General features: G+C 38.1%; 5 protein-coding genes and 1 non-coding gene across 7 annotated transcripts in view; 2 read left to right on the forward strand and 4 right to left on the reverse strand.

Moving 5' to 3' along the window:
• The first annotated feature begins 15862 nt into the window (after positions 1–15862).
• LOC140231217 (uncharacterized) lies at positions 15863–225199 on the forward strand. Its single transcript, XM_072311362.1, has 46 exons — positions 15863–15917; positions 17850–18098; positions 19146–19183; positions 20268–20418; positions 40672–40802; positions 41891–42074; positions 64047–64230; positions 71094–71233; positions 72486–72608; positions 74120–74224; positions 78785–78864; positions 94249–94324; positions 135615–136059; positions 137281–137381; positions 147899–148075; positions 148704–148740; positions 151566–151667; positions 152822–152977; positions 158067–158197; positions 159317–159399; positions 162841–163021; positions 164707–164789; positions 178263–178317; positions 180587–180660; positions 181725–181786; positions 191692–191748; positions 196552–196693; positions 198413–198464; positions 199358–199410; positions 201811–201984; positions 204123–204248; positions 205021–205138; positions 206397–206461; positions 207259–207381; positions 208104–208268; positions 208750–208948; positions 209594–209668; positions 210453–210559; positions 211213–211291; positions 213600–213749; positions 214988–215292; positions 215869–215944; positions 216852–216922; positions 222015–222049; positions 222625–222802; positions 223688–225199. The coding sequence occupies exons 1-46, from the start codon at positions 15890–15892 to the stop codon at positions 224264–224266; spliced, it is 6105 nt and encodes a 2034-aa protein (XP_072167463.1). The 5' UTR covers positions 15863–15889; the 3' UTR covers positions 224267–225199.
• A 6387-nt stretch (positions 225200–231586) lies between these two features.
• LOC140231218 (uncharacterized) lies at positions 231587–256013 on the reverse strand. Its single transcript, XM_072311364.1, has 22 exons — positions 255773–256013; positions 254986–255079; positions 254115–254190; positions 253776–253862; positions 253090–253197; positions 251944–252005; positions 249827–250028; positions 249025–249158; positions 248413–248557; positions 247627–247773; positions 246755–247229; positions 245830–246167; positions 245229–245324; positions 244601–244671; positions 243090–243160; positions 241817–241970; positions 240939–241049; positions 240022–240174; positions 238940–239023; positions 237855–238029; positions 237219–237333; positions 231587–235864 (listed from the first exon to the last, which is right to left on the reverse strand). The coding sequence occupies exons 2-22, from the start codon at positions 255057–255059 to the stop codon at positions 235776–235778; spliced, it is 2967 nt and encodes a 988-aa protein (XP_072167465.1). The 5' UTR covers positions 255060–255079; positions 255773–256013; the 3' UTR covers positions 231587–235775.
• A 5077-nt stretch (positions 256014–261090) lies between these two features.
• Positions 261091–267875, forward strand: LOC140230803 (RAB6A-GEF complex partner protein 2-like). The gene is made up of 8 exons (XM_072310943.1): positions 261091–261267; positions 262418–262578; positions 263288–263371; positions 264048–264197; positions 265159–265299; positions 265729–265856; positions 266600–266777; positions 267627–267875. The coding sequence occupies exons 1-8, from the start codon at positions 261164–261166 to the stop codon at positions 267848–267850; spliced, it is 1170 nt and encodes a 389-aa protein (XP_072167044.1). The 5' UTR covers positions 261091–261163; the 3' UTR covers positions 267851–267875.
• A 4128-nt stretch (positions 267876–272003) lies between these two features.
• Positions 272004–279071, reverse strand: LOC140231268 (uncharacterized). The gene is made up of 5 exons (XM_072311413.1): positions 278993–279071; positions 276246–276560; positions 275289–275398; positions 273876–274089; positions 272004–272946 (listed from the first exon to the last, which is right to left on the reverse strand). Exons 1-5 carry the CDS (start codon positions 279069–279071, stop codon positions 272219–272221), a joined length of 1446 nt encoding a protein of 481 aa, XP_072167514.1. The 3' UTR covers positions 272004–272218.
• Positions 279072–280823: 1752 nt separating this feature from the next.
• On the reverse strand, positions 280824–280899 carry Trnat-agu (transfer RNA threonine (anticodon AGU)). The gene has a single exon. It is a non-coding gene; the product is annotated as a tRNA-Thr (tRNA).
• A 4959-nt stretch (positions 280900–285858) lies between these two features.
• Positions 285859–288358, reverse strand: part of LOC140230805 (46 kDa FK506-binding nuclear protein-like) — a 20218-nt gene continuing 17718 nt past the window's right edge. The window contains exons 12-13 of one of the 2 annotated variants that reach the window (XM_072310945.1): positions 287449–287497; positions 285859–286764 (exon numbers count right to left, since the gene is read on the reverse strand). In XM_072310945.1, coding sequence (XP_072167046.1) covers positions 286686–286764; positions 287449–287497 — 128 coding nt within the window. In that variant the 3' untranslated portion in view covers positions 285859–286685. Of the gene's footprint in view, positions 286765–286874; positions 286963–287448; positions 287498–288358 lie in introns of those variants that run through there. The other variant, XM_072310946.1, reaches the window with a different exon arrangement.

A 288358-nucleotide genomic window follows, 5' to 3' on the forward strand; every position in this document is an offset into this window, starting at 1 on the left:
GTGCGAGTATACTCGGGACCAGTCTTCATTGGGTTAAATAGCCCATGGCATAATGTTTGGTACAAAAAAATATAACACGTTGGGTGGACAAAAAGAGTAATGCATTTGATACTTCTAGGAAATATACTATTTGAAGCAGTCGGTATGATTTTCTGTCTTTGATGCTCACTGCAGAGTATAATGTGTTTTAATCATAAAATATTACCTATGTAGTACATGTGTATTTCTTTTGTTTTCTTCTTTAAATGCTAAAGACACTTTCCAGTTTTATCTGTCCCAAACTGAGTCTGAAGTAAAGAATCACATTGTGAACTTCATGTGGTGGAATACAATTCTTTGGAAACAGTCCAGCTTGTGCACAGTTCCCCATCCCCTGATGTGCAGGGAGCTCTACCGAGTTTTGCAGGCAGTATCTGATTTCTACTGTCTGAAATCTTCAGTGGAAGTGGACAGGATTGTAGGTTGATGGAATACAAGTGGTGTAATCAACACCATAATATGTGCATGTGCATCTATCCTTTGTTATGTTTCCAGAAATAGAGGTTTAACAAAAAAGAGATAACTTTAGATGGTGTCTATGTTTTTGCAGCATTTGTTTTCACAAAGTCTACTCAAAGGCCTACAGTATTCATCTACAACATATATACCAACTGCTACTCAAGTGTAGTGTGCTACTCAAGTGGCCTTGAAATTCCAGTGACACAGTTATCACTAGAAAGAATTGATTGTTGGATTTCCACAATAGGGCATTTTTTGTATCTTGGCAACATTCACGACCTGGTGATAACGTTAAAGCTGCTCTCATACACTTATGATTATCTCTTCTCTCTTTAAAAAAAAAAAAAGAAATATCTGTTCCACGTAGCTTTCATGAGTTCAAGCTTGACATCATGTACACAAAGTAAAGGCTTGCAGATGAGATAGGTAAAGTGTACCAATACCCAGAGTATTATGTTTGCTATTTGTAGAAAATACATGTAACATGCCCTCTCCAAAATATTAGAATTTGTTGTCTCTGCGGATTTTATTTATTGGGCTTCAAATGTAGATTTTATTGAGTACACAAAAAAAAAAAATGACTCGAAATAGACTAGTTGATCACCCAAGTCTTTCAATGAAATGGTCATGCTATCGATACCTTTTTCCAAATACGTCTTGAACAGTAGTGATGTGCAGTGCGTCCTTCTGATTAGCTACTACACTATAAACCAGTGGACATGGAATCTCGATATTATTCGTAAAAACAAACATGTACACTGTATCATAGCTAGAATGTGCACACATCAGTTCTGGTACTTGTAAAGCAGAATTTAAACGTGCAGAGCACAAGTGCCACTAGCTATGATCTAATTTATTGAAGTATACTTTCAGGGGCTATGAGTATCACAAGTGAATTATGGCTGTTGTTTTTTTTTTTTTGTGTGTGTGTATTCTAGCTGTATACAAATTTGATTTTCAGGGTATTGGTACACTTTAAAGGACAAGTCCACCTTCGTATACATGTGGATTGAGTGAATGCAGCAATATTAGTAGAACACATCAGTGAGAGTTTGAGGAAAATCGGACAATCCATTCAAAAGTTGTGAATTTTTGAAGTTTCTGCTCAGTCACGGCTGGATGAGAAGACTACTATAGCTTGTGATGTCACATGCGTACAACGATATAAGGAAAATAAAAAGAGAATTTCACAAAATTATTTTTAAAAATTAAATTGCATGTTTCTTCGACCTGTTCCTGACGTATGCAGGGCTGCCAACTCTCACGTATTGAGCGTGAGACTCGCGCAATTCAACCAATTTTGACTGTCTCACTCTGATAAACGAAATCTCACGCTAAACCCCCAAATTGGAATGTACATGACTACAAAAATAAATATATCTCTAAATTCTCTGATATTCCGAATATTGATATGCCCAAGCCCAAAATTTCTGAGATTTTCCCGTGGGGGTGTAAAAGCTTAACCAATAATAATCGTTTCCGGTTCGCTCGCAAAGACGAGCTATTGGATTACGATTGGTTTCTACCTATACCACGTGAGCGTAGCTTGTACTCTTGGCAAATTACAGTACATGTATGGCTATGACGTGTGCTTTACATCGCTTTACATACACTGACTGTGTACGTAGTACGTATGTACGTACGGCCGCACAGCAGGCCGCCAGGCGCTAGCCAGGAGGTCGCTCCGCTCCCTCGCAGTGTCTCACTCTAAACTCTCACTCAAGGTTGGCAGCCCTGCGTATGTTAAGGGTAATAATATTCCCCTTGCCTTCTGAAAGAGAGAAGTCAATAGTTCTTTTGTTATGTGAGAAAAGTGAAAATATGTTGAATTTTCTTTATTCTTTCTTTATAACGTTGTACACATGCGACATCACAAGCTATAGTAGTTTTCTCATCCAGCCGTGACTGAGCAGAAACTTCAAAAATTCATAACTTTTGAACGGATTGTTCGATTTTCCTCAAACTTTCACTGATGTGTTCTACTAATATTACTGCACTCACTCAACCCACATATCTATGAAGGTGAACTTGTCCTTTAACATGAATGCACAGGAAGGATAGTACACTGCTAGCACCATTCCAGCCATGGTGTATATAAATCTTAAAGTTAGTAGTGGAGAAACTCTGTATGTGCTTTAAAGACACATACTCTGCTTTCATGTTTGTTCACACAGTATTGAGTGCAAGTGATCTGAATAGATGCTTGATACACAGACCATTGCATTGCGATGTTCAAGTGCATGGCTTTGATGAGTTGGCTACAATACAGCTGTATGCCTCCCTCGTGTGGTTTGCTTGAGTGATGGTGCCCCAGCACCTCACAATTCTACGCATGTATCTGAAGGTCTTGGTTTCACTTTATTCAGACTTGAGGAATTTATGATGATGCATGCAAAAGAAACAAGCCAAATTGCTCTGTCACAAAAAAAACAAAACCCTCAAATTGCTGATGGTTTTGCAAGCTCTTTACAACTGTATGTCTTCGGTCTTAAGAGGGCAGCATACCTCTACAGAGTTCATAATAACATGCATGATTCATTGAAATGTGCATGTCTTTCAAGTATTGTTCAATGGTGTGATCTTTCTCCATTGGCTGGTTCAATCAAGTAGCACACTGTACACATGATTGTATGCCACTTACACGACTATACGGATCAATCCACGTCAAATCAACCAATGCTATTCAACGGGACCCCCTTCAATTTTCTTTAAATTCATGCCAAATGTTCCCCAAAGTGTCTGACATAAGATTCTGAAATATTTTGCCCCAAGGTCAAACGGTTGCTAAGATACGGACTCCCTTAGCAACCAATGCGTCGTCAAACAATTCAGTTTTAATAAAATTTATTATTTTTTGATATACTGCTGCAGGCAAGTTAGATGAGTTACATTGCTCATTTTCTGTAAATTGGAAGAACTTTATGATCTTAACATGCACTATGTGTTATGGCGCAGATCTGACAATCCGTTATTGCGCAAGAGGTCACCAGAAATGGTGTTGAGCGTCAAAGTTAATGTTTTTGGGTGCATGTTTGGAAGCTGATAACTTCAGAATTCAATTAGCGTAGAACCCATTATTATGCATATTTAAAGACTCTCACTTGCTCTAGAGACCAACCAGAGATCGACCAAAAATTATGCATTGTTTTCTTGTAGGGCGTCCTCAAAGTTGGATTTTTTTAAAAAGTTGCCAAGTTCAAGGTCACAAATCGAGGAGCAACACCAATTTTTTGTTGTTGTAATGATAAACATTTACCTGTAGATGTCTTCATTTCATTACTGTAGATATTTTCATTTCATTACTGAAATTTACACTATAATAGCTGATTTACGCTTATGGTGACTTTAAGTTGAAAACTGCAAATCATGTTCTGTGTCTAATCTATTTTAAGCTGCCAATAATATTTCAAGTCATCTCCAGATCTTATGACAGGATTTACACCATTATACAAATAATGTATGTTTATGAGTGCAATGGACAGAAATATGAAATATAAAAATTTTAAATAACGCTTAAAATAGATCCATGTCATTTGATGTTTTATTAATTTAGAAACAAGAGAGACAATGAGATCGCGAAAGTGCAGTGTTCACTGAGCGTTTTACGCTGGCGCGCTGTCACATACACACACTGCAAACTCTCAGCGAGCGTGCTATGGAGCAAATCGTATGGATCTAAAATTGCACGGTAAATGGAGCTACAATTGCACGGATGATGACGTCATAGTGAAATGGGCCAAATGATCAATGTTAAACAACCAATCAAATGACAGGATCTCCTCAGGCGTTATATAAAACATATTATAACTCATATATCATAACATATAACATACAAGTGTAACATATAGCATATATACATATGAAACATATCATATAACATACATACACACCATAACATGTAGCATCTCATTATATGCTCTGTATAGAGGACCTGGTATTGATAGTTTGTCTATAATGACAAGGTACAGGTGCAGCAAGTTTGGTTACACATAGACAATGTACAGTAGGGCTTAGGGCCAAAGGCTGGGCCTAAGGCCGGACCCAAGGCCAGGGGCATAGGCCCGGGTCAGTGGCCCAGGGGCATAGGGACCCAAGGATGGGCGGAGGCCCAGGTGCCCAACCAAGTTCGGGCCCCCAAGGGCCCAAGGGCCCAAGTCCGGGCCCGAGGCCAGAGGCCCAGGAGGCCAGGGGCCCACGGACATTGCCACCAGACTGAGACCACAAAGAGTAACAGTCATGACTTGCTGTATATATATAACATACTTTATTTCCTTTGCAAATTAAAGCATGTGATGAATATTCCTAGGATACTACCTGCCCACAAGGAAAGAAATACAGTGGACCCGGTCCATCACACCACAATTGACAGTTACACAAATATATACTTGTATAAGTACATTTACACACAAACATGATACATGAACAGCTGTTTCAGGACGAAAAGAAAAAAAAAACACTAAAATGAACTTATATCAGCATACATTTAACCTAGGAAACACACACACACACACACACACACACTTAAATAACTCTAATCATTCATTCAATTATACGAATCTACCGAAATTCACTACCAATAAATTGCATTAAATCCACCCAACATAATCATAATTATTGCACATCCAATATTATAGAAAAACAGGAAAATATACATAATGATAAATACATATGCAAAAATATAAATCCTATAAATGTACATAATTAACAATACAAAGGGGAAAAATAAAAGTGGACATAACCGGTCCGTAAATAATTACTGTATATAAACATAATGATGTGACAAGGCTGTGCATACATATGTGTGGCGCTCCGTCGGAATGAGTCAAAAGTCGCAAAAAATGAAATCGTAGTTATGCCTATAAGTGAATTCTACAGACTCTAAGCTTTACACTGATATGTAATACAACTCATTTCGACATCCCTATAGATCATAAAAACGAATATTAACCACGTTTGTTATGTCAGTTGATTTTCTAAATAACGGAGAAAATCGCTCTCAAAGTTCAGGCTATGTTCATGCTCACAACCTGTTTCTTTCACGGGACGAAACAATACAACTGTCCTGCTTAGCGACGGCGTTTACGCTCCATCGCACGCACTACCGTATAAGGCGATAGCTTGGGTATGTAAGATAATCAACCAATCGCAGGACAGGTCTATCATTAACGATTCTGACCAATACGGCAGCCCGAATGTAAACTTCGGCGCGTTTGTGTCCGTGCCGCTGCCGCCGCATGAATGAGTCGGTACGCGTTGTGTGTCGGCTGCGTTGTGGTTTGCCGCAATTTTTAACTCACAAACAATAGGAAACAGTAGAAAGAAAAGAAGGCACGCAATGCGTCTTACGAGAAGCGTCTTTTAGCGAGGGCGTTGATCGCTTCCATTCTCCTCCCATACATGTTGTTGTCAATGGAAACTACAGAGGATGCGTTTAGCAAGTACCAATACCTAAATAGAACCTGAGAACCTATTGTAGGCGGGCACGCAATGCGTCTTACGAGAAGCGTCTTTTAGCGAGGGCGTTCATCGCTTCCATTCTCCTCCCATGTTGTTGTCAATGGAAACTAAAGAGGATGCGTTTAGCAAGTACCAATACCTATTAAATAGAACCTGAGAACCTATTCTAAGCGGGGGTTCAAAAGACAGCATCGGTAGAAAAAGTCAATGAAGTTGATTAACGATAGTCGTCTTTTGAGATTGTGTTCCTTGCGTGTACTTAAAACCCTCAAATTACGCACATGGTCGTAATGTTGCAGAGCATCAAAAACTGCTTTCGCGTCTTTTCTGCTGCAGCTGTATACAGCCGTAACATTATGAATTCCCGCCATATTAAAGGCACATTTCCTTTATAGGCGTTGCGTGCACAGTAATTATCGCTTAACAGAAGTATCAGAAGTATCAGAAGCAAAGGTTGATGTAGGCTTGACAGCTTCACGTTGGGTTTACAATGATTCTCAGTCACTTTTCTAATAGCATAGCATATAAAAAAACAATTAACTTGTAGCTTAAGCGGATTTTTTTTTTTTACATCACATGTGCAGTTACAATCTTTCTGCGTTTGAGAAGTGGATTATAAATAATAATACTGAAAAATATTCGGAATTAATACTTAGGCCTTCTTCACTTCGTTTTGTATTCACAAACCTTATCAGAAAAAAAAAAATGATTGCTTGATTACTTTCGGGTAAAGGAACTACCGGAAAGGAACCGCATTTAATTTTCTTGTTAACGAACCTAAGCTAATAGCAAACCATATTTCATTGTGTGATTAACGAACCTTCAGAATAATCAATTGTATTACCCCCCTCCCCCAAGGAAAAAAAAAAAAGCATTTCAATGTCATGCGTTGTCATTAGCGATAAAAGGCCCGTTTTTATTTCGTAGTGTGTCTCAGTACTCCTGTGCTTATTTCTAAGGATGTGCCTCTCTTAATGATTGCGATTGATGTTCAACTATTTCTTTCACGCGAGCTTGAACAGGAAGAAGCTAAAATTCAGGCAAGGAGACGAGTTTTCTTCCATGAGATGCAATCATTAAGACACATCTATTCACGAAAGTTGTGTGATTGCTTATGTGCTAAAGAATTGTGTCCATTACATGAATCAGGCACTATACAAAACGGTTGAAATCTACTGAAAGTCGAACTTCGTTTTGTTTTTTGTTTTTTGTTCAATTTCATTTCAATTTTAAGCGGGGATAGACTAGAAATTAGTTTGTCTATACTGGCAGGAGACATTACAGTTTTCCAGTACATGCTCCGCATTTAAACAGTCGCCATATTTTTGTGGCCAGAATCAGATAATGGACACGTGATATATTATAAAAATGAAAATAGAAAACAACGAACACGCCATAATATGTACAAACATTATGAACTTCAATGAATTAAACTTACCTGTGATATTCTGCATAAAAAACAAGCACGCCGATTAAATGATTTAATATAATTAATAGAGCACACAGCGATATCATGCATGGCAGATCAAATCAAGTTCAATTGGTGAGAAAGCTAAATGAAGTTAAAAAGTTGACTTCTTTTCGTTTCTCTTTCAATTCATGAAAACAGAATTACATTGTATATCTATTGAAGAGGATTGTCTCTGTTGCGAACGATCGCCATATATAGCACTGTTAGTCTCCTGCGCAAATCCGAATCCCTAAATACTTTAATTTTTGCTTGATAATGTAATAACCCTGCTCATAATTTCATAAAGGACTCGCAAATTCAAAGTTTCAAACCGTATACTAAAACATTATATTGTATACGGTGTATTTCAAAAAACATTTTGAATGCGTTGCGTGTTAGCATGTTGATAGCACCAATCTGCCTTTTATTTTCCGTATACGTAAAGCGCACAGAAACGTAACCAAATTTTACAAAATACAGTGAAATGCATTGTACGGCGTGGTACTATCATTAGAAGTATATCCCATTCCTTTTTACTTTTATTTGCTTGAACCAAACCATGTGTCATTTTCGTAGCGACATCACTAGGAATTAGAATGTATGAAGATAATCGTTACTCATTTTTTTTTCGCTACTATTATAGCATTTACATTTTCCAACTTTTATTGACATGCAGTACTATGTTACTGTATTGTTACGATTACGAATGTTGGTTATGAATTCAAAAGACTGGTTTATTAATCGAACTACAAAGGTAATAGCTGTTTTGAAAGTAGTTCGATACAAGTTCAAAACGCGATCGAAGTCATTGTCATAGGGGGAACTGATAGCTCTAGAAAACTTGTTTAGGCTAGTAAAGATTGCCGTATAGGCAATCTTTGTAGAAAGTTTTGACTTAGGCCGTCTATTGAGTATTTTGAGAAATTTAATAAAGAATTATTTGTTTTGATTATGTCAAGAATTAGTTTGAACTATGAGAATAAAAAGGCGCGGTTACCCAAACAATGTCGTAGTTCGATTAGACAGTCATGATGGGTAAAGTGAATTCATGACTTGACTAATCCTTACTGAATTGATGATCACTTCTGTAAACCATCAGTTATGTCTTGTAATCGTAGTCAAAATTCTTTTGAGCGATGAGACGAAAACCAACAAACAAAATGCCGTGTATCATCGCTCGAGATTCCAACATTTGGCGTCACCCGACCAACAACAAGTGACAAATCAAATGGAATATTATGTTGTGGGATAGCAGACTGTGTTACGATTTTTAAATGTTTCGAGCAATTGTTTAAAAAAAAAGAGAGAAAATGAGGCAAAGTTCAAGAAATTAGAAAAAGCACGTAAATGCAGGCGATCATGTTTGATAATCATAGTAAGAGATTACACTCGGCCGTGCGGATGTATATGATTGCCTTATTTACATGTCTGATTTCTGTAAAATATGTGATATTTAAATTCAAGTTCCCTTCCCTCCTTTATAGGAGTTTTGTTGGGTTTTCGCTATAGGCATTTATTAGGAAACGCTGTAAAAACGACAACAAATGCCTACTATACATCAAGAGATGACCTATACATACATGAAACACAAAAAAAAATATCTACGTTCTGATATAAATCAACTGCTTGTTTGTTTGTTTGTTTGTTTATTTGTTTGTTTGTTTTGAATTACCATGGTCTTTGTCGGGGGAAAGATGAAGAAAAGTAGTAGAGTGTATCACTCTCAAATCCGGATGATTGCGATAAGTGTGTATCCCCGCCCTTTCTATACAGGTAAACGATTTTAGCTTGGTATGCTACTAGTATTATAAAAGCCTGCATGTGTCACGCGGAAGAACTGATTCCGTGATCACTTTTAGCCTTTCATAAAATTCACGTTTTAAGATGGTAACGATAGCTTGTAGGAGATAGAGTAAGTTAGTGTCACTGACTGTGGTTCTGAACACAAAAGGAGACTGAAAAATTCCTTTACAAATTAGCAGACATAATGCCGATCCTCCAACACTGTTGCTCCATTCCGTCATTGATTCTGCTATCAATGGCGAAGAAAGAATACTGGTTGCGTGATTATCCACCCCTTGATAGCAGGAAGTTTACCTTTCATTGTTTAAGGCTTCGTTGATGCGGGGTTTACTCGGATACAAGGCGTGAACATTGCCGTCCGAGTTCTTTCATTCGAAATTCCTCAGAATACGCAATTCAATGGGCAATTAGCGCTGCTACTTGGCAAAGCTGTTAGCCAACCCAATTGTCCCAATTCTTTGCAGACTTGACCTCTCACATGTCAGCTACACGCAATACACGGCAAACAGCTTTCATTACAAACATTCTGATTAAAAAACAAAACAAAATGAAGAAGCACACTTTTGAGTAGCGACACAGCTTTCTGTCCCTTTCTCAAATAGGTCCTACTTCTAAAAAAATACACAGATGACTAGAGTCAGAATATCCTCCAAAGGGAACACGAGCTATCTGGGCATTAATAATGTTTGTCTTCCTATTTCTCTCCATGCCGTCACGGCCCAAACCATCATAAGTAATAAGGCAATAAGTTTCATTAACCAGGGAAATAATAGTACGCATTACATACATTTGGCGAATTATCACACAAATTGTCGACTTTATAAAAACGAGAATAATTGACAACTTAGGCCCTACTATATCTCCAGAGATGAACTTTAAACAGCAAGTCACATACCAGAGAACGAAAGTTATGATTACTTGAACAAATTCATTAATGAGGCCAATCAATAACCGTTGTAAAAGTACACACACGCATAAAAAAAGGTTTCGAGTTCGATATGTGATCATTGTATTAGCTCATAGATAAAGTATCATAAATTTTGCGTGATCGTTCGTTGGAATTATTTTTTTCAGTGCTATTTGTGCGTCATGTTAATCACCACTCATTGAAATGGAGTGCATGTATCAAACGAAACTCGCTGGTCATGCAATCAATAGCCTTGGTCAGCTCACTATTATTGCGTAATTCTATAGCCCTCGCCGCTTGGCCGCCGACGCCGCCGCGCGCACCATGCTTTGTTTTGTCTTCAAAGGGGTCAAGAGCAATGCCTCATTAGCATACACCCTAGCAACGGAGGCGGAGTCTCGATCTGGCAAGAACAATAGGTGCGAAACGCAACGCAAAGGCGAGCGTTCGAAAAAAATGTAACCGAAAAAAATTGTCTCAGAAAAACGGTGATTTGGGACACTTGTACTCATTTTCACACGCTGAAATTTTCTGTACAAACAGATAAAACATAAAGGAATCAAAATCCGTCATAAAAAAATTTCGACCCGAGTAGTGCTTCCCCTTCATTTTCGGCTCATTACGGGAAAACTCCCCGTGCGACTTATGACTCATTTTGTCGGAGCGCCACACATATGTGATACACTGTACAGCGAACTATACTCAGCTGTACCTGAGCAGCCCACAACACAGAGCAAACACAAGGCGAATTTTATGATCGCATTGAGTTTTGATGCTTGACATCATTTTGTGTCACCTCAAACTCAGTAAAGACTATCTCCTTTAATGATCCTTCATAGATATTTCCTGGGGTTATTTGCGCGAATTCTGCGATCTGGGTACTATTCGCAAATTTAACAACATGTGAAAAATATCAACTTTGATCCCAACATGAATGTAACTTGCATGTGTACATTTCTGTGTTCATTGTTGTACTCCATGAACATGAATTCAACAACTACCATGTGATAATGATCTTGCCAGTGGAAATATCCTGTAATATGAGCTACCAGGACAAAACTCACATACGCTCTGGTTCTGTTTAGCAATCACTTTCAAAACAATGTATTGATACATTTCTGCCAGCTAAAAAAATTCACCCATGTGAACGGGTACAGAAACTGAAGCCTCTGCTAGATGATGGGTTAAGCAGAATTGCTGCTGTCCTTACAGTCCCACTCATGTGTTTTCATGTTAGTCTAATGCAAGTTTGTGGCAATAAGAGAGTGTGCCAAGCAGTGCAGAGGGATTCAGCTGGAAGTCAAAAGTGATTAGCCATTCTGATATTTAGAATTTAACAATACCATTTAATAATTCCATACCACCTAAAACTCCAACCCTATCGAATTCTTTAGAATTTCTGCTATCAAAACAAGAATAGGATAATCTGCAGACATAGTAGATTGTGTAATTATTCTGTCACAAATCTGCTGTTACTGTGTTATTTTGAATGTCTTCCTGTGTGAAAAATGCAAAATTGATGAAAGGAAAAAATATGGTAAATATAGCTCCATTATTCACACATACATGTACATACAATGTATGACAGTAGCACATATATTCACTCACACAAACACACTGATACATGTAAGGGAGTTAAAGAATCGGCAGACATAGTTTTGCAAGCTATGTATTGCAGAGTTCAATTAATATTAGTTTTAGTAATAGTGGTAGAAGTAGCGATGATAATGATAATAATAATGATGATAATAGTGGCTACTTGTATAGCGCACAGGTCCACCTTTTAGTGCTCATGGCGCTTCAAAAAATGAAAAAATTGATATACCACATGGCAAACAACAAACAAACACATACCAGATAAAGAATATGATTGTTGCGAACATTATAGACTGTAATTATAGTCCTCAGTGTGAGAGGAACAGATACGTTTTTAAGTTTGGATTTGAATGTTTCTGTAAGTGACAATTATAACTGTACACACAGAGAAAATGTTCCAGTTAAAGTGGAATGTAATTGTACAAAGTATATGTATTTCACATTTTTCAGTATTTTCAATCTTTCATATCCGTATGCAATGGGCATGATGGACTCACTTGCATAGTATGCTATCATGGGGTGTGATGAGTCTAAACATACAGGTCATCCACTCATTACTGTGTGATGTGGAATACACTCCTCAAATATTCACGCGTTGTTCCATGTGGTAAGTGTCAAGTCTATTGATTATTAGGGAGTTGACTGTTGCACAGATGGGGGAGCTGCTCATGCAAAAATGCTTCAGTTTATACATGTATGTACAATCTGTAGAATATAATACAATCAGTCTTTAGCAGTGCTTTGGTTTTTCCCGGTTTAAGCTTTTGTGGTTGTTTGTTTTGGTGGCAACAAATATCTGGACATTCGCACGTTATTCGCAACAGTACCAAAACTGTCTAATGACTTGGTACATGCTGGGTGAAGGGTAAATCCATTGAGTGATAATATGCAAATGTTTGGTACTAGAAGTTTTGTAAAGTGATCTATGGCGCAGCAATGCTGCTGCCACCGCAATGTGCCAGTGCTTCGCTGAACTTGCGCGGGTCTTCCAGAACAAAGAGGGCGACGCATCTTGGAAGGAGCGCGATTCCTTGGAGGAGGAGGACGAGGAGGAGAAGGCGGGTCTCCTCCGGTCTCTCCGCGGCGTTGCAGATAGACGGCAGAGCAGGAGGAGTCGACTGGAGGAAGACATTTATCACCAACATCATCACCACCCGCACTCCTTTGATGAGGCAGTTATCCTCTCGTTTGAGTTTCGCACCCAATTAACTCTCTCCCCTGGATGTAGCAATTTCTTCCTTGCCGCGGGGGCCAATGCATTTGTGTACAATGCAGGTAATAAGGAGCACCCACCAGCTTTTAAGCGCAAATTTGAAATATATGTGAATCATAGCCCCGGGCAACACTCAGTGAGCGTGACAGCTGATTATGAAGAGGAATGCACAGCGTATCATCGCAATCCTTTTTTTGTGTCGGCCTTTGTGTCTGACTGTATCGGCTGCATGGCGCATTCTATTTGCCATGAATGGGAGATGGCATAAAAAAGCAGAAGTACATCTGTACTAACAGACCAGACTAACAGACAGAATGAATGTATTTCTTCAGAGCATGGAGAAGTAATTGTAATATCATTGTTGACCTTCTCTATGCCAAGACAATATTCTGTATAATACAGACAATAGTCAAGGTCAGGATCTTTCTACTCGGCGTTAATGAAGTTTATCTTTTTTTTTTAATTTGTTTTTTAGTGTGAAGGGAAAAGAGGCATGCATTTTAGATTATTAAAGGGATTAGAATCACTTGGTCATGTAAGGCAGTACATACAAATTGTATTTCACAGTATTTGTATTTTTTTTTTTGCAGATCACCAATTAGCTGATATTCACAAAGTGAACAACTTGGAAAGCATCATATAATTGCAATGTATGTACCTCCTGTAGAACATTGGTGTGTAACCTGTGTTTCATCTACAAACTTCTCCCCTGAAAAGGAAGACTATAAGACTATTTCTCATTATTGTCACTATGGTTCTCGATTCCAAATTCAACAACTTGTTGAATTGTCTATACAAGTCTCAATTGGCAAAATACCATACTCACAACAAATGTGGTGTTAGTGAAAGGAGAGAAAAAGAAAAAAAGAAGAAGAAATGTCTGCCGGTTGTGATTCTGTTCAACTTGGCAGTAATCAAGTGTTCCGGGACAGAGTTACAGTGCGCGAAAATGTGGGCATTGGATTTCAGTGCCTGACTGGTCTTCAAAGTTGTGTAAGCAATGTACACTTTTTCCACAACAGCTGTTGTTAAAGCAGAATATTATAGGCCAAATGCCAATTTATCTAGCTTAAAAAGCTCATATAAAGCATATAAAGGAAGAGGAGTGGGGGCTTTTGATTTACAGACAAATAACAATCCATGTTCGTGTCACGTATCAACGAAATTAATGAATTGAAAAGCCAACAAACAGGTAAAAGATTCATTAAACTGGACATGAGAATAAAAAAGTTGTGGAATATCAAAGTTCAGATGTTTTTATGCCTCTGCCGTGATGGGTGCTGGAGACATCATGTTTGTGGGTTCTCTGTCCGTCCGTTCATCCATCCTACATTTTATTAGGAAAATTTGATTAGTTCTGAATAGCAAGCAGTAGGTCGTTGGTAGATTTTGATAGCTACAGTCTGTAATTACACTAATGATTAGGTATTACAATATATTTGATAGATTATGATGTGATATAGAATCATAGAAATGATTGTAGTGATCGTTATAATGAGTAGGGATTCAGCAGTGCAGTGGATTGCATGCTGTGCTTTCAAAAGGTCCAGGGTTTCAAGCCTATATCCTTTTTTGTGATAAGCGGGTACCTATCAGCAAATTGAAACACTTCGGGCACTGTGTAGTAGTAGGAAAGATATATATTTAAAAGCACCGATGATGATGATGATTATGATAAGGGTGATAACAATAGAGTCAGAATTGCATTTAGATTGTCATGGTAGCATTACTTACATCTATTCCGTGACATGTCTGAAAGTTGAGCACTGCGTATAAATACTTCATGTTTAATAGGAATTCCTTACAGTTTACCCATGAGGTGAAGAGATGAATAAATATCTTTTAGATCAGTCTGACTTGGGAGAATGGTATCCTTTCTGGGAATTTGTGAGCATTTCAAATTGTAAGTGACCTTGCAATCAAATTTCATATTTTAAGAGTACACTGTAACACCTGTAGCTGCAAAGAAATGCAAGTGGCCAGTAATATTGGACTTAACCAAATCATACATTAATATTTATGGTACCTCAGATCAATTATTTTAACCCATTGAGGACGAGTCCCAAGTATACTCGGGTTGGTGTATACGGGAAATACGTGTTGTAGCAAAATCAGTCCGTCCTCAACGGGTTAACCAATAGTGTTAAATAATTTTCAAAAAAGAGGCAGTTATCAGTGTTGAAAAAAAATGGACATGTGTATCAGTGGAAAATCTGAAATATGTCTTTAAATAATCAAGCTTTGCTCTTTCAACATCCCTAAAGATGTTTGATGTCCCTACTGTGCTGAATTATGGAGAACTATAAATTACATTAACAGGGTACCTAATTCAATTACCGTCCAGCGAAGGGAAAAATCTGAGAAAACTGTCCCAATCTCAAGTTTGCATACCATGTTCCCCATTGGTATGGAAATTTGTGTGCTGTTGACATTTGTGGTGCATTGTCACTAGTGGGAAATATATATCTGCCCTCACCAGCAGGTCATGAACCCCGACTTTTTCAGCATGTTGCCATGGCAACCTATAAACAGGTAGTGCAGGAGAAGTGCCTGAAGTCATACAATGTAAACTGTAATGTCTTATCCAGCAAGGGTGGAAGCTGCAAAACAACTAGGTCTCTGACTTGCAGGTTTGGCAATGGTGGAAGCTTGGTGAAAGTGGTGCATCAACATTTTGCTGTGGAAGAGTGTGGAAATAATTTTTTTGTTCTCTCACGCACCCTTCAGTATTTTAGGATCCTGCTCTCACTGTGTTTAGAAGAAGATGCAGTTAATGATTGCTGGATGTTCTTAATGGAAATTTCAATGTGCCTGGAATCATTCGTGATGGTAGAAGAGTCGGAGCTTGTACAATCCATGGGATATACAATGGTTGCTCTATGTGTTTGCTGCAAGCCAATACCATACGCATCCACTGCTGGAAGTGGCGCAGTAATATTGATAAGGTAGTTAAAACTTGGAGAATATGGGAGTTCATTGGACCAAAAGCAATGGTAAGAGTGAAGAGTGGTAATTCATTGTCTGTGTGCACTTTGCAATACACAGTTGTAAATCAATAAGCTGTTTCGTAAAATTGCACTGTACACAGGGCATGAGACTGCATCATCGGCTCAGAATGATGTGGCTGTATTGAATGTTATTATAGATGCCAATTGTTACTTTTTTTGCAGTACTTTGAACTTTTTTTTTTTGGCTAAAATACTGCAAGTTTTATGGAAAATACAGTTCTTCCCAATAGACTTACTGCTCATGTCCCAGGATACTGCAGTGCTGTTTACAAGGGTGGCATCCCTGATGTTATGCTAAACATTTTGTATGTAAAGTGTTCATTGTCATTGGTAGTTGATATTAATTTGTGTATACTTGTTTACATCCAGCTCTATTCTTGTGTTAGGGACTGCAGTTTGTTTACATCATGATTAAAAAGTAACCAGGTTATCATTACACATTAATTGTACAATCGTATGTGCATGAAGTGAATGTGTGTTTGCTGCTGAAAGTAATCTGTATGTTCCTTGTAGATTTGTGCTGATATGAAGTTTATTATTCCAATTGATAAGCAATGAATAGATTTCAAAAGAAGTGAATAAAAGACATCATAAGACATACAATTTTGATCTACATATACAGTGAAAAGCACTGATTATCTGTCCCCATTTAAAGCACTCACACACACACAAAAAAAAATCTATATGGTGCATTGCCTGTGATGCTGTTGAAGAATTTGATGTGTTTTATAGGAAATGCCATTAGCGTTTCAGCTGATTTTCATCCTCTCTTTTTACACTGCATATTACGTTTCCCCATAAATGTTAAAGATAAAACTGTATGAGCCACATTACAGCTTAGGCTTTATACATTCACTGGTTGTGATTGCAAGTCAATAAAACATGGTTGAGACCAATTGGAAGAGAAAACGTCATCTACAGCTCAGCTTGGCCCTTGATCACATCCACGACGTTATGGTGATCACGCTTTTTCTGTTGGTACCCCCCTTCTCTGGAACAAACTCCCTACTCATATTCAGTCCTCTGTCTCCATTGACATTAAAAAAAAAAAAAAAAAAAAAAAAACCAATCAAATGATTTGAAGAACAGAAATAATTATTATGAAATTGTGGATTATTTGTACACCTAGTCGTTTTACATGTATCTTCTCTTTTGTTGAGTGTAGAGCGCTTAGAAACTTTTTTGTCTTAAGCACAATATAAATTTTCCATATTATAATTGATGGAATGTCTGATACAGAGGGTGGTTTTATGGCTACATGACATACAACATATGACGGATTGCTCAGAGAAAGGTGATATTACTGCTTCACTTGTGTAGTGGGTGGTTTTGAAGAAAAGCAAGGACATAAAACCAGCAAGTTTGAAGGAGCTTGAGAGATATTTGATGACTGATAGGGAAACAATAATTGTGCAAGCGCTAGTGAACATAAAAATCTTCCAGGGTAGTGGAAAAAGAACCCCAGAAATATGTCTCACAGTCCTGAAGCAGCCACAGTGACCGTGATGAAGTGTATTCAACTTTGCTTTTATTGTTTATATCCGTTAAACCTGAACAATACTTGTATTGCATGAAATGCTGAAATATCAACAAATAAGCAAAAAAAGTATATGTATACACCAAGACATTATACAGCTAGAGGATAATACAGCCCCACCCTAAATTCACTACAAAAATGCATGCTCACATTTGACAACTTCTATTTCTCCCCAACAAGCAATACATTGTATGGGAGTATCCTCGTATACTGACCTACAAGATCCAGCAACCCTTTGACATTTGACAGACTCTTAAGTTGCACATTATGGGGAAAAAAAACAACAGCTGTAAACTTTTGTTGATGCTTTGACTAATAAAGAACAGTCCTGTGTTTGATGGTAATAAATCAAATCGTTACATGTGTTGTCTTGGATGCAGATTTTCACACCGACAGCGCTGGCAAAGGGGAGAAGACGCGGAGCGCGGTCCTGAGCGAGGAGGGCGCGGAGAAGGACACCAGCGATTCGTACCGGTCCTCCAAGGAATGCCTGCCACCCCGTGTCCAGCGTAAGAAGAGCCCCAGCCCCTTCCCTTCCAGCTCTGCCTACCCCAGTCTGAGGCGGCTGGCCCTGAAGAACAGGGTCAATGCAGCTTCTCTTCCAGAAATGACAACTCCTCCGCTCAGAGGTAAGGCCACACCCAGTTAGGCTCAAATTGGGAGGGGGACCTCTTGAGATTAGAACAGGACTCTTTAGTTTATTCAGGGGATGGTTCATCGGATTAGAAATGCCAACCCTCATGTAGAGAGCATGAGACAGGTGTCAGACAAAATACAGAGCTTGGTGAAACTTTGAGTGACCCCTTATGCAGTCAGTTAATTGCCCTTATTTAAAGTCATGGGCTCTGTTTTTTTCATCTGTCCTTGTGAAAGCATTGAACAGACCATTTTGCCATACTCTACATGTGTGTACCTTACCCTTTCATTGTTTATTCAGCATAGTGTTGCAAGAATTACAGCTCAGTTATTCCCTTTTTCTTCATTTATTGTGTTTTGCTTAAAAGAGAGATTTTAACTTTTTTTTTTATACTAAAAACAAACTTTAAACGAAATTTTGGATGAAATTGGTGGGATTAAATTGAAAGTGCATTTGTTTGCAATTTTGTGCAAATTGTTAGAGTAGTACAAGATTATGCATGTCTTGTATTTCATGTGATTGCATATATTTTTTTTTCTCTAATGTGTTTAATTATTTGACATTTATCTTGAAATGTAAAATCTGACAATCTCATCAGCCATTCTTTCAAATGCCTTTTGCAAAGTTATGAAATCATATGAAACTCATAATTGGTATGTGTTTTCTTTGTCATTGTAAATGCTTTAATGCTTATCAAATTATGGGCTTATTTCGAGCCCAAAGCTATTTCATCATGAACTACTTGAGCAGCAACATCAAAAGGATGTATATTTTGTAACCTCACAACTGGAGGATTTACCAATGGATTTTCTGAACTAACACCGTTAATGGCATCTTGAGATCAAATTCCATCACAGCACTGACTGCGGTTCCTGCAGATAGAATTTCATCGGAATCACAAGGGATGTGAGACATTTCATCAGAATCACAAGGGCTGTGAAACGTTTACGAGTGCTTGGAGGGAATTACTCATGAATTTTTGCAATTGGCTTTATGTGGGACATTTATCTCTTTGCTGTCATATGTTTCTGTTTTGCAGGAGAAATGACTTTTGCACCAGTGGAATCTCCTCTCTATGTGAGTTATTGCCTTTTGCCACAAATTATGTTTCATTTATGAGCACATTGTGCCACCGGTGACAAGACTTTGGACAACAAAATCACAAATTTTCAAAAGAGCTTAAAAATATTTTTCATATTAATTAGTGCAACATTTTGTCAATGCAATAGCAATGTTCATGTCAAGTACAAGTAATTTGGAAACATTGTTTCGGACTACATTAATTATTGGATATGAGACATTGTGAAACTCAAATCAATATTTTTGATATTCAGAATTGAGTTTAGTAGGATGATTTTTTTTTTTTTTTATGTTTATATTCCAGTTGAGATATGAGAACTTGTCACCCCAAGGACAATATGCATCTTTGTCTTGATAATGATAATGATGATATGATAGTAGTGAGAATGCATGAATACTAGTAGGCCCAGACCACCTACAATCTTTTGTACAGAGTAGGATGCTTTAAGTGCTTTACAGTTAAAACTTATACACAGCTTAGGAAGAATTAAACAAGACAGAGAGAGAGAGAGAGAATGAATATACACAAAAGACTGAGCAAGCTTGTGTACATTCAGATTCTGAAAGATTCAACAGATGGAATAGTTCAAATTTATAGAGAAAGTAAATTTCAAATCAATAGTCTTGCATATTGTGTAATTACGTTTTCAATGGTCCATTCCTTGTGAGGGCTTGCTCAGTAGTGCTTCAAGCAAACCAGCATTCAGTGTCAAGGACATCTTCCCAGATGATGTATCATTGCAGCATAGAGATGTTACATTGTAGTGCAGAATCAAGATGTATGTAGGCAACAGTATTTAAGTGAAATGTGAAATACAATTTGTTTCCAGTGAAGAGGCGTTGGCACTAGCAGAGATGTGATTATGTAACCTGTTACATTGTGAGCAACTTCAGAAAATCTGTTTCTGTTATAATTCATGACTGGTGAATTATTTCCTACTTGTTAACAGGAGCATTACCAATATCTGAATCAGAAGAAATAAGTGCATACACCATTGTTTTTATTTTTTTTAATCCTTATCAGTAATGAAATAAATTGATTATTGTCACATAACGAGACATGATCCTTTCTCACGTATAGGGAGGGGGCCAAATTAAGATCAATTTTGGTCCTCTCAGCCAACCTCCGGAGGAGGAATCCGAGGTGTTCCTCGTCTTTGAAGGCAGCAGAAAGCGTCATGTGACATCAGCCAAACGGACAGATTATCAGACGTACAGCGCCATCATACCAGGTCAGTTGCGCAAGTGCGGTCCATGCCGTGTGCATTTAGTAGAAAGCAGCATGATATGCACTTGCACAGATTTCTACAGCTAGTGCCGAGTAATGTCTTAATTATGTGCTTGAGAGAAATGCTCAGTCGATGGCAATATGTTAGCATTTAAATACAGAAAACTGATTCAGACAAAAATAACACATTTTCTTCACATCTGATGAGGAGGATTTTGTTCCTAATTACAATATAGCCATTTGTTTCATGTCTTTGTAACTTATCAGAAGTACAGCTGTAAATGAATGAGCATCATAGTAATATTCTCAAAATACGCTGGCCATACCAATGCTGCAAATAGATTATTGATTGTAGAAAAGAAATTCCAGCTCGTGTGCATTTTATATGGCGCTTAAAAATAGACAGTTTGTGTTTGTCCTGTCACACCACAGAGCGAAGCAACAGCATTGTTTCCAGGAGAAGCTCAAGGGACAAAGTTTGCTGGTATTAGTGCCCTTGGAATATAGGCAATGTTTGATTGTAAATTGCAGGTAGTAGTGGCATTTTACTGTGCAGCTACACATGAGCATGTAATATAATGTGCAATGCACGTGCTGATGTCAGACTTTCTATTGTAACTGCATTACCAGACAGTATTTTATGGACCCTTCGTTAACCACAAGCTTTAAACCAAAGTTTACAATTTTATAGGTCTTTCTTCTTTTTGTTTGGGACAGCATGCCTGCTTGATATTGTTTTGTCATCAGTTGCCTGCGGAGACTCTTAAATGGGACCGACAGTATTTGCGTATTTACTGGTATTTATGTGTGTGTGGGGGGGGGGGGGAGGATGTAGGCCACACATGACAGGCACAGATTAAAACCATCTTAAATACGTACATCCTCCCTTTGTCTTGAATTTCAATGGTAGTATTTGTCCAAAATAGGTTGTGTTTCTTTTCTATGCAGATTGACATTAGGGTGTGCAATCAAGAAGTTGGGATGTTTGTGAGATCTCCTGTACTTTGTTTGAAATGCCTAAATCATTTTCCAGCTGTTCAGTAATAAGAATTTAAGGCGTTTCTTGAAATGTTTGATAATGATTAATAGTCGTTTATGTACATTTTTGAAGTTTTGTCGATATTTTCTGGTAGTACTAGTTTTCATTATGTACCACAATGAAATAGTTCCGTTTCAAACTTCCTGTGTGTCCTTGATGCTCAGACTCAGAGAAGCAACGCTAAGAGTTTTGTCCTGACTTGGGGATATGAGGATGCAAAGTCTTGTATAATAGACTTCCAAGAAAGAGTACTTCACCAGAATCATGTCAGTTTTGTTTGTTTTTGTTTTCATCACTCCTGTGGCTATATGAAATTGTCCTTTTCATTAAAAAAAAAGAAAGGAAGAAGAAAAACACCCTTCTTGCCGTGTTTGTACCATTATGGATCTACTTTCACCTCCCTGTTTTGTACGTAAAACTACCGTCAGATAGTCAGAATGAAGTGGAGTGAGTCTTGATAGCGTAGTTATTAGACTGGCCTGATTCCAAGGAGGATGTAATGAGGTCATTAGCAGATTTTGACACATGTGTCCAGTGCCTGAAGCGTATACACGTTATATACCAGCTTCTTAGAGACTGTCAAGGACAACCACCCCCTACTCTTAATGATATGGCAGCGTAAGGTCAGTTTTTTACACACAGCTGTGGTTGAAGTCAACAGGCTTCCTAGCTTGTGTCTCTTCTCACAAAACTGACAATCTGAAAGTTACTGGTAAAAAAAAAGAAAAAAAAAAAAAATTGGAGAAGTGATCTGATAGCTATATTCTTGTTGTGTGTATTACCTTTGCATATATGCATTTTCAATTAATCAGTTGGGATCAGTTTGGTCATAGGTGTTACTTGACCTTAAATTTTGGCAACCATTTTGTACAACCTTGTAATTCAGTACATGTGTGAGGAAAGGAAATGGAACGAGCATTAACCATATACTGTTGTTTGGTGTTTTTTTGTTTTGTATTTTTTTGTCCTTCCACTATCGGACAAAAAAAAGGGGGACAGAAGAAGGACATGAGATATGTTTGTAGGGTGCTTGCTCATGAGATCGCTGAAAACAAACCCAGTGAGCCTGAGGGTAATGAGGCAAAATGTTGGACCATAAATATTCTAACACTCTGACCTTTACGGACCCGGCAATGTTTGCGCGAAATTTTCATACGCTTGCGTGCACGATGAACATTGAACACAATCTGCGTCTCACTCTTCTGAATGGGAAAAAGAAATTCGAGGAGCATTACATACTTCTTCCCATCTGAATTTTTTTTTTAAATCTTTTCATTTTCTGCAAGTGTTGTTTTCTTACCTCAGTCCCAGGCAGTCAAAGACAAGTCTGCTTGCCCTACTGACATAAGTTGGTCCACAGAGTGCTTAGGCACACTTTACATGATGAGCTTTTTTTTTCTCATCAATCATATTGCCCTGTGCTGTTCTACCTATAGTTAGCCTAGAGTTAATCTCTTTTTCCCCAATTCTCACCTGCATTTGTGTAGTCCTGTACTATCTTATCTGTTAATATTAAAGCTCAGGCTAAGAAATCACCTCTGATCTTTTCAAGTCCCTAAACCGTGAACAGTGATGTGGACTGTAGTAAAACATGTTTGTAGCAAGGCTGTTAATAGCGCACCTTATTCTATATCTGGCCCATATGCTCAATTCTGCTTTTCCCTGTGTTGCAGGGGCGAGGGGTTGCTGACACACTTTGAAGCACTAGATACTGTTTGTACACTCAGGCTCTTCTTGGTAGGGCTCGCCGATATTTACGGAACAATTCCATTCATGGAGTACATATATAAAGGAAAGGGGGCAAGCTAATCCTTTGGGACATTTGTAAGTCCAGTGGGAGAGGAGCTGAATGGGCCTTACAGCATGTTCCTTACCATAACACACAAACTAAACTGACTGAAGTCGTTTCATACCTATCGAGAATCATAATTGTAATAAATGCTGAATTACAAACACAATTTTTTTTTTTTTGCAATTTGAATTTGAATCATCGTTCATTCACATGACCGAGAGAGGCTTCCCGGATTCTGCGGTTTTGAATTTCAGAACACGCTTTAACTGCAGTGTGAGCATTCGAGGAGCGCGATCTTTCTGCGGAAGTGGCGGAAAGGTCATCGTCTGCTTCACCCAAAGAAACATTTTTGGAGGTCAATCTGTTCACACAACTTTTTTGTTTTGTAATTCTGGTGAAACATAATTCGAAAACATCTTTGAAACACGATTCTAGTGATGTGTCATAACTCATTATAAGTGTGTTTCAATTTAAGCACTCTCAGTATGTGTGAAAGCAAGGTGAAACACCCCACATGTTTGCTGTTTCCAACTTATCTTTCCAATAACACTAACAGTGAGGAGTTTTTTTGTTTTTGTTGTTGTAATGCAGTGCAGATTGAACCCTTGCGGGTAGAATGCAGACATTGATATATTACATACAACTGTGGAAATTTGTTGCTTGAGGAGACTGCTGTTCAATCATCTTTGAGATAAATTGAATTCTACAAATATATTGGTTATGGAGTCTATGAAAATATTGAAGGAAAATATTCCTAGATTTTCCTTAGATAATATTTGGGAATGGTCAGGAGGTTGGCTTGCTCCTCTCAACATATCTGTTTCATAGAAAGGTTGTGTGTCTCTGAAAACAATGAATCTCAATGACCATTTTTTTAAATTTTTTTTTACTTACTTGAGACTCTTTTGTCTCATTAATCTGAAGCCAAATATCAGTGACAGTTAATCCCTGATGATCAGAGGGAATGCTGTTCAATAATCAAAGATATCAAAGCATTTTAAACACGTACTCACTACCGATGATGGCAATACGAAGGAGATACACCTCCTTGGCTATTCTGAAAATGTTGTCGTCACCAGGCAATTTGATTGATAGTCTGTGTTCAGTCTTTTTTCGCTTTTTAATTATCATTATCATCGTAGTTTATTTGGCATTTGGAAGAGACATACATGTAGATGAATAATCAAACAATGAACAAACAAAACAAGCACCAATACAAGAGTACATGTGATATCTGCACTCACATGGTAATATCAGTGTGGAAAGCTAATCATAGCTAATACTTGTACTAGCAAATAATCAAAGTTCAGATGAAATTGTCATCATTGGGACTTGCAACTTGCAGTTAAGGTATATGGTATGATTTTGATGAGATTGTGTGTATTAAAGGATAGCCATGATTATATGAAAGCTTTGATTAGGTACTAAATACAATAGTGTAAAATTATTGAATGTGACATCTCAACTTCAGAGGCCTACTTCCCTATGGACTGCGAAGATGTTTTTTTTTTTAATGTTACTGTCCAGCTATTTTTTTATATGAATGCTACATTCAGTATGGAACTAAAACTGGATTATACTCTAGAGTATAAGGATAGTGTAACTGACAAATGTATTTGGCAGTCTTTAAAGTTGGAGTATATATTTCAGCCAATAGTAGATCAATAGGAAGATACATTATAAAACTTTGTTTTTCTACTTTCCCTGTTGAGCTGTCTAAAGTCTACCAGAGCTACCACCTCCTCATAAAAAAACGAACAAGAAAAATGTTGAGACATTTCACACCTCAGGCAAGCAGAGGAGAGATATTCTTGTATGCACACAGAGGGTCAGTTCTTGGAATACCCGTACTTTAGTGAGCGCTGTGTACAACAATGGCTTAGGTTTGGAGTAATGAGTCATAGTATTTGATTGTTTATTGGAGTGTGTCCTGCATGTACATTTTGTTTTCTCTCTTCCTCGGCCGTGCTCTTTGTGCTTGCTTGAATTAGTCGAAAATCCGCCGAAAACAGCCGGGGATTGCTTTTTCCCATTCATCCCACGTTCCAGTTAGTCAGAATCAGTATGTGGCAAAGCTCTGGAGCTTTGCATCCCATGTAAGGTTTGTCTGGTGTGAGGAAGTGTTCAACAAGTCGGTTGTGCACCATGCAAAGAGGGTCTTATAATTCCAGTCTCCTTGCTGTAAATGCTGATGCCTGAAGGGTGAGTAAATGCTCTTTCCATATTCATGTCAGGATAGACTTACAATTTGTGGTGTCTGAAATGCAACACACACAAAGATAGATACCCTTGACATGGACCACAGTCTAAGAGTTTACATAGTTGGGCAAAGCAAGCATTTTTTTGTGTCTTCATGTATCTGTCCTGTAAAAGAACAAAGGGAAATAATTTGTTCAGCTGATAGTTTCTATGTCTGTGGCAGATTTTTCTCAAAGATATTATAGTTAACTTGGGCAAATGGTCACTACCATGTACATCATTAGTTTGCTGTGATGTGTAAAATGAAGATTGCCTTGAGAATGAAGCACATGTATCCACATGATAAAAGAGAACGAGGGAATTACAGCTGTGGCTGTCACTATATAAAGCAGCAACAGAAACCTGCCATGTGATGCCATGAGAGCATTGAAGAAACAACAAAATTGTACACAATGAGAGCAGATTTACATCAGCATTTTTCTGGGTTTTTTAATACCAATCTGAGAACCACATTCCTATACAATATTTGATACTATATTTCCTCACGATATCATTTTGAATGAGATGTAATTGTCAGTTTGCTGCACCCATTACAAGAAAGAGGAAGAAATCATTGACAGGGTTGGGATGTTGGCTGTGGAGCATCCTGTCTAGCCAAACACATTACCTCTTAAAGGTAATACTTGTATAAAGCTGTGCGTGAGTTTTACAAATTTTTAGCCATATTGATACAATTGCATTTAATATCAGTATTTAAAGAAAACAAAATATACATAGATCAGTTTCTGGAATGTGTAAGTGATACTAGTAGTTGAAGGTGGCCATACTATGTATTTTGTTGTTGTTGTTTTTCAGAGGAATTTATGTTTTGATAATATGTAGGAATTGTGAATTTTTAATCAGAATTGGTGCTTATCTAAAAGAAGATATGTCTTGTGAACAGTTCAGAGATTCTGTTCAACTATTCACAGCACTGATATTGTGGTATTAGTGGTAAGATTTATTCCTTGAAAGGCTTTTAAACTGGAGTGGCTACAAATATCAGTGAAACATAAGGGAGATTGTAAGAACACCCCCTTTCAAATTTCTAAGCTTTGCAGTTGTGCATTATGAAACCAATACCCCCTGCATTTAAAAAGGATTTTTTTAAAAATGAATCATTTGCTAATTCTAATGTTTATAGGGCTTGTAGCATACGGCTTGTGTAATAAGATTGAGAGGAAGAAGAAGATTGAGACAGACAGACAGACAGACAGACAGACGGAAAGAGAGATGAATCTAAGATAGATATGCTACAGACTACTGATATAAATAGATGTCTAGACTGATAGATTCAGCTAAATAAGGAGATAGATTCAGAGGTGGATAGGGAGAATACTCAGTGAGAGCATTGTCAAGGTCATAGGAACATGAACATATGGGTTCAGAGATCACATTTCAAAGTCTGCATTTCTTTGCATGTAATATGATAACGTTTGTGACACTGATATGCAAGTACTATACAGCAATTGGCAGAAAAGGCATTTGGCATTAAAAAAAGAAGAAAAACCAGGGTCTTGCAGCATTCTGCAAAATGTGTGGGTTAGAAATGTTATTGTGAACAGAGCCGATGGGAGTTCATGTGACGATGTAGAATTCCCTTGGATTTTCCTGAGCCTACTGGAATAGTTGCTGTACAACATGACCAGGGGGTGTTGCTTTTCTCCTTTAGCCCCCATTAGGGGCTGCTAATAGCCTGATAACCTACCACAGGGCTTAGTCACGGTGGAAATGTCAGGGCTGGCATCCAATCTACAGGCAGGCGTGGTAAAATACATTGTAATTGTAAACATTGATAGTGTTTGTTTGTTACAAAGAGTGGAAGAGTTTGTTGCAATGTACCTGACTTCCTTAGTATGCTTTCTTGTCTATGACTTTAATGGAGCGACAAGTGAATCTGGACGCTGTGTACATGTAAGTCATTTTTCTTCGTGCAGAGAGGCTGAAAGAGTTGGGAAAGGGTAATTAAGGGGTAATTACTTTTGAGAGATTTTATAAGGCATACTGTCTGAAGCAATATATGATTAATTATCTTCAACATGTATAGATTAATCGTCAGTGGCGACAACTACTTATTTTTTTCTGGGCACCAACTCGTAAAGCTTCCGAGTAGCTCCAGCTTGATATCTTGAGTTATTGATCTCTAGTGGGGGGAATATGCAAGTGAAAACACTGTTGCAAGGAAGAGGAGAGAATGAAAAGGATGGAGAGGGGAGAGAGAGAGAGGGAGAGAGAGTGGGAGGTAGGTAGCAGCAATCTGTATCAACGGCACATAGCTTGTTTTCTGATAAGTGCGTAATAAGATTTATTAGGGCATGTTTCTATCTCTCTACTGGCTGGGCTTGCCTACGTATGTCTATACCAAGCTACCAACCCTTTTTGCAGGGAATGCAGTGTGTGGCAGCTACATATTATGTATCGACGGCGCACCGCCTCGAGATAGGGAGATGTACTAAAAAAGTTTATTGCCGAGGTGCAGTTCACATTCTGTTCTCAAAAGAACGCGATCTCCTTGCATTTCTGCTCCTTTGTTGATTGGTGTGGATGAGCATATGTGACCAAGTGGACAGCAATCTCATTTTGTTTGATGGACTTTAATACTCGGATTAATCTGGCTGCTTCTCTGCTTTATGGAGATGTTCTATCGGTGAGGTATTGCAGAGGGGGTGGAGGGTTGTGGATATAGGGAGCAACACCAGTGGAGAACAGTTTTGTTTCTCTGATGTTGCCTAACTATTTAAGCAGTAGCAATGACAAGAAGTTCAAGCAGTAGCTATCCATCATGTATAATTGGTCACTTCCAATCAGTGTAAGGATTTCCTTTACCACATACAATGTACATGTCTGTACAGACACTGGTCAGTGGCAACTAACTTGTCTTCCACTCTTTGTATAATGTATGGTGGACACCTTGATTTTTATTTTCTTCTGGTGTCATCAGTATATATTATACACTGTATTAACTGCTGACTGCCAGGGAGAAAGTGGAATGCTTTAGTTCCTGCAGGGTTTTTAAAGTGCTCCAGAATTAGATAGGTTCGTAGTCACATTATATTATCTTCAACAATTGTTCCTACAGGATAACCATCTCTGAATAAGAGTTTAAACCCTGTGACGTTTTTTGCTATAAAAACAGGAGTGTGCCATATGTATCTAAATGTAGCAACTTTATATATAATGATGGTTTCAAAATGGAGCAGAAGGTATGGAGCCTATTGTATTGTTGACTTGCAGGTAGAGCAACAGCAGTCTGATTGCAAGACTGTTCTCCTGTTGTGCTATGGAACGATTGTTAGTCTCCTCAATATTCTTTCTCTCTTCCTGTCATGCATTACTTTATTTCAATATCTGCTTGAATCAGGCAACAGTCTGAATCAGAGGTTATAAGAGTAATTTGTAGTGCCTTGCCACATGCAGAATTGTCCAATTTATTGTGGCATTGGTGTGTGTTTGCTTGCCTGGGCCCTGACAGGGAGAATTCATTCCTGTCAAGTTCAAATCACTTGACTGTATTGAGCTACTCTGACATGACATTGATCAGAAAAGTCATGATGTTTAACAAGAATAATGATTCTTGTGGTATGTAGAGTAGGATTTACTGTATTTGAATTGTTCAAAAGAAAAAAAAATGTCAGTGTCCTATTAATGGAAAAAGTTCAAGGAAAGGTTTGTTTGGAGGGTGAAGTGAAATTGGCCAATTACTAAGGAGGCTTTGTAAAGACAGTTTCAATGTGAATACCTTGAGCTACAACTGTAGTTTGCAGAAAAGGTTTTGTTGAGATAGGACTGTCAAATTGTTGGTGTTTGTTTAACATTATTTGTTTAACATTATTTTTTTAATTTGTTTGTTATTATTGTTATTATTATTATTATTATTATTATTATTATTATTATTATTATTATTATTATTATTATTGTTATTGTTATTATTATTATTATTATTATTATTATTATCATTATTATTATTATTATTGTTATTATTATCATTACTCTCGCAGTCTGATCTTGTCAAACTACCTTCAAACCACCGAGGGCATACTCATCAAAAGCAATGTCTGTGCCTAGAATTGTGCTTAAGTGTGTTTTGAAAGCCGATCATATTTCAACCGTATATCTATGTGAAAGCAGCTGAAGTGCGGTAGAAAGGAAATGAACAAAAATTGGCCAATCACAAAGTGCAAAATGGCATGTACCTGCCTGCCACAGGAAAACTCCATTTTTTCTTCACAGTTTGATTGTTTCAGGAGACAGCCTGTATTATAAGCAAATAATACGAAATGCGCTCCCACTGAGCAGTGCTTTGCATCAAATTGCAGGTCAATGCTAGGGGCCAATTCCAAGAAACTGAAGCGGCATACAGGGTCATTATTCAGGGAGAAGCCAGTTTTTGCTCTTATTATTTCCCATTAGATTTATATCATCAGATATTTGAGTCCTTGCAAATATGCACTTTGCATCAATTAAATACATTTTTAAAAATGCTGAAAATATTAAAAAAGTTTCTCAAATAGTGATGTTCCCCATCAGGCTAACTTGTCTTGTTTTTGGATAAATTCTATAGGTGTAATTCTACTTTTAATTGCTTAACCGCATCTTCATAGTGAAAAAAAAACAAAAACCCAGAATCAATCAACTTAAATGGAACTGTATCCGAATCGTGCAAAGTAATATATCAAAATTTGAATAAAAGTGAACAACAGCAATATTTCAAGAAAGAAAATGAACATAAATCCAATTGGAAAAAAACCTGAAAGCAATGTTTTGTTGGTTTTTTTTGGCTGTAGAGACATGAAGATTTCTTAACTTTGTGTAACGATTTTTTTCTGTGGACACTTGGCATAACTACCATTTATAATAATAATAATTGCATTTATAAAGCACCTTATACCACTGGTGTTTCTAAGGTACTTTTAATTGCTTTAACCATTAGAATGCATACTCTATGAAAATTCATGTTTATTTTAGGAATTGTTTAAGGCTTCATCTAAGGTTGTTTCTTCGTGTCGTACAGAGCTCCCAAGAAGACCTAGGAAACATTTTTTAGTATGCATGATGTGTGTCTCTGTGACATGCAATGCATTCATGATATAAATTGTACTCTGGGCACCGTTGTACCACAGTACATGTGAACTATTGATGCATCCACTCCACGCAAATGCAGGTGACTTGGTAGCACTCTGAATATGATTAGTGTTTTATGAATGAAAATGTACAGGCCTCATACATGTCTAGAATTTGATAAAATCTTATGTCTCTTGCGTTTTCAGGAGTTCATTGTGTACAGTATGTGTGTAGTCAACATGAACGCGGAGTGGAGTTTTAGAGGTTATCAAATTGGAGTAATAAAATGCCAACCAGTGTACGGAAATAGTAACATCTGTGCATGCAATGCCATGAAAATCCATAAAATCCTCTTCTTTTTTTTAAAGAGACCTGCTGATGCCCTTGTGCAATTTAATGCATATTTGCTATGCCAAAAAGTGAGGTGTTTTTCATACATGACTTTATAAACTTACTGTTGTCCCTCCCTGGAAAGAAACACTCACATGCACTGATACTATCTGTGGACACAGAGGAGCTCCATATAAATGTGTCTGGTTTGCCTGGGTAAGTCACTTTTATGATAAGTTACATACAACCATGTAACATTTTGATATTGGTGAGGCCTTATGTGTCATCTCTTTTTTTTTGGGGGGGGGGTGGGGGAGTTGGGAATGACGGAAGTAGGATTTGTAAAATACATTTATATTGAATTTAAACCATTACATTTAAAGGACAAGTCCACCTTCATATACATATGGATTGAGTGAATGCAACAATATTAGTAGAACACATCAGTGAAAGTTTGGGGAAAATCCGACAATCCTTTCAGAAGTTATGAATTTTTAAAGCATCTGCGCAATCACTGCTGAATGAGGAGACTACTACAGTGTATGATGTCACATGCGTACAACGGTATAAGGAAAATAAAAAGAGAGAATTTCACAAAACTTAGTTTTTTGGATAAAGTGCACATTTCTTCGACTCGTTACTGAGGTATGTTAAGGGAAATATTGTTCCCCTTGCCTTCTGAAAGAGAGAAGTTGAGTGTTCTTTTGTTATGCGAGAAAAGTGAAAATATGTTGAATTTTCTTTATACTTTCTTTATATCGTTGTATTCATGTGACATCACAAGCTATAGTAGTCTCCTCATCCAGCTGTGACTGAGCAGAAACTTCAAAAATTCATAACTTTTGAACGGATTGTCCGATTTTCCTCAAACTCTGTGATGTGCTCTACTAATATTGCTGCATTCACTCAACCCACATGTCTGAAGGTGAAGTTGTCCTTTAAGATTTAGTTGCATTTTTTTATTCTAGATCCAACACAAACATTCTAAAACGTAATGTCTTCATGGCATCATAGTAACACAGAATTAATGCTTAAAACATTAAAAAGCTGTACGTAAAAAACATGGATTTGTTTTCATATCCTGTCAAACAGTTGCATGAAAGAAGGTCATGTGATGAACATTTGATCATAATGCTGCAACTCTTGTAATGGATACTGCACCGTCATGATGTACTGGATCTATTTTTTTGTGTGTGTTAGAAAATTTTACTTGACAGTTTCAATCATGGAAGATGTTGTAATGCTTTGAGCTGCCATTTTTCACATTTATTTTTCAGTTCATCATTCATCATCAAGATACAATACTTCTACTGGAATGCTCTTCAGTTACTTAGATTGTAGTTCTTAAAATAGCAACAAAAGAAACTTGCAAGTAGGCAGTTGCCGTGGTTACAGCAAATGATCCATCTTGACTTTACATTGATGTGGTCTGCAGAGGAGCCCTCAGAGTCTTAAAGGAACAGGATAAAGGAAATGTTTCTAGTTTGAAACATATGAGCTGCATGGTTCTACATCAGGGCTGATTTTTTTTTTTTTCCCTTTGGTCTCCCATTTGGGCCGCTAAAATCCTTGAATTTGACATTTTTGTAGCCTAAAAAAAGAAATGTAGTGAAATAAAAGGAAATACAAACATTAATTTTGAATTTTAGCTGCCCTATTGGGCCACCAAAAGATATTCATTTAGGAAATTTGGTGGCCCGACATCAATTTTTAGTGGCCCTGTGCCACCACTAATGTCGAACCCTGTATATGCTACAAATAATCCATGTGTTAACTTCTCAATATCACTACACCCGATAACACTACTCAATAAATGAATTGTAGTATTAACTTCCCTAGAACTATCTCATTTCATGAGAAATTGTATTTCTCATTTATCACATTTTTGCCGTCTAGAAATATACTTTATTTAATAATAGGAAATACAAACTATATTTATGGGAGTCATGAAATCTTTAATTTTCATAATAAAAGACTTCTGTTCAAGGATATTGAATATATCAAGAGCTTTAGATGTGAAATTATATGATCTTTTCCTTGTTTTTTTTTTGGGGGGGGGGGGAGATATAAAAGTACATTATCAAACTTGATTTTTCCTAATACTGCCGTTAATATTCAATTGACATTTAGTAAACAAATTAGATTTAGTGTATGGCACTTTGAAAAGTGATCTTAGATTGATCTTTGATCTTAATGGACCCCTAGTGCTTAAAGTGAAAATCAGTTGGTATTTTTCTTGGGAAGAATAAATCAGCGTCCTTTGCATGCATAGAGTGATACCCTGAATGTTTACTTTGGTCTACAGTAGATCCTCCTGAAAAGAGAATCACGCTATTCTTTAGATTAGCTTTTGAAATATAACACACACACAAAGAAATATCAATTTAGATATTAAGTAATCATCATACTAAAAAGAAACGAAATAATATGAATTACACACACTTTGAATTGTAAAAGTTAAAGTTTTGATAGTCTACTAAGTTGTTTTGAGGATGAAAGTATATACAAATAAAAGTAACAATATATAGGGGCCTATAAAATGATGTTTTCCTATAAAACCTTTAAAAATACTAAAAATCCTTAATCATGATAGGCAAGGAATGAATAAGGCATTTAAAGGTTTTCGTTAACTCTGTGAACAAGGCGAATCAGAAAGTGTTCAAGGTCATTTTGCCTTCTTGCAAATTCAGTTGATGCAAATGGAAAAATCGGTATTATCATCAAGAAAAACGCATATGTCTCACACATACAGCATCTCTTTCAGTTGCAATGGAGAAAGGGGAGGATCTGTAATATTTGCCTTTTAAGAAGAACCCTCATCTGGACTAATGCGAATGGCTGTTGTAGAACAACCTGTCATCAGGATGTGAGACCAAGTTGGGAATGTTCCTGAGCACAGTGCCTGCTAGTGGGTATCCTTGCCACTTGAAAGCTTTGGTGGACCACAGAGATACATAGGCTCAGGTCTTACTACTTCTGCCTCTCTGCCTCACCTTGCAGTTGCAGTGGATGCCTTATAAAACTGTTCCTCCTGATGAGAATATTGGAAGTAGATTATATGTGGATATCTTTAACGGTACTTCCATGAATTTTTGTCCAATCCACTGTTTGTCCATTTTCAGACCTTTGCACCCTGAGGATTCCAAGTTTCTGACTGAACCATTTCCAATTTTCGATATCTCATCTAACTGAAGTTCATGCACCTGGAAAGGCCTCTGGTGTGTTTGTGCGCACCTACAAATAGCAAGTTGCACTGGTAGCATCACTTCTTCTACCCTTCGCAGCTTCGGCTCGATGAAACTAAGCATAGCATCTCCTTTACTTTGTCCATGGTTCGTTTCAAAAAATTGTATCATGACCGTGTCTGTATCTGAGCTGCTCCAAGAATTAGAGAATCATTGCAAGCAGAATTGAATTCTTGTTTTGCCTACAGGGCAGCGATCACAAAAGAGCTCTATCCTATATGTGCTAGCTCTTTTTCCCTCACAATCCTGTTTATGAAAGGAAATAAAAGAGATGAGGTGCAATTTCTTGGGACCCACATTTCATTTGTCCCTCGTGCGAGAGGTAAAGTGCTGTTATAAGTGTCAAGTTCATAAACTACGAAGTCATAGTTTGCTCACCTCCATTTATAGGACATTTCTGAATGGTTACTTTGGGGATGTGCGTAGCCTGCAGAAGGTCATATATGTAGCTCTGCGCAAAATTCATCATCTTGAATTGCTTGCTTCTTTGCAGTATCATTGATTTCCTCATCTTCACTATTTGATGCATCTCCCATAGGTCTCCTGATCTCCTCACTTGTGTTGTTCAGATCCCTGCATATATGACATACAAAGGCCACATGTGTCCTTTTTGGGATGATACGATTTCGTAGTCATCTCATCTTGCAGTTCATGTTAGAGTGAAAGGGAAGCAAGCTCACCATTTTGTGATTTATACAATATGTCATACAGGAGATTCAGACTCGGGTTAGGTGATACAGGTGTTCACAGTTACTGTCTTTCCTACAATAATGCGACTCCCTTCAAAAGAAGGAGCTGAAGAATTGCCTTCCTGGCTCTCTCATGTCTGGTTTGAATCAAATTCTGCCTGCCTCCCCTCTTGTCCTGCTCAGTAATGCCGTCAGGTCAACTACCTCTACGGTTTTGCCTCTGCAAGTTCCCAAGAGTTATCATTAACTTCTGACACGGCACACATTCCAGGTAGCAAACCTTTTACTTGTATGGGGAAAGGAGTGCTCTACTTTCTTCTGTCTGTTAACTGTGGTACTGATATGGCTATGATGTTCTGTCCGTTCCCTTTTGTCGCTGGAGTGATCCAAGTTCATGGTATGCCTTCCTGATTGATTCATGTTCATCTTGACATACCCAATGCAGTCATGCTTTCGTATCTTTCAGGTTTTACAGTCAACACGATAAGGTGCCAATCTTCTTGCTGGTTTTACTGTGTTGAATTTCTCAGATGCATAAATGTTCCTTTTCTGTTTGACAAGAAAGTTCTTGCCTTTGAAATGCTGTCTTGCTGTGGTTGTACATGGCTGGGGCATCATCGACTTGAAGACTCTTTGGAGACGAATTGGAGTTCTGTTGAGATGAAGATTCTTCAGCATCCATAGGATTTTGCATTGAAATTGTTTCAGTGTACTCATCCTTGGCAAGTCCCTGTGATAAAGTGTCACTGGCTGTGTCTATCATTTCAGTGTCACTTGTATCTTCATGGCTTCAAAGTGAAGAAAATGTGTGTGAGGGCAACATATGCTCATTGGAGTGAACAAGGGAATGAGACACTGAATGGGCACCACGCTGTGCACCATGAGGTGTTGAGTACATGAAGAACTGATTGTACGTTTACCCTGTAGGGGGTTTACCCTGTAGGGGAGCTTGTCCCTGGTGATGGGCAGAGAATGAAACACTTTCTTGTGGAGGATGTTGCCCTGGTGTTGAGGCTCAGAACAGAGCTTCATTCTGTAGAGGAGAGCTCTTGCTCTGGTGTTGAGACAGTAGTGGGATTGTCACCATGTTGCAGATCTTTGTCTTAGTGTTGAAGAAGTTAATTGACCTTATGCTGAAGAGGAGATTTGCCATAGAGGAGGTTGCTCTTGGGCTTCTCCTGGTGTTGGGGCAAAAGGTTGACCCTTGCCCATTGGAGGAGCTTGTTTTGCACCTTTGCAGGGGAGCTTGCTATGGTGCTGTGAGGCAGTTAAAGGACTGTCACCATGTAAGGGGTTTTATGTGTTGAGGCAATAGATGGACCATTGCCCTTAGAGGAGCTTGCCTTTGTGTTGAGGCACCCCATTTTAAACTGTACATCTTGTGTGATCTGTATGTGTAAGCTCATTGTTCTGTCCTGCTTTTTTTATGCCTCCCCAAAGATGCAAAGTTGCAATCGTCATCTGTAAATACACTGATCACTTTGTCTCTGTCCACAATTGAGACCTTTTTGAGGAACCATTGTCTTTCAAGTGGTAATGTTTAAAACATAGGAATGTGTAGCACTTGGCACAGGAATCCATTTCACAAATCAGATTGCTGCAGGTCAGCTGTTGCTGTTGACCCTCTCTGCTCTAGTCTAATATCTTTTAAGAATGGATATTAATATTTTTATCAATCATTAGGAAAAGTAAGTGGTTAGTGAGAGACTAAAAAAAGAATAGATTATGTTCTCCTCTTGATTGTAAAGGTTAGCATTTTTACTTATAGAAAAATTTATGGAAAATTGAACTAAACAGCTCATTCATTATTATTATTATTTTTTTTTTTTTTGCGGAGGGAGAGGGAGTATAATATTTTGAAAGATATGTCATTGCAAAAAAAAAAATAAAAATCTCACATTACCCAAAAGAAGAACTTTAAAATAGGATCATAAAAATTATAAACTGATTTGTTTTGAGTAACACGTTCGTTTTGATTGAATAAATTGGTGATTTCAGAAGAAAATAATCAAAGTCAGTGTTGTTTTGTTGATTTAAAGGTGGCAAGAGAAAAGTCATCTTCCATGCTGTAGCCATCAGACTCTGACTGTGATCTTTCTTCTTGTTTTAAAGGCATAATTTACCATTTGCAGATGAAACAAAAACCCAGCATTAGTGCTTCAAAATAGTTTTAAAATGTGAGTTAGGGATAAAAACAACCAGTGTAAAAATTTGAGCCAGCATAATTGATGTTAAGTATTGCTAAATATACAAAATGTGAACAGTTGTTATAATAAAAATGCTTCCAGACTAAACCTTCTACAGTTATGGTTTAATGATAAAAATAGTGATAAAAATAGTGATGACTTCTTATATTTTAGGCTTTATTGCAAAAGTGTTATATGGTAGGATGTTCTGTGATACAACTAACCTACACATATGCATCAAAAGTGATATCTTGATCATTTTAAATCACTGCTCCTAAAGTTAAACAGGGCCTTTAAACTATTCCCCTTTCTCAGAATAGCTCAATTAATATGATAAAACTGTTTCACTTCCTCGGTGCTGAATGGCATCACAATAGTACTAAAAAAACTAAACTAAATATCTGCAACGCAACTTGACCTAAACAGTTCTAGAACTAAAGAAGAACAACTCTGATAATGGAGATTGATCATTGATAAAATTAATAGCAGCCTTCACTCTTATACCCCTATCAATGATTCCTGCTAGATTTGGTTACTTTTAAGCTATGAAAATGTAAAACTCATGTAGGACCACTGACGAACAATGGACAAAATGCAGTAGCAGTAGCTCACTCAATCATTCACCTCAGTTGCGGTAAAATCCTTGGAAGAGGAGTGTTATGTTGGAGATTTGGCTAATATTTTCCAGAATTGTCTGATGCTTTGGTTCATGAATGAAGTAGCCAATAATATGACTAATTCAGGTTGGGATAGATTAACTGAATGGCAGTGAAACAGCTTGGCAAGTTAATGGTTAAATCCCAAGGTACATGAAGCCTTAAAGAAGAAAATAACTTTAAAAAAAATAATCATATGTTAACATTCTGATCGACAGATTTTAGATTTATTTATTTTTTTGTTAAATTTAAATAAGCCCTTCTGGTGGATTTCAGTACAGTTCAATTGCATGAAAATGGTATTGATAATAGCTGAAAGGTCAAAGGTCATTATACTTTTGTTCAACTGTCATTTTGGCAGCCAGAACTTCAACAGGATTACTGGCCATGGAGGATGAAAGACTTCCACATGTAGTTAATGTACATTATTGCAGCATAATGATACTGACCTTAGAACAATGTAGCAGCCAATATATCAGATTCAAGGATGTCTGATTATGGTTGTGTTGGTTTTGCTGCAGTTGTTTGATCGATTTTCTCTGTGGTTGTATGTCTGCAGTGTACAGGTGGGCCGTAGTATATGACTTTGGGAGAAGCAGTATTGAAACATGACATATTACTTGCAAATGCTATAATTTGCTCAAAATGTTATGTGTGGTTGAATTGAAAATTTGATAAAAGGAACTATAACGAAAGGTGATGAGTGATAGCCCGTGCAGAAGATTTGCTCTTTTAGGGAATAATCAAAAGTGTTTAGATTGTGTGTGAAGATAATTCTAGGTGGCCTTTTAAGGGACTGCTTGGCAAGACCCTTGATTTTGCCACACTATACAGCAGATGCACCACTTTTAAACATGTTATATCACAACTGTTTTCATTTTAAAAATTCCTACATACTCCCCCAAACGATCTTTTGCTGGGTTGATGCTCTGTAACGATACATTTAATTACTTTATCCAGCGGGTGTAACTTGGAGCAGTATATTGCTTCAATCAATTATCATATACAGTAGATCTCAGTGATTTTTTTTTTATCCCTCTCTTTACACAAATAGTAGCCATGCTGTAGAGATGTCATTGGCATGCTTTTTATCAAGCAAAAGATGAAGTCTTGCTTAGCCTGGAGGTAGCCTTCAATGAAACCTCCAAGAAGCTGTTACTAGGGAGTATTATCTTCTGTTGCTAGGGAAGGCGTTATCAATACCAATCTTTGCAGTGGGTTGAACAGCAGAGTGGATGGGCCATAAAGATGGCACAAGAACAATTGAGTGATGCCAATCATCAAACAAGGGTACATGTCTTCAAGTTGGCATCTGTTTGCACGCCTCTTCACTAACGAGTACTGACAGAGATGGGAAGAGTTATCTCCTCGTAACGAGTGCTCCTCCTCCAGGGATGGTGATGAATTGGGGCCAAAGCTCACCGCTCTTCGTTTTTGTTTTTGCTTTGTTTTTCCACATTAGTTGTGAGATGACTGGGACGACATGTTAAAAGAACCTCTTGTGGTATCATGGCATATCAAGAGCATTAGTGATCTTTTTCAAGATACTGTATCATTTCGGTAAAATGAAAGGGTCACTTATTCTCCTCCAAAGATTTAGCCTCTTACTATTTCTGTGCTTTATGAATCATGATGTGAAATGTTATAAATCCGATAGCATTAAAGAAAAAAAAAACAGGACTCAGAGGGAAAGCTAACTTTTTATGCTTTGTTTAATGTGGTTCTTCAACTGCTGAGGGAATCAGATTCACATCCATAATGTATTGTATCACCTGCCTTGTTTGTGTCTACGTAGTGATGGAGAAGCCACTCATAATCAGAGAAATATTGCTTGGATTGGACATTTTCCTAATACGGCTGGCAGAAGGGTATTTCATTAAATAGTTTAAATACCTGAAAGCATACTTGTATTATCACATCAGACAACAGAACATTCTAATTATCTGTTCAACATCGACAGGTGAAATCATTCTGTAAGATCACTTACACTGTACAAGAGGCAAAACCTGTAAGAGTTAGCATTACATCATGTACAGGTACTTAGGAGTATTCATGTGTTCTCATATTTTTGTTGTGGTTTACAGCAACGTTTCTCAACCCTTTTTTAACCCATGGCCTACTTTCGCACCAATAAGTTTTTTAGAGGCCCAGTGACAGATATGTACTTTCTGTTATCTTTTTATTTGTTCGACCGATGTTGCGGCCCTCCTGAGAGAGCTTCGCGGCCCACAGGTTGAGAAGTAGGGGTTTACAGGTTGCATGGTTTCAGCAAATGTACCATCAAATGAATATATTCCTGTGTGATTGAGAGATGCAAATTATACACGGAAAGTAGAATAAATTGTATGCCATATGTATGTTATAGTCATAAATATTGTGTAAATCAGGACTTGTAAGACAATTTGTGGAATGCACGATTGGGAACAACAATGATAGAATGAGAAAGGAAGGTAATCCCTTTTCGAGAGAAGAGTTACGTAGCTGCTTCCAACAATCAGAGAATATGCAATGCAATTTTGTGTTACAGGAGGCAAAATTTTGAAAAACAACGGTCGATATGCTGTATTTGCAAAAATAGACGAACCTTGCGATATGCCACCTACACAGTAGATATCCCCTTGCACAGAGACCAGTTATCAAGAGGAATATGTCAACTTCTGAGAATTCCATTTCATATTTTTAGCTGTGCAGATAAGGCCATAGAAACCGATGAAGAAATAAATAGCATGTGACATCACTTTTTGTCCAAAATGTGACTGTTAAACAGAGTTCTAGTCACTTGCAAAGTGTCCTCTGATTCCCCTACACCTGACATTTTGTGGGATTTTATTGAAAGTATTTGGTTTTTCAGTGAGTATATATGGTATTTTTTTTTTCATCAAATCATTGAGTAGAAATTCTCATGATGTAAACTACATATGTAGCTGCATTTTATGTTTGTGGTAATTCTGTATTGTATGCCTAACATTTCATACTGTTCTACTTCTGATCAATCTTATCACTGGTTTTATTTCATTACAGGTCATGATGAGTTTGAGGAGGTCTCACTAACTGTCTGCACACTGCCTGTTGATTGCACCGTAACTCAGCTCAGAGCATTATTTGATGGGACCTTTTTATTCACAGCCGACAGTACATTTTATCTTGCTAAGGTAATGAATGGTTATGTATTTTTGATACTATGTTTAAACTCTGTTCCCAGTGGCCATGGCAATTGCTTTTTAGGCCACGTTTCAGGCTGGGGAGTATGGTAGCCGTTTCGTCGCATTCAATCACACCGTGTCTCTGCATGGGACGGTTTACAGGCCTAGCACTCTATGGTGCAGTGCATTTTATTCCTGTCTGGCGTGGCTATTGTGGTCTGGAAAGGAATGATGCTATGTCAGGCAGGGAGCGTAATCCGAGTCTTAGCATTAGATTTATCACTCTGCTGCATCTGCAATACAAAATAGAGAAGACCGCTCTGAAGAAAGAAGGCCAGACTTCACCACTGAAAAAGCTGAGACATACGAATATGAAAACAGAAAAAAAAAAGATATTGCTGAAATCCCAAGGCACACTACGTTTCGTTCAAACGTGATTGCCATAGCTGAAGGGAACATATTATAAACATTGCGTGACAAAAGTATGAATGAAATATAATTTGTATTCTTTGAAGTGATCTTGTTTTTTTTTTTTTGCCTCTTTTAGAAATTTGGTGCTATGTGCTAATAAGGACATTACTAAGGTACAGTGTATGATCAAAGTGCTTTCCTGGTTCAATGTAATAAATTTTTCATGAACTTGAAGCACAGTGAGCAAAAGCTCAATGACCAATGGTCTCACACAATTGATCGAAACTGTTATCATTTAACTAGCTTTCTGAAGTCTTATAATTGATGTCAATTTAAGTCTAATGATGGAACAAGGGAGAATTGGTGCAACCACAAAGAATGAATTCAAATTAGTTTTGCTCTCTCTGAAATACACATACTCAAGCGGCAGGATTGGTACATCCTTATGATGAATTGAACTTGCAGTCGATTGTTCTCTGTGGTATAACAAATCAATTGGAGAACATTGAACATGCTTCAAATTTGTAAACCTTTTGTGAACCTCACCTCAATCCATGTAAGCTCCCTGCGGATTTGCACGTCACCTTTAACATTTTTCTTCTTTTCTATCCCAACCCACCCTGCACAAAGTGATCCAATATCCAGTGTAATCATGCAAATTTATTGATTACTCCCTCTGGTTTCAGTATCTAATCAGTAGCGTGTGGGACCCCGACTCACTCGACAGCCCGGCCAGGATCAAGGGGGAGAATTTCAACTTGTGTGAGGAAGATCTCTCCAGCTTGGACCCCCGCCTCACGTGTGCATTCAAGCATATAGAGCGCCCCCCTTCCTGGAAGATCGTGACCGAGTCGCCGCGGATTGACCAGAGTAAGTGGTGGATGGCGTGGGCGTGTGTGTGTGGCAGTGACTAATTGATTGATGGCTAACTTGATTTGCCCACTTAGTGAATGAGGAGTGGAATTTTGAGCACCATTTTTTAAAGGCCGATCCGATTGGGTGAGAAACGAGTGGTGAACCTATGACTTTGATTCGAGTGTCTGATTTCATCTTAATCATCACGGCTGTGTAAAAAGTCAGGTGGGCCTGTTCAAACTAGATGGTGTTGGAAATATGATTTCTTTCCATTATTCAGCATTCAAACGTAGTCAGCTGTTGCCAATATGATTGGACATTAAGTCATGTAATGTGTGGATATTTTGGTTTATGATTATCTGTAGACACTTCTTTTCTTTTCAGTTTTCTTGAAACAGCTCTTACCAAAATGAAATTAGATTATCTTATTTGACACTTGTGTGGTAAGAGAGTCAGGTAATCTTGTGGTCACAAGCAATTTTACTGATTCTGTATTGACACATTTTCTTTATGTTTGTGTGCATTAGCGTACAAATGACATGGCTATAGCTTATTTGCAGGACATGCCCATCTCTTTCCCTATTGTGCCATATATTTAGCTCGTGGGTTGCCCCCATCCCGGAGAAAAAATGATGTTTTTGATATCCCATAACCTCAACACAATATGTGTTGGGAGGTCCCAATTCACCTCTCCTGTCTGCATTCCTCGACATGTCGTGCTCCCTAAGTGAGCATTGATGGTGATACGTGCAGCCTACCGTGACGCGCCGGCAATTACCCGCCATCTGCCATGCAGCTCTCGCACGAGCGTCCTCCATTAGGGGCACGGGACATCTTCATTTTGTCTACCAGCGGCGAGAGTAGATGTGTTGTGTCTAAGATTACCCCATGCGTGTATTGGAAATCAATCACCGCGCATCTCGAGTGTGAATAGTGACAGCCTTAATTGAGAGATCTGTGGGGACTACGCCTGGTTACCAAAAGCAAATATTGCTGGATCATCTTGCAAATTGGCATTCATCATACATTTGAATTTCAGGTGGTTGATTTGTCTGGTTGATATGTCTGTTTCCATAGCCAGAAAAGAAGGCGGCAAAATTCCTATTCCTTACTACCTTAGGCTGTGTAGAAAAAAGTTTGAAAGACCAAAACCACTCAGGATAACTCCATCCTTACATCAGGCCTTTCTGTGTCTTAGTATTGAGTGATTTAAATTGTCTCTTCTGTGCTTGTAAGCCATATTTCAAAGCTGAAAATGCATATTTTCAAGGGATAGAATGGGATACCCTTGGCTTATAACTGAGAGGTTTTCCAGTTTGTCTATTTTTACCCTTCATTCATAACTTGGCTCTTCTAGCAGTAAATGATAGCATGGTGGAAAAAAAAAATCGTGATTTCTAGAAATCACGAAATATTGTCACAGTATTAAAGTGTGGGATGTACTTGTAATGAATCTTTGTGACTGCATGGTTGTGCCATGAGTAGGACATATGAGATAAGGTTTTTTTTTTCTTTCTTTCTTTAAACTAGGTATATTTATATTCAATGTGTGTGTGGTTGGCATACCATTTACGTATAAATTTGATATATTTACATAATACGAACAGAAAACGCCCATGGACACACCAGCTCATGCTGTCATTATGTGTCTGAAAAATATAAATAATGCAACATTGATTATTTGTATGTATCAATTCTCAATATGGTGAATGTTGAGTTACATTGTAGTTTTCTTTGATTGTTAGATTCTTTGTTCTGAGATTCATTATTTTGAGATTCATTGGAAGGATGTGATTGGTGCAATCTTTCAGTGACAGTTTTTTGATAATGCACACTCATACATACACATATCCACATTTATGCTCTCTGTGCTCATTATGTGTCCTTACTCAGTAAATAACTCTTGGGCTGTGCATAATTTTTGATTTGAAAAATATTAATGTTTGTGTTATAAAAACTTTTTTTCCCCCGGTGTAGAAAAGGGCATAGTTAAGAGTAGATTTCACTGATTAATATATGATCCTAAAACTGGAGTATTCATTTCCCCAGATAATTGTGGAGCTTAAGTGAAAAGTAAAATATTTAATGCTGGTAGTAAAGCCATTATTTGAAGGGGCATGAAATTTGTATTTTTCCATATTGATACTTGAAATTAGTTATATGTGCACACATGTCGATATTGAAAGCTATGTTTGTGAGATTGTAGTGTTCAGTGTAATGCCACACAGTGAACTGTTGCATTAGACCAGCCTGTTTAGAAAATTGTGAGGAAATCAACCCATTTTGGGAAAAGTGAGGGGGGGGGGGGGGGCTCCCTTTTTAAGTTATCATCCTCCGGTCCCTAATCTCAAAATAATCTTCATCGCTCCCTAGTTGGGGGATGATGAGATGCATTAGGTCTGTACTTTCCAGTGGCAAAATGCATTAGAGTAGTGCTTGGTAGTGGAGGCAGATTTCTGAGGGCATAATTATGCCACTGGTGGATACCGAGGCTGGTGAAAGCAGCCGTCTGCATTGCAGCGAAAAATTTTGAGAAAGATGAATTCTGCCAGGTCGCAAAGATGAAACGGAGTGCAGCGTTCGCTGATGGACCTCTGAGCCAGATGGAGGGGAGATGAATTGCCGCGGACAGTTTTTGAAAATTACCACAAAATAGAAACCGTAAAAGGTTGTGCAAATACAATTACAGTTTTTTGCGTGTGTGTGTTTTTGCTCCAAAAAAATTGCCATGCATTACATAGATTAGGTATGCTCGTGATCTTATTCATTCATATCTTATTTGTTATTTAGTTTCTTCTGTAAATCTAAATCTGAAAGGATCCCAGATATATTTAATTACCATTTTTTTTTTTTTTTTTTTGGGGGGGGGATATTTGCATGGTGTTGTTTTTTTTGCCTTGTTTTTCATAATTACCCCCCCCCCCCACACACACACACAACACCACCCACCAACAATGGTCCTTGAAATGGTAGTAGTCTTTATTTATGAGCACTATATGAGCACTCATGAGCACTTGGATCCTGTCAGTTTGCAAGTGAAATGGATATAAATATCGTGTCATTTGCAGAGCTGCCAAATCTCCCTCATTCTTTAGGAGGCTTCCCAAAAATATATATCTTTATATAATGCCTGAGGAGATCCTTGTCATTTGATTGGTTGTTTAACATTGATCATTCGGCCCATTTCACTATGACGTCATCATCCGTGCAATTGTGGCTCCATTTACCGTGCAATTTTGGATCCATACGATTTGCTCCATTGCACGCTCGCTGAGAGCCCGGCACATTACGCGTGTGTTAAACGCGCTTGCGTTTGCAGTGTGTGTATGCTGCAGCGTGCCAGCGTAAAGCGCTCATGAGCACTGCACTCTCGCGATCTCAGTGTCTCTCTTGTTTCTAAATTAATAAAACATCAAATGACATGGATCTATTTTAGGCGTTATATAAAACAAATAATAAATGTTTTTCATTCGTGTAATGGACAGAATATTTCATTCGGTGAAAGATGAAATGTTTGATCCATTCAATTCGGCTGCGCCTCGTTGAATGGATCATTTCATCTTTCACCTCATGAAATATTCTGTCCATTGCACTCATAAACATTCATTATTTGTATATTATGTCTGGAGAAGAGAATATGAAAAACTGTCTGATTTAGGAATTGATTTGCTCTTTCAAAGGGATGGTATAGTTTTAGTTGAGACGGAGATTCAGATTTTAACTTTTTGCGAGATAATTAGAAATTTACTGCTCATATGGAGTACTAAAGAGCATATAATTCTTAGAGAAATTGATAGTTTATTTGATGAGGATCAGTTTTGAAATAGCTGAGATATCAACAAACAAAGTAAAACAAAGTGGTCCTAATAAAAGGTTCGGCCCATCTTTTTATTAGGACCACTTCGTTTTTGGATATGTCAGTGATTTCAAAACTGATCTTAATCAAATAAACTTTTAATTTCTCTTAGGATTATGCTCTTTAATACTTCATGAATATAAAAGTAATTTTGAATCATCTTGCAAAAGGTTAAAATCTGAATCGGCATATCAACCAAAACTGTATCCTCCCTTGAAAGGGACTGTACAGTACTGGTTGAGGTGAAGATTCAGCTTGTAACATTTTGCGAGATATTCAGAAACCACTCTATAAAATGTTAAAGAGCATACAATATTAAGGGGAATCAAAAGTTTATTTGATGAAAATTGCTTTTGAAATGACTGAGATATCTAAAAACAAAGTAAAACAAAGAGATCCTAATAAAAGCCGTGGCCTGTCAATTTCATCAGGATCGCTTTTTTTTTTTTAATATCTCAGCCATTTCAAGGTCAATTTTCATCAAATAAACGTTGAATCCTTCTTGAAATTACATGCTCTTTCATATTTCATAAGAGGTTTCTCATTATCTCACCAAAAAAAGTTATAAACCTGAATCCTCACCCCAACCAGTACTGTACAGTCCCTTTAAAGGAGCATGGAATTGATTGTCTTACACAAGTACCTCCCCAATTGCTCTTTAGAATCCCCTTGATTTCCATGTGTGAATGTTGGCAGCCCTGCATGTGTGCTTTGCTCGTAAAAGAGTTTGTGCTTTTGCTCGTAAAGAGCACAACAACCAGATGTCCCTGGCTTCCTTCTCGGACCAAAGTGGGGCAGTAGGAGGATGGTCTGCTCATCTCTTCCCCCCCTTCTTCCCTCTTCTGACAAGGATGATAGCATCACTTGTCCTTGGAGATGTCGGCAGGATGCACGTCCACTTATCATTTTTTTTTCTCGCTCTCTTACTTGTGTCCTTCCAACCTGCTGAGTTTGTTTCTCTGGGAATAGCCAAGATGATTAGCATTGATTGATGTTACTGCATACTGCATAGTGTGCTGATGATGCGACAAACTGGATGTGGGTTTAGGCAGGATCCGGGCAGGAGGAGTGTTGCTAGGCAACGCATTGGTGTCATACAGTATCATCTTTATAAGGAAGTGAGTGATTTGATGTAAATTCCCTTCTAAATGTGTGGTGAAAAAAAAAAAAAACCTATAAATACCTAACAATAAGAATATTACGTGTGAGATATCATGTACTCCAGTGCAAGCAAACTGAAATTTAAGCAGTTTTTTTTTTTTTTTTTTTTTTTAAGTAATGGATTTTAGATGCAAATCTTGCCATCTTTTCATATTCACTGTAATAGGCATTTATATCTACCTTTGAGTCCACATCTCTATTCACTTAAGCATAGTCCATTAAGATATGTTGTCATGCAGGAAATTGTAATGTTCAAAGCATTAAAGTGTATTGCAAGAGTGCTGTGTATTGGAATACAAACAAATGGTCAGATGGGACAAATGAGTTAATACGAATGCTAATATTTCTCACATTGCAGTTTCTCTTCTTAGAAACATGTATCAAAGTCCGCACATTGTTTATGTCACATCATACGGTAACACACGATATGTTCGCAGCACGAAAATTTTGCGAATTGGAGCCGACAGCCTTTCTCGCGGCATGAGATTTTCGCGAATTGCCCCTGGCATCCAGTGCATAATGTGTAGGCAAGAACTTTTGCATGCATTTGAATTTCACAAATTTTGTCGCTTGCAAAATTTGCGAAATTAAATTGCACACGAACATTCCTCGTTTTACAGTACATGAGACATGCAGTAAGCTTAATTTACCAAAGCAGTGTAGTGGTTGTCAGAGGCATTATGTTTGTAGGTTTTCATCTTTTTCTTTTTCTTTTTTTTTTTTTTGTCAGTTGAGATGTTATAATTCTTATGTGATAGCCTAGAAAGCCTTAAGCAGATTATAATCAGATGTGGTGTGACTGGACATATAATTGATTATCTATAAATATTAAGAAAAGGTCAGGATGAGGAGTCAAGGGGATCTAGAATCAAGGATTCCTGTAAGGGTCATAGTGCATTTTTCCCTGCAAAAAGGTAATTTTCAGTGATTTAGTAGTCATTATTTGTGTTATATGCTTTTAAAAATATTCATTAAGTCATTTTTCTGATTATACATTGTAGGCCTACCACAGGGCTGCACACTAACCATTTTTTCCCCTACCAGTCTGACCTGTCTGTTGGACCAGTAAGTACCCAGTTTCCCCATTATTTACTGGTCCGACAGTGATTTTTTTACTGGTCCTAGACTGTCAGACCAGTGCCAGTGTGCAGCAAATGTTGCCTACCACTACAACGTTATACCGACACTGATTGTAGATTAATTTGTAGCATGCACAAAGTGAGATTTGCAGATCACTCAAACACATTTTGACTCTCGTCTGCATTGTAGACTGGTGTCCTCATGCTGTGGCCCATGTCGATCAAAAGACGTCAGCAGTGTGCTAGTATTGCAGGATGAGTAGCACACTCTTGATGAGGTGTTAGATTGATGAGGTCTTTAGTTCTATCCATTTTCATGGTCTGCTAATGATCTGAAATCGAGTATTGTAATTGATTTCAGTCATTTAGCTAAGTAGAAGCCAACATACTGAACTTGAGGTTTATTACAGTTTGTAAAATTTAACTGGATGTAATTATTTGGAAATGTTCACCATTGCTGCGTCATGATTTTGTTAAAATGATTATTACAGGAAAATGAACTTTAATGGAGAGGCAATCTGCAATACTGGAAAAACTTATGATCTGAAATTAGCTTTTACAGTTGACATCATTATATGAAATATATTCCGGTATATATATTTTTAAGAGCTGAGTAGATTACTCTGATGTAAGTCAGAACTAAGGTTCAACCTTGCCCATCGATGGGATGAGATCAATAACAATAAATATGTTTGATGTTATAACATTTTCTTAGACATGGAATATCGAAATCTTATCTCAAAACAGCTGACTGTTCATATTTCATGCATCATGTGAGTACTATATATTAGTAGACACTCAAATTTGATGGGGTCAAATGCAGTATAGAATGTTAGTCCATGGACCGTCAACATATTGTCAAATATGTTATGTCAGCATTAAGATAGACATGATCATGTATTTTTGCATACCATTTGTGTAATCATTCTACCATGGGGCACATGGGGTAGACATGTTTTTTTATAAACAAATGGCAAGAGGACAAAAAATAATGGAATGTACCACAGTCATAGTAATTTTTATTTTCTGCAATGCTGAAAACAGGGCAATTGATAATTGTATTGACACATAAGAAATATGATGTACAGGTGTAAGAAGTAGCACACAGTGAAATTTGAAACTGCATGCATGAGGTGTATGCTTGCCAAATCTGTGCTGTACTGATGGTGATACAACAAGAAATGGCTTCCGCAGAAAATCATATTGGTTATGTGTATTCCCAAAGGACTGTGACTTTTACAACCTACACGATGATAAGAGATGAGGACTTTTGCTGTTAGGTACATACTGTATGAGCTAAAATTTTCGCGTACAGATATTTTCGCGAATTGCTACTTGGCAGACATTTTCGCGTGTTGTTAATTTCGCAGTTGCGAGGGTCTAACTGAACTTAGTTATTCGTGCGTTGTTATTTTCACGTGTTGTTATTTTCGCGGTTCAAAGGCGATTCGCGAAATGCGCGGATATAAAACCACTGCAAAAATTTCAGCTCGTACTGTAAACAATGTTCTGACCTCGGAGATCTAAAATGCTATCTCTGAGAAGTACAGTAATAAGTCCCTCATAAGTATTTCAAACTCATCAGGTGGGGCATTCTGTGTAGTTCCTCCCCCTCCAGTCATATGTTGCAATGCCTGTGGATCAATTTGGTCTTGAGCTATTGTGTCTCCTTTCGTGAATAGTGCCAGCTATGCTGTCCTAATACAGGGTACTGCGCGTGGGAGTTTATGAGGGAACTTCTCAATAGGTAAATCAGACACCTGCACTTAAAGGGGTCCATGTACTTTGTGCCTGTAATGGAAGAGCCATGCTAATGATGTCATAATCTCCACAAAAAATATAAAATGAAATGAAATAAACAGGAAGTATAACAGGCTATATTCAGAGTGATGCTCCTGAGCTATTTGTTTTCATTTTTTAATGTATTCATTGGTAAGTATTTATCTATTGGTTAATCATTCATATATTCGTCTGTCTTCAAGAATTTATTTATCTGTTGGTACAAGGTACATAAATCCCAGGACGAGTAGTTTCGCTCTGACACACAATGTTCCTCTTGACCAAGGTTTTAGATAAAAGGGTACTGGCGAGCTGGGGCACTACAATGGCAGGGTCTGCTTTCTAGGGAGTAGTGCAAGCACTGAAGAGGGTACTCCAGGTAAATGAAGCATCATTGAAATGATAAGAGGTCCGACATGTCTCCCTGATTTAACAAGAGGCTGTCAAAAAAGTGTACTACTTCATGTTCTGACAAAAGAATATAAAAGCCTTCTAGATTTTGATATGTGAATTTAAGTATCCTTGTCATTATTATTATTATTATTATTATTATTATTATTATTATTATTATTATTATTATTATTATTATTATTACTATTACTATTATTATTATTATTATTATTATTATTATTATTATTATCATTATTATCATTATCATCATCATCATCATCATCATTGCCATCATCTACATCATTAGGATCACCCTTGTCAACAAACCTTAATGTTCATTGTAGTGTTTTTGTATTACTAATGATATCTTGATTATTGTTATCTGTAATGTGTGGATGTAAGACCACTTTATTTCAAGTTTGCATATATCTAACTCCTAACTGAATTTATGAAGAGCTGTGTGCACCAATTTCTTTGGTTTGATATTCTTATATAAATTGCTAGGATGTGGTGAGAATTGTAAAAGGATTTGTCTACATCTTACAAAGTCGGGACATAAAGGAACCCGAGACCAGGAAGAGGAGACATTCCGAACCCATTTTCCTGGTAGTCCTCTGCACTCCTTGTCGCCCACGTCACAACTTCTTATCATCTAGCCTTCTTGAGAAGTTGCGTCTTCTGGGTCACAGCTCAGCACATCAACAAGGAAATGCATAGCAGCATGCCCAAATGTTGTATTCGCTGGATTACTGTCTTGAAACAGGGTTTTATCTTGTACTGTAGTTTTCTGTCATGTCCTATAGGCCCTATGCAGTCGTATATTATGTAATTCTTTAGTATGTTTTATCAAGTACTAATCAGATGTTACTGCAGATTTACGGAGAAATGAGATTAGATAAAGCTGCAGTTAGGGGGATAAAAGGAGAGGAAAAAAAGAAATCAAAGCCCCAAATCAGAACCTACTGCATAACCCCTAGATTTCATATGTTGCATAATTGATAAATTCTTTCATCTTTTATTTTTATTTTTTAGAGATTTCCAATTCACATTTCAGAGTAATAGTCTCACCATCACAATATCACACAGAGCAACAGTCGTGTATGTGGGTGTGTGCGTCTGTGTGTGTGTGTGTGTGTGTGCAGTCGAGTCACCTGGTACATACCTACACCACAGTTAGAGAGATTGATTACAAGTACGTGGAGAGTGCAAATCAGTGGGGTCTCAAGCGGATAATGATCTGGCTGTAGCTCAGCTCCCAAGAGGTTATCGTGTTATCACATTGTTCATGTGTACAGGTGAATGCCTAGGGTTCTACTTGGTTACATTCTGCAGCATTTGTTTGTCTGACCACTGACCGATAGCCATACCCCCCCCCCCCCCCATCTATCCAAAGCAGATTACAGCCATTTGGTCTGAGGGGTGAGGCTTCTTCATTTGTTTGGGGTTCGGTCATTCCCTTTTATTGGGTGTTATTGCTGAAAAGAATGTAGCACCATGGCATTGGACACTGGCTTTGTGTGAGGGAAAAGGAGGAATTTGGGGACCGGTCTTTAAAAGTGCTGCGAGGTGCGGCTACCACCCAACTGTGAACTGTTGGAGGAACCATTCGTGCCGGCACATACAGCCTGGAGATATCTCCGCTATGTGTAGTCTTGTGCCTGCATGCTGCTGAAATGCAGCTGGGCTTCGATTAGATGACTGGCCAGTGTTTGTTCTTTGTACATGTGTGCAAGTTTGATGGACGAGGCTGGAACATTGATGGCCCTCATATGTGCCGATTGTTACTCTGAGGGGTGTTTGTTTGATCTGGCCAGGGGACGAGGAAGTCATTTCACGGACAGTAAAGAGAACATTGTATTGCGCAACCGTTGATTGAATCATCCATTCACTTTTTGTTCTCCTATTGTGCGAAAAAGATCTACAGAGACAGACTTGCTTGACATACTCTCTATAGTTTCCACTCAAGGGATATCACATGGATACTAACTCTTTTGGATATATATGCTCTGTGCTTGTGTGCTACTGATCTGACAGGAGTGGAATAATCCATATTTACAGCAGCTGTGAGGTATGGTGCCAAATTCAAAGGGAATTGCCCAATATGTTACAGATACTGTTTACCATTGGGAGCAGTGATTTAATAAATGTTTGAGATATCACATTTGATGCATACATACTGTATGTAGGTCAGTTGTATCACAAAACATCCTACCATGTAAAAATTTTGCAGTAAAGCCTGAAATATAAGGATGTACCACTATTTTTCTCAATAAACCATGACTGTGGTCTATGGTTTAGTCTACAAACATTTTATTATAACTGTTGGTCACATTTTGTATGATATTTAACAATACTTAGCAATGATATATTGATTCAAATTTTTTTTTTCTTATTGGTTGTTTATATTCCTAACTTACAGTTTAGAACTATTTTGAAGCACTGAAGCTGGGTTTTTGTTTTCATCTACAAATGGTAAACAATGCCTTTAATAGAGGAAGGGGATTCAATATGTTCATCACCTATTGCTTAGGTCTCATGTTTTCTTCAAATTTGTTTGTTGATGGCAACTAGTGTGGAATCACAAGCTCATTCTGTCAAAATCAGCACTTGCAGGAAACATGCAATGTGTGAATTAGAGTGTTAGACCTTTACAATTGAGAAGATTTGTGCAAAGGGAATTTTGAAGAGACAGGGTGTCCTGTTATTAATGCAAAAGTGACTGCTTTGGTAGATATCTCACAGTGTGTATGTTGATCGAGTTAACCTTGTCAGTGTGATGTGATTTAACTATGCTGAGACTATCTAATACAGCTTGAAGATGATTTGACTTAACCTATATCGTGCTTTGAACGAGTGGCAAGTAGTGTTCTGAGCCCCCCCCCCCCAAAAAAAAAACAACAACAACAAACAAACAAACAAACAAACAAACAAACAAACAAACAAACAAACCAATAATAAGCAATAGGATGATTTGATGTAACTTATTCATATCTTGCCTTGAATGAATAACAAGAAGATGAATAATGTAAACAAAGCTTGAGAGAGTTTGTGCAAAAGGGTACCACTGTTGTCAGGTATCAGAGTCGAAAAGTTTCATTTCCACTAATCCAGTGATAAATGTTACTATACTGCAATGTCATTTTGGCTGTTTGAAGAGCAGCTTGTTTGTATCTGATGGTTTTATACAAGTTTGTGTCTCTCCTAGCCCTGACATCCACTAACATACAAAGAAGGGCTACTGATATTACATCAAGATGAATAGTTTCTAGTAAAATCCCCTGATTCGAACATCCTGGTTCTCCATGAGTTTGATATCTTTCATTAAGTACATTTCTTGTCATGCGTGATTCTATGATTATCTCTTCTTTTGTTAAAGGTGATGATACGGAGGAAAATCATTGAAAATCCTTGTAAAATTGGGCTAATGGTTAAAAAAAATGAAGATTATAATGTAAAAATGTCTAGCTCCATATCAAATACTGTGCCTAATGATCTTTGACTTAGTGATTGAGATTTAGTTGAGTGACTGTGCTTTCATTCTTCTTTTTTTTTTTCAGAGTGGTCATTTGCGTTGCATACCAGATCACCCAAAATATGATTTTCCTCAATAATGCAGTGAGACACATGTTATCTCTGCACAGTGATGTTGACTTCTGTCGAGTATGATGTGCTAGAAATGTATGGAATAAAACAGGGAAGGAAATGATTCTTTGAAGAAGGGAAAGCATATTCAATACTGTGTCACAGAGAAGAATTGATTACACTTAATCTAACAGCAAAAACATTAGCGCAATCATTGCTTTTCAATGGGTCAATTCTAGGAACTTGTAATTTTGCTGTTGAGAGTAAGAGTATGCTTGACAAAATTTGATATTTACGGTACCAAAAAAAAAAAAAAAAAAAGATATTAACCTGACATCACCTCCTAGTTCTTATAAAGAAGGCAAACTGTATGATATGTTTGCATACTAATTATTTTTAATGCTGTTCACTGCCATACATTCACAAAATACTTTTTACTGTTTTCTCAAAATAAAAAAAGTTGATATTATTTTTCTGATAGGCCTCTTCCACCATTACATAAAGTCAGTCCATTTTTATAACATGTCTATGACATAAGTCATAATTCTAAGCCAATAAGAGCTTTCCTGTAGTCGACAACCCGATAGGTGAAGTTGATTAACAATAGTGAATAGGGGCTACTACAATACAGGTATGTAAAGTTAGTTGCCTCCAATACTGCAGTACAAAGCCCATTTTTTAGGGATTAAAATTGTCATGCCTTGTTAAGGCTATATGATGAGATTATACAAGTGCAGAATACTCCAGATTAAAAAAAAAAAAGAAATTGAAGCAAAGCAAAACAGTAAAAGAGTGAGAGAGAGAAAAAAAAAAGGAATTCAATGTTTTTATTCAATGTGGTATGTATATGTCATAGAATTTGAGTGCCAAGTAATTCAGTGATACCCTCCAGCAACAGTTAATTGTGTTGTATCATCAAAATACTTGGTGACATGCACATGCTTGCTTCAGTTGCTATGGAGTTCTGAAATCTCTGTGTTGTCTTTTGCGTCTTTGTAGCGACAGGTTCTTTGTAAGTAGCATGCCAGTTTATCGATATTTTGCCAGATTGTGGGGAGCTTGTTGTTGGTCGTATTTCCCTCTCATTTCTTTGCTGGTAAAGCAGCTGACAAATGTGTGTTGATTTCACGTGGTGATCAATCAGAGAAGGGGAAATGCTAGGCCAGTACTGCAGAAGAAGAATCACACCCAGATAGTAACTGTAATGAAAAAACAGGCCTGTGTGGAGTGGCGGTTCTATCCTTATTCTCTGTCGTCCCTGTAATGATATGTGAACATGCTGGGTGGCAAGCGCAGGCTTTGTCAGACGTGACATTATGACATATGATGGAATTCCATATGTAATCCAGCGAGAGACAAATTCATGGCCAATATTGAATTTGGATTTGGATCGTAATTCAATTTCAAATCATTTGTACCGTGGCGAGGCTGACGTATGTAACATTATAGTCTATGCACTCAGCAGCCCAATGGTCATATTGTATGCTCACTATTACTGGGTTGCTAGAGCTATTTCAACTAAATGACTATGGCTGTATATCATATTTCTTGTGTAAAATTTCAGAGTTATTTTCTTCTGTACTCAAAATTTGTGACTGTCAACTGGCTGGATAACTAGCAGGCTAGCAGAAACAGCTAGAAGTAGAGTTGTATTATCACAGCAAAGCAAACGTTGTTTAAATCATAGCATGCTTAGCCTTGAATGAAGAGTTTTGTTGCAAAATTTTTCTTTCATTACAGGCTAAAGTGACCAACTGTATCAGTGCAGCAATCAAGTTAGTCAAGGAAGTTTCTAAAGACTCAAACCAAGTCTAACCTAAGCTACTCGTCGTCGCTGGGGTGACAAGACCCTGTATCTGCAATTTTGTTGAAAATGACTTTTTTGCATTTATGGTCAAATAATCGATTAAGTGATGTCCTGTCCGTATCCTAGCTGTCTTACCCCAAAAATGAAGCCACCATGGCACGTTAAAGGAACGGATGTCCCATTCGGTATAGTGCTTTGGCCACCATGTCTTTTTGCTCTCCTGAACATTTGACATTTTGTAGATACGAGGTTTTATCGCCCCAGTGACGATATGTATTTGGACTTGTCAATCTGCAATTTAATAAAACCAAAACTTTGCTGTCCTGATCCTAATAGAAGGCATACCAAACACTCCTACTAAAGAATACAGTTTAATATGTGGCATTCTCTGCCAGCATTTTGTATGCAAAAGTATGCTGTACTAATGTATCACTTCCCTAAAAGCTTATCTCTGGATATGGCAGTATGATGCCTACCCTGTGTCATGATTGAACAAGGTCAGGAGGCAATGTCAAACTAAAACAACAACTGAAGCGCATAAGCAGAAATGTATTATATTGTTTTCTATTTAAGTTTATATTGATATGTGGGAAGTGAGAGACCAAAATCATTTTGCATACGTGCAGCTACACATTCATTACATTTTATGGTGTGCTATTTACTGGTATATCACATTATATGTACCATACAAAACTGCTTCTTGGCAATTAATAGTTCTAAGAAGTGCTATCCACATTGTAGTGTAGCTGTCATTTTGGGCCAGTTGAGTTATGTTTATGAAATTGATATGTGAAGTTTGGGGTGTGATATGATAACTTAAGTATCTTTTGCCAACATTATACACCAGTCTACCAGTTGGCTGCAGGGATGTGTGCTTTATTCAGCCATTTTAAATTATATATCTATATGATTGTATGCTTTTGTCGTAAGCTTGACAAACCACTTGGTAAACAAAACTGCACAGAAATGCCTGAAAACCTTATATGGTATGCGTACTGTCGAACAAGGCTTTTTCAAGGGTGATTATGTACCTTTAATTCATGAAAAACATATCATCAACATTACAATTTTATTTGCTATTTTGAAGAAAATACAACTTATGCCTCTGGCACAAAGGGTGCTGGAGTTGGCATATTCTGGGTTTGTCCATCTGTCGTTCCATCTGTCCATCTCACCAAGACCTTATTAATACTATGTAACTTAAAAAAAAAAAAAAATGGGCATGCGTATTTTCATGTGAACTGGAAAGGCGTTGAGATAATTTATTTTGAATTTATGCTTCCCTTGCAAACATGATTCGATAGAATCGCGTTTTGAATCGACAGCATTTTGAAATGCTTTTTATACCAAAGTGAGCATGGACGCAATCAAAGTGAGTCATGATGCAACCATGTTTTGTACTTATTACATTTGAAAATGCTGATTATGGTTCCGTAAAGTCGAGCACAAATGCTGTCCAATTGTGATATGATTAGGTAGGAAGGATATAGAGAAACTGTTCCATGAACTGAAAGTGGTTAATGGTCAAAGATCAAGGTCAAAGGTCACCCATCAGCTAGGAATGTTTAGTGATACTGCTGCAAATTTAGCTGGTTGACAGGGTAGATATAAATCAACAATTATTGTGAAGAATATGTTGGCCAAATTTTGGTGAATACTGTATGTAGGTCAAAGTTCAAGTGCAAAGGTCACTGTACTTCGTTCAAAATGTCATTTTCCACTGTAATTTCAGCTAGGAATATCAAGTTGTATCAAAAGTTACTGGTGGAGAAGGATAGAATTAATAAACAATCAGTAGTTTGAAATGATAGATGAAAGGTCAGAGGTCAAGGTCAAAGGTCTGCAAATGGTGATGTATGGTGCAGTAATGAAAACTCAACTAATTTGAAGAGATGGTCAGAGGTTAATCCTTAATCTGTGATCAAGATTAATAAGCTTCATCAAAATGTTTAAAAGTAAAGGGCCATTTATATTATTACTTATCAGTATCTAACAGACTGCTTGCATAAAACGGGCATCTCAGGCAACTGTGTGCAGCGATCAAATTGCTCTAGTTTCAACTTTTTGTATGTCTTATCTGCGACTAGTGTGCTGAAAAGGCCAGTGGGAACAGAGACTACACCAACACACATGTACAGTTGTACGCACACACACACACACACACACACACACACATTCTCATATTACAAAGTATTTTGAAGCGAGGACCTATTACCTTTAGAAAGTTCTCTCACCACCACCAAGCTAAATTCATATTAGCATTGTATTTAGCATTTGCCTACAGGGCTAAAAGGTTTGATGTTGCATTTTTGCAATATTATGCTTCTCTAGCATTCAGTTTACCTGTTGAATCCCCTCCTCCAGAGCCACCTGAGAAAATGTCAGTACAAAAAAACAAACAAAAACAAAAAACAATTACTATAGCATTTGCCTTTAGTGAGAGGTGCACTTGTACAATAACTATTGACATGATTGTGCATGTGACATTTTTTTAATTATCTGAAGCCCATAGCTGCATTTTCACTGGCTGATTGTGCGATTGTGTGGTATCCTTTATCAGCATAGCACAGCAGTAGACAATGGTGTCAACTAGAATGCAAGCTACTACTCCTTCGTCGTCTCGTACTCTGCGCTAGCTGAGGGTGGTGTAGATGCTGTATAATCAATAGGTACATGAATGTGCTGAGGGACTGCTGTACACGAGCAGCTGCAAATTTCCTGTGCTTTGATATGTGCGTCAAATTTAATGCAGCATATTCATACAACTGAGAATTGAAGAAACAACCATCAATTTAATCCATTGGAAGATTTGTTTGAAGAAGGCGGTAGAAAGAGGAAAGATTTGAATTTCTAAACTAGTTTGAAGGGAATAATCAAAGGATTACTGTAAAAGATTATACCTCAGGAATTACAGAATAATTTCATTTGAAAAATGTACAGTAAATGGGAAGACAGGTTGCCTGTGAAAGAAGGATAGCACACTGACAGCAGATGATTGTAGGATACTATGGTTGCTTTGATATACTGAGGTTCATGCTCATTATCTTGATATAACACAATTGAGATTTGAAAAAAGAAAAGGGAATAGGAAAGTGAGAATATCTCTGTGATTTGTCTCTTTGAATGTTCTTTAATATGAGGAACAGTAACTGTCCAATCATATTTGATACAACTTTAATCATTCTTGATTCCACCTGTTCCATGATTTCCATTTACCAATATGCTTTTACCTTTACATATATTATTATGAATTTTGTGCATTCATAGCAATACAAATTTATTTTAATATTTAGTGTACTCATCTTCTAAAGAGCTCTCCAAAAATGAATCCTCTGACACTGTATTACCAATTTCATAATAATCAAGGTATGGTGATAAATCAAGTAATTCAACAAGATGATAGATATTTGTTGTGAAATTTCAAATCAGACACCGACATGATCATTGCAGATCTTTTGTTCTGAAGATCAGTGTCTTGTCAAGAATCACGGGTCTGGGTACAGCAAATGCTTCCAAAATACTTCAAAAATGAATGGGACATGCTCTTTAATTGTGGGCCAGACAAAATGCTCTGCACTCATGTGTGGTACAGTATTGTGATGATGATGTTTCAAGTATGTGAGCATCTTTGTTCCGTATACCCCTATTCTCTATTGAAATCGTCTGTAATAGAAGCTTGCATGGCGAGATTTGAGACACATTGCGTGTTACTCAGCCTACAGCACTGTGAGAGATAAGGTTCGATCAAATCAACTACGTCTCCTGCCATTGGTTTTATAACTGTTGTGCCTGGAGTATACTAGCTGTCATGTAAAGCATGTGATGAAAATGTTATGAAGTTAAAATGTTTTGCCCGAAGATGTAGATGTTCTTCATTCATGCTGTCTGCCATGGCTTCAAAGATTATGAAAAGATTGAAGATTAAGAATAAGTTTTACATGCTGGTAAAATGTGGACTTTGCTATTACAATTTGCAATATCAGTCTGGGAAGAAACTCCATGAGTGAAATTCACGGCCATGCATCCCTGCCTGTACCTCTTTGGTTTTTTGATACATTGGAGTGTTTCGGATGCCCACTCATCAGGAAGGATTAGTTTCATCACAGAATATAACTGGATGAGAGCATTGTAGTTACATGAGGAGGATGAAGAGGGAGAGAGTGTGGTTTGGTTTGCCTGCAGGGTTTCAACACCAACCCCCCCCCCCATCCCCCATCAACACATCCCTGAGAAATCCCCTGTAAATCTCCATCGCCTTCCCTTGCCACTCCAGGCAAATCTCGGTCACTCGCTTCCCATGTCGGGATTATGTGTGGAGTGAGGCATAAGATTGCCAGGATGCATTACATCATTGTCACCATTAGTTACGTTCACACAACATTCCTAAACTGAAAGATTAGCTTGAAGTTGCAGTCTTCAGTGATAAGCTCATAGTTTAGTCTTGTGTAGATGTACTGGAAACTTGGCAGTCTTGACGATTAGTTGATGATTAGAACCACAAGACATCTAGGGTTTACGTTTTGTCCATGAGCAGCACTGGCAGTTTAGCATCTTGCATAGACGTTAGTCAGTGAACTTTAAAGTTATCATGACCATTACGTGAACCCTATTCCCCTTCAGCTTTCTGGTCAACCTCCAGAACGTGCTATACACTGCTGTGCAGTCGCACATTATCGAGTTTAGCACTAGTGCTGCATCTCCTGGTTCTGTGGTTCAATCATCAAGTGGGAATCTTGCATGAAAGTTCACTCTCAAAGATAGGGTGTCAATGTTTTCGCATGTCATTGTTTAAAACTACAAGATAGTCATCAAAGTTTTAGATTTGAGATTACAAACGTCATGTGAAAGGAACTATTGCTACAAGATCACATTCTACAAGTACAGTATATTGTTGGCATTTCTCCCACAGCACTTTTTTTTTTGGGGGGGGGGGGTTGTTACTTTTTGAAGGAAGCTGTGATAGATTTTTTTTTCTTTTTTTTTGTGTGTATCAAGATATAGTTTTGCGTTTGCTAGGTGATTTGCATCCTCTGCTATGCATTGGATGCTGAGTTGTTTCTATATCTCCATCAGTAAGGATGCTGGAGGCATGTTTGTGAGATATATCCGTCTTTCCATCCACCCTAAATCATTATCACGTTCATGACAGCTTTCATGTTTGTCTATCCATCAAGGGATGACTTTTCTAGTTGACCCCACTGAACTTGGTGAAGTGATTTAAGGGGGGTCAATGAATATGTACATACAAGTTGTATTATATATGACCACTTTGACCAAATGAAATGAGCTGATCAAGTATGAGTTATGAGGTCTACTGTAGAAGTTAGTGTTTTTATATTGAAATTTCATGCAGCAAGCAATTTTGTACAAGTCCATCCCAGATATTTTTTTTTTTTGATGGATGATATAATTTTTTTCTTTTTAAACAAGTAATGCATCTTTAATATGTAGAATATTTCTCTCTACCAGTTTTCTATTATTTCTGCAGTATGAATCTCAGTGTGATCTTGGAACTTGTACTCTGACAGACCTGACTATAAATGTCTTCAATCTGCTTTTCTGTCTACTTGGCTACATATTGAGTTCAAAGTTTTGTGGAAAAGTCAGAATGTTGTCGAAGTAGGCTTCATGATTCCATTTGTTCTTCTTATGTGGATGCTATCATTGTTGTTGGATTTGCTGCCTGTATATAACTGCAGGTGATGCTTTACATCTGACATTTTTCTCTCCTTTTTTTTCCTGCAAGTTCAGATTCATGAAATTGTAGCTAAAAAGGGCAGCAGTGTGTTAGTTCAGAAAATCATCCCGTCTGACTGAATCCACATATACTTGTTGATCTTTATTGGCTCTTCTGGATGTGGTGAACATTAAAACCGCCCCCATTGTCTGCTCGTGTTGGCTTAGTAACAGTCAATCCTGCCTGACCTTTAAGCGTGAATAGATCCCGGAGGATAGTAGGACCATATCGTTGCGGGGCTGTGCCAACACAATTTTCAGGAGTAAATTGTGAAAAGGACATGAAGTGGGATTTTTTTTTTTTTGTATCTGTGTGTCTGTGTGTATCCATGAAAATGACAACAGCATGAACTTAAAGTCTGTTGAATTGAGGATGTTTACGATGGATGAAGAGAAAATGTATCACTTGTACAGCACTTTCATGTTGGCAGAACCTATCCCCGTCTAATCCTCAAAGTGTAGAATGTTGAGATAGCAGTTGAACAGTATAGTATTGCTGGAGTTGAAGATTGGGCTTCTAACTTTTGCAAGATACCGAAAAAACCACTTAAGAAATAGTGCAGAGCATACCATTCCAAGAGAAATTCAAAGTTTATTTGATGAAAATCGGTTTTGGAATGGCCAGGAGACATCCAAAAACAAAGTAAAACAAAGCAATCGCAATAAAAGGTGGGTCCCACCTACGCTTTGTTTTGGATATCTCAGCCATTTCAAAACCAATTTTAATCAAATAAGCCTTGAATATCTCGTGGAATTACATGCTCTTTCATATTTCACAAGAAGTTTTCCATTATCTCACCAAAAAATGTTACAAAAGAGAAGTTATGTCTCAACCAAAACTATACGATCCCTTTACAGGGAATCAGGAAGTTTTGATCATTTAATCCATAACTATTAATATTGTATTTTGCATATCTTCTGAGTAAAACATTATGTGAATTTGGACTTATTAGGCTATTTTCATGAGTGTTTGTGTCCGTGATTGAGAACTGCCATGATGGAATGAGAATAAGTATTATCCCTTTCAAAAAAATAATGGGAGGAAAGCTCTGGATTTCCTGTCTTGGCAACGATATACAGAGAATTTGTGGTGGATTTGGGGAGGGAGGGTGTGGGCCATATTTTTGTGAGTCCTTTATTTCACGAATATCACTGTGCTCACAAAAATTTGTCAAAATTAACATGGCAAAATGTACTGTGCAATGTAATACAGTAGTCTTGGATTTATGACTGAAGAGACCAGACACATTCAAGTTCATATAATGTTCATTCAGATTTCGAAAGCTTTCCTGCCTTCTTGATATGCTGTGAATGCTGGTGGTTTGATTGACTGCTTTTGATATGAAAGATGATACGAAGACTGCATGTTTAACATGGGGCAGGAGGTATTCAGGCAAACAGCTGACCCGAACATACTGGTAGGAATATTGTCAAGGTTGCATGGATTTTCCACTTTGAATGTTGCTGCGCATTTGCCCCGCGTGGGTCCGAGATTCCCGTCATAATGGCATTCTGTGCATGACGTGAGATGCGGGAGCCAATTGGCTGTGAATCGGAAAAAGTCGGGCCGAACTTAATTCACAAAGTGATCCCATCGCCCCCGGCGGTGTTGTGATGGGATTAAGTGACTCCCCATCTCGATCCTGATGTCAATTTCTTAAAAGCATCACTGCACTGGCACATTGTTACCTGAGACCTGTGGAAGATGCTTACTGTATCTGGGAAGGCATTGTTTTCAAAGGGGGGGGGGGGGGAGATGGGGGCAGGAGAGCAGGGAGTGGCTAGAAATGGAAGAGTTCTTGTGTTGACCCAGATTCTTTGATTTTTAATCCTGTAATAGCCACTGTTTGATTTGTATCCTTTTACTGGATATTTCTCCCACATATACTCATGAGACATGCTATGAATTGACTGTCCCATTTATTTTGTTGACTGGGGGTGGGGGGGGGGGTGGGGATGGTCTCATTGATACAAATATTAGTTTGAATGGAAAATATTCCATGAATTTGCTATGATGGTTCTAGGTCTTTGCTAGATGCCTTATAATACATCACTGTAGATAGAGCTGCAGTGTTCATTTTCTCTTGCAAAAATGACGGTAAGGATCATAGATTCAGCAATTCTACAAGCACAATACACATATTGGTATCGATTGCACAAGAGTGGTTTGCAAGTGATACTTGTTTACAAAGGTTTCATCAAGTAGCATAATAAATGTGAGTGATTTCACATTTAGTTTGTGTGAACTACATTGTAGAGTGTAAAAAAACCCAACATGATTTGAAATGCAATTCCACTCTTGTTTTGTCGTTGTGCGTATTAAAATAGGCCGATTGCCAAAAATGTTAGTTTTAGTGCAACTCTTTATGTTTCATGTAGCAATCTCTATACATTTAATAATAATTTTCACTTCTTTTAAAAGTGCTTTGAGCACTTCTTTGGATGAGGTGCTGTATGAGTATAAACCATGACCATTATTATTGTTATTATTGTTATTATTATTATTATTATTGTTGTTGTTGTTGTTATTGTTGTTGTTGTTGTTATTATTATTATTACTATTATTATCATCTTTTTCAACTTTTCCTCGTATGCAGACCCACCCCCAAGGGAGACATTACTCCACTTTGCAGCGCGGTGCGGTCTTCAGGAGTTTGCCTTCTATTTGCTTGACCATCCCGGCTCTGACGTAGCCCTCAAGCTCCCAAACAAGGACGGGGACCTGGCCGTAGAGTTGGCGCGAGCATCTGGACTGGACAGTCTGGCTGACCGCATGCTAGAGTATGTTTACCTTTCTCCTGTGTTCTCAAACAACTGTTTAATCATTGGAGTTATATACATGTTTGTCCAAGATCCGCTGGCAATCGATCTGTATATAGTTCCTCATATGTCCTCTTAACCATGAATTGTGGACACAATACTTTAACAAATATTGCACATATTTTTTCTTTTTTTTTTTTTAAAACTTGCCCAAAGAGCAGGTATACAACATACAAGGTACAACATCTGCTCTTTAAGAATCAGCAATACCTCTCACAAATCCAGAGATATTTCATGAAATTTGTAAGTAGGGTATGATTTGGAATCTCACACCAGCTGTTCAGTGGCAAATTCTCAGAATGCTAGATACATGTAGAACCATCGTGGGTGAATATTTAGAGGTAGTTTTGACATCCTCTTGAGAGTTTAATTTTCTGTCAAGCAAATTCTAGAATTGAATATGAGTTGTTTTTAGCTGATTAGCATCAGAGTGCTACCATTAAATATTTCAGTAACAGTTGAAGGACAAAAATAATTTGATTGGTAGGTTTCTTGGTATAATCTACTTTCTAACTATTTCTTGTCAAAACGTCAGATGATAACACATCACTTTGCTCTACTGCTATGACGTGGCAAGTGTCAGTGATAGCTTGGTTGACACCCTCCCCCCCCCCCCCCCCCCCCCCGGCCTTCTTTTTCTCTTGTGAAAAGCCCTCCAAAGAAGAATGCGAAAACCTGATATGTATATGTAGTCAGATTGAACATGAGAATAAAAGATGAAACAGCATGAAACAGCATGATGAAATGCTGTTTAAAAGAGGCATTTGTGAGTTCAGGGAAGCAGCCCCCCCTTTTTTTTTTCACATACGCATAGCATGATTGGATGTCTGCCGAAAGAGGTGATTGACAGAAACACATGAGCCTGCCATGCACACGGTGACACATTCATCACACTACTCATGACCAAAATTTCCCCTTTAACTTGCAGCAATATAAAAAAAGAATTATGTCACACACGCACACACACGAATGAATAGAAAACTGTTGTAAGTACACTGTACTTTAGAAATATAAAGGACCACCATACAGCAATTGCAAAAGGGCGTATAAATCATAAAAGCTTAGATTTCTCCTCAAAATGGCTCTTTCATTGCACACAGCAAAAATTGTGCACAAGCAGGTAAACAGCTACCGCGATCGATTCGCTAAATCACACAAATGAAGCAGTCTCTCACTCGCAATAAATCCGAGAAGCTGTGAGCTGTTAATATGAATATTTGTCAGTCCCTCAGAAGGCTTATCATGCTCTTAAGTAGTGAAATAGCCAGAAAGAGGCTTTAAAAAATGTGTTTTCTTTTGAATGATATACATGTGTGGTATGTGTGTGTGTGTTGGGGGGGGGGGGGGTCTCAACAATGAGCTGCGTGACTGGCTAGATTATATCTACAGCTCATACAACAAGTCCATGGTCATTGTAGATACTAGTTTCCATGTAAAAAAAAAAAAGAAGGAAATGCATCTGGTATGGGTTAACATCCACATACGGTATATTTTTGAGAATCTGTTCATTGCAAGTTTTGCAGACCATCGTGCATTGCCTCAAACAATAGATATCACATTTACAATCCTCTCTTAGTGTGTTGACCAAAAAAAAAAAAAAGAAAGAAAGAAAGAAAGAAAGAAAGATCAGAAAAAAAGCATTTGGGGATATACAGACTGCTTTAGGGATGGATAGAATACCCCTGTCCTACTTATCCAAGCCCACCCTCCTTTTTTTTTTTTTTTTGATTGTCATCAACAGGCATCCATTCGTTAATTGGCTTGGTCCAATATTGGCCCTCTCTCAGTTTGGGCAAGACGTTGTGTGCGATATGTAATCCGATGCTTTTAGGGAACGCATAGATGAGAGCAAAAATGGGTCAGCTCTATCAACCTGTTTGTGTCTTTTTTAAAACTTTTTTTTTTTGCGCAGTAGTTTCTCCATAAATGAGGCCGAGATGGTAAAAGATACCCCCTCAGCCTTACGAATAATCACTCCTTTGCAGAATATCGACCCGATGTAAACTGAAATTTGACATATCAATTGTACATCAACAGCTCTTCCTGTCTAGACTAGGAGAACTGCCAATTTTGTGCGTCTGAAAGTTTTGGACATGATAATCAACACTTTCCTTGCTGGCTCGTCATAAAAAAAAAAGAAAGAAAGAAAGAAAAAAAAAAATGATCCCTGGCAGTATGTGACATATATCAACGTGTCTAAATAATATTCAAACATTGACAGTTTACATATTTGCTAAGAATATCAGCATACACCCGAACTATGTCTTACGTAGCCATATGATTTTGCTTTAAAAAAATCAAAATCATAAGAAATATCAGTATGCATGTGTATGAACGTGCAAAGCAGAAATCAGTCAAAACGTGCAGAGTCTCCCATGGCTTAACTGCGAAACGAAGCTTGCCCAGTCTAGAACTGACGTCATACTGAGCTGCGGTACTGAGGAGGAAACCCAACATGCTAGGGGCCATCGTACCTGCCATTGTTTGAGGAATGCCAAGAATGCTAAAGATGTGGAGAATGCCAAATCTACCACTGAGTCTTGACAGCTTGGCAATTTGCCCCCCCCCCCCCCCATTGTGTTGGATGTCAGTGTGTGTGTGTGTATGTGTGTGTGTGTGTGTGTATTTACAGGGCTGCGGATGGTCCTGTTTACACTATATACTTCTGAAGCAAGAAACCTGCGAGAGTTTGGGGACTTTGCAAGGAATGCATGCACATTCTCTTTCAAAACATCCTACATCTATCTAAACCTACATCCAGATCAATAGCAATTATTGATTTTCTCCAAAAGACATCATTTCTTCAGACGTATATTGCAGTCAATGACTTATACTTCTTGTAAAAAAAGATTCAGATAGATTTGTTCAAAAAAAAAAAAGATAATGATCACAAAATTAACTTACCATTTCTGTGCTTGATGTTTATTTCTTCTTAAAGAAAATCAATATCCGTACATGATGGAGATGGAAATTGAAACAAAGGCTGCATTGTATTAAGTAAAGATGATGAAAGTTTAGATTACTGTATGCAAATTACCATCTGAAAAAAAATAACATAATGGCAAAGAGCTTTGTAATACTTACTGCGCAGGAAGTTTGCTATGGACTATGAGTATGATTAAATTTAGACTGCATAGTATTACCTGGGATACCCATAAAGTGTTTCTCTAATGCATACATTTTCCTTGTAATAACTGTCCCTCCCCCCCCCCACACTTAATATAAGTACAAGGTTATTTGATCACAATTTAAATGTAGTTTTGCTGGGCGCGTGGCACTTCTTTCCCGCGGCAGTCAAGTGGTCGATGACACATGGAGCCGATGTTTGATGTGCGCAGGATAAGACGGCACACTAGACACAGAGCCACACTAACAGGGCCCTAGGGCTGTGTGCTGATTAAGTTACCACAATTTGCCTGCGTTGGATGCCGGTACTGTTTTGTCAGGTGGTATAGATCTACTCTTATGTGGTCCTAATTCAAATTTTAATCAATACCGCGTGCCCCCCTCCGTAAACGGGTCTTTCGGCGTTATGGTCGCTGGTAATAGGTGATTCCTATCAGGGTAATGTGCGACAGTTAGTGCCGAAATTGCGCGGGGGAAGCCAGGAAAAGGTTCGGCTGCAATCGTGGTAATTTGCGTCTGCGTTGCTCAAGTGTTCATTGCATCACAACAAACAAATTGAGTAATTACCTCCAATTTAGAGTCAATACGTTCTGCGTTGTGCATTTTTTGAAAATCAGACGCTGTTGTGGAATCTTAACGACTTGCCAACTTTTCACGCATCTGTAATGTGAATATCATGTGACAAGGCTTGCATTGTCTGCTCATTGTTTCTCTGTGCTATTGACTTTGCATTAAGGATTTGGACGCATACATTTGTTTGGCATTTACTGACACAGCTAGGTATTACATAATTTGCCCTCTTTGCTGACATTGCCATGGCAAATCTGTCACTAAAGCATCATAAGGAGCTTCCTGACATACTGTATCTCACCTCAAAACATACACGTACTATCAACCAGACAGAGGAACAAACAAATAAACAATTCGAAAAATGCAAAATGAACCTTTGGAATGATTTTAAAAATGAACAGAAAAGGGAAGGTACATTGTATTTTGTAATTCTTTTGATATCGTAAGTATATATCGTCGCTGGGGCGACAAGACTTTGTATCTACAAAAAGTCAAATGTTCAGGAGAGCCAAAAAACATGGCGGCCAAAGCACTATAGCGAATGGGATAGCCTTTCCTTTGACATGCCGTGGTGGCTTGATTTTTGCAGTAAGACGGGATTTGGCCAGGACATCACTTAACCCATTATTTGACCATTAATCTAAAAAAGTCATTTTCACCAAAATTTCAGATACAAGGTCTTGTCACCCAAGTAACGATATGTAATTGAATTTTAATCTTCCAAGAAATAATGAGGATGAATTTTCATAAGATTGAGATCCCAGAAATGACACATGATTTTAAAATGTGTCCTGCAAATCAATCTGTTTGTGAAAAGGATTTTTCCTTCCCATAATGCACATATTGTAGCTGCTATGGTAGTTTGCTGCTTCGTCAGTGGGGGAATGTCGGGTGCTTTTCTATTTTGCTAAAAAAAATTAAGAATCCAGAAATTATGAGTTTAGCCAAGAAAGCTGGTTTGAAATTGTAATCATTGTGACGTTTTCAGGGGAATAGACAGATTTACTATTGCAACATATTCAAAATTGAAACATACTTCTTGTTACAAAAGATTTTTTCTGACAGCCAAAAAACTTGCTAAAGGCTTGCCTGAGACAGCCAGAGGTAACGCATGCAAACTGGATTCCATGCAGTCGCTCTGTATTGAGTGTATGGAGGCTGATGGAACAGCGTCACACATATCCTATGAAGCATTCTTTTGAGAGGTTGACTTTAGTTCAAAATTAACACCAAAGTTTGTTTTGTTTAAGTGAGTATCATGTTGTGATGCCCCAGTCAAGCACATACATGTGTGTTTGTTTGCATTTTAGGTTATCTTTTTGATTTACCACACTTGATATCCCTTTCATTTTAATGATCAATAAAACAATTACTAGATGCTGTATGTGAGTTTATTATACTGCAAAATCTAGTGAATATATGCAAATCTAGAAAAAAAAAATAATATGATCCAAGAATGCCTTGAGTTGATACAAGTAAACATTGCATGTACAAATTTGGCTCATTTTCCTCATGCTAATGTCTTTGAATTCCCTGTATTGAGTCTGGGCAGAAAAAAACCCCAGAAGAAGTGCAGGCCTGTACTTGTCAGAGCCACAAATGAGTTGATGGTGATTAACGAAGCAGGAGATTATTTTGTGGTCATTATCTGATCAGGTTTCAGCAATATAGTCAATTAAAGTTAGATAAAGTTCACGCTTGTCAGACAACTGTCCCTGGAATGTGATCTTGTGTTCTCTGGCATTGGCAATTTACGGGAGTATCATGCTTACAAACTGGCTACGTAGTGGTACATGGTGATTGTAATTCTCACAATCATTTATACTCTGTTTATGTACTTTATCACCTATCATTTGTCAAACCACAAGATACAACACTGATTAGCTGATAAAAAGCAACTAGGCAACCTGCAGATTGCTTGTTTTATTTCATGTAGTTAATAGAAAAAATAAGAAAGAGAAAAGTTGTCAGTAGTGAAGCAGATGTGATGTAAATCAAGGAATGTAACTAACAGCTGAAAACAGTGACACTACATGAAGATTGCGCTTTTATCAATCGTACATTGTATATGTCATATCTTTGTTTCAAATGCTGAATGTACTCATTGTTGGTTCTGTTACGTCTGCTCTTTGGCAACACTTTTCCAGAGAAAAAGGTCAAAGAAAGAAGAAAAAAAAAAACACATGGAAAAGAGACAGACATGATGGCACTCTTTCATGACTGGTTGCAGAAATAAGATTTACATAAAGCTTCTGATGTTTCAGAATTTTGAGGTCGCAAGATGGAGCAAGTGCAGTTTTCAAACAAAATGACATGAAGACTTTTGAGTTGCTATGACAACCCATCAGTATAGATTTATTTTTTGTGAGGGACAGCTGTGATGCTGTCTGTTGATGGTTACTGTAACTATGAGCATTCTTCTTCTCTTGTTATCACTATTCCTGTGTGAAAGGGAGAAGTGTACATCATTTTCACAAGCCTCCCAAAGTTATGTGCAAAGCTTTGAAGGTGATGCATGAAGGTGTCAACATTAAGTCAAGACTGATTTCATTTCACCTCAATGTGAAGTAGAATCAAATGGATAAACTTTTATCCTTGAATATTGTTTCATATTCTCTGTATAACTTTAAGGCTGCATTTATAATCTTTTCCATGTTGGAAACACATTTCAATACCTATTTTCAAAATGTGTTTGCAAACGCCTTTTGGATCATGTTTCTTGAGTTGTTGTGTTTATCAACTTTGTCGTGAGTCGATTGGGAGGCCTTGTCACCGTATACATGTGGCTCCATTGCACAGTTTGACCAGAGGAGTAAAGTTGTGTAGTTGGCCGTGGTTGGGGCAGGCAGGTCTGAGCTATAAACATGCTTCGAAACGACTAGGCATTTATTAACTCAATTGAACGGTTCTCGGGCGTTTCATCCCTTTAAGCAGTGAGTACAAAAAATAAAAAAAAAAATCTATTTAAATCCTGTAATTTGTATGACATACAATAGCTATAAATTCTATTTGAGGTATCATCCAGCCATTTCTGAGTGACAAGATACACAAATGATATAAGTGCTCTGTTTCTGCACGGCTGCTCACTTCTCCTTTTTCTCTCTCTGTCTTTCTCTTCTGTCTTGCAGGCAGTCCCTGTGCGAGGACGCGGTGCACAAAAACCGGCGGCTGGAACATGTCGAAGGAAAGGCCTGCGTGATTAAGAGACATAATGCCTTGGGCACAGCCACAATCACAACTAATCTTGATGAGAGTAGCAAAACAATAGGTGAGTCGCAGTGTTCCGCCAAAAGTAATGATGTTTATCTCACCATCTCCTCCTCTGCTCTCTCACCGTCTCTCTTTTTATCTCCCATCTCTGTTTCTTACTTTTTTGCTCTATCATTTGGTACCATCTCTTGTTGTTTTTTCCCCTCCTCCGTCCTTCTGTCGCTATCTCTGTAGCGCTGTATTTCTCTCCATCTCCCCGAATAAATTCTTGAGCCGTCACTTCTGAGGAAGATGAGTGGGGTCGGAAGATGTGGTCGTAATGCATTCCTTGGAATGATAGCTCAAGGTGTCTTGTTTCTAGCCACTCCATGAATTCTGAATTTACCAAAAAAGAAAGAAAAAAAAAAACACCTAAAAAAGCATTCCCCTCAGCCAAAAATGACGAGCAGAGTCTCTTCCTTCCTTTCTGTGGCAACAAGTGGAATCTTATGCAAAACTAACTGAGATCTCTTGGGGAAAAAAAAAATTGCATGTTTTACAGGTAGTTGTTCACAGTAAAGAAGTATAGGCTTAATCAGTGGCAAGGGGAGGCTAGGGTAAAAAAAGCTGAGTAGACATTTTTTTTTTCCAACAAGCATGTCATTAGTGAACAAAGAATAGGCTAATGCTGTGAGTGTTTCATTTATATGTTGGTTTTCATATTCCCTACGGCTGAATTATTTTTTCCGAAAAATTATAGAATACCAGAGGTAATGTGGGATATATTAAGTTTGTTTTGATAAACATGGCATGTGTGAAATAGAGAGGAGGCAAGAATCAATGTAAGAGTTTTGTGGTATAGTGACTAAAAGATCTGAATGCGTTATCATGCATCTTTGTACAAGATGTTCGGTAGCCCGTCAGCTATGAAATGAGATCCTGGTTTAGAACTGGGGCGATGGATGTGATGGCGCCCTCTAGGAAAGCACAGTGGAAAAATTGACGAGGCTACCCTGGATACAAACAGCTTCATCATTATTATCATTTCAGATATTGTACTGTAAAACAAGGAATGTTCGCATGCCTTTAATTTCGCGAATTTCACGAGAGCCAAGATTTGCGAAATTAACACGCATGTGAAAGTTCTTGTCTACACTATAAGTATACGCATTGAATGTTAGAGGCAGCTAGTGAAAATTTCATGCCGCGAAAAAGGCTGTCGGCTCCAATTTGCGAAAATATTGTTTTTTTACGGTATTGATACGATGTCTGCCGAGTATCCTTTGTAAGCTAAGTTTTTTTCCCTTGCTCTTTTCATTGTCGCATCTCAGAGGACGACATCCACATGCTGCGAGACGTCGTGAGCTACATGGAGGCGGACGAGGAGGACACATCCGGAGTGGCCTCCCCGGTCAAGATCGGCAAACACGCCCGATTCAGGGATGTGTCTCCAGGTAGGAACAAGAGTGTATTTTCGTTCCTTCCGCATCCCATATGTGAGCAGACCCCTTTAATAATTGGCAGCAGTCCCACCCTTAGGCACAATGCGACACACTCTGATGAATAAATGCATCCTAAATATCAACCAGTGACTGGTAGGGTATTGGACTACTTGGCCATGATGTTTTACACTGGCTGGAATCAACAAATTCACTTTTTAAGAATAAATGTTTCTTCAATGACATTTGTAATGTAAAATAGTCGAGTGGGTTGAAGTCATATTCAGGTCAATGTCTGCATTTTCATCACTAGAGGGAGCTACACAACCTTCAATCAGCAACAGCTATTGAATTGGCAATGACAAATGTAGTTAGTAGACTTCTTAACTCTAATATGAAAAAAAAAAAACCAAAAAAAAAAAACCAACTCACATATAAGTTCATGAAATATTGCAACCTGAAAAATCTTTCAGATGTCCCATAGTTCCCTTCTGTTAGTTTTTGATGAAAGGAATTAACAAATTTATAAGCGAGAACATAGAAAAGGGAAAAGGAGGTACTTTTAAAAGATCAAGAGGTCGGACTTATGGTAGCAGAGGCAGATGGTGACCTTGACATGCCGAGAGGAGCGTAGCAAAGCGGGGTAATTAAGTCGCCCATCACCGGAAGGGGAGAGCCTCCAAATCCCCAGCTCTGTGTAGGGATTTTGGATGTGTGTGATGGGCAAGATTTTCATTCGATGTTCGATGTCGGGGGATGATAGTGGGAATAGACGCCACTAATGGCAGTGTCAATGAGGCACTTTGTGAGGTGCTGTGCTTTATTACGTGTTTTGAGAGTATGTTGTGTCAGGAGATGGCAAGTATTTGACTGGATGACTTGAAATAGTCGAATGAATCTATCCAAGAACATGTGTAATATTTCACTGCCAGACTTGGAGATAATGTCTGCTAAAATGCAAACTTGAGTTTTGATATGTTCAAATTTTGTTTTTGTTGAGCACATTCTTTCTTTTGCCCCCATTTTTGTTATCTTGTTTTGCGGTATGATTTTAAAGTGTAATCTATATCAAAAGCACCTTTGATGGAATATTTGTCAAGCAGATCAATTTCATATTAATTAGCAAGGGAAGTAATTAATTAAAGAAAAAAATGCAAGGAAAGCTGGTTAACCAGTCTATTAATGTTTTAGATTCATTTGTAATTTAATTGAAATGTATGTCCATGAGAAGTTTGATTCTTTCAATAGAATTTCATCAAATGATTTAATGCAGTCTTTCTTGCCATGTGTCCATTCCTATTGCAGATCATGATAATATGCTTTAACAAAATAATTCAGCTTTAAATTCTGTAGGACAAACACAATTTTAATGGGGTTAATGTTATGATTGTGAGATGGCGTGTTCCTTTACATGATGTCTGAACTAAAAGGGGCACTTCCATGTCAGTAGCATTGTGGTCTCGGTAGCTTTTTGCTGATGCCAATGTTTGCTCTGTTGTTTTGTACCCGACCGATGGCCATGACAGATCAGGGTCTGAGTGACAGCTCCAGCTCGGAGGATGAGAACGAGGAGGATGAGGAGGACTTTGTTCGTTGCCGGGAATACAGAGGAACACTGGAGCCCGTCCTAGGTGAGAAGGAGTGATGGAGTGGAAAATATGTGGAGAAGATTATAAGAGAGATGGGATAAAGACAGATAACTAGCTAGCTTGCTAGATACTATATAAGCCATATATTTAGCGAGTCTAAATTTTTGCGACTCGGAACTTTCCGATGATTTCGCAAGTGGTTAAATTCGTGGATTATGGAGTACTGTACTGAACGGTAGAAACATATATGTGTGCATCAAATTCATATCAGGATCAGAGTCATTATTTTCGCGTGTCTTTAATTTCGTGAATAGCACCTGACTCGCAAAATTCGCGAAAATAAAAGCCTCGTGAAATATTTGGTGTGTACGGCAGATAAATACAAAGATAGGTAGATAGATGCATAGATATGAAAGATAGATAGATAGATAGATAGATGGATGGATAGATAGATGGATAGATGGTAAGATAGATAAATGGATGGATAGATAGATGGATAGATGGTTAGATAGTTTGATACCGTAGAAAGGTAGACATCGAAATAGATAGGTAGAGAAAAATGAGAAGAGGTTAGGGAGACAGATTATGATTAGTGATGAGTAGAGCTTGTTTGATACACTCAAATAGAAATAGATTGTTGAAGAAATATTAGAGATACAATAAGCCTTTTCTTTTTTTTTTTTTTCTTTTTTTTTTTGGGGGGGGGGGAGGGGGGGTTACTCCATTACTTTCCTGATACCAAATTGGACCATTCTTTGCCCAGAGGGGTGTTCCAATCAAATCTTGCTCAGTTGGTGTGCTAGGGTTAGTGTTCTGCACAACTTGATCACTTTAAACATAATAAAAACTTAATGATAGTAATAGTATACTCTTATATAGTGGTCATTCTACCGAGAAAAGATACTTGTGATGCTGTGGAAAATGAACAGGATATGAGTATCGGTATCATCAAAGTTCATAAAACATGATGACATAAAATAAACCACAAATTATGTAGATCATTTGTTGGTACTTCAACATTTTTGAGAAGGCAGAGCTTGGCGTGACCTTTGTAAGAGTCCGAAGGACAAGACTTGCACGTGTCGAGTGCACGTGACTGGTTCCGGCATGTACGTGTGCACCCTTTGTAGTGCATACCCATGGGTACTGGTAGCCGTGTGTTTGATCGACCGGCCGAGGATCCTTCAGAACAGCTTTTGTAGGGAAAGTTGTTGCCGGTTTGTCATCTGGTGGAAGATTCAAGCCTTGTGTCTGGATAATCAGGAAGTAGTTTAAACATAATTAGAAATACATTTCAAGTATGTGTGATTCAAAATGACACATGTTTTGCAGGCTCAAAGATGTTAATACACAGAGGTACAGTTATAGAGAGAAGGGAAAGAGATGCAAAAATAAGACATGGAGACACAGACTTGTAAGAGAAAGAAAGATGAGGATAAGATGATTTTTATTTCTAGTTATAAAGCCAGCAAAACATTAGATTTAAGATGATATGTGCCATGTATTGCTTCCAAGCAGTCACTTTTTCAACTTGGGCAAATGTCCAATAAAACAAGTTGGAAACAGCCAGTACTTTGCTTAGACAAGGCTGGTGGGATATTGTCCTTGGGCATTTTGTGCACCAGATCATTTTGTCATGTCAATGTGTGATGGAGCTGTTGCATAGTGCATGTATGGATGAATTGAGTATGGCCATCTAAATGTGTATTTACTCTCTGTAAGTATACAATATGTAGCAAGCAACCAAAGTCTTTGAATATCAGTGTTTCAGTAGAGAATGGCCTAAGAGTTGTTTGGGGGGGGGGGGGATATATATATATTTTTTTTCTTTTCTTTTCTGTGAACCACATACACTGTGTTGCTCCAGTAGCAATACTTGTTTTAGTGATAGCGATGGTTGTGCTTGAAATGTAATAATAGAAGTAACATTAACAATGATAACACAAAAGCATAAGAATTACATTAGTATAAATGATAGTTCTTTGTAATGATATTCAAAAAGAGTATGAAGATCTTTTAGAAAAGGGCTCACTCTTTGATTCTCCTTGATGTAATGATTCTGCACTTGCTATTAAATGTTTGTCACTTTACATTTTCATACATCAAGATTTTTAATACAATCTTGTTAGAATATACACTTATGTATGTTTATATGTCTATCTATCTACCTATATTCGTATTTGTATTTGTGTGTGTGTGTGTGTGTGTGTGTGTGTTTGCCAGTGTCTGTACTTCTAAGAATGCAGGCACTTAAGAAATAAACAATTGATTCACATACAAATGTATGTTACGTGCCAAATATATTTGTAGAATAAGTAGATTGATAGCTGTTCAAGAAAGCAACAACAAAAGAGCAATCTTGTTGCTACAGTAAGAATGACATAGTTTTCCTACATTCGTGAGAATCGTTTGATAATTGAGGGGCGCTTTCCCGTATATCAGTCATATCAGAGATGATAACGGAGCAGTGTGAATTATGGCAGGTTTGATGAGGAAAAGATTTTGAGTAATCAGTTCTGGGCCGTGCGCTGTGGCTGATTGATAAATGCTTTTATGCAGAGATCCTGGGATCACCAGCCAGGGGGTATGAATATGGAAGATGCTGTCCCCCCCCCCCCCCCCCCCTCCTTTTTTGGTGACTGGGATGTGGAGTCGTACCATAATATTTTGTCGTTGACTTGGTAAAGAGCTTCTTTAGTGTAAATTTCAGGAATCTTGTGGAAAGTGAAAGCTGACTATATTTTTTTTTAAGGCAGAAATGTCAGTTTGTATGAAGAAGGCACTTTGTAAGATAGAATAGTTTATATTCTTCTGTGTTTGTGTGTAAGTGTTTTTCCCCCATTCTGTTACTACCGTTGGTGCATTCATGAAGTGTAGAGCAAACAGAAGGTTTTCATTCTGTTACTTGCTCTGTTAAAATTTTACATTTTGTTCAGTTTTGTGTTCGATTATAGATTTTTACAAATTCTTAGGAAGTTCAGTTGTTGAAAAATAGGTTAGGTTGTACACTAGTTACATTTATCACAATATGAATATGTAAAATTTTTAACCATTTGAACACTATCAAGGTGGTACAGGTATTTGTATCTATGACAATATGCATCTGAATTCATCTAATGTATAAAATTTGAACAATATTGAGGCGGTACAGGTACAGTTATGTATTTGTTTAGAAGGAGGTGTGCATTTAACAGAAAAATGGTGTTACAGGAGATTGTATATCACAAGTCAAGCATGCTTTTATGTTTGCACATTTAGAAGGGTATTTTTATTTTGTTCATATCATATACTTCTTCACATTTCTTCCCCCTTTTTTGTATTGTGTTTCGAAGAGTTTTTGTTTTCAGTTAGCCTTTGCTCTGAGTTCAAGGATGTTTGTAGTGCTATCAATATCACTGAAAGTTAATGACAACAGATAAAGTTGCTATAGTATATAAGTGATGAAAGATAACTTGAACAGTATTTGATACCTGCATTAGATCTATTCACATAATGCCAAAAAGGTAATCTTTGTATTAAGGTGACATGGCACCACTTTATACATTCTACCGTAGTATCAACTTCAATGTGAGGTTTTAAAAAAAAATAGTAATTATTCATGGTGGAAAACAAAAATGTATAACAGTGAGTCATTGATTTCAAAATAATAAACCTTTTTCAAACTGTGGTTGTATGGAATTCTAAAATGAGTTGTAAGGGGAAATACTTGTGGTGCAAGTACAGGATATAAGGTTCAAAAAAGTAGATGAATCTGGCTTAGTTTGACAAATGAAGCTAGAGATATTTTATGATGTGATGTCTCCCAATTGCAAGCTATTACAGCAAAGCTCTACATCACAAAAATCATTTCATCCAAGGGGGTAAGCATATGCCATCTCATTTGTGCATCCACGCTCTTTTTTGTGTGTGTTTCGTGAATTCGTTCAGGGACAAAAAACAGATTTGTAAAGGCAATATTATTCAGCGAAGGAGATTGCAGTCTCCTTGGTTTGACCGAGTTATGTCCCGATTGATTTGAAGCGGCGCTGTTCATTCCGACGCTCTCGGATTAAGGCGTCGGACCGACCACATGAGCGGAATGGTGCATCTCCACGCCTGCTATCACATTGCTAGGTGGTAGTATTGTGAAGGTGAAGTGTTCCTTGTACCTCTTTGATGTTGTTAAATGAGAGAGAGCCGAGATTGAATCAATCTGTCGATGGCTGGATGCTGTCGTAGGGATGTAAAGAGAGCTTCTGCAATAGGAAATCCAGCTTGTGCCCACTTTTTTCTTCTTTGACTGAGTTTATCTAAGGTAGATTGTAACTCTATTGCCTAAAGTAGCATGGGAGACATATTAATCACACAGACTTCTCATATCCAGCTAGTAGTACAGAATAATGATTTCTTTCCTTTCTTAGAAGAACAACAATTATGATTTTATTGACTGTTACACTGGGCTGATTAACATTGTGGTTGTGCAATTGTCAATTATTATAGATTATGATGTTTTGCACTTGTCATGCTGACAGTAGGGTTTTTTGTTTGTGGTGAATATCACAATTTCACTTGACATTTTTCTGTCAATGAATTCTTTTGTATTTCTTATTTTGGATTCTGCAGAGGACAGCATACAGCAAATAAAGACGATAAACAATCATGTCCAGGCCTTGAGACGAGAAAACAGGATTCGCATATCGCAGGTATGTCCATCTTTTATTGCTTTGAAGAATTTTAAGAAAGGTTTGAACCAAACAGAATTTGTAACTGCACACCAGTGATTCAATTAAGCCTACAATGTGTATGTGTGTATGATAATGCAATTTGATTGTATGTCTGTGGCTGATGTAAAAAGATAGTAGGGCAAATGGTGCAAACATTATCACAAAGTCTTCAGCAAGGGAGCCTGCTCTGTCTGTATTGCATTTTGAATTGATGCTTTCTGAGTATTCTGTTGATGGCCTTCATTGCAAAAACAAAAACAAAGAAAATATCAGGAATTTTACATTTTTGATTTTATGTAAAGATTACTGGAATATGCTTTACAGCTAAAACATAGTTCTCAGAAGGGCTCAAAGTTCACACTTTCACATTTTTGAATTTGCTTGCAATATGTCAAAATGATCTACCAAGAAAAATTGCCTGGCTGGTACAATTTGCCAGGACAGTGAGTCCTTTTGGAGTATTTTGAGATGAAAAATGTAAAATTATAAAAGTCGGTGCACTCAACTTTTAGTCTTGAAGTGCCCTCTCAGTTTATAAGTAAGTAGCTAGAAAGTTACTAGTATGTGATGGTAAAAACGTACTCAAGCAGTAGTATTGAATCCCATGCAGCTATGAATGCACTTCACTCTCATGCGGATCATGAAATCATTATTAAATGTTAATTTTCATATTTTCCTTGTCTTGAGAGAATTCATCTCAATATTTGTTGTTTCATTGTGAAAATTTTACAGTTGGTCAAGAGTTGAAATATCCATTAATGGAGCATACATGTATTTCATATCATTATGAATTGTAATGGTTTTTTTTTCCATCTTAGAAGAGCATACATAGAATTGGCATATTGTGTAGACTGCATTTTCCTCTCAATGCAACGGCTTGTTGCGTGCCATGTTTGAGGTCAGCTAGCCTCCATCAAACCTTTCAGCCAAGAAAGGTCTGCCCACCCCCGTTACCTACAGGTCTTTTTGTTTTATCTACATTATTCCTGTTATCCCCAGTGATAATCCTTGAAGATACACGCAATAAAGTCAATAAAGATTGCTACTGTGTGCCGATGCCGTCGACAAATGATAAACGCAGTGATCCAACCCTGTGTTCAAGTTGATATTAATTTGGACTTGATCATGATGATTGATAGAGTGGCAAAGACTCTCTGCTGAGACAATCCTGTACCTTTATTGTCTGAAGCCATTGCAAATGGAATAAATGCACATGCATAATTTGCATGACGACCACTTTGCATCCTATGCGACATAATTGTTTCATACTTGGATTCTTAGTAGACCTCACAGATCCCCTTTTGATTTCACATAGACGTCAGAAGTGAAGTTGTTGATGTCCATCATAGTCTATTCTTCCGGAGATACAATAACAATTAAGCACTGATGGCTTTTTTGTCAAGGGTTATTAAAGAGAAGGGGTCATAGTCGCTGAATTTTGGACAAGAAATGTTTTAGAATATGTTTGTGTACAAAACCAATTAGAAAATTTTGAAATTATGAGTTATCTTCTTGTCTGATATGAAAATTTGATTTTTGTTTAGATTACTACTATTTCGCACATTCAAAGCAAACTTTATAAGTCCTGAAACCAAAACTCGTATCAATTTTAGTGAAGTTTTTTTTTTTTTGTGTATTTCACTCTATTGTTCTTATCAAAATCTTCTTGGATTTTAGTGTGGATTGTTCCTTTAAACCACCCTTTTCTGCCACTCTTGTATTTGTAGGCCGATTACAAAGATGGTACCAGTCCCCTAGTTAAAGGGTGAGGTATAGCGACAGTTGAATGAGCATGATGCCAGCTGGACTGGTAGTGGGCAATGCTTATGTTTGTGATGCCTTAAACCATGTGTCTGATTCTTGCCTTGTGAGAGAGATACATTTGTAAATCATGATGAAATCTTGTCTTTGTTATAGCATGCAAACAGAAGTTGCACCGTGTCTAGTAAAATACTCCACACCACAAACTTTGATTTTTACGGGAAGTAATGGCATTGAAGCTGCATGAGATAATTGCTCACAGACTTCTTACAGTCGTAGATTTGGTTGGGCATTTCACTGTTCCAGAGCGATATTGCATAATGCAGTTTTTATTTTCTCATGGAATAAAGGTTCCTGCAAATAAGACCTTTAAGTGTTTGGATGTGACGTTTTTCAAGAATTCAGAGAAATCATGGAGAGCTTTCACAAGTGATATTTGGAAAGAACATTGTGCCCATAGCTAGGATGGAGGTTTGTGTTGCGACAGTATAGATAATTTTAACAATATTTTATCTTTCAAGAGATGAAAGGTGACAATCGTAAGTGAGCATTTAGTTTTAGTGATTTTTCCTTGTTCAAATAGTACATTGTACTTTTTAGAGGGTCACAGAACATCCTTGTACATTATCAGTTGTCAGAAACAAGAATGCAGTTATATGCATGTATGTGATGACAGTTTCTTGCAATGATTGTATCATGCATCGTACTGCTTTTAAATAATTTTCAGGTAATTTTCAGGCGCAATTCACACATTGTGTAGTTTCATGTGTGCATGCTCTCGGCATGCCATGTGTAAATGGTTTTGTAGATTCTTGCAGATTCTTTTTATGTAGACCTTTCAGCAGTGCAAGCAGCTGTAAGGGTTGTTTGTAGTTAGATGTTGTTTGTTTGTTTGTTTGTTTGTTTTTTAGTTTTTCAGGGTGGGGGAGAGATGGAGTGGGTGGGTGATGGATGAAGTGGGTGGGTGGGTGTGGAAAAGCAAGGCAAAGAATGTGCATGGCTCTAAGGAGTATGCATTGCATGACAACATTTTGAGATTGGAATGATAACATCTTGGATTGCTCCAAATGTGGACCATTGCATGTATTAATACATCAGATGAGTTCAGTGTCTCATGCTTTGGGTAATTAATGAAATAATGAGGTCCCAAACGTTATGCTTTTCTTATTTGGGACCCTGCTGTACGTAATTTGATTTTTTTTTTTCTCTGTGTTTTGTCACAGTGGTTTTATATATCCTTTCACGTGCAAAGTCAGCCATGATAAATGATGAGTTAATTGATAAGCATTCTCAATTGATTTATTAATATATACCATGCAGAAACAATAAATGAAATGAAAAAAAAAATAATGAAAGAAAAATGCATTGGTACCAACCTGTATGTATTGGCTGTTTGCCAAATTGTCTTGTCGGTACCATGTGATTGCAGCGAAATTTAACCTTTTCTTCAGCAATACCTCTTCAGAATCGATTTGTTTTAAGACATTATTTCCAAGGTTCAAGTGTGGACCTTGGTATTTCAGCTGAGGGTTTGTTGTTGTTGTTGTTTGTTTGTTTTTTCTGTACAAGGGTATAATGACGTGATTACGCATTTATAGACTATGTGCTCTAGTTGCTATTCTAGTCTTGGTGGACCTGAGCAAACCGTTTTAGAAAATACCATGTGATTACATTGCTTCTCTTCTCTATTTGAAAGTGGGTTGATATTGTAAATTGGAGATTGCTAGTGATTGTCCATATTTTATTGTCCCCCTGTCCCTTCCCTGTTTGCATCGGTGATGATTTAAAAAAACAAAAACAAAAAAAAAACACCATATTTTATATCAGAAATTTTTAGAAAGCAAACTTGTGTTTTATTCATGGGGCAGACATATGTGTTTACTGAAGCCTGAAATTAAGAGTAAGCGATTTGTGCATCAAAAAACTAGAGTCATAAAAGCTTGGTTGATTTGGATTCTAAAGATCTCTCTCTTTTTATTTTTTTTTTTTGTCAGATGATCTTGTGATTCAGTGATGTGTTCCACCAATACCAACATGCTAGTGGGAAGAGGAAAAAAAATTAAAGAGGAACAAGGTCAAAACTGACAGACGTTGCAGGAGGCAAATAGGGGGAGAAAAGCGTTGACGAGGTGCCCCGCCCTGCCTCTCGCATGCTCGCTGTTATCATTGGCACAAATGACGTCATGTCAAAGAGGAAATGGTCCTATTTTCCCTATTGATTGGGTGTGAAGGGAAATCAATGGCGTGCACTTGAGCGTGAACTTCTAGGGAGAGTAGGTTAGAGGGGGCGCCATGCCCAAACTGCCCTAGAAAAATTTCGGGGGGGGGGGGAGGGGGGAGGGGAGGTGGAGGAAAGGGCATTGAAGAATGAGTTTGTCTCTTCCATGTTGTTTCAGGTGAGGCCTCTCATGTCAGTGTTTAAGCCTGTCTATTTCATTGGGTGTTTGTTTTTTCAAAATCTGTATGTGCGTATACAGATTTGAGGGACTTGATGTATTCCTTTATTGAGAGATGTTTGAAGTCTCACATATTTGTATTGTATTTTCTGATTGCATTTATCAGAGTTTCTTTGTACAGGGAAAAACAAAAAACCCTCAAACTCATCCCCACAATCTTCATCATTCTCCGACTGTCATTCCCCTTTCTGTATCTTCTCCCCCCCCCCCCCTTCCGCCAAAAAAAAAAAAAAAAAAAAAAAAAATCTGCGGCACTTCGATTTTAATCTGTTGGGCCACGGCAGAATCATTCTTGATTTGATAGAGCGCATTCATTTACGAAGAGTTTCAAAAATAGAACAACAATCCATTTTGGCATTCAAGGTACAATGTACATGTGTCCTACATGCGAATTTAAGTATGTGAGAGATAGAGAAAGAAGATAAGAAAAAAAGACCCAGAAGAGAGGAAGGCGGCGAACTTACCATAAAAAGAAAATGTAGAAAGAAATGCTCGCAGCAAGTGATTACTCTATTACGTGCTTAGTTTACAGCGCCGGGCCGAGATGAGGGGAAAAATAAGGAAGAGATGAAATGACAACAATGGTGTTTGCTTACAGTCACTGTTAGTGGGAGCGTGTCATACCCACCCTCCGCCCGCCAACGCTGCCAGGCTGGGCAACCTCCGAGAAAAGCGTGGGTGGCGACAAAAATTCAAATGAAGATGGCATTTCCACTTGTTGTCATGCGCCGGTGTTTTGTAGAAGGGCTAACAATATACTGACTGCTGATTCCTTTTTTTTCCCTCTCTTCTTTTCTTTCTTTTTCCCCCACCCCTGCTGTTCAGCAAGTGCCAAAGGAACATGATTTCAAAAGCTTGTTTCGCTGAGATGTAGAGGAAGATTCTTCTTTAACTGTCATTTGCGGGGGAGACTCTGGGGCTGTTATTTATAGCAACATGTGGGAGTATTTGCTTGAAAAAAAGGGTAGGGGTATTCTGTGGGTCTATAAATGAGCTTTTATCATCGTTCATCATGGTGATATATTGTACTTGTCAAGATATCTGCCATTCATACCCTCGGGGGAATTGACAAAGTTACACACCACAATTGATTTTGTGTAACTAATCATCCTTATTGTCATATACATGTATTGTAGTGCAGTGATGTAATAGCCAGTGTGTTGTTAACTAAACAAAACTGCAACAAATAGTACACATTTATACAAGAGATATTACAGAGGAAAAAATATGCAGCTGTTTCAAAAGCTAAAGCAAAGTGTTTATAAAACAATAACATTTGGATAACCCAAAAATACAGATACATGATCAATAAAAGAAAAGAGAGATAACTTAGTATATCTTAAAAGCTTCTTTGTCATGGATATTCTACTTTTACAAAAAAGAAAAATGGTATATGCCTTCCCTTTGTTTTAAACAAGAAACTTTATACAGTCAGGTATTGATTATAATAAAGGACATTTATGTTGCGCAGCTACTGTAATAATATACTCTAATGCCTTGCACATTGTCAATAAGCAATCAAAAAATGTTCAGATTTCTTATCCTATTTCCTTTAAAGGAGCAAGTGCACGCAGCGTTGACTTTTATAAAGTATGAAGTTGAACAAATAGAATAGTAAAAGATTCATCAAATCAGATGTGAAATGCAAAAAGTATGAAATTTCAGTGTTTCGTGTACATTCACTGAACGATACTAGTAACATTCAAAGTAGCTACATAGATAGGATGATAATATCAATATCTTCCAACTCTCTCATAATTTGGCATGCAGAAATGTCATTCAAGTTGTGTAATTGTTTGAGGATATAGGAACTCCAACCTCTAACTCTTATTAACATAGGATTTTACCACAAGTGTCACCATCTTGTGAAAATGTGTTAACCCATTGAAGACAGACTGATTTTCCTATGATAAGCGTTTCCCAATTACCCCAGCCAAGAATACTATTAAGTCTTGTGCAGGTTGATATAAAAATGGCATTATTTATATTTGTATTGGTAAGGTCTGATTGTAATGAAAACCATACTGTTCTGTTTGTCTAATCTTACTCTGTGTGTTTAAAGGTAGGGAATCCCATTTGCATGCCTCAAATGAAGAGTTGTATAAATGCAGTGGTATGTTGAAGAGAGTATCATTTTAGAAACTCCCCTAAAGTATTGATAGTGGAAGGTAACATTTAGTACAATTTTATTGACCGTTAGAGTTTGAATTAAATTTTTTTTCAGGGCTCACCGTAAATTCCAGTACATTATTAGGCTACCTTTGCAGACACATGCACTGCATGTGTGTCCATCATGTATATTTTGTGAAGAAAGTTCATCAAAACTTACAAACATTTCTATATACATTGTTGCCACACACTCTATATGTAATTACATCAGCTCTTATACTTCTAGATTTGTGTTTATAGGTAAAAAAAATACAGAAGACTGCAACAAAAAGGCTTAAGTGTGGCTGACACACAGAACTACTGAGTAGTTGAGTTTTGTGCATTATTCAAATTGTAGATAACTGTTGACTTCCAAATTTCTCAGCAGTGGCCTAAACAAGTCCCCTGAGGTTCATATTTAATGTTTTGCTGCATTTTGGGAGGTCTGTAAAAGGTATCCCCTACCTCCATTAAACATGGTGTAAAATTTATTCATGAATACCTTGATTATACAAATTTCTTGACGACAAATACGTGAAACTGTGCTGAGTTTGCAGTTTTTTTTTTCTTTTGAAAAAGGTCACTTCTTGTTTTCATCGTTGTGACGCTATTATGTCTGTTTGTACCCCCCAATTTGTTTGTTTGTTTTTTCAAATGAGCGGTAGGACCTTCAAGTCAGTCAGGCAAGAAAAAGTCGAGAGAAGATTGGCCGAATGTATTGCCTGTAGGAAGAAGTGCAAAACCGTCGTTCCCCTTGTTTTGCTATGGGCAGAAGGCCGAAGACATGTAAATTAAGTGGCGGAAGTATGATGCAGGTGGGGGAATGGTAGCAGTCGGTGGTTTGACTAGCCAGTCAACCCATTTCAGGCGGACTTAAAGTGTGCGGGGAAAATTTACCTTCTCATTGCGGGAGAAATGTGTCCTTCTTGCAGGCACAATGAGGTACTTAAGCAGAAAACACAGATAGGGAAAAGAGGTCATTTGTATTGCTTTTTTTTTTTTTGCTTTGACGTTTTTGTTTTTTTTTCTTATGTCTGAGCCCAGCCTCAAGTTTAAAAGATCAGAGTGCTTGTAATAACGAAATACTCCGACATCAAAATTGACTCGTGTAGAGCTATAAAAGAGAGATTAATTTTTGTTTTCTATTCTCCAAGGAAATACGGTGGGAGGAAAGCTGAAGAAATACTTAGAGGATTATGGATGGCAGGTAATTACAAATTCCGAAGTAAGATAGTGTAACAAAGCTATGTGCTCGGACATCCTACTGGGCGGCTGACCTTTCTGGAGAGCGGCTGAATTCCGGTTTGCTTGTACCGCAAGTCCTCAGCTTGCGTCGCTGGAATTCATGCTCCCATAGTTTTCCTTAAAGGTGAAATGAAGCCTTGGCGTGACTCTTTGTGTCAGACATGCAGTTAACATTTACAGATTTTTTCTTAGGTCAAATATTATGATATATTGTGATATATATTTGCACATATGTCTATGCATCATGTGTCATCTGTTGACCCAAGACACCTACTTTATTACAAGCACAAGTAAACCAGCTATGTGTGAAATACACACACACACAAAAAAAAAGAAAAACCTTTTCACACCCTTCAGTCATTTGCATCTTGCTATGGACAGAATATCTTGTGTACAGAATATTCATTTTGTAGTCTCTCCTATCTACATTTGCAGACAGACAAACAGATAAATCTATATATATGCAGTTGTGAAACCTGTATGTTTCCTGCAGTAGGGCTGGGTTTTTTTTCACACTCACAGTGAGTTTTGCAATATCAAGACTCCACATGTATCTGTGCACTTGGATTCATTGCAACTTCAAATGAGAAGATATTAAATGCACAGTTGTGCTTATTGTAAAACCAGAAATATTTGCGGCATGAAATTTTCCCGAATTTGAGCTGACAGCCTTTGTTTTTAGGCGGCATAAAATTTGTGCAAATTGCTGCTGGAATCCAGTGCAATAGTGCAGACATGATCTTTTGCTTGCTTTTTAATTTCACAAATTTCATGCATATAAAATTGTTTGGTTTTACAGTACTAGTATTATACCAAGTAACATAACCAGTATGTGGAATACAATGACTGAACGTTTGGACTTCAACTTCTCAACTCGGGTTGTGTAAGGATGAAAACAAATCAAGACAAACTAAAATGAAACAGAAGTAGAATTTAAAAGATTTATTGATTTGAGGCAGTGTGGGAAAAAATACAATAAATAAGTAACAATGCTAAGCCAGTGCTAAATGTGTGAAGTTGAACCATTTAAAAGTGTTGTCAAATAAACTGCTTTCTTTAGAATTCAGCAGTATGGGCAGATGTGATTTGTTTCTCCACAAAACACAACTCTTCTATATGCAGTGAGTAATCCTCATCGCAGTATTTATGAACTAGTACGAATACAGGAATATCTCCTCATTAACATTTTAATTCTTGATCGTGTTGTCTTCAATATCACTGATAGTTATTGTTTTCTCCAAACACGGCAGGTGTACCCTTCCATTTTGGGATTGTTGCAATAATCACTGTATTTGACTTATACTGTGAGCTATTGCCCCTAAAGATTTGTATCATAACCCAATTTTCTAAATTGTGTAGACTCACAGGAATTCAAAGTAAAATTCCATACTGTATTCAAACTAACTTTTTATGAACAGAATAGAATTAGGTAAATAGAATGGTAGGAGTTTCCTGAAAATTTGATTTCAGAAAGTTAGGGAATTAGAAAGTTGCATGCTTTTACCAAAAGACTGATGCTGCTGCTTGCTAATGCTAGACCTATTCACACTTACGGTTGAATACTGCAGTATTTCGTGCAGTATTTCTTAATGTGAATGCAATTATACGGCATCAATGACCTCACAAAATACCTAGCAAAATTCTGTGTTATTCAAGATGGAAATTCAAACCTTGTGTGTAATACAAGGTCACCATCTGAAGTCAGTGGTGATATTGGACCCCTTCACACTTACAATGAAATACCACAGTATTTAGTGCAATACTTTGTAATGTGAATGCAAATACACCTTGAAATACCTCATGAAATATTGTGTTTAGGATGGGACTTCAAACTTCGCACAAAATAATATACACGTGCAAGCTGTGAGGGTGAATCGTGCAATGTCCCTCGTGAAATATCATACTCAGGGTGGTAATTCAAACTTTGCGTGAAACACACATCCAAACTATCAGTGTGAATTGTGTCATGAAATATCACCCACCATACTTCGATATATTTTTCATGTCCTGTCTTTTCCCTGTTGTAGGAGATGCGCATGTACAGTGCTTACCATGGAGAGGTGTACTTTCGGGCCAGAAATACCACAGTATTACCACAGTATTTCGTGAATTGAGAATGGTACCAACTGAATTACCGCTGTATCTATTACCATGGTATTTCACTATTGAGAACGGTGACAAATTACCGTGGTAATTCTGATGAGAATGTATGTTTTGATGCGAATTTGAGAGGGTAAGGATATCATCTCTGCATAAGTCTTGTATTGGTTTTACAGAAACATAAATTTATGAAAATAATGTTTTTGGTCAATAGGTTAATGACTACAAACCTTGGCCTCTGAAAGTTATTATTACTCCCCCCCCCCCCCCATAAGTGAGAAAGCCATCCTAAACATGATTTGAAATTGATTCTTTAAGAGATTGAATAACAATATTCCATTTGTGGTCAAACCTTCAAAGTAAGATGATATATTGAGCATTTTCCTCTTGAAAAGGCAGTCAGGAGACATGGCTGTAATTTTCCAGGGAAAAAAAAAAGGACAAGATTTGTTTTGTTCTGTGGGAGGTTCGAAACTCTTGCTCTGACCTTGAATTTCACAAGCAACCTGCTGTTGTAAGATGCTACCTACAGATTACCTTTCATGTTTTTTTTTTTTTTTTTTTTTGAACAGGAGTGTTTGTAACAGCTTATGTCAACTGTTAGTAGAGTGGTCCGTGGGGAAATATTCAGCTTTCTTCTAGGGTATTGATCGGGCTGCTGCTAGAGATGGGCATTTTAGAGTCCCAACTTACGGCTGAATGCATACTTTGGGCACTATAAGATGACATCAGGCATGTTCTGCAAAGTCACTTTGTCGTGATCATTTGTCGTCAGCATTTTTGTTCCCCTACGTCATTCTTTATCCTCAGAATTCCTAATGTCTCTGACAAAGCATCACATTGCAGTCCCTCAGGATTGTAATAGTTCATTTAGCACACAGATCAAATTTAGACAGATGTCTTGATATGTTGAGTCAAGCTGCACACGACGCTCACAATCTCTTTAGATGCACCTACCACTTTAAAGGAACCCCTGTAAAAGCAGAAAATCACTTTGAAGGGGATGTCAAATAAGTTATGCGAAATGGGAAATTTTTGCGCATTTTGCATGCATGAGATGAAACCAGCACGAAAATAAATGCACACATTTTTTTGTATTGTAATATGTAATATTTCATATTTTGATTCTGTGGAATTAAAAACACGCTAAATTCATCTTACACGCCTGAGTGCGAAAAAATTACTTTCCACTTCTACATCGTGTTTGTTGTTGCTTTGGCTCTTGAATGGGATCTGTTAGAATGGAAGAAGCAGTTTAAAGGTCATTAACAAGTGAGAAGTTAAGTGCTTTCAAGGCTATTAAAATCTGTTTATCAGTGGATTTGAAGAAGGATGAAGGAGTGTAAGGAAAACCTTTAGATGTAAACTTACAAACAGACCGAGAACCCCCCCCCCCCAAAAAAAAAAAAGAATAAATAAATAAATAGATAAAAATAGAATAGCTTCCCTGGAGCCAATTTCCATCTTGATGCAATATATGTGATAAAAAGTTTTCAAGCGGTTAGGAAAGGATGTGACTAGCTGTATACCAAATTGTGATTGGATTTGATTTGTATACAGAATTGCGATTGTCATTGTTAGCAAAGCCAGTATGAAGCAGCAACACATTAATGGGAAAGTAAAACATAAACAAAAACAGACCAACAAACTAAAATACAGCAACACCAATTTTTAGCTTCTTATGGGTTTCTATTTTTCCTTGTATACAGTGTTAGTCAAAATCAACTAAAAAGAGGACTTTCCTTCAGTATTGGCATGGAGAAGGGCCATGCTTGTACTTCCTCTGGTGCCTAAATCAAGCTGACTAAAATAATCAAAATTGCAGTAATGGTTTATTTCAAATAAAGACCAGACATCACCAGTCCAAGGGCTGAAACTATCATGTTTACAATATAAAAATATATCAAGACTGTTCATTGATAAAGAAATAACATAATGTACTGTATGACATTATAAGATTAAATGTAACCAAAATGCTTACAAAACATGAGTACAATTGAGAATGTTAAAATCAGGGTTGAAAATTGGTGTATATTATTTGTATTTATTTACATCTACTGGGGTTTCATTTTTCAGTGTGTAGTTTTATCATCATTTTCCATCTACATTATGGAGCTCAAGTTGCTAAAATATTTTAAAGGAATTACATCTTAGAGTAACTTCCTGTACCCATACATCCTGTAGACAAGTTATATTTACCCCTTTTACCTGTATGTCCATGTAGTGTTTTTTTTTTATATATATTTAGGCATATATACAGTTATATAATAATGAAATATGCTTTTTGATGTCATATTGCAAGTCATTGCTGAAAATAAATGGTTTAGTATTATATTCAATCAGAAATTATGGTTTTATACTTTTGAGAGAAACAGCAAGTTGATGAGAATACGACATGCGTGGAAATCTTTCATGTTCAGCCATCTATTGAAATAATACCATAACCATCTTATGAAGATGTGAAAATGTCAGATCTGCACTGCCGACGGAATATGGATGTATGTACCTCCTGTGCATGGAAAACCTTCACCTGAACAGATTTAATGCTCTATCTTATCTTTTTATGATATATGCACTCTATACTTTAGTCTTACTGCGATATTTTGGTCATGGGAATAGTCATTTTTCTCTCCCTGCAGCTTTTCCCCCACTATTTTTGGATAGCTAGAGAGATGCAGCCCACTCATATTTTATGTGCTGTTTCCCCCTGCTATTCAATCTCCATTCTTTAGCATATGTTGCACTTGATAACATATGCCGTGCCCTTATCAGGTTTCAGATTTACAATTCAGGACTCGCCACTAACCAAGTCCTTATTGAGTTTGGCTCTAATTTGTTTCTGGAAAAAAAAAAAGAAAGGACAAGTTGTTGTTTTCTGTGTGTATGTGTGTATTTTGTGCAGTTCTTTTTTTCTTGTTGTTGCTTCAGCTGTCGTTCTTTGTGCTGTGTACTAGGCTATCTCAGCTTGTGGCAGCATGTCATATAGAGAAAAGAGATTAGTGCAGGCAAGTAGTATAAGGAGTCAGTCACCTTCACATCGTGTATCTTAATACCGTTTTAGTTTTAATGGTCACAGTGAGTTGTCCTGCCCCACCCCCAGGTTATCTCTCTGTGATTTTATCAATCAGTATGGCTATTTCTTGGGATGCTCCCGGTCAATGTGGGAGAGTGTTCACCATGGTAATTTATATATATATATATATATATATATATATATATTTTTTTTTTTTTTTTTTTTTTTTTTTCTGTAGTTCAATTTTTAAGACCCTGGTATAATTTTGTGATAAAATGTAAGACATTAGTTCATAAAAATAATTACTTGTTTGCACAAACATTCCTTTAAGGCTGGTTTTGGGAAAATTTGGGAAACATTATTATTGATATTCATAATGTGTCACTAATAACAGTACAAAAAGAGATCTTGAGAATTACATACTGGTATCACACATACATACGCACATGCATACATACACACATATAAACATACTTTTATATTATATACATAATATACACTGGCTTAAAGTTATGCATTAATTTTGTGGCAGTAACTTTTACTTTCAAGTGAGAAATACCAAATGAAAAAGACATCTTCTGTTTGTCAATATACTAATCTCGTTATGACTTTGATAGATTGAATTGGGGCAAACAGGATGCATTTGAAGAGAACAAAAATGGTATCAAAGAGAGCTGACATCAAAAGATAAAATATATGATGAAAAAATAATTGAGTGTTGTAAAGGGTGGATTAAAAGAAGACTTACTTTTTGACAGAAAAGAAAATGGATTTGTAATCTAATGAGTAAAACATTTTCACCATAACATCAAATGGAAGAATTTTATAAGTTGCCAGTAGATTTAATCATTGCTAATGTATGCATGAAACCTTGCCTAATCATGATGTAGAAAGTACGATTCTATTTCTCTCTCTGTACAATGTCAGTGCCTTTTGTCACCTCGGCTAATGATATGCTGCAGATAACATCCTTTCTGCGATTATATTGGTGAGGACACCTGTAGTGAGTGGTGAGGATGGAGATTTCTGGGAGAGTGGTAGAAATGCGGATGAGGAGCCAGATATGTACCGTACATGTAGGTTACAATGGGTGAAGAAGAAAGAGATGAATATACAATTGTACCTGCCGACATCACACTCAATATTTGAACTCTCTCTTGTGGGAATGTAAACTATCAGTGTGCCTCGAATGACGTCGTCAGAAATTAGAATCTTCCATTACAGATGTGGCATTAACACTTGATCTAGAAGAGGGAGCCCGTTGCGTCCATCCCAAGGCACTGTTTCATTCGATACCATTTTTTTTGGTGCTGCAACACAAAAGGCCGACACCCTAATTTTGGCTGGCTCCCATTCCCGAGGGAGGTTATCTTATCACTTTTCTCGTCCGCACCGCCTCCCTGTTGCCCGCGTGGAAGATGGCGAAAAGAGGATGGTGGAAATAAAAGCACAAAGGAAATTGTCATCTCATGCTAGAACATTGACCTCCACTTCAGTGATCGGAGTCACTTTTGACGCAATCTATTCCCTCGTCCACGCCTTTCCTCCCCTCCCCTCCCCTCCCCTCCCCTCCTCTCCTCTCCCCTCCCCTCCTTTCCGTGAGCATGTCTTAATTTTGGAGTTTTCCCCCCTGCACAGCAGTGTGCATCTCGCAACACTGCCACAGGCATCTGTCCGAATGCTCCCTTTTGATCTGCTTTTACTTGTTGGATGTGTGCGCATGTTGAGAGGAATTATTCTATTTGAATTATTACCTGCGACTTCCTCTTCCCCCGTCGCCATCAGTGGAATCAACTTTCCTCACTGTCGCCGCTCCATTGTGTTCACCGAGTTTCCTCTTCACACATATTTGTACGCCACAGTTTGGCATTTGTGCTTATGACAGCTCCGTGTAGACACAAGATTGATCCATTGCTGTCAGCAGGGGTACGGCACAACTCCAGTTTGGAGGGAGGAATTGCAGTGGCTTAGTTTTCTGCAGAAATCATGCTGTGTAATGACCAATCGGCGAGCAAGCCAGGAAGTTGTAAACTAATTGAATAGGAGCATTTTGAGCAGCAACTTGCTGTCTGTCTGGAGTAGACGGAATTAAAAGAAAGAAGGGGTAAAAGAAAAAAACAAAACAGGGAAGGAAAAAAAATGCAATGAAGCATTCACATTGATGCTGGTATACTTTGAGTCAGCGGAACCTGCTGGGATTGCTCTGTGCATAATGTGATGTCTTGGAGGTCCCCCTTTTTTTCTCCCCCTCCTTAACGGCTGTTTGTCATCAAACATATTGTTTGCTAATCGTGGCACTGCTGACCTGCATGCATGGATGGCTGGACTCGCCGCCGCTCCTCCTCGGCCGCCTCGCGCCGCTCGTCCACCGTGTCGTCGCGGCGCCGGCCCTCCACGCTGCCCCCGCTGCCGCAGCAGACGGAGATGGAGACGTGGCTGGCCCAGATGTCGCCCAGCACCGATGCGGTCGCCGCGGAGCCCTCCCCGCCAACACCCGACGACGACACCAGCTGCTCCTGGCACATCGGCAGCACCACGACCAAGATGGCTCCAGTGGAAGACGGCCTGAAATATATGCTGGTGGAGGTGCTGTACTTTACCCGAGTAATGATTCCCGATAATGCTCGTTTGTCTCCGCAGGGTGCCAGAAGAGAGTCCCTCTCCAGGTTCAGCACTTCCTGCCCCCTCCTCACCGAGGACAAGCCAGAGGTCGAAGGTCAGTCTCACTCACTGTCTCTACCTCACTATAGCTTTGTTTGCATTGTCTTTAAACCCATTTGTCATTTATTCATACATTAACCTCATTTACAAATGTTAATTAGACTACTGCATAATGTATTACATTGCAGATCAATGCCTTGAGGTGATACTTTCTTCTTTTTTTTCTTTTTAGCCAGATGTATTCCAACTATTTTCTTTTTGCCAATTTGATGTCTTTTTAACATTCAAACTTGTGTTATGAATTTGCTTCTGATATCCATGTATTTTTCCAAGACAATCCACTAACTTTAAAACTGATGAATGATGTGGACAGAGACTCAACCTGTAGGTACAAGCTGTATCGACATTTAAGTCTTTAAAATCAATTGCAAGAACTTAATCTATACCATTGCTGCTTATCAAATATGCATCCTGTTAACCTTGATGTGCTTGAAACCAGTCTAAAACTGTATTTTTTGTTCATAGTCATACCTTGTTGACATGGTTTATCTATCCCCCCCCCCCTTAATGTTAGTTAAGTAGCCAATTAGGGGCAATAACATTTTATTTATTATTTGTCTAAAAGTTTACACTAAATCTCATGTTTTAACTGGACATTTATTCCTTCCTTCCATACATACATTTTAAAAATGAGATGCTTTCAATCAGGTTTTGATTGATTTTTTATTCATATCTTAAGTGTTCTTCTTGTGTTTGTATCTATTGAATTAGTGGTATACTCGGTAAACTGGTTCAATGTACTTCTACCAGTCAAAGCTAGGGTGGTGAGGTGATGTTCTCTGCTGATCCTTTTTTTTTTTTTGGTGAAATCTCAACATGAAAGTTCAAACTTTCCACAATCACCCTTGTGAACATGTGAGCTTTTGATGGAGACAGATGTTTTGATGTACATTTGTACAGTGTGTGATCAAAAAGAAGGAAAGCTGTTCATGTCTTTTCTTCTTTTTGTCCTTTGGGGTGTATGAATGTGCAAACATATACATATGTGTATGTGTGTATATTTGTGTGTGTGTGTGTGTGTGTGTGTGTGTGTGTGTGTGTGTGTTCAAGATATAGGCCATCACACTTTCCCATCTTGCTGTCAGCCAATCATAGGAGCACATTTATAATCAATCTGTGTGTTTGATTGTCTCACACGTAACTGATGATGAATTTATATGTCAGAGTCCTGATTTGTTTGTTTGTTTGTTTCATGTTACCTTACACCACGTAAGTCTGAATACGTCATTTGACCATTAATCATTACGATTGTGGTATTTTCATATTTTTGATTGAATCTTGGATACGTCTCACCTACTCCCAAAACCTTTTCCACAGCCTTTGAAAGACAGCCAGCCACCAGACAGTCATAGTTTAGAGAAAATTTGCCTTGAAGTAGTAGATGGCCCTCGGGCATGCAGGAGGCGTGGCATTTATAACAATGGGTCGTTGCTGAGAGTCACACTCCATTAAAACAATTATTCAATTCATTTCCAACATTCTTTGACTTAGAAATTCAGCCAGGATGTAGTTAAGATATCAAACTTCTGGGCATATATCAAACCTCTTACTTTTGTTTCATCCAAATCAAGCTCATTTTGGAGACATCTTGATTTTAAAATCTGCATGCTATTGGGGACGTGCTGTGATGGTTCACATATTATGAGCTTGTGATGTTTTTTCTTTCATACTCTGGCATTGAATGTTGAATGGGACTTTTTCATTTCACAGTACTTTTGTTCGACGTCAAACACCAGAGTCTATGTTATTGAGACTGTCTCTTCATATATCTACACTCATAAATCAGTCCTTGGTCGCTTCGATATATCTCTCTACCCACTTCTGAGAAGAAGCATCATGCGTAGGTGTACAGATATGTATTCCTCCAACACAATCTGTCTCCCCCTCCAACACAATCTGTCTCCCCCTTCCCATATATTTGAGTATTTCCAGAGAAAAACTAGATCTAGATATGATGTCCAACTAGGGTATCATTCTTTGCTACTTTTAGGTTTCTTGAGAGTATACTTAAGAATTTCCTGCCTTTAATCACCCTTCTGAAATGTGTTTCTAATCCTACATGTATGCAGATTCAAAAGCCATTTAGACACTGGTGTTTCCAACCTTATATAGAGTCAAGATTCATTTACAAACCTATGTTTCCGATCATATTTAAAGTCCAGAGTCATTTAGACACAGGTGTATCCAATCATATGTAAAGTCAAGAGGTCTTTTAGACACCAGTGTATCCAACCATATGTAGAGTCAAGAGTCATTTAGACACCGGTGTTTCTGATCGTATTTAGAGTCAAGAGCCATTTAGACACTGATGTTTCCAACCATATATAGACTCAGGAGTCATTTAGATACCGGTGTATCCAATCTTATTTAGAGTCAAAAGCCATTTAGACACTGGTGTTTCCAATCATATTTAATGTCAAGAGTCATTTAGACATTGGTGTTTCCAGTCATATTTAAAGTCAAGAGTCATTTAGACACAGGTGTATCCAATCATATGTAGAGTCGAGATTCATTTAGACACTGGTGTTTTCAATCATATATAAAGTCAAGAGGCCTTTAGACACCAGTGTACCCAGTCATATTTCGAATCAAAAGCCATTTAGACACCGGTGTTTCCAACCATAATATGTAGATTTAAGAGCCATTTAGATAAATTGTATCACTGTTTCCAATCATACAATGTATAGAATCAAGAGCCTTGTACCATTGTACATACCTGTGTATCCAGTCATATAGAATCAAGAAGCCTTTAGACACAGGTGTATCCAATCATATGTAGAGTCGAGAGTCATTTAGACACTGGTGTTTCCAATCATATATAAAGTCAAGAGCTATTTAGACACCAGTGTACCCAGTCATATTTTGAATCAAAAGCCATTTAGACACCGGTGTTTCCAACCATAATATGTAGAGTTAAGAGCCATTAGATAAATTGTATCAGTGTTTCCAATCATACAATGTATAGAATCAAGAGCCTTGTGCCATTGTACATACCTGTGTATCCAGACATATAGAATCAAGAAGCCTTTAGACACCGGTGTATCCGATCATATGTAGAGTCAAAAGCCATTTCGACAATGGTGTTTCCAACCATATATAGAGTCAAGAGCCATTTAGACACCAGTGTATCCAATCATATGTAGAGTCAAGAGCCATTTAGAGACTGTAATGAGTGGCCAAAGCCATCTGTGAACTGCAAACAACATTCTGAATGACAGCTGTGTCACAAACCCCGTGGCCTGTTCAGCAAACATACAGCCCTCAACATACTTGCTTGCAAAAGTGCATACATATCTAGTGCATGCATCACTTGGGATGTCAAGATTTAGATATTTCATTATTACCCCCCCAAAAAAAACAACTACAATAAACAAACAAAACAAAACAAAACAAAGACTTGTTATGGACCATGTATTTGTAGAGATGCTTCATTGTAGTATACATTTATGGACATGGGACAGTACTGTATGTGAGATTTATTTTTTTATTTTTTTTTACGGGTATGTCAGTATCAATATTGCAGTCAAGCAGTTTTAGTGAAGACCTTAAATTTGCACAATTGTGTTTTGATCTAGTCCTAAAGGCCATTGTGTAGTTGTTGTGTTACGGGTGGTTGGCCAGAAGCTTCAACATGAATGAGGAGTGATTGATCTCTGAGTGATGCTTAGTGGACAGAGTAGTTAGGAATGATATGATCAGGATCTGCTCACTGTTGTATGATGAGTTCGTAGGAATGTAATTTCATGGTTTGCTTTTTGATTTGTTGTCAAGCTCTGGATCTGGGAGTCATCTGAAAATGGTTACTGTACGAGCTGAAATTTTCGCGGTGGTTTTATATCACAAATTTCGCGAATCGCCTTTGAACCGCAAAAATAACAACACGCGAAAATAACAACGCGCGAATAACTAAGCTCAGTTAGACCCTCGCAACCGCAAAATTAACAACACGCAAAAATGTCCTCCAAGTAGCAATTCGCGAAAATTTCTGTACGCGAAAATTTCAGCTCGTACAGTATACAAGGATATCTAGGTACATGTATGTAGTGACACTGAATCAGTCATACACATACTTTGGACCATGATAGATTAAACGAGAGTATTTTTGGTGTTTTTTTTGATTTATTTGTTTTTCCCCGATTGAATATTTTCTTATCTGCAGCTGGTCAGACATCAAATATAGTGAAGTATTGTGAAAACTTTAAATGTGATATCAAGAAAGGCCTATGCATGATGCATTACAAGAACATTTCAGCAAGCTAGGGTTGACACCTTTTTATCAATAGTTCAAATATCCAAATCGACAGATCAAGTTCAAAATCTGTTTTGAAAAAAATAGCAACTTTCTTAATTTTTACAACTTTCTTAAGACTTTCAGTCTGATTTCAATCAAATTTCCACTGTTGTGTGTGTCATATTTTACTCTTTCTTTTTAAACTTTAAACTGGTCTGGAATTCCCCTTTTCAGTCTGAGAGAAAAAGAATACCTGCAAACTGCCGGTACCCACCGCCATCCAGTGACCTCGAAGAAAAGTGATCCATGCCTGCAGTGGGGAGGCAACTGTCAAACCTGTTGAGGACCCCCAGAGTTTTTTTTTTCCCCTTTCTTTCTTACTACATTTTTACTCCTCTCCATCTGCAGAATGTAGCCTCCCTAGTCTTGCCATGAGGAGCAGTCAAGCAAGCCTGTAATTGAATCATTGGGTGGCTTCTTGCCTGTGAAAGTTAGAAGTTTGTACACATGGCGTGGCAGATCCTCCCTCACTCCCTCCCATCAGTTCCTGCACTTCCTGATTGAAGCTTGTGATGTATTGATAGAGAGAGAGAGAGAGAGAGAGAGATGGAGATAGAAAAAAAGGAGGATGGAGATCAAACATACGCATGAAACGTTTTATTTCATTTCTACCTCATTTGATGAATCCTCCATTCTGATTGGTCAGAGGTGCACTAAACAGATTTTGCTATACTGCGTGGCAATCATCTAGCGGTTTTTCAAGATGTGCGTAAGCGTATCCTGCAGGCATATCTACGTGTATATATCCGTATTGTTGCTTATTATGAATTGTGCGCGTATCTATTTTTCTGCATTGTGAAATGATCCAATTCTGCTTTCTCTGACCCGTGGCATGACAGCTTCATTCTAATGCCTTAATTTAGCATAAATATCTTAAAATTAAGTGGGATGTGGTATATAAAACAAATATTGAATGCTTTCTTTCAGGCCATGGTTAAAACTATTTGCCAATGTCTGTCGAGGCAGTCAATATCTGTATATTGTATGATACATATATATATATATATATATATATATATATAGAGAGAGAGAGAGAGAGAGAGAGAGAGAGAGAGATTTAGATACAGATGGATGGAAAAAAAAGTACCTTACAAGTACCTTGCAAATACTCAGAACCTGGTAAGCCTTCTTCTTATACCTATGAAGTTGAATTTATTGGGGGGGGGGGATAGTTTCATTAAAAAAAATACCAGTCAAATTGTTGGTTCTACTTAATATTTATTGATTTCACTTGAAATACATGATCTTGTAGAGGCCATGTGAGCTTGTGTTTACAGCAAACACTCACTAAGCAAAATTAAAGTATGACAACAGCACATAGTACCTTGACATACACAAAAGCTTCTTCTGTAATAAACAATAAAAGGTCTTATGAATGCTGTCCAATACTTTTTGCATTGAATCCTGTTAAAGTTCTATATTGCCTTCACTGCACTACAACTCTGCTGTGTGTTCAGATTGACGCAAACAAGAGCAAATAGGAACAATAACATCAAAATTTCTCTAAAATCATGGAAAGTTATGGAATTTTCATGAATGGGCACTGTTTGTCCCAATTACATGTACGGTACATGTAATGCCAAGTAGAAGGGCAATGGTTTTCAGTGTCTAATAACTTACCCATTGAGGAGTAGTTTGTTAATCCCTTCATTGTGGTTACAGGGTTTTACATCCTGCTTTTTGTCCCATTCATTGAACAGAGTGCCCCTGTACAGGATGGAGCACTTGAAAAGACCCTGAACTTCAAAGCCTCTGTTCTCCTCAAAGACTTTACCAGAGGTTGCACTCTCTCTCCATTATGTAGATGGATTAAGAAATACAATCTGTATTGAGTTAAATGTCAAAATTAAACCTGAGAATCTCCTAATTCAGAAACTGCCCTTCCTTACAGTTAAATTTCACGTCTTGCGACTTTTTGGAGGTTTTGTGATGCAGGGTCAGATGTGCTCTGCATGTGGTGCTTACTATTCCGGAGCTCTCTAAACATGGGTAACTGTTTACACAGGAGTTAAAGCACTCCACTCTTGGAGTACTCTAAATGACTTGAATAAATGGGGTATATAAATGATTTTTTGAGAGATCCAGTTGGGTAGCTGTGGAATATAGGCATCAGAGCATTAACTATGAATATGGTTACAGTCTGTCGTACAGATTGTATACATGGAATTGGTTTTCAGCTGATGTGACTAGTTTGGCATTACAAGGGAGTCTGTTGTTATCTGTAGTGTATTGTCCAAAAATATTTCAAAATGTCATTTTCACTCCTATAACATACCGGTACAAGAGACTGAATAACCCTGCTCCTCGACATCACAATGGCGTCAGAAAACATGTGATTAGTGCTTCATTAGTGTACTAAAAAGTACAATTGCTAACCTTTTCTGTTTTCCACTAGAATTTATTGCAGCTTTTGAGAAGACATAATGCATCACTTTGCTTGTACTCTCTGGAGACTCCGCTTTACTTTTATAGTATCAAATTCAACTTTGGCATTCTATTCTAGATGCCCTTTTGCCAAGGCGTGATTAACATGTACAGTATCTCTTCAGTAAAAAAATATTCTGACATCACACTCTACTAGTGAATGTGTGAATGGCACCAAAAAGTGAACAGAGAAAGAGAAGGGAAAAATGAATAAAGCCTCGTTATTTCACAGGAAGAAATAAAAAGTATATGTCAAGTAAGAATTTGTATGCAGGATAGAGTCCACAAGCCTGAATCAATATGGCTGCCATTACTATCACTTGTTCTACCAAGTGTTATAACCACCACTACATCTATTTCTTCCCTTAACTACCACTATTCCTGCCACTGTATATTTCTACTTGTGCTACTGTTTCAAGAACTAGCATATTGTCGTCTTCTATGTTTTCCCTTGTCACTTTTTTATGTTATTTCATTATCATCACCACCCCCATTTAAATTCGAATTTGTGCCCACTGCTTAAAAGCTGGTCGACGAGGAAAGATTGAATAAATCTTTAGCAATGCCTCCGAAACCTATACAGAAGAGTTCATCATTGTAACAGGTTTGTGTAAAAAGTATTCTCCCATGTAAAGTCCCCTTCACAAGAGACAGAGAATTCAGGTGGTGTTGATGATTGAATGGTAGGAACATACTGTAGAAAGAATGATACATCAAGAATATCATCACGTATGCAAAGTTGTTACGGCAATTTCGAAAGAGGGAGGAAGGCCGAAAAATGAGAATTTCCTACGGTCCGCTGGGAGCGGACCGCCTCACATCCAAGTGCGGCAATGAAGTCGGAGGGGGTTTGGCAATTCAAATCGGCAAGATAGGAGGTCGGGATGCAAATCTTGAGAGCCGCACCGTTCTCGGTGGCGGTAATATGACCACCCATCACTCACGGAGCCAGGCCTGCCGTGCCGTGTTCGTTGGAGCGGCAACAGAACGTGACCTTCTCTACCCGCGGTTGCACACATGCCGGCACTCCCTGCGAAGCTGCGTGTGCCGCGTGCCTGGGTGTACCTGCCATCGATCGTTTCACGAAGAAGATCACACGCACTTGCTCTCATCCAAGGTTTTTGCTCTTCTGTTTTTGTTTCTGATGATAGTGTAGAAAGCCAAACCAAAATCTTCATATTATTAGAATGTATGAATGCATGATGCAGTGGTTTTTTTTTTTCACCTTTCTTTTAATGCCTGGTATTCAGAAGTATACTTTTCCATTCCAAAGGTTTTTAATCTCAGTTGTAGCAAATTTTACAAATTATTGTATGTGGAGATGTTTATACTCACCCAGATCTGAAAAAAACAAAACAAAAACAAAAACCAGCAACAACTCTCCCTTTATCTGATCAGTCAAAGTATCACTTTCATTTTTCATGTGAAGATGACATACATTGTAATCTTTATTTGCAAGGTTCCTTTCATCATGTATGCATAAACCGTTATCCAAAACTGAATGTCATCATTAGTGCATTATCTTCCTTCCCCCCCCCCCCCCCCAATGCCTCTGATGTGAAATTGTCCTTTAATGAATATATTTGTGATTTACGATCGTTTGTGTGACTCCTTTCTGTCTAATAAGTGAGTTCGGTACAACGTAATCACTGAAAAATTAAAACCCAAGCAACTCAACCACATAAAGTGCATCTGTACTATGGTATGAAGTAGCTCAGGAGGTAGTTTGGAGCACACTCCATTACACTGCAATAATCAGTGCAGATGTCAAGGGCTTACTGAATGCCATCTAGACTCAGTTAGTACCTTTTATTTTAGATATGAGGTGACCTTCACCTTTTTCACCCACTTTCTCATGAAGAAACAGCCCCAGATAAGTGCTGACGGACCAATGCCCAGCTATTGAGTTGCACTCAAAAGATGATGTGACCCTAAATGATGATTAGGCCAGGATGAGCTTAACCCATCGAGGATGGACTGATTTTGCTTCAACAGGCATTTCCCATACACTCCTGCCCAAGTATACTCGGGACTCGTCCTCAACGGGTTAAATGTAAACTGAGCAAAGCTTGACATGGGGATGTTTTTGCTGTTATTTTTGCCGCTGTCCATGCAGTGACATAATGCTACACTTGTGGAAATAATGAATGATAAATACATTCAGCTCATTCATAACCCGAGAACACTTCTGCCATTGGCTGGCTTCCTCTTGCATTTTGATTTTGTGTGCTAGTTTGATGGTTCAAACATGGTAATAGCATTTTACGTAATGAGATTAGATAGCAATAAAATTAGATAGCAGTAAAATAGTAATAACATTTTATGGCATAGACAGAGAAAAGGCTTTTAATTTCCATGGACTAAAACTACTCTTATTCCATTCAAGCTGTTCGTGATATTTGTTGGGATGGGTGTAGAAATGGAGACAATACTGCCGAGGCATGGAGTAGCAAAATTTACACTTTCATGAAATTTGAAGTGTATGAAATAGTTGTAAGAAATAGTTTCAATGCTTTGGTGAGAATATTTGGCTGGTATGAAAAACAACAGCATTCATGGGAATGCTTAATGCCTTGTGCTGACAAATTTGTGTTTCATTCCATGTGGACAAATTTTTCAGTTTTGGACCAAATGCATTTAAATGGTTCCTGCGTTTGATGTTTGTGCAAGAATACTCGGGGCTCATGAGCAGTGACTGCACTATCTATTTATTGTGCCTTCTAATTCCATGCATCTTATCCCCCCTCTCTCCCTGTCTTTTCCTTGATGCCTGTCCCTGCGGACCACCATCATGTTTTCGGGGCACTTATCGCATCAATAATCAAATTGCCCCTATTTAATTCAACTACGATATTTGCGCAAGACTCGCAAATGTCAATTTTGTACAGAGCTGCAGTATCTCTCCCCTCCCCCCCCCCCTCGTCTGCTGCTTGTCTTGTTCTTCTTCTTCTTCCCCTTTTTCTTTCTACCCCCCGGCCGAGGCATTGGGCTTCCTGATGCAATGTTTTTAGCAAGAGTCCCACAAGGCAATTTTCCCTTTTCAGCTATCTGCCTTTTTTCCCCCTCCTGTCTTTCACTTGTATCACTACCGAGTACTCAAAATAATGGTGAAATGAGAACATTGTTGAGCTCTTTTCCTCAATAAATTTACCCAAGTATTATGAAATATTATTAAGGACAGGTCATCATTTGTTAGGATCATATTTCTTGTGAGGAAATAATGTGAGGGAGGGGGTAAAAATTAAAGCAAACAGTACCCATGCTTCAGTAAACCCAATTCCCATACCCACCCCATTATTGCACAAGCATAATTTCAGCCTAAACGAAAGAGGAAGCTGAGAAGAAGCGCAAGAAGGGCAGAAGAGAATTGATGAGCATAAATTAAACCAGTGATGTCATAACCCATGACAGAGATGCATGTATGCTGCAGGAGAGAGAGAGAGGGTAAGGGGGGGGGGGGAGATGCCTTTGCTACTGCTATGAAGAAAAAGAAGGGGGAAGATCTCAACTGTTCATTTTCATTGAGTGGATTTTTTTTTTTTTTTTTGCGTTCAACTCCTTTCATTGTAGCCTACTTTTATGAAGTCTTGTCAAACATGACAACAATATGAGAATGTTATAATGATGTGATGGAGAGCAATTGGACAAATTATATGTACTTTGTTAAATGATAAACTGATATATTGGCCATTGCCTGGCTTAACCCTTTATGTGCCCAGGTACTTAGTTTTAACCTGTTGAGGACGGGCTAATTTTGCTACAACGCACACTTCCCGTACAAACCTGCCAGAGTATACTTGGGACTGGGTGGGTGAATTGCCAAGCTCTTAAATCAGCATTCAATAATCCATCCAAACTTGACTTGACCTAGTTGTAAAGTTAGCAAGCCTAATCACATGGTAATAATGTTCCTCGGTCCAACAGGAAGGCCATGATGGACAATGGGGATTAGGGGATTAGATAATCGCCATTCATTGACAAATAGGTACCAGACTTTGGTGATTTGCTGAACAAGGAACAATATGGGTTTAAGGGCGATGGCAGAAAATGGGTCTTAAGGAGTCGTTATACAAAGTACATGGAAATGCCAATTATAGAGGAACCATGCAAGATTTGTATCAACAGCACTTGATTTGTAAGCATACCCATACATCTGCCATGCAGTGGTGTCAGCAGCATATGTGTATATGCAGTTGTATTGGTAGATATTTCCAGGTTGTCCTGAGGTCATCCAATAAAATAATTAGTGATGACATATAAACTTGATTCAAGTATAACATGTGGCAGAACAGTGAATTTCAGTGATATGTGGGAAGGTGTTCTAAAGGTCAAAAGTAATATATTTAAAACTTTGAGTGTACCACGTATAAAGTAGTACTTCAAATGAGTGATGAGATTCAAATAGTAGTTGTAAAAGAATGGACTCACATATTACCACTGATTAGATTTTCGGACTGCTGCCACGGCTAGGGGTCAATTGGAGGGTCAAATGCCAGGTGAAATCATTTGCAAGTGGAGAAAAGTGAATCTGTTCACTGATTGAAATGATATGTCAAGAGAAGCTGAAGGTTAAATGAAAACTGGTGGTTTTTTGCGTCGACTTGCAGTGTGTGCGTAATGAATTTACTGCTGATGTTGCGTCCTCGACAACCATCACAGAATGGGAACAGAATATCGGCTCTTTCTGAGTCTGACGCGCATAAAGCAAAGTTTAGCATCCGGTCAGTCTCTTTCACGAGGGAAGGAAGCAAATGTAAGAAGCGACTCGTATTTCCACAGGGGAAAAAAAAAAGAAACATTGCAGAGTGCCCTCGATTGGCTCGTGAGGATGTTGTGAATCCGCAGGCCGATCTGGATGGTCGGTGGTGCAGAGCCAAGATGCAACATGATCTGGAGTCTTCTTCCACACACTTGAGCGTTCCTGTATGGCAGTGTGCTTCTTTCTTCTTTTTCTTTTTCTGGAGCTGTTCACAAAAAGTGTGAGAAACATTGTGAGGTGTCATTTCTGCTGCCCTGGTTCCCATACGGCAGCGGTAATCAGAGTTCCTGCGAGGGCATTTTGACTATTTTTAGCAGCGGAGCGGCAAACGTAAACCAAACTTATTCATTTTAGTTTTTTTTTTTTAAGTTGTTTGGTTGACCACAGAGAATTCTAAGGAACAACATTCTATCCTTTCCTTCCTTCTCTATTTATATGTACATATTTCTATTATCATGTCTGCATACTTAGAAATTTAGAATTGGTTTGTATGATTATCTCTGTCCCTCTGAACTTCAATTTTGTTTCTCTTTGTGCAGTGGTGTGAGGTGAGGGGATTTTTGTTTTGGTGTAGATGAGGATTTACGGCACGCATAATGTATGATATTCATCTTACAGAACAAGAGTTTGATGATTTTTTTTTTGATTTTTTTTTTTTACATATTCATGGGATTTGTGGTATCCATATCCTACAGAGCAATGTTAGGTTGTGGGTGTGAGAGCCTGTGTCACTTTCAAGTGAAATTCACATAATTGAAAATTGAAAAACACATCATGAACAGGAATTCTTTATTAATGCAAGGCCTGCAGATTTCTGAAGGTGCATGTAAGAGGGGGTAGGATGTGGTATGATAAATGAATTTAGTGGCTGCTGCCAGAAGCAGAATCAAGGTAATCTGTTATTGATCATGTGATTTCTTTACATCATATCATATCATATCATATCATATATCATATATCATATATCATATATCATATATCATATATCATATATCATATCATATCATATCATATCATATCATATCATATCATATATCATATCATATCATATCATATCATATCATATCATATCATATCATATATCATGTCATGTCATGTCATGTCATGTCATGTCATGTCATGTCAGGTCATGTCATGTCATGTCATGTCATGTCATGTCATGTCATATCATATATCATATCATATATCATATCATATATCATATCATATCATCAAATATATCATATCATATCAAATCACATCATATATCATATATCACCTCACAGGGCTTGCGGAGCCCTGGAAGTAGCACCAGAAAGAAAAATGCAGTGAAGCTTTTGCCAATTTTTTGTTTTTGTTTTTGTTTTTTGCTTGTCAGCTGATGAAACCCCCCCCCCCCCCCCCCGGAAGTAGAATCAGAAATATAAACTGCCCCCCTCCCCCACTTTAATGACGTGACGAGGGCCGTGTATTGTTACTCTAGTCCTAAAGTGGCCTTCCATTGAAGACCTTCTTTTCCTGCATAGATATACCAGACAAGCACAAATACAAGCAGGAAATGAAAAGTTCTATTTCTGACTAAATTAAGTGCGTTTTAAGATGTAGTTTCTGGGAAAAAAGGCTTGTGTCCTTCTGTTGTCAGCCTTTGCCCACTCAGATGGACTTCAGCTGATGTTTGGAAGAATTATAAATCAGAGAGGCAGCCACCTTTAAAGACTGCCACGAGTCTCCCCCCACTCATTAGGAAGCTTTGTAGCTAACGGAGAGGGACAGTGGTTGTGGTCTAGACCTTGGAAGTTAATGAGCAAGTGTTGAAGAAACTGTTAGCTCATAAACACTATGTTCATGAACACATGTGCACAGGTACATGTAACCCAGGAATGAGCAAGGGGTGTTGGAAAGAGAGAAGGGCAGATTTTCATATAGAGTTGGCAAAGTGATTTTGAACAATGGAAGAGTGTGCTTTTAGCATATTGTGATGATAAAAAAAGTGTTGCAACTGTTCTCTGTGTGTGTGTGTGTCCTTGTGTGTCACCTGTGGGCTTGTGTGTTTAAGTGTTTGTGTGTATTGTGTGTGTATGTGTGTGTCTGTGTCTGTGTAGTGATGTGTGGATCATAAAGTGAAGGTTTCCTTACCTTTATACTCAAGCATGTGATCATGTGTGTGTGTGTGTGTGTGTGTGTGTGTGTGTACCATATTTTTATGTGAAAATGTTTTAAGTTTTAATATGCCCTTTTCTACTGATTGTAGTTTGAAGCTACAATACTGCATTCCCTTGCAAGAAGGCATGGCTAATACTTTCAGCCATGCCATGTATGTCAAGTTGAAGACTTCAAATTGAGTGAATCAAGTAAATTAAGTGTATTGTTGCTATGCTTTCCATATGTCTTCTTAGTCACTGTTTTTTGATGGAATTTAGCTGGAATAAAAGTCAATTTGGGGATATTGTTTTTAGGAGATAGTTCTTTTATACTGCTAGATAACAAAAGCAGCAGAAAAAAAAAAATTCTTCTGCAGGTGTCATGCAAATGGTAACCACATACGTTGCGTATAACATGCAAATACTGACCACATAACAACTGAAAGCAGGGCTCGATGTCCCTCCAGAGAGTGAAGTTTTCTCTCAGGTGGGATAAGGTCATGGAATTGTAATCCCTGCTCACAGAAGTGCTGCGGTCCCTGGGACACTCCCAGGTACCTCTAATCTCGCCCATTTCTCCCTGTTCAGCAGATGTTATGTACTGGGTGGGACCTCCGGGGTGAAAAAAGTAATGGTTTGCCAGGTTACCCCAGGCAACCACGAATGCACGGCTGTAATACTCCTGTTGCCTGATAGGAAACCCAATGCAATGTTCTGTGGTATGCAAAAACAAAAACACCCACCTGCATTTCGACATGCAGTACACATCTGTAATTCGCTGATGTAGCCAGAATGTTGTGTACACTTTGTCTTCCTTACCAATGTAGTATCATACTGGACGATGCATAAGACATTTTATATATCATTTTCTCTTTGTTTTGTTTCTTTGTTCTGTTTTCTCTGTGAGTCTCCACCCCCTTTATGGGGAGGTTAGCAAATATACATTTCGGTTTCTGGTACTCACCATCTAGAATGGGTAGACTCTGGTTACCACAAAAGAAAAAAAAAAGATCAAAATGATTGAGTATTGTCTGCTATGAGTCTAGCCTGGCTTTCAGGCTTTTAATTCTTTTCCTTTCCCTGTGTCACCTACTCTGCTTTGATCATTAAAGGTACTGTTTACCATGGGGAGCAGCGATTTAAAAAATGTCTGAGTTATGACTTTAGATGCATATTTGTCGGTCATTTGTATCACAAAACATTCTACTGTATAAACATTTTGCAATAAAGCCAAAAACATAAGGAGATGTCACTATTTTCTCACTAAGCCATAACTGTTGACGGTTTAGTCCAGAAACAATTTTATTATAACTATTGTTCACATTCTTTATATTTAACAATATTTGACATTTATTATACTGATTATTTTTTATTATTATTATTATTTTTTTTTACATTGGTTGTTTCTAGCCCTCGCTAACATTTTACAACTATTTTGAAGCACTAAAGCTGGGTTTTTGTTCCGTCTGCAAATGGTAAATAATGTCGTTAACTGTATCAGGCTTGGAAGAGACTATCTCCCCCTAATATGCCATTTGTCAAGCGCCAATTTGTATGTTCACTCATGATTATGGAGCCTTGTCTCGCTTCAGGAGTAACATACAAAGTGCAGCTTGAAATGGTGAATGTTTGTTTCTGTATCCGTTGCCAAGAGATACACTGTATAGTCTATACAGCCTTGGAAGCTACATGTATGCTTTTCCAACTTATGGGTATGGGGTGCTGATAGAGAAAATTTGAGGTTATCTTTAGCCATTAAACTGATGTCTGAAATGGTTATCATACTTGTGATATTCATTATTATTATTTTTTTTTTAAATAAAGACTGATCTGTTATGTTTGGATATAATTTCACAAAATCCTTGAAAGCACATACTCTGGCCTCCCTCACTCATGAGATCCACGCCTGAATTTCCTGCAGCATTGCCTATCAATTGATTTCAACTTGTAACTCTGCTGCTGTAATATCTCACAATTCTCTGTACTCATGGAGAGTGAGATTCAATACAAGAGTTGCTTATTGTATTTTTTGTTGCTTTTTTGTGGGGGGGGGGGAAGGGAATGGGAATATAAGATATTGATCAAGCTGTCATAGAAAATCAGTGTCCCAAATGTGAATGTCAGCATGCAGTGAGGTGGTGCCGATGATTGTATCCAGTTGAGATTGTTGTTTGCATCTATAAGCAGTGTATCGACTTGTATTGATTTACAAGGAGCTGTTTATGGTTCAGTGGACAAGACCAAAGACTAGCAATCACAAGGTCCCTGGTTCAAGTCCCCTGGAAATAGCGTTTGTGCCACTAGGCAAGGCGCATTGTCCTCCCTTTGCCTACATTGTTCTTTAAAGGGAACTGAAAGCTGTTGATTGCACCCATTCCCTATTCCCATTGCCATTTCCACCCCTAAACCATTGGTTCCCCTTTCGCTGGCTTTTAAGTTTCAGTTTTAGTTTCAGTTTAATTTATTTGTTCACTTGTTCAAGTTAGAGAAAATGATAATAGATTTAGAACAATTTAACTATGAAAGTGATGAAATCGGAGATATCTAATCCTTTTCATAACATGATATAGACATACAGGTACATTAACCTGTTGAGGGCGGACTGATTTTGCTACAACATGCATTTTCTGTAGACACCTGCCCGAGTACACTCGGGACTTGTCCTCAACAGGTTAAAAAAATAGTATGCATGTGTGAACATTTACATATTTCGAGGTACAAGTGGAGGAGACTGACATCAATAAGCATTCACTGATTCATTGTTAGTGATCGCATAAAACAAATCAACCCAAATCAAAGTCTCCATGATAATGACAAATGTAGTGAATGATCATCACATAATCACTGTAGTGCTATTACTTTTTGTTTTGCAGTGCTCTAATAGTAGTCATTTCTCTTTCAGTGACACCCAAACAGCATACATGTATTTGACTTTCCCTTTCTGTGCCAGGGACTTTGGGCAGTATGTACAGTTTGTCCCCCAAAAATTACAATCAGATTTTCGCATTGATAACACCTAATATGATTAAACTGTCTAAATGCTACTTCAGAGTCTTAAAATACAACATCTTAGCTCTATTTTGCAGAAAATCCCATTCACTTTTGTTCGGCGGTCACAGAGAAATGTGGATTGTTGTTAAGCATGTCATGAGTCTGATTCTCCCAAGTCTGGCACTTCGATGATCTTGTGTGTGAATACAATAGACAGAACTTGGAGGGAAGAGATTCCTGTCATCCTCTACAAAATTCCTCATTTCTCTTTGACCACTGAAGCAAATCGAAAAGGGTTTTCTGTAAGATGTGGGCAATGAGTTATAGTTTCATACCCTGAATTTAAATTCAGATTGATTCACTATTTTTAAAGCTATCATTGCGGAGGGTCCCGTTGTAATTTTTTTTTTGACATACGGTACAATGCCATTGGGTTTTCTGTGCCAATCAGTACTCAAAGCATACAAGGAGTTAAGTGCTGCAGTCTCCATAAGGAGGAAATAAACAAAAAACAAAATGTGTATATGGATGGAATGGGAAACAGATACCCTGAAATCTCCATTTTACATTTTAATCAATTTAGAAATGAATGTGTTTACACCAACAGTGACATTGCATTTCTCCTCAATTATGTGATTTATGGCATTGTCAGTAGAGCTAGGTCTCCCATCCATCATGAGTCTGTGAATATCCTTTTTGAAGACAAAACAGAACAAAGTATTTTTAAGGAAAAAGATGTTTGCCTTTCAGGGCAGCACTACCTGTTTTGTGTGTGGTTGTATCTTTCTTCCCTGATTTTGTGTTTGTCAGACTTAGCACCATGATGCCATTTGTTTTACCATGTGTGTTGGATGTTTGATTATATCAGAAAACTACCATGGAAAATTATTAAGAAGACTCAATAAAAAATTGTTTTAGTATGCTCACAAAGTCATGTTGTGCCAAAATTTGAGGAAGTGATGTAAGATATTGAGCTGAAAACAAAAAACAAAAAAATTCTGATGTGTCCCTAATTTCCTTTGTATTGTAGCAGTCCCCCAAATTTGTGGAAATGAGATTAGATATATAACATACAGTTCAAAACTAAACAAAAACTTCCATGGTCAAGTAGTAGTTTTCACAAACCTCCACCTATGTTATTGGCTAGAAAAATAAAGGTTAGCATGTTGTTTTCCTTCCTTCATTAACTTTTGGCTTCAGGGATTAATAATGCTACCAGTATAATTACATGTATGTCTTAATTCATCGTGTCAGGCACATCTTATGAGAATTAACCCCAACATACCTTCAGTGCCCAACATCAGATGGTGAATACTTATTTAAAGCTAAAACATAGTTCTCAAAAGGGCTCAAAACTCATCTTCCACCATTTGGAAGTTGCTTGCAGTGCATCTAAACGATCTACCAAGAAAGAATCTTACCTGGCTGACAAGATTTGCCTGGATAATGGGTTGTTTAGGAGTATTTTTAAATCAGAAGTAAAGAATAATTTTTGATTGTATGTATGCAACTTTTCTTCCACAATCATAATTTTCCAATAAGCTGCATGTGATTAAGTCTTGCACAGAAGATCAGTGGATGCTATTGTGGCCTGGTTTGTCGATTATTGACAATCAATTACGAAAAATCACGTAGCAACCAAGATCAAGGAAAGCTCCAAGATGGAAGATCTTGCGGCAAACCTTTTTGGCTAATATTTCTCATTTTCACCATTACCCAATTGAAATAATGTTATCACAGCATTATTTCACACATTTCTAATGCATACATGCACATTTTGGAGCAATGATTGACAGTCCTGCAGGCATATGAGAACTATGTTTCCACTTCAAAGTTGAAATATGTTTTTAACGACTCTTTCCTGTGGTCAGTGTTGAACGAACAGAAACTGCTTAGCACCTGGCAGTTTTAATATATGTTTGAATGACTTGCATATTATTTTGTATGACATTCCACCAACAGCAGAAGACTGCAGTCTAAAAAAAAAGGGGGGAGAGTAGGATTGGAAAAAGAGAAATATTACAGGATGCACAGCGATTCAAATGACAGTGAAAGTGTGGTGTAGGGGAGGCGGAGGAGGTTTGCGGAATGGCAGACGGCCGAACGATGTCCAGCACTTGATCACACCAGTTGGCCCGGTCCACAGGGGACGATCGCCTCATAGCTAATGACACCTCAACTACCGGTCGTGTGGCTACCAAGAAAGATGCGGTTTTTACGCGTCGCCAGTGAGGTACTGCATCACCAAGATACCAACACTTCAGTGGCGATTGGTGTCAATGTCACCCATGGGGGCTAGTGTTTGACTTATCTGCGGCCGTCTCGGCACTATCATCTTTCTCCGAGCCCCCATCATTTGCAAACTTGCTCGAAAAGACATCAGAACCACAAGTAGGGAAATCCATTCTGTGTGTGTGGGTTATGTCCCGGATGTGCAATGCTATGACTTTTGCTTTTGTTGACCTTGTCGTTCTGGTAATACAAGTGTCAATGTGCTTTTGATAACAAGTCTTGAAGGCTAATCGATAACTGTACACTTTCATTTGCTTTACATGCCCATTTTTTTCAAATATTACCTAAATAAGAGGGATTAACATCTCAGCAGCTGTGAGATACTTTAAGAAAAAGAGAAAAGAACAGATATTATGGCTTGTAACAATCTTTGAGTTCTTTTCCACAAAAGAATGCCATCTGCATTTTCTGGAGGTGCCTTTTGATTTTTTGGGGGCAATATGTTCACATCTTGAGTAGCAAGTCACTAGTCACTGTACTACAGACCATGGGCTTTTTCTTCACTCCAGTTTCAATGCGCTCAATAGAGGGTTTGGGACGAGCATTTATTCATGTAAGTAATGCTTACTGTGCCTTGTTCACTGATTGGCACACACTCTTCGGCGCTTTCTTCTGCGATTGTCGGAGATGTCTGGGAACTAATTGTTAATCAATAGAGATTAGCTAATCCCTATAAGCCCTTTTGTGTCACCATGGTCTTCCTATTGGACTGAGGCGTATTGATATACCTGAAAAAGCTTGCTTACTTAACAAGAGGTTCAAGTTTGGATGAATTACTGAATGCTGATCAGTGAAAAAGCTGGGCAAGTTATGCCAAGTCCCTGGGTACGCGAAGGACCAAACAATTCTGCACTTTTTTTTTTGGTAATATGTGACCGCGCATCATAAAACCAACAAAACAATCGCACTCACTGATTTTGTGTGGGGACTTGAAATAGATGAAATGGGTCAACCTAATCAATCTTGAGTTTTTCATATTTTCTTAAGGAGAACACTTCTTCTACATTGTAAAGTTTGGGATCATAAAATGAATGGAAAATGTGTTTTTAGCAGTTTTTCTAGAACAGTCTTCTTGTAGAATAGTGTAATTAGGTGTGTCTTAGAGTCCCCTTTCCACTTCTTTAAAAAACTCTTTAGATACTATTCACTTTCAACTCCAATAACTTATGAAAGGGTAATGCTACTGCTTGGAAAGTTTGTATTAGTCATGGATAGAATGTGTTGATAGAGCATGGTCAATGTCAGCTTAATCTGGTAATCCCTTCATTGTTGTTGCTGTGAGGTTTTACGTCCTGTTTTTTTTTTTGTTTGTTTGTTTGTTTTTTTTTTTGGGGGGGGGGGGTCCCATTCATGGCACAGAACATGGCTTTGCACACTTGAATAGACCCTTTTACTTCAGAGCCTCTTTCCTCTGTACACACATTTCCAGAATGTGTGCTTTCTTTCTAATATTTAGATAGGTTAGGAGAGTCCCTTTGAAGTGAGTTTTATATCATTTTAAAGCTTAAAGTCTGCTCTTTCAAAATCTGCTCTTAGCTAAAAATTCATGTCTGGCGACTTTTGTGTTGATTTTGTGATGCAGGGTCATATATATACAGGTTGCATTAGGTAAAATATTTTGTTCATAGCTCTCCAGGCGATGTCCAATCACTGGAGAAAATATTTGGGCATCAGTAGGTCACGTGACTGTCCCTATTCTGCGAATATCCAAGCATGAAGGTTGTAAGAATCATCCCCGTCCTTTTTGCGTCCCGTGCCTGTTTTATGCAACACAAGAGGGTGAAGTGGTCAGTCATGCATGCGCACCTACTGACCGAAAAATCCAATAGTTCCGACGGCATGCAAACGGGGAGGGTCTGTTTTTATGAGTTTTTCTTCCAGTGTGAGCGGAGATGAAAAAACACATTTTGTGTTCCTTTCCTTGCTTCTTTATTGTTGTTGTTGTTGTTGTTGGTTTGTTTTTTTTTTTGGGGGGGGGGTGTAAGTGGAACCACAGTTAAGCATTTCTTGTTTTCATTAAACAGATTTCTTGCATTGATTAGTCACCTTCTGCTTTTTTTTCCTCTGCCTGTCTATCTTAAGCACAGAGATTATCGTGGATGTCCCAATGAATTAATGTAGTTCTTCTTTTTTTCTTAAATTGAGCACAATGACTGAAATCACTGTCATAGCTAATAAATGGTATCCATACCTGTTGTCTCATTAAAAAAAAAAATTCAAACTCATGTAATAATGTTATATGGATGAATCAATCACCCATTCATGGTAGCAGGTATTTTTGGTACGACCTCCCAATTCCTTTTTGCTTTCACAAAAAGTGTTATTTTTTGTCTAAGTAACATCTATGCTATTTCATCGTGGCTAACACAGAACTTTCTTTAATGAAGTTATTTCTTGTATCTTATATGCGGAAGAGCTACTTTCCAAAAGAAACTTTAGTTTCATCTTTAAAAGATGCGTGTGTTTTGTTGTTGTTATTTTGTTTTTCTTAGGGGATTCTTATTTACCACTTATTGACATGGGATTCTGTCTGATTCATATCATTGTGCATTGCTTTCTCACAATTGTGGTCTAATCGTGCTACCGGTGAAGTCACCAAATTTTACACAGCCGCTGCCCTGTTTTTTAAAGGGCGATTTACCTTCTGCTCCGGAGAGCCAGGAGTGTGTTTGGTAATCAAACATGTTGCCACCACCACTACGAGTCTGGGTGCCGGAGGGGACATTTCTTATTGCAAGGAGCGCTTGACATTTGCCAGCAACCTCTCATCTGCATGGGGGAGTGTGCATTTCAGCACATTTTGGTATTCAGCTTCACATTATGTAATTCACCTTTCCATCCTGTCTTTTTTTACTCGAACATACCCTTCCTTGCCCTCTTCGCACATTATTCCCCCCTCTTTCCCCCCCCCCCCACCCGCATTCAATCACCTATTCCATTAAGCGCTTTCCTATACCAGCATACCAAGTAGAGGACATCTCCATATAAACTAAGCCCATCATTTACCCCTTATTGATGCCTGCAAACTGCTGTCTAAAAGAAAAAAAAAAAATTCTCAATGTGCATAATCAAATCAGATTGTCGTTCTGGTTTCTGAGTGAAAAGCACTCCCACCTTGCATTTTGGATTTTGCATAAAATGTGTGCTTGGAGGCAATTTCATTCCTAGAAATGTCAAATATTTGGTCAATAGAAGTTCATTCTTTTTTCAATGTGACATCAGTAGAATTGCTGGATAATTCATGGTTGTGCATGTCTGTACGTAAATTAGTATCAAAATCATCAAATATCTTCATTTATTTTTTTATCATAATGAGTTGATTTGTATATTAGAAAGAAATTCATAATTGTTTGGTTCAATTTGTTAACACTGTATTCAAAGTGATTTTGAAAATTTATGTTTGCATTGTATGGAATCAGATATCAGAGCACACAGTGTTTTGAGAGCCCTCCACAGAGCTATCCTGGTCTCGTGCAAGTGATGTGTAGCTATTTTATGCCAGAATAGCTTGAATAGAAACTTCCTGTAGCAAGAGTCAATCAGGAAGCAGCATTCTGTTCACTACCATGACACTTTTCGTTTGCATCCAGCAAGAGCTGCTGTCATAAGCAACTTTTTTTTTTTTAAGGAAATGGGTTCCCGTTTTCTTTTTATTTTCTTCATTGTGATGGCTCTAAGGTCACTGTTGGACAGACTTTATGAGATTTCAGGCATTTAGACAATTAAAACATTTCGCTGATTTGATTTGGGCAAAAACCGTGAAGATTTGTTACTTTTTTTCAAAATTTAGTCAAAATATGTATTTTACCATGGTAAATTCATCTGTGGTGGACACTGAAGTCACATGCCTTGGACACAGAATATGATGGTGATCATTCAACACAGTTTACGCGTATTACAAATTCAAAATGGTCACCGACCTTTCTATAGCAGTTATTGTTGCTTGTGTGTTTGCCTTTGGACAGATATGACTAATGCACATTCACACAAGTGCGTGTGTGTGTAATATATATATCTATATTTATCTATATCTATATCTTCATCTATATATATGTTTGTGAGAGGGGTAGAAAAAGAGTAGTGTTTGTCTGTGTTTATATGTCAGTTTATAGTTTATTGATTTGGCATTTAGGAATATTTGCCAGAAAATTTGTACTACACTAGGCATTCTAAGCCTGCATATCTATGATATTTTCGTCACCTCCATTTTCTGCCATGCGGGAAGCGTGCCGGCATCTCTCATTGGCTTTATCGCAAGTAAAATCATCGCTAAGGAGGGAGAGAAAAAAAAAAGACAATGCTTCCGAAAATAGGGTTAATGGATGATGGGAGTGTGGGTATAGTTTAGACAGAAGAGAGTGTGGCTGTGGCAGCCACATCTAGAGAGAACTGCGAGAGGAGAGATAGAATGAAGGAAAAAGAAAGAAAAAAAGAAAGATGAAAAAGGGAAAAGGAGGATTCAAGGCATGATGAAGTGAGAAAGGGATGGAGGTATGAAGTTGGAGAAAGAGGTGAATGAGAGATGGATTGTGCGGAAATATAACAAGAACGAGAGAAAAAGAAGAGGTGCGATGGAGGTGGGAGAGAAATGGTGTGGGAAAAGATATGGTGTACACTGTTCGGGTCTGACGTCAGATTCAAGAAAGGGGGGAGGGGCATCTAACAGAAAAGGGGGCCTTGCTTCGGAATTGTCAGACAAAACAAGGAGAACCCTCCCCTTACCCTAAGGCAACTCTTTGCATTAGAGATGTCAATTATATCTGCTACCAGAGGAAATTGTCTGTTGTTAACTTCTTTTCTTCTCTCCTCCTCGGCTATGTTTTCTTTCTTTTTTTTTCTCTCATTTTTCCTCCCTTCTCTTTCTCTCCGATGGCTGGAGTGCTGATGTGATATTCAAATAACGACATTGGTGTGTTTTGCCGTAAACATGGAACCGCTCACTGACGGGGGGAGTGGGAGTGGAAAGAACTATCAGAGCTTGTTGATGGTTCGAACGCTTCTCCTCCCTTTTTTTTTTTTTCGTGCGGAGGAGGGCTCTATGAGTATCAGATATGACTTGCAAGGAAAGCGTGATTTTATGATATTATTTTGATGCTGTCACAGATATTGACTGACTTCAGCTGACAACCACCTTTCATGTAATTGAACAAGGCTGAAGTCTGAAAGGGAGCACCCTTTCATCAAAATTGTTTATTGAAATTAAATGATTTCAATCCATTTGTATTAGAGATCATTTGACTGCCTTCACAGTCTATGACCTTTGAAACCATTTTCATCGTAGTTTACAGAAGATTTGGGAATGGAAAAAGGGCTTATCTACATTTGTTGCTCCTCCGTACCCCAGAGAAAGTGTGTAACCGAATCAACTCTCACTGACTCGCATAAAAAAGGCTGCAACTGATTTTCATTTCATTTTAATTTTCATTTCATTTCATTTAGGGCCTTTTCCCATCAAGCCTGAAAGACTAATTGGTCTCCCACAATGAATTTGTTTGTACTATGACTTGAAACTATGAAGGATTATCATATTCAATGTAGGAATAGAGTGAAATGGAATAAAATGGCAGATTGTGAAAAGTTCAGGGTCATACTCGGCATCACGTAAGGGCAAAAGAGGGTCACAGAGAAGGAATCTTTGTTCTATTCATCGAAATCCAAGTCCCAGACAGGAGGAACAGTATTGGGCTTTGTCTGAAATGTATACTACAAACTACAAAGTGCCCGTCGCTGACTGCTTGTGTATAATTCAGCTCTTGTGAAATCGATCTGTGTGTGTCATTGGTTCGTAAATACAGTCTCAGTTGCAGCCATTATACTACGATTATCTTGAAATGGGCTTTGCACTGGAGAATTGGTCCCATAGCTGCTGGAAGTTAACCACGAGAACTGAAATTTTGTCGAGTTTCGTAGGCTTCAGTAAGAAGTCAGTGACCCAGATTTGTGAACAGGTGATTTTCATGTTGTAAGTAAAAAACAACAACTTATGTATATGTAGCCAGTGTGCTAATGATTGGGTACGACTTTGACCTTTTACAAATCCATTTTTTTTTTTTTAAAGCTTGGGAGTTTATGAGAAAGAATGAACATATGTTGGAGTCATTTTATTTTTGTTTAGCAGTGAAAGATAATCTTGATGTAAGTCGGGTCAAGGATTCTTTCAGTATTTTTCATCTGACAAAGAAAATAGATTTAGAAAGGAGGAGGAAAGGGAACTGTTTTTAAAGAATCAATGCGTGTGCTGTTCCAGTGCACAATGTTTACATGTGTGTGTGCACAACCTTTTGAATTCTGAGCAGACAAGAGGAAAGGAGCAAGCAAGAGTGAGCAGAAATCGGACAAAACAGAAATGGCAATGTTTTCACACTCGTTGCCTCCCCGCCTCGTCCCCTCCCCCACCCCTACCCCCCCCCCCCACCACCACCACCACGCTTACAGTATGATTGGCGGAAGTAAACGAAGTCCCTATGTGCACGCAAATTTTGGGCCGATTCAAAAAGGGAATTGAGTGTTTGAACTCTTAGCCACTTCTGTTCACTTAATAGCTATAGTACATGCACACAGCAAACACACATCACACACATGCACACACACCTGATACACAAGTAAATCGTACACATACTTTACAAATCTACAGTGTATGCTGGTAAAAGACTGATGACAGAATTTCTGTTTTAAAATGTCTTCTTTTTTGTGCTCCACTTTGCCTCCATGGCTGCTACTGCTATCAGGTAACTGATATTGCATATTTGTGCAAATCCAATTTTTAAATTTCCAGCTCCTCTTTTTGGAAGACATATAAAGACTCTTGTGATTTTTGCTTATTGTTATTCTTAATGTTATTTTTATCATAATTGTTATACAAATTATTATTATTGTTATTATTATTATCATTATCATCATCATTGTTGTTGTTGTAGGAAAATGTGGGTACTACACAGTAATACTCGTGGCCCAAAAGTGCTTGATGTGGGTAGAGTTCCATTAATATTGTTATAAGGATTAAGGCAGGAAAGGGAATAACTGTGAGATAAAACCTGTGGCAGTGAGGCCAAAATTTGACATTTAAAGCCATTCTCATGCACTGTGTTGTAGATTCTGGTAGGCAACATTCTTTTTTGTAAAAGAGGACTACAACATCCTAGAAACATTGTTTGAGGCTTTGGATGATGAGAAGAGCAAGCTGTCTTTTTTTTGTTTTGTTTTGTTTATATGAAGAGCAAGCTGTCTTATACAGTTGTCTACCATATTTTGCCTTTGTAGTCACTGAACTTCCGATAAAGTAGCTGGACAGAAAGGGGGGGGGGGTGGAGTGTTGGTGGTTCCAAAAGTGTAACTAAAGCTGTGACCTGAAATGGTGTAGATGCACACCGGGGAAAATGACTTCTGCAGTGGGTCTCTCCCCCTTTTTCCATGGCCTAATCCCACTCTTGTTCCCCTTTCTTCTAAGCTGGAGATGACCTTTCTTGCACTAGTGTGCAGAATGTTGGAAAAGAAGGGGAAAAGCTGGGGAGAAGCGGCAGGCTCCAAATGTCACCCCGCAAGGTGATGGTGTTTTGATAGCGGAAAAATGCAAATAGCTCGTCCGTCGTCGTCGGGAGGAGCGAGTTCGATTTGAACGTATGATATAGGTGGCCTGTGCGGAGACCGTGTGCTATGAATCTATTGACAGCAGTGTTCTGCCCTCACAGATCACGAGGAAAAACAAAAACATGCAAGTAAACCTCACAAAGAAAACAATTATTAGGGGTACAAAAACATAGTTTGTAAACAATCTCTTTTTTTCTTATTGATAAAGTAAGCTTAGTGCAGCACCATGTTAAGATTTATGAAGTATAATATCTGTCATAAGCTGATCCTTTGCTGTTTAAGTAAGTTAGGATTTTATTGTTCAAATTATAACCATTGAACTGCACACTGAAATAAAATATTAAAAAAAACCCCTCTTTGGTGCAGCATTGTAGTCTGAAAGAAATGGTGATCTTGTATTTAATTTTTCCGTCACACTTCTTTTTTTAATGAAACTAAATTTTACTGCATCATCTACTAAGTGCAATAACATTCGTACAAGGTGTGTCAAACTATGCTTCAGTACATACTGTCTTGTTCTCCGTAAAACCAGAAACATTTGTGGCATGAAATATTCCCGAATCGGAGCCAATGGCCTTTTTCGTGGCACAAAACTTTCGTGAACTGCCACTGGCATTCAATGTATTGTGGAGACAAACACTTTCGCATGTATTTTGCTCTTGTGAATCTTGGCTCCTCATGAAATTCAGGAAAGTTTCATGCGTGCAAAAATGTCTGGTTTTACAAGAACATGAGCTAGAAGATTTAAACTACCACACGTATGTGGTCATGTCAGTTTGCATGAACTTTCTCCTTTTTTTTTCTTCTCCCTTCTCATTTGTTTTTGTTTTATGTATATCATCTCCTGCTCTCCATTCTGCAATCTTTTCTCTGTTTAGTTGTTGTTTTTATATGCTTTTTTACTTTTCTTCTTTTTTGTTTGTTTACTTTTCTTCTTTTATATGTTTGTTTACTTTTCTCCTTTTGACTGCCACAGCTCCCTTCTTTCATAGACTTCTTCTTCTCACGATGAAGTTCTGTTCGGAAGAAGAATTGCTTTCTAGCTAAAATGTATGCCACTGTGTTTTCTTTCTCTTCCTCCTCCTCCTCCTCTTCTTCTTCATCTTCTTCTTCTTCCTTTCATCTGCCCTGTCTTCCTCTTAAATATGTCAAGTGAACCTGACTGAGCGCAGCCTTACATTTCTGTCCCGTTATCGTCCAGCACGCCAGGTATGAAATATTTACTCATGCCCGTGTTCCCAGTGATTTATGTCGGAAAGTAAGAGACTCTGAGACTTGACTGCTTGGCTGGAGAAGCCAAGGAGATGAGATAGTCCAGGTTTGATCTCTCTCGCACCTGCCAAATAGTTCCGCAGGGAAGGTGAACGACAGTATTCATGCTGTCTTAATGTCAATTAGAGAATTTATGAACAGCAAACCAAGGGGGGGGGGGGGAGGGGGGAGGGGAACAGCAACATGGTCATCTGAATCAACTCCTAGAATGTTTAGATTCATTTTAGTAGAATCATTGACATTTCACGCATGGATTTTTTTTTCTTTACTCACAACATTACTTCAAAATGTTCCAGTGATTATACGAGCTGAAATTTTTGCTATGGCTTTATTTTGCAAATTTTGCAAATTTTGCAATTTGCCCATGAACAGCGAAAATAACAATGTGTGAATATAAAAACAAAAAAATATGCAAAAGCAACAACACATGGAAATTTCATTTCTATTAAAAAAAAAAAAGAATAGCAATTAAAAAACACGAACAAGCCATACCAGAGCTGGATCCCATGCAATTCTTAATTACAATATAACAATATGCAAGTATTTGTACTTCAAATGCAGAACACACCTGGATCTACTTGTTTATGTATAAGGAATCAGCAAGTAAAAACATTCAATAAAATATTGTCACGTGTTACTCATTCTTATGTATTTAGTAAAAGCTTAAGTTACGATTACTGGACCCTCGTAACCGTGAAGTAAAAAATGTCCAAGAAGTAGCAATTTGTGAAAGTATCTGTGCATGAAAATTTTGGCGCAAATGTTCGCATTCAAACAGACCACAGCGAGTTTGGGATGATAATAGGATGATGGCATTTGTCTTGACACTTGGATGGTGAGACACTTCTGGAGTCTTTAACCTGACAGTGCAATGGTAGAAAACACAATTTATGCCTTTCACTAAGATAGTTATGCATATTGTATCCAGTTTCTGGCATTTCTGGTGTAAATTGTTACAGTTTCGTTTGAGAGGAGCCTCAGGTTTCCATCTTTGTTTTTTTTTTTTTGTGTGTGTGAGATGGGTCATTGAGAAACCTTTAGTGACATGTAAAAGAGCATATGATTCTAAGAGGAATTCAAAGTTTATTTGATAAAAATAGGTTTTGAAATGGCTGAAATATAAAAAAAAAAAAACAACCAGACAAAGAAGTCCTAATAAAAGGTGGGACCCAACTTTTATTAGATTAGGATCACTGTGCTCTACTTCTTTTTTTTTGGATATCTCAGCCATATTTAAACTGAATTTCATCAAATGAATTCTGAATTACTCTAGAATTGTATGCTCTTTAATTTTTCACAAGTGATTTTTAATTATCCTGCAAAAAAAAAATATAATAATATGTCACCCCCATCTCAACCAAAACTATACCATCCCTTTTAACTATTATTAGATTTTGTTGGCGACAAGAATACGATCAGCTGTGGTAATTGACCCTGGATACAAGTATATATTTCATTATCATAAAAAATTTGTGTTTCTATTAAAGGCAAGAACTGGTGATCTTTAAAAAAAAACAACAAGAAAAAAACAAAAACAAAAACAAACTAATTCCTCTGCTTAAGAATGTAAAGCCTAAACAGACCAGTCCTAAAGGAAGTAGTGTTGTATCTCATGTCGAGCAAGTTCTGTTTGACCAGCGCTAACCATACAGCAGTGGCCTTTGGTGGCAGAACGTACATGTACAGCCGTCCGCTGAATTGCTGATTGACTTTTGCCCCCCCCCCCCCCCCCTCTCCAGTTTTCGTCTTTCTTTCCTCCATAAATCACTCAACATCCTTGTCAGAACCAGTTCAGCTCAGAGCTGGTGCCTGCTATTACACACTGACTGAAAGAGCAATTGCTTTAAGAGGATTAATTACTTGTCAGCCCATTCATTTCCTTCCTTCTCTATACACTCTTTGTGAGGCTTGCTACAAAGGAAAGCAACCGTATTGCCTAGGGTCTTCCTTTTTTTCTTTTTGACTTCCATACCCTAATTTCCCTGTGCAATCTCCACCCTTCCCCCCCCCCCCAAAAAAAAAAAAAAAATAGCAACGAAAAATACAAAAATCTGACAAATGGCAAAATAAAACGAACACAGCCCAATTGATATTGCTCCATGGAGAACATTTTGTAAAGCTTAATTTTTTTGCGTGGTTTGGAGGTCCCTTGTAACAATCTTGTGCCTCTTGCAGATCGTTGTGGTTGATGTTGTGGTTAAATGAAGTTGGCAAATAGCGTAAATATGTTGCTGAGTAATTGGCCGATATCAGTGCTCATTTCTGATAACCTTCTGGAGGAGTAGAATAACTGACTGATGCAGCAGTTTATTATACGATGTATCTCAAGGAGATAGCTGGGGTAGCCAACTACTATTTTGCATTGATATCATCATGAATGTTGTTGGAGGATGTTAAGGAGTAATTGATTGATGAATGGGGTATTGATCAGTTGAGAGAGATAAAGAGGGTACTTTAGTCCCACTTGCCTTCTTCCCTAGGGCACCTAAAAACACTCATAGTTGGCCAAGTGAAATGCATGCACATTTGTCTTCAAAAACAGGAAAAGTCAGTTGCCAAACGCCCTTTCAGACAAATGGGAAAAATACAATGCATGATAATGCTTGGTGTGTGTGTGTGTGGGGGGGGGGGCATCGCTTTTGCTTCTTTTCTGCACTAGGCTACTCATGGGTATATATATCACCTTTACACACTATTTTTTTTCCTTTGGAGTGGGTTTGTTTCTTCGAGATGAAGAAAAAAAGGACAGCCTGTCAATCTTGAGTCACACAAGTTCATTTTAATATCAGTTTGGCACCCCAGGGGATAATTTCTACTTCCTGCCTCCGCCCCCCCCCCCCCCAAAAAAAAAAGGGTAAAAGTCACTCTTATTGCCCCTGGATGTCTGAGGAAGGGAGGGGTTGTGGTTGGCCTTAATTGGAACACAAAAGGGACTGGTTGTGGCCCAAATAGTGGGGGATATGCTAATTTAGTGAAGGGAAGCCCTGATGTGCGGCCAAAATGAATGCCCTCAAATTTCCTCACCCTTTAGTGTGTGTTTGTGTATGTGTGTTTGTATGCTCATTTCAAAAGTGTCCTACCTTCAGTTTATGTGTCCTTATGTTCCTGTGAATTATAGTCTTTGTTTACAGTGGCTGCTCTGTGGGGGGATAATCCAGGGATAATCCTCATTCATGCCTCTTTGTCTCCCCCCAGCTGAAGCACAATCTCTCCCTTTCCAAGTACTGTGTGCACTTCACACCAGAACAGGAACTCGAGCTGTGCCCACCATTAGGGCTCAGAAATATCTTTGAGGAATCACATCATTGCCTTTTCTACATTTTTTACCAAGAAGACTGGATTTTACTTCAAGAGGGACCTAGAACCGGATTAATATCTGCTCTTGCAAGTCCTTCTTTACTCTGTTTGTTGTTATTTATTGGTGTTGTTTTTTGCCTGTTGAGTTTGGAACTTCTTGGAAAGAATCAAAAGTGTCTGCTGACATTGACATTTCAAACAATGAAGTCAGCTGACGGCAGGGAATCACACTCATAGAGTCTCTATCTAGGATTCTGTACATGGAAATACACATTTTTAAGCGTCGGCTTTGCCTGCCTGCAAGGACCAGAGCAAAGAGGAGATTAGCCATGCCGCTTTTTGTGGCCACCAAGCAAATTTTGCGTGAGTATGCTATTTCTTCACAGAAAAAGAAAAAGAAAAAAAACATATATATATAATGTATCTGTATCTCTATGGTTTAGTCAGCAAAATGCCCAAGAAGACACATCCATGCTAACTTGTAGTGCATGTTGCAACTGCCATGAGGCAGTAACTACAGCTGTACACTGTAGGTCTAAACACCAGATGATGATGATGTCCTGCAGTCATCACATAGGAAAAATATGTTTACTGAATGTTGTTTTGATTGGACCTTTGGGAAATTAAACTGAACCAATCCCATGATAAATTAGCTATTAGCTAATTGCAGTTGTATAACTACTGTGTAGAAAGCCCTACAAAAGATGGATTAATCTGGAAGCATTTTTTTTTTTTGGGGGGGGGGGTGGGGGTGGGGAAGGGGATATGAAATAAAGACCATTGATGCATCAGTGCTATACCCCTTTCAGTAACTCTTTGACTTGGGCCAGGCCCGAGCTACATATAAGTCATAAAATTTTGAGTTTATGAATTGGTTGGGCCTGAGTGGCCAAAGAAGCCCACGCCAAGCTAGGGCCAAAATTCCTCGCATAGTCAAAGGTCACAATTACCTGGCCGTACCTGTCCTGGAGCACGCGTTCAGTTACCATGGTACTTGTAGTTATTCCTTACGTGGCTGATTTCATGAATGGAACATCGTAAATATAGCATGGCTCTGCTGTAGTTACTGAACGCAATGTTTACTGCTTGGCATGGACCAATTTAGCTAGGACCAGGAGCTGGCCAAAAATGCATGATTTTTGGAAAGGGGTATTAGTCTTCCTTCTTTTTTTTACTGGTATTGAAATGCCCGTCATCATGATAGAGGTGGGAATGCCATTCAGCTGACGTTTCTCAGCCATTGCAGTCTACAAACTGAGCATGCTGTAAACTTTCTATCAAAGTCTTGTTAAAAATCATTCATACAAGTATGGAAGCATATTGGCGGTCATTTAGATGATGCATCCTACTCTTTATGGTGAGGTCTCAATGTGAGAAACTGGACTGGTCCATTAGCATAATGTTTCATGAGCATGACTTTTTGGCATTCAGTGAAAAAAAGCAAGAGTTTGTTGGCAAACCACCCAGTGTACATACTTGTGTCCACTTTCTTCTTCAGAAGGAAGAAAAAAAAAATGTGAAGCGTTTACTTACTTATTGATTAATATTTTGTTTTATTGATTTTTTGTTTAAATAAAAAAGTAGATGACCCAGACATTAAAACAGTTAAAGATTCTTGGCAAATGAGTGAGTGTTTTACTAGGACTTGCTTTCTGGTGAAAAAAATACAGGAACTTCACTTAGATATCATGATGGTAAGAGATTTCAGTGCATTGTTGTTTGACTTCTTGTTAAAAAAAAGGAAAAAAAAGAAGCTACTTGCAGTTGAGGATTTACACTGTACGACACCACTTTTCTGTGATGCAAATAATGTCATGATTTAGATATGGATATTACACAGCTGTAGTTTGACAGTGCAACAAGTTTTAGAGTACATTCAACTCCATTTGTTGTATCGCACATCCTTTATGGACACCAGCATGGAATGCGTAGGACTACACGGTGTAGGTACATTCAATTCAATTTCTATTCATATTCAATGCCTCGAATGTCATCTGCCCGGCGTAATGGGTAGTCCACGACACAGTGGGTCTGATTTGGGCTCATACATTGTATTTGGCTATGAGTTGCTGGATTCACAATCAAGTCTGTGGGAAGCAAGCTCTAAGGGTGTACATGTATGATAAAGCACATCGTGGATTATCAGGGGTCTGTACAGACTGGATTGTAAAAATCCCATATCAATTGATGGCTGGGATATAGGTGGCATAGAGTATGTTGCTGTACAGAAGAGAGCTTCGAGGAAGTTCATGATTAAAGTGCATTTGCCAAATCACCTGACATTGTGGTTTAGCCTGGTGGAATTTTAACGATGCCCAGATTTCTCACTGAGCCCACACCATAGGGTACATGCAGATAATATACAGTGATAGGACTACAGTTGTCATGATCACACACTGTATTATCAAACATGGCTCTGAACATCCTTCAGTGGGAGAACTAATAAGTGATATAAGACTTACAAAACATAGAATTTTATCTGACATGGGAAACATGTCTGAATTGCCAAGGCATCTTGTATAACCTCTGTAATAGTTTTCGTAACATTCTTTGTCTAGTCCAAAGCATGTGTAGCAAAAAAAAACAAACTGATTCTCTCTCAGCTCATGTTTGCTACTATTTACATTCATCGCTCTTCTCTTTCAGTAATGATAATAACTATTTATGATACCAGCAGTTGTGTTGCATCCCTTTATTATACAGTGTGTAATTCACCGCCAGACTCAGAAATTGCCATAGACTTAGCACAGAAACCATTAGCTGTCGACAGCAAGAAGGTTAAGATGATCTTCATATTGATATCATTCATATATAATTTCCTTAAATATGCATTTATCTTCTTTTTTTTCGTCCTTGTCCTCCTGTCTTCCTTTTTATTCCTCGCAAGATCCGTTTCTCAGCTGATATTACTGAAGGTTTTTGAAATTTAGTTTCTAAGTAGGTTTTCCTCTAACTTGTGAGTTTTTTGTTTTATTTTGTTTTGTTAGTTTTTTTTTACCCAGTATCAAGTGATATTCCTTGCAAGATCTTTCTCAGCTGATATTACTGAAGGCTTTTGAAATTTAGCTTAAAAGTGAGTTTTCTTCTGAACTTGTGAGTTTACTGAATGGAGTATGAGATGAATCCAATTATACTGATAAAATTGACAAAGCAGTATAAGAAAGAGTTTTTTCAGTGCTGTTTCATAATGACCATTACCGTAAGAGATAATCCAAATGCTGTAAATGCAGTTGTAGAAATACATGTAGTACTTATCCATGATGATGATGATGATGATGATGATGATGATGATGATGATGATGATGATGATGATGATGATGATGATGATGATGATGATGTTGATGATGATGATGATGATGATGATGATGATGATGATGATGTCACTACTTTTGATGACAATGTAATAAATAACAATGATGGATTAATACTGGCGATAGTGGTAGTGATAATGATGATAGATAATAGTCATTGTCATTATCATTGTCAAAATATGTGTGAAAACAGCATATAACATAAATCGTATCTTATTCCCTCATAATGCTGCATTTGATAGAAGCTGTGGATGTTAAGAAAATGTTGAACACAATCACCCGCATATTTTTTTTTTCTTTTTTTCTTTCTGCATAGACTTTTACCCCTTCATGAGTTGGCCTTAGGTATGTGAGTACACCTTAAATGTCATCCCAGCATGCTATTAATAATGATAACACAGGCCAGCTGAAATTAATGTTGAACACGCAGCTTGGCCAGTCCTGTAGTTTGCTCCAAGCCAGAGTCACTGGCATTGAACAGGTACAGAGGAGGAGGAGAGAGTTGGTCTTCCGACAAAAATAGGAGGTACATTTGTATCATGGACTGAGATAAAGATAAGGGAAGAGGAGAAATTAACAGCAAGATATGGATAAGATGGAAGGGAAAGGGGGATATCTATAAAACCAAGAGTGTACAAAATTAATGGTTGTATGCTGTCTATGTAAAAACTAGCTAGAAAGTTTTCAGTCAGTTAAGCCCATTGAGGACAAGTCAAAGTATACTCGAGCAAGTATCTATGGGAAGTGTGTGTTGTAGCAAAATCAGTCCATCCTCAATGGTTAAGGTGATTTGTACTTTGATCTTGGCTTGTGGCAAAAACAAGTTTCACTTAATTTTTTGTTTCTTCCAAAGACAGAATATTGTCCAATTTTGATTTTTCTCCTTTCATCATTTGATGTTTTTGTATTTCATTGATTTTGTGATCAGTTATGCTCTGCACATGACTGAATATGAGAAATTCATGCATCCATTTTGAATGAGTACAAAGTTCTTATTATAGAGTATATTAGTATTAAATGAAGGAAGCATTGGTGTTAATATTTAATCTTCATACCAGCACAAGAAAGAGAATTGATTGTGATCACTTTCAGTGTTTGACTGTAATGAGGCCTAAAAACTCAAAGTTGATTGATACTTTTTTTTTTTTTTTTTAATAATAGAGCCCATCAGGATTGGTATCCAAACAGTGAGAGAATGGGAATATATGACATGGGCAGGAAGAAGGCTTTTTGAAAACCTGCATTGGAAGTACAAGAGAGAGTGCAGTAATATATGCTGTCGGTTGGTATAACTGCCCTGGTAGGGGCAACAGGAGGTGGGGGGGGGGGGTTTGAGAGAGAGAGAGAGAGAGAGAGAGAGAGAGGAATAAGACGGAGAAGGTTTCTGAGGAGAAATTGAGGGTTATTAGGCCATTCTCTGTACGGTTTGACAGCGGTGCCCGGATACCCGCTGGAGCTACAGTGGACTGGCCGCCCCGGAGAAGTGTTTCAGCCCAGCTTAATTGATCCTGTGAATTGCGAGCATGGTATCTGGGAATCGAGCATGCTTTAATATCATACCACAGTGGAGATGGTCGGTTCACTGACGTCACTATTGCATCGCACTTGTACTAACTACATGTACAAGGAAAATTGGTCACACTGGACCATATACAGTGTATAGTTGCTATCAAAATTTACATCTCAGTCAATTTTGAATGGAAAGTACAGTTGCAGTACCTTTATCGATGTACACAAACTTGTGTACATCGATAAAGGTGGTGAAGATTTACTGTGATGATATACTGAAATGCTGTATTTATTAAGTTTGGAATATTTCTATTCTATTTGTATTCAATATGATTTTTAAAAAAAATCAATTTTCCACATGAGATACAAGATATAGGACTGATGAAGGGGGTGTCATATGATGTAGGTTGTGGGGCAAACTTGGCCTGTATTGTAGCTAATCTCTGTGAGCAGAAATGAAAAAAAAAAGTATGCATTGTTTGCGGGGCTTCCTGTGAGAGATGTTTGGTTTTGCTGTGGACATTGTATTCTGGTGAAACTTATCTCAACCACCCTAGGCCTAAGATGCTTCATCAGGTGAAAATCAATATATTTTTGTCATTTGACATGAACCTAAGGCGTTTTATCAATGTGTTCAGTCTTAGCAAAAGTTAGCAATATGCAGTACAGTCACAGTCTATCACCGCACATGCTTCGTACTTGTGCTATTTAACCAAATGTTGTCACTGTCCCCCCTTCCCCCCCCCAAAAAAAAAATAATAATTCAATAATGAAGGACTTTCCATACAATGGACGTAGCTGTTTTGTTGTAAGTGTGAATTTTAATGATTTTCAGTCCCTACCACTTTGTTGATTTAGGTCTCTATGGCATTGAAGTCAATGTGAACATGGTATTGAATAATGATCTATGACCTAGAAGTACACAGTGTAAAAAAAATATTATAATTACCACTTACAAAACTCGTAGTGACTGAGATTGTTGGGGAAGAAGACATATAACACATGCTATTTAACATACTGCTGTCTGTTTTTGAGGAATAGTAGACATATCTCCGAGATTGCAATCTGTTAAATTTGTCTCTTTTCCACCCACTATCTTGGTGCTTCCTCCCACTATCTTGGTGCTTCCTCCCTGTAGGTAGAAGACAAGGAATGATTGGGGGGGGGGGGGGGGGAAGGGGGAGGGGAGGGAGGAGGGGAGGGGAGGAATCCAAGGAGGAATTAAAAGGAGCCCAGACTTTACTGAAACTGAACTGACCCATTGTGCCTAGTGTGGTGTGCAAATTGACATTTGCTTGATTCCCAAAGTGCGTCACTAAAAGTTAGGAGACGAACGGCGGATTTCTGTTTGGCTCCTGTTGATTTGTGTTTTGTTTTTATTTTTTTTTTCTCCTCCTCTTTTTTTTTTCTATCATTCCTTGGCATGGGAATCTAAAAATTACAAAAAGTTCAGGAGATATCGTTTGAAGGGGAAAACAAGTCCATGAATATGTCCTTACTGGTGTATCTCCCCCCTTTTCCCTCCCCCCCCCCCCAGCCCTCGCTGTATGTGCTGAGGGTTTTAATGTTGGTGAGTCTTTGCTCTAGTAAGATGATATCGTGTGCCACTCAGGTGCTTTCAGGTGTGATGTCTAGTTGTTGAAGGTAGGAAACCGTGGCTGCCGCGATGTTGTTTGATCTGGAGGGAGAGAGGAGCAGAGCGGAGGTGTAGGTGTGTGATTTACTGTACATTCGTACACTGACAGTTTGTAGAGTCTATTATTGTTCCAGCCCACTCAACATAGTAGGAGCAACAGTATATCTGAGCTAATGTCGTTGTATTAAAGTATCCTTAACCTGTTGAGGACGAGTCCGGAGTATACTGGGATAGGTGTCTATGGGAAATGCGTGTTGTAGCAAAATCAGTCCATCCGCAACAGGTTGATATAATACAGCAATATTTCTCTTATGCCGAGTTAGAGAAAAATAAAATGATTCATGTTAGTACAACCTATACAGACTTCATTGTTGGGTTTGTTATCCCAGAATCCTAAAGATGAGAGAATTGTTCTAGGGTTGTGTAATGTAGGTGTGCCCCACTGCTCTCAAAAAGGAGAATTTGGCTCTTTTATGTCATATAATATAATTCCCCTCCTGAGGAAGACTTCAATACGATGCTCCATTCAAGGAAAAACAATCTTATAACAGCTCCCAACATGCTTGTATGGCAAGAGGCACACACGAGGCCGGCATCAGGGGGCGCCTCTTTGAGGCGAATCCGAGTGTTTCCACATCTTAGGTAGACAAGCTGTTCACTGAACCAAAGCTTTTCTCTTCCGTCTGCCCCCATACAACTGTACATCAGTGCATATGATGGCAGAAGCAACAGCTCTCAAGGTAGACAACGCATTGCTCTAAAATCCTGGCGTAATTTCCATCTTTCTCCATCTGCCTGAATGGGTCAGCAATACGACCCTCTACATGCCCAGGCACTGTATATAGCTCCAACTTGCCATGCCTTTATTTTGAGCTGCAAGTATTTAATCCCTTTAAACTTGACCGAATTGTAAGTTAGCCAGCCCACTCAAGTGTAACAATCTGACCGCCTCAGTCCGACAAGAAGACCATAGTGATGAAATGGGGGGGGGGGGGAATCTCCATCCACTGACAGTTTCAAGACATCTGTGATGCTTGGCCGACAAAGCGCTCCAGCAGACAAGCCAACATTGGCAAATGAAGCACATTTAGGATTGGTAAGACGTTGTGATAGAGAATAGAAATATAAGTGAATAAAATCATATGAAGGACAAGAAATTTTCGAATCCTAGTAAATTAGCCTGTTTGGGATCTTACTATATCAAATATTTATAGTCTGTATGAGATCATCATAATAGCTGATACTGCATTAAAACATGTAAGGGAGTGACTGAAGCAAGTCAGTGAAGCTGAATCCAAATTTATTCAAATAGAGGAAAGTTAAGACAGCGTGAGTGTGGCAGTATAACCTTAACCTGGTATTGTCTGGTTATCTGAAAACAGCAGTCTAGTGACATAACAATGTCATATCAAAGAGCACTCCTCATTTCCCTGGGGAGGAAAAAAATCAAGAATTCTGAAAGGTCATGACATTCTTGATGCAGCTGTTCTACACCTTCAGAAAAAAAACACATTTACTCTTAATTGTATTCCTTACAAACATTTGAACAGATTGCCACATAAATTACCTTTCATCAAATCATATTTGTTGAAATGTAGACCAATCTGTGCTGTTTATTTCATAGCTTTCATTTTTGAATAAGTTCTTCAGTGCAGAACAGTCTCCACACAAGGAAGGAGTCATACATGTAATATGTGATTCCTTTACTCACATTTCCTCTTGTATTTCACAGGTCTAATTGTCTGCTTGTCTTCATTTCTTATTTGATTTTGAGCACTGACTGATGTGGTTACCTCTGCATGTAGTAGTCTCCGATCAAGGCTTACTGACTGCTGACACCGATCCCTACTGTATGGTGTGGCAGGGAATGCCGTGTTATTTTTCGGCCGGAGCGGAGGCTGCTCGCCCAGGTCTCTCGCGTGGAGGCGCTGCCCCGCAGCTGTTTCTTCTCCTGGATGGCTGGCTGGCTGGCTGCTCAGCGTCTCTGTTCTACCAGGTTGTTTCGCCATGCATTTATGCATGGATTTTCAGCAGCAGACAACGGTTTCGTCCCCTGGAGGCAGCGTGGAGAAGATGAGGAATTTCTCATGAGCGCAAACAGTCAGAAGTGTGTTATCAAACATCATGCACCATTTGGAGCTCTGACGGACTTTGTTTATCTATTTTTTTTTTTTTTTTGGGGGGGTTGCTTCTTTTCTTTTTTTGTTGTTGGTGGGAGTTCCCTCCCTCCAATTTACATTTCATTGAATATATTTTGTTTCCTTTTCTGTTAGGGCACTATCGTTCAATCTGCAGTTACCAAGGCTATGTTTAATTTGATTTTGTTTCTGGTGATAGCCAGGATACTGTAATGTCACAAGCCATTATCCCTAGTTGTTGCCATGGCAATACATGCTCTACTCAGATACATATAGTTTATAAGATGTAAAGAGACTATAAAAGCACTGTTTGTCATCGGACTGACCTTCGGAGCAGAACCATAAGATTTAAATCCCCTTCCAATCTCTCCACTGAACAACTTTCCTCTCGGTAACAATGATGAGGTGATGATGAAGTAGAAGTGGACATATTGCAGTGAGTCTTTTGGGATTCGAAGTCGCTGCTCATGTCCTAGATGTGTTTGCTATGTCGGTTGCTGCATTATACTACTAGTTTGGATCAGTGCAAACCAGGAACCATGTGGAATGCCTTGTTTTCTCACGGGTTCAGAGTCTTTTGTCTATAGGGAAATGTTAAGTATAGGAAGATTTTGCTCACCTGGTACTGTTGGCATTGTAGCAGGAGAGAGTACAAAAAACAAAAAGTAAACTCTCTCTGGTTATCACTCTAATTTCTTTGTGAAAAGGTTTAAAAGTGAAAGGGCGATGTGGCATTTGATATATGTGATCGATGCAACAGAAATGAAGCTTCTCCTCCCTACCCTCTCCTCCCTAAGTATGATTTAAAGTGAATTCCACAAAAAAAAAAAAAAAAATCATTTTTCATGGAAATTACATATTCCATCAACTTGATACTGACATATGTTAAGGGTAGCAATTATTCCTCCTGCTTTCTGAGAGTGGTTAGTCAAGTGCTCTTTCATAATGCTAGAAAAGTGAATTTTTGTGGAATTTTCTTTATATTTTCTTTATGTCGTTGTCCACACATACGTCATAACCTCTAGTAGTCTCCTCATCCATCGGTTTCAACACCAAAACTCTAAATATTCCTAACTTTTGCATCAATTGTCCGATTTTCCTTAATCTTTCACTGTGTTCTACTAATGTTACCGCTTTCACTCAATCCACATTGCTCTTTGGGTTTGGGTTCCCTTTAAGTGATTAATAGTTATCCTTGCCCGTTACATACGTGTAGCAATACCTGATTCAAAGTGATTACAACAAGGGGAGATCCTCTATCCCTGCATCCTTGGATGTCTTGGTGTGACATCAGAGATCGTGGTTGATGCTTCATCATGGATGGATGCTTGGATGCCATTTAGACCTTTACTCTCAGTGCTGGTTGTTTTCAGTGTGAAGTAGGTGAGAGAAAATGAGAGAAGGAAACAGAAATATAGAAAGGGCAAACTGTGAATATGTACTTTGGTATGAAACAGTTGTGGTAATGAACTACAAATAGTTTCTTGTTCGTCAGTGAGGGTCGAAAGTCATTGTGGGCCATGTGGTTGATTTGACGTAAGTACATTTGATATCATCATCATGATAGATGTTATGTTATCTTTATGCAATTTCCTGCAAATTCATACAATTTGTGTCATATTCAGTATTTTTTTGCATACAATTTGTTCTTCTAACAGGCTGGAAGCAAAAGATGCCATCTCACCCGGGGGCTGTCACCCATAGCGACGATGAGAACGATGACATGGACGACCCGGGGCGTGGCAGCAGCATCACCTCTCCGCTCAGCCCCAAGACCCCGCCCATCCAGATCCAGGTCAACGACATCAGCCTGGACAGCAGCGGGGACAGTGGGGGCGGGGTGCATGTCATTCCCACCATCTCCAGTCACCATGTCATGATCCCCTTGGCCCCCATTGCGACCACGCCCGAGGACAGCTCCCCGGAGGACCTCGACGCCGATGGAGGAGGAGGAGGCATTGGGGATGTCCTTGGGATGGCTGACCGGGAGGATTTGAACTTGGAGAAGACGCGCCGCTACAGCTGGGGACCAGAACCCGATGATTCCGTGCGGGACGGGTCAGACATCAGCGGGGAACTGAAACTCTCGGCAGCGTCGAGGAGGTAATTAATCTCTACGACCTCATTTATGTGTCTTCCAAAGAACTTTGTTTTTTTGACTGCAGAAAGCTGCAATTATATGGCTGTTTGAGCCCACTGTTAGTTACATCCCTGATGTGAATGTTTGTTTAATAGCGTTGTGTCTCATTCAAGAAACGTGATGCAATGCATGAGCTGGGATCAATTATTCAGTGGATTTTGCAACTCAATTTCACACTTAGCAGGCAGCTTCAAAGGACTAAATTGGGCAAAGCATTTGAGGGAAAACTTTGTAAGACAAATCAAGATGAACATCCAACACTTTCGATTATATTAGTTTGATCATCTGATGGTGTGTTCTATTCTTGCACAGCTCATGCAATATCCTCCATTTCCTTCACAGAAAAAAAAACCCAAGAAAACAAGCAAAGTATTATGACAGACAGACTTTGATTGAGTTTCACTGGAATTATCTCTTAATCATCTCCTTCATTTCCTCATGGAAAAATACAACAAAAATACATTAATGTAAGAATCCTCCATGTTTGTTACTACAATCTCGTCTGATCTGAAGTACTCTCAAGATGCATAATGGCCTTCGAAAAATGTCAAGTACCAGGCATGCAACGATTTTGGCTATGTATCGTCAATATAGCTGTCATGCTGTTATCAACCTCCAGCAGAAATTGGCTGTTGTAAGCGTGATTAATTGGCAAACTTTTCTTCAAGAAACAAATTACTGAATTGCCTCAAGCCCTCGTAAATTAGCCATTCCTATAATCCAGTTACCCCGACTAACTTTTTCTCTAGATTTTTTCCCTAACCATACTTAAAATGTTTCTTCAATTATTGAGAGCATAAAATGCCTTACGGAGCCCTCTTTTGTAAAGCTGTTCGTAAAGTTATATACAACTTTATGAACAACTTACATATTGCAAGTTACATATAGTGGGTTTCCTAATCACTGTTAATTTCTATAGCCAAAGTTGAAATTTGCAGATGATAATGATTTATGAAACAGGGCCCAGATATCAAATGAGTTGGTCAAGTAATGTCTACATATATTATGTAGGTATTTATTGTTGTTCTTTTTTCACTCTGTAAAATGTTGTTAGACACAGTAGCACATAATATATTCTATATTTTAGAGACTGTAGAATTTATCATGTGGCATTATTTTTGTTCTGTTGTGCCCACAGTAACAAGATATTTCCTCTTACTTTCTCCCCCCCCCCCCCCCCCCAGTAAAAGTTTGATGAACCTGGACGCTACTGGGAAGGATGCCTTTGCACACAAGAAGGAATCAGGGAAACATTCAGGTAGAAATAGAGAGACACAAGCAATGATCAGCAATTGACGTTAACTTATACCACTGAATACCGCCCACACACCATGTTTCAAATCTGCCATGTTAATGATGTGGAATATTGCCAATTTAACCTGATTTGTCCCATACATTTTACTGGACATTTGTCAGTATTTCCTACAGGATTACATTGCAGTTCTTTGATTCAGCTTGTGGTCAATATCTATTTCAATCATCAGTCGTGTTGATGGGACCGAGGCCCATCCCAACTTCACATCATGTTACTAGTGTCGTAATGTTATGCATTAGTCGAATAGATTTTGCATTCTATGCTTTGGAGTGTAGCTCTATTTGTCTGTCAAATTTTTAACTTGGCAATGAATGTATAGTCTGTGACTCTGGAATTCAAACTAGGAGAAACTTGACCCCCCCCCCCCCCCAAAAAAAAAAAAAAAAAAAAAAGAAAAAAAAAAAAGAAAAGAGAAAAAAAAGTAATTCACCTTATTCTGGGATTCACATGTACCTAGAAGGCTGCTCTTAAAGCTAACATACAGATATCTTCATTTCCTGAGTATTTCCTGAAAGGAAGCCATGTGTTTCATAGTCATCTTTTGGTTGTCATTGAAGGAAGCCACATGTTTCATATACACATGTAGTCCTCTTTTGGTCAAGTAAGACAGATTGAAGGTTGATTTTGTTGATCCTTGTCCGTTCTACCAGAGCATCAGTAAATCCTCCACTCATTGCACAACTACTGGTGCTTCGTGTAAGAACTGACCAATGAGGAGATGGCACTGTCCGATCATACTGCAGAGGAAAGTTCTACAGATAAAACAATAACAAACAAACAAGACTATCAAACTGTAATTGGATTTTTTGAATGCTTAAGTACAATGTAGCTGAGAGACGAGGAGCAGAAAGGCAGTGAGAAATGTACGAAGAGTTGGGTCTGTATTGTTGCTGCTGTAGATGATATTTTTTTTTTTTAGCTCTCTGGCTTTGGATTGGTGTGATTGTTCGAACGCGAGAGCAATTGCATCTTAAGAGTTAATCTTACAGTTTACATTTTTTTTTAAAATTGAGCTGTCTTATCCCTTTTCGCGGTTTTACAGGCACTTCAAGAAGAGATTCGGCTGTCGCTCTTGCCAAGGTAAGATCAATCTTTTAATCTGGTGTGGAATGCTGCATGCGATACTAATGATATACAGTGTATTAGAACAAAGACAAGTGTTACACACCATTGTCAAATAATGGGAAATCCATATTTGTTTTGTTTTTGTTTTTTTACCCGGCAGAGTTAGAATGACCAGCTGTTTCAGATTTTGCGTCACACCAACTTTAAATGAGAAAACTGGTGATGTTCATCAATTTGTTCTTCTCTATAATTCATCTATGTACTCTTCCCTGTAAATATCAATGTTATTGATTAGTCCATTTGATATTAGCTAGCTTTGAGGGGTACATCAGAATTCATCTTTTAGTGATAATGAATTCTGTGATCTGATTGTTCAGTCAACCACAGGATACTTCATATTTTTTTCATTATTTTTTAATGTTTTTTTTTTTTATGTGGTCATTGTCCTATAGTATTTCGCATTATGCATTGTGCCTTCATTCAAGCACTAGGTGTATACATGTAATAGACTGTTTTGGTAATGAGTTTAAATTCTCAGCATGGTTTGTTCACGAGAGTTGCCTAAGCAACTGAAAAGCTTGTTGAAGGTTTGCCCTACCTAGCAACAACTAAAGAAATTGGTTTGGGTATTTAGAGTTGGCTTTGAACAAGCAAAATCTACCGCCAGCCAGCAGCTCTGCAGCAGTTATGAAAGAAAGACAGGAGAACATAAGTTAGTAGACCAAAATTTCTGAAATATGCATCATATTTTCATCTATAATTCTCCAATGAGATTACCAAATAAAATTGAGTCAGATGTACACTGTAAAAGACAAAATCATTACCCCAGCTTGTTCTCACAAAATGTAGGAAATATCTACGGTCTGATGACATAGTCTGTTCTGTTTAATGGATAAGCAGGGGCTAATTAATAGCATTGCCGCAGTGAGAAACAAATTGCCCAAGTCTATTCCACATCGTTGTGCATTTTAGAGACTGAAGACTTTTTTTCAAGAGAGAAAATTTGTTTCTAAGGGGAGAAAGAAATAAATGAAACAAAATCTGTACCCTACATTTTTTTTATTTTTATTTTTGTTAAGCACAGCCATTGCCTCTTGCGTGTCATGTTGGGCAGAAAAGACGTAACACAATACTGCTGTGATATAAGTGGATATGCACATTTTCAGACAACCTTGTCGATGATGTTGCATTGTGATGGTTGCTGTAGTATCATATTTAATTCCCTTTTCAACTTTCCAGTTGGTCAAACTTCTTTCAAGTTAAGACAGGTGAATTTGTCTCCATTTCAAGCCTGCAAAGCCATTAAGGATATGTACTCTACATTCTTGAGAGGCAGTATATTCTTGGGGATGTTATAATAAGCCAGTTTGTAATTAGCTCATGTATGCATTGGTACAAATGACCTTTCTCTTTTCTCACTTGGTAAGGCACTTCACTCGTTTTCAAAGCGGCATAATGCATAAGCTTGCCCGACGTAACAATTTATGGAATATGTTCAAACAAAGAATTATCTCGCGTTTAGAGCAGGTGATCAGAATACTCCATCAGTTGACAATTTAGCAGGCATCCATTTCATTGCTTTGTATTGAATGCAATAACAGCCTATTTCCTTTTATATTGCAAAATACCATTCTTGCTGTCAGGTGGATGTGCTGGCAAGCACCATTTAGATAAGGATCACTTGAATAATTATAGCATCACAGATCCACTCATCTCGGTGAATTTACAAACCGAAATGCCTGTTGGTACAAATGACCTGTTTCTGCTCATGCGCAAAGTGGAATTACCAACTGGTCTATTGTCTTGTTTGTTTGTTTGGTGTTTTTTTTGGGGGGGGTTTTGAGGGGGGAGGGGTGTACAATGGAACTTGGATTGGCAAGCATCAAAGAGCGCTGCTTCTAGGTGAAGTGGTGAAGTGTGGCAAACCTCTGTCGCTGAACGGAGCCATCTGTATGGCAAAGAATTGCCATGCAGCCTATTCTAAGTTAGAACACAAGGGGGAGCCCTTCTCTTTGTCCCTGTGATGGCATTCAAGGGTTCCTATTGTCGATACTCAAAATGACCCTGTTAAGAATAGTAACTCTCCAGTTTGTCAATGTAAATGGTGCAAACACCATGCTTGACCTGTAACATTCGTGTAATGTATAAAGATAATTCAGGAATTATTGTTTTATTTCACAGAGACACCTTTTGAACTTAAGCAGAGCTTGCATTGTTGTATTTCAGAAAATTACCTGTAACAAGGCATTTCATTTTTTCACATATTGTTTCTCTCAAACTATTGTACCATCTTATATTACTGTAACCAAGCAGCAGTTGCCAGTCTCAGAACCAAATCAGCACATTTAGTTTTCATAGTATCATGATTGGTCATGCTATCTCTTGATATTAAAGGGAAATCGTTATCGTTATCAAAGGGAAATCGTTATCGAGATAAGAATTTTTAAACGCATATTGAGAATGGTTCAGGGTGGGGGGCACAAACCACCCCTCCCCCAACGACACACAATCACATACATGCACTCCCATGATGCTGTGAAAACCAGTGTTTCATGGTTTGTTTTTTTTTATGCTTGATTACATGTATGAATCATATGATCTAATAAAGACTATTCCAGTTTTATGCAAATAATGCTCGAAATCAGGGTTAAATTCATATGTATACTTTTACTATGCACACACAGCAAGTTTATCTTATAAAGGGCCCTATGTTCAGCATAACTTAAAAGGAAATTATTTCCTTACTCGTGCTGCACCGATTTGACCCTTGGAAATGTTTTCCAAGAAAAAAAAAGATGTATAGTTGACGGTACTACTAGGAAATATTCATCGGGTTTTCGTATTGTTCATCTATCTGTACAGATTAGGGCATTGCTGCCGCATCTTGTTGAGATCGAGAATGGTTATTCTTCCCCCGACAAAAGGGAATTTCTCGTGAAAAAGAGGGTCTCACTAGGTTGCATGGTTTGGAATGGCAGGTAGCTGTGATGCATCCGATAGGAAAAGACAAATGTAAAAAAAAAAAAAAAAAATGAGTTGGTCAACCCAAATGATATATTTTGGTCTATTACAAAAAATCTTAGTCTGCAACTTTTTGTGTGTTTTGAGTATGGCAGTCACAAACTGTCGTATAGAAAATGTTTTGAGATGCAATGCCATGTGCTGGGTCTGATTTCCAGATCAGCTGAAAGAATCTGAAGTTTAGGAAAAAGAAAGAAGAGGCCTTTAATACAGATCAGCAGTAACTAATATGTCCATGCCATTCAGTAAGTTTGTACATTCTTCTCCAGTCTGCCTTCAGACAGGTTTGTGATTGGTCACAACTGTGGGTCACTTTCAGGGCAGAGATACATTAGGATTAGGGTCTGCATAGCAATGGACTAATTCACTAATTAGAATGTGATCTGACATCAAATCTGGGTCTTAGCGTTTGGAGGATTATGCATGGAGCGTCGACAAGATGTGTATGCTTGTATTTCACTAACGAAGACCGTCCTATCACTGTTGGAAAGTGATAACGAGTCGTAACCATTTCCTCCTTAGTCCCCTCATCCCCTCTTCCAAGTGCCTATCCCACTCCAGTCTGCGAGGGGATAGGGAGCATTCTTTTAAGATTTTTTGTTCTTCTTCTTCTGTTTAACTGAAAAGCATTGATTTCTTCATCCTGTCGCTTTCCCCTCCCCCCGATAATCAGTCGCTGCTGAGCAGGAGGGATTCCTGTGCCGTAAGTAGTCTCCCCTTGTGCCTCCCACACTGTGCTTTATACCTTCATTGTTTCACGGCCACCGTGTCACCATTTGATCTGTTTGGACTCTGGCCCTCGAACAGACCTCGGGAGCAACTGGCTTGACAGCCCCTTTCTATATTCCTATCAGTGTTCCACCCACCCCCCCCCCCCCAAAAAAAAAGTCTCTTTCCATTTCCTCTTACCCATCCCCACCCCTCCATTATGTTCCACCTCATTTTGAACTTTGTTCTCAACTTTCTTTCCCCACTTAACCCCCCCCCCCCCCCGCGTCCTACTCTAGCTAAGTTCATTTCTTCACACTATCCCTTCCCTCTCAGACCTGTCCCCAGTCCCAACTCCCCCTTGAGTTTGCCCCTTCCTCTTGCATGCTAAAATTTGCCTGAGTATATATGAGTGGTGTATGTATGTGGGGGTGGGGGGGGGGGTGGGGAGAGGGGGGCTAATGAAATATCCTTCCTTCCCCCTCTCATCGTTGCCATGTAGTTCAGCAGTAGGGGGGGGAAAAGTCAGCCGTTTGTAGTACTCTGGCCGGCAATTAGTCAGGCAATACTGGGATGTGTCATCTACTTTGTAATTTCTGTGGTAGTTGAGTTGACGTGACTCGCTGACAAACTTTGTGTGCAAAGCTTTGTTTTTTTTATAGTCTCACTTGCTTCTGTGTTGATGGTGGCAGTGCTGGTTGTCTTTATGGCAAACTGAGTTCGCTTTGCTAGAGAAGTTGTATAAACGTTGCGGATGAATGGTGTCACGCTCTTTTTGGATATTATTTGGAAATACGCTCATTGGATCATGTAACAACGTACTCTTTCAAGAACGGTAAGGCGATGTGCAATTTGTCTCAAAAAAAAAGGAAAAGAAAAAGAAATCAAGACTCTTGGTTTGATTAACAAGTTAAAATGGTGTAATTTTGCAGATATTATTGCATGTTCTTGTCTCAGGAAATCTACTTTGTACAACAAGTTTCTCCTATACGGTTAAATAGTCCTCCACAAGGTAGTTCTCTAGACTTAACTGAATCCACTGAATTTGAAGCAAATGGGTCTTGCCCTAGACCTAGTAGGACATCTGACTCTCTGTCAAAAGTTTTCAGAAAGCATCTTGAGCAGTCAGAGAAAATAGGAAAGCTACCCCCTCCCCCTCCAAAAAAAAAAAAAAAAGTTTTACATCTAGAGGTATATGTCCTGAGCTGCAAGGTGGTGTATTATATTCTGCTACAAAAGCTAGCATCCTACAAGATGTAAGAGACTGAACACACAGACATGGTAGAGTCAGTCTGAACTGTTCAGAACCACTGGGTTTCCAAGGCAACCGCTTAATGTCATGTGATACTCCTATGTTCAATGTCTAGTGAGTAGCCTCACTGCTTGGTAAAGCAAAGAATACACAGTGTATGTGTGCTTCAATGCTTTTTTTTGTTGTGATTCCCTTAGCATTTTTTTGCACATCTCCGAAAGTAGGATTCTTGCACGACAAGTGTTGCTGTATCAGCTAGAGTGTAACATGGAGAAACTACATATGTTTTCAATGAATGCAAAACTAAACTTGTCGGTCTTGGTTACCATGTGTAAGTTTGAGAAATTTGTGCCTAAATTAAAGTAACTCAAAAGATGGTTTTAATAGTGAACACCCGTGTAGTTCTTGCAACCACACAGGGAATAATGTGTAGCTGCAATTTTGTAGATAGTTGTCTTGGATGGACAAAAATACTTTGATAGAATTTTGGAGATGTAACCCACATTGAAAAGATGCGCCAAGATAGGTTAGGACTTGGTAGTATGTATGATTTGTGACATTGTGTTATAAGTTGATGACTTTTGTGCTTTTTTTGTTGTTGTTGCTCTTGCATGACTCGCGTCAGATGGTAGAGATATCGGTGTGTGTCAATTTCAAAAGTTTTCAGTAATGAAATAGCACAAAAAGTGAATGACTGATCTGTAGCATTACAAGTCATCAATCACTGCATGAGGCCATTTGAATGTCATATTTTGTGCAAGATTTTTTCTTCTTTTTTTTTCAAGTGAAATTTTGTTACATATTTGTTGAATTTTGTGTCAATGGGAATGCTTAACCATCCCTCCATGGAATATTTTATTGTTTGATTCCACATTATATGATTATAAAGCATGTAAATTAAAAGGAAAAAAAAGGTGTAGGTAGAAGTTAATGAAGTTTGACTTTGGAGCAAGAGGACCGCCACAAATTGCCTCTTGCATGGTTTGAGCGGTGAACGTTCGGTGCTGGCAGTGTACTGGCCGGACATCGTGATGCGTTCGGACGGTGCCTCTGTGTTCCCGCTGCCTCGGGCAGCCGGTGCAAAGTCCAGACAGAAGGCGTAATTTCCATTACCGACATCCATTAAGGAGCAGCGGCCAGAGCTGATTGAATCTGTCCTCTTTGACCATCGTCGTGAGAGAGATCGGCGGTCTCACCAGATTATACTCCCCGTTTTGCAGGAAAGGAAGAGAGAGGAAAAATGGGTTCATCCTTTGCCCATGGGTGATCCCCCGGTTGATTTTCTGTCTATGTGGTGAAATTAGACAAGAACTTTTGTAGGTTTTATGTGAGGCGTTAAACTTGTTGAATGAAATGATATCATCAGAGAACATTTGATAGATATCATCAGAGAATATTTAATTGATATCATCAGAGAATATTTAATTGATTTCTCCTTTTCTGCCCTGCCCCCCCCCCAAAAAAAAAAATCAAACCAATTAACAAAAAGCAAGAAAGACAAATCAATGAGTCCTGATGCGATCTTTCCATATTTCAAATTTCCTTCAAATTGCCAACCAGTAAGAAAGCTTCCATGAAGGTAAACTAAGGTGACTACAGGTGGACTACACGCATAAAGTTACGGGCATGTTTTGTGTAAAGCTACTACATAGGGTTTGCATAGCATGTCCCCCAAAGTGAGGCCGGAGGTACAACGACGTGTACTTCAGGGGCTGAAATATTCATTCATACAGGAATTCAAGGAAGTGCTGCCTAATTTCATCAACCGTTGCTGGCTAGGGTGGCCAGGTTGTGATTTATTCCCAACTTCTGCAATGTGAACCCCCCCCCCCTACCTTCTCCGTTTCCAAGCAGTCTGTGTGGATTACATATCCCAAGCCAGGTGCCTTTTCCCCCGATCTGCTGTGCCTTGATAAAATGCGTAATCCATGGATCATTTCCATACCCCCTCCCCCAACCCACAACCCTACACAGTCAAGTCTGCATATTTGGAGCCCTACAATGTGTGATATGCAACATTCTGTCTTTATATCCCATTTTATTACAGTGCCGAACATTCAGGCTTGGGGTGGGATCGGATCTTTGATTTAGGCGGGGAATGGTGGGGTACCACGGACGAAGGGGTGAATAAATCTTACTGCTGATCAACAGTCAGATCAATATTATTATTAAACATTAAAGTTTCATGAAACTATCAAGCGCTGATCTGAAAATATCATTTCGTACAATGTAGTTTTAAAAAGAACAGAAATTGTATTCCACAAGGGGGGGGGGGGTGGTGGGTAGTAAGGTTGTCTTTTCTACCCTAACATATTCATTCTCATTTGCATCAAGAGCTGTATTTTCTGCTAGTTTATATTTTTTCATTTCTGTTCAAGCTTTGATGATCAAACCCTCATAAGATACAATTGGTTTTGAACACACAAGTGTTTAGAACTATTTTTGCCTGAATTGAGATGTTTTTAACACACTTTTAAGAAGGTAAAGGGAAGGTTGGGAGTTTGGAGCACAAGAGGAGCACTAGTAATTTCAAGCACAAACCCATCGTGACTTTCTCAACTTTTTTGGCAAAACCCTGTTGTAGTGTTTATGTTGTTTGAGTCCTTGACTGATGGCATCCAGTCTTGAGCTCTATGAAGGGTATCATTGTGTGTGAATTGATACCCATGAGACTCCCATGGGAGACCCTCGTCTATCACAACTTGTCAAACCACGAATATGAAACGAGATGAGAGAGACGGGACGAAAGCGTTTGAGATGCCGCAGCTGCCGTGAACAAGGCAAATGACATACTGCAAGTCACAGCCTTATGCCCTTCACGCCCGGAAGGTTGCGATATTTTCCTCGTTAGAATGGATTTTTCTCATCATTTCTTCTTAGAAAATTTGTTGTTTTCATTATTTCATTCAATAAGCTGTCCCTGTAATTTCTACCCTAAGTAACTACTGGTGTTGCTATTGCTATTACTACTGCTGCTACTACTGCTACTACTACTATTACTACTTCTACTACTGCTACTAGTACTACTTGCAATTGACTTTTCTGTACTTTTACTACTACTTGTACTATTGCTGCAACTGCTTCTAATGCTTCTACTAGTGCTATTACTTTTATTGCTACTACAAGTACTACTACTACTTATACTGTATGGTACTATGACTACTACAGTACTACTTCTACTATCACCACTACTAGTTCTTCTAGAACGTCTACTACTTAACTGCTATTACCACTACTGCAGTATACTACTACTACTACTACTACTACTACTACTACTACTACTACTACTACTACTACTACTACTACTACTACTACTACTACTACTACTACTACTACTACTACTACTAGTAGTAGTAGTAGTAGTGGTATTACTGCTGCTGCTGCTGCTACTACTACGACGACGACGACTACTACTACAGCTACTACTACTACTACTACGACTACTACTACAACTACTACTACAATTACTTTTGCTCCTATTTTTATTCCTATCACTTAAATCACTACAACCATGATTCTTTTTCCACTTCAGTTAAAACATACTACTCCCATGTCAAGACCTCTTTTCCTCGTTATACATGTAAGTCTTCCCTCGATACCTCTCATTGAATGTAAATCACTAGCTTCAGCTCTCGACTTGAGCCGGGTGTATGCATGGCAGCTGTTTGATAAAGTTTGCAAGGTTTAATCTCTCTTTAGTATTGGAGGTCCCCCCTGTTGGTCCTAGCCCGGGGTGAGGAAGTTCCTCTTAGCACCCCTGGGCCAGGTTCGATTATGTCGTCTGGGGGGCACTCCAGAGCCAATTTCCTGGAGACGGTGGATTGAATTTGTAGCGCCGCAGTTTGTTGTCCTGTCACTCAGCAGTATATCGCATGCACCAGAACAACTCAGTGCTCTCTAAAAAACTGTGTCTGTGTATAATTATCTTATTCTATTTCAGACACTCCAAACTTTCTTGGGAGAACAATTGCATCCTCGTAGAGTTGTCATCTTACAAACTTGACTTTCCATACATCGTCAGGACTGTTGTCCTTGTTTAGGAATCAAATTTGCTTCAAATAAAGTATGCCTATTCTGAGAGATAAGAGAGAATAAGAACACTTGTAGGCATTTTTAATGTAACTGGCTTCATTTTTGCCCTCACATATAAAGAGCTGAATACATTTTTTTCCACTTTGTTTTGTTTTGTTTGTTGTTATAATTGTTGTTGTTGTTGTTTTTTTGTTTTTTTTTTGTTGTTGTATAGACATAACCGTGAGTTGTTCAATCAAAAAAGGGAAAAAAAGTCATATCATGGTAACATGTTCCAACACCTGTATGTCTTTAGATGGCCACAAGTAGAAAAAGAAAATGTTTATTGCAGTAAAGTATATCACACAGTTTGTGTTCCCAAACTTTGCCCACATTTTTAATTTGCATTGTGTGTGTGTTTCTTTCTTTTGGTTTTCTATTTATCCATTACAGAAACAGAATGATGGATATGGGTTAGATGGCAAAGGGGGTGCCCTACCAGCAAACAATGCTAACTCTTCTTCCTCATCGGCCAAGTCCTCACCCAGTGCCCAAAACATACCGGTGGTTCGTCGGCAGAAGCACAACCTGCAAACAGAACAAACTCGTATGAATCATCTCCTCCAATTTGTTTTTTCTCTCTCTGTGTTCCTCCAAAACCCATCTTTTCATCTCTTCCACCCCTCCCCCCATAGAATAATGATGTAATTTTGCAACTAATAAACATGAATACTAATCTTTGAAAGAAGATGCAGGGATACATTTGGGAATAACTACAAAATCTTCTCTATTTTGAGTTATCTTTTGTAGATGATAATTCTGAATTATTAAGGGGGACAAAAGAATTGAAAGTATATAAATTTTTTTATAATAAGGTATTTGCTTCAACTATGAATGATATAATATGGGTTTGGGAAAGTAAAGATTTTCGCAGATTTTCTTTTTGAGATAATGCAGAGAGTTGCACATGTGTCATATCAAAGTGTGCCACTGTGAGATAATCTATTATTTTCCCATTATAGTTAGACAGTCATAAAATGTTTATGGGGGAACGTAAATTTGATATGATGTATAATGCCAGAGGAACAATGGTATCATGATATGTGGATGGATTCTTGTTTTAAGATGTGAATGGTATTATTAATGAAAAGAGGAAAGTAATGTACATAAGTTTTACAATGAGCTGTGGCACCCATAAATGTGGGTAACTTTGTTCTTTTTGCCTTGTTTTGCAGGAAAACAGCGAAGTGCGTCTATGCATGATACCCGACTGTGAGTATGCCTTCCCAAGGATTATTTTGTTTTTTTGTCACCCACAAATACATATTATGGAAATCTTGAAGCTATGTTTATACAATATATCGTCCCTAGGGGTGACAAGACCTCATGTCTCAAAAATGAAAAGTGATGAATTTTCAGGAGAGCGAAAATGCTTTTCCTTTTTTGAAACATTTTTGCAGAGTAACATCAGTGTTGATATAAGGTAACGCAGAAACATTGTTTGGGATTATATTGATAATTGTGAAAGCTGGAAAACCCAAATCAATATATATGATTTGTTCAAAATTGAGTTACATTGTACACAATGTAGGAGGGTTTTTAGATATATGCCAATTGAGATACGAGGTCTTGTCACCCTAGGAATGATGTACTGCTTGTAGAGACTAGTGGCTCTGTGTATAGTGTGTCCCAGTCCAATTTACAACTTTCCTAGCAAGTGAAAATTGGTAAATTTGGACAGTGCACAGGCATATTGAAATGGAAAAGCACTCCAAATGCACACACGCATCAATCTATGTACAAATATCATGTGTATATATGACCCGTCACCACGAAAGCCCAATGGAGTTGTGCGCGAGCCTTTTTATTCAGAACTTTTGAATTTTTCTGTCTCCAAAAGATTTCTAGGGGATATAATTTGTCCCACTTTATTCCATAAACTTTCTGCAGAAGTGCTGAAATAATTGGCCCCAATATGAAATGTAAACACTGCTTTGAGAAAATTGCCTCTGAAATTACAGTGGAGTGAAACAAGGAAGAGATTCAGCAAGTAAGCATGAAGTGTCCATCCAAAACACAGAGTAATATGCTTCATGAAAACATGAAGTTCTGAGTTGGAATGCGTCCTTTGTCTCCAAGATTCAGACAGGAGGCTATGAAGAAATCAGACTTTTTTTTTTTTGTTACAAATGGAAGAGTTCATAATTCTCTGGCATACATTTCTAATCCCCTTATTTTGCCATTATCTTAGAGATAGTGTTTGCAACTTCATTCGGGCAGTGTGTGACTGGTTATGTATACACTTGATGCACTCAATTTGTTGCAGCTTTTGAGTACAGCTTATAAATGTTGTGTGCACACTGAGCTGAAGTATAAAAGCGTGTGGCTGCAAAATCTGTATGCTTCATACAATATTTGCGTGACAGCATTATGTCCCTGTGCCAAACACCGTGCCCTGACAACATGTGTTTTATCCCACCCAAATGGGACAATCTTCTGTGAATCCCATACCAGCTATGTAACACCTTGGCAAACACAAACGGCATACTATGTGTATAGACCCTTCCTTTGCTCTAATTTCTATATGACCTTAATATTCCCCCATCCCTACCTGCTTTCCCATTGTACGTTAAACTCCCATAATCTGTGTCACGGGATGGCTAATCCATTTTTATTATCTCCTAAGTGTCCATTAAGCAGGGTAAAGAAGGAAAAATGTGTAGTCACCTAAATATCAGTGCATCAAGACACGCAACATTATTCAACCTCCACCCCAACTCCTGTGACGAACACACACGTGCAAGTGTGAGGGTGTCCTTGCCAAATTATGACGTCAAATAATGATTGTGTAGAATTCCCCCCCCCCTCTTAAAATTGGGAATTAAAGAATACAGCTGAGATAAATTGGAAAGATGGTGTGATGTGAAGGTTAAACAAGTTTAACCTTACGTTTACATTTTTTCCCCTACTGCTTTGTGGGATGCATTTTTAGCACATATTAGGGAAATACTCGTCCCATACGCAGATGACTATTGTATGTTGGGTAGATTGGAGAGACACAGAGAATTAGAGGCTGTGTTCAAGTTCAAGTTAAAATCTATATCGTTTTTCTACAATAAAATAGTATACACAACCTCTAAGTGTAAATCTGTTAGATATATATGACAGTAAAAAGCAAAGGGAGTATTCAATACCATAAAATACTTTACCATTATCCTATATGATTTAAAGCTAGTTGTAGATTGTAACTGTGACTTCCATTTTAATAGTGTACAAAGCTTTGCTGGGTGCTCCTTACCATGCAAAGCAAAGCGAAGCAAAACAAAGCAAAGTGAAGCAGAGCTATGCATAACAAAACCAAATGAAAGGGCTGTCAGATACTTGCCATGCTAACGCCTCATGCTCTCTACAGCTTTTTCGCTGCACTCCTCGTGTTTCTTGAACAGATGAAAGGGACCAAAGACTTGTAGTTATTCCAGTTTAGCTACGTAGGTTGTGTATCATCCTAAAAAGGGCTGGGAGGGGAAGGGGGGGGGATGATAGATCCCACAGGCTTTCTCTCACAATGCAAATGAAATGTTAAACAGTGTTTTGTCATTAAAGGAATACAATATGAAGGAATACGATTATATGAATTGTTATGCAGCCATGGAATTCCTTGTTTACTTTTGATCTTTTGTTGAACTAGTTTGTTGAGCTAATCATCAATTTCTTCATGAATGTTTGTGTGAACACACAAAAACCCAGAAATGTTAATTATTTATTCCTCTTCCTTCGCAACCTGTTACATGGGTGTTAATGCAGTAAAGCAGTAAAGTCACTCCAAAGCACGATCAGTGGGAGCCTTCATGTATTATTTGACTTCCCTTTGTATGGAATTTAGCACATTTCTGTGTGTGAGGAAAAGAGGTATATATTCAAAAGAAATCATGGCAGGCATTATCAGCAAAATCACCTTGAGTGAGGGGACTTTGGGATTATTTCATATAAAAAAAAAAAAAAAAATTGAGTCAAAGCGTGAAGCCGGAGTAAAGGGTGGCAAGATTAATTAGAATAACCCCTTGCCCGCACTCCTTTTTCCGCATGCTGTGGTGTAGTTATGAAATCCTCAGAAGTGAGTTGGAGGGGTTACAGGAGGAGGATGAAGGAGATGAAGAGGAGGAGGATGAGGAGGAGGAAGAGATGGAGATGGAAGAGGGGTAAATGCTCTCGCCAGTCCAACGAGTGTCTTTGTGTGTCCACTCCTATACTCCAGCACACAGACTTTGCAATTGCTTTTACTTACATTTAACACATGGCCCATCTTTCATTCTTAGCTGGCACTTCCTCTCTAACTTTCAAGCGTGTGCAGATTGTTTGGAAAGTTCTCCCTTGGGCAACAGGTGGCTTAACATCTTTGTGTGTCCAAATAGAAACATGATTCAACTCTTGTATACAGTGTATACCCTTTGTGTTCAGGCAGCTGAAAACCACATTTTTTCTTATTGAGTGATCAACGTTTGCACCTCCCATGAGTCATAGTAATAAAGTCTGAAAGAGGTTGGTCTAGTATGGATACCTGAACAAAAGAAAAGTTCAAAAAAAGAAGAAAGGAACACATTTACATCTTTGTCTCTCCTGTATTCTTTTTTTTTTTTTTGAGGGGGGGGGGGGGGAACTGCACCGGCATAAAATGTGCAGGATCTTTTAATCTATGATTAATTTGTAGAAGATTAAGAGGAGGAAAAACAATTTGAATCGTGATATTAGAAAAGGGCATTGTAACTGCATTTACGCGCTGATAGCCTGCATATAGAAATGTAAATTTGAGAATAATTTTGCTACCATTTGTTATCCTAAATTTCCGGGACAACTGGTAATTAACTTTGTGATGTGGCTGAAAAAAATCATTAAAATAGGTGTACCATTTATGAACTTTACATATGCTGATAGCATAAAAACTTGAGAGTTGCGTGCCTATTGTGAACAGATCACAAATGTCATATTGTTAAAAATTTGTAATGTAAAGTTTGATTGAAAACTAATCGTAAGTACATTGTATCGACCAACCCATGACAAAGACCTGCATAATTACCTGAACACAGTTCAGGATTTATCATTAATGGTATGAATTTTGAGTAGTTCTCTGCCATTATCACAGTGGGTAATATACCTGGGATACATACAGTGTATCATTGCACACACAATTTTGTTGCATAACTGAGTGCATTGAGAAGGTTTTGACATACGGGTTCATGTACACTTCGTGGGATGTGGTTATTTTCACCTAACAGTGTGGTGTATAGACTGTACACTTGTGTTTTTGTATGTTGCGTAAAATCTGCTTTTGCTTGCACCTAATGCGCATTGTGTGTACTTCACTGTGTGCACCTGAGCTCTTCATTTTCTTTGCACACACACACCCACCCTGCCCACTTGCTGCCCAAAGGCCCCCAGTAGATCCCCTGAAGCAGATCGCTTTCTTCAGAATCGTTGATTCGGAGGAGGAAGACGAGGAGTATGATTACTTGTAAGTCTGTGCACGCCAAATTGTTCAATCTCTCTCTCTGTCTCGCCCCATTATTTCAATACCTCAGAGATGCACGACACACATCCACACAAAGTTCATCAGACTCCCCCACCACGACCCCTTTTCACACTGATCTATTCTTTACAATGTACAATGAACACTATGATCAATTTACTCAAAGCCCTTGCACACAGACTCTGACCAATGATGTTCCATATGAGGCCATACTGGCATCCTGGTTCTGATCATGTCAAGTTTTATTTATCCTATTATCTAGATCCTCAAAGATTGCTGCTGCGTTAATCCTATGAATTTGATATTTTTACCAATTTGATGAAATGAATTTTGCCTGAACATGATATTACTACAGACTTTATCACACTCTGTCCATGTAGGAGGTTTTTCTACTTTGAGATAGGGGCCCATTTATGTAGGTTTCAAGATAACTAGTGGTTTTGGGAACAAGGTTAGACTAAGTATTTTGATAAAGATAAGAATAAATTGTTCTGTGAAATGAAGAATTGGCAGTGGAATTAGTAATGTGAATTTGTAGTTTCTGTGCAGGCTACTTCATTGTGCCCATAAATTCCACTGTAATTTATAATTTCCTTTCAATATTGCACCATCATCCAATCATGATCAAAGACATTGAAGCAGAATGAAGTAAAGCCTGCCTCATCTTAAAAAAAAAAAAAAAAAAATGATAATAATTAATATTAGTGTTGGAATTGTTGTTGGGTTTTCATAGTTTTTTTTTTTCCATGTCTGAAAGGAAAATGCAGCACAGCAAGCCTTGGGTAACCAAACAGCTCTCAGAATTGGTTTGGTCAGAATCAGAGCGCAAAAGGCCTTCAATAGGGCTCATGCCGTGTACATACTACAATCACTACAGGTCCACTCCACTCACCTGCATACTCCTGTTCTGCTGTCACCCCAAGTCACTACACATTGTATAATATATCGTCCAGTTGTAACTACAAATTGTTCACAGTGATATGTTTAAGCTTTGAACTCTGCATTCTTTCTTTGTTTGATGGTGATACCCTGGGTACTCTCTAAGCGCTTTTTCTCTTTTGCCAGCATTTTCAGTAGTCAACAAATTTATCTGTTCTGTCTCTTGGATTGGCTATATTGCATCATTGCATGAAAATCTGTTGTTTATTTTCTATTCTCAATATCTGATGCTTTTTAATAGTTGGAAATTTGTTTTCAGCAATAGCTCATTTGAATGTGACTGGCGTAGAAAGTGCATATGAATTACTGCCAGTTGAAATTTGTAACATTTCTCCTCTGTTATTTGTACAAATGTTCATGTGGAATGCAGTGCAAAGAAAAAGCACAGTGGTACACTGTAAATCATGTCACTGTACATACAATTGTATTTTGAATTGTAACCATCATATTTCATCATACAAGTTCACAAATTACAGCAAAATCACTTGACATTATCACAGTGCTCTTTTGATCTTTGAGTGACAAATGTTATGCCTGAGTGTGCTATTTTAATTACAATATTACTCCATCCGATTTGGGGGATTTATATTTGTACAATTGGGTATGTTTGAGATAAGCTAGAAACTCTCCGCTTACAGAGGCTGAAAGATGCCACAAGTGATCAAGAATACAATAGTCATCTTTTCAGCTGAATCCATTTCTGATATAAACCACAATCTGAGAATGAGATTTGACTGTGAGGTTATGCTCTCCAGTCGACATTGGTGGCATTTTGTAAGTTTTTCAAAGTAAATCTGTAGGGTGGAGGTTTGGATGGGAAGGCCAAGGTCACGGTCACTTACGTGAACTGTTTTGTAGATAATATTTGAGACTTGCATGCCGTAGACGTACATGTATGAAAAGTTATGTTATCTGCAAATACTTGTGTTACTAATGTATCTGCAATGGCTAATTCCAGACATCAAATTGAGAGTCCTGTCATGAAATCTTACAGTTGGTGTGGGGGAGGGGGAACCTTCACAAGTTCTGTTTGAATTAGGCCTACATTGAAGGAGGGTTTATGCTGCTCTCTCTGGGAGGGTCAATGTAAGTTTATTCTCATATGGGCATTTTATTGGGAAGGAAGGAAGGAACAGAGTAAAGAGTGTTAAAGGTGTGATACCACTTTCACACCATGTCGTAAGGTGACGTGAAATCTGAAGTTGTTTATCTGAACAGAAGGATATGACAACTTTTCATCAATAGATGTTTTGAGAAACAGAACATCTCTTTCATTCATTTGGGTTTGTTGTTGTTGTTTTTTTTTAAGTTACAGTGTTAATTTATGAGAAAGGATACAATCAATTTTACCATTCTATTCTGAAAATACATGTAGAATGTATGCTTGAAAATTTATGGACTTTTTGTCGTGATATTGACACTTTGAAACAAATTTCTCTGAAACAAATTTTTTTTTTTTTTTTGGCATTTTCTGGCAAATATAGAAGGGTGCAATAGAATGGCTGTTGGATCAGAACAGTGAAATAGCTGAAACAGGATATAAATTTATTGATTTGATAACTAGTGCAAAGTGGTCATCATAGCCAATGGAACTCTAGCCATGTAAGCAATTCAGGAACTAGTTGAAAATATCTCATTTCCCTTGTGTCAGAGTGTGATTACAGGGACCTGCTGAAAAGATTAGGCGCTAGACAATGGATTTTAAGGGCGGTGCAAGTGTTCCCCTCTGAATTGCATGGGATTAGGATTAAAGGGGGTGCATATGAAAAGGGCTCTTGTTTGATATGGAAACAACTAATTAGTGGTATCCTGTTCTTTTTCATACTCGGCCTTCGGTCACATGTTGTGAGCTACTGGCATTGTAAATTCTGTAACTTTAAACAACAGATTTCATAGAGTTTATATTGTAAGTAGTCCATGGTTTATGAAATTATAAAGATATCTAAAATAATGTCATTGAGTTGTTTGGGAATCTGTGCTGTGACCATGTCAATCCAATTGCTTTCATGCACAGAAATGAAAGAAAACTTGGGTCATTTCAACTTGGATGATACAAGTGTAGATGCGGTTAGTCCCACAGAAAAGTGATAACAAAGAGAAGGGGCCCTTTGTAATCATATTCTTCGGAAGTTGTGAATGATCGTGATGACATTTTGTCCAGTCTGACAAGTTATGTCATTGTTGCCTCAGACACAAATACATTGTACTTTCGTTACCACTACCACAAGTTGCCATGTTAAGGTATTTGTATCCACACACTGAGCATCAAAGTATCATCCACTCTCATGTATCATTGCTTATTCAAGTACTCACAGCTTGCACACTGAACCTAAAAATCATTCAGGTTTTCTATGTTTTTATAGGAACCTGAGTTATTCATGAGTTTACAATCAAACACCAAATAAAGATCAGAGATCATATGATCATACGTAAAGTGCATATGTTAAAAGTTTTGTTAGCAAGCGTGTGAACAGTTTTGTGCAGAGGACAAAAGAATATGCAGATAAGTGTGTATCAAATGACATCTTTTAATGACAAACATCATACTAAATTAAATCCTGTGAATTACTGTGTAACTGAGAGATGTTCGTCTACTTGTCCTGTGTTTGTTGCACATACAAACAATGTTTTGATTGCTGTGCTGACTTTTGATAACAGAAAGACTACTGAAAGACCATATATTTCGCTCAACACTCAAACAAATAAGATTAAAATGAATGAGGGATGTCATCCAGTATCAAAGAGAAGGCAAAAGCCAGGCAAAAATCACACAAAGTGATTACATCAATTATTGTCACACCTTCCCAAATAGTGCTTTCCAGCCTTGTTGAACAAGGGATATACAAATCAACATATCACAGTCCAGTAGCATGTATGAAGTCAATGATACCAAAATAAATATATGGGTTCTCAGGTCAAAAAGTGCATTTGATAATCCTTCTACACCGTACTTCAATTCTGTTTCAGCAAAAAGTACACACACACGCGCAAAAGAAGTGTGTTGTGTAGTTATCAAAAAAGATCAAGTACAGTGTATTTCTTTGCTCTAAATTTCAATTACAGATCATGTATTGTCTGATTTCCTTTTGTGCTGTTGCTTCACACAAAATTCATTGTGATTCAAATGTTCTCATCTTTCTCAAGAACACTGTTCTGTTTTAAGTGTTCTGTACTGTATATCTTCTCAGTGCAACAGTTGTAATTGAGTTTTGCTTGCTTGCTTTTTGTATGTTTTGTGTTTTTGCATCACTTATAGTATAGTACTTCCACTTTTTTTCACTTTGTGCTTCGCAGTTTGCCTTTCAGCTTTCATACCCATCAATGAGAATGCTTTCATTCCCTGCGTCACTTCTGTGGTGGTACTATGAACTATGCAACCTGCAGTTATATAAGATACACATCAATGTATGTATGGTGACAACTGTCGTTGTACTGCACCCACGCATCTGGACTTAGTAGTGTTCGATCTTAGAGTGCACTTTATATCTTGTCCTGCTCTTTGTCGTATCTCTATGTCTGTCAGGTTTGTTTGGTGTTGGGCATCTAATGTTTTCGAGAAGTTTTCATGCTTTTTTTTTCCCTTGTTGCTAGTGTGTTCTCACAGCACAGGTAATTTCCAGGTACAAACTTACATACAAGTGAAATCATGATTCATATTGCAGCAGTCTTTTGCCTTGTCAGATTCGCAGTGAAAACTAAAACTTCTGAGGTGTTGAAGATTGAGCAATTTTGATGTCAGAATCTGCTAATGATATATTGGTGAAAACTATCATTGGTTAAATTTATAACGGCTTTTTGGTTAATTTAGCTTTGATATCAACACTGAACATTCTCTACTCAACAGTGTTGTTCATTACTGATGAAAAAATTTTCATCCGTAGGCTGGAGGCATGAGTCTCATACAAATGAACTGTTTCTGATGTTTGAACTTATACAGGTGGAAACTCTGTTTTGTTTGCAAAATGTCAGTAAGAAACATCCATACAATGGGCAAGATTATCTTCCTGTAAGGTTTCAAATCATCAGGCATTGTAAGGATAGGAAGACTGAAACCTTGGGAAATCCCGTTTCCATGGAAACGGGAGGACATGAACATTGTTCTCATTCCACTCGGTGGCATCTTCCTAATTTTCAGCTCCGAGAACGATGAATCGGGCGGACACAGCTCACTAACGGCGGAACGCAGGAGGCAGGCGCGACTCTCACTCACGGAATTCCTCGCGGATCCGCTGAATTTCACCGATGAGAATTCTCTCCAGCAATCAGGTGAGATTTTAGAGAGTCCGCGAGCGTAGGATGCCGAGTACTTTGAGAGTGCTGCCCAATCGCAGAGAGTGTGCATAAGCGGGAGTGTGAATGAGCAGGATGTGCTTTACACTTTCAAAACTTTTGTACGCATGCACCCATGCTCCAAATGACGTCATGTCATGTTGCCCAGACTGGCAACTGAAGTTTAACATTCCTCCAAATGGTGGTTACCACGGAAACAAAATGTAGCCAGAAGGAAGGTACAATGCTGTTTATAGTGAATGGGGTCAAAAGACATCTTTCTAAACTTGAAGGTGTTGTGCAAAGAAATATAGAAAAAAAAAGAAGTGTCAAATGAAAGTCTATGCGTGCAAGTCATACAATGTACATGATATCCATCGATGATCCTGTTTGAAACTCAAAAAGTGAATTGCTTGACTTCATGGCTTGCCTCTGTCAGTCAAGACAAGTCCTGCAAGTGTCAGCTACTCTTGGAATGTTTGAATGTCGTAAGCCACTGGTGAACTGTTGATGCTCAGAGCCCTGAAAAAAAAATCAAAAAAGAGTAAAAAAGGGCACAGGTTTGAAAAGAGACCTTAAATAATAAAGAAGTTTCTTAGATGTGACAATACATGTATTTCATCTGCAGTGAGAGTATTTGTTGTGGTATTATACAGTCCCGGGTTTTGGTGGTATATGATTGTATTTCCACATAAAAGTCAATATCATGACATTGTGACCAATGCAAGATATTTTTATGAAGTGCAAATTCTGTGGTGAAGATTATACCTACTACTTCTTGAGCAAAGTATTTAGATGGCAAAGGGAATCACATGTTTTGTCACCACTTTTCCCCTTATCATGATGTAATGATGTTTAGCCAGGGAGTGATACTTTAGAGCTGGCAAGTCTCTCTGGTTCTACGGAAGGCTTTCTGAAAACTTCATTATCTCCTCATTTACAGGTGGTAGAAATTTAAGAAATATCCTGGAATTGGGGATCACTTTTGCCCATTGAGATGCATGAAACATTTGCAGGTATCTCCCCGTTTGCTCTTTGGAATCGCCCCGAATTTGGATGCAAAAGTGTTGGCAGCCGTGCAAAGGGTATTTTTCTCTTTTTTTCCCCCCCATCCAGCGAATGTCATGGAGCCAGGAAGGACCTCAGTCTTAAGGAAACTTAGTTTTCTCAAGGTGGGCGGCCAAAGGAGAGAAAAGAAGGTAAGGTAGCATTCGGCCGTGTTTGGAATAAAGACTGTCACATAAAATTCCCACAGTGGGAAAGATGGACTTGAGGTAGTACCTTTGAAAGTGATAGCTGTCATGGTTTTCCAAGTGCGTGGGAATTCCCATGTGGTGCCTGCCAAATTTCTCAAAATTGCAACCTTGTAGCTTGCATGTGCTTCCATAAATTTGATTCCACATAGAGTTAAGTCGTCCCCGTCATGAAAAAAAAAGTGCATTTCCTGTGACGTATGGGCAAACATACAAAGTAGAAAGGATTAAGCAACCTACATGCTCACGCACAGAGTACCAGTTGTGAATGTGTGAAGAACAACATATGAGTCGTAGAATGGCAGCCAAGTAAAGTTAAGCAGAAACGATGGTTAATTCTGTTTTATCATCAATTTGTAAAGAATAGGCAGACTTCCCCACTGATTAAGAGTTTTGTGCATTTGGTGTAGTATGTTAGCTCTCATTTCCATATAAAAGGTCAGTGACGCATAAGTGAAAATTGACATTAACCATTTAATTGTGACCATTCTGGCGGTTTGACATTGTACATGAAGTTTCATATTTATTTATTTATTTTTATTTATTTATTTATTTATTTATTTTTTTTTTTTGCCATTGACACATTTCACAATGATATTAAAAACCTAATAATTTGTATTTGGCTTATTTCTTGAAAACAAAATACTTTTGATAATTATTTGTATGTTCAGGGAGACGGTTTCTGTTCAGACACAATGGTTGAAGTATTTTATTGTAATGGATTGATTATTTCATATGAATCACTCTCTTTGATACCAGTGTAATCATTTGTGAATTTTTTAAGCATTGAATGAGCTAAATCCTGGGCCTCATTGTAAATTTGTTTCCCTGTATTGCATCTGATCTGTGCATAATGTGGGGATGGAAAAAGTTCACTCTAAAACAAGTATGAGAATTCCTTGCACACAACTTTTGAGGACATTGAACATGAATGTCAGCAGAAGTAGAAGTTGCCACATGTGTATCTCCATAGTGAAAACAAAATTCTTCTTTGCCTGCAGAATTGTCAATTATTGCTTCATCACATACACACTCATATGGTATGCATGTGTGAAATAACTGTAATAACTTGATTTTAGTTCAGGTGACAATGAAAATGCAAAATATTTACCAAAAAGGTACGCTGGAAGTACTGCAATCTTAGCTCAAACCTGATAGTGGTTGCTTGGAATTTTTCATTACTGATGATTGACAAATGAGCCACTGAAGTATCCATCGATCTTCCGCTCCAGAGTGAATTATGTGCAGCTTGTTTGAATAAATATGATTGCTAGGGCACAATCAATGATCACGTAATGTTCTACCTACCCACAATGCCGAACAAGGAGGGCTCTTCTGGAATTAAAGTTGTATAATGCATATGATCAAAATCATTCCACACTTTTGATCTCAAAATACTCCAAAACAATTCATCAGCCTGGCAAATCACATCAGCCAGTTAAACATCTTTCTTGGTAGACCCTTGCAATGTATTGCAACCAAATTCCAAACAGTAGAAAATGAATTTTGAGCCACTTTTGAGAACTATGTTTTAGCTTTAATGAGTACTTGCCCTTGAAGCAAGCTTTTCCTAGTTCATAACCTTGTTCGAACAATGGGATGTGAAAGTTTTATCACTAGTTTCTGTGAAGCATGGGAAGGAGTGTGCCATATTCAGCAGTCATGAAAGTTAACATTGAATTAGTATACATGCCAGGTCACCTGTAGTGATCCTTTCAGTCATCTTGAAGATGAATGGCGTAATGTATTGCATGGCTGTTATGTCACTTCAGTACCAGAGTTCAATGTAGGAAATCTGTTACCGCATGAGTTGTCACTGTTGGGGTACAACGAGTGCCTATACCTGCTCCAATCCCCAACCTCGCAGCAGCAATCGGCTGTTAACCCATTTCGTATGGGAACCTGGTGGTCTGCGCATTAAGTCTATGTGCATTTCAGAATTCAGTATGGAACGGGTTAAGGGTGACTCGGCTGCCTGTTGGTGTAAGCCACCAGGGTACGTGCACAGATATATCCCTAGTTGCTTTGGTTGATCCAGTCAGAAGGGGATAGGGAGGAGCCCGGAGGAGCTGTACTCATTGTTTCAAAGAGACGCTGACTCATCCTCCTTGCAAACGATGAGTGGAAATTAATTTGGCCCCAGCGAGAGGGGCTGTGGAAACTTATGAGGAGATATTGACGAAAACAGCTGGCAGTCCTACCATCAAAATTATGGAGCTACAAGATAAAATCTTGCTGTGTCTGAGCCACTTCTACGGTAGCATTGTGCGGCACTGCCAACCTAGACACACCCTTCGTAGTGTGCTGCACCATGAAGGCTGCTGCCCCCCTCTTTGAGAGCAGCAGGTGGTAGATGGGGAGGAGGGGGTATAAAAGGGGGACTCTGATGGGTCTTGGGACTCTCCGCCACCGATGATGACGGCATTGTCAATGAATGTCACATTTGATGACTGTCAAGTTGTCAGATATGTATGACGGGAGGACTCAGTGTTTATTCATACAACCAGAAAACACTTCAAATATTAGTCAGTGCCCCTCCCCCCCCCCCCCCCCCACACACACACACGCTCACAATTTCTTGTTCAGATACAGTTTAGTGAAAAGAGAATCTTCCCTTTCTTTCTGGTTGAACTTAACCCTTATGTGCTTAGACCTGTGACTTATTACTTGTAATGCTTTTTTTCATCAATATTCAATCAATCTGTCCAAACTTCTTGAAGTTATACAATCTATGTGGATTAGCAAGCCAACTCAGATGCAACAATGTGTCTCAGTTGACAGGAAGGCCATGGTGACGTAATAGTGATTAGTGGGATTAGCTAATCTCTATTCATTGGCAATTAGTTTCTAGACCTCTGCGCCAGTACTAGGCAGTGAAAGCACTCCAGCGTACAAATGTATGTGTCAATCAGCAAACAAAGAATGGCAAGCGATAAAGACCCAAAATATGACGTAGACCATGTTATGAATCCAGCAGTTGCTTCTGGATGAAAGTCACTCCTCACAGGAATGGTGTGTAAAAGATAAGTAGCAATTTGAAATCACAGTAAACATGCCACTGCCCTCCAACGTGTTTTCCAGAGTGCAGTAGGATCACTTTGTTTCCAGGGTTTTTCCTACTTGCATACAATATATATTCATGTATTCGTTTCTTTGGTTGTCTGACATTGACTTTTTCCCAAAATTTAGATTCCGAGGTATATTTTGTTGTCATTTTTTTTCTTTTACTGTATACATGTGTGTGTGTGTGTGTGTGTGTGTGGGGGGGGGGGTGTTGTCTGTAATCATGTATAATGCCTGGACATAAACATGAATTTGGTATATATCAAATGAAACACTAGATCCATATTAAACTCTCTTCTCATTTTTCTTTGATTTCCTTTGCAGAAAGAAAAAGAGAAGGATAGGGAGAAGGAGAAGGAAGAGAAGAAGGAGAAAGAGAAGGAGAAGGAGAGAGTGAAGGAACTCTACAGACCGCACCAGTTTGTCAACTCATCATTTTCAAATTCCACCAAGTGCAACTACTGCGAGAAGCCCCTGCAGAATAAGGCAGCACTACAATGTCAGAGTGAGTTAATTAAGCAGGGTAGAGACTTTTAACAAAACAGAGCAAGAAGCTTTTACCAAAAAAGAAAGTTTTTGGTGTTGTATGTTTCTAGGAGGTCTGGTCATTATATGTCATCAGTGAGAGTAAATTATCTTTTGAAACCTTATTTCTGCACAGTTGATGAGACGCAAAATATTATTTTTTCCCCTGCATCTTGTTGGTGGATTTGTTCAGCAGTTCTCTTACAATTGAAATAAGACATTTGAAGGAAACAAGTGTGTGGAAAAACAGGTAGCATCCTAGCTTCCTTGAAAGGATTTGTGATTAAATCCTAGTGTACGTCAGACTTGGCCAGGACAATACCCGAGAAGTTCAAGACTTGTTGGTTTGAGTCAAAGGACATGATATCGTAGATAAGACAAGTTGCCATGAGCGATGCAGCCACTCTGTGTCAGCTGATTTGTCAATGTATGAGCCTCAGAAGTACAGTTCCCTACCTCAGACTAATGTGGAATACCATGGAGTAATATGAGAAGTGTGGTCCATGTGGTAATTTGGTGAAATCAAATATAATTTATACAGAATTATATAAAAATTCGACCTGAACACATGTTACCTAAAAAATTGATGACTTTTAGGGAGAAGGGATTGCAGTACTTGGCCAGATTATAGATAAGAAATATGACTTAATTGTAATATTTACTTGTATTTGCACAAACCAGTGGGAGAGTTGTGAATTGATGCTGTCATGTCAGCGAAGTTGCCTATCGAGCCGAGACCAAGATCACTGCTTGGTGAAACCGTATAAAACTTGATATTGCAGAACTTTTTCCCCTTCATTTTGTTCCATGACTTTGCTAAGATTATTACTATTCTGTTTGTCTGTTTGTACTCCATTTAAAGTTATGTTGATCATTGCCTGGGCTTGTTCTTTTATTTCATGAGAGCTGTTTTTGCATCATGAATTTATCAGGGATATGATCAAGTTATAGCTTACTCCTCGATTGGTGCACCTGCAGTAGGACTTGGTAATATGGAAAGCTGCAAAGAAAGAGATTAAAGGGGAAATACAGTCCAAATATAAGTTAGTCTGATTAAAAAGAGTAAAATCTTACAAGTTCAATGGTAAAAATTTGACTGAAATCGGATGAAAAATAAGGAAGTTAGACATTTAGAAGTTTTGCTAATTTCTGCATAACAGATCTTGTACAGTAGATACAAATATGCAAATGAGTGAGCTAATCATGTCATAACCTCACAATTTTCCAGTGATCCTGTACGAAAAAATGGCAAAAAATTCTGAAACATGATGTTGTTCCTGGTTGAATAATTTAAGAATAGTGATCAGTTGGATATACCAGGAGTTGAGTTTCGGGCATAATTGCGTTTGGATGAAAAACTGGAAATGTCAAAATTGTATGTACAAAGTACATGGCAAGTTGTGAGGGTATGGCATGCCCACTTTGCCATTTGAATATTCATATTGACCGTTCAAGAACTGTTTCCTGAAAAATGAATGAAACTTCAAAATGTCATAACACTATTTTTCACCCGATTTTGATCAAAATTTTACCTTTGAACTTGTATTATTTTATTCTTTCTTATCAGATTTACTTATATTTGGACTGGATTTCCCCTTTAAAAAAAAAAGAAAAAAATATGCATACAATCAATGACGTCCTCTTCATTTGCCAATCTTTATACAGTATGTCAAGCCAGTGTCCACAACAACAGTTCATGCAAGGACAACCTCCCGTCATGTACAAAGCTTACCAAGCACCCAAAGTCGGTGAGTCCTCTTAGCCATTTTTTATTGTATTTCCATTGTCGTTGATTGTTGATTAGTTCTTGTTTGTTTGTTTGTTGTTGTTGAGTTTTTTTTTTTGTGTGTGTGTGTGTGTGTGCTTATTTTCTTCCCGAAGAGAAAGGTTGATTATATCTTTGAATATTGGAGGCAAATGGGTTTTCACTTCATAGAGATATTGGAAGAGTTTTACCCAATTTTATTCTGTCTTTCGAATGGTATATCATGAAGACAGTCGGCCATATACATGGGTGGCCGTATTCTGATTGAACGTCTTTACTGCTGCTTCCAAGCTGGAAAAATTTGATGTGAGCTGTTGTCCTGTGATTACCACAAATTTGGTGTGAGCTGTTGTCGTATGATTACCACAGGGACTCTGGTCATAGCTCTTATTTTTTAAGAGAGGGTATCTCTGTCAATGTTCAAATTTTTTCCAGTGGCAAGATCTTTCCCAGTGTTGAGATCTTTCCCAGTGTTGAGATCTTTCCCAGTGTAGGGATCTTTCCCAGTGTTGAGATCTTTCCCAGTGTTAAGATTTGTCCCAGTGTCGAGATTTGTCCCAGTGTTGAGATCTTTCCCAGTGTTGAGATCTTTCCCAGTGTTGAGATCTTTCCCAGTGATGAGATCTTTCCCAGTGTTGAGATCTTTCCCAGTGTTGAGATCTTTCCCAGTGTTAAGATTTCTCCCAGTGTCGAGATTTGTCCCAGTGTTGAGATCTTTCCCAGTGTTAAGATTTGTCCCAGTGTTGGGATTTGTCCCAGTGTCGAGGTTTGTCCCAGTGTTGAGATCGTCCCAGTGTTAAGATTTGTCTCAGCGTAGAGATCTTTCCCAGTGTTGAGACCCATCCCAGAGTTGAGATCTTTACCAGTGTTGAGGTGCTAATAAAGAGTCAGCCAACAGAATGCAAACAGAAACTGGTTATGTCACCTATCACTCATTCAAGTCTTATGCTGCTCAAATTATTATAAAACTATTTTAAAAAAAACATATACAAGGGGTCCAATTTTCTCTTTTTAGTGATATCATTCTGTCACCACAAATGAGCATGTGGATTCTGCATTATAGCATCAAATTCTTAAATGTCAAGCAAAATCTGCTGATGTAGTTTACTAAACACATCAAATGGCAGGGAGGAATGCTGCCTGCACACTGTTCTCCATCCAAGGTTTGAGATGATAAACTTGCTGTTTTAAGGGAACATGTTCCCATTTGTTAGCTGAGAGGTGTTCAAATGTTTAGTGCAGTATATTGAAACACCATACATACATTGTGTTGGAACTTGGCCTCACAAACTGGATATTATGGCAGTCACTTACGGGATGATCCAGATGTGTACACTGTCACTTCAACCTCACCCATTTAAATGACAAGCATTGTTTCTTTGTCCAATTGTAATTAACAAGGGTTATGTAACTGATATGAGGCTCTGCATTTGATAATTATAGGAAGACAGCTAGATGTTGTACATGTTCCAACTTGTGCAGAAACTTTATCACAGAGAGGTATGTATGTGTCAGCATGTGTGTGTGTGTGTGTGTGTTTAAATGTTTGCATTGTTTTTACACTTTGTTTTTACGTTAAACAAAAGTAACTGTCTATGAAACCCGTATTAGTGGAACACAAATTCTGTATTGGTTTTTCTACAATCTTATCAGAAAATGAAACAACAGTGGATATTTTTAAAGCACTGTTTACAATTTGTCAATTTGCTTTTCAAATTTGCCATAACAGTTCACTTCAGTTCAGTTTTGTGTTCTGCCAATGTGCATGAACAGTGTGGCCCATTTATGTTTTATGTGCAACAATGCAGTGTGTTAGTTGTATTTGCATACCTGTTATGGATAGTTTCTTTTATTACTGTAACTGTTCATAACAACAGTGCAGTCATAGCCATAAAACAAATTTGAACTCTGTCCTTATGTACATTGTACCATAAACTGATCAGAAGTACAATTGTGCATAGTGTAGTGTTAGAGGACTACTTGCATTGAATAAAGATGAAGTCAGTCTTGAGAGAGAGATATGCTTTGTCTTCTTGTATCAAACTGAGAGCAGTTCAGTGTGATTAGCAGAAAGTCAATCAAAAAAGTGAAGTTAGTTGACTCTTACTTAGGCTGTCATGCTCATCTACCATGGTGTACCCAGTTTTACTAAGATTTTAACTGATCGGTCTGTTTCCATGTATTACTCTTACTTTGTGATATCTCATATTTTTGTATGTACTACACACCCTCAATAGTTTATACTATACATGTATGTATCAATCTACTATTTCAATGACTGAATGGCCTCATGCTACATTGAATAGCTATAATCAGAAGTGATAATATTTCTAACATTCCATGTGTGATTGACTTTGGTCCTTTTCTGTTGCTTTTTTTTTTAGAGTGTTGTTTGTGTTTTTTTTTAGATTTTCAATGTGTAGATGACAAATTACATCAGATTGCAAATTACATCATGCCAAATTTTCTGACACTGATTCCTTGGTTAATAGCACAAAGATGTGGGGTTTTGTCTTAAACAATATTAGTAGGCTGTTTGATAACTACATTTTAATATGATTAATTGCAGAAGATTTGAGGTCATTCAAACCACCCTGGCTTGATGGTATTTCAGTTAGTATCATTCATGATACTTAAATGATTAGTGGCAATGGTATGTCTAATATAATTATATTGATGATAATGATTGTGGCACCAAAAGAAGCAGTTTTCCTCTTTTCTGTCCCTCCGCCCTGAAGAAAGACAGAGCCATTTTATTCTCTTGTAAAGGAAAAAGTCATCTCTATGGATCTTCAAATGATATATCATTTGGTCTGAACACTGTATGTGGCCTATGTTTCACATTGATGAGTGCTGCAGCAGCCATAGGTAAAAGGTATCACTTGCATTTGATGTAATGGTCTTAAGTACAGTGTGTAGATTCTTGGTGGTTGTGTACATTCTAGGGTCCTTGACATCATGGAGATCCAATGTCCTTTACAGTAGCTGTGATGAGATGCTCGTATCACTTGGAAATGGACAGAAGCCCGTATGTAATCAAGTAGATGAGATAATTGTCTTGGTAATTTATGAGCAAGTATTTGCCTTGCGTCAACAGGAGCGAATACCAGTAGGTTGTTTAGTCGTTTGGAACGGAGGGTTCCGGAATGTGTGCATTCCGTGTCTTTAGTGATCTAGTATTGGAAGCCCTGTGTGGGCAGCACTTTAAGATTTACCATCAGATTGCAGCACCAATCAGCCTACAACGTGTACTTCTTTTTTTTTTTTCTTTCCTTTTATGTGTGTCTCGCGACATAACTGCTGTGTGTAAACACATAATCACCCACCACAGTAACAACTGCCCCCCCCCTGACAAACGCACACACAAACACACACCCACACCCACACTTGCCCACATACATATTTTCACTCCCGAGTGTACACACTGGCTTTCAAGACGCAGCGTCCCTACCTTCACAATGACGGCAGCGTGAAAAGAAATGGATTAGGGTGGAGAGGGGATCAATAGAAGAGATTAAAAGGTGGCCCAATTGAATGACACAGACTACAAGTGAGAGGAGCGATGTGGCAGTTACTAATCAATGTTTCTAGCCAGGCCTGGACGTCTCTCCCTTTCAACCCGTACCTTTCGGCCAACTCTGTTTGAATGTGCGAGACGGGGAAAAGACTTGCACTCGCATCGAGACAACAAAAGTTTTCAAGTGGAGCATAGCACGAGCATTGGTCGATTGTCCCCTTTTTTATAAAAGATCATGATACGCGACCTCATGGATACATTCAAGACGTACATCGAGGGGGATCATATCTATGGATTTTATATTTGGCGGCATGGGTGATGATGCAGATACATCCAAAGTGCGTAAAGGGAGGACTTGAAAGTTTTGTGCATGCATGACATACCATGGAATTCTAGTCCCCATCGGGGGAGAATGAAATTGATACCATTGATTCTCTTCACTGGACCATCTTTTGTGCTCGTCCGCGGCCTCCTCGTTCCTTGTACGGTGGGGCGCTCCGTAGGTCCACGATCGGATGCCAGCACCTATTAGCGACTGTCTGCAATGGATGGGTAGAGAGCCAGTCAGCTGTGGCTCTATAGACAAACCATGGAAGGAAAGCCCAGCAATGGCTTCCAAAGGCATCACAATTACAGAATGGGTTCCAAATCAGTAAGTGGAGCAACTTCAGCTCGAATTTGCCTGGTTAAACAGTTTTTCTCTCAAAGACATGGGCACATTCATGCCCTTATTCAACTTCTATCTTAATTCATGAATCTCTTTTAAATTTGTTTTTGTTTAGAATATATATTTTGTATCTTTAGGAAGTAATACAAAACAATAGATACATGATAGAAAGCATAGCCTGTCCTGAAATGTAATCATTTCTTTCCTTGATATAAAGGAAAGATATACTGGGTGCATATATAAACATATTCAAAGAAATAATGGCAAAACTAATATTATAAGCAGAGTATATATCTATGATTTCCTCCATACAGAGTGTAAATGTTATCTGATAGTTGGAACAAATGTCATTTGAAATGTTGTGTTTGTATGTTTGTTTGCCTTTTGCTGGGTTTTTTACTTTTTTTACAGTACTTAGTAGGCCACTGGGCAGCCTCTTAGTTCAAGTTAGTGTATGCTGTGAGTTGTAAGTGACAATACCAAGGAATGTGGCACATGTACATTATATGTTGCAACATTGAATGAATTGATATTGATTGGGTTAAGGATTGACCATTTCACTGTCAGCACAGGACATGCCTGAAATCAGTGAATACACTTTAATCTAAATTTGAGGAAAAGTGATTGGTGTGGTATTTAAATTCCTGTACTTTGTAAACAGTGGAGTAATGTTGGGACATCACTAGAGGTGTCCTGACTAAATCATTGGGATTATAAAATGCGTCCCCTATTAAGTAAGTCAAGGACTGTCACAGTGTATTAACACATTTATTCAAATATTAGTAGATTAATTTTTATATTTGCTTGTTACACAGTTTGCACTTTCTTCTCACTTGCGTTGTGTGTTTCAGTGATGTGTACAACATGTTTGTGAATGCATGACATTGATCTGATTCGTATTTTTGATGATCTGTTCAGACAGACTTGCAAAGTGAAGGCGATCAAATCCGACAAAGTCCCCAGAAATCAGCATATTTCAGGTTCATGCTATGTATGGTGCTCATGACGTTGCAGAAATCAGTATGCTTCCTGATTGATTAGGAAGTCATTTAAGGGGCGGAAGCTAGTCAATTATGACCCCCGATTTTTCCCGATTAGTCAAGTTTTGGTAGTATGTGTTAGCCAATGCACCATGCTGTTATGAATTATGGAATATAGGAGGGGGGACTAGCTCATTTAAAAAGGGGTGTAACTGTTAACAATCAGGTGTCCTACATTTGAGCAAAAGCTCATTCAAAGCATGCCAAGTCAAGAAACTCAAGTATGAGGATATCACATGCAGTTGAGACTCCATAGATATGCCTGGCATACAAGTGACCCGTTGCTAACATGACTTTAAACCATTAAAGAAAGAAATCATCGTTATCTTATTTCAATTATGTATTGTCATGTGAGAAGTATTTAAAGGTCATTGGAATGAAAATGAAATAGAATGTGAGAATGCTTGAGCAGTCACTCAGAAATTCAATGATACTTTCCCAGTGAAGTAGAAATTTGAGAAACTTGATCTTTATTCAAGGAAGCCTTGTAGAAAACATGACATGGAAAGTAATTTCCCTAAATGTCTCATACACTGTATGTGCCTCGAAGGTAAAAGCCCCTCTAAATTTGTTAGTAATCTTCCAGGGGCTTTATTAAGAGAAATCGAGGTGCTGAATTATACCAATAGATGACTCATAAGGAAAACATGCTGCATTCTCTACGAGTCAGAATGTAACAGGAAGTCAAGAAATTTGATAGAAGGGTTCTCCGTCCCCCCCCCCACCCCCCACCCCCCGAAGAACTATCATGAAGATGACTAAGAAATATCCCCCAAAATTAAAAAGCTCTAAAGTATTACTTTTCTTTATTTTCTCTATGTATTTCTCACTGCTAACATACAGAAATTTTAGCTACATGTAATTTTTCATGAACATGCTGTTCAGATACCTAATGTATTCTTGTTGAAATGATACATTTTTTTTCATTTAAAGATGGAACTTAGTAGAATAAATATATTTGCAATGTATTGGAGTTGAAAAATGTTTAGATTTGACAGAGGAATAAGGGACATTACTGCCCAATATATTCATTCTTGCTTTATATTTTTTGGAAATGTTCATGAGTGGACCATTAAAAGAGAATTTCCATCATTATTTCTGTACATTATCTCTTCACTTCAACCATGAAAGCCCAATTATGTACAATGTGGAGAAATGCAACATTTTCATGAAAAAAGGACAAATGTCCCAATGTTCATTTGTATGAGTTAGGTGGTGGTTTTCAGGTGGCAGAAATTAGACATGCCTTACCTGGTACTTACACTGTTGTAGAAGAACCCCAACGTTCATGAGACCCAATGCCTCCAGCAAGTTTGATTCTTTCAAAACAGTACCTCTCTGTGCAACAGACCAAAAGAACTGTTGATTTATTTTGCGAAATGCAATTCTGGAATGTCATTCATCTGATAATGATGATGTCCGGGGTGTATGAGATGATGTGTTTTGATGGAGAGACAGACATTCTAAAGCAGGATGCAAAATGCAATTTAAAGGAAAACAAAACTATCAATATTATGGGCCAAAGGCACATGTTGAGGAAATACAATAGAGTGCAATTTGAGGAGGGGGATGAGTAGACTTAGAGAACTCCAAATCTGGTACATAATGGCAAATTTACATGATTTCATATAATGACTTGAAGTCAGTGCTGTAGAGTGCGGAGGGGGGGGGGGAGGATCATTCAAAAGAAAACTTTTAATGTGTTTCCCATATTGGTAGATGACTTGACAGAAAGAATTGTGAAGGATGAATAGGTAGACATTACAAAGAAATAGAGATGAATGAATGAATAGGTAGACAAATATGACATGAGAATACCAACTCTGGACTGGATAAACAAATAAAGTCAAATATCAATTTATATATATATATATATATATATATATATATATATATATATATATATATATATATATATATATATTCTAAATAAATCTTTCAGTCACAATCAACCCTGACTCCCAAAACACAGGCTTTTAGTACAATAATTAAAAGAGGGAAAAACATGTAATAGAAGTGAAATTTTTAAAGCACTAATATTTGGTTGTTGTCACCAACTTCAAAGATGGCTACCTGATGCGGAACAAATTTATGTGCTACATTACTGGGAGGGAGTGCCTGCTTGCAAATACTATGTTGATGTTACATAATCTTACATAATCTCTTTTGGGCTTCCAGTGCCCACATATTGATTTTTTTTTTCACAATCTGTTAGTAGTAACAACTGACATAAGCACATAGGGAAAAGAAGCTTCAACATTACAATGAAAACCCAAATGTTACTTGTTCATACATTCATTTGAGCATACTGCCACCAATAGGCCAGATTCATGTATTCAGATTGATGTGCATATTTCTCGAGAGTAATGTGCTCCTTCCCGATACATTCAAATACCTGAAATTCAATTTGCATACATGTGTAAATTACCACAATTATCAGCAAACGCTTTACCAGCTATTAGATCATAAAGTACAATTTGTTTATGCCTCTGCCACGAAGTGTCGCAGGAGGCATTATTTAACAAACTCGTGGTATCATATGTTGATTCGTTACATTATTCCAATAGCATTGAGCAAATGAAATCCAACTCATACCTCTTTCATATCATTGTTAAAGATTAGTTGTTAATGTCACTGCAAAACAAACACACACACACATACAAACAGCTTTATTGTGTACAGCTGTATGTTATGTGCTTTTGAATTTGAAAAGCAGTTTGCCTTCCTAGCTGTGCATCAGTGGAGAAGGTGCTCATCATGAATTTTTTTGGGGGAAATATCTATGATTTGATTTTTTTTTTCACTTTAACCCCTGATAACATGAACATACACAGACCCGTAACTAGGATTTTTAGGGGGGGGGGGCATTCCGATTCTTAAGTTCACCCTAACAGAGTGCAAATAGTGTTCATAAAGTTTTAAAAGAAAATAAGGATAATTTCTGGTTTTTGTAGTTTTATAGAATAATGTAACCAGAGAGAAAAGAAGAGAGTGAGGGTGAAGAGAGCAACAGATATATGTGCAAGTTGAAAGTTCTATATACAGTATGTATGCATAATGGAGAAGCCTGCATGCGTTGGCTGGCCTTCCAGATTGCATTCCTGACGTCACACCTCTCCATGGTGCCTGTTATCAGATACATTTCTGGACAACTTCAGAAGTGGGAAGGGGGGGGGGGGGGGTTAAGGGAGCTTTTGAGGGGTAGCATGGAATGCTAAATAACGAGCTTACCGACGAGGCAGTGTGCCGAATGAAGAAACCCTGCGGTTTCTCACATTCATTGCGTGCATTTGTCAGGGATTAAGAGAAAAGGTCGGGGGCACCTAGCCATGTGACGCTGGTTGATGTGGTCATTCAAGTTCGTTTTTTTCGTGCTGCCGCTCACTCCTGTCACTCTCAGCCGTTGTGTAGTACTTCTGCTGGGAGGTTGTCCACCATGTCAGTCACCCGATGGGGAGGACACGAGTTACGGAAATGCACCAGGAATTCTTGCGCCGGAAAACTGTAAGCTTGGAATTCTTATATCAAGATAATTGGCACCAGTGATAAGTGGCTAGCCCTAATTTGTTGCTGCTGTCCTGTTCAGTGAATTTATAGATAGTGCTTAAAATAACTGTCGTTTCTGAGAGGAAAAGTTTTTCCGAAATATTTGGCGTGTGAACGTATGTACCACCATGCAAGGGTACTGACTTAAAGTGTTATTATTGATATATTGTACAGTGTGGTATAGTACATATCATGCATGAAGGAGTAATGAAGTGTAATGCAAATGGTATACAATAGACCATTACGGCAATGTATTCAATTCTATACATGCATTATTCACACAAGTTGCCCTCGGCAACCACAAAGCTTGCCGGAGACTTACCCTACCTACTTGTAGCAACAACTTAGTGAATTCCTGCCCAAGGAACTTAATGGGAGGGAACAGGTGAATGAAATGGTTCATTACTTGTAGACTGTAGGAAAAGAAACATCCATAAATTGTAATCCATTACAGAAATGGTTTATTTGTTCTCTTTAGTATTACCACATGATAATACCAGTCACATTGTTTTTGAAAAGGCTGCTATAGTAGATACAGACTTTATTTGCTTCATTTGAAGAAACATACTCTTACTTCTTCTTGTTTTTCCAAGTACACACTTCTCTATCCACTGTGTGTGATCCAAAGGTGGAGATACAAGTGTACATTACATCATATTTTTCATTGGGTTTTTATTTTTGTGAATATATACATCATATATTTTGCTGGGTTTTTATTTTTGTGAATTTCGCTAGCCGCTGTTCATGACTTTGAGAACATGTGAAAATATTAAATCTTATCCCGACATGAATGTGACATGCGCCATTACATAAATTGGTATGCAGTACACAGTATACATGAACAAGCTCTAAGGTGCGTGATAATTCTGTGCTCCGTGATTGCAAATTTGACCATAGTTTGCAAAATTGTCCAAATGTCCCGATTCGCAAAGAAATTAGCCACACTGTAGTACATGTATATGTAGTATAGTTCAGTGATATATCTATCATTATGCCTCAAATATGAGTTAAACCTGGAACCTCTGCATAGCTGGTATTTCATACAGCCTTCAAGACATCAGCTAGGCAGATTTACCAATTGGCTCTGATCATTTTTATGTACAGATTTGCACAGTCTTGGACATGAATTGTATATATTGCAAACATACTGTATGTACAGGTTATATGTGAATATGTAAACATTATATGTATTGCATATAATTATAAAGGTATGGCTTGGCAAAGTTTAAGGAACAAACTGAAGAGTTACATAGAAAGTCAGCTCATAACTATTTTCATATACCTCATAATTGAGATTCTTATCACTGATTGGCCAAAATTACATCACATGACAAGGTGCAGTTCTGTCTATCATTGCTAGGTCAGTAATAGAAGGCCAAAACCCTCATGATAGAAAGTCAAAACCCTCTGAGAGAAAATGTAACCCCTCCGCTGACCCGCGAATTTTGCACGCAATACATGTACTGTACACGTTATTGCGCCGACAGACCCTTCTGTCACCCCTCGGCTAACACCTCGGGATGATAGAAGGGTCGGTATGAAAAACACCTCGGGAGTGATAATTTCCACCACCATCCTCATGAGCAGTCAATATTTGTATAATAGCTTCATCAAATTAGATAACACATACATGTAGTACAGCTTTAACATTTACATCTGAACTTCATCAAGATCAGATAAAACCAAGTAGTTAAAAAAATTGGATGTAATTTTAATGAAACTTTCACAGCTCAATTCATTTGATTTTGCCCTATATACTAAAGACTACTTTAAACAGTTCTTGTTCTGTTTGTGTGACTCAACCCTTAAATCTGTTTAAAACCCGTTGAGGACGTGTCCCAAGTATACTTGGCAGGTGTCTATATGGGAAATGCGTGTTTGAGCAAAATCAGTCCATCCTCAACGGGTTAAAGTGAACTTGAACTGGAGTGCAGTCTTCCCTTAAAACCTTCTGTAAAGGAACACCGACTTTAAGCCCGCTGCAAAGCTCAGTCAGTTGCATTGCACTGTTCCGTGAAATCGTTCAGTTCGCACTTCAAGGACCCTGCCGGTGAAATCGCAGCTGACAGCTCGGTTATTCGAAACATCCTCGTTTCCCGGCAGAGAGGCGAGTGAAATGTAAACGACACTCGCAGCTAATTTTTGCGCAACGCAAGTCCTTCGCCGGCTCTGCAGAGGAAGTTCACCGTAAAGACGTCAGGCGTGAATACACGCTCGCTGCATAATCTGGATTTTAGCTCATAAATGGATGCTATGTCAGTGGAATTTTTTTGCAAGTGCCCATTCTGAATGTGCTAATTCTTCCTTAATTGCAAATGGTTTTTGTCACTGTCTGTGCAGGAAGAGGATATTGGACACAAATTGAACTATTTCTATATGGTAATCAGATTTTTAAGTTGTTGGGGTTTTTTTCGCAGGGGGACTTGAGAAACTGATTGTGGTATATCGTAATCATGCAATTGTACAGGAGTTAGGTATATGTTGTTGCATGAAATGGTCTCTTTCTTTTCCAAGTGCGGAGGAACAGTACAAACTTGTACACTAATAGCATGAAAAATACCTGCCTATATGTCTGTACTTTGTTTATTGGGAAATAATTCATTGTTTGGATTTTGGCTGCTGCACCTTTTTTTGAGTTGCAGAACATTCTTAGAAGAGAAATCTGGGCAATAAACAACCTTTGAATGGTTGTGTTATTATCCAGTTATTTCTTATGTAGCTTCAGGGGATTTGTGCTGTCTTTATGTCACTTTACATTTATTTTTTTCATGTGTTAAAGAAACATTTCACTAATACTTGTTCTTGGATATGAAAACCCAATGACAGCCTGAAGTTGAATAGTTTAGTATTAACAGACTATAAAAAGTGGCAAGATACATTGTACATGTTAAAGGATTAAAAAAAAAAAACACATTTGCTATAAATAGAGAAACAACAGCAACTCAAGAATGATATCATACAACATTCATATGAAAGTAAGGCTTGTACACATTTGAAATTTGCTGATGAACCAAAACTGCTTGAAACGAGTGAAGCGTTTTTCATTGAATACAGAAAATTTAGTATCAATTGACATGTCCGGATTTGAGTCAGCCTTTTTTGATATGTTCCCTTGCTTTTTCTTTTTGAATTAAAACCACAACAATGGGGGACTTGTACTTTATTCACAATGAATCATTCAGGATAATGTTTGTACACCTGCTCCCAGGCTTGGTCTTTTGTCTTGTGTATATAATGAAATCCTCGTGTCACACTCAATCGTATGTTTCATGATACTTCGGAAAACTTCTCATCATGTGTGAGAACTGCTGTGCTCGACCATATCTTTTGACCAGTCATGTTGAAAATATGACAGGTTCTATATTTTGATGAGGCCAAGAGGCTTCAATGATGAGAGGATCCAATCCAAGGCTGTGTTTAGTTTTGTTTTCTGATTGTGGACCATTATTTGCCGGAAAGGGTAAAATGTCCCATCTAATCATTGACAAAGGCACTGATACATGAGTGATTGGATGATGGAGGGATGCGTTCCTATCACAGCTTTAATACATTGTGTCTTTTGGTGTCATGTTAAGTACAGGCTGTAGATGATACCAGAGACAAAAGTGACAGAAGTTGATGGATTTGAATGTGGAAACAAAAGTTAATTTGTCTGTTTCTTTCCTCCTCCTTCTCCTCCTTCTCCTCCTCCTCCTCCTCCTCCTTCTCCTCCTCCTCCTCTTCCGCCTCCTCCTCCTCCTCCCCCCTCCTCCTACTCCTCCCCCACCTTCTCCTCCTCCTCCTCCTTCTTTGTCTTCTTTTTCTTCTTGGAATGTACAGTTGACCATCAGGTGTACATAGTCTTACTATGTGGCAGGTCAGGTGTGGTGTATGTACAGTGACTTTTTAAAACATTGCAACATTGTACTATATAAAAAACGCTATGAAAGCTCTAATTTAAATGGAGCAGGATGGCCTTTACCTCTTGCTTGAGGAGGTTTGCAGAGGTGATGGTGACTAGTGCTGCATTGTGATTAGAAGTGAATGCTGCAAGTACCCCGTTGACTGCTGATATGCCTGATTGTGACATACATGTATCACTGTAAGACTGTCAGTATGTATCTGGTCTCATGATCATGGAACAGAAGTGATAGTTGTCAGTGAGTCATGAGACCAGGTGATGACATTGTATAGTATCTGTTGATCGTTGTTTGTTTTGAACAGTCTTTGCATATGTATGTGGAAGTATGCCAGTAGAATGTGTAAATTGCTATAAGTGGAATTACATTGTTTTTCATTCATTTAACACATTCTTTCTGTTATCAGTGAATTTTAATAATGAATTGTCTTTTCATCCCAAGTTAAACTACATACATGTACATAGGTATTTACTATGTATTCTACCAAGATTCAAGTCGAAAAAAAAAGGAATCCTTTTATTGTATCAACTTCATCATAATTGTGTCTTTACCTGGTGGTCTGTTATTGTAGAATTTGGGATAATGTTCTTTAAGAGCTATGCAGATTGCAGACAGTGTGAGATATATCACACAGTCCATCCCATTACAAAGAGTCTTTGTCATTGTTGGTTGAAGATGAATATTATGACGTCTCAATTTGATAATGTATTTGTGTATGTCAAAATCATATTGATGATTTTTCCTCACTCTCTCTCTCTCTCTCTCTCTCTCTCTCATCCCATTCTAGTTGTCGAGGACAAGCGGGGCTGGCATGCGAGAAAAGGTTAAAGCAAATAGCGGATGTAAGTCTATCTTCACTTCTTGGTTATTATGTTGACTTTGTCACTTGACACGGACACACCCCTACATACACACACACACACACACACACACGCAGACACACACAGACATACAGTACTGCAAGTATTAAAAGCATGTATTGATGGAAGTGAGATTAGAGATGTGAAACTTGGCATTCAAGTACAAGAACAAGGTATGTAGAACAGCGATGACCCATTTTAGATGAGTGACCGCCAACTTCTCACACGAGGACACATCAAAGTCATCGGAATGTGCAACGAGAGAAGTTTCATTGCTCCGTATGCAGGTGACAAGCGGAGCGTACATATATACCATGTTGGATTTCTATTCTGGAATTAACAACACTACACTTTTGGGTAAAGCTGACCTCTGACGAACTGCTCATGCACAAACTGATGGCGCAAAGTGGATTACTTTGAAATTTCATTTGTGCATATAATGGATTCCATCTCCAGTATGGAGCATCCCGTGAATGGAGAACACTCGCTACTCGTGGACCACTTTCAAGCAGAATGTGATTCTTTACAGATGTTTAGACCTTGTGGGCATTGCCAAGAAGGCAGGAGCTCATTTCTTCATTTCTTATCTTCCAGTCGTCCCTGTCCCTTGTACACTTGCCCTTATTCAACTAAAGTTTATTCAGAATTGGCACAAAATATCCATTTATATTTCTAATTTTCAGGCTTATCAGATCCACTGACCCTAAGTGAAACATTCTCAATATCTTTTTACTATAGTTTATTTATGGAAGTTCGTTCCTAAGTGTCTACCAGATCCCATAGACACAGACCTTGATTTCCCTAAATGGCACTTTTTATTTTATCTATCTTAATTGGTGATGATATTTCGTGGATGAAGCTGTTACAAAAACTGTTTATATTTTGTTGTTACTCCTAATAGCCATTTATACTGTATTGAATGCTGTTTCTACATCATCTGTAAAGAAGAAACATGCATTTTGAAACCCATCGCCATGACTACCAGATTAAGACAGCAAACATTGTTTTCATAGTCTGGTATTGTGAAATACAATGTTTATACAAGACCTTGTAGTACAAGTAGAATGGCGCCCCCATTGCAGTGGTTTCTGACAAGAGTCAGTTGCATTTATATATTTATCTGTCGGAAAACCAGAGTTGTACACAGTATGAGCACAATCTTGTATAGTATTTTTGTCATTGTATCAAAATCAGTACTCTTCATTTGTTCTGTATGTTAATTAATCGAAAGTCTAATTCTGCATTTTTTCATTTTTATTGGTGAGTAAATATCTGTAATAGAGAATAATTATGTTTGATACAATATCCATGCTTATGTTAAAATGTTTGACAAACTTTTATTTTCAGTGCAAATGCAGAGTGTGTCCAGAGTAATCTCATTATGTTCACATGTTACAGACAGATTTTTAGTCTGTTCCTTTGATGTGCTGTATTCACGAGGCAAACTACCCTAAAGGTGTTTTACAGCATGCTTTACTGCAGGAGTTGCATCAGGGATGTTCCCCAACATCAGGCCTCATACCCAGCCGAAGCTCCACCCAAACCCATAGCAAATGCTATGACCCCCTATAACCTCAAATCTTCATCCCAGGGATATGACCAGTGCAGCAGTTTTCAACAACATTAATGTGACATCATTTGACACAGTGCACTTTTATGTATACAACACTTGTCCTCGGCGCACATTTTCCTGAATGCATGAAGGAATAGTCGGTGTGCCCATCAAAAGGAGCAATTCATAGTAATGTGGAGGCAACGAAAACAGCATAGTATGGTGTCTTTCGATCTGTCAGACAAACAGATGTAAACTCCCAATTGATTCAAAATAAGCAGATTGCAGTACATGAATATTTGAGCACTCAAGAACAACTGTTATACATCACACTACTCATATGAATCACTGTAGCCTTCTCCTTTAATACATTATACTTCCTGCCCACTTAATCAAATCGGTGTAGTCTCCCATTCTCTATGAAATGTTTGCATACAACATCAGTGAAGTGTGCAACCCTGTACCCGATTGTAATGGTTTGCTTTGTTTTGTTTTGATTCGTTTTACTTTTATTGTTCGCTTCTCTCCCACCTTTGGATGAGTCTGATGTTGTTTAAAGAGTGCATATTAGTTTGAATGACTCTGGTACAGTTTATGCACACATATGTTCAATGTATGAGTGATTATTAACTTCGTGGTGTATATAAATTAATCCATCACCCTCCCTCTTGTTGCAATTTTTTCCCCCTTCCTTCGTAGTGGGGCACTCTCAGTCACTGCGAGAGAAGACGAGACCCAACACCATCGTCGCTACTTCCAGGCCGTTCCAACAGGTGAGACAAGTCCCCTTGATCTGCCCCACCCATGACTGCCCCACCCATTACAGCCATCACCTCCCCAGTTGTTCACTGTGCACACTGACGGGATGTTTGTTGTGCTCGGAACCTTTCGGTATCACTCTCATACAGAGTAGTAGCTTCAGGGATGCTATGGGGAACAAATTGTTTCAAAATGCATAAAGAACAGCAACAACAAAAGAAGTCATCAATTTGGGTGCCGTAGAAACAGAGAGCTTGGTGTTGACTCATGAGTTAACTGTTTCTCTCCAAATTCTTGCGCTCAAGTAGGCAGTACCTTATAAATATGATGTCTTCTTCTTGTGTATTTTTCATGTGCACACTCTCCCAGACACACCGGCCAGAATTCGTAGAGGTGGTTTAAATCTAGCCCATGGTCTGTGCAAAATGTAAATTGTGCAAATGTATGTTTGTACATGTGTGTGATACATTGCGTACGGTCATCCGACAGTGAACACTCCCCGACACACACATGGATGAGGTAAGGCCTATGCATATTTTGTGCTTGTTTGAGGCCATGGATTAAATTTAAATTGTGGTTTTGATTTGAACTGCCTTTGTGAATTTTATTCTGCACCCCCTGCTTCCCTGTCAATAAAAGTGTGCAATTAATACACCAGAAGATATAATGATCCAAACCCTGGTTTTCTGACAATGAATGAGAGAATTTCACAGAATCTATAGACTTAGCCCGGACTAGGGATAGATATTGTTTCACGTACTACAGCGCTTGATGTGTATTTGTTTTTATCCGCCTGTGTTTGGTTTGTCTGTAAACATGAGCATCAGAAGCAATAGCTACATGTATCTCATCATACTCATCAGATGAACAGTTACAGTCCAGATCTTATCAGCCTTTTTTACATTAACGAAACTGGAAATGTCAAAGTTGTAGCAGTACATGTTGTGACGGCACAAGTTGAAAGGGAGCAGTGGGATGATGAATATTCATGTCACCCTTGACCTCAGTGTGTTGCCTCCTTTTGCTGTTCTTTAAATCTGTCTTATTTGTTTTGGTTGTGTATTTTTCATTGCTGCAGATGCAATATGCAGGGCAGGGAAGCACCCCAGATGTGAGGCCACCTCTGATATCCACTGCCAGGTACGACATCATCTGTAGATACCCCTTTAATCACCGCAGTTTATAACATCACTGTAATGAAGGACACAGGTCATGCCTTTGGCCCTGAAAAAGGTTAAATGAACATGTGAAGTGATTTCAGTGTTGAGGTGAAAGAAACGAGTGCAGTGTAGTGCACCATTAGTCTCGCTTGAGTGTTGACTATTACAGTTAAGTGAGGTACAGTTACCCTTTGAAAGGCACAGGCCTTTTTTCTTTCCTTCTTTCTTACGTAGACAAATATAATATGCATTTGTAATTCTTTTCCCATCTTTTTTGATAACTGACTGCAGTCCATCTCTCTGTCTGGTTGGGTGTTACTCTTCTGCTCAAACCATTCTGCCCTCATTCAGTTGAATGAAATATTTTTCAAATCTTTGACTTTCCGAAATACACGTCCAGCATCAACTTCTAACTTTCTTTACCGTCATAATGTGTTTTCTCCAATTTCTTCTTCCAGTGTATAATATTTCTTGTGACTGATGTTTAGTTTAAAGGCATCAGAACTTTTTGTCTAACCGCTAACACACTAGGTAATGCTAACTGGTAATGGCAGTGCTTTTAAATCATATGTTCTGTGTGATCACATGTATACATGCTGTACATACATGTTTATGTAAATATACATGCATACATGCATGTACACATAGATACATCATATGCAATATATTCATATAGACAGTCAACTGACTCAACTAGGCAAAAAACATAGATAGGTAGTTAGATAGATAGATAGGTACATAGATAGATAGATAGATAGATAGATAGATAGATAGATAGATAGATGGAAAGATAACATAGATAGATAGATAGATAGATAGATAGATAGATAGATAGATAGATAGAGAGATAGATAGATGGAAAGATAACATAGATAGATAGATAGATAGATAGATAGATAGATAGATAGATAGATAGATAGAGAGATAGATAGATGGAAAGATAACATAGATACAAATAGATAGAGATATAGATAGAAAGGTAGATGTGGTAAAAAATTTTCGCATGCCATCCTGTAGTATAACCATCAAGAAAGACAAAAATAAGCAAAAAACAAGAAAAAAATGGCAAAAAAGAAATGCAAGATTTCATATCTCTTGGGTCAGTCTAGTCACTTCTTTTATTCATAGATCAGATATGCTGTATCTTTAGATTGAATGTATGACGTACATTGTACACGTACAGTGTATATCTGACTCCAAAAGGCTTGGCTTGCATTTTAAGTTACTGAATATGTCTCAAATGTGCCAACAATTTCCCCTCATGATTTCCAAGTTAATAGTCATTTCCTCATTGACTGACTCTCGTCCGAAGATCAACTTTTGTGCCATGTAACATGATCGACGTGATTACTTGTTGCCAAATTTGTGATGAAGCCTCTTAAAGGTGGAATCCTCACTGCCAGATTCTCTTGTTAGGGTGATTTACTGAAGAAATATCCTCCTCTATTGGAAGATACGGTATTTGATGCTGTTGGGGAAAATAGCTGGAAATTCAGTGATAGATATCACTTCCTTGCTCTAGACCGGGAGATTTTAGCAAAAGTTTGAATCATCTTTTTTAGTCAGTTCCCAATTGCATAGTACATTTTTTTTTCTTCATTACTATTATAAAGGCTTAAGACTTGAGTAGAACTGAACTGAGTGAGATTGAATTTGCTCCCACTTGGCATTATGTAATGATTTCAGTGGTTGTACAGACAGATAAGGTGTGTCAAGGACAGTGATAGAGAGTTCAGAAAAATAAAATGATACCAAAAATTGTACCGAAAGCACATATTTTTTCATTCAAAAAAATCATCCTTCTACAACTTCATATGTTATGTCATTGCGCATGCCATTACTTTGTGATTTTCAAAGATAGATGAACATCTTTCTCTCGAGAAATCTCTCCACCAAATGTCTTTGCTTGATCTTACCATTTGTAGAAAATGCTAGCAAGGAATATTCATCTTTGAAATTAAAGTATTCTGGCTAAGATCATGTGTTCTCACAGAAGCCAGTTTATGCTACGTATGTATAATCTTGGATAGGCAAAATATGAAACACCAAATAAATCAATATGCGAGACATCTTACTACAATGAATAGAAAAAAAAAAAGGATTAGTTTTTTGTGTCATAGGTAACTCTGCCCTATTAATTTTTTTTCCAAGTGCCATCTCGCATACAAATTCTGGTAAAAAGTGTCATTTCACTTGCAAATACTATCATTGCATTTTATGTGACAGCAGGTTGTTTGTTTGTTTGTTTGTTTGTTTGTTTTTTAAATTGGAAATTGTAGGCAATTACTCTGAAAATGTAGCAAGTAGCAACTCATTACCTTCCAGGTCAACTAGGAGGGGTCTATTTATAGATATCGTCGTAATCCTATTTGTAGTCTTTAATGTACAACAAAATTATGATACTGTTCTTTTCATTTTGGTAGAATAAGAGGGGCAGAATGCGGTTCCCGTCGCATTGTGGTTGTCAAAACCACAACTTATCCCTCAAACATATTACTGGCTCAACAAAAGTGATCCACACAAACAAAAAGAAATGCAATCAGTGTTACTAGAGAAATAAATCTATCATGAGTCATTCAGACATGTCTGGTGACATGTCTTTTTTTTTTATTAAGATACAAATTTAACAAATACTAATGCCATTTTTGGCTCTGTGCCAATAAAATGAAGTACCATGTTGATAATGCATATTCCACTTGTATTCTGGTCATGTTTAATAGTGAGAACAGGTTACAAAACAGTGAGAACAGTTTTACTGGTGTATAATGAAAAAGGATAACATTTCACTAAGATTGTTTGTGGGTTTTGATGTTGTTGTTTTTTTCTGACCTAGTATGATAGAAGTAATGTTCATTTTTGAGAATCATACCAAATATGAAAGTTTGAACTTGCTTGACACAGTGATAATGATCCAGTCTTTTTCTACTTTGTCATATTAATAAGATTTATTATCAGTAAGAAGTGTAATCAGTAGACTCATCAGAATCAGTTATTTTATTTCCTTGATTTAAAAAAAAAAGGCTTTTGCTTATAAAGCAAAAAAAAAAAAAAATGCTTTACAGACATTACTACAGGAAAGTGTATCTTGAAACCATTATGTTTATATTCTGATCAGTGAGGATTCACAGAACATATCCAAAATACCAGGTTTGAAAACATGTCCCTTAGGGTTCAGTAACTCTGACGAGTAAAATGTTTCTGCAATTTTTCAGCATTTATTTTGTGATGATGTGAATGTTCTGGCAAGGCCAGCAAATGAAAATTTGGGAAGTGCTTTAATGGTATTCACTCATTCTGAAATATGTGTTGCATTCGAATTGTTAGAGAGCATTGTACTGTAGTCTCATACAGCAGATGCAGCAAGTCTGACCCCAAACGTAGTGGTAACATTGAACTAACAGCACATTGTGACTGATCCTTATGTAAGCTAACCTTTCTTTTGTTTGTCCATACCTGTCCTGCCCCTGCCCCGCCCCCACCCCTCCCACTCTACCTGTCCCTGATCCTGTAACTCTGGCATTACTTTTGCAACTCCCTGACAAACTAATCCCACATCTTACCGATCTCTCACTGTCTTCATGCTCTGTTGATACACTTCTACTATTCTCCCTTTCATCACACACTGCTTTTACTCGCCCCCCCCCCCATCCATTCCTACCCCTTGTTAAGCCCCGCCCCTCACTCCCCCCCCCCCCCCTTCCTATCCCACCAGCTATGAGCTGGGCAAGTGGCACTGGAACAGGGTCGCCATAAAATTAGGGGTCAAGTAAGTTCCTTTGGGCATGTATCGTTTGTACGCACTAATAACTTGTACAATTTATGATTTCTCTAACTGAGCATGTCAATGTCATTTTAACATTATTCTGTTGTGTGTCTTTGTGAGTATTTGTGTATCATGTGTTTGTGTGTGTATATTGATTTTCACCCCTCCCCATTTTGCTGTGATAGGCTCTTGGATAATGAAGCTGAATTATTTGTTCAAATTGAGACCTCTTGAAGCAATGTGTGTGGCATGGCAAACGTTTTCTGTCCTTGGTTTAAAAAAAAAATGGTCATCAAGGTTTTGGTTTTGGCTTTCAGTCATATGAATTGCTTATGTGTTGTGTCTAGGAGTTTTTGCATTGAGTGTTGTATTTTGCCTAATGATTTTACTGGCTATCAGCCAATGTAAATGAGAACTTCTTTCACAGCTTTATAGCATCATGGTTGTAATGTATGTAAAGCTTTAAGTTTACCTTTAAGCTCTTTTTTTTTACAGCTTTTTATGTGGCATTTTTGTGCTCTGTGAGGGTTTGATCCTCTTTCTGGGTGTGAGATAGCGTGCTGTTGATCAAATCATTCAGAGGAGTATGGAGGTTGTAATAGAGAATGCCCGCACTTGTTGCATGTCCTTCAGACTAACACTGAGGCAAAAGCCATCTTCAATTCCCCTTGCATGCTCTGTCGCCCTCTGTAGGTGTAGTTCACCGCACGGCTCAGATGATACACATCACACATGTGACCTGTTGCCATATAAAACTCTGATAAAGTCAGAAACCCTGAAGCTACATTGTATCAAGCAAAATATTAGAAAAGGTGATCTTGATGGGAGAAGATTAATTTGGAGGTTTGTTAAAAAAAGAATATGAGATATCTTATGGACATCCTGTATGAATTTCAAAGTCTGAAATGTTTCAAATTCAAACTGTTCACCATGGTTTGAATTGACCCATGCCTTTTCTTCTGTACACTTGAAACTGTCATGGCCAACTGTCTTTCTTTTCTGTGTAGTAGGTGTTTGTTTTTTGTTTTTTGTTTTTTGTTTTTTCTTGTTTAGATGGAATAAGACAATTAAGATGAACTTATTGTGCATTTCAGAGAATTTCTAAAAATAAGAAAATCAGAAAAACTATAGTTTGTAAACTTTATCAGGCTTTTGTGTTGGCTGGTCACATATGGCGAGTGATGCACACAGCGCACACACCACACCGTACCATACAACCTCACACCACTCCACACACCACCATTCAGACACCACAACACATTTATACAAAAAAGTTGCAATATCCAAAGGCATGTATGTTCCAAAGTTTTATGTGGCAATTTTATCTCACTATACAACATTACCTGTGATTAAGTGTGCTCTTTTTTCAAGATCTTTTCCACAAACAGACATTTTCCATGCACTTTGTTCATTATGTACAGTTTAAATGACCCCTCTTTATATATATATATATATATATACAATAACACAAAGTCTTAATATGATTCATGAGAACTGTTGTTTTTTTTTTAAAGCATGGGATAGTCAGAGTGCTAAGTATCCACAAATAATCTTATTCTTTTCAGAAATGACCTTAAAACACAAGCATACACTGACAGTTAGATTTGCCTTTGGGCTGCTTACAGGCACATACAGATCAATGCAATGCTGTTATCAAAAAGTTGTCTCTGTGTTCTTGTCCTGTGAGGATGGAATGTTTATTTTGGAGTAAAAATAAAAAAGTTTTTGTTGATAGAGAGAATAGCACTCAAAGAAAAAAAAACCCTAAAAGAGCACACCCTTTATTCCTTTCTTTCTCATACCCCGTGCCATAGGGCTCAACTCTTCTACGTTCAAAGTTATATTAGCATTACGAGAAAACTTACAAATTCCAAATACAGTACGTCATCACTTAATTTGTCCCAGTTTGATATCAGTGTAAAAAAAGAACACACACACACACACACACAAAATGTCGCTTATGATTGTCAATTGTGTGGATTTTAAACCACAGAGAGCCATTGGTTCAATTCAGGCCAGTTTCCTGTTGATACTAATTTGGGTTTCCTGCTAGCCCTCATGCAGGAGTGAGCTGCCCCATATAAAAGGGCAATGAGATAATTTGGGAAATGTATATACGCCTGTGGTTACTGGTTGGGAGATTTCCTATGGGTGAATATTTATGTCCAAATAAAACTCAGGCCAGTTTCCTGTTGATACTAATTTGGGTTCCCCCCACCTCCTCATGGAGAGCCATCGTCAGTTTAGTAATTATAGTTGCTTTACATGTATATATAAGCATTCCTTAAATTCCTTTGTCAAATAAATAGAATCATGATTGTACTTTGGAACTATGGTCAAAGCAGCCATATTGTAGACACCAATATCTATATTTATACCCCACCATAGAATCAAAGAGATGGTATTCTTTGTACATGTATGTGCCAGCCCTTGGCACTTGTCATTGTTATACTGCATAACCTCCCCTTTTCCGAATCCTCATTTATGTTTCTACTCAAGTTGATTGTGTACATTAACTCATTCATGAGATTACACATATGACAAATCAACATAATCAATGTACATGTATCAGTCAGAAGCAGTCACCAAATATTACAGAATTTCTCTTGTTACAGAGAGAATCATCCAGCCACGTAGGGGTTAACGTGCAACTCCTTAATTCCAGTACATCCATACTTGTGTGTCCAGGTTGTTTGAGATGTACAGAGTAATATCAGACTGCTAGAATGGTTTCAGTTTCATGGAAATTGAATGGAAAATATGAAAGGTATAAAATTCCAAAATTTTACATATTTTCACTGAACTGTTTTTTCCCCTAAAGGTCATTCTTAAGTTAGTGCAAGACTGTAATGATGTGATTCGAAGGATACATCACATTCTTATTGATTTCATGTCCAGATAAGAAAAGTAGTGTAAATTTGTGCACAAATTGGAAGAAGATGTGCATATTGATGACATCATCAAATCTACTATAAAAATGAATACGTGGGTGTACCTAATGTCAGTGATCTGTGAAAACAAAGGAAAATCTCCATTACTTTTCTATGTAGGTGTGACCCTCCTGAAACAGCTACCATTCCATCTTTCTGATTTTGCTGATTGCTGTAAAGCCAGCTTTTATACATGCTTGACTGACTGTAAATACCCTATGTGATTCAGACTGAAATATGAAAACAGCCTGCACTCGTGAGTCACAATTGTCTTACGATCACAATGAACCGAATCTACCATGAGGGACAGAAAATCATGCACTCGCTTAATCCAAAATAGAACTACTGCTCACTTTTCTGTTCCTTTTCTGCAAGCCCCTTTTGTTTGACCTTTGCATGCTTTTTAGGCCAGTCTGCAACTCTTTCGTTGATTGTTTTACTGCAACGTTACATCTTTACCTCACACGGCTAGCCTTTTGCTGTGCAGCGAAATTCTTGCATGATGATTCCTCGTGGCATGCAGTGACTGTCAAAAAAAGTATACTACAGTAGTGCATACAAGTATTTTCAAACCATATGATAATTGTTTTGATTTTCATTTCATAGGCAGATGTCACCTAAGAAAAAAAGAATGAAATAAAAAAATGAAAAAAGTGCATGCAGTATTTCATAGTTAGCAGTTCTAGTAAACTTGATGGGCTGATATGTTTGTACAAAAATCTTCTATGCTGCCCCCCCCCCCCAAAAAAAAAAAGAGAAAGAAGATCATTCTAAATGACATACATTGTATGTATTATTCAACTTTGTCTTTACTGGAGTTGGATAGTCATGTATCAGAGTGGTTATGTTTGTGATGAGAAACTGGAAAAAAGAGTAATAGTTGAAAGTTCAAAGGCATTTATTGCTATAAGAACACTAGTATGAAAAAACATACAGATATTTCAGTGAACATCTATTGCATCAGATGAAATTTGATGATACAAGTTAGTTACTAGGCCAACTAGTCTAGTAAGGTAAATGTTTTAAAAAGGTCTATCATAAAAGATTCTTGTACCCGTAGATATGCTGCAGTTTGCATGGCAAATACCACTTCTAATGCATGTAATAACTGTGTGAGTATTAGTTTATGTGTAAAGGGAATGATAGCTTGAGAGTAGTGGTTAAAAAAAAAGTTTATGCTTATGATCATTCTGTTCCTATTAGTTTAATGCACCATTTGCAGCGTGTGCATTTTTCCTCCCTCTCTCTCTCTCTCTCTACCAAGGTAATCTGACTGAGTGTTTTGTTTCCATTATGACAGGGATTAAACATACTGTACCCTCAAGCGTTCTCCATAGTATCATATCTCACTGTGTGTGGTTTTTTTTTTATATTTTTCTATACAATGACTTGGGAGTGAAATTCACACAATGTTCGTGTCTGGGCGACACATGAGTAGCATGTTTAGGGAAAAACTTGGTTCTTTGACACCCTGTTTCCACGAGTTTTTCCTTCTCCAGGTAGATTACTAGCCTTGACAGCGGTAATCTAACCCTCTGCAAAGACCCCATCTGTAGATATCATGGTAGGTCAGTAGAGCAGATATGTAGCATGGGGACAAATGGGGAAAAAGAAAACAAATGATAGAACAAAATCTGAAACTGACATCAACCCAGGGAAAATCCGATCTTCTTGTGTGCTTGCCAAACAAAGAGTGCCCTCGCTGCCACAAGAGACCCATTTCGTGTTGAGCTGCTCATACTTGATATTAAAAGCCAGTAAGGTTGAATACTCTCTCAACCCTGCTCTTATTCCAAGAGTGTTTCATGCCTCTTTACCATGGAATATGTGTCCCCACAGTCAGCTGTGTTGGGGCACTAGGTGGACACATCGACAGCGAAGCCTAAACCAGACCCCAGGATCCGAACGCAGTTTATTTATTGCCTCGTAAAAAGGTATATGGACTTGAAGCTCATCTGGGGCGCTCCATATGTTGCCCCGCCGGGATGGATACAATATGAACACTTGATCTCTGGATAACCTGGCCTCTGCCACTGGACCAATTATATACTGGGATATTTCTAGCCACATAACTATCTCCCCCCCCCCCCCCATTCCTCAGTGGCTTATATAAAACTTAGTTTTGTATGCCTCTTTGTACTATATGCCACTGCACTCTGAATCGCCTCCCATGGTTGTGCTGGGGTGAAGTGAGTAAGGGTTAGGAATGAGTCCATGCTAACTTTAGTAGAGTCCCCTTCAAAAGCTTGATGTGCTGGTGTTTGGTGGTGACGCACCTCTAAGGATGTCAGGTGGGGAACAGGTCTGATGGTTCACCGACGACAGAGAATGGATGACGAAGCCAACAGAAGGCCGTCCTCTGCAGCTAAACAAAATCTCCTATTCACCCACGCCACCAAACCCGCTGGTGTTTTCATCTTCTTTCTTGTGTGCTATAGAAAAAAGTTTGGCATATTTGTTGTTGTTGCCTTTTTTTCTTTCCATGCGGTGATCATGTATGTTTGCCTATCGACTGACACACCATTGGATGTCTTGTAAACAGCACATAAGACGGATCCCAATGTGCACTAGCTGGCTCAAATCTTGGCACCATGTTAACTGTCCGGAACTGTTGTGTTGATATCCACTGGACTGTAGACCATGAGATATTTCTGAACTTGCCTCTTGGTCACAGCACTCTTTATGTCAGCCACCCTATTTCAGTTGGATTCTGATCTTGTTTATGCACCCCCTTTTTTTTTTTCTATTGAGTCTTCACTAATAACTTCTTGATCTGTGTGCTGAGAACTTACCCCATTCTCAGGAATGTTTACCTTTACACATACAACCTGTGCTCCACACAATTGGTCTTTGAACTGCACTGCCTCAATGCCAGTTTTCAAAGTCGGCGTGCTCGCTCTGCACAAATTGTTCCTTGGCTCTGCTTTTGTCATCGATACAGCTTAAATGACATTCTATTTTTTTTTCTTTGGAACTGCACCGCAGACATTAGCCAAATCGCCAACATTCATACCGTGTGTATGAAATCTACAAAGATTTTCGCATGCAATGTGTAGAGTGGCATGCACCTTTGCCGTGGTAACAAATGCCTGCCAGAATGGTGAAAAATATTGGAAGTATGTTGCACGTGCCGAGACTGACAAACCATCTCTCCTTCTCCTTTGATAACATTGCTACTCTTGGTATTGGCAGGACCATCGAGGAGAACGAGGAGAATGACGGCGGACTGGGCAGCCCACCCAAGCAAGGGTAAGCAAGAATTCTTTCCCCGTACTTTACTTGTATGCAAGGATGTCCATTGATGGATCATCCTAAATTGCTTTGTCACCTGCAGCATCTGTCTGTCTGTCTGTCTCTCTCTCTCTCTTATTTTCTCTCAACAAATTTCATCTGCTAGTTATTAATCCAGCTGGTTATATATCCATCCATCAATCTATCTTATTCATTTCATTTATTTTACATATGAAATTCCTTGTCATTTCTTATTTCCCTAATCTGAAGAATAGAGTTGCAAAAAGGCAATATTCGAAGGAAATCAGAATGACAAAGAAAGTTACAAAGAATAAGCAAACAAGCATGTACACTGTACTTACATGTCTACAAAATGTATGGTGGTTATTCTTTTTCTCAAGTTGTACAGTGTACCTCTTACTACAGATATCTTTTTTTGTCAATCTTATATATTATTTCCTGTGTATCTGCTTTGAAATTTGGGTTTTTAATCTATTATATACTCATCTATCTCTCACTCTTTTTCTTTCTGTGTTTCCTTCCAAGCCTCCTCCATCTCCCTCTCCCCTCCTTCTTCCCTTCTGTCAATCAATCAATCAATCAATCAATCAATCAATCAATCAATCAATCAATCAATCAATCAATCAATCAATCAATCAATCAATCAATCAATCAATCAATCAATCAATCAATCAATCAATCAATCAATCAATCAATCAATCAATCAATCAATCAATCAATCAATCAATCAATCAATCAATCAATCAATGTTGTCCTTTATTACTAGAAAATGTTTATTTCTAGCAACCATGGCATTTTATGTCGTACAGATGATTTGAGATTTCATTGGTACCGTCCCATTGAATCGATTCCAGACATTCTGCAATTATAGCCAATGATACGGGTATTGTATAAATAAAGTTACTTATGTTACATAACCTGATTATCATTCAGTTTTTTTGACAGTGATATCCAAGTAATTGTATCTCTTTCTCCATAACTGTATCATAATTTAGGTACTAGTGATTTACACTTGTAGTTATTGCGAAGAGCTAAATGCAGTTAATAACCAGAGCTATATGTAGACATTTTACCAGAAAATCAATATTACATTTTCCCAAGTTTATGTAAAACTGTGATTTGTGGTTTAAGCAGAGTGAAATACTCATGTCAAGTTTAAGAATTGTTGTTGAAAGGTTAGAATTCTTTAGTCCTAAAATATGCATGGGCAGGAATGAATTAAAAAAAAAAAAATCATATTAGAAAAGTAAGCTGAAATGCTGTATCACGGAGCTTTTGGAGAAATCTACTCAGCACATAGTAGTACATCCACATCCTTTACAGTCTTCAATAGCAGTCGCTTGCCAGCTTTTGTCGTACCTGTGTATAACATGAAAGCAGGCCTGGAAGATTATTTTGTTGGGTGAATGATTTGTTGATCGTGGGAAAAAGTTTGTTGAAAGGATCGGAAGACCTACATGTACACACTTTGTACTTCTTCCATCTCATACATAAGCCTATGGGAGGTGGTGAATAGCATTAAAATTCTTGGCATACCGCAGGCATTGACGAATTTCACCCCGACACACAAACGCTCAAGTCCCCAGTGCAAAGTGGCTGTGTGAAGTGGGTGGTTTGCTGGTAGCAAATTTATTAATAATGGAATGGAGCACTGATTGTGCAGAAGTAGTACAGCAATAAAAAGTTCATAGAAGTTGCCCACCAGATCTTAGATTCCATCTGCTACCTTTTTTCCTGCTTCCATCTTGCAGATCCCATTTCTTTTCTGTTCTCTTCTATCCTCCCTTTCTTCCATTATTACCCCTCCTCCTCCTCCACCTCCACTTCCATCTTTGTCCAGTCTTTGTATGCGCACCACAAGTTGATAATAGTCCATACTGACTTGAAATTGATTGAATTAAACAAAAATATCACTAAAACCTCTTCTTTTTTTCTGATTTTGGACAAGTACTGAGGTGTTTGCATATTGTATGTCTTCATGGTTGGGGAAAATCCAATTCATTCTTTCCACAAGGACATGTGTAGAAGAAGTTGAAAGGGGGTCACTGTAGACAGAACAAAGAGCTAAGTGATTATTTAAGCTATCTTTCCCCCATAGATGACAACAAATTGCAACAATTATCTAACGTGTCCCCCGAGGAATCCAATTTTGCATTTCTTTTTTTTTTTTGGGGGGGGGGAGGGAAGGGTCCTAGACTTTCACAGTTACAATAAAGTCTGCCTTTACTCAACCAAAAGGCCAAGCTACATGTATGATATATTTCACCTAATTGTGATACACTGATTTTATTGCAAAAGACATAGGAAGGAATAATACAAATACAGGATGTCATTCATTTCTTTCATTTGTATGGGATAGGAAAGTCGTGATACCGTGAAAGCTTAATGTCAGTGAAGTTTAATGAAGCACTGAAGTGGTTTAGTAGCTGCCTATATGCTGTTGCTGGTGTGTTTTTAAAGGGAGGAATGGTGCAATTAATTGACTTCGGCAGCAGATTTTTATCTGTAGATTTCTGTTTAAATAAGACTTTGTATCATGTTCCTGTGTACGATGTAAATACTCTGTTCAGTAGTTTATGGTTGCAACTCTTTTAAGATGTAGAGTTCATTTGTGACTGAGTAGGGTACAGCCCGAAGACCAGGGGCGTTGCAGTTTAGTGCAGAGAACGCCTGGAGGGCCCTAAATGTACATAATATATATGTACGTAGATCATATTTTGATATGTGTGGCACTTGGGATTAGATAAGTGTAGTGTCAACTATGGGTTGTGTGTTCCTATCTGTGTATTGGCTGACCAGTTTCTATGTGTCTGTCTGTGTGTCTGTCTGTCTGTTCAGATTCACAGCCAAACATACAATTATGGCTTATAAGTTGTACTTGTGGTTTACCATGTTTTTGTCTGTACTGTCAAAATGAAGCTATTGGTAAAAAAAGCAAACAAACAAACAAACAAACAAACAAACAAACAAACACCACAATACAACATATACATTGTAAATTTTCTTCATGTTTTATGTTATACAATCTTTATATTTTGATTCCTCAGATTAAAAAAATGTGTCAAAGTCATTTAACCTGATCAAGCACGTAAAAACAACTAATTGCTAGTGCACAAATGTACACATCAACAGTATACTTGATTGATGAAGGTGGACCAGAAAATAAGATGTATTGAGGTTGTATACATGCATGTGTGTATAAATGATAAATGCAAAGTCATGTGACTGAAATATCTCTTCTGCTGAGATCAGATTTTGTAAATATCCATGTATATGGAGTATGAGAGAAAGATATGAGGTACATGTCGTATTTGATTTATTAAAGATAAGGTTTAAAGACAGAGGAAATGCACACCATGCATAATTGGCCTCAGTAAAGATAAGCTACATATATCTCCCTGTCATGTCGTTTTACAAGAATCTTATCAGCCATTAAATGTGTTGATTGCAAGCATGAAAGCACAAAGTGTACAAGTTCAAATATTTGTGGAATCATGTAGAACTACAGAAGCCTGTAAATTCAAACAACAGCAAAAAAAAAAAAGAAAAAAAGAAAATAATAAACAGGCTTGTGAGTAGCGCAAAGCAAATAGACATGTACATGTAACTACCTTACATTTGGCCCCTGCCAGAGAAACAGGAGTCATAACTAACTATTACATGCATCGATGGTTGTATGATGCACGTCAAAAAGTGAGCCATAAAGCTTAGACAAAATTCTGTCTGTGATCATGGCTAGACCACAAAGCAGCAGGGCAGATAGAGTGCAAGCGCAGTAAAACCCTTTCCTCTTATGACTGTGTGCAGTGCAACATATATTTGACCTTCTCAGAAAACAGGATGTAGAGTTATAATATGTGATCAGAGATTTTAGAGTTGTATCTCAAGGGTATTTCACTTGGACTTTAAGAACAAAAAAGAGGGAAAAAATCTCAAAAGTAAATATCCTGATATCACAGCATAACTGATTCCTGTTCTACCCTGTCATGAACACTTTGCTGGAAGATTATATTATTGTAGGTTACATGTGACTGTGTCATACCCCAAATGGGAATGTTGCTTGCTTTGTTCATGATATCACTGATGCCTTTAGCCTGAGTGAGAATTAGCTACTACATGATGATAATATGATACATGAATCCAGCAGTAACATGTCTGATCCCTAAAGAAACTAAACAATGAACATTAATGTTTAAATACAGCTTTGTGACCACTTAATTATAGTTCCACAATTGGTAAAATGATGTGGTGTCACACCATGCATAGCAAGATTTTGAGAGAGAGAGCTAAATAGTTGTATCATCACTCAAACTTGGATGGAAAAGGATAAGGTACCTGTAATATTTTGCAACGTGAATTCATCAGAATGAACCTTCCCTCATTCTTACTATGTTGATATTTTATCAGGATGATATCTTACCCATCAATCAGATGAGCACTTAGATTGTTATGAATGGAATCCAAAGGATCCTGTTATCATGAGTACCTCCCAGTGATGATACCAGATGTATTGACCCCATTGATACAGTATGTACTGTAAAAGTGGAAATTTTTGCGGTGTTGAAATTTTTGTGCATTTCTTTCTACCAGAAAATAGCATGAAAATTGAAGCACATGTGTAGATATTTTTGCTTGCCATACAGTTTCTGTAGTGATGTGTAATGTCTTGATTTTGCAGGATTTAAAACAGGCGAAACTCATCTTATCCGGCCTAGCACAAAAAATAACTCATGAGAAAATATCCCCTTTGAGAGTATACCAGTTGTATAATTGTGCCATATTCACCATCTCTGCATGCAGGCTTGGGAATAACAACATCAACTTCTCGGTGGAGTCCCTGGATGAGGTTGGGACGTCAGAGGGATGGGAGTTCATGGAGGATGAGGACCTTGTGACTCAAGGACCGGAGCCAGAGTCCTGGAGCGTCATGGTGGAAAAGAAGGTACAATCAAGCCTGTCTTAGTGACCACCTGTCTATAGCGGCCACCTCCCGAATACGACCCCTAAAAGCAATTCCTTCGAGGAGAAAAGGCATGTTAAAAGAACATGTCTACAGAGGCCACCTGTCTAAACTGTCTTAGCGACCACCTGCCTATAGTGGCCACCTGCCTTATACGACTCCTAAAAACAATTCCCTCCGAGAAAAAAAGCTTGTTAAAGAACCTGTCTATAGCGGCCACCTGTCTATAACAGCCACTTTTTTCTCTCTCTTGGGTGGCTGCTATAGACAGGTTTGACTGGATTATGAAAGCTAACTCATATCGGTAGAAAATATATGATGAGGGCATGATTATTGTGCTGTAGTGACCAGTTTGCATGGCATTTTTGTTTGCACGAATACGCCATGTCTGTCATGCCACACTTGGGTGCACCATCCACCAGAACAAGCTAGTGAGCTGGTTTGCTGTTAGCAGAGTCATAATGACTTATTTCACTCAATATGTCCATCTTTTGCCACCCAAAACATAAAGAGATATCAGTGAACAAATAAAATGCAATCAAAAGTAAAACAATTTCTGAATGGTTGAGGCTACTATGATTTTGTTCTATTCTGGGCCCAATGTAGCTCTTAACCCATTGAGGACGAGTCCCGAGTATACTCAGGCAGGTGTCTATGGGAAATGCGTGTTGTAGCAAAATCTAATGATCCTCAACGAGTTAAGTATGTGAAGGACCTTTGGATAGGGATATATGTCTTTTTGAATGAGGAACGGGAGATGAAAGTGTGGCCTCTGAAGGAAGCGATATGTATACATTCGTGAGGATCTGTGGTAGCCGTCCAAGGTAACACTGGCCCTAATCCTAACAGCACCCTGGAGGATTATAAAACATTAGGATGTGCAGGGTATTGGGATTTTCGAGGGGGAGGTGTACATTCCTCGTAATGACAGATTTCCTGCGTCGAGTGTCACTTTCCAAATCCAGTGTCAAGTTGACGTACGCTATGTCAGGAATCAATGTAGCAGGGGGATGTTGACAGGAAGTAGTATGTACCCGAGTTGGAATGAGACATTCAAACCTGTCCCGTGTTACATGTACTTTGATTACACTCAAAAGTTGCCTGAACTCCTCTGCAAAACCAATCATACTCCTACCATGTAATGGTGAAGGATACATAGATGTAAAGTTTCTAGTGTTTTTACTGTGATATCCTGTAGATGCTGGAAAAAAAAGAAGAAAAAAAAAGTCAGCCGTGAATCTTTAAAAAGGAAGATTTGGCTGTTGCAAATGTTGGTTGCCATGAGATAAGACGTAGATCCCCGGCAATGCTAAGAGATTTGGAAATCATGTGATTTTAGCTATGAGGCAACCTCTGATTAGATGCGGGGGCTAGAGATTTGGGCTATGCATTCTAACAGAAAGAGGGAGAGATAGAGCTCTCCGCCCTAGTTCTATCTTGCGCTGAAATTGGAGAGCGGCGTATTAGTTTATCACGAAAATTTCTCATCATTCTGTGCATTGCAGCACTGATTCGTGTAGGAAGTGCAGCGACAGACAAGCGGATACTCGAACCACCTTCCTTATTCTTTAATGACATGTGACAACTGTAATGATTGTGTTTAGTACATTGCCTTTTAATTCTATTGATATAAGAGTGAAGATGGTCACTAGCTGAAAGCCTGATTGCACGTTCCTTCCACTTGGTTTATTTTCTCATCAGACACTAAAGGACATGAGCAGAAAGGAGATAAAAAGACAGGATGTCATCTTCGGTAAGATACTATATGCACTGTATACATGATATATATTTTTCTTAATTGAGTATGATATTTTGCAAGTGATTAAATTTGCGATAGAGAACCACATTGAGGGGATGAGAAAGAAGTGTTAGCAATTTCAATCAAGAGAAAAATTAGCAATTTACCACCGTAGATACGATATACAACGCCCTTGTGTTATGGGAGGCAATATTTCTGTAACCATTTTTGTGATCATTTACCTTAAGTCTTTACAGCCTGAATATACAACATGAGTATTTGTGTTGAGACAACTTTGCTATACACAATGATGCCATATGAACGCGTAGGGCATGCTCTACGTCAGGTTGTCTTCTGTCTTGCTATGCTAATTGCCTCACTTCGAAATGTGCAGTTTAGGGTTCTCCTCCAAGGTTGGAAATACCGTACAAGGAGGATATTGCAGTTTCATGCAAGACTGGATGTTATGTAACAAAGAATTTGTGGGTCATGAAAAATGTTGCGCAACAAGAATCACTGAGCGTCACTTAGAAGGCTTGAATATCTGTCTGTGGGGCATACCGTTGTTGTAATTGTTAATTGTTGGTATGTTGAAAATTATTATTGCTTTGAATGGAAGTGAAAGTATTAACTTAAATGTTAAACAGATGAGATGTCATCACAATTGCAAACATTTTGATTCAAGCAATTTCTTTCTTATATTACTCCATGTGTGCTTTCCAAGACCCATATCATCATGCAAATCTCAAACACCACCGACAAAAGATCCATGTCACTATATACTTTCTTTATAACAGATGATCTACCCATTAAAGCACCTGTGCAAACATATCCGAGCATTATTTTGTCAGTAATGATATTCCTGAGTGTAATAGTTGTGCTTGCCTCCTGTATCTTTTTGCCCTCAGAATTCATCAAGACAGAAAAGCACCATTTAAGAACGTTGAAGATCATGCAGAAGGTGAGTGCATCAAAAGTGCTGCTGTTGTTTTTTTTTTTTCATATTCTTCTTTTATTATAATCTTCTCCTTCTTTGTTCATTATTGTACTTATTATCTTTCGTCATTGTTACTGTAAGAGCTGAAATTTTCGCGGTGTTTTATTTTCGCGAATTTCGCGAATCGCCTTTGAACTGCGAAAATAACAACACGCAAAAATAACAACGCGCGAATAACTAAGTTCATTTAGACCCTCGCAACCGCGAAATAAACAACACGTGAAAATGTCCTCCAAGTAGCAATACGCGAAAATTTCAGCTCGTACAGTATTTGATATTTATTGTATATCTGTTATCAATTCCTCGGAATTGAAACTGACCTGATTAACCCTTAACCCATTGAGGACGAGTTCCGAGTATGCTCAGGCATGTGTCTATGGGAAATACGTTTTGGAGCAAAATCAGTCCATCCTCAACGGGTTAATTTGCTTAATTCGCCAATTGGCATGCATGCTGGAGAGCTTTCTTCACTGATTGGCACCAATGTCTCAAAAGTTATTGTCATTGAATAGAGATTAAAGGACAAGTTCACCTTCATAGACATGCGGGTTCAGTGAATGCAGCAATATTAGTAGAACACATCAGTGAGAGTTTGAGGAAAATCAGACGATCCTTTCAAAAGTTATGAATTTTTGAGGTTTCTGCTCAGTCACGGCTGGATGAAAAGACTACTATAGCTTGTGATGTCACATGTGTACAACGATACAAAGAAAGATTAAGGAAAATTCAACAGATATCCATTTTTCTCGCATGACAAGAGAGCACTCGACTTCTCTCTTTCAAAAGGCAGGGGGAATGATATTGCCCGTAACATACGTCAGTAACAAGTCGAAGAAATGTGCACTTTATTCAAAAAGTAAAGTTTTGTGAAATTCTCTTTTTATTTTCCTTGTATCATTGTACGCATGTGACATCATACACTGTAGTAGTCTTTTCATCCAGCAGTGACTATAAAGATACTTTAAAAATTCATAACTTTTGAATGGATTGTCCGATTTTCCTCAAACTTTCACTGATGTGTTCTACTAATATTGCTGCATTCTCTCTCTCAATCCTTACGTATATGAAAGTGGACTTGTCCTTTAAGTTACCAAATTCCCCTAATCCTTATTGTATCAGCACTGTCTTCCTGATGGACTGAGGCACATTGCTACATCTTATTAGGTTTGCTGATCTATCATTAGGATGGAATATTGAGAGCTGATGACAATGCTTGTTGTCATTACTTTTTATAGCAAAAAAAAAAAAATAATAATAATAATAATTGGAGCCCTGTTGACAAATAATTTGCCCCAGACAATACTGAGGTTACATCAAGTGATACTCGGAGTAGATCAAACATTGTCATTATTTGAACATTTGAACATCAAATAAACGAATGAACTGCTAATAAAATTTTTTTATAAGGGGACCCCTAATGAATAAAAAAGCTTGGCAAGTGAAGCTATGTGTCGGGACACTTTAACCCTAACTAGGCCGGGCTATTCAGGTAGATGATAGAGCCGGGGGGGGGGGGGGGGGGGGGGGGGGGGGGGCCTCCCAGGCCCCCCCTCCGGATCTCGGCCGTCGACCACGCGATCGCAACGAAAATTGGCACACGCATTGCCTATGGTGTAATCTAAAGTACCATGAAGTTAATTTTTTCAAAAATTATCATTTACACTAAATTATGCTAATTTATGCATAATGATGCATGAAATCAGACAATTTGGTATAAATCACTAAATAAAGCTCAAAACAGGCACATTTTTTGTGTAAATATTCTTTTTAGTGTCCTTAGCAAATGTAAGAGAAAAAAATTGCGCAATCAGAAAAAATTTCCTAAGTATTTTATTGTTTTTTGAATTTCTTATGTATTTCTTTGTTTTTTCGACTTTATGTTTTTCATTGTTTTTTCGATGAAATTTGTCTGGGACATTGTTCCGAACAAGAAAACGCATTATTAATTGATTTTAATCCATAAAACCCCAAAATAATCATGCTTTTATGAAATTTGCCTGTAAACACAGTTTGCATTGAAATTGTACACAAATTCACGTTTTTGAGCAATTTTTGGTCTGACATGCACGTGCGTATTTATGCGCAATTTCGGAACCACACACCCGGGCATCGCAAATTTGATGTCAAAAGATGCGGGAGACTCAAAAGAAAAAAGTCCTGAAACCTCGTGGCGATAGCTTCTCGCGATAGCGATACATCGCGCGAAACGTCGAGGGGGGGGCCTCGGAGGCCCTCTCCCCGGCCTAGTTAGGGTTAAGGGTGAGGTACACTTTGTAGATGCAGCAGTCCTGTTGTGATTGTTTATCAAGGCATGTATTACTCTCTGTTGATTTACGAAATGTTCTCCTTCCCGAACTTGTCCAGATCTTCAGCTACGGGATGCAGAATGAACTCAACATGGACCAGGTCGTCATCAAGAAGGTCTTCCCCATGCTGGACGAGCTCGTCGACATCGCCTCCAAGTTCTACGACAACCTGCAGAAGCGGCAGAAGGAAGCCGAGGTGGTCGAGAGGATCGGCGACATCCTGGTCGACCAGGTTAGGAACTGCTTTCCAAGCTCCCCCCCAACAGATATGATTGTCTCCCAAATTGTCTGTGAAGATCCTGGGGAAAGAAGTGTTGCACATCATTATGTGTGTAGCCAGGAAGCAAGGAAAAAAATGCTAGTGGTTTGAGATGGCATAATTATTGTGTCCATTACACACTGTGGGTGTGTTATGTTGATGAATTTAATGACATGTTGCATATGTGACCCTGCATCACAAAACAAACAGAAAGTCGCCAGGCATGAAATTTAAGTTAAAGGCAGATTCTGAAAGAGCAGACTTTAAGCTTTAAAATGATGTATAACTTAAAAAAAAATTGGACTCCCCTAATATATCTAAATACTGCAAAGAAAGCACACACTCTGGAAAAGTGTGAACCGAGAAAAGAGGCTCTGAAGTACAGGGTCTATTCAAGCGCTTAATCTTTCACCAAGCCGCGCTAGCTGTGCGATGAATGGGACAAAACGCAGGATGTCAACCAAGGGAGCAACAACAATGAAGAGATTATCAGATTAAGCTGAAATTGAGCATGTTCTATTAACACATTCTGTCCATGATTGATGCCAAGTTACAAAGCAGTAGCATTATCCTTTCAAAAGTTATTACACTTGAAAGTGAAGAGTGCGCAAAGGATTTCAAGATATGAAAAGGGGCCTCTAATACATACCTGATCATTCTACTCTCCCCCAAAAAAGGGATGTAGAAAAACTGCTGAAAACACACTTTCCCATTCATGTTATGATCCCAAACTAAAGAATAATGTAGAAGAAAGAAAGCTCTTTCAGAAAATATGAAAATCTCAAGATTGACTTAGTTTCATTTTAGTTTCATTTCACTTGTTTTGAGTCCTCACATAAAATCAAGGGTTGCGACTTTTTGTTCGTTTTGTGGTGCACGGTCACATATGGTATCCATGCTCTAACAAAGTGGAGGTACAATGGTATACCATGTAATTTTAAGGACTTCAGGAGAGTATAAGGAAACTAACAGAGACTAAGACATTTTAAGTAAGATTAGGAATATGTAATATCAGCAAGTTGTACTTGAAGGGTATGAACCCTATTTTGTGAGTGACAATCTCCTAGTTACAGGCAGTTCATGGACCAATATCAGCAATACCACAGCCAACTTGTTGAAGTGGTCAGTCAACATTTCATTGCTGACAAGGGTTATTCTTTAGTACAGAGTCTAACTCTCCAGTACATCCACACAGTGAATTGATATCAAGTGTCATAATTTGAAAATTAAGCCTATATGTAGCTCCATTTCTTTGCTGCATCCATGGCCATGGTGTGTGTATCAGCTGGTACACACTGGTTAATGAGTGGGTGGTAAACACGCATCACAACTTGTTTTTGTTTGAGCCCCGCTGTATTCCATCCCGACACCGAAGTGCCAGTCATTTTACGCTTTCCACAAAATACTGTGTATCTAGTTACGCTGTCTTCCCAAGAACGTCATGCGTGCAGCCATTGTGTAAACACAGGATATGTAGTCAATGCATTGTTATATTTCAAGAAATTTGCTGCAACCCACACAAACTAAATTTAGGACTGTCCCTTTTTATACACCGTGTACATCCTAGTTCCATGAAATTAGTATGGCAGGTAGGATAATGTGAACAGTAGACCGGGAGAATCCTGTTGTAATGTACAAATTTGTGGTTGAATAATTAAAGGTCATCTATCCACATTTTTGTGTGTTTTTTTTTCCCCTGAAAAAGTACAGTTTGACAAGCCAACTTTATTATTATGAAAGGTATGCATGGTGTAATCATGACTTTGACCACTGATTTGATTGTGTCATATGACAAGTCTAGGGACAAGAAAAAAAAAGAAGCATACTTTGTGCTTGTATGAAATATTGAAATATAAATGGAGGAACTTTGCACAGATTTGTATTACAAAAATTGTTGGCAACTGCACTGCAGAATTAAACCAAAGCGACATGACGCCGTACTCAAAAAGGGCATTACTATCATTCTTGCTCAAGCGAAGCAAGATGTTTATGATGTGGTCCTATCTCACAATCAGAGACTCATGTGTCTTCTCTTCCCCCATCTGCCCCCCCATCTGCCCCCTCCCCTATCACCCGTACCCCCCTCCCCTCCCCCCCCCCCCACCATGCAGTTTGATGGTGAGAACGGGGACAGGATGAAAGTGGCGTATGGGTGCTTGTGCAGTCAACAGAATGACGCCAAGGGGGTGTACAAAGAACTGACCAAGACGGACAAGCGATTCCAGGCCTTCATCAAGGTAAGAGAGGTTAGATGGTCAGTTGGCTCAAGGGCCTCGCCTCTCCATAATCACGGTCACTAGGATAAATGTAGATAAAGCGAAATCAAATAAACAGGGTTGTAGACATGACATCAAAAACAGACATTAAATCAGAACGGTATGAAATATAAATTTCCTCATGTTTTCACTAAACATGTAAGAGTAATAATGGCTCTTACCACATGTGAACATTGAGTACTAGGTGATGATGTCACAACTGTGCCATTCTTTCACTTCTCTGAACATGAAGCATGGTTGTGGATTTCATTTCTAACATGGGAAAAATTAGGGTAGATTTGTGTGCTGATCAATGTGAAACTTTCCCCTTCAATATGTGGTTCGATTTTGCTCCATTTTATGAGCCAAACTTGAACATGAGGTGTGCATTTCTTGCATATCTAGCCATCATGTACTTAAAATGTGAACTTGTTGTTCTTTTTGAACCGGAGTCATTCTTAAATTGATGCTATGGTCTGAGTTCATTGATTTGTATGCTCTGCTCTTCATCTAAATGACCACAAACTCAGTTACCATGAATGGCTGTAAGTTTTTATGTTAGTATGGCAAGTACCAAACATGTGTTAGAATAAGTGTAGGACCAAGTTGTGATTGGTAATTGTGTTTTGACAACTCTGTTCTGTAACATTGACATCAGCAAAAAAAAAAATAAAAAAAAAAATGTGGTAATGGTAACATCTGTAACTCTGGATCAAATTTCCCTGACGTGCTATGCTATTCCTTCTGTCCACAGAAATGCAGCACCAACGCACTTTGTCGGCGGTGGACTATACCTGAGTGTATACTGAGCGTGAGCTCTAGACTCACCAAGTATCAGCTACTCATAGAAGCCATTATTAAGCCAACCAAAGGTACTTCTTTTTTTTTTTTTTTTTGTCTGCTTGCAAAACACATCTTACACACCTCTTTACTGCAGTTGAAGTCATTAATTCATTTGTCAAGCATTCATGGTGTGCGTGTGTGTTCGCGTGCATATGTGTTATCTGCATATGTACTTTTGCGTACATTCACCCCATGAGACATTTATATTTATCACATTTATAGACAGCACATCAAGTTTTCCCCAATGCCAACATCCAAAGTGGCTTTGTAAAATGATACAATGTAAACAGAAACATGGAAATATTGATGTTTAGTTTTGATACATGTACAGTGTAAAATATCTTGAGTTTAAGAAAAAAGGCATGAATAAGCCACTACACTCTTACTCCAGAAAGTACACTTGTAAGGTTGCAATGCATGCGTAAGTAATATGAAGCAATCACAAAATTAACCCTAATCAGGCTGGGCTTTTTTGGCTATGCTACATGGTATATCTGGGGGGGGGGGGGGATTCCGCCCCCCCTTCAGATCTCGCCTATGGAACGCGTGATCGCGCCGAAAATCGGCACATGCGACGCCCGCGACGTATACTATCAAAATGTATGGTTGCTTTCTCCGAAAAATTTTTCTTATATTTTATATTAATTAATTATTGTAATTTATGCATAAAATCAGTTTTGGGCTCTAAATCACTTATTAATGCTCTAATTAAGCTAATTTCTTTTTAAAAATGTTTCTTGTATCATTCTCCTGAGACATAGGAAAAAAAAAAAATCTGTATCGAAATTAATTTCTTATGTATTTGATTGTTTTTTGAATTTCTTATGTATTTCTTTGTTTTTCGACCTTTTGTTTTTGTTTGTTTTTTGGCCAAAATTTGTCACAGACATTTTTCGAAGCTTTATTATGCTAAAATAAATTAATTTCGTCCATTCTAAGTCAAGATATGAATTTTTATGTGAATTAATTGAAAAAACACAATTTGCATTGGATTTGTACACAAAATCACGTTTTGGAGCAATTTTGGGGTTGACAAATTTTTTTCGAACGGGCGTCGCGTCAAAACGGTACGCGCGGGCGCAACAATCTTATCGCGCTGCGAAGATATTGCGCAAAACGTCGAGGGGGGGCGGATTCCGCCCCCCCCCCCAGCCTGATTAGGGTTAAAGATGTTGTTATGTAATTTGTTATTGTAAAGCATATAAGCAGTTTTATGTTTCGTAAAGGATCACATGAAAAATATTAACTCTCCTCTTCTTATTTTCTCATCACTCATGGTGCATGCAGAGAGTAAACAGAAACAGACCAAACTGGACACTCAAGACTTAACCAAAGCTCTGGAACTTGTCAAGGTTTGTAGATTCGAATTGTTTACTACTGATCTGTATGTTTGTATGTCAGTATTATCACCGTTACTCTTAAATAGCACAGATGCCTGTAGAAGACATCTGGTACAGCCATGAGAAACAGTGACACACATTCATACACAACACTCTACAAAATGATTGGATACTGAATCATGTTACGTAAATATTCTAAGGTGGGTTTACTGGTATGGTCCTTCAGTTTATCACAGATGTGATGCATTGTAAAGCAGTGAAAACTAGTTTAGAAGCTAGTAGAATTTTACTATGTATTTAATCCAATGTAATTGTATGTTAGACATACTCCCTTATAAATCATGAGTTTGTAGAATGTGTCTGACTTTTCTAAACAACTTGATTATCTCACAGTAATTTGTTAGTAACAGAAACTAATGCGTACGAAACAATAACGAAGATAAGTTGATCTTGAAATCTGACCCTACGGTTGTAAATCTTTTAATTTTTGTTATCAATCAGATATCACCCTGTCTTGCTTTTAATTTCATCAGTTTGATAGAATTCTGCTTGATAAATCTCAGCTCATGAGCTTGTATGTCAGGGGATAAAAGTGAAGGAAAGAAAGATGAAAATATGGCTTGAAATTAATGATTCTATCTTCAATATAATATAAAGCAAGTCACTACTGATTCAACTGTCTTTGCTCCATAGGAGCCTCAAATGGTTCTTAAAGTTTTGTATGATATTGAAGAATTCCCTTGTGCCAGAGTGTAAATTGCGGAATGAGAGTTGAAAGTTCTATCTCTCTCTGTCGTCTGCTTCTCCAGGGCATCTGCAATGATGTGAACGTTCAGGTGCGGGAGACGGAGAGGTGGCAGCGGCTGGTAGAGATCTACAACAGGACAGAGGCCAAGTCTACGGGTACTCTGAAGAGTGGCAAGAAATTCAAGGTTGGCTGGAAAACTTGTCTTCTTATGTGTTGATGTCTCCTTTGGCAATCCTTTTTAACTCTTTGTCTTGTTAATCCCATGCTATTGCAACTGATTGACAAATTGCCCTACATCGACGTAAATAAGCACTGAATTGATCAGTGTTTTTTAGTAGTAGCATTTCATGAATTTGAATAATCCCATGCTATTTCTTTAATGTCCAGTGTGAGTCATGTCAACTCGTCAGTCAATTATGAAATCTATGGAAAACTTACAGAGGTTGTAGATATGAATTGGATCTTTGTTTTGTTCTGTATGCCAAACAAAGTTGACATCTAATTGAAATTAAATATTAGAAGATGTAATCCCATTAATAATCTCATTGATTTTTTTGTGTTTGTGTTTCAAATAAGATGTTCTATAGACTATCAGGCATTTTTTTTCCAAAACTGACTTTCACGTAGTGTGAAGGTGTCCTCTTTCAACAAAGACTATGGTACTGTAAGATATCACAATACATTTATTTTAATGCTCAATACCACTTGTACCTCTCTGACAGCATATTTTAATTTCAGTGAACAAATGTTTGCTTATAATTAACGTATAATGTATGCTTATAATTAACAAAGAAACTGCAATTAAATTAAAGTGTTTACAACCAGTGATTTTTCTGTTTGAATTCAACGATGATAGTCTGTCAGTAATGTCGAGACTTCTGCCACCTTTTCCCCTGTCTGGTCCAGAAATCTGACCTGCTTCAGAGCCGCAAGCTGCGCTACGAGGGAGAACTGTACTGGAAGAGTGCGAGAGCCAAGCTGACGGAGGTGCATGGGGTGCTTCTCACAGACGTCCTTCTGCTTCTCACAGAGAGCAATGGCAAATACACATTTGCATCGCAGGACAACAAGGTACGACATGAGCTGGATGTCCAGTATATCTTTTGGGCTGTTTGGAAAGATCAGCAAAGTTTTTATCCTGTATTATTAAGATTGTGTTGTTTTAATTTGCAGATCTTTGTTCCCCATTTTTCCTTTTACACACTATTCAAGTACTACCTGTATGTGTTTTCATTGTGGAATACAGTGTTCAAGTCATACTATCATTGGCCTATTAAAAGTATATTTATATTCTTAAGGCTTGTAAAAGAAGTGTGAAAGGATTATAACTATTCTGTTAAAAATGTTTTCTTTCTATTTGCATTTTACATTGTTTCACATTCCTCTCACTCTCACTCCCCCCTCCCACCCAACTTCTCCAATATGATTTCTTGGCTGGTTCTGTATCATATTTGTGGCTGATGAAAAAGGTCGTGCCCAGAATTGTGATGTCTTCCTGTGAATGGATTGTCTGCATTCACACGCCAAACTTTATTTCAAATCTTGCCCACAGCCTCCCGTCATCCCGCTCTTCAAGCTGATGGTGAGGGACGTGGCCATAGACAGCAAGAGCGTCTACCTGATCAGCCCCAACAAGGCGGGCCCGGAGATGTACGAGGTCATGTGCCCGACGGAGCATGCCCGGAAGGAGTGGAAGAAGATGCTCCTTGAAGCCATTGAGGAGTGTCCTCCAGAAGGTATACCACTCGCTTGTCACTCCTACCCCGTGGGAATTCATCAATAGTTGTTGGGTGAGAATAAGAAGGGTGGTAAGTTGCCACTAAACCCATAGTGTTCAAGACAACGCCCTTCTTGTTCTCAACTGACGAGTTGATGTTATATCCTTCATGTAAAGTTCCTTGCATTATGATTGTACAGAGCACGAAAACAGGTTAGATTTACTAGCATACTACGAGCAGCTGGATGCAGTGCAAAGACTTACTATCTAGCGTGATATAGTACATTTGGGAATCCACGATCTGCACACAATCGCGATTCTGCGATCGATATCTAAATTTATCACATTTTTACAGTGTGCGTGCCTCGCTAACAGCGCGGTGCCGGTGGTGCCAGCAGCGCAGCATGCATATAGAAATCAGTGGTACGGCCATGGTGGCGTGCGTGTGTGATCAATGTAATTCAGTTCAATTGACAACATGTAGCTTCAAGCAACGGAGGAAATCCGGAAATTGCAGCAGATATACAACATATCAGGTACAGCTTAGGGATTATGTCAGGAAACAAATTGTACATTGCAAAGAGAAATCATAGAATCATGACATGCTTGAATGATTCACCTTGCCCATTATTCATGCCCCCTCTCTTTCTCTCTATTATTCTTCCAGAGGTTGGAATAGTTGGAGTGGATGTACAGAACGAAGAGGACAGGAAAGCAGCTGAAAGGAGAGCCCTGAGGATCAAACAACTTATAGGTGAGTGCAAGGGCCTTGAGAATAGTTTGAGCATCAATCACTTCGTATTCATACACATGACCACATACACACTTGAGCTTATCTACAAGATCATTGTGTCATTGTCAAGTGAATGTCTGTGTTGCAAATTCACAGAAAAGTGCTATTCTGGCCTGTCTAGTTTATTTTGGTCGTTGCATTTGAGGAAAAAAAAAAATCATTTGAACAACTATCAAAAGAAGCTAAAGAAATAAGCTATTGCACTCCTTAATTGAAGTACGAGCATTATGGCAATTGCAGTATGTACATAACTTTGTTGAAGAGCAGAGTTTAGATGCCGTTTCCTCATTGTGACTTTCTTTTTTTTTTGGGGGGGGGGGGGGCTGAGTGGGGAGAGTAGGTCTGTGTGAGTGTGTTTGAAACAAAATTCCTCATTTTAATGTGTCATGACAGCTGAATGGTACTATATTCAAGTTTTTACACTGCTGAAGAGGAAATGTTTGCATGTATAATGAATTCTTCCCACTTAGCCAATTTAATTGAATTTCACATTTTTATCATGTTGTGGATGAGAGTATTTTGTATGTATAAGATATCCACCCCCCCCCCCTTTCAAAAAAAAAAATAAAAAATGGGCAAAGAATAGGAATAACAAATTTATTTTAAAAAAAAAAGTTTTTTATCTGTAGGGCCCAAAGTTTATGAAAGTAATCCGCGACGCTTGACATTCTACATATACTGTATGCCTGGATTGAATGTCTGATTACCTGTCTTTTTTTCCCCACCTGTATTCTCTTCCACCAAGATATGATGCATGACAAGGACAGACAGCTAACCCGCATCATGACAGAGAAGTTGACTATGATGACAGAAGTGAAGGAACTCATCATGAAGGAAGACAGCATGGGCTCAGTGAGTACTCCAAGGAATCCTTCCATATTCTTCTTTTCTCTCCTTTCCCTTTTTTTGAAAGGAAGAAGAAACACACCTTAAAATGAGAGTGTAGTATTGTTTGAGGTGAGGATTCAGCTCTTAACTTTTTGAGAGATACTTAGAAACCATTTTATGAAATGTTAAAGAGCATACAATTCTAAGATGTATTGAAAGTTCATTTGTTCAAATTTGTTTTGAAATTCCTGAGATATCCAAAATCAAAAAGGTCCTAATAAAAGGTGGGTCCCACCTTTTATTAGGAACACTTTGATTGACTTTGATTTTTAATATCTCAGCCATTTCAGTGATTTTTGATATCTCAGCCATTTCAGATGCGACTTTCATCATATGAAATTTCAATTCCTTTTAGAATTGATGCTCTTTAATTTTTCATATAAATGGTTTCTAATTATCTCACAAAAAAGTTAATGCCTGATTCCTAGCTAGCCAGCTATGTATCTAAAAGTAGTATCTATATATATATCTGTCTATCTATGCACATCTGTACACGGTATATCTTTATTTCCATCTCTCTCTCTCTCTCTCTCTCTCTCTCTCTCTCTCTCTCTGTATTTTTGTATCATGTAATTACAAAGTTCATGTAATATTTTGTGCTTCCCTCTTTCTTCCAGCTCAAGATCCCCCTGATTTCGATGCAAGAAAATCAGATGGACCAAACCCGTGACCTAATCTTGGCAGCAATGAAAGAAGGTAACCTCACGCTTTATGCTCTTAAAAACACACCATTCCAGCAAGAATGCATGCATGCATGACTGCAAAATATATAAGCAATACAATCCATCTTTTCTTCAAATACATGTACTCAAAGGCAATGGGGATTTTAATTTTCTTTGGGCCTTGCTTTCTTATTAGTTTCGAGCATTCTTTTTTTAAGGGGGGTTCCCATTGTTTCCAATACTCGGTCTATCCCCACAGGAACATGCCATTGGTGATGTATGGGTAGTTTTCAGAGTTCTTTCAAACAATGAGACTTGCTTTTGAAAGTGCATGCCTTTCTAGTTTCTGCCAAAGTTGATTTGAAAATGGCCAGTGTTACTAGGGGAGGAATGGCAAGTTATGCTAATTACAATCGTTCAATGGATGTGTCCTTCATTCCAGATTCTTAAAATCAGGAAAATTCATGTTCACATTGACCACTGCAATGCTTCAGCATAACAGATTGAATATTAAGCTGCTTTAAACATGAATCAAAGCTCGTTCACCGATATCAAAGCTTTTGATTTGACATAAAGCCATAAACCATCAAAAGAAATGCTAAAATGATTTGATGCTTTGCTCTTTATTTTCTTTATTCCATCCCATTGTATTGCATGTCAGGATACTTTTTATGCTTTCATGAATTAAGCTGTCTGTTGACACTAAGAGATTCGCGTCAGTATCAAAGAAAGAGACAATCAAATTATGCAATACGAAAAAGAGAATGCCAGGATTAGTTTTATATATGAAACACCAGCAGATGATTTAATTTTTGGATTTGATAAAGGGAATGGGAAACAGGAAATGTGTAGATTAGATGAATACAATGCACCATAAGTAAGAATATAGAAATGCTGACACACTGCCAAGTCGATGTGCCAGGAAAAAAAAAAGTGAACACATACATGATTACACAGCATACATTTTATATGTATATCAAGCAACAGCTCTGGTGCACAAGTATACCTCCTCAGGTTAATGTATCTGGCAAATTAACTCGTTCACGTAACATCTAGTGCAGTTGACATTTTACTGTGTTGCCGTGCACTGTAGCTCTCTTATCTTTGAAGGATAAGTTCACACATACGTTGTTAGGGTGTTTGAAGCCCCCTTTCACAAAAGAAAGAGTTGTGAGCTCCCTGTCTTATGCATTTTGTTGCATTTTCAAAAAGGCAAGCCGTTATTAATGCTCCACACCATTACATCTACTTATGCAGAGTGCATGCTTGACATCCCCCTTAGAATTTCTCGTCATGCATTTAGGCCAAAGTTTGTGCTTTTCCCCTCATTTTTGTGATTAATCAGACACATCTAGATGCAGTGTGTGAGATTGTGGATTCCAGGAAGTGTTGATAAAATGATGTAAAATTTATAGTACACTCAAATGTATTGGTATCATCCCTCTAGAGATATACATGTACACCCTTATCAGTCATCAGTGTAGATGATACACTTTGTAGTAGCATACAATATGTATGTAAGTGTGCATATCAGCCACTGAATGATAAAGGAGGTGATATTGTAGGCTCGACTTTAGGCCCGTATATATTAAAATTAAATCCCTTCATGTTTCTGCATGATCATATGAAAAAAAAAAGACATCATTGACAAAAGGCTTAGATAAGAGAAAACCATGATCACCAAAATGTTCACAACTGATTTTTTTTTTTACTAGAGCCATTTAGAGGAGTCCCACATACCCATATCCATTTTGGCATTTTTTTTAAATACCTAAATGTCTTAGCTTTTGACCTTGTTAATGATCAGTTCAAACCATGATTGGAAATGTTTCTCTCAAATGAGTGTTTGTTAATTTACAAGCAAAACTGCCGCAGGGCTTCAAAATGATGGTGTTTTTATGATGGTGAATTTAAAAGAAATTATGATATCAGTCAATCACAATTTGATAAGATAAATCTTGAAATAAGTAGTATGGACTCTAGCTTTTGTCCCTCCAGTTTTGCCTACTGCGAGCTCTCCAGGTAAAATCATATACTGTAGATATGCATTTTAGTCATAGTAGATGTACAAAGATGACAGTCGGTTATACAGTGTAGAGGATGTACATTGTTTGCTGCGAACCCTTACTGACACATTGGATTCAGTCATGCTATCTCCTATGCAAAGTCTTTGGTTTCTGTTTGCATGGGTGATTTTTCATATTTCATTCTGGTCCCTGCCCCCGTATCCTTCATCTATTTTTCCTCCCCTACACCCCTCCTCTCCCCTCCCCCTCCCTCCCCCCTCCCCCATCCCTTTACCCTAATTCTTCCTCCATTCTACCTTGGGTGACGGACGATAGCCAACCTCCTGACTCGGGCGGTGTGTGGTGGTTCCGCCGGGCTGAGTCGGAGGCCGACCAGTGTGGGTGAGAGAGAATCGGGTAACCACGGGAACACGGCACTCCCCCGCCGCGCCGAGACTTTCAGCGGGTTTGATAGTGCCCAGAATGGTGAGAAAATACATGAAGCAGCACGTGTCGGAGATGTTCCCAGCCGAATAGTTCGAATGGAAGAACCCTCCCATGTCCTTCTAGAGCTAGTGGAACCAGTTCAAATATACCATGTATTCCAATAGTACTTACTCATGCAATGTTTTAAAATACAACTGATGATGTCTAGTTGTCTACTCGGTTTAGTGCACCACTGTATATATGCATGTGAAGAAGGCATGAACGCTCTTCTTTCATTTCATACTCACTTTTTTGTTTCTAATGGCAGACATACATATTTTCATATTTGTTAACATGTTAACATTCTCATTCATTTTTTCTCTGATTTATTGTCACTATGCGTTTGCTGTTCATGATTTCACATCATTTGAGCTTCTCTCCACGATGCGGCAAAATACTTGCACTCATGAAAAAAAAAAAGAAATTCACACTTGCAGAGAGATTTTTATGATACATGTACAGTGTAGCTACCGAACTGTAGCTGGTATGATTGATTGTCTACAGTCTCAATGCAATTCAGACTGCACTGCCTTGAGAGCATACTACTCTACAAACATCTAATCTCAGAAGAAGTGTATCTGAATTATACATGAGCCTTAAATTAGTAACAGCATAAGATCAGCCCTGCTGATGCACTGTGTGGGAGTGGTAAATGTATGTTTGACATAATTACATCGTATGTAAAGAAAATATATATTGCCTTCAGGATATTTTGTGTGGAAAGGTTTATTGTAAGATGAGTAGAAATGATGTGGCATCTTGCAATTTATGTTGATACAATATTCAGATGGAAATAATTTTCCTATAATAATGATTGCAGTAAAGAGCTTCCTTGGCAAAAGGCCCAGTTTTGTTTAAAAAGCAAAACAAAGCAAAAAACACTGTAGATATCACTTCAGCTAAAGTCAAATGCCCTGTCTCGACCAGGTTATAATTGATAATGCAAGTTTTTCCATGCTGCCAGATAATCAAACCAATTACAATGTGTCTTCAGTCAGGAGTTAGATATATGTCATACATGTATTTATACATCAAATACATGTTGTATATAATGAAGGATCTCGCTCCATTTTTGGAAGCAATTTCATTCAGCTTATGATGAGTGTATGCTGCTGGTTTTATGGGCCCAGCTCTTGAAACAGAATACATGTTTGGATATTTTGTTCAATGTTTTGATTTGTCTTATGGACCAAAGCCAATATTACACATTTTCACCTTCCGTGGTGTGCTTCCGACAGGCGCAGCCGCCAAGAAGCGCGTGTTGCCGATCCCTGCCGAGTCGACGACGCGGAGCAGCAGCTTCCCCAATCTGACGGGCACCACCCCCACCACCACAGAACAGGTGGGCGCCTTCACCCCACCGGCTGAGGAGCCAGAGGGGGAGGACAGCCCGGTCCTCTCTCCAACCTCACTGGGCGTGGACGCGGTGTCGCCCCTGCCCAGCCCCTCCCACCGGCCCGCCAGGGAGATGTCTCTGCCGGTAGGGAGGAACAGGGGGGGCCAGGCTGGCCGGCACCGGGCGTCAACCATCATCGGAGGAGTGGTGAGGATAGGGTCATTAGATGAAAACAATGGAGGTGTATCATCACATGTGGTGTGTGTGTGTGTGGGGGGGGGGGGGGGAGGGTGTCGATTTTGATATGCAGTATACCAGATTTCCCTTGGGATTCCATGATACTTTTATAGTTAACTACCTGTATGCAGTTGGGATTTCCATCAATTAAGATACCAAGGGAGTCTTAAAACTTCATATGAAAGGGCATTTTACTTTGAGCAGTGGAGTTGTGTGGGGGTGAAAGCCATTGAAATCCATAGGATAATTTGAAAGCCTGCTCTACCATCTCTACAAGGTACTTGCATTCTTTTCTACTGATGATTTTTTTTTTAAACTGATTTGACAATGAGACTGATAATTGTGACAATATGAAATGGGTCAATTTTATCCGATTATGCTCAATGCACAGAGAAAAATTATCGCTGTGATGTGTCTCAGGATAAATATAGATTGGTACTTGATGATCAACACAATATTTCCCATCACCAAATGGACTCTCTCTTCCATTCTTTGTTAGAGCTTATAAGTATCATTCAATGGAGTTACGCCCTTCTTGTCCTGCAGGATTTACCGACGGCGATGATCAAAGACAGAACTGATACGCCAGAGGAGCCTTCACCAGCAGAAATCAGTAAGAAAAGTAAGCCAATTTGAGGATGCCCTTGTGTGCCTAATAAATACATGATGGTTTTTCAATACACTGCATGTTGATTTTAAGGCTTAGAAGTACATGTGTAGCTTCCTTATGTCTAAGACCCTCCTATCTGTGTGGTAGTTGCTAGAGAAGTGAGCTGGGGCCACAGTCGAGCCACCAGATAGGCAAGTCCAACTTAAATGGCCTATAGGAACCCACCAGAATTTTTTGACTATGTCTAATAGAATTTATTAAACTTTTTGCTGCCAGTGTTTGGCAGTGAAAATCACAACCAATCAGCAACAACCTGATCAAAGGAGCTTTTGAATAAAAATCTAGAATTCAAATCAGTTCAATTCAATTCAGTTAAAGTCTATTTCCATCCAACAGAAGGGTAAAACATAATATAAAGCATACATTTCACGAATGATATCACTGTAACAAATTGTAGTAAGTATAAGAAGAATCGTAAATTATAAATATATTACCCAAGGCATACTGTGTATGTACAAGTGAATTGAATAATGAGAGAAACAATGCATACTTTTCAAGGTTGACAGAAAAGTAATTAAGGATGGACAAGAGTAATCCAGTGAAAGCATAGCATGTGAAATGTGGACCACTCAATGAATAATGTGAAAATAACATATCATTCAAAATCTATTTCTGTACCGCTAGAGTACAACTATTTCATGCAATGCAGTTAATTTGATAATTTGCACCAACGGCCAGTGAGGAAGCTACAATAATTTTGTACGTTGGTAGCAATTCCATTATTGATTTTCTGTCATCACAACCAAACTAAAACTCAAGAAGTCCCCTGAACTCCTGCATAAGTGTAGAAGTTTTTGCATTTAGCTTATGATGTTATAATGATTTGTATCTTCTCATTTCATTATTGTTGATATAACAGCTGACAGCCCAGCTGCCTTGGAACATGTGAATGCTGCTAGCCATATCTTGGAGCATCTAAGTACATTGCTGGTAAGCTTTAATGCAAGACCTCTTTTATCTTCAAACACATCAAATGTTTATGAATTGTACCTTAAAGCTTTGAATCTGCATGTGTGCATATATAACAGAACAGTAGAAGGGGGGGGGGAGGGGGGTAATGGTAATATGCACCTGGGAGATATGGCTGATTCTTATCAATAGTAAAAATATATCTGTCATGGTAAGTGCAAATGATTAATAGCCACAGGTTAGCAGGCTTTTTGGGTAATCTCATCAATATAGCTTACTTGTGACTTGAGAATCCCATCTAATTAATTATACTTTTTGTGATAGTACCTGTTATTTGCAGGATTATATACCAGTAATCCTTTAATTCTCGGAGCCTTAAAGTCTGTAGCACTTAGTTGCGAATATGTTCATCAACTTGCAATTGTGGGATTTTTTGGTTTAACCCTTACATTTTTGCAGATTCTCATTTTCAACTCCTTCTGCTCAGAGCCTTTTTATCTGCCAATGCTTTGAGCTTCATTTCTTTTTAAATCCATCAATTTTACTGAGTCCTTATCTTTCCCTTGCCATCCATTAATACCTCTCAGTCATATCTCCTCTCGCTATCTCTTTCTGTCTGTCGGTGTAATATAAGTTTCTAATGTTTTAGAGACCATTATACAAATTGGAGGTAAAGACTGATGAATTTCTTAAAATTCATGAAATTCTTCCGTCGAGATGTTTTTCATTGCAACTGGTTGACAAATTGCCCTACATCGATGTAGATAAGCACCGAATTGATCAGTGTTTTAGTAGTAGCCATGATAAAGACACTGATCAATTCAGTGCTTATTTATGTCGATGTAGGGCAATTTGTCAATCAGTTGCAATGAAAGACTGATGAATTGTTCTTATGCAGGGCTGCACACTGGCGCCGGTCCGACGGTCAAAGACCGGTAAAAGTCACGGTCGGACCGGTAACTTTTCAGGAAATCCACAAGTTACCGGTCCGACATGACCAGTAAAAAATAAAAAATAAAAAAAAAAAAAAAGCATTGGTGGGGTCAGTAGAAAGAAAAAGAGCAGCCCCAATCAGGGAGAAACAGAATGCAAGATATCGCGCACTGTTCAGCAAGTTTTACGCAAGTTTTCGTTTATGTCTACCGGTGCACTTTGTACAGTAAACATACATTAGTTTTGAGCACTAGCAGTCGACCAGTTGTTCGCCCTCGCTTGCGCATTTGGCGCTGCTCACGCACTGCCATGCAATGCAATACATGCAGAGCATGTACAGTGTAACCGCTTTTCGTTTGCTTGCGATCGGCGGTCATGCCAGACAAGAAGCATTGATAGAAGCGCACGCATTTCTGGGTCATTTTACTCATGATTTTTTTAACGCAAGATCGATCCGATCCCGGCTTCGCAGCAGCGTGGCAGTTATGTTAGAACTAATTTACTTGTGTCGATTTTTAGAAAAAGTAAAAACACATTCGATATTCAACGATACAGTAAATGGATCTGATTGCGTTCATTTTCATTTTACACAGTCATTTCACAAATGAATATTTTCATTCGCTCAGAATGGTCTCATAATGAAGATAGGCGCAAAAAGGATCACGAAATCGGCTCTTCCGTGTACTTTTTAAGAACGCATGCACAAAATTTGAATAGCTAATACTAGGGAGGGAAAAAAAATCATAAAATCATGGCAGTCCCGCTTACATATTTGAGGTAGAAATCGTCCCAAAAAGGATCATGAATTTGACCGGCCGCGTCGTATCTTTCAAAAGCTTATGTACGAAATGCGAAGAGATTATAGAGGAGAAAAAAAAAATAAAGGACACATTCTGGTGAGTGCATCATAAAAGATTACAGCCGAATAACAATTCATGAAATCAACGCAATCCCGTTGAAATTTGAGGAAATAATAGGCGCAAAAAGGATCTTGAATTCAGTCCTGCATGCCGTGTTGGTTATCAAAACGCATGCACAAATGCGACGAGATTATCGGGAGAAAAATAAAAAACACGTTTTACCCTTCTGGTGCGTGCATCATAAAAAATTACATCTGAAGTAGTTCATGAAATCGCCACAATCCCGCTGATATTTGAGGTAGAAATAGGCGCAAAAAGGATCGTGAATTCGGCCGTGTCGTATACATTTTAAGAACGCATGTACGAAATGGGAAAAGATTAGAGGGAGAAAAATAAAGGACACATTTTCACCCCTTTTGACGCTTGCATCATATAGATTACAGCCGAATAGTAATTCATGAAAATTTCGCAATCCCGTTGGAATTTGAGTAAACAATAATAGGCGCAAAAAGAATATCGAATTCGACCCTGCATGCAATGTATAATATTGAAAACGCATGCACAAATGCGAAGAAATTATCGGGAGAAAAATAAAGAACGCATTTTCAACCCTTCTGGTGAATGTATCACAAAAGATTTCAGCCGAAATAATTAATGACATATCGCAATCCCGCTGATATTTGATGTAGAAATAGGCGCTAAAAGGATCGTGAATTCGGCCGTGACGTATAGGCATGTACGCAATGCGAAGTGATTATTGGGTGAAAAATACAGGACACATTTTCAAACCCTTTTGGCCCGTGCATCATAAAGATTAGAGCCGAATAATAATTCATGAAATCATCGCAATCCCGTTGAAGTTTGAGGAAACAATAGGCGCAAAATGAATCATTATTTTTGGCCGTGTCGTATATCTTTTAAGCACGCATTTACGAAATGCGAAGAGTTTATCCGGGAAAAATAAAGGACACATTTTCAACCCATTTTGGCGCGTTATCATAAAAGATTACAGCCGAAGTTATTCATAAAATCATCGCAGTCCCGCTGATATTTTAGGTAGAAATAGGCGCTAAAAGGATCGTGAATTCGGCCGTGACGTATAGGCATGTACGCAATGCGAAGTGATTATTGGGTGAAAAATACAGGACACATTTTCAAACCCTTTTGGCCCGTGCATCATAAAGATTAGAGCCGAATAATAATTCATAAAATCATCGCAATCCCGTTGAAGTTTGAGGAAACGATAGGCGCAAAAGAATCATGATTTTTGGCCGTGTCGTGTATCTTTTAAGAACGCATTTACGAAATGCGAAGAGTTTATCGGGGAAAAATAAAGGACACATTTTCAACCCCTTTTGGCGCGTGTATCATAAAAGATTGCATCCGAAGTCATACATGAAATCATCGCAATCCCGCTGATATTTCAGGTAGAAATAGACGCAAAAAGGATCGTGAATTCGGCCGTGTCGTATACCTTTCAAGAACGCATGTACGGAATGCGAAGAAATTATGGGGAGAAAAATAAAGAACGCATTTTTAACCATTCCAGCTGGTGCGTGCATCACAAAAGATTACATCAGAAGTAATTCATGAAATTACCACAATGTAGAAATAGGCGATAAAAGGATCGTGAATTCAGCCGTGTCGTATACGCATGAACGAAATGCGAAGAGATTATTGGGAGAAAAATACAGGACACATTTTCAACCTCTTTTGGCCCGTGCATCATAAAGATTACAGCCGAATAATAATTCATGAAATCATCGCAATCCCGTTGACGTTTGAGGAAACAATAGGCGCAAAAAGAATTATGATTTTTGGCCGTGTCGTATATCTTTTAAGCACGCATTTACGAAATGCGAAGAGTTTATCCGGGAAAAATAAAGGACACATTTTCAACCCATTTTGGCGCGTTATCATAAAAGATTACAGCCGAAGTTATTCATAAAATCATCGCAATCCCGCTGATATTTTAGGTAGAAATAGGCGCAAAAAGGATCGTGAATTCTGCCGTGTCGTATACCTTTCAAGAACGCATGTACGGAATGCGAAGAGATTATGGGGAGAAAAATAAAGAACGCATTTTCAACCATTCTCGCCGGTGCGTGCATCACAAAAAGTTACATCCGAAGTAATTCATGAAATTGCCACAATTCCGCTGATATTTGAGGTAGAAATAGGCGCAAAAAATATCATGAATTTGGCCATGTGGTGCATCTTTTTAAGAACGCACTTACGAAATTCGAAGAGTTTATCGGGAAAAATAAAGGACACATTTTCAACCTCTTTTGGCGCTTGCATCATAAAAGATTACAGCCGAAGTAATTTATGAAATCGTCACAATCCCGCTGATATTTGAGGTAGAAATAGGCGCAAAAAGTATCATGAATTCGGCCATGTGGTGCATCTTTTTTTTAAGAACGTTCTTACGAAATTCGAAGAGTTTATCGGGAAAAATAAAGGACACATTTTCAGCCTCTTTTGGCGCTTGCATCTGAAAATATTACAGCCGAAGTAATTTATGAAATCGTCACAATCCCGCTAATATTTGAGGTGGAAATCGGGGCGCAAAAAGGATTGCGAATTCGGCCCTGCATGTCGTGTACCTTTCAAGAACGCATGCACAATGCGACTAGATTATCAGGAGAAAAATAAAGAACCCCTTGAAGCGCGTGCATCAGAAAATATCACAGCTAAAATAATTCATTAAATCGTCGCAATCCAACTGACCACCAAGAGCAGGTTACGCAGCAAGTTCGTGCGCCGATGTTTAGAAAAAGTCACAAACGCATTTGATACAATCTGATTTTGTTCATTATCATTTTACACTGTAATTCACAAACAAACATTCTATTTTTTCCTATCTTTTTTTTTAAATTTCTTGTGCAATAAATAATGCAAGTTTTAAAAAAATATTAATCTGTAAAATGTACATGGGTAAGGGGGTACGTCCATAAAAAACAAGAAAATAAGCTTGCAAGTCATTTAATGTTTTTTTTTATGTTGTCGTTGTTGACCGGTAAATTTTCTGTTCGGACCGGTAAAAAATGGTAAAACGGGGCATTTACCGGTCCGACAGAGACAGGTTGGACCGGCAGAAAAAATGGGTTAGTGTGCAGCCCTGTCTTATGACCCTTCAAAAGGGAGTTAGATGTATATGTGGTAGTTGCTTACAAGGGGAACCACAGAGTGAATACATCAGTGTGTAATATCTCTTGAAGCTGAAGTGAGAATTACGCTTTGTGGGGATCTTGTGTTTTAATATTGCATGGTAGGTTCTTTGAAATAATATTCATTTTTTAATGTTTTGTATCCTGCAGCAAATTACATCCCAGCAAGACACAAATTTCCAAATGTAAGTATCTGTTGGAGGGGACAGGGGATTGGGGGGGGGGGGGGTAATCTCCAATATTATCATGTGACATTGTTTCAGGTTACTGCCAATTTATTCTGCCATTCTTCACTTCTGGATACAGAAGCGGATATACTTTTGGAAAAGTAACTCTATAGTTTGTTTATTACATTCTGTGCAAGAAGAGGAAAATATGCCGACAGCAAATTGGGCTTTCTACACACATTGTCTTCATTTGGGTTGTTACTATAAATCATGTAACTAAAATTTCCATTTTCTTGTAAACAGCTGAATGTATATTTGATCTGCCATGTAATCATATTTTTTTGAAATTACATTCTTAGTTTGTAGCAGCTGTTTGCCAGTATTTAACCATTTTACAATATACTACCATGTAGCATTTTAGGTATGGGTTGATACATTAAATAAATGAAGTAGTTTTAGTCAAAGCAAAACAGTTTGACACCTCCTGCAATGCTACCTTTTGTAATGCTTTCAAAATAGAAGCTACTTACATCATCAAAATGGTACACCTTTAATTATTTGGTTCTATTTCTGTGCTCCCTGGCTGTGATCAGTCTGAAAAAACAGCTACTAGAGGTCCAGAACAAGCTGGAGGCGCAAAATGATACGAAGAGCGCCCCCTCTCCCAAGGAGAAGAGGAACCCCTCGTCTGCCGATCAGGACCCCAGGTCATCCGTTTTCATGGGCAACGGTAATTCAGTCACTGGGCAATCAGCTGCCGATAAGGCCAAGGTGAGTGTGAGTGTTTGAAGAAATCTGTTCTGGGTGCTCTTATATAGAATGATATCTCTGAAATCGATTTGAAACTTAGGTGTATCTTGCTTTCCAGCCAATCAGAGTGAAGCATATATCATTGCTTGGATGACAGGACATCGTATCAACAAACTGTCTAATGTTCAAGAGAGCAAAAGACATGGCAGCCAAAGCACTATATCATATGGGATAGCCCTTCTATTGACATGCCATGGTGGCTTAATTTTGGGGGTAAGGTAGCTAGAACTTGGAGTGGACATCACTTAACTGATTATCCGACCAGTAATAAAAAAAAAAAAAGAAAGTTATTTTAACCAAAATTTGAGATACAAAGTCTTGTCACTCCGACAACGATAATAAGATTGCATGATACATATGAGTTTTTCTGTGCCTCCGTCCCAGATGGTGCAGGAGACATGTTCTTTACAGCAGTCCTCATGTCCACCCATTTGTCTATTCCAAATTTTTGTCAGCTTTGTTAAAGAAAAACAAACAACAAAAAACACAGTTTTAAAGAGTACATTTTTTAGCTGTGATTTCAGCTAGATATAAGTGGTAATAAGATCTAATAGTACATAACTGTTGTCTAAATAACATGGCAGCAGTGGGCAAAATGTGTGTGTGAGTAAAGAGCCAGTGTTGAGATATTGCACCAACACCAGCACATGCACCAAACTTGGATCACCCCGTGTGTGTTTGAAATTTTACTGCATGAAATCATATTTGTTGTGACAATAATTCATGCAATGTATAACTAGTAAAACAACCTGAATGGAAGTGTTGTAGATGGGATGCACTTAAAATGGATTGAAGTGTTGATTGGAACACACCTGAGAACATCTTTCTCTTCTACATTTCAAACAGCCATATCCAGTCCAGGTCAACATTGATCAACTCGGTAGGTCAACACCGCCCCCATTGGTGACACCCGTACAGGTGCCAAACAACCCCAGCCAGCCAGAAGAGAGCAGCCCCCGTGTCCATCAGCAAGTCTTAACGAGCATTGCGTACAGCAGCGTGCCACCTTCCAGCAACCACAACGCATACCTCCACGATGGGTCGGACCGGGCCCGCGACATCGGTCGCAAGAACTCGGCGCCGTCGCCCCGGCTCCAGGAATCCCTGAACAGTTACAACTCATCGCCCAAGATGAGCTCGGGCAGGACTGACGAGAGCATCGGGAGGTCCGTGACCTCGATGTCGGCGCGGCGGAACGTGCCGCCGCATTTGATGAGCGCAGCAAACCAAATCGGCCCCACGGCCCAGGTGAAGCAGCAGCTCCCGTTTAAACTCACGAAGAGCATGTCCAGTTCTAGCACATCTGTGACACAGATGCTGCCAAAGAAACTAGAGTCTCTGTCATCGTCGTCATCGTCAAAGCCAAACAAAAATGCCAATGCGCAGCCGCAGCAGACTTCGGATCAAGATGTTATATTCTTTTGATAACTGAAAAAAAAAAGAGAAAAAGTTATATATATCAAAGACCTTGGAGAAAATTGTTGCGTTGTGTGCCAAGAAGTGGATGTTCCGCAATAGTTCACATGCCCTTTGCCTGGTATGATGATTGAGGAGCTCATTCTAACTCGGATGCTTGTTTCCTACTGGTGCAGCGGGCGGACCTGCATGATAGCAGCGCAGTGATTCTTGTTGTACTCTTGTCATTTTTTTTTGATGGCATAATTTAAGTTTTTGAAGTGGTAGACTGTTTGGGATACGGGGACAGAATGTAGGTGAGAGTAATCTTGTGCGCTTGTGGTTTCATTCTGAATATCATTCATGTGGTGTGGCGCCCTCTCTGACAGAGACAGGGACGATTGACGATGAACCACCAGTGCTTGTGGTAGCTGAAGTCCTGATCTCTTATTTTCTGCTGTCGCAATGTCTTGTGATAGCCTTTGTGAGCATTTTTGTCAGATTTATCTTATTTTAAAAAAATATCTGCCTCTACAACGACTCTGTCGTTCCTCCAGAAATGTTTTTCTTCGAAGGGGATTACATTCAGAGTGGGGGTTCCTATTTGCTGATATTTATACTATGCTGTCAGCTCTTTTATGCCTGTGCAATCAGAGTAGATGAAGCCCACAGTAGATGTATTTATGACACTTCCAACATGTTCAGTAGCTTCTTGGATGTAACATGGGGAGTAGATGGGCTCATTCAGCAACAGTCATGTATTTCCCTTCCCACCCATTTTGTTCAGATGCTTCTTTTTTTTTTTTTTTAATGGTGTGTATCTACCAGTATCATTCAGTCCATATGTGTGAGAATCATCATGAAGAACTATAAAACAACCCATTCTCAATGTGTTACACTATCTGAGATGTAAACTAGTGTAGACCATTTGTTATCTTGAGAATGATATTTACTGGTGGAGCATTCATTCATTTTCCCCACACATCCCAAGTGCCATTGCAAAGTGATCTTTTTTTTCTTTTTTTTCTTTTTTTACATCCTCTCTGAGTTCATTCCATTCCTGATCAGCATTCTTGATAACTTAACTTTCAAATAATAGCCAAATTCTTAGTCAGTAAGGCACCAATTCAACTGTATGGGGTAATGTGGGTTGAGAGTTAAATGCAATTTTTAGATATTGGTTATACGTACACTGACATTTCAAGCAACTCTCATGCACGATAACTATTACAAAAGAAAAACGAAGTTTTTAGCAGGGTCTACATAAAAACAGGCATACACATTCCTGTCATATCATTGTTCCTTGATTGATACAGGGTATGATGTGTCGAGTCGATGTCAGATTTTTTTATTGCCTATAATCTACTGATCGAGTGTGTATGCATTCTTTGATATGAATTGTTTTCAATATCTTAGTTATTCTTAGTGTAAGGAGCAGTTATCATTATCCGTTTTCTTTAATTTCTCTGAGCAACATTCCTATTTTCCCCCAAAGTATTCCATAGAATACCTGAACATTCCACTTTATATTGAGAATTGCAGCCATGGTCATTGCTATTGGAGAAATAGTCCATCAGGTGTGGACTCTATATAGTGCGCGACTCTGAAAGGCTCCAAAAACTTAGTGTCTCCATATGTGCAAGTAAAGTGTAGTAAATTCATAGAATCCCAAGTTGGATGTGAGGTGTACTTTTCCAATCAAGCAGTCGTATGAATTTGATAGGTGTTACGTGTTGTGCGCTTACCCCCTCCCCCATGTGGTACACACGTTTTGTCCCCAGAAAAGCGAGTGTTGTTCATTTTCCTCACTGTTCCCGACCCTGACACATTACCGAACAATCTTCAACAGAACTTTAATAGTCTTAGAGAAGGCTGGGCTTTTATTAGCCAAATAATAAAGTGGGAGTCGGTATCACTGCAGCATAAAATCATATGTGGATGGGATAAATCCAGCCTTGTTACCAAGGATCAGTGATCAGATATAGATAGATGACCCCTACACCCAGGAACTAGTGCAATGGAGCCAGAAATGTTGTCAATTGCTCCAAAAAAAAAATGGGATCAATCATTAATGCTGTTTGTGTCAGAAATATTTCTGTATATTTCACCATTCCACAATTCAAATGGGCTTTTTCTCCTGACAACAAGTACCTGTAGCCTGTCTGTCTGTTGAAATTATGTTGACAAAGAATTCATGACACGTTGTATTCCAATTATATCTAAGGGGATCTAATGTCTTTGTAGGATGAAATGTGTAGTATAAATGAGATAATAAAATGGCCAAACTGAGCGTGGATGAGATAGTGTACCTTGATCAATTTTTAAGAGGAGGCAAATTCATTTCTCTGTCCACCTGTGATATATTCATTGGGTTCACTCTCTGCTAGTATTCAGTCTCTTTCTGCACTCTTGAATAGTATTCCTCTAAAAAGCTGTCTGTACTTTAGTTAGCACAAAAATCATGTCAGTAGTATGCGAGGCTTCCAAGGGCTTGTGTAGTCTGCAGTCGAGGCTTAACTACTATTTTTCAGCCTTGAACATACAATGGTTCATATGTTAAAGTGCATACACTGGAGTGCAGTTAGTTGATGTACCATGCCAAATAACTTGTTTTGTATGAATTGCAGGGAGTATGCTCCCCCCCCCCCCCCCCCAGCTCGATCTCCTTTCTTTCTCTTTCTTCTGTCCGTATATCTGTTCATCTCTTTCTCAATTACTCGTAAGTTATAAATGAGCAACAGTGAGGGAAATCCTTATAAATGCTGTTAGTATATCTTGCTCCAACATTAACTTATCCATTATCTTGGCACTATTGCAGAGGCTTTACTCTTTGCCAAAAAAAAAAACAAAATGAATAATGATGTGGTACTGAGACACTGTCTGTATTCTTTACTACTCTATTCTACGCATTGAAGAGGCTTACTTCCTCTGTAATGAACATTTGATAGTGTAACCATATTTTTCAAGGCTTGCTGCAGAGTATTCTTATGTCATTTTCACCCCCCCCCCAAAAAAAAAAAAGCAAAATGATGTACTTTATTTTTGCCATGTATTGCACAGATCCTGCTAATCACAATGAGGTTTTTGAATGGATGAATTGAATGAATGTACATTATTGCGGCGAGACTGTAAAATTCTTTGCCCATTCTGTTACCATGGCGACCTCTCACTACATGGCATATTTAGTAGTGTGTATTTACCCTCGCAGTACTGATGAGCCAATTCATGGCTCGTTTCAGGTCAACCTTCTAAAAAATCTCTACCAACTTTTTGAAATGGTGATTTTACTCTGTGAATATGCCAACCAAGAGCCCACACTGATGCTGAGATACAATACTGGTGAAATGCAGGGTTTTGATCATAAATGTACATTGTGTATTCTCTCACAAAGATAGCTAGTCTGGCTTCGTTTCAGAGTACATGACATTGCTGCTAGAAAAAAGTTTGAGTTCCAGTGCATGTCTTTGCATATTAAATACTTGAGAAAGCATGTCAGTTTCTGTGGATTTTTCATTCCTGCTTTTTATTATTTTATTTGTTTATTTCTTCAAATATTTGGGAATGGGATAGGTGGGACGGGGCAATGAAATAGAGATTCTCTTTATGTTGAGATGTTACTGATACTATTGTTACAAAGTGATCCGTATCCACTAAGTTTCAAGTTTCCTCTGATCTGGGGATAATATAACTTCAGAAAAGACTTGCTAGAGCAAAACATGGAAGAGTTGCGAGAAGTTAACAAAACGAATTTGTCAGTACACACCACAGGTGTTCTGTGCACAGTGAACAACTTGAAAATATTGATGTGTAGCCCCAAGTTATTGCCAAACTGAGAATACATACGCTTGTGCCTGGGCAAAGTAAATCATCATGTCTGGCAGAATTCAATGACAACATCAGCTGCATACTCTGTGTAACAATTTAATATCAATGCACAACCAATAAGCTGGAATTCACAATGGTAGTTTACAATCAGTCCACAGATTGTGAAAATTGTTGACTGCGCGTGACACATTGCGTACACCAGACATCCATTGATGAATGCGTGGGATCAGGCGTGTACATTGTATATTCAGCCCTTGCTTTTATCAATGGACCTATTCAGACCATGGATTTGATTTAAACTACCTTTGTAATTCTGGCTGTGGTGTCTAAAGCTCACTCTCTGCGACTGGATATTAGGACAGTGTGATAGCAGGGGTTGAGTTTTTTTTTTTAATTTTCGAGACGTTCATCAGTAAGTCAGAGACCGTAAACCTTGCGCTCATGACCATCACTCTTTATACACAAGATAATGTTCTTATGCGGTTTGATTTTGCCACAACGCGCATTCCCCATAGACACCTGCCCAAGTGTACTCGGGCCTTGTCCTTAACGGGTTAATACTTACTTTGCTGTAGGAAAGAACATACTGTAAAGCCAGAAATATTAGTGGCATGAAGCTCTCACGAATTGGAGCCAAAAGCCTTTTTCGCAAATTTGCGACTGGCATTCAATGCATTGTGTACGCGAAAACCTTTGTGCGCGTTTTACTTTCTTGAATCTTGGCTCCTTGCAAAAATTCACAAGTTTCATGCGTGAGAAAATTTCTGGTTTTACAGCGTATCTATTTATGTTTGTGATATGTGATACTGCTTTGGGGAAAAAAAAAAAGAAGTATCCGTCAGTTGCATCATGGGAATTATGGAGTGCGAAACCACTCAATAGCTTTACATTATTTGATATTCCTGTCTCGACCACTCAGCATCTATCAAATGTATCTATGGCATTCTTGACTAATGTATTATTTTCAACTTGTAAATGCCAGATGTATTGCCGAGCACACCTTTGATGTAAATTCTTCACTTTACCTGTATAGTAAAATTGTACATAATTATGATAATGGCTAGTATGTGTGAATACTAGAAATTACTGGTCAAAGGGTAATCGGTATAGTAGGTTCTTATATTTTGTATAAAAAGAACTTAATATTATGTTGTGAATACTGCACTTTTTTTCCCGAAGACTTTGTATAGTGTAAAGTTATTTAAAAAGATGCAACCTAAATATAATCGTCGAGGTAAAGAGGAGGATAGTAGAAGGAAATAATGAAGATGGTGATTATTTTATTAGATTCTTGTAGAATGCAAACAAAACACATACAAAATCAAATGTGCGATAGATCATGTGAACTCAAAGCCATGCCCGAGTGTCAGACACTGAAATTCCCTACAGTCCATGTAGTTTGTTCATACATTGTAATATCCAAATCACTGTATACGTTTGATGTCTTTTCTTTCCCCCATAAAACCCACTTCGTGGCGTACTGTACCTGTCCAGTAAATGACCAGTTTTAGTGGTCAAGAGTGTTCTCGCTAGCACTAACAGTCGCTTTTTGCCTGACGAAGGGACTACAGACTTCTGTCCAGTCTGCACTTTTACTCTTTGTGTTTAATGTAAAGTGTGTGTAATGTTGCCAGTTCTTGTAGAAACCAAACAGGCACTCACATGGAGATTGCATATGAAATTACAAGCAAACTATGCTCTGAAGACGCTACCTTCTTCCATACTCATCTGAGAATGAGAAACTGCCAGAGTGCCCAGCTTGACTTTCTTCAGTGCTGCTGAAAATCAGAATACACTGCACCTACTTAAGTCTCCTATGAAAGTATTACAAGAGAACATATGTGTAAGGTAAATGATGCAAATGCTTTTGTATAGGCCTCCATACACACTGACCATATATGTGGTTGATTTCTTTAACTGATCAAACGAGTTTGAAGTACATGTACAATAAAAAATGCATACATCTTCTGCAGTGTAAAATTTGTACATCTTCAGAGTTAAAGTTTTAACATTTCTCTTTGCATTGCATTTCTATATCTCCGAGTGCCAAACTTTGTCATACAGTGTTTTAATGTTGGATTCCTCAACTAATTACATCAATCACAGGCAACATCAAAGACTTTCTGTGAGCGTTTTCCCTCTACACAAAGAGATTTAAGCAGAGACTGGATGGAAAAAAAGAAGATGGGCATTCCCTCGTCAGTTTGGTTTTGCGAGCACAAACCCTGTCTCCAGGCCTATCTAGTAGTGCCTGATACTATTGCTATCTCAGTGACCTGTTGGTAATCTGCAGATGTTTTTTTTTTTTGCTTTTGTATTTGTTTTTTGTTTTTTACTGGTCATAAAAACTGGAATGCTGTGTAGAACTGGCTTAGCCCAGCATAACACCAGTTATGCAAGTGCTGCGTCATAGCAAGGAGCAGTATCGGTCAAAATGACCACTCCTGGTGAATTGCCTTTAACATTGTCTCACTAATGGTCCATTTTTTGGTATACTGTACGTGCATTCGCTTCAAGGCAGCATCACCTTGTATTAAAGGTGATCATTCCAGCACACCCAACCTGCCAATAGTTGGGTGCATGGTAGATCTATAGGCAGAGGTGATGATGTGGAAGCATGAAGCTTTGCACTTTATTCTTCAATATTTGTGTTGTGTGTGCATTTGGTGTATTTCAGAAAAACTAATTGTAAAACCTAGGCCTATTATTCTAATTTAAATGTTTATCTATTCTTCTCCACCACTGTATTCTGTCCAACAACAAAAGCCTCTGTAAGTTATGTCGTCCAACCTGTTTTCAAAGATCCCTGTCATTTCGTAGATGAAACCTTTGTGTTATTTTAATCTTGTATTATTTTATCCGAGACCCCACACATACTTGTAATGCCACATGAGCAATAAAAAAAACAACAAAGAGATAGATGAGAAACAAAATTGTTATGTGTCCATTGTTTCATTTCTCTTGCACAATTTTTGTTTTAGACAGCTTACTTAGTTTGGAGAGAGAGAGAGAGAGAGAGAGAGAGAGAGAGACACACACACACACACACATGTATGCAGAGATAAAAAAAAAGAAAGAAAAGAAATAACACTACGTGTACCTGTAATCTGAAAATAAATACAGTTACCATGGCAGCAGCTACACGTACACAATAGCCTATCAGCTGCTAGAACCACAATCACTGCTGTAATAGCAGAATTTTATTATTGCAGCATATGAGAGTCCTAGACTAGTGAGGAAAGGGACACTAAAGAGGCTCAGATATGACAGAATGACTAAAATGGGAACGGGATCCAGTCAGAACAAATGGTTTTACACTAGTCATCAAATATCACCAAAAATCCAGGCATTAAAAAAAAAAAAAAACACTGAATGACAAACAGCTGTATTTTGTCGCAACTGATGTACAAATTGTCCTTCATTGACACAAATAAGCACTTCTCATTCACCATTTTGGTAACTAGCCATGATGAAAAAAAAAATATGTATATATATATATATATATATACGAAATGTATATATTATATATTATATGTTAATATGTATCATGGGCATACACACTTGGGTTGGACTCTAAGGCCTGTATTCACAAAGGTGGTTTACTATGGTTTCAGTTCGGTCCATGGATTAAAATAAGAGTGAAAAAAGCAAACCATGTAAGTTGTTATTTTCGCATACAGATATTTTCACGAATGAGGTCACAGACATTTTTGCAAATTGACACTGATGCTATCATAAATGCACTATTACCGGTAACCAGGCGCATGGTGACACTTTCGCGTGTTGTTAAATTTGCGATCCAACTGTGATTCGCAAACTTTGTGAAAATTAAACCCTTGCGAAAATAATTTTGTACAGTACCTTTGACATGTGCATATCGAGCACAACTGTTATTGGACGTCTGTCCAGCGTACGCAAACTGTCGTGTGTATTTACTCAGAAGAAATATGTATGCATAAACCATGGTCTAAACTTAACTCGCCTTCATGAATACAGGCCTAACAATCTCCTGATTACAAGACAGGTGTCGTATCCGCAAGACTACATGTACCAAGCTTTTGCTCGACAGTCAGTGCTGGGAGCTGTACAGTGTATTTTGTTTGAAAAAGAAAGGAAACATTGGGGAATAATAAGAGTTACTACGTCAAAAAAAAAAAGGGGGGGGGGGAAGAAAGAGTAAGGACCAAAGGAGTCAGGTGGTGACTGTAAACAGGTTCACCAGGTATCGGTAATGAGAAATAATATTCAGTAATGACGTCTACTTTAGAAATCGGGGAAAAATCAAAGAATGGGAGAAGAAAAATTGCACATGAATTACAATGTACATGAAATTGTGGCACTCTACTGTTATAAATGTTTTGCACATTCAAAATCAGTGTTATCAGTCACTATCACTAGTGCAAATTAGAGGAGCTGGTGATATGGCCTTGCCAGATTTGCTTTTCTGATTTCGATATCACTGTTCCATGAAAACAGTGGCATCTTTGACATTTCGTATCATGTTTGTGTGCAATTTGAAATGAAATTAAATTCTGTGCAATGTCAAAGTTGGCTTTGATAAGTAGAGTGACATGAAACAATTGCTAGCTTCATCAAAATAAGACATAGGGTAAGAATGTTTCACAGCGACAGTAGCAGCATCCATTCTATGCAAAAAGATGAAGTGATGTTGTCATCACCTCACAAGTTGCCAACTTTTATGGGGAAAATGTACGCAGCTGCTATAAAATTATCAGCCATAAAACATGATCTAAATGATGTATTTATTCAGATAGGAGAGGTGTGCATTGATGGAAGCCATCACTTCAACCAACCAGCAGATGCAACCAATGTCACCATTCAGCAAAAAACACATGAAATTTGGAAAAATTCCATGATTTCATATATTATACCAGATTTTATGAAACTGCCAATTTGCCCGAGATTTAATATAGTGAACTTGAACAAAGTATGGCATACTGTACAGCAAGATATTTTTCATGGCATGAATTTTTGCGAATTGCCACTGGCAGTCAATGCATATAGAGCAGACAAGAACTTTCGCCTGCATTTCAATTTCTTGAATCTTGGCTCTTGTGAAATTAGCGAAATTAAAATGCACGCGAACAATTACAATTTTACAGTGTCATCACTGATAATGTACCTCTAGCAATTGTGCTCCAAAGGACACCCATTTGACTTGGTAACTGATTAATCAGTTTGGATGACTTAAGTACAAAGGTCCAGCTGAATACTCTCGTGAAGACTGGAAGAAATTTGAGACCAAATGGCATAATTACAAGCCACATATCATGCAGGTGTTACAAAAGGCATACAGATTGAAACTGCTCGTGATTCTAAATTTGAGTGTCAAACCAGAGCAAGGCTACATTGTAGGTGTCATTATTATTGAGATTATCTAAACTACAACTCGACTGATGCCATTAAAAAATATATACCTGTAGCATATCAATGCAAATTTGACATTTTAGACATTCCATGTACTGTAAAGCAAGAAATATTTGCATGCATTCAAATTTATTGAATCTTGGCTCTCGCAAAATGTGCAAATTAAAATGCATGCAAAAATGTCTGATTTTACAATACATGTACTTGAGATGCACTACACACTTTTAAAATGCAAGATTACCCACTGCTGTGGAGTTCTTTACTCAAGCAACATGGTTGAACATTTCTGGTTTTTAAAAAATGACATATATGATATCGTAACTTTATTAACTATATACGTACTTAGACATATATTGGTACAAGGCTCGCTGAAAATGGCACGATGAATTTGAATAATAATTTTCTATTTTCTTGCGTACTGTAGGTTTATCAGCATATATATACTGATTTACATTACATGTATAAAACAATATTTACTACCATAACCATATTGACAAACAAAGTGTACAGTTACAATTCGATCCATAGATATTACACTTGTAAAAAGCGATATTTAAGTACTATCTAATTTTCTGAATGGTCATTCTTATGATAAGCTATAGGAGTTTGTACTGATATACTTTGCTATACATTACTGCACAGTAACTTGGCCACACAGACATATATATTTTATATCCACTGATTTTGGCAAGATTCATTGCAACAGCCTGAAACATGAATTGCTGATGACATATTCCCATGAATCAATCCTCCGTTGTTGAAACAGGCAGTCAAGCCAAAGGCAAGCTGGCTAAGTTTCCTCATGGCTGGCTTTGAGGTTAAAGGGATGGTACAGTATTGGTGGAGATGAGAATTCGGCTTTCAACTTTTTGCGAGATACCAAGAAAACACTTATGATATAGTACAGAGCATACCATTTTAAGAGGAATTCAAAGTTTATTTGATGAAAATCGGGTTTGGAATGACTAAAACATCAAAAACAAAGAAAAACAATGCGATCGTAATAAAGTGTGGGTCCCACACTTTATCAGAATCGCTCTTTTTTTTATATCTCAGCCATTTCAAAACCAATTTTCATCAAATAAACGTTGAATTCCTCATAGAATTACATGCGCTTTCATATTTTATAAAGAGGTTTCTCATTATCTCACCAAAAAATGTTAGAAACCTGAAATTAGGTCTAAACCAAAACTATACGATCCCTTTAAGGTCTTTCATTAGTCATCTATCACTATGTACTGTACAATGCATGAAATTTTAGATGTGATCTTCTCCCCATGCATAAAGCTGAAGATAGTACCAATACCCAAATCTTTCAACAGTGTTTGTGGGCCCATGACAGTTTGTTTCAAAATATTGAAAATGGTTTTCTGTGGGATAGTGCATGTGTGGACAAATGTTACAGTCTGTTAATTTTGCATTTCGATACAAATATTGTTGGTCACTCAAGGTGAAAGCTATCAATAGTGGAAAAGAGACATCCATGCAGATACCAGAAAGTTGTTTTTTTCTCCTTGTGTTTGTGTTTTGTGACGATATTCTTCTCAAAGAAGAAATCCCCTTGTACATCTCAGTCGCAAACATTTAAATTTCCAGCCCCTTCTCAAAAGCCAGTCAAACTTGTAGATAAGCTCTGCTGATACGATGGTTCTTCCAATGACTGGCCAAGGGGAAGGGCCTCACAACATCACCTTAAAGGGTGTGTACAGTTCTGGTCGAGGTAAGAATTTAGCTTTTAACGTTTTGCGAGATATTCAGAAACTAGATGTCAAAGAGCATGCAGTTCTAAGGGGTATCAGAAGTTTATTCGATGAAAATCGGTTTTGAAATGGCCAAGATATCCAAAAACAAGGTGAAACAAAGAGATCCTAATAAAGTTGTGGCATGTCGCCTTTTATTATTAGCACTTTTTGGGATATCTCGGCCATTTGAAAACCAATTTTCATCAAATAAATGTTGAATCCTTCTTAGAATTACATGCTCTTTCATATTTCATAAGAGGCTTTTCATTATCTCACTTAGGAATGTTCAAAATATGAATCCCCACCTCAACCAGTACTGTACAGTCCCTTTAAAGATTACACAGACAGCTACAGTACATATGGCATTCTTCTTCCCGTATTCCATGATTTGACCATGCCGTCGGAAGACTGTACAGAATCTCAGTCCTTTCTCAGACCTGATCTGCCTTTGTTTATTTTTGTTTTCACATTAAAAGGTATGCACCAACAAAAATCTGCCCTATTTGAGCCATCTTATCAGTCCGTTTCCATGACACAGCATCCAGTTCGACATTGAGAATGAAGACAAGGAGACTGCTGAGGCTTCAAAGTCTGGCCTCCTCACAGCACAAAGTCAGTCCCTGAGACGAGGCTCTCCGATCATCATCAGAAGTAGCTTGCCCTCTGCTGAAATCTGCACAAGGGAGACGGTGCAGTGATGATCAACAGTGGATATAAACCAATGCAACCCTCAGTTTCCTTCAGTGTAAAATACATGTACAGGTAAACCCTGTTATGACAGCAAGGCACCGCTTTTAACAAGGTGAATTTTGCGGTCCCGACCTTCCATTAGTGTGTTTAGCTGGTCTCTGTTTTTAGTACGTTTCGAGATATCGTTCACAATTGGTCAAATAAGCAGTCCTGGCAACCTCATTATAGCATGGCTTCCATGTACACCCTTAAAGGACAAGTTCACCCTCATAAACATAAGGATTGAGAGAATGTAGCAATATTAGTAGAACACATCATTGAAAGTTTGAGGAAAATCGGACAATCCGTTCAAAAGTTATGAATTTTTGAAGTTTTTGTGCAGTAACTGCTGGATGAGAAGACTGTTAATGCAGTGTATGAATAACTTAGATGTAGATGTCACATGCGTACAACAATATAAGGAAAATATAAAGAGAATTTCACAAAATTCCATCTTTTGAAAAAAGTACATATTCCCTTGACTCGTTACCGACATATGTTAGGGGTAATATTATTCCCCCTGCCTTTAGAAAGAGGCAAGTCAAGTGCTCTTTTATTATGCGAAAAAGTGAAAATATGTTGAATTTTCTTTACATTTTCTCTATACTGTTGTACGCATATGACTCACAAGCTGTAGTAGTCTCCTCATCCAGCGGTTCCAACACAAACATTTTAAAAATTCATAACTTTTGCATCGATTGTCCAATTTTCCTCAAACTTTCACTGATGTGTTCTACTATCTGCATTCTCTCAATCCTTATGTTTATGAAGGTGAACTTGTCCTTTAATTAGCACCAGTCTGTGAATGCAGAATTTTCTTCCATACAATCATTTCTTTTTTTTTTCTGTCATCTGCAATGCAAACTGAGTGTGTTGGGATTTCTGAAGTTTGACTTGGGCCATGAAGCAATGCATCACACCTTATTCCATTTTCTGGTAGCAAATATAGGAACTCTAGTCTATAAACTCGTCAAACCTAGCCAGATATCCACTCAGAGTTTTCACTTGTCTGAGTAAATTTCCAATTACATGTACACTCAAATGAATACCATAGCAATCCATGAAATTAGGTGATAGATTTAGAACCAAAATAAGATAAAAACTTAAAGACAAAAGCATATGGAAACTAGGGACAATATTCTATTGCCACTTAGATAAAATATGAAAATCGGAATAAAGTCAACTCGTATCTGAATCTTGCAATGCCGAGGTAAAGCAAATACATCAGCAACACCACACAAGCTTTCAAAATCAGAGTCTTTTTTTCGGGGGGGGGGGGGGGGAAATGACATTTATACCTCTAAATTGTCTGCACTTGAGCCAAATGGACCGCTGAATGTTGCTACATGAGTGTTGACAGTAGCGGGTCATCTCAATACTAAGTCTCTGGGTCAGCACACTGGAGCTGGGAATCTGTCTCAGCCATTGTTGAAGAAAACAGAAACAGGACAGAAAATATGTACACATAATGTCAGTGAGGAGAGAATGAATAAGAAAAAAAAAATACAGGCAAAGCCCTAATGAGAAACACTTTGACATAATTATATTTTGCATGTTTCCCAACAAAGAAAAGACTAAGCAAACAATGTTCTGCGTGGACAAAACCCATGTGCTATGGAAAATGAAAAAAAAAAGAAAAAAAGAAGTAAAATCAAACTCCAAAAAGGTGAGTTTCACTTAAATTTTCTTATTCTATTAAATCTATAAGCAAATACATACCAGTATATGTATACATGTACAGTGTCCAGCAAATTCACTTGCCTGCCTACCCTGGGCAACTGCCTGTTGTTTGGACTGGACATTTGTCCACTTGCTGAGAGGGGCATACATGTATGTGGCAAAAAAAAAAAAGAAAAGAAAAAAAAAAAGCATGATCACCCTAATCAATGCCTGATTGAGTCTTAATGAAGTCCAGTGTATATATAATGACAAACCTCATCCTCCCTCTGCTGCTTGGTAGGCTGGTGGAAGATCAGTTCTCTGTTTGGTCCTAGGCAGCTGGTCTCCAGGGCATCCCACTGCCTGGCACTCAGGTCCAGGATGGCTCGGACAACTTGGGGTCTGTCACTCCAGACTAGCGCCTCACCAGTTCCATCATCCACACTACACCTGGGCCAAACACAGCACACCAATGGGACTATGAATGGATTACTTTAACATTAGTTTTATGGGATTTATTCTTTAAACGGCAGGTTTGGGGATTTCCCATATTTCTGTTTCCTGGTTTTTACTTTCAACAGCAAATAAACTATTTGCCTCATTGTAATAAAATATACTTTTCAGCATGTTACATGCGCCTCCACACACAACACTTCACAGGACAACTATGCAATGGCGATACTTCCTTCATCAAATTCAAATTATCTTTAATGCAAAACTCAAAGAATTAAAAAGTATTATTCAAAGTACTATATACATGTACACCATAACAGCGAGTCTAATTTCTTGTGAATCAGGACTTTCTGACAATTTTTTTTAGTGGTTAAATTAGCAATCATGGTGTACTGTATTGAACGGTGAAATGCCTGTCTCATTCATGTAAGGATCAGAGTTACAATTTTTGTGCATTTTAGAATTTGCGAATAGCATGCAAGTCGCAAAATTCACCAAAAAAAATTAAAAGAATGTGAAATATAGGGCACATATAGTACCACTTCTCAGAAAACTGGATACAATTAATTGATAATATGTGTATCTACTGCAAGCTTATGCCTACCACTGGCAGTGACAGTGTGTGCTAATTCATGCAAATTGCAAAATGTGTGTCCAACTTGTCAAAGGAAACTGCATGTATTTAAAGGAAAATCCATCCTGATACTACAGGTTGTACATTGTATGTTGCTTTTTTACAGAAAAATCATTGACATATATCAGTGAAAGTTTGGAGGATTAAAAAGGACACATTACAATTGTGACTTGTAAAATTCTGTGATTTTTATACTCGCCTTCACCAAGCGACACAATATGAGATTGGACTTGCCCTTTAAAGTCTAATGCCTCTCTGCACCTGCCTACTTACAGTATCTGAGTGCAAAGTCGTCCATTGTGAATGGTTGTGTCAGGACACCTGCAGTCATTTCTTTCACACTGACGACACACCCACCTGAGGAAGCAGGCATAAGATTTAAATAGTTTGGACCTACTTCATTTCTTGCCTTGAGCTCTTGCCTCTTTTCATGCAACGACATATTCAGCTTCCTCCGAACAAAGACAATGTAATTAGGAAATTTCTATTATATGAAGTAACATAGACACTCCAGGTTTTGTTAACAATGTCTACAAACCAAAGTGCCTAGTAAATATCATGAAGCATTTCATTCATTCATTAATTTATTGATTTTCACTCCATAAAACATGCATACATAAAATGTGACAGTAATAAGACAAACACAAAGCGACATGTATTATGAAAGTGAAGGGGTCAATGAGAAGGCAATGTGGTCTTGTAAAACTAACCCCATCACAAGCATACACACGCACACACACACAAACACACAGATATCCCATCTGTAATGCGAGTGTTAAATTCCTAAACTCTTCCAATACCTACAGTGTAGTGTATAGGCATTCCCTGATACCTCATGCATATTCAAACATACATTTGAGTATACATGTTAGCCATTAACGTCCATGCTAATCACTATGCAAGGCAATGCTTACTTCCAAAAATCATTACCAATTTTACGGTTATTCACATTTTCATTAATTCATTAGTAGCCATATTCTTATCAGTTGGTAAAATAGAATAAAATTAAACACTTCCCTTGAAAAACTAAGATTTTCATAAAAATACACAATGTAGCAAAAAAAGCTGCTGAATACTGCTTGTCCAATATGGCAAGTCAATGGAGTAAAATGGAGTCAAAAGCGGCTTGAGCTTTCAATCCTAGCAGAATCTTCATTAGAGGCAAAATGACAAAGAGGCAGGGAAAGCAATCACATAATATATATCATAAAGACTACACACAACAAAAACAGTGGCCAGATAATTGAGGTCCTACTGTATTACAAAGCCTCATCACAAACATGTACCATTTTATTTTTGCACACAAATAGCTGGTAACTGAAAAGGTCAGTAGGGGATTTATGAGGCATTATTACCTGAGAATGAATTTCCTGATGGACTGGACGTGGGCATAGAGCCAGGTGGCATGCAGCGCCCCTCTCCCACCAGCTTTTCTTGTCACTATGTCATAAAGGAAGGATCGTTGTGGTCCCATGCCAGTGGCTGAGCCCTCCTCATCAGGTGATGCACTGTGAATGTGGTGATATCAAAGAATCAGAATAGAGCCTAATATCCAATAACATCTTTTGCATTTCCATTGATGACTGACAACTCTTATGATGATATCTTGATATGTAATCTTCACAAATATATTATACATTATGAAAGGGAGATTAATAATAATTATGACTATGATGATAACAGTAATAGTAATCATCATAATTCTTTTCATCATCAAGATAGCTACGGTAATTTTCATGAGAATAATCTTGAGAGAATATCAAACATTATACTAATATAGCAATAGTGTGCATGTACTCCAACAGAAATATATCATGCATGCAAGTAGTAGCAGTTCACTTGAGACTGAAGCTGACACAATTTCAAAAAATGATTATAGACACACAATCCTTAAAGATACCCATTTTGAATTTTGATTTGATATTCCTGATATTCCAAATATTCCAAACGTTCCAATGTTATGCTAATAATTTAAAGGAATTCAACAGAACAACAGCAGTGTTATGCTAGAGGATAATTGGTTTTCATGCAATATGTACATTATCCTTTGCTACTTTCAAAGCTAGGAATCTATGCATTCATTTGCATAAAGGTGTCATTGACCTCAAGTGACCTTTGTTTGATGAAAGCTATGCAGAAGGTAATATCCTATACCATGCCTTCACAACCTACTGATATTACGCATTGATATGGAATGAAAAGAGATTTGAAATTATGACAATTAGCATGCTAGGATAGGCTGAAAAGAAATATCTGTGCATTTAATACTCACATTTCAATGAAACTTTTCACACTGAATCCATCAACATGTATGGAAGACACTGATAAAGCTTCATAGGTGGCTATTCTATCTCCTTGACCAAAGTCTTTACACAGGCAGTTTCTGATTGGATGGACACAGAGGGGAAAAAGAGGATTTATAGCTAACAGGGTCTCATTTCATAAAAGTTGTTAGGATAGCATTTCTTGTTAGAATATAGCAACTTCTTGTAGCAACAGCCAATCAGGAAGTGGGATTCTTAATCACTGTTGTGACACTCTCCACTGCAAGAAGAGTTGCTATGATCATAGCAACTTCTTTTTAATGAAATGGAGCCTATGACTGTGTCTGGTTGAGAGAGGAACTCTCATGGTGTAACAACACAATAAACCTGTGGGTAGTAATGCTGATACATGTATATACAAATGATGCAATCTTAGACAGTGTGACAAGGAATGATACACACTGGGTAACTTTGTAACATTCTGAAGTACATTTCAAGACAGAGCCTTAAACTGACATAAGGGGAATCATTCTCACAAATTCCCAATCACAGGGGCATTCTCGAATGAATCATCACCATGGACAATTCCGACATAATATTTGCTAGAAGTTCTTATGTTATTGTACACTTTTTTACTTCCTGTATTATCATAAGATGTTGCAATTTTTGCAGAAAAAGATGTTTTTGCTCAAAATATCTGTCTTATTTCTGACATGCTTCATACATATGTGTCCATGTAACAATGGCAGTCTTAACTAAATTCACTCAAGATGATGAATGTATTAGAACACCGAGGTAAAAAGATGTTTTCTCAGAGAATTTGTGTCTTTAAAATTCATCAAAGGGTTCTCAAACAAAAAGGAGAAAGTGGAGAAAATCAACTTACTGAATAGTTACAAAGGCTCCAGGTATTAGGCCAATAATTGAGTGATGAATCCAGGACGGAATGGCAACACTGAGCTCATCTAAGGATCCAGCTTGTTGCAAGGTGACGAGGACTCTTGGATCTTCTGGCACAGGGCATTTACTGGTGTGTGGAACTGGGAGGAGTGAAACATGGGGTGAAAGGTCATGTTGATTGGAGTTACCAGGATTTCAATCGATTCAGTTATTTGTTCGATAAAATTGTGATACATTACATCAAGAGAGCTATACGATATTCACTTGTTACGTGACAAATGGAGGAAAGCCTACAACTCCTACAGTGCCCACCTCAGAGTTAAGGTGTCTGATTTCATCGAACAAAGTTCCAAACCACTTCTAATCAGAAGTTTTATGTTAAAATAGCACACAATTTACACCAAATCTGACATTATCAATAACAGTTCACAGAAATTGACCAGAAGACATAAAAGGGAAAGGCAAAGCTCAAACACTGAAACGAACTGTCTCTATACCAGCTTCCTGCTTTTAAACTACAGTCAAGGCCAAATGCATCACAATTCAAAATATTCACATATATGTACAACAGAAACAGACATAAAACCGTAAACAAGAGAAACCTCTGTCAACAAGTAAAGTTAAAACATAATGTTACCTTCGACTATTACATATGATTGTAGGTACTGATTCATTACACTTCAGATCAATGCGCCCAGCAGCACTTTTGCAATACTGCAGTACTCTGAAGACACCTAGTACAATGTATGTGACTGATTCAGTTTACACCCCAATTTTTCTTGTGGTACCAATAAGTGTCACATTTCAGTCACATTGTAAATTCACAACTGCAACTGCACACAAACATTACAATTACATTGCAAGTTACTGATTTCAATTGCGCGAAAACATAACTTGTCTAGCCCTCAAAAACATTTAAATACACATCACAAATTCCCCACATCACATCGCGCAAACAGAACAAAGTTCAATACATGCCTTGCAGCCAAACCATTTGATTCCCCGAGTCTGACATTAAAGGCTCCTGGCTGCTGAGTGACATATTCCGCAAAATTTGTGATCTCTTGTATGGAACAGTTCGTGGCAAGCCAGACCTTCAAAATGACATGTACAGTGTATATCACTCAATCTTTAAGACCCAAGTATGATACAGGAAATTAATCAATGTATAATCATTCTCCCACACAAGACATATTCCATACAAAGATCACCCATTATGATATTCCTCCATTAATGAATCAAGGAGCTCACGTTCCTACCTTCCTCCGTTGTCTGTACAATCTTCTTGGTCAACAAACCAGAAATTGAAGTCACGGTCTGCTGTCGTTTGCTTGGAAGAGAAACGTAGATAAGAGATATTAGATGGGGTTCTTATACTGTGTAAGTGTCTTCCCCCTAGAAGGACTCAGCTACATAAGAAAGCCTGATCATATAAAAAATTTAGAAGACTACTATTTCACTTCATATAACTGATCATGATGGGTCACAAGTCTCGCAACACTGAGAGTGTTATTTCTTCTCTGTCTACGTGTTGTAGCCAGTGGCCTAGCATTAAAAAAAGTCTGCACAAGCAAGTTCATTTGACTTTTAACCCCACAAGTAGTAAATTAATATTGGTACATCAAATCAATAAAATGTAAATAATTGTTAATCAATTACACTTCATATTCTTATTCCAATCTGTCAACATAATGACTAGTGGCACATTCATCCTTTTTTTTTCTTTTTTTTTTGTTGAACAAAATCAATTTCACTACCCCTTATAAAATACACCATCGAGTCATGACTAGAATTGAAGCACTTTTATACTGTTACCATAACCACTGATTTTGAAACATACTGATCACAGAAGTGACCTGACATAGCCCATCCTTTTTAACCCAGTGTCACAGAAATTCATTAAACAAGTTTGGGCTTGCATTGTGAAATCTGACTGCTCTTATCTCTAAATCTTAAAGCCTCCCAAAGTCCAGACTTTCCCAAATTCTCAAATATAACATTTTACTGGTCAGCTCAAGGTTACTTTAAGTTGTCACTGAGACTTAACATAAACCCATGTTTACAGTGCAGTGTAGAAACCAAGAAAATCATACTCTCATAACACAGGCTGCATACTTTCAAGTCAAGATCAGAAATCTCATCTGCATCATAACCAGGTGAGAAAACAGAAAAATCAATGAGAGATTTGACTCACTGCCCCTTTTCTGTGCTGTTCTAATGTAACGCAATGTACTCCTTTAACAAGTTAAAGCATAACATTATTGATAAAGTGATATTTTTTGCTGTTGTTGCCAACTGACTGTATTAAAAGGTTAAAAGTCTTACCATGCACAGCAACTGAATTAGCGATAGCCATATTCTACCAATGCCATGCCCTGTAGAGCTGCTAGGTACTGCATCTCAATGCATGGACGCACAAACACTGTTTGAAATATAATACATTTGTACATGGGGGAAAACATAATGTGCTGGTATGTTCCATGCTCAGTGTTTGTGGCTTTTCAATCAGCATGCACATTGCAACAATAGCTTTTTTTATACACATGACATATTCTGAATTCCCAACGGAATTATACACTGAATAGCAAAACTACAGATCTGCTTTTGTAATCTGAATTGGTAGTCACTTCATGCACTGGAAGGTGCCAGCTCCTATTATGATGGTATATTTATATATCTGTTATGAAACTTACGATCAAGTTTAATCATCAGAAGAACTGGGGTGGTTGTGATTGTAACATGAGAACACTGTAAAATTTCATGAACTAACCTGGGCCTCTTTTTCCCAGCAGAATGTGATATTCCATCGCAACATAAGTAGCAAACTTCAACAGTAGAATTCTGAAAAAAAAAATATGAACACAATCATGGCAATTGGGCAAAAAGACTTGTCCTGTAGAACAATCACATTTAGGTATTTCTTTTTTTAATTTTCAGCTTAATGGCAAACAACTAAAATAGAAAAAGATGAACATATGGTGAACAACATCTATTCTATGATTTCAGACCCTATAGTGACAGTGATACTGTAAATGAGATGACATTCAAACTTTTCACACTGAACATTTGCTGTAATACAATGTGGGATACACAGAAAAGGTCAATAAGTGAAAGAAAACAAAACATATCTCACAATATACTCACATATCGAAGATCTTCACTCTTACAATGACAGCCAATTACAAAAAGACAATTAGTAACAATGACAACGCCCTAAATCTTTTGTTGCTGGTGTTATTCATTACCACCACACGAACCCTGTTTGAGGAATGGCATTTTCCATTTGCTGCAGTAGCAGGGCATAGAATTCCTGCCACCAAATAATGTTGTCATTCTTTTTTGTAAAATAGTGGAGAGATATGAAAAAGAATGGTAAGTGTTGGGAAATCATCACATACCTGCAGAACCCGCAGCTGTGAAAATGAGTCAGCGATGTACACTGGCTGTGCCAGGCCTTTCTTAGAGAGCATCCTCACTGAAGATAACACTGCACCCTTGACAGAAATCACACATAATACATAATGATAATAATAGTAGGAATCCAGAAGTATGAACCCCTACTGGTTGAACACTAAAGAAAAAAAAAAAAAAAACCTTCCCTTAATGACAACGTACAAACTTACAATGAAAGCATTACTCCTACAGAAAAGCAATGAGCATGAATCCCAAAATTGGATTGCCTGTTGATTCAGCATCTGTTATTATATGTGATATATGTACATGTACAATGTGTAGGTTTGTTTGTTTTTTCTCTTTCTTTTTTTTTGCCACAGGTCAATTGGCTGGATATTTATCTCAGTCATTTGACATCCAGACTTGAGGTAATTCTATTGCAAAAACAAACAAACAAACAAACAAACAAAAAACACTTTTAATAGCTATTGTAATATTAACTTCTTGAACTCATAACCTACACTTCAAATACCTCGCACTGTATCACTGAATCACAGAAAAATATAAAATGGGTTTGAATACAAGAAATGGAAACCTTGTCCTTACCTTGGTGTCTTCAGGTCCTGAGCTTTGGAGTTGATAAGTTTGGCATCTCCTGAGAAAATGATACCACCTGACCGCATCGCCTTGGAAACCAAGTATCGCAGGCTCCCATTTCAGCTCACTTTCGCTCATCAGTTGCTTGTCTGATCTTCCATGTTGCCTCGTTCTCCCTGCAATGTTGCAAACCTCTGTCCTTTTCAACACCAGGATGTCACAGAAAAACCTTGGAGTCTGCTGCCCTCTTCTGTCATTCTCGCCTTCAAGTGGCTGTTGAAGCATGTGTCTCCTACTGAGCACATGAATTGTGACTGTCTCATAGTTTGATGGTCTTGATGTGAGATCTGAGGAGATTACATTGTTTTGTTAAAGTGCAAATTAATGCTTTCCCAGCAGATTTTAAGACAGGTTTGTTTTCTGCAAACTATATGTACAGAATGGCTATTATTTATGCAAAGCCATATACATACAAATTGCATCATAATACATTTGAAAAAGTGACTACTCCAAAGTTCAAACAATATGAAAAGCTTTCTACATCCTTCTTACTATAACAAACATGTACATGTACTTGGTAACATGGAAACAGTTTTTTTAACAGGTAAACAACAGATCAATGTACATACATGGGTGATTTTATCCACTAACACAAATGAAAACTAATTATAACAGAAATACCTTTCAATAATGCTTGGTGAAGGCTTGTCAAAATCGGACAAATTGGCAAGTTGAGATATAGATCAGTGTGTCTAACATAGAGAAATGATCACTGAAAAACAGCGACAAATTAATTTTTCTACATAGACCATTGTATCTACACGAAACTGAATTTAATTACATATACTTATCTTTCTTGTAATTTCATATTAATGTCAGATAAAAAGTTGTTGTTCCCCCATGATATCCCCATGACATATGGAATACTTCTTACTCTCATCATCTTTATCTTGACTTGGTGCACTCCTCTTCCTCTTTCCTCGCTTCCCATCTCTCCGCTCCACCTTACTCCCCTGGTGAAGGCACAGTGCTTGAGAGATATCAAAGATGATGTAGTCAGGTGGTCGAGTCTTCCTACCAACCCTCGACGATCCCGACGTCATAGAATCACGAGCAGTGCTGCTAGCTCCTTCCTCCGTTCCCCTCTCAATTTCTTCCTCCCTGATGAGCGTAAAATCGTCGATTCTGAGCAGATGCGAAAGACAGGGATGCGGATGGCACTGGTTGAGCTTGGATTGTGCGTTGGCAAGATCTTTGGGATGCTTGTGGTCTGGATTTGTGCATCCTTCCTGGTCAGTTTCTCTTTTGGCTGGCCCTCTGTCTAAAATGACACACGGAAGGAGGCCAGAAGTATCTCTGAGGAAGAGTCCATTGTCAGGTCCCTCCACACACAACTCGGCAACAAGGATCTGTGGCAGAAAAACCATGAGCAGATGAGAGAAGCAGCATCAAGATCCCCCTCATACTGACATGCCTTCACTTGTACCACAGTTGTGTGAGTGTTTGTAAAGGAATACTTCTCTCTTCAGCTTATCTACACTGACATAAACAGTGTATACAATATACTATATATATTTTTTGGGTTTTTTCAGTCAGTAGTTTGATAGTTATCACATTCTGAATGGCGTGACTTTATCATAAGGAATTAACATTGGCTTCAAGATTTTGCCACATGGCATCGTGCAAGCTGTCCATGAATTTGTACAAAAATAAATAAAAGATAAAAAATAAAAATGCAAATTTGTCTCATAGCTATTCAGTGCAAATTTGTCTCATAGCTATTCAGTGCCACTAAATACCACTTACCATTTGAGGTTTGATAGAGCACGCTTGCATCACCGAATACCTCCAAGAGCCTTGCATGATGGTATAAACTTTTTCTGAGCCACTTTTCAGCTGACAGTCGATGAAGTCACAAATTTCGCTGATCTTTGGAAAGCTAAATGGTTCAAACTTGTAACAAAATTGTACAGAAAAACATTCACAAAACACATCAAAAGACCATGTGCTACACATTGCAGATGCACAAGTACTATGGCAATACAGCAAATATTTTACCAGGTTTTCTGTTGACGTATGACCTGTAAGAATCACAAAAAGTCTTTTTTAATAGATCATGAGCAAAATATCTCTAGGATGCTCAGTGTGGAAGCAAACCTATTCAAAAAATGAATTCACAGTTTGATATTTCTCCTTTGAGAGGTCTAAGCCTTCCATTGCATGAAAACCTATGTGTACATACGTGCAAGTTAGAAGCACAGCTTTGTATTCCAACTTTCTCTTTACATTCAATTGTTCTAAAGCATTGTCTCAAAACTATCACACACACAAAAAAAAAATAGCTCTGAAGAACTGCCTAAAAGGTGGGGTTACAGATCAAACCAAAGACAACACTCCTTACTTTAACCCTGGTTTCAAAGAAACCACCAACAAGAATACCACCCACATGGTAGTCTAGTTTCTCAAGCTGAAATTATGACAAAATTTCCAACAACTATATCAATTCAACTGCAGTCTTGATTGACAAAGCCCTAGAGGATATTGACATCTGGGCCCATCATGTGCTCACCATCAGCCTCATTAATTGCTTACCTGCTCATCAGAGATGCAACAAGCTGTATCATGAGAAAGAAATTCTTCGTACAAGTTCCTGGATCTGGCAGGCATGATTTGTTCCTCACAGTTTGCTAGCCTTGTTGTCAGAGCTTTGAGGCAAACGTGCAATAAATCCTTCAACCTGGCAAATGATGGATAAGGAACATTATTTAGTTTATCTACATACAATGTATGCACCTGACTAGCATTCTCTCATTCTTTTCAATCATTCATACATCCATATTTTTCATACACATAGATGACAAAATTCTGTATCTATTTGTCTTTCTTGTTTTGTCATTTTCAATTCTGTCAACATGAATTATTAACTTATTACTATGCACATACAGGTGTATATTCAAATCAATTTCATATACATTGAAGGACAACATACTTATAGATCTAGCTAACAGAAAGTTTTGTAGAACAGCCATTAAGAGAATGACAAGCCCTGACTTTCAGAGAGAGAGAAGAATTTGACTTAAGCTACCAACGATGATGAATACGTAACGTTACAAGTTATCATATTGCCAAACTTTGATTTCAGAAAGTAATCACAGGTAACAGCAACATTATGATCTAAGAACCGTGCAACCACAGATACTGTACCTGACAATGTCCGGCAATAGTTTTTGGCTCAGGACTGGAATCATGTGGTGACGCAGCCACTCCAGGGCCCCTAGGGTGGGGTGCAGCTTGGCACACAGGGCTAGTAGGATCCTCCCAGGGGAGACTCTATCTGCCTGATGCATGACAAATCAAAACATCTATTTAATCACTGCTACCATTTCGTAATACGTTCTAGGTGGATGGACTTAGGAATGCATTTGTTCTGTTGTAGAACTAGACTGCATACCTTATGTATCAGCTCACGATTTGATGTACATGAAGAAAATAGAAAGGATGTGTTGTGGATATGGAAAGGCAGCATCCTCATATCAGAAGATAACTATGGAACATTGTTTCTCAGATAAGATGTTTAAAACAGTATAATTTCAAGATATCACATTGATTTAGATTGAAAGGCTGCAAAATATGGTCTTGCATTATTTTTAAACTTTTTTTTGCGGCGATGAAATTTTTGCGCAGTTCACATGACCAGAAACTACAACGAAAATAGGGCATGCAAATATTTTTCCATGTTTTATGTAGCCCTATTAAATGATTTGATTCCATGGAATTGAAAACAAGTGAAATTCATCTTATCCGGCCTAAGCACGAAATATTACTCACACTAAATTTCCACTTTTACAGTACTCCTTCATTTCATCATTTTGCCTTTGTGCTGACATGCTTAAGACTCTCTCTTCCCTCAGGACAGTCAGCTCTAACATACATCTTCAGGGTCCTTGAAAAAGGCTAATATCTTTCCTTTCACAAACTATTTTATGTGTCAAAGTCATTCACAAACCTTGGAAGCTTCCATTCCTTCAACCTGACCATGCACACTAACGGTGCTACGCATGCAGCAGACTAAATCTTCCCTTCTTGTGGGGCCACTGGAGTCTTCATTCTGCTGAACAAACTTGTGCGAGTTACTGATGGTTGCCTCCGATCCCACAGGTAAGACAGGTAAAGAGGTTTTTCCATCATACTGGTAAGTCAGATACAGTCTGAAATCAATGGCAGGTACAATTCATGATAACCCCACATTTTTCTGTGAAGATAGAGTATAGAGATTAAAGCATCAATTGAACACATAGAATGCATTTTATCTCCCTTTAATCATTAAGCAACATTGGTGTCTTAATAATTTTGCCCCTCTTCATAGCTTTTTTTTACTTTTTCTAGCTATACATTTCAAAGAATGGAGTTAAAGGGATAGATACACAAATACCCATGTATGCTCTATTGACACACCATGCACAGATAACCCACTATTAAAATACCCTGGTACTTTACATGCATCTCATAGGAAACATATTAAAACTAGAAATGTCGCTATGGCGACTGATGCCTCCGCCATAATGCATGATTCTCCCAATAGGTGTATGGTACAATGTCTTCACAATGTGTTATGACAGTTTCACAAAACTAACAAAATATTAAAATGACAGGTTTGTCAGAAATATCTTGAATGTTCACTTTCCTTGAACTAGATTTGCTATAATTGTCTAAGAGTGCAGGTACCTGTATTTGGGGAATTGAGAATTTTTACTTGACTTCTGACCTACCCTTTTATAAGTTTATGCATCGAGTAATTGTCAAGGTATGAAGGAAGAGTGTAATTACAGTATAATATATATATATATATATTTGCATTTAAACCTGACCTTTGACCTTTGACCTTCTGGCTGGAAATTTCTCAGAGAATCTCCATTAGGGAATACATGTATATATCAAATTTTAGTTTTAAAAATAATAATGTAAGCATTGCATATACTAGTATATGAGGGAAATAGTAAAATTTTGAGGAGTTGACCTTGACCTTTGACCCCCTGACTAGTGACCCATGACCCCTACATTCCCTAGAAAATCCCTGCCAGTCAGTACATATGTATGTACCAAGTTCCATGAAGATACATTAAACCATTTGCAAGAAAAGTGAAATTGTAACATATTCACCTAACCTTTGACCTTTTGACCTTTGACCTTATGACATGAAACTCTCTCTGGAGAATCTTTATGCAGTAGTACATGTCTACACTAAGTTTCAAGATAATACCTTCGGGCATTGCATGGATATGGGGAAATAGCAACGTTTTTAGCATTTGACCTTGACCTTATGACCTTTGACCTCTTGCCAATGTCACTAAAATCTTCTCAACTAATTGCCCCATCATACATCATCCTTGGACCTAGTTTGGTGAAAGCTGCTTCATCCAGTTTTGAGTTATCACGTAAACAGATAAATTTTAGGATTTGACCTTGATCTTTGACCTTTGACCTCTGTCCAATTTCACTCAAAAACTAATCAAGTAATTGTCCCATCATACATCATCCTCAGACATATTTTGGTGAAATTTGCTGGATCCAGTCTTGAGTTATCGCGTAAACAGATACAATTTAATGATTTGACCTTGACCTTTGACCTTTGGCCGATTTCACCCAAAATCTAATCAATTAATTGCCCCATCATACTTTATACTTGGACCAAGTTTGGTAAAATTCCAGTCAATATTACTCAAGTTATCGCGTAAACAAATGCGGACGGACGTACGTACAGACGTACGAACGTACGTACGGATGGACGGACGGACCGACAACCCGAAAACATAATGCCTCCGGCACCACTTCGTGGCGGAGGCATAACTATAAGGTGATGAATGAATAATGGTAACAAGTTTTAGGTCTGTTTAAAGACAGTCTACTATATTTTGGTAGAAAATCTTTAAAAGTAACATTGATGATACTTGTTCACAAAGAACAGCAGCATGTACAGTTTGTACATCCCACAGAAGTTAAATCTATTCTGTTTTGCATGGTAAACCGAGTCTTGATTTTTGTTACCTGATTTGCGATATAACAAGGGAATGTTCCCTTAGATAATAAAAAGATTCACTGAAAACACACAGTGAAAACACCTACCTTCGATTATTTCCTAGCTCATATATTCCAAGACTTCTATCGAGGCAGTTGACAATGGTTACCTATCAGTGAAGATGATACAAAAGATTGGTTCAAGACTTCTTCACAAAATTTCGAACACAGTACACAGTACTTGATGCAGTGTACCGGTATTGAATTGCCCACTATAGTCAAATCTGTACAGGCCACTTAAAAAGATACTGTGATGTTGGTGGTTACAGAAAGAACATTTCTGCAAAATCATTGTGCCCATTCTAGATTTAAGCCAGCCCATACACATGTACAGTACAGTAATGCCAAGACGTTAAAATCACAGTACATGGGGATGTATCTATGTGCATTAAGTAGGCACTGGAGTATAGTATATGGTATGTATGGATATGACCACTGTAGAATAAGGGCTTGACACATAGCCATCAAATTTTTTTAAAAAGGTTATCTTTTGGCAGCCCGATTGGACAACTACGATTTAAAATGGTTTATGTTTTATTTCATTTTGGGCCACCACAATTTCAGATTTGAAGATTTTAGTGGCCCGAATGGGCCACCAGCATGAAAAGTTAATAGTGTCAAGCCCTGCAAATGCTGTAAATTGCTTTAAAGCCATGTCTAATATGAGGTTTACTGTGTCATATGATTGAGGTTAAGCAAAGCTATACCCAAACTATTGTAACAAATTACTAACAGTAGGCATTCCTGACTGCTGAGTGCAAACAGAAAATAACAAATGGATTACAATTAAGTGGCTACTGGTAGTATCAGACAGATTAGAGAGCTATGACATTTCTGTAAAACCAGAAATATTTGCGACATGAAATTCTGGCGAATTGGAGTCAACAGCCTTTTTTTTTTCTTTTTTCTTTTTTTGCATGAAATTTTCGTGAACTGCCACTGGCATTCAATGCATAGTGTAGACAAGAACTTTTGCATGTACCGGTACTTTAATTTTGCCAATCTCGGCTCCTTGCGGACATTTGCAAAAATTTCTGATTTTACAGTAGGTTTTTGCAGCACGGGGACAGTTTTGTAGTCGATGGGGAATGCTGGCTGTTCTGAACAAGTGACAGCAATGACAGATTTGACAACTCACTGCCTGCCATTCCACCAATGAACACACCAGCAAAGCCACTGCAAACATAGACTCACCTTCTGAGCACAGATACCATTTGTGGCAAGTTCAGGAGCATCGTCTCTACATGGCTCTAGTCTGCACGATTTGGACAGCAACAGGATTTTTCTTGGAATATTTGTTCCCTGAAAGATTTTAAAATGGGAAATATGAACAGCCATTCACATCCATGTCATGTATACTACGAAGGCATGATGTTGAGAATGACTAAAAATATAAAAGAATGTTTCATTGACACTGTTTCCACTCACTTTTCAATGCAAATTTATTGAATGCAAGAGGAGCAACAGGAGAAAAGGAGGATGTCAAACAAGGAAAACAAAGTGCATTTTAATGTGAACTGTGAGTTAAAAAAAAAAATAATAAATGATAATATCAATATAGTTTTAAGTTGATCTATTGGAGGATGGTACTTTACAATCTACTGTTTGCATCATACAAGTACATGAAATCTAAAGATTGAAAGCCCTCTCTTGTTCTAAATAAATACTCTAAATAGAAGGAAATAGTGTTTTGCTTTAATTCACTGTCTAAATTGTTGCAGGTGATTTATAATACCACCATTGACACACTTTACATTGTACACAATGCTGAATACAAGTAATCCACCGCTGCTTAGTGGTTAATCTATTGTATGATACTATCTTCTTGAAAGCTGACTTGAGTAAGGAAACACACCATGTGATATTTTGATTGAACTTACCTTGGTGACAGTTGTTGGTATGAGTCCACTGATGTCATACACCAAGCCAACAGATGTTGTACCATGAAACCTTGATGCATCCTCACCCTGTAAAACAAAAAGACATGGACCATGAAATCAGTGTAGGCCTAACTATCTATCGGTGTTTTCAAATATGCTGTATTTGCCATAACTCTATCTTACTTCAAATAATACTGACATGCCCTGCCATGCTCCAAGCTTTTTATATTACAGGTATAAAAAGAAAACTGGTAAGATTTTTGACACAAGTGTCACATGAAAACTTGAATTTGGCTCCAGCTACTTGACTATCCATACCGATTGGAGAATTCCACTTACCCGTCCAAGGAGAAAGTGATCTTTGCTGTCGTTGCATTCCGTCACATGCATCAGAAAAACAGGCACATTATGAATTCTATCAGAGAGATTAATATTGAAAAGAGAGAGAGAGCGAGAGAGAGAAAAAAAATTGAATTCATTTGATGTCAGTCATGTACACTTTAAAAAGGGGCTGAAGATTTTTTTTTCCTCTACGAAAACCCCTGACTTGTATTTTATATGATAACATACTGTAAACAGGTAAAGCTATTTGGTGAGCATTTCTGGTTTGCTTTTTTACCCTGTTGTACAATTCCAAGAACATATACAATTCAGTGTTGTTCTTCCTACATCACTATTTCACTTTGTTTGACATTAAAAAAAAAAGAAAAAAAAAAACTTCTTTTTTCTAGACAGCAGTCATCATCAGATAACAAATTATTTGATAAACAATACTCACTAGCTGGTAATTTTTTTCAATTTTTAAGTCAAAGTTTATTTGAATCACCAGCATAGACTGTCAGAGTTACGACATTGGCGCGGAGATATGCATCTTGATCACATCAAAGTTCCAATCACTGACTTTTAAAAAGCAATGCCAAATTCCTTCATCAGTAAGCATCAACAAACTGACAACAGTTTCCTTGCTAAAAGTAAAAGATTTCATGATTGCAATTCCTGCTAGTATTCCTGTAGTATAAACAGCCAATCGGGAAGCAGGATTCTTGTCATTAATCATATTATGATACTTAACTGCAGCATGAGTTGCTATCCTCCATACTAGTAAAATACCAACTTTTTTTTTTTTATGAACAGAGCCTTGGAATGTTCTATAAAAAAGAAACAAACAAAACAAAACAACAAAACAACTTTGTGAAGTACATGTCTTTACCTCAGGAGTGGACTTTTGGCCATCACAAGGACTTGTCTCATGGTCACAGTTGCAGTTTGATCCTGTGCATCCATGATTGAGCTTGAAGAGGGATCTGTGCATTGATTTACAGTGTAACAAGAAAAAAACAACAAACAAACAAACAACAACAACAAAAAAATCATTAGATAAATTGATAACTGTAGGGAAAAAGAGATGACCGATGTGTCCTTATGGACTGGAGCAGAGGCAACACTTCCTTAATGCCCCCCCCCCCCCCCCCAAAAAAGTCCACCTTCATCGTGTTCATTAGTAGTGGGGTCTTTTTACATTTGGATTGAGAGAATGCCATATTTAGAACACATCAGTGCAGTGCATAGTGCGAGGGCCCAGGGGAAATAATATTACCCTTTCAGACTTTATAGGTCAGTGACAATTGTCCAGGAAATGTGCACTTTAACAAAAAATAAAAATTTTGTGAAATTCTTGATGACGATACATATTTTCCGTAGACCCTATAATTGTTCTACGCATACCAATAACTTCAAAAATTCATGAACTTTTAAACGGATTGTCCGATTTTACCCATCCTTTTCCTGCCAATTTACTCGATCGACATTTATATGAAAGTGGACGTTGTCCTTTAAATACCAAAACACATGCCAAATGTGTGTGTGTGTGTGTGTGTGTGTGTGTGTGTGTGTGTGTAATTTACAAGATTTTCTAGCCCGACCTGACCAGAGGCCGTATTTCTGTGCAGCAACACCAAAAAAGGGCAGGGCTGTGTGTGTATCATAGTAGGGCCTACCTGCTTGTTTCAGTTCGTGAACGTGGTGAAACGTCTACTCTAGATGACATATCGTTGATCTTGGTAGCGATGGTGCGTGTCACTGATGAAAAAGATCTCTAACACTATATAAAAGGCTGGATATTATCCTTGTACACCGCTGAATCAGTTCAGGCAAGGAGGTGAGCTAGCTTCTTAGACACAGACAACGTCCTACTTCACTAACTTGCTTGCCTGTCTACACGCATGCGATGCCAGCCAGTTCTCCGCGGCCGCATATCCATATGCACAGAATTCTGTAGAAGAGTTCTGTGCATACATGCAGATGCAGTATTGGTATTCTGTATGTTTGAATGGCCCGCAAATTCGGAGGGGGGTGTGTGTGTGGGGGGGGGGGGGGGTGATGCTCCCTTAGATTATCTTACGTACGGAGTGCCATTAGGATAAGTAAGGATTTTTTTTATCGATAAAAAAAAAAATCCTTACTTTTTTTATATTATATCCTAATGGCATAAGTATCAGTCGAGGATCCTACAAAATAATTTCACTTATAATGCTTCACTTTAGTTTATTAGGCTACTTTTCCAGAACTATGGTGTATGGTAGGGCCTGTTCATCGATCAGGGTTGTGTTATCCTCTTCCGCTCCCGATCCTTTCAATAGTAAAACCTGCGTAATGATCTCATTCAAATAAAGTACCGGTACCGGGTTTATACGCATGTATAAATGTATCTTCAATTATTCAATTCAATTCAATTCAAACTTTTTTTTCACTTTTTTTTTTCAACAGAATATACAAAGTGAAATCTTAAAGTGATACAGATGTTTAACTTTTAGTGTCTATTTCTCTCTGAATGCTGAGTGTAATTATACGACTTGTACTTGTAGTCCTATACAGCTGCATGATTCATCACACTGAACAAGTATCACTATACAATCAGGATCATGAGGAGGGAAAAGATTTAAAGGTTACAGCTCGTTATTCCAAAGGTTCGTTATTCCGAAGGCTCTTCAGTCCAAAGATTCGTTATTCCGAAGGTTCGTTTTTCCGAATTTCATTTTCGAATTCATGAACAAATCTTCGGAATAACATACCTTCGGAATAACGCCACAAATGTTCAGATTAACAAACTCTTTTTCATTTTCAGATTAATGAACCTCTAGGTATAGGGAATTTGCGTGTTTCGGATTAACAAACCTTTGGAATAACCAACCTTCGGAATATCGAACCTTCGGAATAACGAACAGCACCCGATATAGCCTAAAGGCCGGATCATAAGAAAAGGGACAAAGTGAAAAATAAGACTGACACAAAACATGAGTTATAAATGTGAATTTGTGAACTTACTAGGTACTCAGTTATCACTCATGGGCCCTAGTTTATTTTGTCCTTTTACATCCTGTTTTCATCATCCAGCCGAAAACAAACACAAGCAGAACAAACTTGTAAGCACTCGGTTATTTTGATAAAAGGAGTTAACTTTTTATCCTTATGGCGATCCATAACAATACTTTCTTTCAGCCGAGTTACGTTTGCTAGACAACTCGACCTCAAAATAATCTGACCCTTGACAGCACGACCCGAATCCTGAGACACCTCGACCGGATTTGTTCCTGGTCGGTGTGCTCACCCAATTTATATTTTTTGAAGTATTTTTCTTGAAGGAAGCACATTTTCACTTTATTGAGTTTTAACTTAGATGACTGATATAAGAAAAATAACAACATTAAAAGGAAAAGATAAAGAAAATCAAGCATATTTTCAATTTCCTACCATTATACTGAAAGAGTAATATTTCCGGCTCTTTCAGAAAGCACTTGACATGATACGTCAGTTCAAGTCCATGGAATGTGACTTTTCATTTAATATGAAATGTCCTGAAATTCTCCTTATATTTTCTTTATGCTATTGTCCATAATGACGTCATGAAATGTATCCAGCAATGACGGCAGGGAAAATTTTGAATTCATAACTTTTGAATCGATCGTCCAATTTTCCTCGAACTTTCACTGATGTGTTCTACTATGATTGCTGACTCAATCCACATTTAATTTTATATAATTATATTTTATATTATATCGGCCGGTGTAGACCTAAATAATTTACATGGTGCCTGGGCATAGAGTGCATCTGAAATATACAACGGTCTTCATATTTCTCTCTTTATTATTTATTTATTATAATTTTTTTTTTTTTTGGGGGGGGGGGACTACATCTTGGATTAGTCACTTCACCGAGTTGCTGATTTCGTGAGCACAGCTGCTATCGCCATAATTAGTCGAATACTTTTCTGTTGGAATGACGGTAGAGAGTCTTTTCCATAACTGTAATGCGCGCCGACATGTATTCTTTCAGAACACCTGCGGTTGTAGCTCCGGCACCGTTATTGCTTGCATAAAATTATATGCAAACCCATCTGTGCTATAGTGCATGGATGAACTCTGTGCCAAAGGACTTCGAAGTCAGATTTATTTCATCTTTTTTTCTATATATCCATGCAGGAATACTAGTATACTGTACTCAAGTTAATTTGTGATCAGTTTGGTCTAAAAGAGGCTTTTGTGAAGGTTAACACGAAAACATAACCTTACCGCGCTCACACTTCAAGATCTCTATCTATTTCTTTTTATTGCCACTTGTGCTTCCGGGTTAAAAAAAGTGCGGGGGGGGGGGGGCCCAAAGTCATGACACCTTATGTATTCCTTTGTATGGTGAACAAAAAGTGGGGGCCCCGAGCCCCGAGCCCCGAGCCCCGAGCCCCGAGCCCCGAGCCCCGAGCCCCGAGCCCCGAGCCCCGAGCCCCGAGCCCCCTCTAGGGGTCATGAGTTTTGATTTTCCATTTTTTATACTATTTTTACAATATGCTCCCCCATCCCCCGGCACCCATAGGTTATGCGGCCCTGTATATACCTGCTGTTCGAAAATCTATCGGTGGTTTTAGAAGAAGAATTACTACGGATGCATAGTGATGTATGGCCGGCGCCACGTTTCTAAAGAAAAATGGGGGGGGGGGGACTGGCCCAGTTCATATTTCTGGTGCTACTTCGCTACTTCCGGGTTTCCTCAGCTGACAAGCAAAAAAAAAAAAAAAAAAAAAAAGCGAATAAAACCCTTACCGGCACTAAGCCCTCTGCTACAACACTCAACCACGAGTCGTATAGTTTTGGTTGAGACCTAATTTCAGGTTTCTAACGTTTTTTGATGAGATGATGAGAAACCTGAAATATGAAAGAGCATGTAATTCCATGAGGAATTCAACGATTATTTGATGAAAATTGGTTTTGAAATGGCTGAGATATCCAAAACAGAGCGATTCTAATAAAGTATGGGACCCACCTTTTATTACGATTGTTTTGTTTTACTTTGTTTTTCGTCAAATAAACTTTGAATTCCTCTTAAAATGGTATGCTCTTTACTATTTCATAAGTGTTTTCTTGGTATCTCGCAAAAAGTTAAAAGCCCAATTCTCATCTCCACCAATACTGTACCATCCCTTTAACCACTTTTTCTGGTGCCACTTCCAGGGTATAAAAAAAAAAAAGAAAAGTGGGGCCCAAGTGGTTAGACCCTATGTAAGTATTCCTGTATAACTCACTTGAGTCTTTGGCTCAGGTGAGATGAAAAGGAACTAAAAAGTAACCTAATGTAAATTTAATTATGTATGAAAAAAAAAAAATGTTACAAAATCATTTGGTCGAATCGACCCTGATAGGCCCTGGACGACAAAAGAGTGTCCACCTGTCCAGGATTTGGGTCGTATTATCCTCGGTCGAGTTATTTTCAGGTCGAGTTGTCCAGGATTCCATGGGATAGGCCCACGTCCATACGTGTACCGATTTTGGTGCAAGAATGTCGCATCGTCCGAACAGACCAACGAAGGGCAAAGATTAAGAATAGATTTGTGAAAACTTGACTGGAGAGGAGCAGGTAGGCCTGTTGTTTACTAAAGTCCTAGTTTCTACGCTCAAACGGCAATGAAAGACCGCAGTTCTGGTCTTGTATAATGGCGATATATACGGCATGGAGAGTCCACTAGTTCTCCAGAGCTAACTAACGTTAGTGCAGTTGCTAGTGCCGCGGCTAGTTCCCCTCGCTTGTCTCTGACTGAGCTGAGCCTACCGACTACCGAAACCTCCGGCCGACCGCCCGGGCACTGTCACCGCGCGCGTTCGGGCCGGTGGCGGTGCGTAGGGTGATGCGGTTATAAAAGGCCAAGGTCCTGTTTACCTTTGGGAGCAGTGATTTAAAAATGCTGAAGATATCACATTTTATGCATATGTGTAGGTCAGTTGTATCACAAAACATCCTAACGTTACAATATATATATATAGGCCTATATTTTTTTTTTGTAATAAAACCTAAAATATAATTATAGGGAGATATTACTATTACTATTAGTATTAGTAATAGGTGTTCCTAGTAAGTTTTTCTCAATAAACCAAACTGTAACGGTTAGACGGTTTAATTTACATAATACATGTAACGGTTACACCAGTGGTCACCAGTTTAGTCTGGAAACATTTTGATTATAACTATTGTTCACGTTTTGTGTATTTAACAATACTTAACATCAATTAGGCCTAGGCGCCTATATGTAGATCTATCCCAATTTTTACAGTGGTTGTTTCTATCCCTAACTCCCATTTTAGAAATATTTTAAAGCACCAATGTTGGGTTTTTCATTTGATTACATATGCAAATAGTGAAACATTGAAGACAGACTGCAGACCACTTGAACAGTTTCTGTTACTATCCACTTTTGTCTGCTCTTGTACACTCTAATGGCTGTACATAACCCCGCCGAAATATCTCAGCAGACACAGTCACCTTCTGAAGTATGAAGTTCTTGCAGCAACCATTGATGCTTACAAATACTCTTTCTACCCCCACACAATCAGGATCTGGAACCACTTATCTCTTCTTGCAGTCACAGCACCATCAACTGCTGCTTTCCAGGAGGCCACCCTACCTGTCATCAGAGGGATGCAGCCTTCTGTGAGCTCCAGGCTACTCTAAACCCAGCCCTGGATTTTACTTGCACAATCACCCCTTTTATTGTACATACAACTTTTTCACTGTCACCTACTCTTCTTACACCGTCACCTACTGTCGCACACCCTTCCCAGTTTAGCTTTATGGACAAGCTGCCATCGGGATTATATATCTTCAAGGTTCAAAACAGTGACCCGACTTATAACTTATTCACCCGTGCAGCCCTGCCAGTAGAGTACGGTAATGTCTTGTGTTTCACTGCATGTTACTGGTACAAACTTTTAGTAGTAAAGTCGTGTCATGTTGTGTGTATCTTCACTGGACTGATTTGGATTTCAGGCACTGCAGGGTTTATCCTCATTATCACACATACAAGGAAGACATCTCAGGGAGAGAGAGAGAGAGAGAGAGACATCATCATGATTGACGCCTCAGCCTACTTGATACGAGGGACCACCTTTTTGGCGGGGGAGGTCATTCAGTGCGCCATCACGTTCACCTGTCCAGAGGCGACTAGTACTGGGTGAGTGGATCGATTTTAACTTGCCATTTGTCTCCAGAGCGCATAGTGCAGGATGCTTTATGAATTACCCCGTAAAAGGTTGCAGAGGAAGTGTCATATTAGAGCCCTCTGTCAGAGAGACTCTCTTGTGTTTCTTTGTATACAACCATACAAGTGAGTCACCTTCATATCTACAGCCATTGTTGATCTATAATCATCCCAGTAGATACTTTATATCTCAGTCCAAAGTCTTACTAGTTTCCCCTAGGAAAAAATCAAGTTTCATGATGCAAGATCATTTCAGCTATCAGCTTCTGAATTGCAGATGAACATCCCTGATGATTAAAAAAGAATAATGATAAATAATTGATAACTGTTGATTAGTCTAAAGCTGCTGGTAAAACACATATACTGAACTAATTTGTTGACAATCAAACTTCATGTATCTTCTTTCTTCTGTCCTTTCCCTTCCTAGAGTGCATATATATGGATGATAAAATGTATATGTTGTACAGAGTGAACACTGCAATGTGCTCTTTGCAAAAATGGTTCATGATCGTTATGAAAGATGCTTATTACAATTAATATTGTGAGTCAAAATAGTTGTGATTACTATAGCAAGGATTATTAGCACCTTCAGTATCCTATCATAACATTTCATGTAGGAGAAAGAAGTATTCATCATTTTAAAGAAAGTTCTGTTATTTACAGATCTTGAGTGTTAATAAATGTGAGATCAACCATGCCAATTGACAGGATGGAGGATGCATGCCTTTATAATACTGTGTGGTACTAGCAATTGTTCATATTACATTGTAGGATTGTACCTTGAAGTCTCAGACTCTTTAGTGATTAAAAATTTGGAAATACATGTGAACTAAAATATAATTTGTTACTATTAAACTTTTTCATGGTTCATGGAAACCTGTCCAAAGTTAATGTGTAGCAGTTGTACTTGTCTTAAAGTTTAAAATACAGTGTATTGCTACAAGTACATGTATATTCTGCTTCTGTTGTGGCTGCATGAAAAGAAAAGATCTTATCATTTTAGATTGTGGCATTATTTTCTCGCTTCAGTTGTCAGAATGATCAGGATTGAAAATGAACTTTTTATTGCGGTTGCTACTTATTCAGGAATAATGAAGAAATGTTTCTATCTTTCAATCAACAGGCAGCCAGAGGCACTGGCTTGGGCAAGTGCCCAGCTGCACTGTCAGTGTAATGTGAGTGAGTCGAGGGTTGTACTTCCTCCACAACCACTGACGAGGCGGCCGTCAGAAGAATGGACCCAAATCCAGTCATCCAGCAACACTAGCTTTGCTGCAAGCAGAGGTACAGAAAATTGAGAATGTTTTAAAATGCAAATAGCCTTTGATCTGCCTGTCATTCACAATTGTGAAGTTTTGATTGACTCATTTGATATACCTGTGTGTTGGAAGTGCGAGGAATATAATGAAGTGTTTCATCAAGAAAAATAATTAAATATCTACCTGGGGAGCTTTATATCCTGTGTAGGGGTTGCACTCATGCACAGAGAGACAAATACTTTGTTGCTGTTAAATCTAGTAAGAAGATACTGCATGAATGGTTTAAGATAAGAATGGTATGTTGTAACATATGAAGAGGCACTCATTTACAGTTGCCATTCAATTTTTACAATATCTGAATACAATATATAATTAGAACTGTAAAGTTACAAATCAACAAAGCTGCCAAAACAGTACACTGGATGTTTCTTACCTTATTGTTTTCCCTTTCTTTTGAATGAAATGTATGGTTCTGATTTGAAAATCAATACATTCGTGTTGCTTGATTTTGATTTACCATGCTTGATATGTGCCATTCCACAACTGTTGAATTGTTAATGGTAAGCAAAATGTTCTGTTTCGTTTTGTTTCGTAAAGTTGTCTTCTTTCCTGCACAGCAGAGGTTGGCAGCCCTGTAGGCTGTATTTGACATTGTGTTCAAATCAAAATCTTCATTTTAAAGTTGTGCAGCAAACTTTCTTTTATTGATATTATTGTTACAATTTATTTCACAGGAGAGAGAGGTGTTTGTATACTATTAACTCAGCCCAAGATACTCTTCTGTGATCTCAGAATAAAGCCTGGCGAGTCAAAGACATGTGAGTATTATTCTGTTGGACATACTAGTATCATTCTTGTAATGCTTTTCACCACCACAAGAACACAAGTTTACAACTCTGGGTTTTCTTTTTGTCATTATTTGTTGTATAGGAAGACACTTCTGTGAAGATGTTCATTAATGAAAGCATATTTCTCATAATAAACCCTTTTCTAAACTTCTAAATCAAAACCAAACCTCAAAATATGTGTAAAGACAGTGTCCTGTCAGTGTCAGAAATTCATGTGTACGAGCACATTTTTGTGGAAATATGCAATTTGAACCCCACCCCCCCCCCCCCATTGTCTCATAAATTGAGAATGTTCTCTTCATGTAATGTGCATACTTGAAATGCAAATACATGTAAAAAAAGCCACAGTAAGTTTCATTTCTTGTATAGTTTAGACACTTTATTCACAGAGTAGTTGACAAGCAGAGTTTAGCTGTATTGCTATGCTGGCCATGCATACTGTCACTGGTGTGGGCCAATGTGTGTGTGTGTGTGTGTAGCTTTTGTATGCAATGAAAAATCCTTTCTTCCAATTTGGCTTTTCAGACCAAAAGAAAAGTGTTTAAAAACAAAAAATGTGACCATGTACATCGTATTGTCATTTCATGCTATGATTATACCACAAGTGAATGCCACAGACTCATTAGGCCTTTGAATTTCTCCACAGTTATGTACACAGAAACCATCCCTCGTGATGCCCCACCCTCATATAGAGGTCAGGCGGTCAAGTATTCCTACAAAGTGACCATTGGTGTCCAGAGGATAGGTTCACCTATCAAGCTCATCAAGGTCCCCTTCCGTGTCATGGTTCTCTATGGTAAGTTGAGAGGAAGTTCAAAGGCCATTTATTAGCTATTCTGCAACTTGATTGTGTAACGCTGGAAAATTTGGTCAATGATCATAGAATTGGGGATCATATAGAGCAACAACAGCAACAAAAATGATGATAAATGAACAAAGTCAGCAGTCAGGTTTCCATGCTGTTTTGCTTTTAATAGCGTTTCTCCATCACTCACAGCCATCACACTGAACTGTGCATGACCTGTGGTGACTTAAGGTAGATGAGAGAACGTTACTAGAGGCATAATGAGTTATGCAACTTATATTTCACTCTGGATCCCATGTTTGCCCACATCAAGTCTCACTAGGTGCTGGTCCACTCAATATCCTTCATTGCCTTCTTGTGGCAGTTGGTAGTTTTTGCTAGTTACCTCATTGATTAAGTCACAGAATATCCTGTTGAATTTACCCCTCCTCGTATTTGGCAATTGCGGTTTCCCCCGAGTCTAAGTTTCCGCCATTTCAGCAGCTTATCAATTTTGAAACTTGGCTCGATAATCAATATGAACAAAAAGGGCGCGACTTACTTTGCCATAGGATCAATGTTTCAAAAAGCATCACGGTGAGCATAGGGGCATTGACAATCATCAGTGAATCCCAATTATTACAATGTAACTATAGTTCTCTCTTACCATACAATGTATGTGTAGCTACAATTACTTTCTCTATGTCCGTACTTACTTTGACATGACATCTATTTGAAATTCCTCTTCTTCTTCCAGTCTGGTACAGTCCGCCGTTGGCGTATTATCGTACCTTGTGCATGTCAAGTACTGTGTGTACAGTGTGCAGTTAAAAATCCTCTACAATTTTCTGTGTGCAGCTAAAACACAAAGCAGAAGCTCATCAGAACTTTATAAGTTGCACCTCCTTCTCAAAGATCTCAAATCTCGGATACCAGATGTGAAAAGTGTTATAATTGTCTGTCCGTTCCATAGGACTAGGTGAGGCCACATTAATGGACGGAGAGGACCAGACAGACTCGAGTAATCCATTCCTGGAGGGGGACAAGCCACAAAACTCACTCCTGGACAGGGCCGTGCAGATTCTCACCACCATCACATCAAGGAAGAATCCAAGTGAGTTTATTTCAGAACTAAAGAACCATGCAGGTGTAACATAATAGTTAATTATTTATACCACATGTTCAAAGCCCATGATTATAGACATTATACTTATGTGATTGTTACAATTGTAACTGATCTAAGAAATATACACATTGTATTTTTGCAACTTACTAAATTTTAATAAGAGAGTGCTTTACCAACTTGCTCATTGTGTGTATATCCAAAACAGTAAAAACTTTTAGGAACATAAGGAAATATCAAAGTGATGTGAATGCTGATTCACAGAATATATCTCATGCAATTTAGGCTAGCGCCTGTTTTCTTAGTAAAGTTCTTGAAAGTTCAGTTCTGCAAAATTCATCAGTATTTTGAAAGAGAAGGATTCAAGATCAAAACCTACTAATGAAATCCTTGTCTCTTCCATTCAACCTTCTACCACAGATTCATACAACATCACCAATTCCCAGGGAGTGGTAGCCAAGTTCTGTCTGTTCAAGCCAGCCTTCAAGCTAGGCGAGGATATAGTAGGGACCATCGACTTCTCTGATGCATCTGCACCGTGCTTACAAGTATGTGATGAAACAATTGTGGCCTTAGAATAGAATTAAGAATTACATCAAAGAATCTTCACAAATTGGAAGAAGAGTTTTCAAGCTTTTTGTCCCCTTCACAGAAGAAAGATATTGTATGGAAGACTTTGTAATATTCGAAGGAGTAGACTGGTTAAAGTTTGATAAAATATGCATATAACTTATGGGTGGAGTATGTCACTAAGTAATTGTTAAATGAGTAATGACAGCTCTGCTGAGGCAAAATTATTCTTTTCCCATGGTACATAGTTAAGTGTCCTTGTCGTAGTTTGCTTGAGGGGCCTTTCAAAAAATGCCCAGTTAGCTGACGTAAGTAACTCTGTTAGTTATGGAACATAGAATACTGCACAGCAATCAAACGGGTTTCATTCAAAATTATGTTGTGGTTCCTCTGTTACAGGTCAATTTGCCTTCACCCCCCCCCCCCCCATGACTTTTTGAAAAATTGTCATCAGTAGTTTAAGCCGTAGTTCCTGGGTGTAGCCAGTGAGGAAAAGATTTGTTTGCTACCATATTGTCAACTGTTCGTCCTATGCTTTGCAGTTCTATAATGCCATATTGATTATTATTTCTAAATATAAGCATCAAATTGAATTCACAGTACTAATTTGTATACTGAGTTTTAGTGATTCAAACTTAGAAGTGAGAAACTTGGATGGCTTTGGAGTTTTCTTCCCACAACATTTTGTCTCTAAGTTGTCCTTAATGTTTCTTGTCCCCAGTACTCTGTGGTGCTGCAGTGCGAGGAGCACATATCCGAGGAGTGTCGGAGAAGGCAGCAGCAGAGCGGCACATTGTCATCACACAGCCGCCACCAGGAGTTCTGCCTCCACCTCAGACATTCCCACATGCTCCTTCCCATTCCCCTCCACGTGACTCCGGCCTTCATCACAGACATTGGTAATGATCGTGATTATGACAATGATAGTAATGATAGTGTTTATGATGATGATGTTAAAAAACAGTGAAAGTGGTGATGATGTTGGTGATGGTGATGGTGATTATAATGGGGGTGGTGATCATGATTATTGTGATGAGGGTGATGATGACTGGAATGATGATGGTGATGATTATAGCAGTGATAAAGATGCTAATGTTAATGGTGATGATGGTGACGATATTGGTGATAATGATGATGATGGTGGTTTTGATAATGGTGATGATGCTGATGTTGATGATTGTGATGGTAATGATGATGATGATGATGATGGTGATGATGATGATGATGTCTTAATTTACCGAGGGTAGCCTCTTCTGTATCGGAAGTAATCTTCCAGAAAGCCCTGCTGTTTTATTAACCTCAACATTGCCAGTTACCCATATATGTACACCCACCTAAAGCAAAAGGGACATAGTGGATAAACATCTTGTCTAGAGATGTAAATGTCAGAGAGGATTAGAACCCATGATCTGTTTTCAAGTATTTGGCAGAATTAAATAAAACTTTGAAAGTTAAGACTATGGTATGTCAAGCTATTGACACCATTTCTGATGTGATATATAGAAGTTCAGGGATGTTAAGCAGAGTTCGAAATATCTGAGAAAATCTTATTTCTGACACTAATCTTATACATACTCTGGCAAACTAAGGCTGGAATATTTCACACAAGGAAAAGATCAGCTTGTTCCAAGTTATACGGATGTACGTGAAGAAGGACAAGCAAAGATGGACATCTTGTAGAATGTCAATATTTCTTGGTTTCATTGTACTAAATTGTTTGTTTGTTTTTGATTTGCCATGACACACAGTTTGTCTCAGATGGAGACTGCACTTTGAGTTCACCACCGCCAAGGAGCCCATACCAGAGCATGGCATCCCAACTGACCAATCAGAGTGTGCCCTGTGGCAGGGCCCAGAGAATCTGAATGTTGATACGCTGGTGTGGAATCTACCAATCAAGATCCTCCCCACAAATCCACTCCATGCCACTAGCTTTGCCTCGTCAAAATCCTCAAATATAGTGGTAGTTTGAGCTGAACATTTCCCAGTCCCCTTCCTAACCCCCCCCCCCCCACTTTCATTTTTGCAGGCCTGGATGCAAGCACTGAACAGCAAGAAAGTAACCTAGCAAGCTCATGAATGTATGATGATTTCAAACAATCAAAGCACTTACAGGGTAGATATTTCATGTGAGTATCATCCACTTGGAATGGGTTGAAGTTTTTTGAAGGTGGATTTGGGGATATAGAAATGCAAGCATGGTTTGAATGACAAAGTTTGGGAATATTTTGTAACTTTAATAGAATTTGAGGATGTAATACTTTATATGCCATATATTTTTGTGATTATATTTTTCAAATTGGCTATGTTAAGCCCATTAAGCTAGTTGTTGAATTCGTAATCAAGGACCACATTTATGGAACAAGAAAGAAGTGTTATCATTTTTCAAGATAAAAGTAAGTGATTTCTTGTCGTAGAGGTGATGTACAACATGTTTGTGTAATGGGAAGCAACATTTTTTTAGTCGTTAATTTCACAAATAAAGGTGTTCGTGCAAACTTCACAAAAAGAAAATACTGAAAGACATACCACACATACAGCATAAATAATTGTAGTGTCCACCTCCTCCCCCCCCCCCCCCAAAAAAAAAAAAACAACCCAAAACCAGCAAACAGCAAAATGAATAAAGAACTGACAAATTGATAAACTATCCATCCATGCAAGTGATCAAAGCATGTAGAAAGCATTAGTAAGTGGTTAGATATCAATAATCACTGGTAATTACCTTATCTCAGACTGAAATAGATTATGCACCAATTATAATTCAGAAGGTATGTGGTCGATTGCTTTTTTTTTTTCATTTCACTGAAGGGTCAAGATTGCATTCAACCCCAATTTTCACCTAGTCTGTGCAATAGTGTGTTTTATAGAAAATACGGGGTAATGGATGAGGGAATCAAAGATTAAGCAAAAAAGTATGCAGAATAGTGGAAAAGATTGCTACTTGTTCAGGTTTTGTTTGACACTGCCATTGTGAATATTTTGAAATAAAAAGAAAAATGTGAAATGCATGGGCGAAAATGATGAAAAGACATCATTTGCAGGAAAAGAAAAGGGAAAAAAGTATTGCAGAGAAATAGCAGTCAAGTCTTTAGCACTTTGCACTTTTTTGCATCTTTTTTGCACTTATTTGCATCTTTTTTGCATCTTTTTTGCATCTTTTTGTTCCATTCTGATGCTTTTATTGAATGTAACATTCTTCAGGAATCACTTATAAACAGAGTGGATAGAATGTAATTTATGACAACTGACACTTTTTTAAAAGTATAAAGTAGCTCGTGGTCAGTAACAGATTGAAGACTAATGTCTGCCAACATCGTGTATAAAATTTTACAGTAATAAACCTCGAGAGTTTTAATTGTAAGAAATGAAAAACAAACCCCATGTCACTTGAAAGTATACTTTTCCTTTGTACCTAGAATAATGGTTAAAGTTTTGTGGGGTCTGAATAAATTCACTGAAATTCAACAATATTGTTTCCCCCCCCCCCCCCCCATCATTAAGGAGTTTCCACTTTTATTCTGAGGTCTGAATATTACCTCTGCAATATACCAGCTTCAGGTTTGCCAAAGGGACACATGAACTTTAGGGCAAATTGCTAGCATGTGACAAAGTGTCAGAAATGTCAGAAGCTGTTTAAGTTATGAAATTATTATAATTTTAATCATACACCCTTCAGGTTCTAATTGCAACTTGATTTGTATGTAATGTTAAAAAGTGAAATGTTTGTCAAAAACTAAGAGGTTATTGAGAAGATAATTAAATACCCAGATCTGGTAATTGAGAGTCACTTTAGGTATACACTGTATATATAAAGCAGGACATTATCATATACACAGTGTGTTATATTACCTTTGAATTATCATATTCTGTGTCAGCCGTTTTCCTTCGAAGACGTTCTTAACTTGGGAAGTTTTTCGTTGGTACTAAAGGATAATTTGGGACATCTGCTTGTTGTCAGGGGAAATGTTGATTATGTTTATTTAGTCATTCCTCATATGCAAGACATACTTACCTTTATTAAATGTATAAAATAGTAATGTATTTATTTTCAAAATGTATATACGTTGTATATGTACCTTTAATTTGTTGCATTACCCCATTTATTTACCAGTCACATTTTATGTACAGGTATACTGCTTTCTCTTTCTACTGCCACCATTTAGGTGGCAGTAGAAAGAGAAACATCTTATGAGATTGCACATGAAGTACATGTACGTACGTGTATACTTGTCAAACCACAAACACTTGTAATGGATGCAACCAGTTTGTGTATCCCATTTGTGTGTTCAGTGCCCGAAATCAACAGATATGTTCTTTTGATATTTCAGTACATGTACAAAAATGCAGAAATAAAGCAAACAAAAACAAAAATAAAGAATCTGAATGCCAAAATCTGTTTTTGTTTTTTGTCTTCGTTATAATCATGAAGTAATATAGGGCACATTGAAATTCAGTTATCATTTAGGTGAATTATAAATTATCTTACTGTGTCCCCTCTACTGAAAAGCTGCCACAGTGTATGTAGAGGATGTAAGTAAATTACGTGGAAGATAGAACATTTTGTTTGGATTTCTACAAAACACATGACCGTACTCACACCGACATGAAACTGAGCAAATACACTTGTAAAACAAAAAACAAGACCAGGGAAACAAGGACATTTGTCTCATTTGTCACCATTTCCATTTATTTACAAAAAAATAATGTGAAGGAAAGTTTATCATTAGTTTGTTCAGGGCACCATTTAATAAAAAGTTGATACATGTACGATAGCAACTCTTGCTGGAATGGCAATTGTCATGGTAACAACAAGAATCCAGCTTCCTTATTGGCTGTTTATGGGAAGTTGCAATTCCAGTAAGAGTTTCTACCCTAATATCTTTTATGAAATAGGGCACTGCCCTGGTCTCTCCAGAGAAGATAATTTTCATTCATTGATGGCATGGTACTGAAAACTGCAGCTAAAATGCCTCTTGGAAACAGTGTGTAACTATGAAGCTTAGAATATAATACTCTACACTGTTACCATAGTCATATAGTGACTTGGAAGACTGAAAATGATTCTTGCCACAACACCAAATAACTTATGTGCTTCATAGATTCTATATTTCTAACAGCAGGCTTATACATGTATAGACATGATCAACATCGCGCAAGTCATTAGAAGTACAGGCTCCATTCAATACGTCAAAAGGACATACGAGTACATTATGGACAGCATGCAAAGTCAATGGGGTAATCGTCACTCTGGTTCCAAAGGACTCGTGTTTTCATTTCCAAAGTCAGCAAATACGGACACTCGAATCGATAAAACATGTACGGACATGGACGACATCAAGACGCATACTTTTTTTAAAGTAATACGAGCAAATCAGTGTGCATAATTGGGACATTGGGTGGATACACTGTAGATAAGGGTTGGGAGAATCAGAAACTTTTTGAATAGCAGAAAATGTATTGCAGCGAACTACATTAATTCTATATCATCCGTGTGTGGGGGTGGGTGTGTTTGTTGGTGTGTATATGTGCTCGCGTGTGCGTGTGACGGAGAGACGGCATAGCAAGTCTGGTTAAAGGTATTTATTATTTAATCATCACAGAGACGTTCTGTATACAAGTTTAGCATAATGAAGCAAAATAAAAAGGAAAACGAAATAAAAGTGAAATCTCTGTTTCTCTGTTTATACGCAAAGTTACATAAAGCCTAATTGTGCGCTTCAAACTTTTGTGAACGTGGTAAAAGGCAGTACTTTCTCTATACAAAATAACTTACATGGTAAAAGACAATAGTTTCTTTATATGAAAATAATTTACATGATGAAAGTACTTTCTCTATATGAAAATAACTTACATGGTGAAAGACAACAGGTTTTTTTGTTTTTTTGCTTTTTTTTTTTAATATGAAAATGATTTACAGAACTTTACTAGTACTTCCCAGCCACGAATTTCAAATCAAGCCAGAATAAGTGTCTCAATGATGTTTTGAAAACACTGCTTACCCATAGAGGGGTGAAATTTTTCCATCCCCCTGAATTAACATTGTCGGACTGGCTAACGAAGCTAAATTTCAGTGTTCAGATGTTCTCGCTCACACAAAATGTTTTGTGTTGTCGCTCCCAAAATAACTAAATGTAGGCCTACAGAATCAGCATGACTGTAAAGCGTTTCTAACATGGTTTCATCCAACACTACTGTCTGTAGCAAAACTGAGTATAAAATAATTCGATTGCTCACAATTGTTCACTTTCACATAAACCTAACTTTCTCACAAAGCACTGCGAATCCACATCGGCTATATACGTGAGGAAACTTATATGCATTGAAGATGATATTATGGTCAAATTTCCACTGAATACGTCGTTGCATTAATATTGATTACATTTTTACTACGCAAGGAGGATGGTCCCGCGGCACACGGGATCTGCTGTTCGGGATTCCGTAGAAATTCTGCGATCTGTCCCGCTCCTCCTGGTTCCCCGGCTTCTGGTATATCGTCGTGATGAAGGACAGGGGCCTCTGTGTCTTGCTCGTGCTCGTGCTCGTGCTCGTGCTCGTGCTGACAACCAGCGACGTCCTCCGTCTTACCTCGTCCGAGATCTGTGGGAGAATTCGGTTCGATCTCCGGTTGTTCCTGGGAGTCGGTTTGGCGGAAGAACTCTAAGGCTTCGGTCTGAATGCATCGAGGCGCTCTCCCGTCTTCGTAACGTTCTTCCCGCCCGACGATGGGAATTTCAATCTGCGGCTGCAGTATCTGCGAGTACGGGGGCGGGGGAGGCGGACCGTCGTCGTCTTCCAGACGTTCGTATGGAGGCGCGTCACCCTGAAATTCGCTCCCGCCGCTAATGGAAAAGATGTCGGATGCTTGCCGACCACCAGGCGTCCTCGACCTCCGTGATTGACGTGGAAACGGATTGCTTCTTGGCGGTTGCTCCGGCTGTGCTCGTGAAGATGCGCCTCTTCGCGGCATCTTGCGGGCAATGCGAATGAAGAGGGCGACAGCAAATACCAGTACCAAACAAACTCCACCAAGAGCCGTGGACAATATGAAGTGTGATTGGTTCACATCTGAATTCGAAAGAGAGAAAATGATATGAATATACATGCATTACCATAGTTTTATATATCCAGGGTATACGGCTAATCCAGGGTCGTGTAATATATAACGCTTCTCTCCGAATGGTCCCTGCAGTTACCTTTGACATTAACCGTTTGATATCTGCATTTTTAGAGGAACATTGTGAGTAAGATATCTTGTCGCAAGGATGCTCGCATTGTCCGGGAGGCAAGCACAGCTTACGGCTCTCCAGATTAAGGGCGCGGAGTTTGACCCTCTACCTGTCACTGTCATTGTCCAGTAGGGTTCCATTTATGGGAAGACATCGACATTGTAATCAAGAATTTTCTCAAGAGTTATTATTCGTAACTGCCACTCCGGAATATTCAGACTGGATGTATTTATCACATTATTAGTTTGAGACAATAAACTAATATAACTAAACCTGTAATTGACGTAGCCGATTATTTAGGGGGAAATATCAATATTATTATGGGAGAAATGTCAGTGGGATTATTCTGAGGTAGATTGACACCAACGATAGCAATTAGCGCGAAACAAGACATTAGTAATCGTCGCTAATCCTCTACCTAAGAAGCTGCTCTTAACAAGAATTAAACAAACTTAAATGTACAAACTTAAATGTACAAACAAACAAACTTGAATGTACCAAACTTAAATGTACCAAACTTAGGTGCTAGGTGTGAGAAATGAATGTTAATGATTAGATATACTGGGGGATAGTTTGAATGAAGTGCAAAATGAATGGAAATCTAAAGGGATTGGTTCCATGTGTGATAATCTAATTGTGTTGAGTCTCCTACTTTTTACCTCTGATATTGTTCATATAATTCTCATACCGTCATCAATTCTCATCAATTCTCATATACTAGTAGTGACATGAAGAGAAATTTAAATATTTGATTGTGAAAACGCTCACCAGTATTTGACGATGTCGCTTCGTCTGCTTTTCTACCACATGTCAAGTAAACGGCTACACACTCGCCGAGCAAGAAAAAGTTATTCTGGAGACAGTCTGATAGGTTATCCTCTTCACCGGAGCAAACAAGGTCCGCCGGGTAGTTCTGATCCCAATGGCCGAGTCGAAACTGTGAGCTCAATGTTCTATGAAAACCTACAGAGCGACATGCCACCTATAAGTAAAGGGGGAAAAAACCCAAAGTAATAGATATGCACCTTGACAAGACTAGAGAAAATATTATACGTCAATAAGTATATTACAAAACCCTTATTCTCCCGCTAACCCATCTATCCCATCCTCATAAGCAATGCACGAAGAAGGTTATGGTGTATGACATGACGTTTACTGTGGCAAAACCAAACACAATTAGAGAAACTCTGTCATACACAAAATGCTACAAGATACGACAGAAAACTTTCAATAATATTATTGAGTATTCTCTTTACGTGAGACCAAATAGAAAACCATAAATAGTTGTTAAAATTTGGCGTGAAAAGTATATGTTCAAGACAAAATGCGGCAACTTCGCAAAAGATGTTATTCTGTGTGTGAGACAATCTTCAAATTTCATATGGCCCTTTTTCTCTCTTTGAGCTCCCTCGCGGAGCCTTTTTTAGACATGTACATTTTTAAAAATGATATGGTTATTTTTCAATAATATCGTTTGATCACTTTGATATCAGTATACTGGCTTCCGAATACTTGGTGGAGCAAATAATTATTCTCTACTGGGTCCTATCCCTTCTTTCCTCCCCCACCCCCCCCCCCCCCCCCCATCAAGGGCTTGATACAAGACAGACATGAAACTACCGAATTTGTCAGGGATCAACATAGTATGTTTAGGCCTACAATGCAATCAGCAAAAGAACAGTCACTTTATCAGTGAGCGCGATTTCGCCGTTCAATTGAGGATTTTAGCCAAATTTGGGGAGTAACATATTAGTATGCTACTTTTCTTGCCAAAATTCTGCTTTTAGTAGTCTGTATTTGGAAATATTTCATATCACCAGATTTTTCTTTAATTTCCTCACAACATAATGTCAAAATGTCAATTTGGGCCCTGAGGTCATTTTTAGACCATTGCCATACGATGCCGAGAAGTTTCGGGTTTTGCCAGAGCCGGAACTCATTCGTCAGGAAACCCACGAAGAGGGCGCTGTGTATCTCCGCAGCGCCGCTGCAGTGCAGAGTCATCCATACGAAGAGTTTGGCCAACTCGGTTTCAGTTTGGGGCAACATGCCGTACATTCCTTTGTTACATGCTCGCGCTGCCTGGCAAGGCATTGCGCTGCTATTTTATTGTTACCCACTGGAGCAGAGCTGGCCACTTAGCCTGAAAAATAAATCATAGAAAGTGATGAAGTAGCCTACCTCATTGTTGCTCTCCGGCCAGTCTTGGACACACAACGTCTTCCACGCGCCGGCGTACACCTGGACAATCCCCCGAGACTCTGTGCCGCTGATCAACCGAACGTTTACGTCTAAAATAGCAAACACGGTTAAATATCGAGTCGTCAACGTGGAATGATAACAATTTTGTTAGACTGCACGCCTTCTCAATCAAGGGGAAGTTCCCCCTCCAAACATAAATGACAATTCTAGTATTCTGGACTCAGTGCACATGAACGGAAATGTAGTAAAACACTTGGGAACACTTGATATCAATGATCCTTAAAAGTTTTTGTCAATTCGATTTGATGAATTTCTGAATAGAAACTGGAAACTCTGCATTAATTCTTTACGTTAGAATAGTACAACATTTAGAAATTAAACAGAATTCCACAAAACAAAACAAAACAACACAAAAAATAATATTCTAGCAGAAAATGGGGTGGACGCTTGGCCTATAAATGATTATGATATCTTGGGTCCGAGAAGACGATCGTTCGAGATCTCATGTCTCGCCTTCTCACATTTGATTATTGAACCTGGAAAATTGAGAAAATCGAGATCTCGGAAACTTGCTTTCTTGCCTTCTCGGACCCATGAAGTCGAGACCTGACGAGATATCATAATTATCTTACCCTATCGCTTTCTCCGACCCGAGGCGACAACATTCAATATCTCGATTCTCTCAGAGATCTAATAGCTTACTCTCTTGCCTTCTGGGATCCGATAAGTCAAGAAGACGAAATATCTGATCTCGCCTTCTAAGTCCAGATGACAAGATTTTGTACCTCGCCTCTCGTTTTCTCCGAGCTGATTACAGTATGTAGTAAAGACGTCAGGCCTCCCATCTATAGCCTTATCGCCTTGTGAGGAACAATCTCAACATCTCCTCGATGGCACTTGTGAGCATCTGCATACTAGTACGCTACACGAACTTACTGCAATGGACCAGAGATGACAGCCCGTTGTCACAGGTGGTTCCACTGGTAAAATCGCAGCTGCCTAGATCATCGGAGTCGGGTGGGCACACAACGCTTGTGGCATGAACTAGTCCTGTGGATGCACCATAGTACGGTAGATCGACCGTAGCACTGCCGTGGGAGTATCCTAGCTGGCGACATACTGCCTCGGCTTCGTTGGAGCCCCATAGTCCATCGTGGCAGATTGTCCCCCAGGAGCCATCCAGGAAGACTTCAACCCGACCCGCCCAAGGTACGTCGGTGCCCGTCAGACGCACGTCATAATCGACTGAATCTAATGAGATAGAGAGAGATAGATCAATTAGATGAATACATAGAGAGACATAATCAACAGGTAGATGAAACATAGTGTATACACACGCAATGAGATAACGAGATTGAATAGACATCGTTTGAAAGGGATGGAGTTTGGATCCATTTTGGAGTAGGCTGTGGCTCTTTCTTTCCCTTGCCGCACTGAGCACCTTAAAAGTGGCACCAAACATTGAGACATTTAAACATGTGCCATCATTACATTAATGACACACCAGTAGTTTGCTGGTTTCAGAGCTTGGTGAACATGAGTCATGGATTTGGCTATAGGAATGCACCGGAAATGAGTAAGTCTGATTTGTTGGCATTCGATTTAAATCATTTTACTCTTAGTCGTGAACAGAGTGTCTGGGCCTACGTTTTAGTGCTTCATTTTGTCTTGAAGAAATCTTACTATCCCTATATAATTATCATTGTGTCTCTTCATTTTGAATAGTCATGATCTTAGTTTAAATACCTCCATCCCCAAATAAAAAGAAAGAAAGAAAGTAATGAACACAACTCATAATTTACACAATCTCATAGAAATGAGCAGTTCAACCTTGTGGGAAGGGGGAGGGTTAATTTATTGTACACAGGACCAACACCAACTCAAGTGATACACGTCATTGCTTCACACAGTTCATTATTACAATGTGACTTTTTTTATCGGAAAAGTGGGGCATTTCAATGGAAGCCTTTCGGAAAGACGCTACAGATATACAAAGAGTCATGTAACCATTAACATGTTTTACACGAACAGATCAATATTAGGTGTGAGTTTCTTCAATTTTGTCTCCCTCTACATATGAAATTTGATAAGATCGCATCTGCTGATATGTAAATTAACCAACATGTCGGCAAAAGGAATCATGGAACTCGAACCTGTCATCTACTGTAGATGACAGGTTAGAGTTCCACTAGTTTCCTTTTTCCAACATGTTTGTTAACTTACAGATCAGCAGTTGTGATCATAATCGAGCTTTTCGGCCCGTCATGGCCTTCATCAGGATCTACCAACGGAACACACACTTATTGCCTATTAATTGTCTATATATTATTATAAATAACATGTTATAATATCAATAAAGCACTTGTTACATCATGGCACATTATGCCATCTAGACAATAATTGTAATGTGTGTTCTGTTGACAGATCCTGATGAAGACCGCGACGGGCCGAAAGCTCGATTAAAAGGGAGAATAAGAGAGCAACGTTCGCCTCCAATCTGATTTTTTAATTTATAAATATATTTATAAATATATCGTTTATTGCATTCACACTTTTTATTTACCTGGATCGTATTATTTCAATCATGCCTTTGTACCTGCATGCTTGTGGAAATGATAGTTGTTACTTTAAATAATTTCGCATTATTTGGATATGGAAAATAAATGAAATGAAATAAAACTTATACCTAGTGTGAATTTTTGTGGCTATTTGTTATAAAGGTGTGCATGCAATGAACTTTGAATATTTTAGTAAATTGATACATTGTGTGAAGTTTAAAGGAAACCAAACTAATGAAAACTGATAGCTATATAGAACAATAAACATTCAAATGACAAAATGACTCTATCAGTAACATGTTACATCATGCAAGCAACTAAAAAAAAAACAAAAAAAAAAAAACTGTAGTTTAGTAACGATCGCGCTCATTATAGGTCCTACTACTTGCGAAAAGCCAACACTTTCAATGAATCATGCAACTGCGGTACAAGAGGGATACCGCTGTTTCCTGTGAACAACTCCATCACCTTATACTGCTTCTCTTGTTTCTATACGTTTAGGAGAAAAGATGTTCAGTCCACCGTAACTATGAAAAATGGAATGAGCATGCAATTGCTATAAAATTCCACTCCGTACTGAAGACATGAATTCAGTTCATCTGTCTACAGAATATACAAAGTAGTGAGTAAAATTGGACATGCATTTGAAGAATACACAGGAAGTCCAGAATCACGGCATGTTTACGTCAATATCAGTACAAGGAGAGGCATATTTATATTCAGACACACCTACAATTATTTATTCTGCGACGTCGGTTTTTTTTTCTTTGAACATTCATAGTCAAAGTCATTGTATAGTCGTCCACATGAATCAATACACGAATTGGCCATCCTGATAAATAAAACTTTCGCTCTGATACTGTGATAGAAAGCCCTCTGCATTGATATTTAGGTAGGCCTATACGTGCTCTATCTGATACTATCATTTGACGAAGCATTATAATAGACCGTAACCCAGTGGATCTGTCTGGCCTGTAAACAATTAGAGCCAGTCAGTACCAGCTATACAGTCAGTCGCGGTTTGACGATGTTTTATAGCGCTGTCCACAGATGGTTTGGACTAGTATAGCCCGGCGTAAACTTGACAAAACTAAATCTTTACAATATCATTGACATACAACTTACCTAAAGCAACTGGACAGAAGTAAAAACTCATGCAAAGAAGGAATAATGCATTATACAAGACACAGTACTTCCTCGCCATTTTGTCCGTCGATGGTGTATCGTGCCATTTATACAAATAATATGACAAATTATTATTTTCTGGTGTGGCTTGGGGAAATGTGTACGGAGCGCATTATTTGCAAAGTGCACCGGGGCGTGCGGTAATACAAAGAAAAAAAGGCGGAACGGGAAGCTTGCTCTGGAAATGCATATCATGCTGACGACTGTTGCCACACACAGTACGTCAGGAGTGGTAGAGGAATGCACACAATCCCAAAGAATTACTATAGGCCCAAAGAATAGAAAACAAGGTTAGATACGTCTGTTACGGGTGTCTCATTTTGCATTGACTCACGTCCGTATTGGTCTGACGTAGGGATCTCGACACCAAAATAGTGCGTTGTGGTCTCCACAACAAATGTGCTTATTCTACCTGCAAAGTGACAACAACACGGTCACAGCACTAAAAATACTAGTTTACCTCGATAAATTCCGGTCATCTCAACCATAATGTTATATTGTTGTAAGCTATTACATGTATGACAAAACAAAAGAAAGAGTGGGGGAGCTTTCACTCACATTGCTTGACCCGGGTCCCTTTGCATAAAACTTTTTTAGCAACCTTAAAAAATTCAGGTTGGGATTTGCCCAACCTGATTTTTTTTAAGGTTGCTAACCTAAGAATGTAAAATACGTTGCATAAAAACTCTGGTTGGGAGCTTCCAACCGGAATTTTGTGATTTCAGCCGGAAAAAAAATCCGGTTGGAGTTTTATGCAACGGGCCCCCGATCTTTGGAGGTATTCATTCATCCTATCAAGGTTGAATTTAGATAAAAATTGTCTCGTCAAAGAATGCTGCCTCCTTTATCCAACGTAATTAGTTCCAGCTTCCTTATCTTCAGGCAGCTTACCGTTAGGTAATTTGGTTTGAAGCGAAGAGGGATTTGACATGAATGATCAACTTCGTTGTATGACAGTGTCTTTTAAGACGTTTGATGAACAGAATGGTCAGTTGTTTATGTTTTCCTCCTGAAAAGACTGTTTGTATTGCTGCGTTTCGTTGCTTTCGCTTGATTTTTCCCCCAAATTTTGTGACGAAACGTGGCAAGCAAAAGAAAGATCGATGAATCAAAATCTTAATATCAGACTCACCGAAACCACAAACAAATGGCATTATGTAATGCATTTTGTGAAATTGTCATGGTTGATTACCTCCTGGTGATAGTTCGAGTTACAAGTGCAAGGTTAAACATGCTCACTTTTAAGAGGCAATTATGTACAAATCCTTTAGTAATCTGAATTATGTATGGATATTAATTCAGAGATTATCTTCTTTGATGGCTCTCTCTCTGTCTCTCTCTCTCCTCTCCAGTGACAAGTCTGGATTCAAGTACGCTATGTCTATATATATATATATATATACATGTATATATATATATATATATATATATATATATATATATATATATATATATATAGAGCGAATATATATATTCCCCGTCGAGACTCCTGAAGAAGGTGGAGGCCACCGAAAATTTGAGTTGTTCAATAAACTCATTCTTATTGGCGAAATAATGCATTACTAGTTTATTTCTTGATTCTTCGCTATATTGGAGCCAATACGTGAATTCGCAACATGTTTGGATATATATATATATATATATATATATATATATATATATATATATATATATATATATATATATATATATATATATATATATATATATATATATATATATATATTGACCAGAAACAAATAATAAATAGTGAAAACTTTGAGCAAAGAAAATGGGTTTTCATCGGGATTCGAACCCGAGACCTCCGGATTACTAGTCCGGTGCTCTACCGACTGAGCTATAATCCATTGCAAGCCCTAGTTCGGTGTTCATCCCAATCCCTTAATTCTCTTTGCTCATGTGGTCAGAAGCTATAGTGTGTGTATGTGTGCCACACACACACACATTAACCCGACATAAACCCAAAGGATGTAAATCAACTTTGGAATAAATGCGAGGGATCACCGAAGCGATGCAGCTTTTTATTCGTAATAGCTTTTTTTATTGTAATATATATTGAAACAAAGAAAGGGAAAACTGACCAGAAACAAATAAATAGTGAAAACTTTGAAGAAAGAAATCTGGAAGTCTCCGGTTCAAATCCCGAAGAAAACCCATTTTCTTTGCTCAAAGTTTTCACTATATATATATATATATATATATATATATATATATATATATATATATATATAGATATATAGATATATATATATATACATTTATTTATTTATATTGATTGATTTATTTATAGTGTGTGTGTATGTATGTGTCGGTGGGTGCATGTGTGTGTGTATACAGGAGGATATGAGTAGGCCTATGTGTAAGATACAGATTTTTGTGTGTGTTCTTGTGTTGTTGTTTGAATGAATTCCATGTCATCATAATGCAACAGCAACAATGAAACAAGTACATGTATACTGCAAACACCACCTCCACAACCCGCAACATGGGAACATTTAATGCCCCCCCCCCCCCACCTTGTAATCACTGACACACATTGAAAGCATTCAATATTTTACAAGAAAGCACCTTCACATAAAGTAAAATACGATATTCCACCATAGACATTTTTAAAAACAAAATCAATTTATTCCTCATAGTTTTCTCATGAAATACGTTATGTTCAGTCAATTTGATGCAACAGCAAGCCTTCTGTACCCATATTTGAAGGCATCAAACACATGAACAGACAAAGCAAGCGACAATCTGAAAGAGCTGTAAAAAGTACAGATTTTAAGCAGTTGGAAATTGTCCAGCACATTCACTTACACAGACCTGCATGCGCATTAAAACAAGCAAAAAATGTTTCATATTTTTCATGCAATTGCATTACAAATGTCATGTTGCTACTCTGGCTGTTCTTCTTTTTCAAAATGAGAATTCTGATTCTGCAGAAAAAGTTCCATTTGACAAGTTTGATTTAATAGCTGTCACCAAATTTACAGATAAAAAATGTCCAGTAGGCCTTTAAAGCCAAAGTATGGGAATCCCAATGTACATAAGGCAGAAATGGCTTAGGAAATGCTTATGTCATTAGTACATGCAAAATAGAAACTACACGAGTACTATTATGTGTGACTACGAAAAAAAAAAAACCAAACACATGCAAATACACTTGAACTTTATGCAGTGCAAGGTATTACACACATATCAGCATGGCAAGAAAACGCTTACTCTTCACTTGATCAAAATGTCAAATGTCAGAATCAGCAATTGAAACAGAGATCACCAGCTATAAGATACTGTAATCTCAAAACTGGAGTAGCACAATCTCTGGAAAGCCAATGAAAATGTTGCAGGGTTTCCAGTTTATATTGCTAGGGTTTTGAAATGACACAAAAGATGTTTGACTTGAATTGTCATAAACGAAGCATTAATATCATTATTACTTTTTTACAATAATATTTCACATACATCATGTGTCAGGAGCTTTCAGAAAATACTTTGTCTTTGGCATTATGTTGCAGTATTGCTTCCAATCATTCACACTATAAATGAAGAAATTGATTATAAGATGTCTTCTGGTTAAAATTAAGTCATTTTCATGCATCATGGAGGTCTTCCATGGAAAACTGCTTCCTGTTTAAAACAAATATGTTTGAACGATTTCATCAAGCATTATGAGACAATAGCATCTACCTACCACAGAAAAACAAAAGAAATACAAACTTGTTCTTGCTTCAATTACAGCAAATATTAGAGATGGGAATTCAAAAGGAGATTCAGCTGAAAAGCAAGAAATCTAAAATCTGTTCTAAAATGAAAAGTTTGATATCATAACTTACAATCTGTCCAAATTTCAAGGTCAAGGTATAATGAAACACTGGGACCTTTTTCAGTTTGAATGAGGAATGTGAATATTATTCTGGAACCTAGCCGTTTATTTATAGCCTAATTTTACATTGGTCTAAGTGCATTAAAATTTCAAAGCAGATTTTTGTCCCCGCCGAACGAGTTCGAGCAGGGGACTATGAAACGGGCTCCGTACGTGTGTGTGTCCGTGTGTCCGTCCGTGTGTCCATCCGTCCGTCCGTCCGTGTGTCCGTGTGTGCGTCCGTGTGTGATCAAAATGTTCAAAATGCTACTCCTTCGCCATTTCTAACCCGATTTTGATTCTGTTTGCTTTATATGATAGCACTACATGGGAGCTTTGAAACTTCTATACAGAATTTCAGTTGTGACCTTTGACCTTGACCTTTGACCTATATTGTACATTTTGCTTCAAAATGCTACTCCTTCGCCATTTCTAACCTGATTTTGATTCCGTTTGCCTTATATGATGGCACTAGGTGAGGGCTTCAAAACTTCTACACAGAATTTTGACCTTTGACTTCTTTGACCTTTGACCTTGATTTTTGACCTATATTGTACATTGCCTACAAAATGCTACTCCTTCGCCATTTGTAACCCGATTTTGATTCCGTTTGCTTTATGTGATGGCACTAGGTGAGGGCTTCAAAACTTCTACACAGAATTTTGACCTTTGACTTCTTTGACCTTTGACCTTGATTTTTGACCTGTATTGTACATTTTCCTACCAAATGCTACTCCCTCGCCATTTCTAACCCGATTTCGATTCCGTTTGCTTTATGTGATGGCACTAGGTGAGGGCTTCAAAACTTCTACACAGAATTTTGACCTTTGACTTCTTTGACCTTTGACCTTGATTTTTGACCTGTATTGTACATTGGCTACAAAATGCTACTCCTTCGCCATTTCTAACCCGATTTCGATTCCGTTTGCTTTATGTGATGGCACTAGGTGAGGGCTTCAAAACTTCTACATAGAATTTTGACCTTTGACCTCTTTGACCTTTGACCTTCATCTTTTTACCTATATTGTACATTTTGCTACTGAATGCTACTTCCGGCGGGGACATATATTACGCACCGCGTAATTTCTACTTTTCCTTGTTTGTTCTTGAAATACTGTTGACAAATTGTTAGAATATTTAGAGTCTTACAAATGGGTAAGAATCCCTAATTCCTAGAGTTGATGTTTAGTGAATTCATCATAATTTTATAGTGATGATTCATACAATGACCTTATTTACATAAATAACTAGAAATGTCGGTTTGGCGACTGGTATGCCTCCGCCATAATGCATGATTTTCCCAATAGGTCTAGATAGTACATGTGGACAATGTGTGATTACATTTTCACAAAATTGGCAAAATATTGAAATGACAAGTTTGTCACAAATGTGTTGAATGTTCACCTTCCTTGACCTAGGTTTAATTGGATGAATAGGAGAGCATCTATCTAGGGATTTAAGGACTTTAACTTGACTTCGACCCATTCATACATTTAGGCATTGAGTAATTTTCAAGGTACAGGTGTGGAGAAAAAGTGCGATTTCTGAAATGAATAGTAAATTGTTACCATTTTCATCTGGCCCTTGACCCTAAAATTCATAAGATAATCACTTTCAGGTAGAACATGCATAATATGTACTAAGTTTCAAGATAACTTGAGCAACTTCGAGATATGGAGGAAAAAGTTAATTCAGCACTTTCACTTGATCTTTGACCTTTTGACCTTTAAGGCAAAAAAAGAAGAAAAAAAAATTTTTCCAGAGAATTTCTATTAGGTTACACATGCATACACCAAGTGTAAAAAAATAATAACCCTGCTGGCATTGCATAAATATGAGGGAAATAGTAAAATTTTGAAGTGTTGCACTTGACCTTTGACCCCTGACCTTTGACCCCATGAACCCTACATTCTCTAGATAATCACTTCCAGTCAGTACATGTATATACTGTTCCATGAAGATACCTTGAACAATTTTCCAAGGCACAGAGAAAAAAAAAAGAAGTTTTGATATTTTTACTTGATCTTTTGACCTTTGACCTTTGACCTCATGACCCAAACTTTCACCAGAGAATCTTAATTGGGTAATACATGTACATGTATACACTAAGTTTCAAGAAAATATCTTCCGGCATTCAATAGATATGGCGAAAATAGTGAAATTTCATGTATTTGACCCTGACCTTTTGACCTTTGACCTTTGACCTCATGACGCAAACTTTCACCAGAGAATCTTAATTGGGTAAAACATGTATACACTAAGTTTCAAGAAAATATCTTCAGGCATTCAATAGATATGGTGGAAATAGTGACATTTTATGTATTTGACCTTGACCTTTTGACCTTTGACCTTGAGCATGTGCACCCAAAAGTTGATAGGCACAACTTCACACCCTAATACACATACATGCCAAGTTTCATTAGGATACCTCAACAGGTTTTGATAGTTACCTTGTCCACAAAATTCATTACGGACGGACAGAAGGACGGACGGACGGACGGACGGAAGGACGGACGGACGGACGGACGGAAGGACGGACGGACGGACGGACGGACAACCCGAAAACATAATGCCTCCGGCACCACTTCGTGGCGGAGGCATAAAAAACCCAAATTCTCAAAACAGGGATGGTTTGCTGAGATTCAAATGAGGCAATGGCTTTATACACATACATGTATCAAGAAATATATTTTGTAACACTATTATGCATGCACATGCACACTACATTGTATGTACTTCTAATGAAAGTAGCAATACATATTAGATCTGGAAATACCAATCATCGATTTCTGAAGTCATGACTCACTGCACCTTAGTAACTGGAAAAAAAAAATCAAACAATGGGAATGTTCAGTTAAACAAAAAGAGACCACAGGGTGATTTAACGTGTGTAAGCCCCCCCCCCCCCCCCTCCCCATCCTTGTGAAAAGAATTTCAGAATAAACATGCACAGTGTTCCTTTACACCTGTTTTAGATGCACCTCTTTTTAGTATTTGCACATATGTGCATGGGTGTGTGTCCTGGAATGAAAAATTTGTCTTTCTTTTTTTTTTTCATATTAAATCAATTGAAGAAGAGGTGTTATTGAATATATGAATATAACTTGGTCACATAGATTTTAGTTAGTCTCATATTTGGGCGTTGCCACACAAAATGCAATGGAATGCTGAAAGCAATCTTTCTGCAGAGATCATCCCCTGGCTCTCAGAATGACACTGTACTCCCCTCTGGGACATATCAAGGAATGTCTTCATTCATTAATGCAAAATTCTAAAAAGCAGACACTTTCATTGCCATTTATATTGCCCTGTTCATAAGCATGATAGCATCAATTTATTCTTGGTTTTCTTTCTTTGCGTCTGCGCACTCACACGATAATTGTTGAGGCAATCACACTGTAGTTGCACAGTCATACCAGCCTACACTTTTGTCTTCACAAATGCAGCATGTTCAGACTTTCTTGGTCTTCCCGCTACACCAAACCCTGAAGCACTGAAGGGAAGGGCAACAAGAACATTACACTAAAATCAAAATTGGAAGGGTGGCGTTGAATCACAGACTAGCAGAATACCACTGCCCAAACTGAGGTGAATTTACAGCAAAGTAACAACTGAGAAAGTCATTACAATTTGAGAACAATGCGTGATCAATAATTTCAATAAGGGGTAATAGTGTGACCCTGTGAGAGGAAGGGGACAGGGCGTGGAAAGGGGTGCTTAAGTCAACAGTAAGGCCGGTCCTCATGGTTCCCAGGACTTCTTCAGAACGGACATCTGCCGTTACCTGACCTGCTTGAGCTCCACTTCAAAGACCAGCGTGCTGTTTGGCGGAATCGGGCCCGTTCGTTCTCTCCCGTACCTACATGATTGCAAACAAAATGGTCGTCAATAGTGTGTAATCAGCATTGAGTATGACTTCACAGAGAACAAGGATGACATAGTATTATATTCTCACATCGAAGTACCGGTATCTGATCTGGCCTGAATAGTCTTTTTCTTGTGATCAGTCTGTTAAGGTTTTCCTGGGTCAATGTGCCATCATCGCCAAATGGGATGGCTGCAATACAAAACACCACAAATACTTGTAGTAAAATGATATATAGAAATATGGACAGAATCCCACAAAATGTCATGCTTTACTAAAACCGGAGAGGTTCACATTTCCGTGATTGTAACTGACACGTGTTGAGTGAAATATCTTTCTTTTTGCATCCTGAAGTGCATAAAGGAAAAAATGAGCATGTGTGAAATTGTCTAACTAAAATGATATCACAAAATGTTGAAGCATTCCCACTCTGTGAGGACAGCACATGGCTTTAAAAAACAACAACAACAACAACAAACTCTAGAAATTCTTAACTTTAGCATGGATTGCAGCATTTTCCTCAGACTTCATTGATGTGCTCTAGTTACAGCATTCATTGAATCCGTATTATACGACTGGAATAAATCCCCTTTTAAGGCCACATGTCTACCAGTACTGCATGCACATCCAAATAAATACTTGCAAAATTCATAACATGTGTTGCTAAGATGAACCTACCCTTGAGAAGGTGGCACTGTCAGTCGGCGTTTCCCTCCAACCTTCATACCTGTCGATGGAATACAGAAATTAGAACAAAAAAAAGTAAATCCCTATCGCATTGGGCTGAGGCCCAAAGAGGTATCAAAGAGGCATAGTCATGTAATTTCATGCGGACTCTGCTCTAGATAGTTTGTTGGTAATCATGTAATCACATGCCTCATGAATTTTCTTGAAGTTGCATGGAAAAGGAAAATGTTTCTCGAAGAGAAAATTTGTGATGACTGTTTCATTGTGTCTTGAACAGAGTAAAACAGAAATGAGTTTGTCAAGATAACTTTATTTTCCTCACTATTAGTAGATCCTCACTGTATCCATACGACTGCAAAATATACAGTTAACAATATGGAAAACCTAAAGATGGGCACATAGTCAAATCATTCATTTGGTAAAACAAATCTATAGAGAAGTAAAAAGTTTGATGTTTTGCAGCTTGCTTTAACTGCTTCATAATTCTTCCCCTAAAATCCATCTGATTGGCAAGTTTACCTTGCTATATCAGTACCAACTCTCTTCTGTCTTTCTTAGTAGTTGGGCAAAAAAACCCCAACTAAACATTATCTCCAGTGATTTTATCTCTTGCTATATCTGATATGATGTAATAAGTTTTTCTTGTAAGATTCACATGTAACCTCATTTGAACAGAGATATGAAGGCAAGTATCAACTGAAATAAAATCTTTTAATCATGACAGAACACACTTACATATACAATACCAAACAAAACAAAACAAACAAACAAACAAACATACAAAGTTCTGGCCAGTCTCAAGAACAACACTGGTAAATCTATAATCATCTCCCATTTTTTTTCTTCTTTTTCTTTAAGAAAACTTAGGTGATGGTTAAAAGAATAAACACAAAAACAAACA

The sequence above is a fragment of the Diadema setosum genome, chromosome 7 (assembly GCF_964275005.1).
Source record: "Diadema setosum chromosome 7, eeDiaSeto1, whole genome shotgun sequence".
Lineage (NCBI taxonomy): Eukaryota > Metazoa > Echinodermata > Echinoidea > Diadematoida > Diadematidae > Diadema > Diadema setosum.

What these genes read in the sequence shown, in the direction of transcription:
- LOC140230803 (XM_072310943.1), top strand. Translation starts at nt 261,164, where the DNA reads ATGATTGACGCCTCAGCCTACTTGATACGAGGGACCACCTTTTTGGCG. An exon ending in CCGTGTCATGGTTCTCTATG is followed by an intron (nt 264,198 to 265,158) that starts GTAAGTTGAGAG and finishes TCCGTTCCATAG; the next exon opens with GACTAGGTGAGGCCACATTA. An exon ending in CATCTGCACCGTGCTTACAA is followed by an intron (nt 265,857 to 266,599) that starts GTATGTGATGAA and finishes TCTTGTCCCCAG; the next exon opens with TACTCTGTGGTGCTGCAGTG.
- LOC140231218 (XM_072311364.1), bottom strand. Translation starts at nt 255,059, where the DNA reads ATGGATGCACAGGATCAAACTGCAACTGTGACCATGAGACAAGTCCTT. An exon ending in CGACTTTGCACTCAGATACT is followed by an intron (nt 238,030 to 238,939) that starts GTAAGTAGGCAG and finishes TGTTTGGCCCAG; the next exon opens with GTGTAGTGTGGATGATGGAA. An exon ending in AGCAGCAGAGGGAGGATGAG is followed by an intron (nt 237,334 to 237,854) that starts GTTTGTCATTAT and finishes TGGCTGAGACAG; the next exon opens with ATTCCCAGCTCCAGTGTGCT.
- LOC140231268 (XM_072311413.1), bottom strand. Translation starts at nt 279,071, where the DNA reads ATGGCGAGGAAGTACTGTGTCTTGTATAATGCATTATTCCTTCTTTGC. An exon ending in GTCATCTCTGGTCCATTGCA is followed by an intron (nt 275,399 to 276,245) that starts GTAAGTTCGTGT and finishes TTGCTATTTTAG; the next exon opens with ACGTAAACGTTCGGTTGATC. An exon ending in GGCCGGAGAGCAACAATGAG is followed by an intron (nt 274,090 to 275,288) that starts GTAGGCTACTTC and finishes CTTTACTTATAG; the next exon opens with GTGGCATGTCGCTCTGTAGG.
- LOC140231217 (XM_072311362.1), top strand. Translation starts at nt 15,890, where the DNA reads ATGGGAGTTCATTGGACCAAAAGCAATG. An exon ending in GTACAGCGCCATCATACCAG is followed by an intron (nt 20,419 to 40,671) that starts GTCAGTTGCGCA and finishes ATTTCATTACAG; the next exon opens with GTCATGATGAGTTTGAGGAG. An exon ending in CATTATTAAGCCAACCAAAG is followed by an intron (nt 205,139 to 206,396) that starts GTACTTCTTTTT and finishes TGGTGCATGCAG; the next exon opens with AGAGTAAACAGAAACAGACC.